This window comes from Lithobates pipiens, unplaced genomic scaffold (genome assembly GCF_037356315.1).
Source record: "Lithobates pipiens isolate NorthernLeopardFrog02 unplaced genomic scaffold, aLitPip1_a1.2 Scaffold_3, whole genome shotgun sequence".
NCBI classification, from domain to species: Eukaryota; Metazoa; Chordata; class Amphibia; order Anura; family Ranidae; genus Lithobates; species Lithobates pipiens.
Genome location: NW_027507790.1, coordinates 86,834,200 through 87,122,557, shown reverse-complemented (window position 1 = coordinate 87,122,557; position 288,358 = coordinate 86,834,200). Strand labels below are relative to the sequence as shown.

The window sequence follows — 288,358 nt, the reverse complement described above, 5'->3', positions numbered from 1 at the left end:
GTACCGCTGCCTGCAGCACACTACGCCCAAAGGCGATATCCTCATGCCTTCTCACATCCACCTGATAAAATTGGGTGAATGTATGAACTGATGACCAGGTTGCGCCCTTGCTGATTTGAGCCATGGAGACCTGGTGATGCACTGCCCACTTAGCACTAATAGCCCTCGAGGAGTGCGCCTGGATCTGAAAACCATAAGCTTGAACAATTACTTGTCGAATCCACTTAACAATGGTAGATTTCAACACCGCCTGTCCTCTATTAGGACCTTCCGGCAATACAAACTAAACATCCATTTTGTGACCCTGAGCAGTCGCTTCCAGATAGAATGTAGTGACCTTTCTTCCATAGAACACGGATCTGGAAAAAAGGAAGGGAGAACAATATCTTGGTTTAGAAGAAAACCTGAAACCACCTTCGGTAGAAGCTAGGATGAGGGCGCAATACCACTTTATCCTTGTGCATGGTTAAATAAGGCTCTTTACAGGAAAGAGCTGCTAATTCTGATACTCTTCTAGCCAAAGAAATGGCTACCAGAAAAAATTAACTTCCTTGTCAACAGGACCAAGGGAATTTGACGTATCGGTTCAAAAGGCTGTTTCCGTAAAACGGACAGAACCAAATTCAAGTCCCAGGGGTTTAAGGACGCCTTAACCGGAGGATCAAGACGTGTTACCCCCTGTAAAAAGCTTCGGACCAAAGAATGCGAAGCAAGTGGACATCAAAATACTCACAAGGCTGAGACCTGGCCCTTGATGGTACTCAAGGCCAGCCCCATTTGCAGAAAGTCAAGAATTCTACCTATGACATATGTACTGGGATGCCAACTCTGGATTGACACCAGGAAGCAGACTATGATAAATCATTCTGGAAGCTGGCTTCCTTGCATTAACCAAGGTAGAAATCACAGGGCCTGAAGCCCACCACTCTTTAAAACGTGGGTTTCAATAGCCAAACCATCAAATTTAGCATTTGTAAGGCAGGGTGGAACACTGGACCTTGGGATAACAGGTCTGGACGTGACGGTAGAGTCCACGGGGAACCTACTACCATCTTTACTATTTCTGCATACCAAGCTCTTCTGGGCCACAAGAAGTACGGATTCTTTTCCTTCCCAATCCTACGGAGAAGTCGTGGCAGTAGCAGAATAGGAGGGAATGCATGAATCCGCGAGAGCCGATGCCATGGAGTCACCAACGCATCTGTCCCGGATGCAAGAGGATCCCTTGTTCTTGGCACAAAGTTGTTGATCTTGTTGTTGAACCTGGACGCAAAGATCTACAACCGGAATCCCCCATCTTTGGCATATCGCCAAAAAGATGTCAGATGAAGAGGCCATTCCCCTGGGACTAACTGCCGGCGACTTAAATAGTCCGCCTGCCAGTTCTCTACCCCTGGAATGAAGATTGCCAATATGCACGGCACATGCTTTCCTGCCCAGATTAAGATCTGGTTCACTTCTCCCTGAGCTGCACAACTCCTGGTGCCTCCTTGGTGATTGAGATAAGCCACTGCTGTGACATTGTCGGACTGGATCCTGACAGGGCAACCCTGGAACCTGAATGTCCAGGCCTTTAGGGTAAGATACACAGCATGGATCTCCAGAATGTTGATGGGTAAGGACCTCTCGATCTTGGACCATCTCGGACAGTAGACTGTTCGAGAACTGCTCCCCATCCCGAAAGACTGACATGCGTTACCACTCTCCAGGTAACTGGTAAAAGGGATTTTCCTTTTTGCAAATTTCAGGTATCAGCCACCAACTGAGGCTCTGATGCACTGCAGGAGACAGACGTATCAGAAAATCTAACGCCTGAACCTTCTTGTTCCATGCAGACAGGATACTGCAGCAGTCGCTAATGAAACTGAGCATAGGGAACTGCTTTGAATGAAGCCACCATCTTCCCCAGCAGCCTCATACAAAGGCGAATAGAAGGACCCTTCTTTGCCCCGACTACCTGAATCAGTTCCTTTACGGCACTGATCTTCGCCTGAGGTAAAAATACCCTCTTCTGGGCTGTATCTATGACCACACCCAAATACTCTAGTCTTCTTACTGGCTTTAAAGAAGACTTCTCCAAGTTGAGGACCCAACCTAGGTACTCCAGATAGTTGACTGTTGTGACCAAGTTTTGGTCCAAGCGGGCTCCTGACTGGTCTATCAAAAGCAGGTCATATAGGTATGCAATTACTGTTATACCTTGGGCCCTTAATTTTGCCAGAGGAGGGGGCCAAGATTTTTGTAAACACTCAAAGTGTAGTAGCTAGCCCGAAAGGCAGAGCTACAAACTGAAAGTGGCATTTTTCTACTTCGAAAAGCAGGTACTTTTGATGAGCAGGGAAAATAGGTACATGCAGGTACGCATCCTTGATGTCTATTGATGCCAGAATCTCTCCTCCTAAGATGGAGACTACCGATCGGATCGATTCCATGCGAAAGGACCGTACTTTCAGGAACCGGTTTAGATCCTTGAAATATAGAATGGGCCGACATCTCCATTAGGCTTCTGTACTGTGAAAAGGTTTGAATAAAACCCCAATCCCTGCTCTTGCGTGGGAACTACCACGATAACGTTTTGCGACAACAGCTGCTCCAACGCTAGAAAGAGCCTTTTTTCTCTGGGTCTCTGGGAACATTTGATCAGAGGAAACGAGGAGAGGGGAATTCTCAGAATTCTAGTTTGTAACCTAGAGTTATTGTGGAGACCCCCCCCATCTGTCCTGAAAATCCTCCTGCCAGAGGATTGAGAACTGTAGCAGTCTTCCCCCCCACCCCAGAAAGCGGGGCGCCCCTTCATAAAGAGGCTTTAGCGTTTTGTAGACTTCCTCCCCCAGGATTTTTGTTTCTGGGGTTGACTCGGATTTAGTTCTTGAGCCTGACGGGGGAGGCCGTCGTGACTGCCTGGAGCTGATGCTCCTGGCACTGGGGAAAGAGCACCTTTGAAAGAGGGACGTTAACTCCTTTTAACTGGCAAGAGGGTGCCTTTCCCACTAGAGATCTTTTGGATAATAATTGTCCAAATCCTCTCCGAACAGCCTTGCACCACGAAAGGGAAATCCAGCCAGAAGCTTCTTACATGGTGATTCGGCTGACCAATCTTTTAACTGTACGATTCTATGCATATGCACCAACCCAAGCGCAAGGAAAGAGGTCTGGAGGATAGAATCTCTTATAGCATCTACAGTAAAACACAAAGCCACTGGTAGGTTGGCCAACAGGCCCCGTGCTTGCTGTTCAGGTAAAACCTTGGAAGACCTGTTAAACATGGTCTCTCAAGTACTGACAAACTGATTGCTGCCCCTGCAGGTTGAACCTGCCAAGGAAAAAAATTGTTTTTTAACAGGAATTCCATTTTTTTTTTATCAGTTGGATCCCTAAGCACCTGAGCGTTGTCAACAGAACAAGTCAGACTTTTATTGATATGGCGGCGTCAATAGCTGGTATACCCCACATCTTAATACATTTTTCCTCCATAGGATAAAGTGTTGAAAACTTTTTAGGAGGGAAAAGATGTTTATCTAGGTGATCCCACTCAGAATAATAAGCTTTTCCAGTAAACTATGAACAGAAAAGGCATGTGCAGTTTGAGGAGGCTTCAGTGAACCCAAAGAGGAGGGTTCTTTGACTCAGATACGGACAACTTGAATGTGGAGTGGACCAATCCAGCAAGAATTTGCACCAACACCTTCTCATCCTGAGAAGCTGAAGAGGGCCCTTCTTCATTGATTCCTCAAAAGAGGAATCAGTCTCATCCCGATCCTCTTTTTTTCCCCCCAGAGTTCCTCTGTTTGAGGGTCCTGGGTGGCAGAGGAGGACCTAGTGCGTTTTCTTCCACTGAGTGAAGATGCGATTAAGTCCACTAAACTTTCCTCTAGCCCATTTATGGTTGAGGAAAAAAACCTCCTGCGTAATGCATACAGGGGCTGAAGTGCCAGAAGCAGATGCAGCCCCTGACCCCAACGGCTCACCCTGGCCAGCTTCCCCAGGTCCTTCAGGGGGGGATGGTGCTGCAGGGGGAGGGTCCTCAGAGCCTGAGGGAGATCCCTTTGAGCCCCTGTTTTCGGGGTATTTGTACCTCTTCTGTCGATAGTGCCAAGTAACAAAGGTAGCGGTACCACAATAAAAGCCCTGACTGCTGGGCAACGTAGTTCAGCAACTGCTGCTGCTACCAAGACCCAGTGTGGTGCTTAAGTAAATGCTGCCAGGTAATGCCTGTGTCCCAGACTCACATGCGCCTGCCAGCTCTGTGTCCCTCCATAGGCTGTGTGCACCTGCAAAAGAGTGCACTTTATAGCCTGTGTAGCCAGCGATGTGGGCGTCTAACCACGCCAACTTTGCATTAATGCTCTGCCCTCCCTCCTCCAATCGCCCCTTCTGCCCCCCCTCACCTTTTCAAAAAAGACTGTTTTCCCGTGCGAGCCGAGTCTCCAATCCTCAGAACCTGCATGGAGGGGGAGGCTGGGGCGGAGGAGAGAGCAGGGCCGGTGGATGGGAAAGCCGCTGTAATGGTGGCGGTGGCACGCGGTGTGGTATACTACCCACTTCTCTGTGCCTAACCTAAGCCACGGGGGGGAGAACCCCTGCAGGAGAAAACCCCCCTTCCCACATTCTACCTGGAGCATGGCTTGGAGGAGCGTGCAGCATGGACACTCAGACAGACAGATCAGGCATGAAAGGTATGTGCTCTTGACAGCCTCTGGTGGCGACTTTAGGCATAGCATACATTTAAAGGAGAAACCTATTAGAACTAGAAAAATTCTTAAGGCGTCTCCCTTACCTTATCCAGCTGCAGGGTTCTGTGTAACAGACCCGATCTTCACCTCTCACGGTGGGCTCCGTTTAGAGAAAAAAACCTTCAGAGACTGGGACCCCCTTTTGTATAGGGGGATCCGCAGTTCTGGGCCTGTAAAGCACCCTGCCAGGGCTATGGCTGAAAAAAAACAAATACTGGATCCCGGGGTCCAGCTCTCTAAAAAAGAGAAGCGTTACAGGTAAAACCTTGTTTCTTCAGACACGTGGCCCGGGTACCATCCAATTCAGCCTGGAAAAGACACTTTGAATGGATCCGGTTGCATGGCTTGCCCAAGTGTAGGATATTCCAGTGGAGCTCAGCACAGCACACCTTTACTCGTGACCAACACCTAAGACACAGAGGTCCCTCCCCTTTTCTAATTCACTTATATTGCTTTGCTACAAAACTGAGGTACCTCCAGTAGGGGGAAGGGGTTTTATGGGGGATTGAACTTCCTGTCTAGGGTGTGCCAGTGTCCAATCACCTAGTGATACCCTATAACCCATCAGTATTTACCGAGTCTCTGTGTCCCGTGATGTATGAGAAAGAAAGATTTTTTCCCCAACATTGAGTGTATCCCCTTGCCTTGCCATCCCCTTGCCATCAGATGCTACAAATCCCCTTCTTGACCATATGACCCTAAACCATATTTGGAATCTGTAAAGATATTAACATCTTGGCCTTCAAAAAATTGACAAGCTCTTGTCAAAGCTATTAATTCTGCTGCCTGGGCTGATTGGTAAGGTATTGATTGGGCCTCAATCACTATGTCTGGCAACTGGACTACTGCATATCCTGCATGATATGTGTTGTCATTTGGTCTTGAACAAGAACCATCTACAAAAACATTTTGTACCCCCTCTATCGGTTTTGATTCTAAATCTGACCTAGGGGAAGTATCCTCTTGAACAATCTGCATACAGCCATGTTCATCCACTACCTAATTTTCCTTGCTTTTAAGACCAAGCAGGGTCTTCAGAATTGGAGCTGGGACAGCTGCTGGGGAAGCATACTTGATAATTAGATCACTATTGGATAGTAGGATTACCTCATATCCATTCAACCTTTGTGAAGACATGTGTTGGGTATGGATCCTTTTTAAGTAAGAGGGTCACATTATGTGTAGCGTACAAAGTGGTTGGTCTATTGAGTGTAAGTGATGTGGCCATTTCTACAACCATTGCACAGGATGCCAATTAGCCCCTTGCAGGAGGAGGGCCTAATGCTCGGGGGCACACAGGCATACCTTGAACCTGAACTGGAACCACCTTTGAGAAAAAAGCTATAGGGCGGAGATTGCCACCATGTTCCTGGGCGAGGACACCTGCCATGGTTTTACAATTTTCCCTTACATATACATGAAACATTTTTCCATAATCTGGGAGGTCAAGCGCTGGAGCTACAACCATAGCATTTTTCAAGTACAAGAATGCGTTTAATATATCTGGTGATATATATCTGACATTTCAGAACCTGTGGCTTGTCTCAACATGTTGTCATAGAAGGAACAATCAGGGATCCATTGGCAGCAGTAACCAATGACCCCCAAAGAAGGTTAGCATGTCCTTCTTGGTCTGCGGGTGGGCTAGACCCACGAGCGCTGTGGCTCTTTTGTGACCGATTTTCCTTTCCCCCTTGGAGAGTACAAAACCAAGGTAACCAACACTTTTCTGACACCATTACAACTTTTTCCTTTGACACCTTGTGTCCACATTCAGAGATTTTGCATTAGACTTACTGAGTCACAGACACTCGCCTCCTTTGAAGGACTGCATATGAGGATGTCATTGAAATATTGCAGCAGGGATGAATCAAATTCAGGTGCCCACCCCTTAAGGGTGGTTTGCAAAATGATGGAAAACACTACTGGTGAATCCACAAAGCCCTGAGGCATTTTAAACCAGGTTAAGGTCTGGTTCAAAAATTTAAATGCAAAGTTGGGTTGTATCTCCTCGTCTACTGGGACGCTAAAAAATAAATTCGACCAACCAATCACTGTGAAGTGTGTAGCATCGGATGGTATGGCTGTCAGTAAAGATGGCACATCAGGTACCGTTGATACAATAGGGATGACTAGACTATTGATGGCTCTAAGTTCTTGCACAAACCTGTAAGATCCATCTGAATTCTTTACTGGATTAATAGGTGTGCAATAGTGTGAAATACTTCCCTTGGACAAAAATTCTGCAATAATTTGTCGCATCCCTTCTGTCTTTTCTTTTGATAAAGGGTATTGTTTCCCTACCATTTACACAAAGGGATGTCATGGGTTGTTTTCTGTAGTGGAGAGAAATCAAAGGAAAAGCTGGTTCCCCACTTTTCGGGCAACTTCATTGTGGGACCCGAGTCCCCCAGTTAACCTGAAACCTTGGAGGTCTTTCCGTGGAACCTGGCATCTGTTTGGGTTAAAATTTGGAACCCCCACTTGCCATTGTTGGCTCGCCTCGTGAGGGCAGTCCCTTTTCCAAGGATTAGGGTCTCCACAATTGAAACATCCCACCAGTTGTGGCTGTGTATTCTTATTAGGATATGGTGATCTTGAATAAGGTCCTCGACCCCTAAATCTGCCTCTTCCTCTACCCCTACCCCTCTGGTACATGTCTGTTTGGAAGCGTGTACTTATTGGTTTCTCTCTGGGCACCCTGAAACACCCTGCTGCATCTTTTCCTGTTAAAGCCTTTTTAAATGCATCATGTGTCTTTTCTGGCCAATCTGAACTGAAACGGGTCCAGAACTCGAGTAATGATTCCCCTGGTTTATGTCTGCAGGCTACTGCAGTGGGCAATGAGGATCTATTTTTAAATACTCTAAGTTCCTTTTTTATTTCCTCCAACATTATTTTCCTCCCATCTTTGTTTAAGGGATAATCAGTAGCTGGTGTATTAAGAGCAATAGGGATATTAATACTGGGCACCTGTGCTTAATCCCATTGGGATGTAGTCCCCACTATACCATGTTTAATCTCATGTTCTCTTGGGTGAAATTCCTGCCTCTACAAACCTTTTTAGGTAACTCAATGTACTCCCAGGGGCTGTAGTGGGCTTGGGACAATTTTTGACTATATCATTCGTCTCATGTAATTCCAATACCTTGATTACTAGTGTGTCTCCTACAGTTAAGAAGGGATACTGTTGTGCTGCTGAGTAGGGATTAGCCGAACACCCCCCCGGTTCGGTTCGCACCAGAACTTTCGAACGGACCCCAAATTCGTATGAACTTTAGAACCCCATTGAAGTCTATGGGACTCGAACGTTCGAAATTAAAAGTGCTAATTTTACGGCTAATATGCAAGATGCTGTCCTAAAAAGGGTTTGGGGACCTGGCTCCTGCCCCAGGGGACATGAATCAATGCCTAAAATGTTTTTAAAAATGGCAGTTTTGGCGGGAGCACTGATTTTAATGACGATTAAAGTGAAAAAAAAAATTCCTTTAAATATCATACCTGGGGGGTGTCTGTAGTATGCCTGTGAAGTGCCACATGTTTCCCGTGTTTAGAACAGTCCCTGCACAAAATGACATTTAACGGAAATAACATCATTTAAAACTGCTTGCGGTTTTAATGTTATATCTGGTTCCTGCAATATGGCTGAAAATCATTGAGAAAAATGGCATGGGTAGCCCTCCCTGACCATTACCAGCCCCTTTGGGTCTTGTACGCATATTAAGGGGAACCCCGTACCCATATTAAAAAAAGGAAATGCGTGTGGCCCCCAGGCCCTATATACTCAGAACAGCAGTATACAGGCGGTGCAAACAAGACAGGGACTGTGTAGGTTTGTTGTGTTAAGTTGAATCTGTTTGTAATTTTCAACTGGTACATTTTTAAAGTGTAGCTCCAGTCAAAAAAACTATTTTTAAGCTTTTTGGAAAACATAGGGAAGGGTTATCACCCCTGTATAATTTGTTTTTTTTTCGTCCATCTTTTTTCATCTCACTTGCTGTTGTCTCCTTCCTTTTGCAAGTAGGAGATGCTTGTAAGTTGGATGTTTGAAAGTAGGGGCCTGCCCTATATGCTCTGCAGAAATGTCGGAACAAGGTGTTGGTTTTGCCACAACATTGTAAGCCCTCAAAGTGACTCTTGGTGGGTGCTGGAGCGCCCTGCTGTGAACGATTATATCAAGAATTGTAATTACATGCCATTGTTGAACAGTGGTAGAAAAATTGACCTTTGGTGGTTGTGGTGCTGGTGCCACAACACTACAAGTCCTCACAGTTACTCTGGGTGGGCACAGGAACGGGCCCTCCTGTGAAATATTATATCAAGAATTGTAATTACATGTCCCTGTTAAACAGGGGCAGAAAAATTGGGCCTTAGGCACTGGTGCCACAACACTGCAACCTCTCCCATATACTCTAGTTTTAGTGCAGGAATTAGCCCTGCTGCAAAGCATTGCATCAAAAATTGTAATTAACCAGTTGCCGACCGCCGCACGCCGATGTACGTCGACAGAATGGCACGGGCAGGCATATTGGCGTACAGGTACGTCCATGCCTTCCCGCGGGTGGGGGGCCCTATCAGGCCCCCCCCCCCCCCCGGTGCCAGCGGCGGTCGGATTCCATGCAGGAGCGATCTGGGATGAGGGGGCAGCCATTCATTCATGGCCACCCCCTCGCGATCGCTCCTGACGAATGAAATGGTAGCACACATCACTTCCTCTCCTGTAATGTAAACACAGACAGAGGAAGTGAGGTAATCTCTCCTCGTGTCGGTCTTTTTCGTTCCGGCACCGAGGAGAGAGGATCAGTGAGTTGCACCAACACACTACACTAACAGTAGAACACGCCAGGCACACTTTCACCCCCCGTCACAGTGACACCAATTGCATTTTTTTTAATTATTGCATTGGTGTCATTTGTGCCTGCAATAACTGTTAGGGCAGTTAGGGTTAGCCCCCTTTAGCTCTAGGGTACCCCCCTAACCCCCCCAATAAAGGTTTAACCCTGTGATCACCCCCCGTCGCCAGTGTCACTAATAAGCGATCGTTTTTCTGATCGCTGTATTAGTGTCACAGGTGACGCTAGTTAGGCAGGTAGGTATTTAGGTTCGCCGCAGCTTTTTATAGCGTCAGGGACCCCCATATACTACCGCATAAAGCCCCCCGATTTCCCCCTAGTTAACCCTTTCACCAGTGAGCCCCATATAACTGTTACAGGTGACGCTGGTTGGTTAGTTATTTTTTTATAGTTTCAGGGCACCCGCCATTTATTACCTAATAAAGGTTTAACCCCCTGATCACCCAGCGGGTGATATAAGTTTGAGGGTCAGATAAGGTCTGCGTTGCCCCAGGCAGCGTCAGGTTAGTGCCAGTACCGCTAACACCCACGCACAAAGCATACACCTCCCTTAGTAATATAGTATCTGATCAGATCTATATTAGCGTCGCCAGCAGTTTAGGTTTCCTAAAACGCATTGTTAGCGGGATCAGCCCAGATACCTGCTAGCACCTGCGTTTAGCCCCTCCGCCAAGCCCAGCCCAGCCCACCCAAGTGCAGTATCGATCGATCAATCACTGTCACTTACAAAACACAACACACATAACTGCAGTGTTCGCAGAGTCAGGCCTGATCCCTACGATCACTAACAGTTTTTTTTTGTAGCGTTTTGATACAGTCGCTGACAGCCTAGGTGCTTTTTTACCTGTGAGTCTCACTAGTGTACCCCTAAATTTAGAGCCCAAAATGGCAAAGCGAAGGTACACTAGTGAAGAGGCCTACACATTTCTGAGCATGACAGATAGTGAAGAGGAAGTCACTCATCTGTCAGATTCAGGCTCAGAATACGGCTCCATGACAGATAGCTCTGGCGACGGAGATGAGGTCCCTGTTAAGGGCAGGTGTATCCGATCCCGAATTTTTTCTGTTGTTCAGGTGCAGGAACCGCAGGTCCCTCGTATGGAGCAGAGACATACTAGAGCCGCTCATCCTTCTGGTGAACTGGCAAGCACCAGCGGCCTAGTATACCCTGGACGTACATCCAGCACTGCAGTAGCACGTGGTGACGTGGCGAGTCCCATAAGTGCAGTTCAAGCTGGCGAGGTGGCAAGCACAAGTAGTGTGCCGCTGCCACCAAGACGAAGACAAAGACAGGCCCATCGTACCCATAGTGCCCTTCCTGCAGAATTCACAATCCTGATTGGGTGCCCACCACTTCTGCAGAACCCGTACTTCCCCCATTCACTGGCCAACCTGGCATTAACGTGGAAACAGTTGATTTTACGACACTTGATTTTTACTCACTGTTTTTCACCAAAGATCTCTATAGATCTATTGTGGACCAAAGCAATTTGTACGCTGGTCAACACATCGCCACTGTTCCCCCAGTCCGCCCTTGCCAGACAATAGAAATCAATTACGGTTTCCGAATTTAAGATCTTTCTGGGCCTCTCCCTCAACATGGGCATAACCAAAAAGAGTGAGTTGCGGTCATATTGGTCCACTGACCCAATTCACCATATGCGCGTGTTCTCTGCTTCCATGTCCAGGGCACGATACGAGCAGATTTTGCGGTTCATGCACTTCAGCGACAATGAACTCTGTCGTCCTCGTGGAGACCCTGCATACGATCGGCTCTACAAAATTCGGCCCCTCAAACCACTTCAACCAACGTTTTGCAGACTTGTTTACTCACCATCAAGTTGTCTGCGTTGATGAGTCCCTGATTAAGTTTTCTGGTTGCTTGTCATTCAAACAATACATTCCCAACAAGCATTCCAGATACGGGGTCAAGGTGTATAAGCTCTGTGACAGGGCCACAGGCTATACACATAGTTTTATGGTTTATGAGGGTAAAGATAGTCACGTAGAGCCGGAGAACTGCCCTGACTACATAGGAAGCGCTGGCAAGATAGTGTGGGACATGGTGTCACCCCTATTCGGAAAGGGGTACCATTTATATGTGGACAATTATTACATGAGCGTGCCACTGTTTAGTCACTTGTTTGATCAGCAGATTGGAGCATGTGGCACCATGCAACCTAATCGCCGGGGCTTTCCCCAGAGGCTTGTAGAGTCTCGTCTTAGGCTGGGGGAGAGAGCCTGCTTGCGGAGTAATAATTTGCTCGCTATGAAGTGGAGGGATAATAAGAATGTTTTCGTTCTTACCTCCCTTCATGCAGACACGACGATCCAAATTCCTACGGCGACTGGTATTGTGGAGAAACCCCTCTGTGTCCACAAATATAACCAAAATATGGGAGGGGTGGACCTCAATGACCAGTTGTTGGCGCTGTATCTAGTTGCCCTTATGTTTTATGCTTATGTGCTACACAAAGCTTCAGGACGGACTGGATCCTTCCTTAAATTCCAGGAGGATATCGTCAGAGCGCTTCTGTATCCAGACGGTGCTCCACCTCACCTTCCCCAACCAAATGCAGTAAGCCGGCTGCATGAGAAGCATTATCGTTATGTCCTCCCGAGTACCCCTACCCAACGAGCCCCCCAAAGAAAATGTTGTGTCTGCAGAAAGCGCGGATATAGGCGTGACACCCGTCATTGTCCCCGCTGTCCTGACAATCCTGGTCTTTGCATTGGTGAATGTTTTGAACTCTACCATGAACTAGTTGAGTATTAGCGTAGGGTACAGCATTGCACAGGCTAGGCACACGTTCACAGGGTCTCCCAAGATGCCATCGCATTTTGAGAGACCCAAACCACTGGAACCGTTACAACAGAAGTGTTAAAGTTACATAAAAAAAGTGTTTAAAAAATAAATAAATAAAAAAACAAAAAAATTATAAAATAAAAAAAACAAAAAATAGTTGTAGTTTTATTGTTCTCTCTCTCTCTATTGTTCTGCTCCTTTGTACTGTATTCTATTCTGCAATGTTTTATTGTTAAAGAGGAAGTAAACCCTAATGGGTTTACTTCCTCTTTCATTCCCTGCAAAGGCAAAGCATAATGGACTACTATGCATCGCATTTTTGGAAATGCCGCGCTTAGTGCGCCTGCGCACCGCTGTCTACGGCGCATGCGCCGTAGACAGCGGTGCCCGTTTTCGGGCAAATATCTCCTAAACCATATAGGTTTAGGAGATATTGCTTGGACCTACAGATAAGCCTTAATTTAGGCTTACCTGTAGGTCAAAGTGGTTTGTAAGGGTTTACAACCACTTTAACCATTTTTTGTTTTCAGGTACGCCATTCAGCTGTAGCGTGGATTTATTTATCTTGACAGCAACAGCGTTTGCTCCCACGATACATAAAGCTGCGACTCCAGCACTGTCGGAGGTGATTTCACCACCACGGTTAAAAAAAGAGCATATATGCCGAAGCATGGGGGCATAAGGGGTGGAGGAGCGATTTGCTCCTACCTTTTGCGGGGGGATGCCCCCGTGCTTCGGCATATATATATTTTAGGCACAGATGGTGTTAAATGTGTTATTTTTTGCTATTTTTTTTTTTTTTTTGTATTTGCTTTGCAGGTATGGTAAGTCCTACTGTTATACTGTAATGTTACTTTGTTTTATTGTTAACCATCATTTGCTTAGCAGGTACGCCATTCTGCTGCAGCGCGGATTTATTTATCTTGATAGCAACAGCGTTTTGCTCCCACAATACATAAAGCCGCGACTCCAGCGCTGTCGGAGGTGATTTCACCACCACAGTTAAAAAAGAGCATATATGCCGAAGCATGAGGGCAGAAGGGGTGGAGGAGCAATTTGCTCCTAACTTTTGCGGGAGGATGTCCCCATGCTTCGGCATATATAAATGGTGCATGTATGCCCACCATTAGAAGTGGGTGGATGAAGGGAGGTATTCTAATGGTGGGCATACCCACCGATCAATATTTTATTTTCGTTCAGCCCACAGGCTGCATGAAAAAAAAATTACAATATATGCCCAACCAGTTCCAGCAACATACTGGTATGTTGCTGGACTTTGAGTGTTTATACCAGAATGATGCAGGTTTAGGTATCATCTTGGTATCATTCTTTTCAGCCAGCGGTCGGCTTTTATGTAAAAGCAATCCTAGCGGCTAATTAGCCTCTAGACTACTTTTACAAGCAGTGGGAGGGAATGTCCCCCCCCCCCCCCGCACTATCTTCCATGGTTTTCTCAGGCTCTCCTGTCCCAACAGGGAACCTGAGAATGCAGCCGGTGGTTCCGCCAGCTGACCATAGAGCTGATCAGAGACCAGAATGGCTCCAATCATCTCTATGGCCTAAGAAACCGGAAGCTACGAGCATTTCATGACTTAGATTTTGCGGGATGTAAACAGCGCCATTGGGAAATTGGGAAAGCATTTTATCACACCGATCTTGGTGTGGTCAGATGCTTTGAGGACAGAGGAGAGATCTAGGGTCTGATAGACCCTCATTTTTTCAAAAAAGAGTACCTGTCACTACCTATTGCAATCATAGGGGATATTTACATTCCCTGAGATAATAAAAATGATAAAAAAATATATATATAAATGAAAGGAACAGTTTAAAAATAAAAAATAAAGCAAAATAAATAATAAAAAAAAACAACAAAAAAAAAAAAACACCCATGTCCCCCCTGCTAAGGCGCAACGTCAAACGCAAGCGTCGATCTGGTGTCATATGTAAACAGCAATTGCACCATGCATGTGAGGTATCACCGCGAAGGTCAGATCGAGGGTACTAATTTTAGCAGTAGACCTCCTCCGTAAATCTAAAGTGGTCACCTGTAAAGGCATTTAAAGGCTTTTAAAAATGTATGTAGTTTGTCGCCGCTGCACGTTTCTGCGCAATTTTAAAACATATCGTGTTTGGTATCCATGTACTAGGCCTAAGATCATATTTTTTATTTCATCAAACATTTGGGCAATATAGTGATTTTTAGTGCATTAAAATTAAAAGTGTGTTTTTTCCCCAAAAAACGCGTTTGAAAAATCGCTGCACAAATACCGTGTGAAAAAAAAATGAAACACCCACCATTTTAATCTGTAGGGCCTTTGCTTTAAAAAAAATACTTCATGTTTGGGGGTTCAAAGTAATTTTCTTGCAAAAAAAATAAATAAATATTTTTTCATGTAAACAAAGTGTCAGAAAGGGCTTTTTCTTCAAGTGGTTAGAAGAGTGGGTGATGTGTGACATAAGCTTCTAAATGTTGTGCATAAAATGCCAGGACAGTTCAAAACCTCCCCATATGACCCCATTTTAGAAAGTAGACACCCAAAGCTATTTGCTGAGAGGCATGTTGAGTCCATGGAATATTTTATATTTTGACAAAAGTTGCGGAAAAAAGACATTATTATTATTTATTTTTTTGCACAAAGTTGGCATTAAATGATATATTGCTCAAACATGCCATGGTTATATGTGAAATTACACCCCAAAATACATTCTGTTGCTTCTCCTGAGTACGGGGATACCACAAGTGTGAGACCTTTTGGGAGCCTAACCGCGTACGGTACCCCAAAATCCAAGCACCACCTTCAGGCTTTCTAAGGGTGTCAATTTTTGATTTCATTCCTCACTGCCTATCACAGTTTCGGAGGCCATGGAATGCCCAGATAGCACAAAATCCCCCCAAGTGACCCCATTTTGGAAAGGAGACACCCCAAGCTATTTGCCGAGAGGTATGGTGAGTATTTTGCAGACCTTAATTTTTGTCACAAAGTTTTGAAAATTGAAAAAAAGAAAAGTATACATTTTTCTTTTTTTTCTTCATTTTCAAAATCAAATGAGACCTGCAAAATACTCACCATGCCTCTCGGCAAATAGCTTGGGGTGTCTACTTTCCAAAATGGGGTCATTTGGGGGGGGGGGGGGTTTGTGCCATCTTGGCATTTTATGGCCTTCAAAACTGCGATAGGTAGTGAGGATTGAAATCAAAAATTTACACCCTTAGAAATCCTGAAGGCGGTGCTTGGTTTTCGGGGCCCCGTACACGGCTAGGCTCCCAAAAAGTCCCACACATGTGGTATCCCCGTACTCAGGAGAAGCAGCAGAATTTATTTTGGGGTGTAATTCCACATATGCCCATGGAATGTGTGAGCAATATATCATTTAGTGACCATTTTGGGCAAAAAAAAAAAAAAAAAAGTTTGTCATATTCCCGCAACTTGTGGCAAAATATAAAATATTCCATGGACTCAACATGCCTCTCAGCAAATAGCTTGGGGTGTCTACTTTCTAAAATGGGGTCATTTGTGGGGGTTTTGTGCCATCTTGGCATTTTATGGCCTTCAAAACTGTGATAGGTAGTGAGGAGTGAAATTACAAATGTATGCCCTTAGAAATCCTGAAGGCGGTGCTTGGCTTTCGGGGCCCCGTACGCAGCTAGGCTTCCAAAAAGTCGACCACATGTGGTATCCCCGTACTCAGGAGAAGCAGCAGAATGTATTTTGGGGTACAATTCCACATATAACCATGGCATGTTTAAGCAATATATCATTTAGTGACAACTTTGTGTAAAAAAAAATTTTTTTTTTGTCATTATTCAATCGCTTGAGGCAAAAAAATAAAATATTCAATGGGCTCAATATGCCTCTTATCAATTTCCTTAGGGTGTCTACTTTCCAAAATGGGATCATGCCATTTTAGCACCTCAAGAAATGAGATAGGCAGTCAAACTAAAAGCTGCGTAAATTCCAGAAAACGTACCTTAGTTTGTAGATGTGACAACTTTTGCGCAAACCAATAAATATACAGTTATTGACTTTTTTTTTTACCAAAGACATGTGGCTGAATACATTTTGGGCTAAATGTATGACTAAAATTGAGTTTATTGGATTTTTCTAATAACAAAAAGTAGAAAATATCATTTTTTTTTCAAAATTTTCGGTCTTTTTACGTTTATATCACAAAAAATAAAAAATCGCAGAGTCAGTGAAATACCTTTAAAAGAAAGCTCTATTTGTGGGAAAAAAAGGACGCAAATTTTGTTTGGGTACAACATTGCATGACCGCGCAATTACCAGTTAAAGCAGCGCAGTGCCAAATTGTAAAATGACCTCTGGTCATTGACCAGCAAAATGGTACGGTCTGAAAGTGGTTAAACGCCCCTGTTAAACAGGGGCAGAAAAATTGGGCCTTAGGCACTGGTGCCACCACACTGAAACCTCTCCCATATACTCTAGTTTTAGTGCAGGAATTAGCCCTGCTGCAAAGCATTGCATCAAAAATTGTAATTAAACGCCCCTGTTAAACAGGGGAAGAAAAATTGGGCTGATGGCATCACCCAGAACCAGAAATGTTCTTCCAACATATCAGCGGAGGAGGAAGAGGATAGACAATCAACATAACAGGACAGTCACTCAGCATCAGCATAGGCAGTCTTGAAGGGATGTGATATTTCAAAAAAAATTATTCGGTAACATCAGCTTCAGGTGCTTGGTAGCTGTGGGTGAACCAAGACTGATTCATCTTGATGAAGGTCAGTCGATCAACTGATTCGGTGGACAGGCGCACCCTGTGATCGGTAAAGCCACCAGCAGCACTGAAGGTGCGTTCCGAAAGAACGCTGGATGCAGGACAGGCCAGTAGCTCAATTGCATACTGTGCAAGCTCTGGCCAGTGATCCATCCTCAAGACCCAGTAAGCCAGAGGATTTTCAGTGGGAAAGGTGTCCAAGTCTGACCTTGCCCCTAGGTATTCCTGCACCATGTAAATAAGACGCTGGCGATGGTTGCTGGAACCGATCATACCTTGGGGCTGTGGACTAAAAAATTGTTTGAAAGCATCAGTCAGACGGCCACCTTTTCCACCGCTCCTTCTGACCGATGCCTCAGCAACACGTTGTCCAGGACCAGGAGTTTTTAACCTCCCAGTCTCTGGGAACACGTTGCACAGACCTTTCTGCAAGGCCTCCCGGAGAGGTCTCATCCTCTGCTCCCTCTGCGATGGCAAGATAAGGTCGGCAACCTTACCCTTGTACCGTGGATCAAGGAGAGTGGCCAGCCAGTAATGGTCCCTCTCCTTGATCCGAAGAATACGAGGATCCTTCCGCAGGCTTTGCAGGATCAGGGAGGTCATGCAGCGTAGGTTAGCTGAGGCATTCGGTCCGGAGTCCTCTGGGTCACTAAGGACAACATGATCCGCAGCTACCTCCTCCCAGCCACGTACAAGTCCACGGGTTTCTTGGGACTGTAAATCATCCCTACAAGACTGCTGCTGCTGAGTGCCAGCCTCCACCTCCATGCTGACACAATCATCCTCCTCCTCTTCCTGTGTGATGGGTGGCACAGCAGGAACACTGTCTGGGTAAAGGGGGCCTTGAGAGGCAAGGAAGTCCTTCTCTTCCTGCCTCTGTTCTGCCTCAAGTGCCCTGTCCATTATTCCACGCAGCGTATGCTCCAAGAGGTGGACAAGAGGTACAGTGTCACTGATGCATGCACTGTCACTGCTCACCATCCTTGTGGCCTCCTCAAATGGTGACAGGACAGTGCATGCATCCCTGATCATGCCCCACTGGCGTGGTGAGAAAAAACCGAGCTCCCCTGACCCTGTCCTGGTTCCGTAGTCACACAGGTACTCATTGATGGCCCTCTGCTGCGTGTGCAGCCGCTGCAGCATGGCCAAAGTTGAGTTCCACCTGGTGGGCATGTCACATATAAGGCGGTTCTTGGGCAGGTTCAACTCCTTTTGGTGCTCAGCCAGCCGAGCACAGGCATTAAATGATCGGCGGAAATGCACACAGACTTTCCTGGCCTGCTTCAGGACATCCTGTAAGCCCGGGTACCTGCCCAAGAACCGCTGCACCACCAGGTTAAGGATGTGAGCTACACAGGGCACATGGGTCAGTTGTCCCTGTTGGAGGACGGAGAGGAGGTTGGTGCCATTGTCGCAAACCACCATTCCCGGCTTAAGCTGGCATGGCGTCAACCACCTCTCGGCCTGCCCCTGCAGAGCTGACAAAACATCCGCCCCAGTGTGGCTCCTGTCCCCCAAACAAACCAGCGCAAGCACGGCATGGCATCGTTTTGTCTGCGTACTTGCGTAGCCCCTGGAATGCCTACGGAGCACTGCTGGTTCTGAGGACAGAGCACTGGAAGAGGCCATGGAGGAAGAAGAAGAGAAGGGGGTGGAGGAGAGAGGTGTGTCACAACCAATAGTAGCATTTTGGAGGCGTGGTGGTGGAACAACCTCCAACACTACTGCACCTTGTCCTGCATCCTTCCCAGCTGCCAGAAGAGTGACCCAATGGGCCGTGAAAGACAGGCAACGTCCCTGTCCATGCCTGCTGGACCATGAGTCAGCGGTAATATGCACCTTACCACTGACCGCCCTGTCCAGCGAGGCAAGGACATTGCCTTCCACATGCCGGTAGAGAGCCGGAATCGCCTTTCGTGAGAAAAAGTGGCGTTTGGGGACCTGCCACTGAGGAACTGCACATTGTACAAACTCATGGAAGGGGGCCGAGTCTACCAACTGAAAAGGCAGCAGTTGAAGTGCTAGCAATTTAGCCAAGCTAGCATTCAACCGCTGGGCATGTGGATGGCTGGGAGTGAACTTCTTTCACCGGTCCAGCAGCTGGGGCAGGGACATTTGCCTGCTATAATCGGATGTGGGTGTACTGCTAGCAGAGTGCCCGGAAGCACTTGGCTGTGACACACCTAATTCTACACCTTCATTCCTCTCAGAGCAGGTTTCAGAGAGGACTGAAGGTCTAGTGGGGTTGGAGATCCCAGCTGATGAGGAGCAAGGAGAGGTCCGCTTTGTTCTTTGGTGTGGGTCTTTGAGGTACGCTTGCCAACGAGCTGCATGGTAGGTCAACATATGTCTGGTCAAGCATGTGGTGCCCAAGCGGCTGATGTTTTGGCCATGCGAGATACGCTTGAGACATATGTTGCAAATAGCAGCGGTGCGATCTGATGCACTCGTCTCAAAAAAGGCCCACACCAAAGAACTTTTAGAATAACGCGCAGAGGCAGCGCCCTGCACAGGCGGAGCTCTGCGGTGTGATTCAGTCGGTGTGCTGCCCCTAAGCTGGCCCCCGGAGGGCATCCTGCCTCATTGAACATGTGCCTCCTCCTCCTCCTCTCTCCTACCAGGCACCCACGTGGAGTCAGTGCCCTCATCATCCCCTCCCTCTTCATCGCTGGAGCAAACCTGGCAGTATGCTGCAGCTTGTGGAACATGACTGCCAGATTGCTGTCCTTGAGCATCCCCTCTCTCTGCATTCACGCTACTGCCTTCCTCTAGCTGAGTATCATCATTAGAGCCTACAAAACACTGGGCATCCTCCTGGAGCATGTACCCAACACTGTGCTCAAAGAGTTCAGGAGACTCCTCAGGAGGACGTGGTGGGTCTAGGGAAGGAGTCACTGATGATGACATTGAGAGGAGGGAAGACGATGCGTTGACAGCTGCTTTGCTAGTACCCTGAGACTGGGTGAGAGAGGATGAGGAGGATGAAGAGGGCTTGGTCATCCACTCTACCAAGTCGTTGGCATGTTGCGGCTCAACATGTCCAGCTGCCGAAAAGAAGGACAAGCGTGTCCCATGGCCACGTGCTGATGATGACGATGACGATGCACCGCGTCCACGACCAGCACTGTTGTCTCTAGACACAGGACACAGAGCCTGCTTGCCCTCTTATCGGCTCGCGCCTGTCTGCCTCTCCTTGCTGGCCTTCCAGACATGGTAATGGCCTGAAGGGAGTTGGGAAAAACAGCAATTGGGTAGTGTATATTGTGCTGGAGGCACACACAACTTCCAATAACTCCTGCAGATGGCTCAAATAGAGAAGAGCTATATAGGTGGATATAGCGGTGTGTACTGGGTTCAGAGCACGCAGACAGCACGCACAAGCTCCTACCGCTGACTGCAAGCTCTATTTAAAACGAGCAAGATAGTTTGCTATATAGGTGGATATAGCGGTGTGTACTGGGTTCAGAGCACGCAGACAGCACGCACAAGCTCCTACCGCTGACTGCAAGCTCTATTTAAAATGAGCAAGATAGTTTGCTATATAGGTGGATATAGCGGTGTGTACTGGGTTCAGAGCACGCAGACAGCACGCACAAGCTCCTAACACTGACTGCAAGCTCTATTATAAAATATAGATATATCGCTAGCTATATAGGTGAATATAGCGGTGTATACTGCGGTCAGGGCACGCAGACAACAACCACTACAGAAGAGCAAGAACGAAAAATCGTCCGATAACGATCGGTGTATACTGTGTTGAAGGTACACAGAACACCCACTAACTGCTTCAGACGCCAACACACTACACAAGGCCGCCGTGCTGGCGGCCTTATATAGTGTGGGGCGTGTACTACACAGCCTGAGCTATGATTGGCCACAGGCATCCTGCCTGTGGCCAATCATGGCTCTCCTCGCTGCCGGCGCTGTGATTGGCCAAGCATGCGGGGTCACAGTGCATGCTTGGCCAATCATGAGCCAGCAATGCACTGTGCCATCACAGTGCATTGTGGGCCGTGAGCGCCACGCGAATTTGGCGTGAACGGCCCATAACGTTCGGAATTCGCCGAACGGGCGAACAGCCGATGTTCGAGTCGAACATATGTTCGAGTCGAACATATGTTCGAGTCGAACATATGTTCGAGTCGAACACGAAGCTCATCCCTACTTCTGAGATGGTGAGTGCTTTGCTTCTTAAAACCCAGATAGAGGAACAGGGGATTGCTACCACTAACTTCCCCTTGTCTCCCCTTTACACCCCCCCCCCGTTTCTGAATAATATACGGGAGGAGGGATAGGTGCAAGGCATGGAGCTGTAGGAGGACACATACGTCTCCCTTGCTCCAGGGCATGCAGACCCAGTGCTTCTTCATTTCTGGGATTGGGGTGGTTCCTTCTCACCTTTTTATCTGACCTATCATACCAATAGGGCGCATAAGTCAACCAATTCTCCCCCCTTTTTTCATATAATCCATGTCCCAGGTGGGATCACCTGAGAAATACTGTAAGGCTTTCTTGTCTCCCAGACATAAGCCCTTTACCATATCCATATGGAAGGCATCGTTCCTTCCCATGGCTCGAGACCAATTGGCCAAATTTTCGACCCATGGATCAACGTACACCTAATCTGTCCCCCAGACTCAGGCAAAATAACCTTTGCATGTCCCTCCCAGTTCGGGGGGTGGAATTGGTTTAATTATCCTGCAACTAGGGCTGAAATAACTAATCGATTAATCGACAACTAATTGATTATGAAATTAATCGATTACTATTTTCATAATCGATTAATCAGCCAGTAACATAATGAAGTAAAAAAATTAAAAAAATAAAATAAAATGAGCCCTTTATAGTACAAAAAGAGCAAATAATCGCTACTGTAAATATTACTTTCACCGTTCTACAGTAAAAAAAATGAACCCCTTACAGTAGCGATTATTAAAGGGTTTTTTTTTAACCCCCTTATGTTATTAAACATCTTCGACCTGGTTCACATCTATGTGTTTATTGGTGCTTTTTGCAGAAATCCACTAGTTCATTTACATGGTTTCCTATGGGACACGTTCACATCTGAAAGGGTCAGGGACTTTTAACGCAAAATGGTGCTTTATTGGTTCAATATACTTCAACGGAGAAGCTGCAGAAAAGCATGTAATGCATTTTTGCAGCAATTTGTGTTTTTCAGTCTGCCCAAAAAAAAATGCAAAAATGCAAATTGTAGTAAAATCACGTGCGCAAAAATAAAAAAAAAGTACAGAAAAAAGCACTGCAGAAACAGATCAAAAAGCAAACTGTATAGGTGTGTACCCAGCCTTATGCTGGCCAGTGGCCACACAGATCAATTTTCAGATGAAAATATTCAGACGAAAAATCTTTGTACATTCGCTGAATAAAAGAATTTTGTTTGAAATTTTCACTTGTCTTTAAAATTAATGTAATTTCTGAACGAAAACCACATACACTGTCGGAAAATTCCTTTGACTAAGAAGTTTTCTATTATATCCAAATTTTCCCGTCACTGTGGTTAAAAATGAACGTCAATTTGACCCACTTTTTTTTTTAAAGGTTATTAACCGATTAATGGAAACAATACTCGGCCAACTAATTGATTATGAAAATAATCGTTAGTAGCAGCCTTACCTGCAACCCATTAAGTAAAAAAAAAATTTCTTCGCAAAATGCCAAAATACACTCCCTTTGGTCAGAGGTTCCCCTGATCATAAGCAAGCTTTGCACGCTATTACTTTTCTTATTTTTATAACAAAACTATTTCTATTTATATTTCAAATTTCTTGGCAAAGTGCCAACAGGTTAAAGTATTTTCAATTGCTGTAGTACTAATGCCGCAAACAATTCCCCACTATCTATTACGGTTGGTGAGAAATTAGCATTTGAACCCTTGTTGGCAAAACGCCAAATATCCAAATGTTGCACCTGACTTCCCCTGTGCAAGAGATGTCAGTAGCAAAATTTTTCAAATAGCATGTTTTGATCAAAAGTTAGCCTCACCAATCCATGTATTACCTTAACCACTTTCAGACCGGACCATTTTGCTGGTCAATGACCAGAGGTCTTTTTACAATTTGGCACTGCGCTGCTTTAACTGGTAATTGCGCGGTCATGCAATGTTGTACCCAAACAAAATTTGCGTCCTTTTCTTCCCACAAATAGAGCTTTCTTTTGATGGTTTATTTTTTGCGATATAAACATAAAAAGACCGCAAAGTTTGAAAAAAAATATATATATTTTCTACTTTTTGTTATTAGAAAAATCCAATAAACTCAATTTCAGCCACATGTCTTTGGTAAAAAAAAAGTCAATAACTGTATATTTATTGGTTTGCGCAAAAGTTGTCACATCTACAAACTAAGGTACGTTTTCTGGAATTTACGCAGCTTTTAGTTTACGACTGCCTATCTCATTTCTTGAGGTGCTAAAATGGCAGGGCAGTACAAAACCCCCCCAAATGACCCCATTTTGGAAAGTAGACCCCCTAAGGAAATTGATAAGTGGCATGTTGAGCCCATTGAATATTTTATTTTTTTGCCTCAAGCGATTGAATAATGACAAAAAAAATAATTTTTTTTTTTTTTTTTTTTTTACACAAAGTTGTCACTAAATGATATATTGTTCACACATGCTATGGGCATATGTGAAATGACACCCCAAAATAAATTCTGCTGCTTCTCCTGAGTACGGGGATACCACATATGTGGGACTTTTTGGGAGCCTAGCTGCGTACGGGGCCCCGAAAATCAAGCACCGCCTTCAGGCTTTCTAAGGGCGTAAATTTTTGATTTCACTTCTCACTACCTATTACAGTTTTGAAGGCCATAAAATGCCAAGATGGCACAAAACCCCCACAAATTACCCCATTTTAGAAAGTATACACCACAAGCTATTTGCTGAGAGGCATGTTGAGTCCATGGAATATTTTATATTTTGCCACAAGTTGCGGGAAAATTACAAACTTTTTTTTTTTTCACAAAGTTGTCACTAAATGATATATTGCTCACGCATGCCATGGGCATATGTGAAATGACACCCCAAAATAAATTCTGCTGCTTCTCCTGAGTACGGGGATACCACATATGTGGGACTTTTTGGGAGCCTAGCCGCGTACTGGGCCCCGAAAACCAAGCACCGCCTTCAGGCTTTCTAAGGGCGTTACAGTTTTGAAGGCCATAAAATGCCAAGATGGCACAAACCCCCCCCAAATGACCCCATTTTGGAAAGTAGACACCCCTAAATTTAGGGGTACACTAGTGAGACTAGGTAATAAATGGCAGGTGCCCTGAAACTATAAAAAAATAACTAACCAACCAGCGTCACCTGTAACAGTTATATGGTGATCACTGGTGAAAGGGTTAACTAGGGGGCAATCAGGGGGCTTTATGCAGTAGTATATGGGGGTCCCTGGCGCTATAAAAAGCTGCGGCGAACCTAAATACCTACCTGCCTAACTAGCGTCACCTGTGACACTAATACAGCGATCAGAAAAATGATCGCTTATTAGGCTGGGTTCACACTGGAGCGATGCAGGAACGCCACGAATCCGCGGCGGGTTCCCGCATCGCATACCTCCCGGCGGCAGTTCACACTGCCCTATGCGAACTGCTGGGAGTGTCAGTGAAATGTTAATGACACCCCCAGATCAGTTCGCATATCGCAGTGCGATCTGCAAACTCGGATCGCATGGTGTGAACACCCATGCGATCCGATTCTGCTGCGGACCAAAAAAAAGGGTCCCGTGCGAATTTGCGGCGGGTGCGGCGCGAATTCAGCCATACTATCTGTATGGCTGAACTCGAATCGCACAGAGATCGGATGTGATTTGCACTGCAGTGCGGTGCGAATCACAGTCGTTCTCATAAACCGCTGCAATGTGAACCCAGCCTTAGTGACACTGGCGACGGGGGGTGATCACGGGGTTAAACCTTTATTGGGGGGGTTTAGGGGGGTACATTAGAACTAAAGGGGGCTAACCCTAACTGCCCTAACAGTTATTACAGTCACAAATGACACCAATGCAAAAAAAAAAATGACATTGGTGTCACTGTGACTGGGGGGCAGGGGTAATTGGGGGGGTGATCGGGGGGGTGTGAGTGTGCCTGGCATGTTCTACTGTGTAGTGTCGTGTTGGTGCAACTCACCGATCCTCTCTCCTCGGTGTCGGAACGAAAAATTCCGACACGGAGGAGAGATTACATCACTTCCTCTCCTGTGTTTACATTACAGGAGAGGAAGTGATGTCACGGAGCATTTCCATTCGTCAGGAGCGATCGCGAGGGGGTGGCCATGAATGAATGGCCGCCCCCTCATCCCGGATCGTTCCCGAACGAATACCGACCGCCGCAGGCACGGGGGGGGGGGGGGCCCGATCGGGCCCCCCACCCGCGGGAAGGCAGGGACGTACAGGTACGCCCATATGCCTGCCCATGCCATTCTGTCGACGTACATCGTCGTGCGGCGGTCGGCAAGTGGTTAGGTATTATAAACTCTCTACCCATATTTTAATTGGAAAAATGTCCCTAATGTCACAATATTTCAAGACCTGGGACAGACTTGATAAGTCTTCCCTGCTCTTTGGATACATGACATTACTCCCTTCATTGTCAACCCTTCTTGAAATACAAATTTGTTATGTAAATGAAACCTTAAAACTTGAATCCGTGGTTTGCATTCTCCAAACAAGGGTCCCTTTCCTAGTTTAAAATCATCCTCCTGGGACACTGGCTACAAGATATGTCCGAGGACCAGTATAACAAAATAACAAACCAGTAATACAATCAGGACACTTTTGAGACATTTGTTTAGTACATGAAAGAAATTAACCTGGATACTCACCAATCCAGGGTTCCTTATAAACTCAAAAATTCTTATTCAACTCTATACAGATAAATAATACAGCAGAAGCTAAACACCAATAAGCCCTAAAGCAATAGTTTCGGTATAAGACTTCGTTCTGTCAGACCAGCCAATATTTTATTTCTCTTTTTATATACGTAACCCTTTTATCTATAATGATCTTCCCAAGATCTCCTTCTCCTGAATCCTTCCCAAGGATTTTTTTTAGAAGTTCTCTAAGAACGTTCTGTTTATGAGTCCTTCCCAAGGATTCTCTTTATAAGTTCTCTAAGAACCTTTGTTATCATAGTGATCTTTCCAAGATCCCTTTTTCCTGAATCCTTCCCAAAGATTCTCTTTATAAGTCCCTTACGGACTTTTGTCCATATAATTCCCCCCCCCCCTTTTTTTAAATGACATTAAATGTCTGATTACAGCAAGGAATACTTTACCAAATCAAACGCCTGCCGACTATGCCAGTTCTGTTAGGGTTAACTATTTATAGACCGCAGTCCTGACTTACCTTTGTCCTATACCGACAGGCCTAGAGATATATTCATTACAAATGTGACACAGAATCAGTGCTGTGTTTTGCTCAGAGTAAGTCTAATAAAGCTTTTATTTCTCCAACACTTATATAGGAAACAGATCATACAATGCTATACAATACCCCACGTGTGTCATGGGACTTTTCACAGTTTTGCAAAACAATTATGTTCCAGACATAATTCATAATAACTATACTACATAACAAACCTAGCTTATTTATAGTACAACAGTATCTATTCCTCAGAAATCACAGAACAAGCTAATCTTAACAGAATCTGCGTAGGACAAGTTCCCAAGACAGACAAGTTATGTTTGACTATATGCATACTGACAAAATGGATACTAATCTTAAAATGGAGTCATATTGGCTCTAGGGAATGTACATATTCCTTCACTCACTTGCAGCTCCTTTCCACCCCCCGCAGCTGGTGAGAACACCAGCCATTTGGGAATATGGGTGAATATGTGACCTTTACCCTCTGACAGTAGTAGGCCTAAACAGTTGGCTAAACAAAAAAAAGCTGAGCCATGTATGGCAAGGTGACCAAATGTTTAAAATTTAATCCGGGAACATTTTTTTTTATTGGCAAATGATAAACTATTTTAGAAGCACATTTTCCTCAAATTATATATGCAGAGTATGTGGTATGTATTTATAAAATGGTTGTATTATATGTACATTATTTCTCACATTTCGTCCATGAGATTAAAAAAAATTATACTTATTTTTTGGGATATGACTACCGAATGTTAAGAAGATCGAGAAAAAAAAAACCTTTTCAATGTGTAGCAATATGGACTACAAGCATAAAGCACCGTACCTTCTAGCATTTCAAAGTATTATCTGTCCCTCTAGTGATCAATGTATCCAGTGATATATCTGTGCGCCAAATAAAAAGGATTTTGGAATGAATAGTCCTCCCATCAGATAATTGCTTTGCATGATTGTGTGCCAGGACTACATATCCCAGGGATCTTTGCTGCCATCTGAAGATTGCTGGGAGTAGCTATAAAAGCAACAGAAGCCCTTGCGAGGGCTCTCTTCCTCCTGGGCTTGCCACAAGACAGACCTCTGTGCAACATTGAGAGAGAGGTCGTGGCCTACCACGCAGAGCATTATTTTCCAACCCGGGCCTGAGGGGCCTAGCTCTGTTGTTCGCTGACAGACATCCTTTCCAGCACCACTCCAGTCGCCTGCCACTGGGTGTGTGTGGCCTGCTTGACGTCGGGAGATCAAGGCAGCAGATCCACTGCACAAGTGCCCCTACACGAGTTCCTGTTCTCGGCGTTGGCGAGAGGGTAAATTGCTCGACCTTTAACCATTCTTTGTCACAGTTACATTGAGACACTTTGTACAGACATCTTTACTCCAAGCACACTTTACTGCATCCTTGGAACACGGTGCTCAGGCATCTTTAGCTTTCCCCACTACAAGGAATCTACTGTTCCCACTACATCCAAACAGATTACAGTTAACAAGCTCTGACTAGCCGGTGAACAACATCAGATCTGCAATGTGGACTATTACCATCACTTATAGAAAGGCCCCTATATTACTTTTCTCTAGACCCGATTTCTCCATTCCTAGGATAGTGTGTAGGCAGGTTACATCTTTTACAGTGTGGCAGTATAAGCAGTTAACTGAAACATCCGTTTAGGCCCCATGTACACTGCTGCTGCTGCTAAAGGACGTTCAGAGGCAGTTGGACACTTTTTTCAACTGCCCCTGAACCCATTCAATGTTATTTTATGTGTACATGTATACAGGTTCATTTACTGTCGTTTTTAGGCAGTTGTGTTTATAGGCCTTTTTTTATTCTTTATTTATGGATTGCAGGTGATACAGAAATACACTGAACAAAACATGTTACTCTTCTTTCCTTGGTACCGATCATTACACATATTACAGTATTATTATTATTATACAGGTTTTATATAGCGCCAACAGTTTGCTCAGCGCTTTACAACATGAGGGCAGACATTACATTTACATTACAATTTGGCACAAAAGGAATAAGAGGGCCCTGCTCGTTAGAGCTTACAATCTAAAAAGGAAGGGGCAATTGATACAAAAGGTAATAGCTGTGGGGGATGAGCTGATGGAGGAAGTAAAACAGTGTTAGTTAGAAGCAGGATAGGCTTCTTTGAAGAGAAGGGTTTTCAGGGATCGTCTAAAGATGGATAGATTAGGGGACAGTCGGACAGATTGGGGTAGGGAGTTCCAAAGGATGGGAGAAGCTCTGGAGAAATCCTGGAGGCGAGCATGGGAGGAGGTGACAAGGGAACTAGAGAGCAGGAGGTCTTGGGATGACCATAGAGGGCGGTTTGGTTGGTATTTTGGGACTAGGTCAGGGATGTAGCTGGGGGCAGAGTTATGGATGGCTTTGTAAATTATTGTTAGTACTTTGAATTCTATTCGTTGGGTGAGTGGAAGCCAGTGCAGGGATTGGCAGAGAGGGGTGGAGGACACTGAATGGCTGGTAAGGTGGATGAGTCTGGCAGCGGCATTCATTATGGACTGGAGGGGGGGATAGTCTGTGTAAAGGTAATCCAACGAGGAGGGAGTTGCAGTAGTCGAGGCAAGAGATGACCAGTGAGTGAATTAGAAGCTTGGTGGTGTCATTAGTTAAAAAGGGGCGTATTCTGGAAATGTTGCGGAGGCTAAGGCGGCATGATTTGGACAGGGCTTGTATGTGGGCCTGAAAGGACAGTTCGGAGTCTAAAGCCCCATACACACTATCAGTTTTTATGCTGACTTTTTTCTTCAGATTTACCAAAACCATATAATATGAGGTCAAACCTTAGGAGTTTCCATTTGTATGCAATCAGGCAGGCCCCTCTACTACATGGTTTTGGTAAATCTGAAGGAAAAACTCAGCAGAAAAACTGATAGTGTGTATGGGGCTTAAGGTTACCCCTAGCACCCTGGCATGTGGGGATGGACTGATAGATGTGCCATTGATCTTGACAGAGAAGTCAGGCGAAGGGGTACGTGGGGGAGGAAATATTAAGAGCTCAGTTTTAGATAGATTAAGTTTGAGGAAGTGGTGTGACATCCAGGCTGATATGTCTGTTAGTAGATCAGTGATGCGTGAGGAGATTGATGGGGTGAGCTGAGGGGTAGAGAGATAGATTTGGGTGTCATCAGCATATAAATGGTAGTGAAAGCCATGGGAGGCTATCAGCTGACCAAAGGAGGACGTGTAGATCGAGAATAGTAGAGGTCCAAGGACAGAACCTTGGGGGACCCCAACGGTAAGAGGAGTTGGAGAAGAGGAAGTGGAGTTGTAAGTGACACTGAAGGTGCGATGAGATAGGTAAGATTCAAACCAAGGGAGAGTGCAGTTATGGAGACCAAGCAAATTGAGTTTTTTGAGGAGGAGGGGGTGGTCAACTGTATCAAAGGCAGCAGAAAGGTCCAAGAGTAAGAGTATGGAATAATGACCATTGGTTTTGGCTGTTAGTAAGTCGTTAGTGAGTTTTAGAAGGGCAGTTTCTGTGGAGTGCTGTGGGCGAAATCCAGATTGAAAATGATCGAGAAGGTTATTTTTAATGAGGTGGTTGCTCAGTCGGTTGTAGACTAAACGTTCAAGGAGTTTGGAGGCAAAAGGGAGTAAAGAGATGGGTCTTAGGTTGTTAAGATTGGTGGGGTCTGAGGCCTTTTTTGGTATGGGAGTGACTAGTGCATGTTTTAGAGGGTTGGGGAAGATGCCAGTAGAGAGTGAGAGGTTGAAGATACGAGTTAAGGAGTGTAGGATTGAGTCAGATGGTGACCGTAGTATTTGAGAAGGAACAGGGTCCAGGGGGCAGGAGGTTAGGTGGGCATTAGAAAAAAGTTTAGTGACTTCCTCTATAGTAGCTGGGTCAAAAGAAGAAAGTATTGATTGTGCAGGAGGACAGGGAGTGTAAGGTGAGGGAGATGTCTGTAGAGCGGAGATCTCGAGACGAATCGTCTCAATCTTATTTTTGAAGTGATAAGCAATCTCCTGGGCAGTGAGTAAGTTAGTGGGTGGGGGTAATGGAGGACGAAGTAGAGTGGTAAAGGTAGAAAAGAGTTGACGGGGACTGTGTGAGAGGGTGTTAATGAGAGTGATAAAGTAGGTCTGTTTGGCAGCGTGCAGGCAGGAATGGTATTTTTGGAGGGCAGATTTATATTGGCTGAAGTCTTGCTGTGACTTAGTTTTTCGCCACAGACGCTCAAGAGCACGGCTATGTTTTTTGAGGCTTCTGGTATTGTCTGTCTGCCAGGGTTGCAGCGGCCGTGGCCTGATTCTGTGCATAGTAAGGGGGGCCAAGGTATCCAGGGTGGATGACAGCGAACTGTTGTAGACAGAATGAAAGACGGGTCCCCCTGTGAGGAATGGTCCAAGAGGATGCCATACAATTGTGATAGTGATCCACGGATCGGTCCCTCTCCCACGCACATCTCCTCGAAGGGGGTTAAAGGTCTACGAAAGCGGTTACTGTGTGGTAATGCTTTGAGGAAGTGGGAAAGTTGGGCTAGTTTCCACCTGCCCAACGTGGTGTTCCCTAGCGTCCCATATAAAACCGAGGGATCCCTCCAGTCCCCTGTTCCCAAAAAGTGGGAGGCCCAGGCTAGGTCCCTGTCCTGTTGAAGTCGGAAGGATTTGTCGGATGTGCCTGGCACAAAGTGAGGGTGTCCCACTATGAGGGTCAAGGGTGAGGGAAATCCAGGCACTCCTGCCATTTTAAAATACCTATCCAGTTCCCGTAGCGTGGGCTCAATAAGGGGATGTGCCCGAGCTATTTCGGTTCGGCTAGTCCCACTCCAAGGCAATCCCTCGATAGGGAACGCGATCGATTCACGCTCCAGACTGACCCAGAGTTTATCCACCATATGTCTGCACCAGTCTACCATCCTACTGCAGATTGTACAGGTCCTCATAGAAGGAACAGAAGCTCTCTGCGATACCCTTGGAGTCATAGATTTTGGATCCCATAGTGGGAGAGATGGCCGGGATATAAGACGCATTACGCTGTGCCCGTAAAGCGTTTGCTAGAGACCTACTACACTTGTCTCCGAATTCATAATACGCTCTACGAGTCCACAAGAGTTTGGTTTTAGCTTGAAAGAGGGAGTATTCCCTAATTTTTTCTCCAAGTTCCCCTACCTCTGCCTCTAGGGCGCTGTTGGGGTGGGACTTGTTTCGTTGCTCGCACATATGTAACTTGGAGATAAGCTCTGAGAGGGCCTTTGACCTGGCTGCTTTGAGTCTATGTCCGTGTTTAATAAAAATACCCCTTACGTAGCATTAGTGGGCAGCCCATACTGTGAGGGGATTGGGGACCGAGTCATTATTATTCTCAAAGAAGCGCTCTACTTCCCGGGTTACATCTGCGTTTATCTCCGGTTCCTTCAGGAGGAACTCATTGAGCCTCCAGTAGGTCGAACCCCGAGGCTCAGGTAGCAGATTCAGCACCATGGAAATCGGGGCATGATCCGACAAGGCTATGTGACCTATCCGAGCGTCAGAGACCAGAGGTATCGTACCGTGGGCTACCAGAAACATGTCTATTCTTGAGTACGACCCATGGACTGCGGAGAAGAACATGTAATCCCTCTCGTGTGGATGGAGGGTGCGCCAAATGTCTATCAAGCGGTGAGAGTGAAGCAGCTCTCTAATTTGAGTGCGTGTTTTCGCAGACAGGGCGGAGGCCCCCGTCGACGAATCCTTGTGGGGGTCAATGGTGAGGTTTAAGTCTCCACCCACTATCAAGGTACCCTCTGTGAAAGCGGCCAGGGCATCCAGGCAAGCGTCCAGGGCCGGTAGCTGATCTACATTCGGCATGTATCGGTTTGCGAGGGTAAACGTTTTCGAGTGGAGTGTACCTTTAAAAAAGAGGTACCTCCCTTCACTATCAGTCTGGAGGTCCATTAGCCACCACGGAACGGTTTTAGCAAGGAGGATACACGTGCCCTTCGATTTAGAGGTAGACGAAGTACTGTGGTATGCCTAGGGGAAGTGTTTACTGTAAAGTTTTGGGATCTGGTCTGACCGGAAGTGGGTCTCCTGGAGGAAAAGCAGCTGAGACCTCATCCGCCATAATTCCGCCAGGCAGTTAGACCTTTTTTCAGGAATATTCAGTCCCTTAACGTTCCAGGAAACCAATTTCAAGGCCATGGCGTCTGCGGTCCTGGGCCGGCGGTCCCCACCGGAGTCAAAGAGAAAAAGAGAAAGAGGAAAAAATAAAAAATAAATAAAAATAGAAAAAGGAAAGGGGGGAGGGGGGGGTGGAAAGGAGGTAAGTCGAGAAGCAGGGATAGGGAAGGACTGAGAATAGTCCAAGAGAGAAAAAGGGGGATAGCGGGGATGGGGGATGTAAGGAGGTCGGGGGAATACTAAGTCTCCAAACGGAGAGTAACTGCCAATCAAGGCAGTCGGGGCCTATTGGGGGAGGAGGTAGGGCACTTCAGAGATTGGATCCCCTTGGTGCAGTACCACCTCAACAGCCTGCAATCTAGTGCAGCCCCCGTAGGGCCTGCAAATGGTTAGTCAATATCTCAACAACAATGGAAACACAAAAGACCATGGCGCTGCATACCATGGAGAACATTCAACAACATAACAAACAGTACAAATACATGTAACCAAAACAGTCCTTTCAACCCAGAGTGCAAAAACATTTGGATCACCCAAACACCCTCCCCCCACCATGTTCCCTCCCCCCTGCCGACTCCACCGCTGGGGAGTAGCCGAGCAGGGGGAGCAAGCGTATCAGCCATCACCATAGGAGACCCTCTCCGGCCATGACCCAGGCCCGGAAGGGGGCCGTGCCTTGTAGATGAAAAGGGGGAAGAGAGGAGAGAGGAAAAAAAATGAAAATAAGATAAGAATACACAATAAAATACCTATAGCTCTTCCTCTCTCTTCCCCCTCCCTCTCCCCCCCCCCCCCCCCCCGAGGGGGAGAAAAAACATAGCCCTTACTGCAGGAGCCCCTCCAGGAGTCATGTCCCCTTCCTGACCAGCTATAAGCCTTTTTTTTTTTTAAGGCAAAGAAATTAGTTCAGATTCCAGGCACGGCTAAACACAGTAACACGTTTCGTTTATAGGTGTTTTTCTAGACGCAAAAGTGGCATGTAAACACGGCAGAATGGACGTTTAAACGTGGGTTACTATCTGTCAAGTTAAATTGTTCAGGAGAGGTTGTAAAAACGTCCCGTGTACATGAAGCTTTAGGGGGCAACATTACCTCTAAAGGAAGTGTACATTATTATATATATATATATATATATATATATATATATATATATATATATATATATATATATATATATATATATATATATATATATATATATATATATACATATATATACACATATACATATATATATCCCTATGTGCTTTCATATGCCTAGAACTCAGCAGATCTATTACAACTGTGATCTATGAACTTTCCCTTCTATTGGTTCGAGTAATATATTCAAAAACCTAAATACATTGAATTGTCTGATTATTGCCACACAGTGATACAAGGATGAAGTGCCAGGTGGGCTGGAATTTTCACCAGGTCATGGCCATGCAGATGAGCAGGTAGTTCTAAGCAGTCCTCTAAGGGGCTGTGCTACATTTGGGGGCTCGTCCAGGATGCTATCTGCAGCTGGCCCTAGCCAACCTAGAATGGAGCCGCAGTCTGCGTTGGAAGCCACCTCAATGACTGCAGCTGCTTGGGCTAGAAGTCATTGGACTCCAACCAACAGAAGCACCATTCTGCAAAACTCGTGAAATGAGCACACCAAAAGGGAGATCAGAAGGTGGCTGAGAACTCTGGCACCAGGACACAGGGCCTACTGTTAAGGAATCTAATGTAAATAATGATAATCAGAAAATGTCTATTTGCTTATGTGTATACATGTTCCTTACTTATTATGTAGTATACAGATTGACTCTCTGTTCGGAGTTTAAGATGGCGTCCACTCCCTACATCCCACGTGTTAGAAGAATGCATTTGAGATAAGAGAACCAGCTTCAACCAAACTTCAAGCATCAAGTTTCTCCATTTCTCTTGTATTTTAACCAATAAGATGTACCTATTAGACTGACATAGCAATGACGTATTTTTCTGTATAAAATATCAACACCGCCCACGAATAAATCAGAAGTTAGAAGTAGCCTGAGCTGAACATGTCTCAGAGTGTTTACTTCGAATGTGCATGCACATTTATACTTTTTAATTGGAAATAGCAGCAGATAACCTCGAACTAGTTTGTAGTTCTTATCCATTTCATTTGGCGCCGAACGTGGGGGCTCCAGGCTTCAATCGAAGGGAGATCGCATTCCAGGACTGAACAGCTGGCCAGACCAGAGAAGGGTAGTTAAGCGCGCAGCCCTAAAAGTACGGTAAGCATATTTATTCTTACCATTGTACGACTTCTCTGGTTGGGCCGGTTGATTGTCTTGTTGGCTCCTTTGAATTGTTCAAAGAGGCAGGTAACTTATTTCTCGCCTGGGGCTGTTTTAACAAACCTGCCAATGGTTTTCTGCTGACTATTATCTGTTCAGTGTCTGTCATTCTGAAGGACTGCAAATTTAGCAGACTGAAAGTGCAGCTGCAGGCGTGTGTCCATTCTCACCCCTAGATTCTGCCTCTGGTGGTGGGGTGGAATTCTGCAGGCATTTATAGACGGGTTACTCGAGGTTGAAGGACCTCTGAGGGTTAATCTCAGCTGCGGATTGGGCAGTCTGAACGAAGGCTTGCGGAATAGGGCAGTCTTGCAAACATCTATAAACGTTTTTCTCGGGTGAGCTTTTCCTGAGGGTTAATCTCAGCTGTGGATTGGGCAGACTGAACGAAGGCTTGCTGGAATTTGGCGGTCTTGCAACTCAGGTGAGCTTCTTCCGAGAGCTATCTTTACAGTTCAAAGAGTGTCAGGTTTAATGTCCTGTCCTGAGTGTATTCGTGAATTACTGTTTGCCATACACGAGGAGGGTTGGGGATTGGTGAAGGTGAGAGAAGGTGGCTACCTGAAGGATCAGTTGGGCCATAAGCCACTGCTCCCCGCCACCTCTGATGTGCTAGTTTTGAGATTAAATGTACATTACCCAGTGAAACGGGGTTTGGGCAGACCCTCGAAGAGATAGAACAGCCAGGAGTGTGCAAGGAGACAGGATCGCTCACAGGGATGCGAGCCCCCACCCTAGGAATTCTTTGATAAGATAGCAGTCAGAGGAGTATTAACCCATTAGTTGCCTGTATTCTCCTCTGAAGCCGTCCGCCAAAAGGGGGGAGGGAGGGGGAGAGGGAGAGAAGGGAATGCTAGCATGTGATATTGTGAAGAGGAGAGAAGATGTTGAAATAGTTAACAAAGTTGTGTTATGTTGCTAAAGAAAGAGAAATCCTGTGCGATAAAGAAAATTGGTTAAGAAAGCTGACAATTGTATCACAGAGGTGATATGCTGGAATCACCGTGTTATGCAAAAACCTGAAACAGAGGAGGGGAGGGGCAACCCTAACACCCACTCCCTTCTCACCACTCCAGCCCAAGCACAACCCACTGTGACAACTCCACCCGGCAGCCATCTTAGTGCACCCAGGCCTTCACTTTCTGCCCAGCCCAGTGCACTTCCTACCGGCGGCCATCTTGGTACACCCAGTAGGCCCAGCCATGGCCTATACCCAGTCCTTCCTGTTTTAAACCAGGATGGTTCCTACCACACACCTGCCTTCCCCAATACGGAAGCACTACCTTCACAGGCCGGATATGTTAATGATGAAGAAGCGTCTGAGTGTGAAGGCCAACAACAGGCAGCAAGGCCACCTGCTGATTTAACCCCCAATCCGGCTCCGGACTCACAGTTCCAAGAGGATCTCAAACATATGCTGGCAACCATAAGAAACAGTGCCCATTCTCAGCCCCCGCACCAACACCAGTCTTGGTTACCAGAAGGGGCACCGGTGATGTATGTCGCTTTTACCCCATCACAAGCCTGCCTGATCCAGAGAAACAGCCAATGCCCTTCTACCGCAGGATAGTGCAGATAAGAAACTTACTCAGCTGCCTGGAGAGACTTGATCGGCCTATGCCAAATTAAAGCAGGACATGTCTTTTGGCCGGTTATGCAGGCGGCTCTACTATGATGTCTGCCTTACAAGTGCCACTTCCTACACCTCAGGCGTGGAGTTCTGTGCACAACTCCGCGATTGGGCAAAGGAGAAATTGGCAGATCAGACCACCACAATCCAAGATATTGCCCAAGATAAAGAGGAGTCTGTGGAGAAGTATCATGCTAGATTCATACAGGCCTTTGATGCTCTGGGCTTCTCCCTCTATGAAAAAGGCACACGCACACGTTATCTGCTTTTGTCTCAGGACTCAGAGGATATCAGAAAAAGCCTGATGGTGGCCCGCTCTGAATATCGCTCAATGAAAATGCCTGATTTACTGTTGGTGGCCAGAGGGATAGAAAACCAAGAGGGAAAAAACCAACGCCCCTCATGGTAACACAAGACGAAGATCCCGCCTACATTCGTCCACCACCACTGCCCAATACCAGGGAAAAGATCATCTGTTACAACTGTGGGAAGCGGGGTCACATCAGAAGAGTATGCAGAGCCCCAAGACATCCGAGACAAGACAGGAATCCCCGTGAAGGGCAACTTGGACATGAACCTCCACCACCACGCCCCAACTCACGCTAGGAAATGGGCAAACCCGTGTCACCCCTTATGACAGTGTCCTCAAATGAGACTGGGTGACCCCTAGCAAAGGTCACTTTACCTATACAAGGAAAACCTACCACTTTTCTCATTGACATGAGTGCAGACAGGAGTGTGTTGAGGGCTGATGACCTGCCTGATAATTCTTTCCTTTCCCCTATTGATGTTTCCTGCGTGGGAGTGTATGGGGTGCCATGCCAAGTGGGGACATTTCCTGATTTGCTTGCCAGATTTGTGGTGTCCTCTACATGTCCCTTGAATCTACTAGGAGCTGATGTGCTGTCCAGACTACAGGCGTCAATCATTTTCACACCTGAAGGGGGGGGGTGGGTGAAGTTACATACTCCCCTATCCTTGGAAGACTCATCTGCTTTGTATTCTCTGCCTCTCCTGATGACACTTCATGGAGCAATAACTCCAAGTTCAATACCGCAGGAAGTACTTGACAGAATCCCTGCGTGCCTATGATCCACAGGACCGGAAGACAACTGTCACTTAAAGGTGCCACCAGTTTCAGTCAAGTTCAAAGAGGGCGCATCATTGCCCCGGAAACAACACCCCCCCTAAAGTTAGCTCAATCTGCAGCTATTTTGAAGCATGTCAAGGCCCTTGTGTCAAATGGAACCCCGATACCCTGCGCACCTCCATGCAACACACCTCTGTTCTCTAGGAAGAAGAGAACCCCTAAAAGAGAACCAGCTACTTGCGGGGGTGTCCCTGACTGCAAAGTACCTCACAGTGGTGGACCATGCAAACGCTCTCTTCAGTGTCCACCCTCACCCCTCCTGCTGGTACCTTTTGCATTCACCCACGAAAACAACAACATACCTAAACAGTTATGCCAGAAGGGGCACAGAACTCTCCAAGCTAGTTTGCAAAAGCTATGGCTATCGTCGTGCAGCTGACTTACCCACTGTTGAAGTCACCTCAGAAAGCCAGTTGTGCTATCTTGCCAAACAGGATTGCAAAGCCTCAAAGCCCAAATTGCAGTGGTGCTCAACATCTGTCATTTTTCTTGGACACTGTCTTGTACCATGGGACAAGACACCTCACTGAAGACAGGGTGAAAGCAATCAACATCCCACTGCCACAAGGCCAGAAGCCCCTTCATTCCTTCCTTGGACTAATTTTCTATTGCAGAGCATGGATTCCAGAACTCTCCCTACTGATGCAACCTTTGTATGACGCCCTGAAATCAGACCCCTTCCAGATGTCTCCTGAAGCAATATCCAACTTTGAGGCCTCAAGCACACCATCTCTGGCGCTAGGGCTCCCAGACTATGACAAAACGTTCAAGCCCTTTGTATCCGAACATCTGGGACATGCTACAGGTGTACTCACCCAATTACACGGCATCTGCCTACGCCCTATAGGATATTATTCCTGTCGGCTGGATGCGATAGCAAAAGGAGGCCCATCGTGTCTGCAAGCTGTCTTTGCTGCACAAGCCTTGTTGTTTGACAAAACTTCGGGCTTGGTCCTCGGACTCTGCCTCGTTCTGCTTGCTCCCCATGACATTGCTCCCATACTCCACCAAGATCCAGCCGAAACATCTGTCCACTGCCAGACACTTGAGACTCCTGTGTTCCTACCTTTTAGACAGCATTATTCTATTACGTTGCCAAACACTGAAACCTACCACCCTTCTTCCACTTCTCGAGGGGGGAAGGAGGAGTCGAGTCTTGACTTGTCACCCCATGACTGCATCAAACTAATGCGGCTGGAAACCACGCATCTCCCCACCGTGAGTGAAATACCCCTGCAGGATCCAGGTCACCACTGAAAACTCGGTTCTCCAAACTGAAACCTTACCACCGGTGATGTCTGCACAGGTGGCAGAGCTGCAAGTACTTATTACAGCATGTAAATTGGCAGAGGGAAAGAGCCAACATTCATACGGACTCAAGATATGCTTTCAGCGTTGCACATGATTTTGGTGTTATCTGGAAGGACAGAGGGTTCCTGATGGCTGAAGGAACACCTGTGAAACATAGCTCAGCCATCAAGGACTTGATGGACGCCCTGCTTCTCCCAACCCAAGTGACTATTCTAAAAGTAAAGCACACAACAAACTCAACTCCAAGGAAGCTCGAGGCAATCTAGCCGATTCAGCTGCCAAACAGACAGCCAGTGGTCCACGGGAAGTGGACAGCAGGGTGGTAGAAGAAGACCACTCCGTGCTTATCCTACAGACTCTCCCAGTGGACAGAGTTTATCTGAAATAATTACAGGAAGCAGCAAGTCCGGATGAGAAGGAAAGCTGGAAATGGAGAGGAGGAACTCTCAGAGATGGACTATTCAAGTGCAACAAGAAGCCTTGTCTACCCAGGAGTATGTACCCAGGCATGGTGCAATGGGCAAATGGAGCTGCCCACTTGACAAAGACTCTTATGAACTTATGAGTTACTCCATTGACCAACAACTTCTGCAGATCATGAACTATCTGCAACAAATGTAACTCAGAATGTACAGAAAAGGCACAGAAGAAGCACCTGGCAAAAGCTCTATACCCCTTCCAGAGGATACAAATTGATCACTCCCAAATGCCAAAAGGAGTGACAGATTCGAATACGCCCTAGTGGAGGTGGACATGACTGCCAGGACCACAGCTAAGAAACTACTGAGTGAGATAGTATGTAGATTTGAGGTCCCAGAGGTGATAGAGAGTGATCAGGCCCAGCCTTCACAGTAACCCTTACAAAAGATTATTGCAGCACTAGGGGTTCAGTTGGCTCTACACACCCCTTACCACCCTCAAAGTAGCAGGAAGGTAGAAAGGGTGAAAGGAACACTAGAAAAACAGGATGTTAAAGATGGCCCAAAAGACTAACATGAGTCGGCCAGACAGTTTGCCCATTGCCCTGTTCAGTGTCAGACACACACCCCGGGGGGGAAACATGACCTATCCCCTTATAAAATTTTGTTTGGTTCAGCCCCCAGACTTGGCTGTCACTTTCCGCAACAGTTACAGTTGCAATCTGATGTGTTGACTAATTATGTAACCGCATTATCATGAGAATTAACCCAAATGCATGTCAAGGTGTTTTCTTCCATTCCAGATCCTGAATTAGATACAGGAACACACCAACTACTGGAGATTGGGGGCTGGTAAATACATTTGTGAGAAAACATTCTCTTGAACACAGATATGATGGTCCATTCCAAGTTTTGCTGACCACAGCAACCTCAGTCGAATTGGCCGGGAAGGACACCTGAATACACATTTCCCGACTGCAAGAAAGCTCCAACCCCTGAGGACAAGATCCCGCCCACTTCATGATGACCATGCTGCATATCCTTTTTCCGTTTGGTCTAGGGGGGAGACCCAGGAGGTGGCCATCATAAAAAATGATAACAATTACATTTTGGTATAACTCTTCAGGTACATATGTGACCATCTTTACCTTTGATTACTGTGACATAGTACCTTGTCTGTTTGACTCTTTCATGGCGATGCCATTGGTACAGTGACATCCCGGATGGTAAGGATATGTGTGTGTTTTACAGACCGTTACTGGGGACAGAATTGTGGTTCCTGGGAGGGACAGTGGGTTGGAACATAGGACCAGATTAGAGGGTATCTGGACCGGTGAATGTGCCCCTCCATATCCTAGCAGAAGATACTTCTGATACATACACTGACCCAGCACACAGTCAGAGGAGGAAGCGAGCAGTTCTCTCCGGAAGCTTTGACCCTCATGTGTACATAGATGCTATAGGAGTTCCAAGGGGGGTCCCTGATTAATACAAAGCCAGGGATCAGGTAAAAGCTGGTTTTGAGTCTTTGATCCCCATAATAACTGAACAAAAATGTAGATTGGATCAATTACATAAACTATAACCAACAAAGATTTGTGAATTACACTAAAGATGCCCTCCAGGGAATTGCTGACCAGTTAGCCCCCACTTCCTACATGACATTCCAGAACCGGATGGCCTTAGACATGGTGTTAGCTGAGAAAGGAGGTGTCTGTAAAATGATAGAAAAAACGGGAACCTGCTGCACCTACATTCCTGATAATACCGGCCCAAATGGTAAAGTAACTTTAACTATAAAGAAATTAGAAGATTTGTCATTGGAGATGAAGAAGAACTCAGGTATTACAGACCCATGGGATCAATATTTTAGCTGGATGAGTGGGTGGCAAAAAGTGCTCGCCCAGATAGGGGTAACGGTACTAATAATCCTGTTTTTTTTAGCCCCGATTGTATGCGGTATTCTACCTTTCGTAAATAAGTTAATGAGCAAGGCTCTAGACAACAGCCCACCTACATTTCTCCACCAAGAAGAGGAGAAATCCTTTTATGATGGAGAATGACAAACCCTTCACTCCTCTACAGTCACTCCCTGTCCAAAATCTCACAATCCTATAGGGTTATAGGGATAGATAGCACCTGATTGCCCTTTGCCAGCTGTATCGAAGGGGGGGAGGGGGTAGTGAACTAGTTGCTGCCTAACTCTATATACAGCTTAAAAAGAGTTGCTGAGGAGAATGGGCCAGGTGAGTAGGACCATTATATGAGGGACAGAAGAAAATAGCCATTTTAGGGGGGACTGTTAAGGAATCTAATGTAAATAATGATAATCAGAAAATGTCTATTTACTTATGTGTATACATGTTCCTTACTTATGTAGTATACAGATTGACTCTCTGTTCGGAGTTTAAGATGGCGTCCACTCCCTACATCCCACGTGTTAGAAGAATGCATTTGAGATAAGAGAACCAGCTTCAACCAAACTTCAAGCATCAAGTTTCTCCATTTCTCTTGTATTTTAACCAATAAGATGTACCTATTAGACTGACATAGCAATGACGTATCTTTCTGTATAAAATATCAACACCACCCACGAATAAATCAGAAGTTAGAAGTAGCCTGAGCTGAACATGTCTCAGAGTGTTTACTTTGAATGTGCATGCACATTTATACTTTTTAATTGGAAATAGCAGCAGATAACCTCGAACTAGTTTGTAGTTTTTATCCATTTCACTACCTGGTGGAAACAGAAGCCTCGGAGGAGTTGGATCAAGTCAGGGCACTGATAGAATGGCAGGAAGAGGTGCTAGTGTGCTTTCAGGTAGAAGAGGTCCGTCTGACGGTAGAAGTCACTACAAGGGTGTTACCACTCAAAATGGAGAGAGGACAGACCGACAAGCCACCCTCGGCAAAAACTCACTAGAAAAGTCCTGTACTTGTGGGAGTCGACTCACAAGGGGCTAGTCAAAAGTTACCAAAGACTTTGATTTTTCTCCGAAAAATGACTGACGCCTGTGGGAGAAGATGGGTTTGAAACATGGATGGGCCAAGCTTTACAGGCTATGGAAGAGTGGAGTGTTTAAAAGGCTGTGAAATGACAATGGCTTAGTGAGAGCCTTTGAGGCCCAGCGGCAGATGTGATCCATAACCTGAGGATGGGCAAGAGGACTTGTGTTGCCATGGACTACATTGATGCCTTGTGTGCTGTTTTAGGAAGGGTTGAAACTACTGCTGATTTGATGTATAAATTCAACCACACTCACCAATATAGCGGGGAGAGTCTGTCTGAATACATCTTCCGAGTAGACTGGATGATACATCAAATCATCCTCAAGAAGGGCCTTGACCCTAAAGATGTTGACCAGGCCTGTCTGGACCGGGTTCTGCATGGGGCCCGGCCCAATCATCCTGTTGTGTTGAAATTATTGCTGAAGAGAACTCAGGTGGTACCCACCTACCATGAGTGGATAACAGAGGTTCGAGAAGAAGAGGCTCTGTTGGAAGAGAAAAGTCAACTATCAAGAGACTTTAATTCTGCTACTGGGAACAAAGAGAAAGTGGTGGCCTGCGCCATCCATGCAGAAATTGAGTTCTCAGATGAAGATAGTGGGACCAAGTCTGAACTGAGGGGACTGGTCCACTCTGATATCCATAAACCAGTCACAGAACTTGGGCCAACAGAACTGATGGCCCAGGTGGCTCAGGCTCAAATGCAAATGTATCATGCTCTGATGTGGGTGATGGAAACCCAAGCGAAAGTTCAGGAGCAAGAGACTGGTACAAGTGAACAAAAACTTTACCCAAAGTGAGAAAAGATGTTACGGATGCGGAAGGGTCTGACATTTCCAAACAAAGTACCCCAAATCCGGCGTCAGCCCTCAAATCCTCAACAAAGCCCAAAGAGCTTTACAGAAATTGCCCTTTCCAAAGCCGGCGGGAAACTTCAAGGGACCTCCAGTGAAGGAGCTAGCAGAGAGTCCCAAGCGAAAACTGTACTCCAAAGGCAAGAGAAGAGAGCCAAAAGGGAAAGGGGGATGCAAGAAATCAGTCCTCTCTAACCCCCCAGTGCCTAAGCATGCTACGAAAGTTAAACCCTCAGAGAATGTAAGACTGCGACAGGAAATCAATGCACACCTTGCTAAACAAGTTAAACTAAATCCACCACCTTCAACAAGGCCGGTTAGGGCACAAACCATAGTCGCCTGTGGGAAACCTACCCAAGAACTTAGTGGGGCCTTCCCTCATAGTATCAGTACAGGTGGATGGCATCTATACATAAGTTGTGTTGGATACTGGAGCCCAGGTGGCACTGCTATATTGAGACTTACCAAAAGCATATTCCTTCCCTGTGCAAACTTGACAAGCTAGAAATGTGGGGTATTGGGATCCAGAAGTGCCCTTATGCTGGTTACATGCCCATCAAAGTAACCTTTAAAACAAAAGGCCTGTCTTAAAGCCATGGTCAAGTTGTTTTGGGACCAGTCGGGTCCCTATGTGGTGGTAGAAACCGATCCCACAAAAGAAGAGGTTGGGATAGAATTGGTTCCGGAGATTGTACCCACTTGGGCCTTGCTTAGAATTGGAGGGTGAATTCCTGTCAGTGTGCGGAATGTCACTAGCCATCCGATCAGCCTGAAACCTCGAATGGCTATCAGGAAAGTGCTGCCACTCTAGTAGCAAGGAATGAGGTAGTCCAGAAGGGAGATGTAGGAAACACCACTGTCCACTGCTCAAATCTTCTCCCTGCTTGGGAAGAACGGATTAAAACTCAGATAGCTCGTTGGGAGAAATTGTTCTCCAAGAATGACTTCGAAGTGGGCTGTGCTAAGAGCGCTCAACATCGAATTTGACTGACTGACTCACTGGCACAGAGACATTGTCTCTCTCCAGAAGTGGTGGCATATCTTTTTTTTTTTTTTTTTTTAGGGATGGGCAGAAAATAATGTAGATTAGGGGGCTGGACGTGTGGATTAGGGTGGTGGCACCCCTGTATTACGGGCTGCCACTGCTCTTCAGTGAAACCACTAACATTTTTGTCTTCCAGTGACACCACTGATAAGGCTTGATGCACATTTATGGATGTTGTCTTTGAGCATTTCTGCAGTGAAAAAAAAAAAAAAAAGAGAAAAAACAGCGGGGGGTCCTTGGTTCTAGTAGGGATTCGGAGGGGACCCCCATGCCAGAATTTAAAAAATAAATGGTGTGCCCCCCCCCCAAATCCATACCAGACTCTTATCTGAGCATGAAGCCTGGCAGGTCAGGAAAGGGGGAGGGAACGAGCGAGTGCCCCCACTCCTGAACCATACCAGGCCACATGCCCTCAACATGGGAGGATGGGTGCTTTGGGGCAGGGAGGGGTTGTCGGGGGTCTGCGTGCGGGGGGCTCGAAATATTTAACAAGGGGGCCCCCCAGATCCCAGCCCCCCCATGTGAATGAGTATGGGGTACATTGTACCCCTATCCATTCACAAAAAATAAAAAAATAAAAAAAACAGTACAGTTTTTGACAAGTCTTATTAAAAAATCTTCTTCTCCTCCGGTCTTCCTCCATCTTCTCACAGATCTTCACCCTCTGGTCTTCTCCCCCTGCTTCTTCTTCTGTCTTCTTTGTCCAGTGTGTGTCAGAGAGTTGCCCGTAGCGGACGTGTCACTGGGCGCACTGCGGGGCGTCGGTGTGTGTTGGTGCGCGCTGGCGCTGATGCGGGTGCGCGTTGGCGCCAATCGGCCTACTTAAGAGTTCCCCCGTGGTGTGCTCGGTGCTGTCAGATCTGCAGCTTCCTGTGCCCTATTACCTGTGACTTTGCTTGTGTTCCTGAACTCCTGTTTACCCGGCTCGTCCCTTGGATTTTCCTGTCTGCTGCCTGCCTTTGACCTCGGCCTATCTTTGACCTCGCATCTGCCTGCTCCTTTGTACCACGCTGCCCGCCTGTTGCCAACCCTGCTTGTGACCCGGACTCGAACTTGCTTATCCCTTTTCTGCACTATCTGCCTGCTGTCATCTGCGCCTGGACCTGCTCACCACCTTCTGCTTGCATCTGCTCCTGCATCCAGCTGTGAGAGTCTGTCTACCTGTCTGAACCCTGCCGTCGGATCCCTCCTTCAGCAACTAACCCGCCAGGCTCTCATACCCGTCTGCGCTCTCGTGCCTCCTGTCCATCCTATCAGGGGCCGTAAACCAGACCCGTAAGGGAGACCTTCCCCTGCTATTTCGGGCTCACCTGTCAGGTACATGTGTCTGACAGTATCGGACAGCCATGTCTGAGCCCGAGCAGGGAGCTTCCCCCATGGAGGAATTGTGCAGACACCTGGCGGGTCTCACTCAAGCCGTGAAGAGTCTGCAAGAAGGCTACACCAGACTGGAAGGCCAAATCCAGGTACTGTCATCTCCTGCACACCAACCAGGAGCTTCCGCTGCCGGACCAGCACCAGCACCCTCCGTAGTAATGCTGCCTCCCGAACCCAGGGTACCAACTCCAGAGAGATTCTCTGGTGACCGCAGTAGGTTCCGGTCCTTCCGCAATGCTTGCGAGCTTTACTTCGCTTTACAACCTCGCACCTTCTCCCTGGAAGCGACTAAAGTGGGCTTCGTGATTTCTCTTCTGTCTGGTGAACCCCAGTCCTGGGCCCATCGCCTTCTTGAGCAGAAGTCGCCCTCTCTTGACAGTCTGGATACCTTTTTCGCCACTATGTCCCAGCTCTATGAGGATCCCCAGCTGAGAGCAACTGCGGAGGCTGCCTTGCATGTCCTACAGCAGGGGCGCAGGGCGGTTGAGGACTATGTGGTGGACTTTAGACGTTGGAGTTCTGATACAGAATGGAATAATGCCGCCCTGCGCTACCAGTTCCGCATGGGTTTGTTTGATTCACTCAAGGACGAACTGGCACGGGTCGGTGTCCCTCAGTCTCTGGAAGAGCTCATCAACCTCTCCATCCAAATCGATCGACGCCTTAGGGAACGTCGTTCTGAGAGGTCCTCCAGCCAGTTTCGGCCTACGTGGGTCCTCCCCAGAGTTCCTAGTGCTTCCAGCTTTTCTCGGCCGACCACCCTAGCTCCTTCGGCTCCGGGACCTGAACCCCCTGAACCCATGCAGCTGGGTCTCATCCGTCCTTCCCTCACTCTGGTGGAACGGCAACATCGAAGAGCCAGTAACCTGTGTATGTACTGTGGGGAACCAGGTCACTACGTGAGATCTTGTCCTAACAAAACACGCAAGTCTCTTCCGATTCCTTTCAAGCATGCTCCTAATCTGCCTAAGTCTACTTCTCACCTTGCTCTCTGTTGTTCTACAGCTTCCCGACAAGGATATCCCAGTTCCAGTCATAATTGATTCCGGAGCCTGTAGTTTTATTGACCAGACATTTGCTGCCAATCACCGCATTCCCCTCCGACCGAAGTCCCAGAGCCTGGCGGTGCACCTTACCGATGGCTCCATCCTAAGTTCTGGTCCTGTCACCCAGGAAACCATCCCCTTGCTGGCCACCATGGGTCCTAACCATCGTGAACTCCTTTGCTTGGACACCATCTCTTCCCCTCTTTTTCCCATTATCTTGGGAATGCCTTGGCTACAAGCCCACAACCCCAACATAGACTGGGCCTCAGGGAGGGTCGAGTTTCTTTCCGGCTACTGCCAACAGCACTGCTTCCTTGAAGTCCCTTCCACGTCCACTCAGCTTCTCAGTCTGGACTCTGATCCTGAGTCACCTCAAGCAATTCCTGAGCCCTATCGGGATTTTGCGGATGTGTTTAGCAAGAAAGGAGCAGAAACCTTACCCCCGTACAGATCTTATGACTGCCCGATAGAGCTTCTACCCGGAACGGAGGTCCCTTTTGGAAGAATTTTTCCGTTAACTGAGCAAGAGCTGGAAACTCTGAAGGGCTATTTGGATGAAAACCTCAAGAAAGGCTTCATTCGCCCTTCTACTTCCCCAGCTGGGGCCGGCATCTTTTTCGTTGAAAAAAAAAAAAGGACCACTCTCTTTCACCTTGTATTGATTATCGGGAGCTAAACAAAATTACCATCAAAAATTGCTACCCGCTACCCTTAGTGCCTGAACTCTTCCAAAGACTGGGATCCGCTGCTGAGTTCACCAAGTTAGACCTCTGCGGTGCCTACAACTTGATCCGCATTTGTGAGGGGGACGAGTGGAAGACTGCCTTCCATACGCGGTTTGGGCACTTCAAATACCTTGTTATGCCCTTTGGTCTGTATAATGCACCCGCCACTTTCCAACACTTTATAAACGACGTCTTCCGTGACCTGTTAGATTTATATGTTATCGTTTACTTGGATGACATCCTAATCTTCTCATCCTCAGTCTCTGACCATCGCAGGCACGTCCGAAATGTGTTGACCCGCCTTAGGCATTATAGACTTTACGCCAAGTTGGAAAAGTGCGAATTTGAGCTCCAAAGCATACAGTTCCTAGGCCTGGTTATCTCTGTTGATGGTATCAAGATGGATCCTCGGAAAGTGTCCGCTATTCTGGATTAGCCCGCTCCTACCGATAAAAAGGGTGTCCAGCGTTTTATTGGCTTTGACAATTTTTATCGGAGGTTCATTAGGGGCTTCTCTGCTATAATCGCCCCCATCACTAAAATAACCAAGCAAGGAAACCATTTCTGTTGGTCCCCTAAGGCCCAAGTTGCTTTCCAGAAACTGAAGGAACTTTTTACTTCTGCTTCCATCCTAAACCACCCGGATCCTGCCCTGCCTTTTGTCCTTGAGGTGGACGCTTCGGAAATCGCGGTAGGGGCTGTACTCTCCCAGCGACAAGGTTCCAAGGCCCTTCTCTTCCCTGTGGCCTTTTACTCTCGCAAGCTCTCCGCAGCGGAGAGAAATTACGATGTGGGGGACCGGGAACTACTGGCTATAAAGGCAGCTTTGGAGGAGTGGCGTTACTTACTGGAGGGTGCTGCACATCCAATCCTGGTCTATACCGACCATAAGAATCTGGAGTATCTGAGAACGGCTAAGAGATTGAAACCACGGCAGGCGAGGTGGGCACTGTTCTTCTCCAGATTCCACTTCCACATCACGTACAGACCCGGCTCCAAGAACATCAAGCCAGATGCCCTCTCCCGCATGTTTCATAACTCCCAGGATACCTTGCTTCCAGATACCATCCTCCCTGCTGGAAATTTTTTGCTTCTTCAGGGGGACCTCCTGTCCCGGATTAGACAAGCTTCTGTGGGGTGGTCCCCGCTGGTTGAGAATGTTGTGAGGTCACAGGATGGCTGTTCTGGAGCTCTACCACGACCACAAACTTGCCAGCCACTTTGAAGACGGCGGACTTGGTACAGCGTGCATTCTGGTGGCCGCAGCTAAGTAGTGATTGCAAGAAGTACGTAGAATCCTGCACCACCTGTGCCCGGAACAAGACTAGCCGGACAAGATCCTGGGGTCTACTAAGACCCTTGCCAGTTCCAGAAAGACCTTGGAAGATGATTTCAATGGATTTCATCGTGGAGTTGCCCCTGGCGGAAGGTTTCTCTACCATCTTTGTGGTGGTCGACAGACTGTCTAAGATGGCCCATTTTCTGCCCATGAAAGGCACACCTTTGGCCCTTGAAACTGCAAAGGTGTTCATTAAAGAAGTTGTGAGGTTGCATGGAGTTCCCTCCAGCATTGTATCCGACCGGGTGTCCAATTTACCTCCAAGTTTTGGAAGGCTCTGTGCAGTTCCCTTGAGATTGAGTTGGCTTTTTCTTCTGCCTATCATCCCCAGACGAATGGGCAGACGGAGAGGACTAATCAGACCTTGGAACAATACCTCCGCTGTTTCTCTGCCTTCTCACAAGACGACTGGGTCTCTTCTGCCTCTAGCCGAATTTGCCTATAATAACTCATTGCATTCTGCTATCAAACAGACGCCTTTCTTCGCAAATTATGGTTACCATCCATCCTTCTTGCCCGGTTCGGTTCCTGAGTGTGCCATTCCTGCAGTTTCAGAGACAATTGACTTTTTCATGACCAACAACAAATTGCTACAGGAGGCTATGGCCAAGACCCAGGATTATAACAAGAGAATGTTTGATAGGAAGAAGCGAGGAGAACTCATCCTTGTACCGGGCAATCAGGTCTGGCTTTCTACGGCTAATCTGAAGATGGTTTGTCCCTCAAGGAAGCTGTGTCCTAAGTTTTTGGGCCCCTTTGCAGTCAGGAGGAAAATTAACGATGTTACTTATGAGTTGGACTTACCCAGTTCCCTAAAGATTCATCCAGTCTTCCATGTATCTTTGTTAAAACCTGTTACTCCTAATCCTTTCACTGGCCGGAACTCGGGCCCACCTAAACCCGTAATCGTTAATAATGAAGAGGAATTCGAAGTGGAAGCGATACTGTACTGTAGAAGAAGGGGTAACCAAATTCAGTATTTAATAAAATGGAATGGGTACGGTCTGGAAGATAACCCCTGGGAACCTGAAAGCAATTTACATGCCGAGGAACTGCTCAGTGCTTTTAAAAGTGCCCACTTGGATAGATTGGCCCGGATGGGCATCCGGAGGCTGCCCTTGAGGAGGGGGCACTGTCAGAGTTGCCCGTAGTGGACGTGTCACTGGGCGCGCTGCGGGGCGTCGGTTTGTGCTGGTGCGCGCTGGCACTGCTGGGCGTGTGGCTGTGCGGGCGCGCGCTGGTGCCAATCGGCCTACTTAAGTGTTCCCCCCGTGGCGTGCTCGGTGCTGTCCGATCTGCAGCTTCCTGTGCCCTGTTACCTGTCACCACCTTCTGCTTGCATCTGCATCCAGCTGTGAGAGTCTCTACCTGTCTGAACCCTGCCGTCGGATCCCTCCTTCAGCAACTAACCCGCCAGGCTCTCATACCCGTCTGCGCTCCCGTGCCTCCTGTCCATCCTATCAGGGGCCGTGAACCAGACCCGTAAGGGAGACCTTCCCCTGCTATTTCGGGCTCACCTGTCAGGTACGTGGGTCTGACAGTGTGCTTCTAACTCTGCCGCTGCTGTAGCTGGCGACCCTCCTCCGATGCTGCGTCCCGCTGATATGTCGGCGCCAATGTCCTGCATTTCTTAAATAACGATGGGGGCGTGGCAATTCGGACATCATCTGGAGTCCATGCCCCTTGTGACATCACAGATCCATCATGTCCCAGGCAGTGACGTCACAAGGCATGGCAATCGGCGTAATCAGATTGCCATGCCCCATCGTTAAAGAAATGCAGGACATCGGCGTGACAGATCAGCGGGAAGCAGCATCGGAGGAGGGTCAGCGGTGGCAGAGGAAGAAGAACACCAGACAAAGAAGACAGAAGAGCGGAAGAAGAAGCGGGGGAGAAGAAGACCGGAGGATGAATATGCGGGAGAAGATGGAGGAGGACCAGTGGAAGAAGCGGAGAAGAGCAAGATATTCAATAAAAGACTTGTCAAAAACGGTCTACTGTATTTTTTAACACTACATTTTTTTTTAAGTGAATGGGTAGGGGTACAATGTACCCCATATTCATTCACATGTGGGACTGGGATATGGGGGCCAGATTCTGATAAGCCCCCATCTGCAGACCCTGACAACCACCAGGCAAGGGTCTGTCGGGAAGAGGCCCTTGTCCCCATCAACATGGGGGCAAGGTGCTTTGGGGTGGGGGCGCAGAGCCTGGTATGGCTCGGGGGGGGGGGGGGGGGGTGGCGCTCGCTTGTCCCCTCCCTTTCCTGACCTGCCGGGCTGCATGCCCGGATAAGGGTCTGGTATGGATTTTTAAGTTTTGGTGTGTGGGGGTCCCCTCCGAATCCATACTGGGCCCAAGGGCCTGATATGTACCTGGGGGGACCCCCAAGCTCTTTTTTTCCTGAATTTTTTTTTAGCCAGCATTGTTTTTTTACATTGAGCGGGAAGCCAGCTGATGACTCATTGGTTGTTAAGGATGCGGCGGCCGGCTTCTTGACCCTCTCCTTAGCAACCAGCTATATACAGTGTAAAATAAACGTAAAGCGCAAATAGCAGTAAAAACACAGTACTTGTGTTTTGGATGCGGGTCCATTGAAAAAAGTCCCAGAACCTTTCCAAAAACGCAGAGGCACAAAAATGCATTGACGTGAACATGTTCCATAGGAACCCATGTTAAAAAATTTCCCTGCATTTCTGCAAAATGCAAAAAAAACAAAAAAAAACACATTAGTGTGAATCGAGCCTAAAGGGACGACTTATTTTTATTTACCACTATTAACCCCTCATTTGTGCCCAGATTTTAAAGTGGTTGTAAATCCACTTTGAAAAACAAAAAACACTCCACAAGACACAGGCATAATGAGCTAGTATGCATAGCATACTAGCTCATTATGTAATAATCACCTGAGATTAAAGCCCTCGTTGCGGTGCCCGTACACCGCACTGGCCGGCGACATCATTCCCGGGGGTTAATTCCGGGTATCGTGGAGTGGCCGGAGCCACGATGAGGTCACTCCCACGCATGCGCGCAGGAACAGCACACAAATGGCACATATGTGCTGTTGCTTCAGTTTGTGTCAGTGCGCATGTGCCAATAACATCGGCACATGAAAATACAGGGTATATCTCTTAAACCGTGCAGGTTTAGGAGATATCCTGGGTAGCTACAGGTAAGCCTTATTATAGGCTTACCTGTAGCACAAAGTGGTCTGTAAGGGTTTACAACCACTTTAAACGCTGCAGTTTGCTACTATGTAGCACAACCAGGGCTTTTATTCAGCCGGAACGTGGCAAAATGGTGTTCCCGCCAGCTCTGGCTACCCTGTCCTCTCTCGCTCCAACCTGTCACTAAACAGAAATCAGTAGAGAGTTTTTGCACTACTCACTTCTTCGTGTTATTGCCTGGCACCTAAGGCTTGTACAGTGCTGGTAACTTGTTGGATGGTGCCCCCGAGTCCCGGTGCCACATTTACCCGCATTTTATTTCCATCCCTGTGGTGCATCGGAAGCCGGCTCCAGTCCCCGCCTGTCAGGATTTAGAAGCACAAAACTAAGTCAAGGGATCTGGCTGTTTGCTACAGGTCTAGTAGGCAGAGACTGCACAGTGTTGAAAAGAAAAAACCTACACACACGCACCGGCTGGCTGCCCTGCTGTGAAGCTATAAACAGGTGGAAGAAAGCTGTTAGGAGAAAGGGAGGAGGGTGGGCGCTTATGCAGAGATGTAACAGTGGAAAGGTTGGGGCAGTAATGCAGACATAGCAGCTGGGGGGGGGCTGACGGGATAAGGTAAGAGCTGTGAGGGTAAATGGGGGCAAAGTGACAGCTGTGTAGGCAGGGTCAGATTGTGTAAGCTGACCACAATCCACAGTTGGGGGTATAAGCTCAGGATGGGGGGGGGGGGGAGATAAGTTGGACAGCGGTATAGAACTGTGCTCTGATTTGGCAAACAGAAGCTGTGGACCGCAGAGAGAAAAGAGGGAAGCTGTGGACCGTGGAGAGAAGAGGGGAGCTGTGGACCGTGGAAAGAAGAAAGAGGGGAGCTGTAAACATGGGAGGCATAGGTGAGCTGTAGACAGGGGGTACAGAAGTAAGCAATAGATGGTTACTTTGGGAGGGGATATCCAAGTACTGCTTATATTTTTCAGTACCCTGTGTGATACAAATACCTCAAAACTGCACAGTACACACTCTTGAGCCCTGTGTATTATGCAATACTGAGAACAGTACTCTGTGCCTCTTGTGCACTGCTTTCGTCTTTGAGGAACACCGGGGGTTGAAAGTGGAGAGTTGGTCAGGAAGGGCGAGTTCCCGCACCTTCTCTTTGAGAAAAAAAAAAAAAGCCCTGACCACAACTATTGGTACCATTTTGGGTATGCCACAAACATTGTGTACATTTTTTTTCTCCATGTGCCACTCTTAGCCCTGCCCCATCCGCTGGGGGAATAGGGTCACACTTTGCTATCTTCACCCTAGGCGTGGAGGAACTTGTCCCAGAACTACTGCTAAGTGTTGGGTATTCAAATATCTGTTCTTGTGGTGCATATGTTCCCCTTACAGAAACATTGCCTCAGTGATCAGTGACAAAAAGGTCAGTCTCAATTTTTTTCATGACAGATTTTCTTTTCTTTTAATAAATACATTTTGGTGTTAGTCCATCCATACAACAGCACCTTTCTCACACACCTTGTATGTGATATTGGTATTTGGTTTTCCCTGTTGTGTCAATAGATAATTTTCCTTTATCCATATGTCTATTTTTTTGGGGTTGGGCCCCATTCCGTTTCTCTTCTCTTTTTCTAGAAAGTAGTATAATCTTTATTAATAGTATTTACTTATAGTTGATTTTTGTATTCCATAGAAATAAAGCACAATCTACCAATTGTTTTTTTTTCAACACCTCCCCCTTGTACATCAATTAGTGTGGGACCATGTGTGTGCTTGACTCCCTGATGGGTCCAATTAGGGCCTCCTGGGTAGTTCAAGCACATATAACATTCACATTTTTAAATGTGCAATTTTTATACACAAACAAGTGCACAGGTATACATTGGAGCGAACATCGCTCATTCCTTCATAAAATACATTGGTCTGGTATGAAGTCAGTAAACACAAAGCGACATGAAAATCATATTCTATACTAGTTTCAACCCATATGGGGTCCAGGTACATACATACAACATAATCCAGAATTACAGCCTCATTTTATAGACCAAGGAGCAGGTGGTATCGTACAATCTGAGTTGACCTAAGAAACCCAAATCTTAGCAAACTTTTTTGGGCATATGTTTCATATGTCAACTTGTTCCAATGGGATAGCATGATTGACAATGGCTAGCCAAAAGGCTACAGTGGGTGAGGATTGAGATTTTCAGTGCATGGTTATTGATTTTTTATTTTTTTTGGCATAAAACAGTCCTATGCAGATTAAGGTTTGTACATTTTTAGATAGTCCATCATCTATGTATCCTAACAAGTGTCACAGGGGATTACATATATTAGGTAGGTATCTTAGTTATGGAACTAATAACGGCCGTGACCTAAAACCAGAACTTTCTAATCGGTGGGCATTCTCACATTAAATAAAAAAAATGTGCCATCAGCCATGCCACATTGAGAACATAGTGTGGAGGGTATTCTATGTAGTCTATAAAGTAGGGCTGTTCGTGATTAAAATTTTCATGTTCGATCAATTTCTTTAAATCGAATAATCGACTAATTTCATTTATAACACACACATACAGATCTAACTACTTAGCTGATCTCCTTGCATTGCAACTCTGCATTAGTCAGTGGTATACACTATATACAATCATCCGACACTAGTTCGTTTCCACAATCCAGGACTTAACTTCACAGTTCACACAAATACGTTTTAAATTCAAACTGTAGCACTGACGTATGTCATTTTTTTTCCCACAGTAGCGTGACAATCCCTCCACCTCCGATATAACTAATCACTCTCACCTTATGGCATGGACCCCTGTGCAAACAGGTAGTCATGCAAGCGGGTATCAAAAGGGTTGACCCGTACCATAAACTTCTCACGTCTCCTAAGATCTCAGCAGGGACGCCAGGTCATGGGTAGAAAGAAAAGATCTAAGTGCATACCGCTTAAGTATAAGATTTCGTTTTTGTGTTCAAATACAAACTATTTACATAAAGATGATAAAAAACACAGCATGTAAAGCCGACAATCGTTAGTTCCCTAGGGCAGCAGCGGGTGACATCACGTGTAGCATCTCCCCCGTACGCGTTACGTTCAATCAGAACTTCGATGTCACCAGACTCCTCTCCCTTCCCTTTGTTAGCAGATGGAGGCACTTGGGGAGGGGGGGAGGACTCCAGTGATGTTGATGTCTGACATCACCGGATCTCTGATGGAACTTCCTGAAGACCCGGAAGCCAGAGGAGAGGCGAGTACCATTCAAAAGAATTTTAATCGATCAAAAAAATTGATTAATCGAGGAATTAAACTTTAATTTCCACAGCCCTGCTATAAAGTAAACAAGGTCTGAAACATGACCTATATAACAGTTTGGTTTGGATCGCTTTGTCACGAGATGAGATGACAGAGGGAACCTGGAGAGGAAGCACTTCCCACCAGATATCCTCTGTCAGCTCATGTATGTCAGAACACTACTTATCTTCAGTGATGCAGAGCCTGTTGGCCGTGGAGTGTAGTAGAGATTTATAGTATGTAGAAATAAGTTTGGTGTGAAGAATCAATCAATAGACATTTGAGCTGAGAAGGTTGGACATCTATATTACGAAGACCAAACTGTCGCATCAGTGTGACGTATCTGCAGTTATTGGAAATAGGGCCTTTGAGGGTGTCATGGCCAAGATACATCAAAATATTATATTTTTAATTTAGCCTTCAGTTTAAGAGTCATCAGTCCTGGAGAGCATCTCCCCCCTCCCAACAGAACAGGCAGATTAGATTATCTCATCCAGTGGAGAGCTGAAGCCAAGAGACAAATCTTATGGTTTTCTGAACAATGGTGCCACCTCACGCAAAACCAGCTGGTGGTCAAATTTGTGTTTTAAGATCAAAGTAACAAAGCCTTTAATTAAAGGAAAAGCTTGAGTAAATAACACTATGGTTTCAAAGGGTGAGATCACATCCCCAATGTTGACTCAGTTTTCCCTCAAATAATGACGGAGATACGAAGTTAATGATACATCAGAATGACAAACAGGCACAAGTATCTGAACAGCCAATAATGAATGTGTCCAAAAAGCCGGAAAGGAGAAATTCTTTGGACAGCTAAACTAAATTTTCATTGAGCCTGTCTAAGGTTCATGTCAAATGCTGTAGGAAAACATTTAAATCCTGTGTACATGTGGCATTTTAAATATATGTGATCATAATTCAAATGCTATATTAGATTCCAGGTCACAGATACAACTATGATTTTAGTATCCAATGACCCCATTAGTAATCTGCCACAAAGTAGAAACATATTTTCATATAGAACAAATGAATAATTGTGTTAAGATATCCATCATTGTTATATAGACCTATAAATTGTGAACACATCTACATAAAAATACCCAATCATTTTGTGTGATATTGATTAATTAGAATTATACTGAGTGTATTGTATATTGTACCAGTTGCCAGAGTCCCTGAATAATATACTGTATTTATCGGCGTATAACACATACTTTTTCCCCCTAAAATCAGGGGGAAATCGGGGGTGCGTGTTATACGCCGATCCCCCACCATTTTTAACCCTTTCTGCCGCTCTCTGCGGGTTTCCGGGTATTTTCAGCCGCACTCGGCTATCTTCGGCCGCACTCTGCGGTTTTCGGAAAGCCGAGAGCCGCAGAGAACGGCCGAAAGCCGCCCAGAACTACCGAGCGCCGCTGAGATACACAGGACATCTGTATCTCGGCGGCGCCATTTTTAAATGGTAAAGCCACAGATAAGACTGCAAATGACTGACAAGGCTAAATGCAAGGCTGCAAGTGACTGACAAGGCTGCAATGGAAGGCTGCAAATGACTGACAAGGCTGCAATGGAAGGCTGCAAATTACACTGATAAGGCGGCATTGGTGGGCATTTAAATGTAAGTTTTTTCCCCTTAAACTTCCCTCCTAAACTTGGGGTGCGTGTTATACGCCGATAAATACGGTAGATATATATATTCATAAGCTCCAATATATTGGTAGATGCCCATCATGAAAGAGAACACATTTTTCTTTTAACAAATAGTTTAGAACACATTTTTCTGTCCCCAGACACATCTAGTGGCTGAAGATATTACCTGAGCTCATCAGATAAATCATTAGAGTTCTTCAACCAATGGAGAATAAGCACAACCGTGAGCTGAGGTTATGATCATTTTATGAGCTTATTGTCCCAGATTCTATAAAGTATGTGAAGGCCATAGAGAGAGGATCACAGACCCACACGCTGGATAACGTATAGTGAAAGGGTGCTGCAGAATGATGCGACAGAACTACTATACACTTGACTGGCGCTCTGGTAGCAAGGTCCTGGTATGGATCGAGACTTAGTCAACTGGAAACCTGTAGTGGGGGTGATATAACTAACACACACACACGTGCTCATAAGCTGACATACCCTGGCAAAATGTTATCAGAGAATATGAACAACAACAAAAATGTTTTTCACTCATGGTTAGTGTTTGGCTGAAGCCATTTATTATCAATCGTGTTTACGCTTTTTATATCATAATGGCAACAGAAACTATCCAAATGTTATAGCAAAAAGTAAAAAAAATTGCTTATTTTTTTCAAAATTTTTTTTGTTTATAGCGCAAAAAAAAAAAAAAAAAAACGCAGCTGTGATCAAATTCCCAAAGGAAAGCTCTATTTGTGGGGAAAAAAAGGACGTAAATTCTGTTTGGGTATGTCACATGACCGCAAAATTTTCAGCTAAAGCGTTACAGTGGCGAATGGCAAAAAATGCTTTGGTCAAGAAGGGGGTAAATCATTTCGGTGCTGAAGTGGTTAGAGATATACGGTCAGCCCAGATTAAGCAAAATGCAGAATGGATTGGACGGCACTTCACAGTATAGATGGACAATGATACAAAACACACTGCAAAAGCAACCCAGGAGCTTTTGAAGGAAAAGAAGTGTAATATGCTGCAATGGCCGAATCAATCACCTGATGTCAACCCAATTGAGCATGCATTTCACTTTCTACAGGCAAAACTAAGGGCAGAAAGACTCACAAACAAAAAACAACTGAAGACAGCTGCAGTTAGAGCCTGGCAAAGCATCAGAATGGAGAAAACCCAGTCTTTGGTAATCTGCACGGGTTCCAGACTTCAGGCAGTCATTGTCAGTAAAGGATTCTCAATAATATATTAAAAATGAAAATGTATGATTATATATTTTTTCATCATACTTACCTGTAAAATCCTTTTGAGTACATCATGGGACACAGAGTTAGGCTAATATTCATTACCTGCTGGGTTATACTTCATCTCCAGGTGAATGGACACTGGTAGACCACAGGAAGTGATCCCCTATATAACCACTCCCATTCAGGAAGTACTTCAGTTTTATAGCAAGCACGAATCCTCAAAAATAGGGGGAGGGACCTCTGTGTCCCATGATGTACTCTCAGAAAAGGATTTTACAGGTAAGCATGATGAAAAAAAATCCTATTTTCTTTTTCATAAATCATGGGACAGAGCTAGGCTAATATTCATTACCTGCTGGGATGTCTCAGAGCAAAAGCCTTGAGGGGAGAGAGACACCCTGCCAAACAATAGCCATCAGACATTATACAGCAGCCGACAGTACACTGCGGCCGAAAGCAGAATCCTCGGCTGCTCGAACATCCACTTAATAAAATTTTGCGAACGTATGCACTGAAGACCAGGTAGCAGCCTAACAAATCTGAGCTACAGATACTGGATGGTGAAAAGCCCAGGAGGTTCCTACACCCCTGGTAAAATGAGCTCTCACCCTAAAGGGAGGAGCTTTACGTTTTAGACCATAGGCCGAATGACCAATCGACGGACCCAATTGGAAATGGAAAGCTGCCTGCCCCTTCTTGGGTCCTTTTGGCAAAATAAAAAAGGAGTACAGTACGATCCTCGGATCTCTGCAGATCTAGACAAATAAACCTTAACTGCCCGGACAACATCCAAAGAATGCAGTCTCTCTTCCACCAAACTAGCCTGAGAGAAAAAGGAAGGCAAAATAATAGGCCAACACCCTTTTTGGCAAAAAGGATTGAACAGGTCGTAACACGACCCTGTCGTGGTGAAGGATCAAGTATGATTCCCTGCACAAAAGGGCCACAAACTCTGACTCCCTTCCAGCCGAGCTGATGGCCATCAGGAAGGCTAGCTTGCGTGACAGCACGTCTAATGGAATTGTCTTGATAGGCTTAAATGTCCCAAGGACACATAGGTGACCCAATGTGGGGAAGCGAGAGAGTTGCCTCTGTATAAAAGGTTTGGACCAGTGAATGGGAGACTAAAGGCCTTTGGAAGAATACCGATAGGGTCGAAACTTGACCTTTGATCATAATCAAAGCCAATTTGATTTCCACGGCTGACTGTAGAAAACAGAGTATTATCCCAATCACGCATTTCCAAGGATGCCATTTTTGGCTTCACACCAAGCAATACAATTCTTCCAGACCTTATGATAGATCTTCCTAGTGACAGCTTTTCTAGCAGTCAGTAGGGTAGACACCATGGTCCTTTAACACACTGGTTTCAATAGCCATGCCGTCAAATTTAGAGACTGTAAATTGGGGTGGAATACATTCTCTGGGAACCAGGACCTTCCAGTCCAGGATGGTGCCACCAGAATGACTGGAACTCCCTCTCTCTGAATCCTGCGCAACAAATGTGGAAGGAGAGGGATCGGAGGGAAAGCATAAACCAGGAAGTACTGGCTCTATGGAACTACCAGAGCATCTGCTCTGATTGTGTGCCAAACAAGAGATCCTCTGGCAAACTGCTGTAGCTTGTTGTTGAACCTGGAAGCCAGTAGGTCAACCTCTGGGCATCCCAAACATTGGCACATTTCCTGGAACACCCCTGGATGTAAGGACCATTCCCCGGGCAGATCTGCTGGCGACAGATAATTTGCCTTCCAGTTCCCTACTCGTGGGATATGGACTACTGATAGAATTGGCACATGTCCCTCTGCCCAGGGGCTAGTATGTGGTTCATCTCCTTCAGAGCTGAATGACTCCTGATACCGCCTTGGTGGTTTATATAGGCTACTGCAGTGGCATTGTCGGACTGAACTCTGATAGGGCAGTCCTGAAGCTGCACCGTCCAGGACATTAGGGCCAGTCATACTGCCCATAATTCCAGGACGTTGATGGGCAGGATCTGTTCTGTCCTTGACCAGCTCCAAGTTACCGGGAAGGATTTTGCCTTTTGGAGGTTCTGATCCTGCAACTCCCTAGAAGACTCATACAGAGCTGAATGAAGGGTTGTCTGGTGCCCCTTATGTGACGCACCTGATCCTTCAGGGCACAGATCCTTGCGGGTGGCAAGAATACTCTTGCTTGGACCGTACCTTGGATCAGACCTATATATTTTAGACTTTGAGCTGGTCTCAAGGTTGACTTTTCAGTATTTATGATCCAGCCTAAGCTTTCTAAATACTGCACTGTACATGTTATGCTCTGTTCTAGAGCCTGTAGTGAGTGATCCCTGAGTAGGAGGCTGTCCAGATACCAAAGCACCAAGATCCCTTGGGCCCTTAAAAGATACAATATTGGTGCTAGGACCTTTGCGAACACCCGGGGAGCTGTAGCAAGGCCGAAAGGTAGAAGCCACAAACTGAAAATTACATTCCTCTACTGCAAATCGCAGGAACCTCTGATGAGGCTGAAAGATATGTATGTGTAAATACAAGTCCTTAATATATCGATGGATGCTAGAAAGTCTTCCATCTGGAGTGAGGCTACTACTGAGTGGACAGACTCCATCTGAAAGGAATGGATCAGTAGATACTGGTTCAGGGATCTTAGGTCCAAAATGGGCCTTGTTTACCCCTTTGGTTTTTGAACCGTAAACAGGTTCGAGTAAAACCCTGGGCCTTTTTCAGATACAAGAACCTCTACAATCACTCCTTGATGCACTAAATGATGTAGTGCCTGAAGCAATAAGTCTCTTCTTGGAGGGAACGCAGGATCTTAAAAACCTCTGAGGGGGAACCCCCCCGCAACTCCAGCTTGTAACCACAGGATATAATTAAGGTGACCCACTCGTCCTGAATTTTTCTCCAAATGTCCGCAAAGTGCGGCAGCCTTGCCCCACCCGATGAAGCGGGGGCGTTTGCCCAAAAGGAAGGCTTGATGCTATGTTTAAAATAATTTTGGACCCAGGGCTTTTTCTGGCCCTGGCCTTGCAGCGTGCCCCTGGCCCCAGCGCTCTGTTGACTGCGGAACTGCCTTGGTGTCGAGACATTTAAGGAAGCATTCCCTAAGGTTTTAAATGAGGGACGCCTGGTGCTTTTCTTCACAGGAAGTAGAGAAGTCTTCCCTCCGGAAATTGTTTGGATATATTTGTCCAAATTATCAAATAAAATGTTCCTCATGAAAGGGGAAAACTGCCAAGAACTTCTTACAAGGAAGCTCGGCTGACCAGTTCTTAAGACACAAAAATCTGCAAAAATGTGCAGACAAGAGAGCCAAATGAGAAACCTGCTGCATTGAATCCTTTAAGGCATCAACAGCAAAACACAGCGCTCGAGGAATATCTGCCTTGTTTTCAGGCAGATCATCCGCCGGGTTAGTCCTGTTAGGCCATCTGATCTGGTCCTTTACGGACTGGCAGATAGCAATTACTGCAACTGGCTGAATAGCTGACCTGGCCAAGGAAAAGGAAGCCTTTAATAATGACTCCATTTTCTTGACAACAGGGTCTTTCAAGCCCTGTGTGTTATCTACCAGAAAAGTCAAGTTCTTGTTTATACTGCTGCATCTACGGCTGGCATGCTCCAATTATTAAACTTTTTATCCATGTGATATAAAAAGGGAAACCTCTTAGGAACTTAGGATCTTGACCAGATTGCTCGGAAACAGACTCATCTGCCAGGCCATCCACAGAATCCTGAGCTTTAAGCACCTCCTCCATTATCAACCCATCCCTGCTCCAGACTAGAATGTTCTGGGGAGGGGGATCTGTCACCCTTCTTGCCACCCTGCGGGATGGAGGCAGTCATGCCAGCAATCCCGTGCTCTAACCCAGCCAGGGCTGAGGACAGTTCATCCTTAGTGATAAAGGATGAAGCAGCAGCGTTGACTGTAGGCACAATCCCAGATATGCGCAGCGACTCAGATTGCCCGGAAGCCTCTGGTTCTTCAGGGGCTACAACACTAGGGATAAGACTAGGTTCATAAGGAACTACTGATGACACGTGTGCCCTTCCCTGAGTTTGTCCCGCGCCTCTTTTTTGAAGACATTTACTAGCCACAAAAAGGGAGTACGGTGTAGTAACACACCTCAGGAGGGAGATCCTTTAATAGGGCTCACCCAGCGCCTATGCAACAATCCTACTAAGTACCTTTAGCCTGCCAAGCAACACCTGGTGAATCACGTGACCTGGGAAATGATAAAAACTGCTGAAAAAATGGTTCAGAGCCTGCTCTGTCTCACAGCTGCCCTCTGGAAGCCCCACATTGGCACATACAGCTTAAATAAGCTGGCTGTGTGCCAGGAACGCTCTGTGATCTCAGCATGGCTGTATTCGCACTTGACGTGAATCTTCGTGCGCCCAGATAAAGGCTATGACGCATGTGCGGCAAAGCCACCAGCGCCATGGCGAACCAAGGTGATATGGCGCACCGTTGTGCACCATCATACAGGCTAAGAGCCCAATCTCCACCCTTCATGACGGGTTCCTGACATTTGAGAACCTTCAAGGACTGGTACCCTTTTCATGTTTAGGGTCCACTCCCTTGGGCTTGCACAGCACACAGCAAGGGTGCCTTAGGACTGTGGTGTACACTTTGCAGGGTCCAGCCCCCGGAGGCCTCATTACAGGCAAAACTCGCAGGATCTTGAGTCTTCTTTGCGAGGCTCGGGTACCATTTATCTTCTGAGCATATAAAGCCTGTGTCAAATGGATCTGATTGGTCAAATCCCTTGATTCGTTTAAGAACCATCTGTGGGACTAGAGACCTGGAGCTCAAACAACTGTGCCATCCACCCTGCCTGACACTGGTAAAAACAAAAACAAGAAAAAAAAAAAACTAACTACAGTAATTCCTGTGTGGAAGGGGTTATATAAGGGATCACTTCCTGTCTAAAAGACCTTTGGTCTACCTGTGTCCATTCACCTGGAGATGAAGTAGGTAATGAACATTAGCCTAACTCTGTGTCCCATGCTATATGAAAAATAAAATGGTTGCAGTTCCTAAAATTTGTACTTATTTTATGTTCAACCCCTTGAATTAAAGCTGAAAGTCTGCACTTCAAACTCAATGGGATTGTTTCATTTTAATTTTATTCTGGTGGCATACAGAGCCAAAAAGTATGAAAATTGTGCCCGTGTCCAAATATATATGGTCCCAACTGTAGATTCATTACACACAGTGATATTTCAAGCATTTCTCTTTAAATTTTGATGATTATGGCTTACAGCTAGAGAAAAAAAAAAAATAAAAAAAAAAAAAAACACTAAATTCAGAGTCTCAGAAAATTTGAATTACACAAGACCAATTAAAAAAAAAATAAAAAAAATTGAATACAGAAATTTCTTACTGAAAAGAATGTCCATGTATAGAATAATATGCACTTAATACTTGGTCGGGGCTCTTTTTGCATGAATTACTGCCTTCAGCTTGTCTGCATTATTGGGTCTGGTGTCACTCATCTTCCTCTTGACAATACCCCACATATTCTCCATGGGGTTTAGGACAGGAGAGTTTGCTGGCCAATCAAGCACAGTGATATCACGATCATGAAACCAGGTATTGGCACTTTTGGCAGGTGAAGTCCTGCTGGAAAATTAAATCCGCATCGTCATAAAACTGGCCAGCAGAGGGAAGAATGATGTGCTCTAGAATTTCCTGGTAGAGGGCTGCGCTGGCTTTGGAAACTTGGACAGCAGACGTGGCTCCCCAAATCATAACTGACTGTGGAAACTTCACACTGGACCTCATGCAACTTGGATTCTGTGCCTCTCCACTCTTCTAGACTCTGGGACCTTGATTTCCAATGAAAAAGCAAACATTTTCCACAGTGTGAGGATTTGGGGAGCCATGTCATCTGCTGGGGTTGGTCCATTTTTTTTTAAATCAAGTCCAAAGTCAGCGCAGCCCTCTACCAGGAAATTGTAGAGCACTCCATGCTTTCCCCTGCTGACCAGCTTTATGGAGATGCCGATTTAGTTTTCCAGCAGGACTTGGCACTGCCAAAAGTACAAATACTGGTTTAAAGCAAACGCCCCCCCCCCCCCCCCCCAAAAATTAAAAGTCAGCAGCTACACATACTGTAGGTACTGACTTAATATTAGGAAACTTAACTATCCTGGAATTCAGCGATGTTAGCAAACCAGGCGATGTTTACATAAAAAAAAATAGGATTTTTTGTACTCACCGTAAAATCCTTTTCTCCGAAGTTCATTGACTGACACAGCTCCTTTAAATATTGACCGTAGCATTAGCACGCTGCCTTCAGGAGAGGACTAGGCAGAAAATGTAACATGTAAAACCAGCAAGACTGCATAGCTCCGTCCAGGGGGCAGTCCCTCTGGCTATAACCCCTCAGCCTGCTTCCTGCAGCTCAGTACGTCAAGCAGTACAATGTAAAATAGGAAGGGTAGGTGCTGTGTCCGTCAATGAACTTCAGAGAAAATGATTTTACGGTGAGTACAAAAATAAAATCCTATTTTCTCTTTTGTTCATTGACTGACACAGCTCTTTTAAATCTTGACCGTAGGGACCTCCCCAAGCTGTGTCAAAACGAGGGGTGGAAACAGCAAAACATAACTTCACTCACAACCAGAGGAACGCCTCACAGGAGTTGCCATCTGAAAAGGCCGCACCAGAACCTGCGGCCCACGATTGCATCAAAAATGTGTTTACAACAAAACTGTAACCTAAAAAAGGTGTAAATTGCAATTTACACAGCCGCCTGCAAAACTTTGCGGCCAAAGCAAGCATCCGAAGATGCGCACACATCAATTTTGTAGAATATTGAGAAAGTGTGAACAGACGACCAAGTTGCCACCTTACACACCTGGGAGACAGACACTTGATGCCGGAAAACCCAGGTCCCATTTGCCCTGGCGGAATGGACTGTGATAGGAAAGCAGGGGCCCCTGCCCTTTTAAGGCGCAAGAATGGACCACGATCTGTCTGATCCACCGGGAAAAAGTGTCGACGAGACCGCCAGATCTTTTTTTTTTCAGATCCGACACCGAAACAAACAGTTTGACTTCCGGAAGGGAGCCATAGCAGACGGATATACCTTCAGAGCACGGACCACGTCCAGGGAATGTAGGGCAACTTCTTTTGGATGTATCGGCTTAGGACAAAAAGGATGGTAATACACTGTCCTCGTTGAGGATAGCTGAAACCACCTTAAGAAGGAAAAAAAAAAAAAAAAAAAAAAAAAAAAAAAAGAAGAGGGTCGCGGATGTAGCACCACCTTATCCTTGTGGATAACCAGATAGGGCGACTTGCAAGACAAAGCCGCCAACTCAGAAACCCTCCCGGCAGATGTAATGGCCACTAGAAAGACAACTTTCTGGGAAAGAATCAACAAGGGAAATCCTTGATGTTCTCAAATGGCGGTTTCTGAAGTGCCGATAGCACCAGGTTCAGATCCCGTGGAGGTAGGGGTGTTCCAACCAGAGGGACTACATGTCGAACCCCTTGGACAAAAAGGTAGTTACTACTGAGTGAGACGCCAAGGAGCGTTGGAAAGAGACAGCCAAGGCCGATATCTGTCCCTTGATGGTGCTTAAGTCAAGTTTCTGATCCACGCCCCACTGTAAAAACAGCAGGATCCTGGAAACCGAGAAAGTGCACAAACACCACCCCATCTCCTCACACATGGAGATGTAGGTCTTACACATACGATAGTAAATCTTTAGAGAAGATTTCCGTGCCCGCAGCATAGTGGAAATCACAGAGTCCAGCAGACCTCGGTCCTTTAGCACCTGGTTTTCAACAGCCATGCCGTTAAAACCAGCGATGGTAAAGCAGGATGGAGTATCGGACCTTGCGATAGAAGGCCTTCTCGCATCGGCAACCGTCAAAGAACATCCACCACCAGGCGCACTAGGTCGACGTACCAGGGACGCCAAAGCCAGTCTGGGGCAAACCTTATTGCTGTATCCCCATGGCCTCTACTCTGCGTAGCATGTTTTATGTGGCGCTACCTAAATAAGCGAATCCTAAGTGGATTCTAATAAATGTGAATTCTCAGCAAAATATATAAATCATAAATAAATCTAATCCATATATAAAACCTCATACAGTGCATTAATTCTTCAAAAAAATATAGTGCAAAGAAAATATTAACAATATCACAAAGGTAAAAATGAATTGCATAAATAAACCAATACGTGCAAATGTGCAATAGTGCAAATCGCAAAGCACACAATCAAACCAAAAAAATAAAAATATTAAAAAAATAGTATTGCTCCAAACAAGCTACAAAGTGCGAGTAAATCAGTCCACTCCAATATGTACAAATTGTGCAATCAGTCCAACGGATGATGATAACCATGCAATGTGAATAAAGGTGCGGATTACACCGTTCCTCCACACTTCAGTGCTTATGGTGCACCCCTTGTTTCTCCCAGCCTCTCACCTCTAATCAAGGTCCCTAGGGACCAGATCACACTTCAGGGATGGTGGGCTGGCAATCTTCCACCTCCTCCCAAATATAACCTCCGACCGCGACTGGAAGCACCATTGTTTACATTCACAAATTACTGGATTCATATGCAAGTGTGGATATTTTTTTGAATAAAGTGGTTTTAATTCTACTACACATTGGAGGCCCCCTTATTCTCTTTCCTCATTATTATATAACCCGGATTGTCAAATGTGGAGATTACAAGTTGGTGGCATGGAGGTTATATTTTTGAGGAGGTGGAAGATTGCCAGCCCACCATCCCTGAAGTGTGATCCGGTCCCTAGGGACCTTGATTAGAGGTGAGAGGCTGGGGGAAACAAGGGGTGCACCATAAGCACTGAAGTGTGGAGGAATGGTATAATCCGCACCTTTATTCACATTGCATGGTTATCATCATCCGTTGGACTGATTGCACAATTTGTACATATTGGAGTGGACTGATTTACTCGCACTTTGCAGCTTGTTTGGAGCAACACTATTTTTAATATTTTTATTTTTTTGGTTTGATTGTGTGCTTTGCGATTTGCACTATTGCACGTATTGATTTATTTATGCAATTAATTTTTACGTTTGTGATATTGTTAATATTTTCTTTGCACTATACTTTTTTGAAGAATTAATGCACTGTATGAGGTTTTATATATGGATTAGATTTATTTATGATAATTTATATATTTTGCTGAGAATTCACATTTATTAGAATCCACTTAGGATTCACTTATTTAGGTAGCGCCACATAAAACACCCCTTATATCTATAATCTTGAGTGTAGAGAAGACTTTTATATGTGAGCAGCTTTCTAAAAATAAGATTAGGTTCATCTGGCGAAGGTTGTGCGCAACAGTATTTGTCAAATTTGTATATACTCCGAGTAGCAGACTTCAGTGGGGGAGGGGAGGAGGCATAAATCAGCCGATACTGCCCCCATGGAGCCACCAATACGTCTGCCCAGGGGTCTCTTGTCCTGGACAAAAACCTCTGCACTTTTTGATTGAGCCACACATCTGGTGTGCCCCACCGCAGGCACAGGATTCCATGAGTCCAGCATCTGGTGACTTAGGTAGTCTGCCTGCCAGTTTTCTACGCCCGATATGTATATGGCCAACAGGGCCGGCACGTGACACTCTACCCACTGGGGATGTGAGCGACCGCCCGTGCTGCAGCTGAGCTCCTTGATGGTTGAAATATACCGCCGCCGTGGCATTGTCTGCCTGGATCCTGATCAGACGGCCTTGTAGCCTCGTTGACCATATTTAGAGGTATAGCCGGATCCCCCAAAGTTCGAGCACAATGATCGGCAGGTGAGATTCTTCCCGCGGCCAAAAGCCCTGGGTCAAATGTACCCCCAGCACTCCGCCCCAACCGGTCAGACTGGTGCCTGTTGTGATCACCATCCAATGGAGAGAAAGGAACGATCTCCCGGACCAAAGGGTCAGAGACCTCAGCCACCAGAGGAGGGAATCCCTAACTGGCTCATCTGAATCTGACGATCCAGGGATAACAGATTTGTCCCATTTGGACAGGAGCTCCTCCTGCAAGACTCGGGTGTGAAATTGAGTGTATGGTACCACCTCGAAGGAGGCTACATGAGGCCCAGAACATGCATGCAGAAGCACAGTGACGACCACCTGCGGTTCATCAACATATTCACCGCGGCTCGGAGAGTCTGTGGAAGCAAGTTTTTCTCCCTTCAGACAAACTGCAGAGTCCAGCAGTAAGCCCAGGTACTCCAGTCCTTGAGTCGGCACCAACACCGGACTTCTTTAGGTTCAGCACCCAACCAAACTCCTGTAGAGTTTGCATGGCGATTGCAACATCCTCCCTTAATTCTGAGGCGGAAGCTGCCCTCAGGAGGTAGTCTAGGTACGATTGCGATCCCACATTGCCTTAACAGCGACAGAATTGGAGCTAACACTTTGGTAAAGACTCAGGGTGCTGAAGCCAGGTCAAAAAAGGGGGGGCCACAAATTGGTAGTGCTCTTCCCCACTGCAAACTGCAGAAACCTCTGATGCCTGAGGCATATGGGTATATGAAGGTACGCGTCCTGGATATCAAGATATGCCAGGAAGTGCAGCGATCACGGAGCGAACCGATTCCATCCTGAGCCTTTGTACTTTAGCAAAGCAGTTGAGGGCTTTTAAGTCCAGGATTGGACGTACCCCTTCCTTTTTGGGGACTACAAACAGATTGGAGTACAATCCCTGAAACCTTTCTAGCTTTGGAACAGGCACTATCACCCTGCGTAGTAGCAGGTCCTTTACAGGGCTTCCCGGTGGACCGGGAGTAAAAGGTATGTTGGAGGGAAAAAATCTGTTTGGTGGGCAAGAAAGAAATTCTATCTTGTAGCCCAATAAAACCAGTTTACAGAACCATTGGTCGGACAGCGGTGAGGTCCACCGAGCTCAAAACTCCCGAAGGTGACCCCCCTACCCTAGTGCCAGGTGGGGGCAAACCTGTATGCGGTAGAGCTGCACGATTCTGGCTAAAATGAGAATCACGATTTTTTGCTTAGAAGATCGATCACGATTATCTCACGATTCTCGCGGTGTAACATATTTCACATTAAAACAAAAAAATTTTACTAACTTTACTGTTATTTTTTTTATTTTTTATTATTGAAGTGTATTTCTTTCCCAAACAATTGCATTTGAAAGACTGCTGGGCAAACGGTGTGACATAAAATATTGCAGCAATTGCCATTTTATTCCCTAGGGTCTCTGCTAAAAATATATATCTATATATAATTTTTATTTATTTATTAATGTTTGGGTGTTCCAAGTAATTTTCTAGCAAAAAATATTGATTTTAACTTAAGTAGTGTCAGAAAAAGATTTAGACTTTAAGTGGTTAAACTTCCTGCATTTACACATGGTTGAAAGCTTGGCAGACTGCCCAGATTATTTGTTTACACAAGAAGTTCTATGCCTTTGATATAAGAAGTTTGTTACAATGTTTCATGCAAGTTCTAAACTTGGCAGATTGCCCGGGATGCTTTATTTTGACAGCTGACTGAGCAGATAATCTCTCCACTTGTTTATATGAAAGAATCGCCTACTCTCAGCGGAAGAGATCGTCAGAGGAGAGAATCGAGATCGCGGTTTTATAACGATTAATCGCGCAGCTCTAGTATGCGGTAGCATTTATTCTCGCAGACTTGTTTGACTTGCGAACCAAGGGACGCTTTTGTCCATCAGCAGACACCCTGTTGGACTGGGAGCGCTTACCGGTCCAGGCGGGCAAAAAAGCAGTTTGAGCGGAAAAGAAGGGGCCTTACCTACAGCGTGGCTCCTTACCCTTCCTGGACTGCAGGAGCAACGTGCTCTTCCCACCGGTAACATTCTTAATGACATTCAGCGAAGCTCCAAAAAGCCTCTCACCAAGGAAGGGCAAATCCGCCAGTGCTTTTTTTTTTTTTTTTAGATGCTTGGTACGCAGACCTGCATTTTAGCCCAATCAGGCGTCTTAGCACCACTGCTGATACCTATGCTCTAGAGAGCAGGGGGACTGTATCCAGGGCCGCATCAGAGACATACTCAAGGCCATGCACTAACTGATCTGCCAATTCTACGCAGATTAGGGGGAGACTGTTGCTTCTCCAATTCACGGTGCAATAACTTTGCCCATTCAGTAAGCGTCTGCGACACCAAGGCCATAGCCAGTACAGGTTGTAATGCGGACCACACTACCGTAAACATGGACTGGGCTACTGCCTAGGATCTCTTGTCGGTAGGGTCCTTGAATGCAGGAGTCCCTTCTTAGAGGAGCCATTGACTTTTTTTTTTAAAGAGGCTCTCTTTAAAAGGGGTAACACCTCCATTCTTCTTCGGGCTGAAAAGACCCGTTGCAGGCTTCCCCATTCCTTGTAGATGAACTTATCAAAACAAGTCATATATGGAAACACCTTTAGGTGCACGGGACGGTTTACGGAACCCAAAAGGGATCGATACGTCAGCAGATCCTGCTGCATCCTGTATCTTTAGGGTATCCCGCACAGCGGTGATAAGTGCTCCTACTAGCACTGACCTGGACACAGAATGATCCTCACTGTCCTGGTCTGTATCCTTTGACACATCAGAACAGGGGACGCCAGTCACTGCAGGGCCCCACAGCTTTCCCCAGAGGACGGGGCAGGGGAATTTTTTACTCCCCTTGCGCCCAGACGCCACCTCCACCCTGGCAATAAACATTTCCAGGACTGCCAACAAGCATCCACAGGCACTGCATTGTTTGTAGGTGAGCCGGTTGCAATTAAAGGGATGTCTGGGGAAGAAGCGCCAGCTTCTGGCGCCATGCTGACCCATCTTGCCTGCCACAGTTGGGGACTTAAGGCAAGATACACATCCCACCCTCCTAGCTGCTCACAGACTGCGGGGCCCTACCGCAGGACTCACCATTCTGACCGAGTGCTGCTGCTGACCGCTGTGTTCCGTGTCTAGTCACAGGTGCCCAGAGTGAAAAACCGTGCTGTTCTGAGGGAAAAAGACCCAGCACTGGAGGTAAAACTGCGCTGAGGCTACAAGAAAATGGCTGCCAGTTTTTGTATTAAAAAAAAGAAAATGGCCGCCAGACCTCTAGAAAATGGCTGATAGCCATGCTCTGCATGAAAACTACAGGAAAATGGTGGCGGCCACCGGAAAATGGTTCCAGCACATTCTGAGGTAAATTTTTCACAGGTACCTCACACAGAGAAAAAGGATAAAAAGACAACGAACGGACCCAAACAGCGCAGCTCAGCCCCTGCCAAGGTTCAGAACCCCCCCCCCCCCGGGTACATACACTGCATCTCATGTCCAGTCATGCAGCGCCACTGCAGGGGGAGGAGAGAAAAATGGGGAGAGGAAAGGGAGCACAAGACCCCCCCTAATCGACCTCCCAGGGAATACCCAGCTGCTATATCCTGTCGAGGCAGGGAGAGCTGTACTTACCTGTCTGGTCAGAATAGCTGGACGCATTCCATCACAGACCCATCACCTGAGCAGTATGGGGTGGCTGACAGCACACTGACACAGACAGCAATAGCCCGGTCATATGTGTGCCCCGGAGAATATAGCTCACTGACCGCCCCTGTTGCAGAAGGGGGATGTCATGGCTGGCCCAGCACGTAGCTAGGGCCTGCTCAGGCTCGATGGCTAGGCTGGGGAGACTACAAGGATCTATATCAGTGATGGCGAACCTTGGCACTCCAAATGTTTTGGAACTACATTTCCCATGATGCTCTACTACACTGCAGTGTGCACGAGCATCATGGGAAATGTAGTTCCAAAACATCTGGGGTGCCAAGGTTCACCATCACTGATCTATATTATCCAGCCTGTCACCCAGCCAGCTGTTGATAGTAGCTTACAGGATCAAAATCTCATGGCAAAAATTCCCAGGACCAATGGTCCCCTCAGGGAGCCAGGTTCTTCTCCTTCACTGGTCAGAAAAAACCTGAACTGCAGAAAGCAGGCTGAGGGGTTACAGCCAGAGGGACCGCCCCCCCAGGCGGAGCTATGCAGTCTCGCTGTTTTTACATGTGTTACATGTTCTGCCTAGTCCTCTCCTGAAGGTGGCGCGATAACCCTACGGTCAAGATTTAAAAAGGAGCCGTGTCAGTAAATGAACAAAAGAGAAAATTGGAATAGTAGCGCTGCAACATAGTATACATACTAATACATAAGTCCATCAGGTTAGTCTTTTGAGTAGAGAACTCCATATCAAGGAAGGGGTGAAATAGGGGACAGTGTTGCCTTCCAGAGATCAGGGCCAGCCTTGTAGGGGAAGTTGAAAGCAGACACCAAATATGCAAAGAGAGAACAGGTGCTTCTGAGCTAGAACTATAACATTTTATCAAAACAAAAGTGCATTATCCACTTACATGAAGGTTAGGAAAATACAGCACATGTCCAGCCACACTGAAAATGACATCAGGTCCTGCACAGCAGCGTTCATACAGCTATCCCTCTTCCCTGGAAAGAGTGTCCTGGCCTGCAGGATCTCGGCAGACAGAGATGGTTGTAAACGTGGCTTGGATAGTTGCAGGCACTTGGTGGTGAGGGCTGGAATGCGGCGTTAGGCATGATGACACCACCTGTGATTTCATCATGCCAGACGCCACATTCCAGCACTCACCATCGAGTGCCTGCAACTATCCAAGCCCCATTTTCAACTTTCCCCATCTGCTGAGATCCTGCAGGCCAGGGCACTCTTCCCATAGACTAGAGGGATAGCTGTATGAAGGCTGCTGTGCGGGACCTGATGTTTACATCAGCTGTCGGGTACTTCCGCTAAAGGAGGTTTCCCACTGTGTATGCGAGCTGCGCTCTTACTGACCTGGCAGCAGGGGAAGGAGGAGGGGGGCTGAACTAATGATGTACCTCACCGCTGAGAGGTCCAACGGAAGTGGGGACAGGGTACTTGTCAAAAACTGGTAGCTGCTCCCCACCCCCTGGCCCGAAAGGTGGCAAAATGTTGCACCAAAGGGGGGGGGGGGGGATCAGAAAAGCGCAAGTTCCACTTTTGGGTGGAACTCTGCTTTAATGAAAATCGTATCTTTGTGCTTGATTGGCCAGCAAACTCACCTGACCTAAACACTATAGAGAATCTGTGGTGTATTGTCAAAAGGATGATGAGACAACAGACCCAACAATGCAGACAAGCTGAAGGCTACCATCAAAAACAACCTGGGCTTCCATAACATCTCAGCAGTGCCACAGGCTGATTGCTTCCATGCCATGATGCAGTAATTCATGCAAAAAAGGAGCCCTGACCAATTATTGAGTGCATACTATACTGTACATGGACATACTTTTCAGGAAGCCAACATTTGTTTTAAAATGTATTTTTTTTTATTGGTCTTCTGTAATATTCCAATTTTCTGAGATACTGAATTTCACTAGCTGTAAACCACAATCAAAATTAAAAGTAATAAATGCTTGAAATATATCACCATGTAACACAACTATATAAAGTATGAGTTTCGCTTTTTGAATTGAATTATTGAAATAAATTAACTTGATTGTATTCTAATTTTATGAGATGCACCTGTAAGGAAGAATTGGAGAATAATTAGCAAGAGGGTGTTAAAAATAACTCCAGTGAAAAATAAGCCTTTCACTTTTGAAGATGGATCTTGTAGGACTCCAATGCCCATGTTTCTCAGAACCTGGGTTTCAACAGCTAGGCCAAAGACAGCCAGATCAGTCTTTGAGATTACAGATCTGGTGGAGTCCACAGAGCGTCAGCTAACAGAGGAACAAAGTTGGTATTCCTATATCGGAGGCCTTTCCAGATCTATGAAAGTAGCAGGAATGTTCTCAGTCTAAAGATGTGGTAAAATCTTCAGCAGAGGATAAGCATAGGTCAGAGTACACTGATCCGCCATCCCCACCCAGGTATCTGCTTATTCTGCTATTGGATCCTGCATCCCGAAAAATTTGTCCAGCTTCTTGCTGAATTGAGGCACTAGTAAAACCACATCCAGTACCTCCAATGTAGACTTGTGTCCACAATACCTCTGGATGGAAAGACCATTCCTCTGCATCCACAATTTTGACCCCTGGAATGTGTACCCCCAGCAGAAAGGATAAGATTAACCTTTATTGCTTGATGCAAGCTCCAGCTTTGGCATTGTCCACATCGACTTGGACTGGAAGAGTGTAAGAAGGGGGTGTGACAGTAATTAGGTCTAGGCTTCCTCAAAACTGAGTCAGGCATCCCACTGTACCCTTGTTTTACCTGAGTCAACATTGCATGTAAAAAAAGATTGATTCTACCATAAGAATTTCAATTAACAAATTTAGCAACAACACTAACAAGCACAAACCCAATAGGCCTTCATATTTCCCATCACAGCAATTTTATTCAGACCTGGGTTATAAAAACTATTAAGGCCATCATAAATGACTTGGTAGGCAATTAAGGTAATCTACATCTCTGAATATTTCTTATTGCAAAGCCAGGTATTATGACATAGTTAATATGTTAGCAACCAGTGGTATGCAGAACCAACACGTATGTCTGAATAGAATTCTCCAGACAAGATGTAGCTAGATGTAGAGTGGGACAGACGTCTAAGAAGCGTGCTCCGTGGTAATCCTGCCAAAGCCTCCTCTCCTGTGCCCTTTCTTCAAGAAGTTTGCCCACTAGGCAGGCTAACAGTTCCCACTGGTCCCAAGCGCTGCTTCTCCGCTGTAAGGGCTGGGCTCACCAATTCCTTCTCTGAGCTGGCCGCTCAGCTGTTGGCTAATTGCTAGCTCCCATCTCTCTCCACAGTTACCCAGCTGTTGATGATCCTACTAGTCAGTCCTGCCTACTTAAGCCGTCCAGTCCAGAGGAGCTCTGCCTTTGCCTTGGTCACATCACAAGAAACTATCGCCTGCGTTCCTGTTTAAAGACTGGCTTTGCTGACATCCCTTCTGGCTCCAGCTTGCTGTTCCACTACTTTGATCCCCAACTTCCGTTTGGCTGCCTAACCATTCCGGTTACTGAACTTTGGCTATGTTTTGACTACGTTTGTTCTTTTTTTTACTTTTATTAAACTAGTGTGATTTAACTGTACTTCTGTCTCGGTCTGATTTCATGGTTTCTTACATCCGCTCAAACATCTCGCAAGCAGCCGGACACTTTCACAGGCTGCAGGCCCTACTATCCCACATGGACCACTCCACAGAACAAGTGACTGATGCTGCCTTCTCTGTTGAGCTGGAGCGCATGGACACAACACTGATCTTACAGGCAATAGAGCAGAGTAAAACCTCCATGCTGGTGAGAATATATCATCTGACCACTGAATGCACCCTGATCCGCAATGACTCGGAAGCTCAGGGGCAGACTCACTGAGGCTGAGTACCGTGTGGCGGCCACGGAAGACACCACTGCACAGCACAATCAATGTCTGCAATCTCTGTAGCAAACGATCCATACCCTCACAGCCAAATCTGCTGATGCTGAAAATTGGCAGCGCAGGAACAACATACGGGTTCTGGGCCTACCAGAAGGAACAGAGGGTGAGCACGCAGCGGAGACCTTCTTTAAAGATCTACTATGCCTCACTGACCTCTCCCCCACTTTAAGTGGTGGAACGTGCGCACAGAGTGCCAACGGGCCATCGTATACCAGGAACCCAACCCAGGCACTTCCTAATTTTTAGGGACAGGGACAAAATTAACGAGGCTAGGAAACATCTAGACCTCTCCTACCAAAACTCCAGTGCATCTGTTCCTGGACTGCACCACAGAAGTGCAGAAGAAAAGGAAATCGTTCAATGACATCCGAGCTAAATTTTGCACTAAAGGGATCCCCGTACAGAATGCTATATCCTAGAGTCACCTTAAAGTTCCCTACGGAGGGTCGGTGTGATTCTTCGTTTCGCCTGAAGATGCCAACAACTGGCTCCTAACTCTCTGTAGAGAGGATCACCCTGTTTGAGATGACTGCAGTCCTTGAGATGACTGCAGTCCTTGGTGAGCATAACACCACACATCCCTTCACCTCACCTCTTCAGTGCTCCAACAAGCTAATTTCTTCCCCTGGCACATAGGAATTCCTTTTCCTACTGTATCCTATTGGGATAGGGCATGTTTCCTCCACACATTTTTTTATACATTTTTTTGGTTCCCATTTTACTTTCCGCTCATCAAATTTTTATTTTATTATGGCACCTACTGCTGGAAACTCAGGCGTGTTTTATTTTGAACCTCCTGCAACCAGTGGATGGCTGCTTGGTGGCATGTGATCCATGACTATCCATAACATGGGCATAGGAGGGGACTTATTTAACTTGCTGGACAATTCCATTTTCACCATGCGTCTCCCCTGGACCTCAACAAGAAGCCCATGCTCATAAGAATGTGTTACAGGTTGCCTGGAGGTTGAATTTTTTCAGACCTCTGGGCTGAAGCACGAACCTGTGTTCTTCCTGAGTAGCAGACTTTATCTTTTCAAGTGTTTAGGAAACAAACTGTTAGCCTAGTTCTGTTGGGGTGTCTGCTACATAGTAGGGAGTATTATTCACATTGTACAATCATTAGTTTGTTTTTAAATGTATATGTTCAAGCCGGTGTATGCCCAGAGGCTCTATATTGTAAATCTTTATTCCACTTGAAAATTCAATAAAAATAGTATTTTTTTTACTCACCGTAAAATCCTTTTCTCTGAAGTTCACTGAATGACACAGCTCCATTATTCTTGACCATAGGGTTGTTACGCCAACTGCAGGAGAGGACTAGACAGAACATGTGAAAAAAACAACTTTACAGTTACGCCCAGGGGGCGGTCCCTCCAGTAACGCCTCAGCCTGCTTTATGCAGCAGAGTACGTCAACAAGCAGTATAACGTAAATCAATAGGAGGGGAGAGTGCTGTGTCAGTCAGTGAAATTCAGAGAAAAGGATTTTATGGGGAGTACAAAAATCCTATTTTCTCTTTTGTTCACTGACTGACACAGCTCCATTATTCTTGACCATAGGGACATCTCCAAGCAGTGTTGTAACGAGAGGTGGGAACAGCATAAAAAAAAACAAAAAAAAAAAACTTCACCCACAACCAGAAGTGCTCCCTAACAGAAGTCACCACCTTATCTCGCCGCATCAGAACTTGCGGTCAACAATGCAACAGTGCATTATACTCAAAAGTAACAATTTTTTTTAAAAAGAGTAAAGAGCGCAGAATTGCAACATTACACGGCCGCCTGCAAAACCTTGGGGCCAAAGCAGGCATCAGATGATGCTCTTACATCCATTTTGTAGAATTTGGTAATAGTGTGAACGGACGACCAAGTCGCCGCCTTACACACTTGAGCGACTGACGCCTGAGGTCGGAAGTCCAAGAGGTCCCGATTGCCCTTGTAGAGTGGGCCATGACTGGAAAGGGGGGCACCTGCCCCTTTAAGGCATAGGCCTGTACCACAATCTGTCTGATCCACCTAGAAATGGTGGCCGACGAGACCGCCATACCCTTCTTTGGACCAGCCACCGAAACAAACAGTGAGCCTGACTTCCGAAAGGGAGCCGTGGCAGACAAATACACCTTCAGAGCCCTAACCACGTAGAGAGCGTGAAGGGCCACCTCTTTGGGGTGCTTCAGCTTAGGACACAACGATGGTAATACAATGTCCTCATTGATACGAAAAGCTGAGACCACCTTCGGTAGAAAAGATGGTTGCGGACGCAACACCACCTTATCCTTGTGGATGACCAAATAGGGCGCCTTGCAAGACAAGGCTGCCAATTACGAAACCTTCCTGGCAAAGGTAATGGCCACTAGAAAGACCATTTTGTGGGAAAAGTCAACGGGAATCTCCCTGATATTTTCAAACGGCGGTTTTTGAAGCACCAACACCAGGTTCAAATCCCATGAGGGGAACGGTGGGCGCACTGGAGGGACTACATGTCGTATCCCCTGAACGAAGGTACCCACTAAGGAGTGCGATGCCAGGGGTCATTGAAAAAAGACAGCCAGGGCTGAGATCTGCCCCTTGATGGTGCTCAATGCCAATCTCTGGTCTACTCCTCGCTGGAGAAACAGCAGAATTCTTTGCTTTGGAAAACGAACGCGGATGCCAACCATTCTCCTCACACATGGAGATGTAAGCCTTCCAGGCACGATTGTATATCTTCCTAGAAGAAGATTTCCGTGCCCTCAACATGATTGGAATCACCGAGTCCGACAGACCTCAGTTCCTGAACACCTGGTTCTCAACAGCCATGCCGTTAAAGCCAGTGATGGTAAAGCAGGATGGGAGAAAAAAAAAAAAAAAAAAAAAAACCTTAGGTGAACGTGCTGGCCTGCGGGACCAAAAAGGGACTGGTACATCAGCAGAGGGATCCGCTGGGTCCTGAATCTTCAGGGTATCATGCACAGCTGTGATAAGTGCTCCAACTAGCGCTTTGTCGTGCACGGACCCGTCCGAACAGTCCTGGTCAGCGTCATCTGACAAGACAGAGCAGGGGTCACTGGCCTCAGCAGGGCCTGAGTTTGCGTCAGAGCTCTCCCCAGACGACGGGGGGCAGGGGCCGCTTTTTAGCACCTTTCTTCCAACATACCGCCTCTATCTTGGCAATGAACTAATTGAGGACCACCGTAAGGGAGTCCCTAGGGACCGCACAGTCCGCAGGTGACCCGGTTGCAATTGCCTGGATGTCAGGGGAAGAAACCAGTTTCTGAAGCCATGCTGACCCTACCCTGTCTGCCACCCGAAGGGGACTTAGGACAGTGACAGCCCCCCCCCCTGCTGCTGACTGAGGAGCTCTAACCCGCTGGACTCACCACCCTGAGAAGTTCCGCGCTGTATTACAGCAGTGCCTGTTGATCCCCAGCTCTCCCAGATGCAAAGATAGCAAAACTGTTGATGGCTGGCCGGTCGCACGATCTGACACACGTGTCCAGAATCACAGGATAAACCTCCCAGCACTCTGTGATGACCAAACAGGAAGCTGAGGGCACAGGGGTTGCTGCTAGAGCACAAAAAACGCGGTCCGGCTACAAGAAAGTGCCGCCAGTGTTCTAAGAGAATCACTAGGAAAATGGCCGCTTGACGCCAGAAGCATGTCCGACCCTTGCCCATACTTATAATGGCTGCCGTTCAGCGCTATGAGAGGCTAGAGAAAACATGTGGCAGACACAGCGCTGCACCAACACAGGGGCAGACCACACAGGCATCCAGCGGGACTAAGCTGCAGGGCCCAGGCACCCCATACAGCTAAACCCCCAGGTGAGAGCCCAGGGCACACGCACGCACCGCTCAGCATCATGGCCCCCCGTGGGGGGGGGGAAGAGAGGGGAGTTAGGGACCGGGGAGAGAAGAAGGGGGTGAGGGGGCCCCCCCGAATCGACCTCCCAGGGAATGCCCAGCTGCTCCACCCTGCCGAGACAGGGAGAGCTGTACTTACCAGTCCTGAAGAGCTGGGGGACATCCCATGGTAGTCAACTCTTGATCAGTACAGGGAAGACTACTGGCTCGGCATACTGTGACGCAGACATCAGTAGCCCAGTCATATGTATGTCCCGGAGCATAAAGCTCACCGACCACCTCTGGAGCTGAGGTATGTCCTGGCCTGCCGAGCCGTAGCTGCGACCTGCACACGCTCGATGGCCGGACTGGGGAGACTACAAGGATAAGTGAACCAGCCTGTCACCCAGCCGGCTGTTGATAGAAGATCACAGGATCAGTCATCTTGCGCAAAAAGCCAAGCTTCTGCATAAAAAAAAAAAACCACAGACCTATGTGCCCGCAGGGTTCCTAGGTGCATCTCCTTCACTAGGCAAAATAAAGCTGAGTCTGCTAGGGCAGGCTGTGGGGGTTGTAGCCTAGGGACCGCCCCCTGGGTGGAACTAAAAGTTCTGAAGTGTTGTGTTACAACTTTGCCTAGTAATCTCCAGTGATAGGGCTGAAAACCCATTTTGTTACACTAGCTGGGTTATATGTGCCCCACTAGCAGCCAAATACCACCGCTAAAATGATGGTAAAGAGCCGCTAAAACTTGCGTTTTACCATCAACGTCTGCCCGCTCCAGTGTGAAAGCAGCCTTCATAAGTGATACAGAAAATTTCTTACACTTAAAGCGGAGGTCCACCCTAAAATGGACCTTCCGCTCATTGGATTCCTCCCCCCCTCCGGCGCCACAATTGGCACCTTTCAGGGGGGAGGGGGGTGCAGTTACCTGGATAATCCAGGTAACTGCACCCACTTCCAGGCTAGCTCTCTGCGGAAAGGGGCGCACATTACGCCCCTTTCCGCAAGTGCCCGTCCCCTTCCGCAAGTGCCCCCGCTGCCTGCTGGGAAACACACAGATCCCAGAGGCAGTGGGGACTGTCCTCATTGCGCAGCGCGGCTCGCGCATGCGCAGTAGGGAACCGGGAAATAAATCCGAAAGGCTCCATTTCCTGATTCCCATACCCAAGATGGCGGCGGCAGCACTCGAGTGTCGATCTAGAGATCGGCTTCGGGTGCCGACATCGCGGGCGCGCTGGACAGGTAAGTGTCACTATTTTAAAAGTCAGCAGCTGCAGTATTTGTAGCTGCTGGCTTTTAAAAAAAAAAAAAAAAATGCGGAGTCCCGGCGGACTCCCGCTTTAAACATTTATTAAACAAAACAAACCTCCAATCAGTTTACTTGTATGTATGATCTAGATAAAAAAAAAAAAAAAAACCTATATATTAAATAAAAACAGGTAGTCAAAACTTTTGGACAAAAAAAAAAAAAAATGGGCTAACTTTACTGTTTTTATTTTATTTTTATTTTTTAAATGGTGTATTTTTTTCCCCCAAAAAATGCATTTGAAACACCTCTGTGCAAATGCCGTGTGACATAAAATATTGCAACAACCGCCATTTTATTCCCTAGGATCTCTGCTAAAAAAATATATATAATTTTTGGGGGGTCTAAGTGATTTTCTGGCAGAAAATACAGGATTTTTACTTGTAAGCAACAAGTGTCAGAAAAGATTTAGTCTTTAAATGGTTAAACTGAGAACTTCTACACAGAGATGACTTCATTCATTCAGAAGTGTAAACATTGTATCATTTAGTTCTTTTCTTGGCAGTCTGTCCAGAGAGGAGGAAAGTGTTGCTATGACGACTCAGGCAACTCACACTGACTTCTTACAGAAGTCATTTCAAAGTCCCGCTGTAGAATCGGCTTTTTATCAGCACAATCGGCTGATGCCGATTATTTAAAAAACGGCAAATATCGGCCGATATATCGGTCGACCTCTACTGGACACTACAGGCAGATGGTCAAATGGAGAGATTGGATGCATTTTTGCACCATATAACCTGCATATGCAACCCTTAAAGGAAACCTACACTGCAACTGCTTCAGAAAATTCTGACTTACTGCCTGATCCAATGGTTTTCATACACAGGAGGCACTGATCTCGATCGAATTTGAAGTTAAGTAGCTCTGATTTCACTCTGACTTTGTTTAAAACACTATGAATCACAGACCTAGAACTGGCAGCCAGGCAACTAGCATGAGAAGGTGGTCAGCAATGGTAGATGCTAGATTTCCATCAGCATAGCCTTAAGAATACATAATGCAGGGATAACAGCTCTGACATATCAGGAATCAGGAGGACTATTACAAAGAACAAGACCAATGTGAATATCCTCATTAAGCTTTGAAAAATGCAAAAAGGAATTCCATCTATAAGGCAAGGAAAAATTTCACCCCGTATCAGGTTTCCCCGATATTCCTTTATTTTTCTAGTCTCCACGACACTCAGTATATTGCTGTGACTTGCTCTACACAAAGCAATCTTACGGTTACTACAAATAGGGATCTGGTTCCACCTTTTCTTGCTCCACATTAGAAAAAAATTTGTGGGCCGCTAGAAGCTGAAAATGTATTGGGGAAACAATTGTACAAGCATAATTAGGCACAGGGTTTTTATGTGTAATGCAAAAGACTTCTGTAAAACAGAAAAGTAGGCTGTTGCCCAGAGGAGCTGATCAGGTTCAGATTAATTAACTGATATTCCAGATTAAATGATGTTCCTGAACACCTGGTTCTCAACAGCCATGCCGTTAAAGCCAGTGATGGTAAAGCAGGATGGGAGAAAAAAAAAAAAAAAAAAAAAAACCTTAGGTGAACGTGCTGGCCTGCGGGACCAAAAAGGGACTGGTACATCAGCAGAGGGATCCGCTGGGTCCTGAATCTTCAGGGTATCATGCACAGCTGTGATAAGTGCTCCAACTAGCGCTTTGTCGTGCACGGACCCGTCCGAACAGTCCTGGTCAGCGTCATCTGACAAGACAGAGCAGGGGTCACTGGCCTCAGCAGGGCCTGAGTTTGCGTCAGAGCTCTCCCCAGACGACGGGGGGCAGGGGCCGCTTTTTAGCACCTTTCTTCCAACATACCGCCTCTATCTTGGCAATGAACTAATTGAGGACCACCGTAAGGGAGTCCCTAGGGACCGCACAGTCCGCAGGTGACCCGGTTGCAATTGCCTGGATGTCAGGGGAAGAAACCAGTTTCTGAAGCCATGCTGACCCTACCCTGTCTGCCACCCGAAGGGGACTTAGGACAGTGACAGCCCCCCCCCCTGCTGCTGACTGAGGAGCTCTAACCCGCTGGACTCACCACCCTGAGAAGTTCCGCGCTGTATTACAGCAGTGCCTGTTGATCCCCAGCTCTCCCAGATGCAAAGATAGCAAAACTGTTGATGGCTGGCCGGTCGCACGATCTGACACACGTGTCCAGAATCACAGGATAAACCTCCCAGCACTCTGTGATGACCAAACAGGAAGCTGAGGGCACAGGGGTTGCTGCTAGAGCACAAAAAACGCGGTCCGGCTACAAGAAAGTGCCGCCAGTGTTCTAAGAGAATCACTAGGAAAATGGCCGCTTGACGCCAGAAGCATGTCCGACCCTTGCCCATACTTATAATGGCTGCCGTTCAGCGCTATGAGAGGCTAGAGAAAACATGTGGCAGACACAGCGCTGCACCAACACAGGGGCAGACCACACAGGCATCCAGCGGGACTAAGCTGCAGGGCCCAGGCACCCCATACAGCTAAACCCCCAGGTGAGAGCCCAGGGCACACGCACGCACCGCTCAGCATCATGGCCCCCCGTGGGGGGGGGGAAGAGAGGGGAGTTAGGGACCGGGGAGAGAAGAAGGGGGTGAGGGGGCCCCCCCGAATCGACCTCCCAGGGAATGCCCAGCTGCTCCACCCTGCCGAGACAGGGAGAGCTGTACTTACCAGTCCTGAAGAGCTGGGGGACATCCCATGGTAGTCAACTCTTGATCAGTACAGGGAAGACTACTGGCTCGGCATACTGTGACGCAGACATCAGTAGCCCAGTCATATGTATGTCCCGGAGCATAAAGCTCACCGACCACCTCTGGAGCTGAGGTATGTCCTGGCCTGCCGAGCCGTAGCTGCGACCTGCACACGCTCGATGGCCGGACTGGGGAGACTACAAGGATAAGTGAACCAGCCTGTCACCCAGCCGGCTGTTGATAGAAGATCACAGGATCAGTCATCTTGCGCAAAAAGCCAAGCTTCTGCATAAAAAAAAAAAACCACAGACCTATGTGCCCGCAGGGTTCCTAGGTGCATCTCCTTCACTAGGCAAAATAAAGCTGAGTCTGCTAGGGCAGGCTGTGGGGGTTGTAGCCTAGGGACCGCCCCCTGGGTGGAACTAAAAGTTCTGAAGTGTTGTGTTACAACTTTGCCTAGTAATCTCCAGTGATAGGGCTGAAAACCCATTTTGTTACAGAGAGGAGCTGTGTCGGTCAGTGAACATAAGAGAAATAGGTATTTAGAAGGTATTTAGAAGAATTTTACAAAAAAGCATGCAGTATATACACTACAGGTTATACTAGCAGACGGGCTGGAAGTGCTTGTGCGCACTGCCTTAACAACCTCTTTAATGGGGTCTCCCCCGATGAGCGGCTATCTTTGGTTTACCAGTTACTGACCTACTGCATACCGAATAAGTTTTATCCACATTTATGTTTTTTGTATCTTTCATATGTTGTGATTAATCCTACTCTAAGCATTGCGATAACTAATGCACCCGAGTTGTGTAGTATTTAATTTATGCAAGATTTATGGTCTTGCTGAAGTACGCAATATTTTTTTTTACAAAAAATAAAAAAAACTCATAATAGTTAGCATGAACGTTTGCCACCAAATATTTTTATCGTAAAGGCTGGCACTTACATTGTGGCCCCTCAAGCTGTAAAATCTTTGTGCAGGGTAAGGCCAAGAGTTCCATTGTCACGTGTTTGGTCGCTTTGCTTTCCCATACAAGTCAACGTGAATCTTAAGGCAACTACATTCAAATACACATGCACCTCAATGACTACTACATGTCAAGCCCATGTAAGAGTTTGTAATTTGCGCCCAGCATAAAAATATAGTATTACATTCTGAAAAAAAAAAAAAAAAAATACACAACACACTGGAGCATCAGGAGAGGAGAGTGGTTATGAAGCATAGACACCACATTGCCACTCATTTCTACATGATGAATTGCTATTGGCAATTGTTAAAAGGGTTGGGGGAAACCAGTAGTTTTGTATCCGGAGTTCCACCCGTTTAAAAGTCAGCAGCTACAAAAAGTATAGCTGCTGAATTTTAATAATCACTCACCTGTCCCACGGTCCAGAGGTGCGGGAAGCCTCGCTCTTCTCCGCTGGCATTCTAACTGGGTGCCCGGCTGTGGCTTCACAGCTGGGTGCAAGCCACGCGTGCTGCGACTGACCGGGCAATCTTCTGGTACCTGTGATGTGTCCCAGAAGATTGCAGGGAGGGGGGAAAGGTGATCTTCCTTCCAGTGCCAGGGGAGGAAGTGGAAGCTGGCTGCCCCCCAAAAAAAAATTACATGCCAAATGTGGCATGTCAGGTAGTCACCAGCACTTAAAGCTGAAGTTCCATTTTTGGGTGGAACTCCGCTTTAATAAGCCATACCGTATTCCATTTCTAGGACATGTTTCTGTTAGAATCTATAACAGAACTGTACAGGAGGACATGGCAAAAAGACATTAACAATTTCAGTGCTACTGCATATTTGTTAAATTCTGCAAAATAATGGTGAATATGACAGCTTGGGGATAGGCATTGTATAAGGGATCCCTTTCAGATGCATCAAAAAATAAAATAAAAATCATGCATTCCCTGCAGAAACAACTCAATAACTAAGACTGAAAACTTCTTCTGGTCTCTAAAGAATAGGCAAAGCACATTACACAGTTCTGATCTTCTTACGTTTGTGGAGGGGAATCCAAGAGGATTTGTTTACATCAAATTGCTCAGATGCAACAATCCAGATTGTTTTAGAAGGGTAAAGAAAAAGCATGGCTGTCCATCTGAACTCAATTTAAAATGATTTCATTTTCATGCAGGTGTACGCTTATAATGGTTAATTGTGTGATGAAACAATGGGGAAAGAAATGTACTGTAAGAGCCTAAAAATAAACACACACGATGTACAAGGTCGGTGACAGGAGCATTGCAGTCACTCCCTGGACACTAGAGGTGGACCGATATGGGTTTTTCTCTGGCCGATGCCGATATTTAGAAATCATGGCGGCCGATAGCCGATATATGATGCCGATTTTTTTGGGTCGATAGGTTAGGCCGATTTTATTTTATTTATTTATTTTTAATCCCCCTTGATCTAACACACCTTTCCCACTGGGGCGTTTTTTAAGGCGCTTTTGGGCTAAAAATAGCGCCTGTAAAGTGCCTGCAAAATGGCTCCCCTGCAGTCTGTGTGAAAGACAGAGTGCTTTCACACTGAGGCGATGCGCTGGCAGGATCTTTAAAAAAAAAAGTCCTGCAAGCAGCACGTTTGGAGTGGTGTATACCGCTCCTCCACCACTCCTGCCCATTGATATGAATGGGCACCACTGCCGAAGCGCATGCAATGCGATTTGGCAGCGGTGCTTCATGGGCGCATTTAACCTCTTCCTTGGCCACTAGCTGGGTTATATGTGCCCCACTAGCAGCCAAATACCACCGCTAAAATGATGGTAAAGAGCCGCTAAAACTTGCGTTTTACCATCAACGTCTGCCCGCTCCAGTGTGAAAGCAGCCTTCATAAGTGATACAGAAAATTTCTTACACTTAAAGCGGAGGTCCACCCTAAAATGGACCTTCCGCTCATTGGATTCCTCCCCCCCTCCGGCGCCACAATTGGCACCTTTCAGGGGGGAGGGGGGTGCAGTTACCTGGATAATCCAGGTAACTGCACCCACTTCCAGGCTAGCTCTCTGCGGAAAGGGGCGCACATTACGCCCCTTTCCGCAAGTGCCCGTCCCCTTCCGCAAGTGCCCCCGCTGCCTGCTGGGAAACACACAGATCCCAGAGGCAGTGGGGACTGTCCTCATTGCGCAGCGCGGCTCGCGCATGCGCAGTAGGGAACCGGGAAATAAATCCGAAAGGCTCCATTTCCTGATTCCCATACCCAAGATGGCGGCGGCAGCACTCGAGTGTCGATCTAGAGATCGGCTTCGGGTGCCGACATCGCGGGCGCGCTGGACAGGTAAGTGTCACTATTTTAAAAGTCAGCAGCTGCAGTATTTGTAGCTGCTGGCTTTTAAAAAAAAAAAAAAAAATGCGGAGTCCCGGCGGACTCCCGCTTTAAACATTTATTAAACAAAACAAACCTCCAATCAGTTTACTTGTATGTATGATCTAGATAAAAAAAAAAAAAAAAACCTATATATTAAATAAAAACAGGTAGTCAAAACTTTTGGACAAAAAAAAAAAAAAATGGGCTAACTTTACTGTTTTTATTTTATTTTTATTTTTTAAATGGTGTATTTTTTTCCCCCAAAAAATGCATTTGAAACACCTCTGTGCAAATGCCGTGTGACATAAAATATTGCAACAACCGCCATTTTATTCCCTAGGATCTCTGCTAAAAAAATATATATAATTTTTGGGGGGTCTAAGTGATTTTCTGGCAGAAAATACAGGATTTTTACTTGTAAGCAACAAGTGTCAGAAAAGATTTAGTCTTTAAATGGTTAAACTGAGAACTTCTACACAGAGATGACTTCATTCATTCAGAAGTGTAAACATTGTATCATTTAGTTCTTTTCTTGGCAGTCTGTCCAGAGAGGAGGAAAGTGTTGCTATGACGACTCAGGCAACTCACACTGACTTCTTACAGAAGTCATTTCAAAGTCCCGCTGTAGAATCGGCTTTTTATCAGCACAATCGGCTGATGCCGATTATTTAAAAAACGGCAAATATCGGCCGATATATCGGTCGACCTCTACTGGACACTACAGGCAGATGGTCAAATGGAGAGATTGGATGCATTTTTGCACCATATAACCTGCATATGCAACCCTTAAAGGAAACCTACACTGCAACTGCTTCAGAAAATTCTGACTTACTGCCTGATCCAATGGTTTTCATACACAGGAGGCACTGATCTCGATCGAATTTGAAGTTAAGTAGCTCTGATTTCACTCTGACTTTGTTTAAAACACTATGAATCACAGACCTAGAACTGGCAGCCAGGCAACTAGCATGAGAAGGTGGTCAGCAATGGTAGATGCTAGATTTCCATCAGCATAGCCTTAAGAATACATAATGCAGGGATAACAGCTCTGACATATCAGGAATCAGGAGGACTATTACAAAGAACAAGACCAATGTGAATATCCTCATTAAGCTTTGAAAAATGCAAAAAGGAATTCCATCTATAAGGCAAGGAAAAATTTCACCCCGTATCAGGTTTCCCCGATATTCCTTTATTTTTCTAGTCTCCACGACACTCAGTATATTGCTGTGACTTGCTCTACACAAAGCAATCTTACGGTTACTACAAATAGGGATCTGGTTCCACCTTTTCTTGCTCCACATTAGAAAAAAATTTGTGGGCCGCTAGAAGCTGAAAATGTATTGGGGAAACAATTGTACAAGCATAATTAGGCACAGGGTTTTTATGTGTAATGCAAAAGACTTCTGTAAAACAGAAAAGTAGGCTGTTGCCCAGAGGAGCTGATCAGGTTCAGATTAATTAACTGATATGTGAAATGGCATATCTTTTGGTTCAGTTATCAGGAATTGAACCATAGCATTTTAGTACATTGAACAAAGAAAAATTCCCACAAGGGTACCACGTGTTTCACGCTAAAAGAACATCTCAAAAATCATCTCTCATAAGGGTGATAACAGCCATTCCAGAAATGACGAAAACCATATCCACTGGATTAACAGCACAACTGCAGCAATCAGTTTTTAAAACTTTTTTAATTTTTTGATTTTTTTTTTAGTTTTTATTTTATATTATCTACAAAGTAAAAGTTTTTCCTTAACTTAAAAGTTACTGTTGCTTTGAGGCAACAGCCACATCAAACCTGATTCATAAATAATAATCCATCAGTTTGATGATAAGAATCTGTACTGAATTGGTTTCAAGTTTAGACATAAAAAGGGATTTTAGAGTCTTGATTTTTTGTTTTTAAAGGTGAAGATAGCAGCAAGAATCACTCGTGTTATTTCCTTTGCTAGCTGATGAGTTCATAACTTAGAAGGGCCATTAAAAATAAATAACTTCCAGTTATCAGCAAGCAACGTTTGGGATTTTGGAGGACCGATGCAGTGTAGCCTGCAAATTCCTACATGCCTGTACGCAGTTCAAATCTTTCCCACTGCAAGATGATCAATTAGCATTCCTAATGAAGGTTAGCAGAAATCAAGGTTTTTTTTTTTTGTGTCAAAACTGGGAAATTCTAGATGTTGGGACTTCCACTGGAAGGAAGCAGAAAGTGGGAGAATTTTTGGCCTACAAAAGGGTTCCAGCCTTTTTACAGAAGCTCCAGATTCACAGCTGTTGTTGGTGATGTGCTTGCACTAGAAGACAGAACAAAAGCAACCGTTATTATGCTACACAGTTACAATACAGTGTTAGCCAATGGAATGCTCAAAACACTCAAAGTATCATCATCAGTTTCCTTATGATAAATAAAATCAGCAGACTGCGAACATGCAGTTGAATAAAAAAAAAAAAATCACACACACACACACAAACACACACACACACACACTCCCAAAAACCCATGAGCCATCAAAACAGCAACCTGTTAATACTAAAAGACCATATTAGGCTGTCTTATTACTTACCTGGAGGATGTGTCATATAGGGAAAGTGTGCGGTTGTAGAAACGGGAATGGGTTGTAAAGCACTCTGTTGTAAAGCAGCTTGTGGACCCCCTGGTGGTTGTGCCGTCATCAGCATCATAGGATGAGCTGTTGGATGGGAAGGGACCATTCCTGACTGTACATGAGCCTTAACAGAAAAGGATGAGAAAAAAAAAAAAATGAAACAAATGTTTACACAGTCAGAATGCTATCCACAGCAATTCACAATTCAATCTCTTAAGCGTAGTAGCATTACTCTGAGGAGGAAGACCAATGAGGAAAAAAAATGCACAGAGGAAAAAGGCACATGCTCATTTCCATATACAAGAAACATATAATCACCTGCTGCACATGAGCCATGTGAGTTGCGTTGGTATAGGCAGGCTGGACATGGGAGGGATGGATGGTGAATACAGTCTGCTGAGTGGGAAAGCTGCTTTGTGGGGACTGTGCATTGGAGCCTGGGGTCATTGAAGGTGGCGTAGGGGCAAGACCAGTATGGTAAATTGCAGATTGTTGCTGCTGGTTAGCTAGATGTAAAGCCTGGGCAGCTTGGTGCTGATGATGCTAAAAAGGAAGAAAAAAAATGTATTTCAAGTCAACACATTGGCAACAAAGATACAGAGGTCAATTCACCAAAAGATAAACACTGCATGAATTTGAGTTAAAATAACTTATGCAGTATTTATCTCAAAAGTAGTCAAATTACAAAAAAAAAAAAAAAAAAAAAAAAAACACGTGTTCTTTACTAAACGTGTTAAATATTTATCGCCTAAATTTAGTGTTTTTTTGGAGTTTTAATCGCAAATTTTTCTTTTTTTTTTTTTTTTTTAACATGCCAACACTGCACCAAAGGGTAGAGTATAGAGATCTATACACGTACACACACATATATACATTAATACATACACATACCTAATCGCCATTACTTTATAAAACAATCTCTATAAAAACGCACACACACCCCTATCTCTCTATAAAACATGCACACCTACACACCCCTATCTCTCTATAAACACACAAATCTACTGCAATAAACACACACACACAAATCTACTGCAATAAACACACACACACACAAATCTACTGCAATAAACACACACACACACACACACACACACACACACACACACACACAAATCTACTGCAATAAACACACACACACACAAATCTACTGCAATAAACACACACACACACACCTACTGCAATAAACACACACACACACACACCTACTGCAATAAACACACACATCTACTGCAATAAACACACACAAATATTGGCACCCCTGCAGCATTTCTGTCAGATAATGCACCACTTCACTTGGAAAATTGTTGCAATTACAAACATTCAGGCATTCTCATATTTTTCTTTTGTTTGAATTGGTGTGACACAAAGTGGAGAAATAAAAAGCCAAACTTACAATTCCACGCAAAACTCCAAAAAAAAAAAAAAAAAAAAAAAAAAAAAAAGGACTGGACAAAATTATTGGCACCTTCTCAAAATTGTATGATGCTCCTGTAATTTGTAATTAAACTCACCTGTATCAATTAACAGGCGGTGACCATATAGAAATCACACTGTAAAACAGTTAAAGGATGGAAAAAATGACTCAACCTTTGTTGTGTCTGTGTGCCACATGGAGCATGGAGAAGAGAAAGAGCAGCAAAGAATCGTCTAAGGATTTGAATACAAATATTGTGGAAAAGCATGGATAATCTCAAGTTTACAAGTCCATCTCCAGAGATCTTAACGATTCTGTGTCCACTGTGCCCAACATTGTCAAGACGTTTACAGCCCATGGCAGGGTAGCTTATCTCCCTGGACAAGAGAAAAATTGATCAAAGCTTGCCAAAACTTACCTGAGGAAGCCAAAATCCTTTTGGGAGAATGTGCTGTGGACAGACGAAACAAAATTACAGCTTTTTGGTAAAGCCCATCATTCTACTGTTTTCAGAAAAATAAATGAGGACTTTAAAGAAAAGAATACAGTCAAACATGGTGGAGGTTCACTGATATTTTGGGGTCGCTTTGCTGTTTCAGGCACTGTGGTGGGTGAGTTCACTAACAATTACTGCATGCGACAACAGTCACGTGACTCGTTTGCATAAATTATCGCATACAGTAAATTAAGTCCAATTTATAAAAAAACCAAAAAAAAAAAAAAAACAAACACACATAACGTTTATGCGGTATTTACCGCTACCTGGAAAATGTGCCAGTAAATATTTAAAAAGCGCTTAAGGCCAATTTACAGACTAGAGAGAGGAAAAAAAAAAAAAAACCCACGTGCAATATTTACCACCAGGGTTTAGCTGGCGGTATCGCATGTGGTATTTGTCAAAGAACAGCGTGGGAGTTTGGGGGCACCCCCCGCTGTTTTTTTGACAAATAGCGGGTTGCAACAATGTAACAATCGATGGCCCATCAGCTGTCAAACAAATATCGTCATATATATATATATAAAAAGAAAAAAAAAAACACAAAAAAACCAAAAACAAACAGCTGCCTGACACCCCCACAGAGTGCATACCAGGAGCCCCCACAGCACATTGTCCTCATGTTGATGAGGACAAGGGCCCGGGTTCCAGGGGGTCTGCAGGCAGAGGGCTTATCAGAATCTTACGACGCCAACACCCTGCCGGAACCGCCCCCCCCAAAAAGCACTCCGCATGCAAGGACAGCTGGCCGCCCTCTGCTGTTTGACAGTTCTAACATAGGTTAGGTCGGGGGACATCTGGTGGCAGTGCACATAACAAACCGATGCATGCTAGGTCGGTGAGATCACAGGGGGGGGGGTGGTGTGCCAGGGGGTGATGTCGCCAGGTGGCCCTGCCCTTACCTATACCAAACGGCAGAGGAGGCATTCAGCGGCAAGCTGTCCTCGTGAACTGAGCTTTTTTCATGTTCTGGCAGTGTGCAGGCATCGTGATTGACGATGGATGTACGTCGGGGGACACGTTGTCTCTGTTCTTATTACTTTTTGACACTTTAGTGAATGGGTACCCCATACTCATTTACGTGGGGAGGGCCTCAGAGCCTGGTATGGTTTAGGAGTTCCGCCCCCCCCCCATTCCGTGTCTGGTATGAAAGGGGGGGGGGGGTGGTTATGGGTTCCCATTAAATAAAATAGATACCAGACCTGGGAAGTTTTTATTTACATTCAGCTGTCAGCGGTGAGACCCGCTGACGAGTCATCCATTAAGGACGCAGCAGCCGGATTCCCAGCCCGCTCCTTAGCAACGAGCTAAATGTGGTAGTTAAACGCTAAATTGAACAAATACCGCATTCGGTATTTACCGCAAAATTGTTAGTGAATTGCACTTTCGCAACTCTTACAGCAAGCGTTTTACTGCATTTTTTTGGCTGTTATCTAACTCTTAGTGAATTGACCCCTGGATGCCTTGACTGCACATGGCATTATGAAATCTGATAACTGCCAAAGAATTCTGGGGTGTAACATAGGGCCCAGTGTCAGAAAGTTGGGTCTCGGGCAGAGGTCATGGGTTTTACAGCAGTATAATGACACAAAGCACACAGAAATGGTTTAAGACAAAGCACTGGAGAGTACTAAACTGGCCAGCAATGAGTCCAGAGCTAAACCCCATAGAGCACCTGTGGAGGGATCTCCAAACAGCAGTTGGGAAAAGGAACCATTCCAAGCTGTGAGACCTGGAGCAGTTGGCAAATGAAGAGTGGTCCAAAATTTCAGTGGAGAGGTGCAAGTTACTCACGGATGGTTACAGGAAGCGATTGATCTGTTATTTTTTCCAAGGGGGTGTGCTACCAAATATTAAATTGAGGGTGCCAATAATTTTGTCCAGTCCATGTTTGGAGCTTTGCATGGAACGTGTCAGATCTGGCTTTTTGTTTCTCCACTTTGTGTCATACCGATACAAACAAAAGAAATAAACATGAAAATGCCTAAACGTTTGTAACTGCAACATTTTTCTGGGCAAATTGGCGCATTATCTGACACAAATGCAGGGGTGCCAATATTTTTGGCCATGAATATATATTTATATTAGAGAGAGAGAGAGAGAGAGAGATGGAGATATATATATATATCTATGGAGATATATATCTATACATACACTTTAAAAGTATGAATTAACCCATTATAGTAGTGATTACCTGCAGTTGAGCTACAAAGATTTATTTTTGTACTATAAAGGGCTAATTTTTGTTTTTTAATCCCATCATGACAGGTGATACAAAAAGCATGCTGCTACTACTAAATGTTTTAGTGGCAGCAGGCGGCACAGGTTAGCTACCTGTCTATGACAAGGGAATCAGTCATGCACAATGACATATTACAGCCTGTCTTATCTGCAAAACAGTGTTTTAAGCTTTTAATTTTATTTAAATAAAAATTTTGATCTGAGTCTAAGGAGGATATGAGATAGATATATATTTTCAGTGCCTTGAAAACGTATTCATATCCTTTGGAATTTTCCACATTTTGTCATGTAACAACCAAACATGTAAATTTATTATATTGGGATTTTATGCGATAGACCAACACAAAGTGGCACATAATTGTAAAGTGGAAGGAGGAAAATGATAAACTGTTTTCAATTTTTTTTTTACAAATATCTGAAAAGTGTGGCATGCAGTTGTATTCAGCCCTCTTTACTCTGATACCCTTAACTAAAATCTAGTGGAACTAATTGCCTTCATAAGTCCCCTAATTTGAAAATACATCCACCTGTGCGTAATTTAATCTCAGTATAAATACAGCTGTTCTGTAAAGCCCTCAGAGGTTTGTTAGAGGACCTTAGTGAACAAACGGCACCATGAAGGCCAGGGAACACACCATAGAGGTCAGGGATAAAGTTGTGGAGAAGTTAAAAGTAGTGTTAGGTTATAAACAAATACCCCAAGCTTTGAACATCTCACAGCACTGCTCAATCCATCATCCAAAAATCGAAAGTATGGTAAAACGGCAAACCTACCAAAACATGGCCGTCCACCTAACCCGACATGCCGGGAAAGAAGAGCATTAATCAGAGAAGCAGCCAATGGTAACTCTGGTGGAGCTGCAGAGATCCATAGCTCAGCTGGAAGAATCTGTCCACAGGACAACGGTTAGTGCTGCACTCCACAAATCTGGCCTTTATGGAAGAGTGGCAAACAAAGCCATTGTCGAAAGAAATGCATTAAAAGTCCTCTTTGTGAGAAGCCATGTGGGAGGCACACAGCAAACATGTGGAAGAAGGTGCTTTGGTCAGATGAGATCGAAATTAAACTTTTTGGCCTAAATGCAAAAAAACTGTGGCGGAAACCACCCCCACCATGAAACATGGTGGTTGCAGCATGATGTAGTGGGGATACTTTTCTTCAGCGGAGACTGGGAAGCTTGTCAGTTGATGGGAAGATGGATGAAGCCAAATACAGGGCAATCTTATCAGAAAACCTGTTAGAGTCAGCAAAAGGCTTGACCAAGGCTGAGGTTCACCTTCCTGCACGACAACAACTCTAAACACACTCTCTAGCTAATCTGACTGAGCTTGAGCTATTTTGCAATGAAAAATGTGCAAAGATAATGGAGACATACCCAAAAAGACTTGCAGCTGTAATTGCAGCAAAAGGTGGTTCTACAAAAGTATTGACTCAGAGGAGCTGAATACAAATGCACGCCACACTTTTCACATATTTATTAAACATGTTAACCACTTAAGGACCGCCACATGTAAATGTACGTCGGCACAATGGCACCGACAGGCACAAGCACCTACATGTACGTGCTTGCCTTCCAGCGGGTGGGGGGGGGGGGTCGGATCGGACCCCCTCCAGCTGGCTGCGGCAGTCCGTTTCGCTTCAGGAGCGATCCGTGATGACCGTTTGCTTCTGGCCATCCTCTCTGGATCGCTCCTGGCGAATGAGAAACTTCCCCCGCCTGTGTAGTGTAAACACAGGCAGGGAGGAAGTGATGTCACTCTCCTCGGGGCGGTCTTTTTGACCGGACTGCGAGGAGAACACATAGTAAGTGTGCACCAACACTACACTGACACGTAGGTACACATAGGCACACAAATTACCCCCGATCACTCCCCCACCCCCCCTCCCCTCCCAGTCACAGTGTCACTGATTGCAGTGATCATTTACTGATCACTGCATTTAGTGTCAGTTGTGACAGTAAAAAAGTGTCAGGGCAGTTAGTGTTAGGTCCAGGGTAGCCCCGTACCCCCCCCCCCCCCAATAAAGGTTTAACTCCCAGATTGACCCTAGAGTTAACCCTTTCACCCCCTTTTGCCAGTGTCACTACGCAATCGTTTTTCTGATCGCTGCATTAGTGTCACTGGTGCTGCTAGGTAGCTAATTATTTTTTATGTTCACCGCCAGGTTTTTATAGTGTTAGGTACCCTCATATACTACCTAATAAAGATTTTAACCCCCGATTGCCCCTAGAGTTAACCCTTTCACCAGCGATCACTGTATAAGTGTCACTGGTGACGCTGGTTAGCAAGTTATTTAGGTTCCCGGTCAGGTTTTTATATAGCGTCAGGGACCCCCATATACTACCCAATAAAGATTTTAACCCCCTGATTGCCCCTAGTTAACCCTTTCATCAGTGATCACTGTATAAGTGTTACAGGTGACTCTGGTTAGTTAGTTTGCTTTTTATAGCATCAGGGCACCCACCATTTATTACCCAATAAAGGTTTAACCCCCTGATCACCCGGCGGGTGATATCAATTAGCTTTTAGGGTCAAGGTCTGCATCGCCCCAGGCAGCGCTAGGTTAGTGCCAGTACCGCCAACACCCACACGCAAAGCATACACCTCCCGTAGTGGTATAGAATCTGAACAGATCAATATCTGATCAGATCTATACTAGCGTCCCCAGCAGTTTAGGTTCCAAAAAACGCATTGTTAGCGGGATCAGCCCAGATACCTGCTAGCACCTGCCTTTTGCCCCTCCGCCCAGCCCACCCAAGTGCAGTATCGATCGATCCCTGTCACTTACGAAACACTAAACACATAACTGCAGCGTTCGCAGAGTCAGGCCTGATCCCTGCGATCGCTTAGTTTTTTTTGGTAGCGCTTTATATTTAAATCCGGAAGGCAGTGCTTGGTTTTTGGGGTCCTGTACGTGGCTAGGCTCCCAAAAAGTCCCCCACATGTGGTAACCCCGTACTCAGGAGAAGCAGAATTTATTTTGGGGTGTAATTTCACTTATGCCCATAGCATGTGTGAGCAATATATCATTTAGTGACAACTTTGTGCAAAAAAAAAAAAAAATTTTTTTTATATTCCTGCAATTTGTGGCAAAATATAAAATATTTCATGGACTCAAGATGCCTCTCCGTAAATAGCTTGGGGTGTCCACTTTCCAAAATGGGGTCATTTGGGGGGGGTTTTGTGCGATTTTGGCATTTTATGGCCTTCGAAACGGTGATAGGTAGTGAGGAGTGAAATCAAAAATGTGCACCCTTAGAAATCCTGAAGGCAGTGATTGGTTTTCGGGGTGCCGTACGTGGCTAGGCTCCCAAAAAGTCCCACATATGTGGTATCCCTGTACTCAGGAGAAGCTGCAGAATATATTTTGGGGTGAAATTCCACATATAACCATGGCATGTGTGAGCAATACATCATTTAGTGACAACTTTTTGTAAACTTTTTTTTGTGTGTGTCATTATTCAATCACTTGGGACAAAAAAAAATATATATATATATATTCAATGGGCTCAACATGCCCCTCAGCAATTTCCTTGGGGTGTCTACTTTCCAAAATGGGATCATTTGGGGGGGGGGGGGGGTTGTACTGCAAAAAAATGTATCATTACCCTTCCACTTCACAATTATGTACCACTTTGTGTTGATCTATCACAAAAAAATCCCAATAAAATGTGAATATATGAAAATATGAAAAGTATGAAAAGTATGAATACTTTAAGGCACTGTAAATCTGGTACAGGTTATTGGATTGGATATTTTGTTCCTTAACCACATAGCTGTTTATTTATATTTACCACTGCGCATAGTTATTTAAGAATAGTTTTTTTGCAAAAACCAAAATCCCTGCATCTATAGGACACCATGGCTCTAACATGAACCGCTCTATCCCTGTAAAGAAAAAATTAGTATACATACCTTTTTGGAAGCCAATCTCACCCGCTCTGACTGGATCACATGCTGACTGGTCAGCCGCGGCTTCACTATAGGAGGTGGGTACAGAGGAGATGGACGAAACGGAAGCCCCACAGTAAGTCTATGAGTGACGTCACTTCCCATTCATTTTCATTTGTCGGCCATGTCCTGTGCAGAGCTTCTGCAGCTGGAGATCCGGTTGGAGAGGGTCAAATCGGCTTCCATGATATGTATATTTTTTTTTTTTACAGGGATAGAGAGGTTAGTGCTGGATCCATGATGTCTATAGATGCAGGGATTTTAGTTTTTGCATTGACTTTCACTTTAACTAAATTGCACACCACATTATTTTATTTTATTTTTTTTTATTAGTTTTAGCTGCAAAAAAAAAAGCATTATGAAAAATAGAGGGTGCCCACACCATGCACAACCATGCAGAAAAAAAAAAAAATTAGCATATTGAGGTTATCATCGGATTAATCGCCACAATAACTGGTCAACTAATTAAGAAAAAAGCCATTAATTGCAGTCCTAGACCCCAATTATTAAAGTAAATCCATCACAGACAGGCTTCAGAAAAAGAACTGCCTTTTGGAGTGCCCCAGTCAGAGCTCAGACCTCAGATGCTGTGAAATTACTTCACACCAGACATCCTACAAATGTATCTGAGCTGAAGCAATTCTGTGAAAAATGGTCAAAAATTCCTCCTGAATGTTGTGCAGGTCTACCAAAAGCACTTTCGTGAAGCAATTACTGCCAAAAAAGGTTTGACCAGCTATTAACACAATGGGTTCACTTATTTTCCTCCAGCACTGTGAAAGTTTAATTGGTGTGTTCAATAAAGAACCGAGAAAATAGAATGATTGTGTTTTATCAGTTTAAGAACATTGTGTTGGTCTATGGTGATTTCTGTAGGACACAGATTCCCAAATCAAAACAGAGACAGTGTTGACAGGGGAAGCCCTCCTGCTGGAGGCATTGTCATTCTCCCAGTGGGGGCAGTTTGGGGAGCTGTCCTCGTCGAGAGAACACAGTGATTATTGTTAGCAGGTATATCAGCTACTAGCGAGGACTGCAACTATATCTGGCAGACTGGTTGTACCCAAGTTAATTAACTTGGTACACTGAACCTGCCCATACATGGTTTGAATATCTCCCCCCCCCCCCCCCCATTCCTGATGCCTGTTTATGGCAAATTACTGCAGAAACCAGTTAATTCTAAGGGGTTCAACAAGCTTGCCATTGTGCTAGCTAATACTTGCCACTCTAAGGAAGTAAACACATTTGATAATGCTGGATAGGGAGATGTGAAAGAGTAAGAAAGCTTATAAAACTGAAAGAAAGGTAGATATTTCTAATGGCACAGCCATTTAGCTCTCTAAATATTATCCAATACCAGCCTAGCTATGTGCTTTAGCCCCGGTTTCACACTGATGCGGTGCGGGAGACAATTCCAGAATCACATTCAATTTGCACAGCAATGCGGTGCTATTCACATGCGGTTCATAGTGTGAGCCTAGGCTTAAAGGAAATCTTTGAACAAGTTTGTTCATCCCCAATCCCAGATAGATGTGGATGTGTTTAAGGTATATGTAAACCTAAATAAAATTCTATATCTCTTGTAATTTAAGTATAGCCCTGAAAATATTTGTTTTATCTGTTTAATAAGTGCAAACACTGCCGTTTTAATCACCTTGGTTGATCCAAAAGGGTTTGTGTTTTGCGCACCCTGTGGTTTTGTCAAGTAGTCCACTTTTCCGACCTGGCTCTCTCTAATTGGAATACTGACTACTACACCCCAACCTTCTTAAGTTCTATAAATGAAAGGGGGAATGGGTTCTGTACAACAAAGTGAAATGGGCAGGGCTTACACTAGTCTGTGACTGCAATATACCAAAAGCATTGCATCAGTTTGCAACAAGAAATGAAAAGACAAGTGCATCTCTGCCAGGACCAACAAGTATTTTTTTGCTGTACTTTTAGTATTTTTTAAAAGGAATAAAAACAAGGTGAGGTTATGCACATGCATTGCAGTGATAACTGCATGGCTTTTTTTCTTTTAATTTTTTTGCCCTGGCATACAACTTAAGAATATTCCATTTCACCAAAAATTACAAATAACCCTTACCTGAACTGGGCTTGGTGCTGGGTGACTACCCCCATGCTGAGATTGTTGCTGTCCAGTAGGCGTTGCTGAAGGCTGAGGATGAGGAGGGTGAGGATGTAGAGCAGCACTGGGGTGGGCATACTGCTGAGCTAGCGAGTTAGTAGAAACTACAAACCAGAAAGAGAAAAATATAAAGAAGTGCAAGACTAAAAATACAAGCATAAATCGGACTGGAGTTTTTTTTTTTAAATATATATTTATTTATTAACTCCCTGTTTAAATAGCAAAAGAAACCTTAAGGTTATGTAAAAAGTTGCATATTCATTGTCAAAGACAGAATGACCGCCATCATTTTTCACAGGGCTGCCAGAATGCTGCATCATACATAACCATTTCACAATAATGGAGAACGTTAAAATACAACTCTTTAGAAATTCACTTTGCAAATATTAAACTCACCATTTTATGGTATTTACTAGAAAAGCCCAAGGATTACACATGTACATACTAGGCTACTAATGCTAACAGTCCTGCAAGTGTCAAATTTTACCCAAAGGGGATGTAAAAGGGCTAGGGGTAAGGCATTTGAAGAGCAAAGAAATCTATTCTTTTACAGCACATAGATAAAGAGCTGAAAAAAGTGCAATCAGCAGTATGTAATATGGAAATATTGCCTAAAATTCTATATCACAAAAGACTTGAATTAGTTATGACCGCATTGATCAGATTAATTGCAATTGAAATCAACTGCTTTCAAAGTAACAATTTCATTTTCATACTGCACTGTGTGCGAATGATTAAACGGACAGAAAAAATGCTATGGTTAAAGTCAGATGGGTAACAAAAACGACAAGGCAGGGATTGTCCATACTCTATATTCTCCATAGGACGCTACAGACAAGGATTCTCTGTTTTGCGATGCAGCAGCTGATCATGCAAGAGGGGAATTCCCTGAGAGCATGTAAAAGCTCTTTTATAAAGATACTAGTAACACACAGAGGAACAAAAAAAAAAAAAAAAAAAAAAAAATCATCAAATATACAGAAATGTCGATTAGTGACACATTAAAATAAAACCAGTTATCACACAACCTCACCCCAGCAAAATAAAATTTCTAATTACCACCACGTTACCACTAAATAAATGCCACTTACAACATTTCAAGCATTCAACAAGAAATGGCAGTTACTCCTCGCAGAAACATCCTGGCAGCATGAATATACACAAAGACACACCAATGTCAAGGGGGGGGGGGAAACAAAAACAAAAAACACATTAGGATGTAGCTAATGTTTTAAATCTATTACAGGTAATAGCAAGTGCCAACGTTCCTCCATTACCAATTGCAAATAACGAAGGCCAACACCGCAAAAAAGTGACACCTACAGTACAGTAAATGTACCCTGCTTAGTTATCCTATCGCTGGCAAAGTCTTACCAGCAACAGGACTGCGAGTGTCACATGACCAGAAGTTTATGGTGCAGCATCCTCCTGAGGCTGGCACCGTTTCCCCCCCTTGGCGTGAATACGCCTCGGTGGTGTGCTGGGGGGGTGTTAGTTGGAGGCCACTCTTAAAGGCCCCCCCGCCCCCAGCCTGTCGGGCTACTCTATAGTTATAGTACATTATATGGATTATTGGAGAACTTCCAGTTGAATCTCCATTCCTCCATAGCTCTCCAAGGAACATGGAGGAATGGAGAAGGGGCAGGTGACTGCCTGGAGGCCGATGCCCCTGGCACAAAAGAAGGCGCTTTTAAAAATGAAAACATATTTACTCCTTCATTTAAATGGAAAAAAGGGGGTACTTTTCCCACTAGAATTTATCTGAATGAATTATCCAAACAACCTTAAATGGCTGTTCTGCCGCAAAAGGAAGACTAGTCAGGAGTTTCTGCATGGTGAAAGGAAGTTTGTCCTCCGCTGATGTGCATTCCTGCACTCATGTGTTTAGCAACAATGTGCACAGACCCATGTATAGCATCTGGTATTCCCAGGCTGTACAGCAGGGGTGTCCAAACTTTTTTCCAAAGAGGGCCAGATTTGATGAAGTGAACATGCGTGAGGGCCGACCATTTTGCCTGACATTCTTTGAAACATTGAAAATTCGGTCTAAGTGTGTCCATCCGAGCACTAATACACGGCCCAACAAGAATTATCTTGCCTTTGTCACGCTCGTTCCCAACACACAGACGAATGCTCTGCACTTTAGGGGGTACCGTTAATTCTTAATGGTACCCCACACATTGGAAAATGTAGGGTGCTTTTGGTGCAGTGCAATTTAAAAAAAAAAAAAAAGCTCGGGAACTTCTTTCCCTGCATTTGTGAGTAGGGAAGTCCATTGAAATTAATGGGCTGCCCTACACACAGTACACAGCCACACAGATGTTGCATTTATGGGCTTAAAACAGGTGGTGAGGAGGCAACATAATGCCTCTTTACCGCCATTCAAATGCCTCTGAAAAGAGATCTGTGCATGGATTGCTTTTCAGAGGAGCAGCAGTCCTGGCTTACATCACACACAAGCCCTACAAAAGCAGTTTTGATGGTATAAGAATGGGGGGGGGGGGGTCCGGATTAAACATAACATACACACAGATACATGCACACATTTGCAGACAAATGCACGCCGCACACACATACAGACACATGCATACACATACATACACATGTGCACACACACATACGTACACACACATACAGACACACGCATACAGACACATGCGCACACACACACATACATACAGACATACAGACATACATACAGACACATGTGCACACACAGATATACAGACATACATGCACAAACCTACAGATATACAGACACATGTGCACACATACATACATACACATAATGCACACACACAGACATACAGACACATGTGCACACACACATACATACAGACATAAATGCACACACGTACAGACACACATGCACACACACACATGCACACACACACATGCACACACACACATGCACACACACACATGCACACACACACATGCACACACACATCCAGACACATGCGCACACACATCCAGACACATGCGCACACACATCCAGACACATGCGCACACACATCCAGACACATGCGCACACACATCCAGACACATGCGCACACACATCCAGACACATGTGCACACACATCCAGACACATGTGCACACACATCCAGACACATGTGCACACACATCCAGACACATGTGCACACACATCCAGACACATGTGTGCACACACACACAGACACATGTGTGCACACACACACAGATACAGACACATGTGTGTGCACACACACAGATACAGACACATGTGCACACACACACACATAGACACATGTGCACACACACACACATACAGACACATGTGCACACACACACATACAGACACATGTGCACACACACACACACACACACACACACACACACACACACACACACACACACACACACACACACACACACACACACACACGAATAAAGCCCTTTTTAACACTAATGTAGCTTGTAGCACAGTACAGTACCTTTGCAGCTTCCTCATTCAGCCGGGTACTGCACTGTAGGGGGAAGCAGAGAGCACAGCACACTCCTCTCCACTTTACTTTCACTTTTGAAGCTCACGGAGCTTCTCACAGTGCTGGGGATTGGGCTCATCTGACAGCCCTGCTCCCGTGGCACACTAAATTGAGAAAGACCAGGCGGGCCGTTCAAAACCGAACCGCGGGCCGCAATTGGCCCGCGGGCCGGACTTTGGACATGCCTGCTGTACAGGTACAAACCGCCATAGGCATCTCAGCAGTTGTGCATTTGACTAGTTTATAAGCCAGCCACTGCCTGAGAACCTTGTGGAAAAAAGGACCTCACAAGCCATTATTGCAAGCATAAAGCTGCCAGAATTCTGGGCCTGCCGAGAAGGATCCTAGTACACCTGTTAAACTGGCCTCAGAACGATTAAGCAATTACTGTCAACCAGGCTGCTCAATCTGCCAGAGAAAAAGATTTTTTTTTTTTAAAACAGGAATTTCAACTGCATTAGTTGGATGCCTAAGCGTTTGAGTATTGTCTGCCTAATAACAGCTCTTATTCACAGAGGATATACTGCGTTAACAGCTAGTATACCATAGTGAATTTCCTCCACCATAGGATAAAGTGTAAAAACTTAACTAGAAGGAGAAAAAAAAAAAAAAAGGCTTTTCCGACAATAAATGGACAAGAAAAAAGGCGTGCACAGTCTGAGGAGGCTGAGGGAATTCGTCTTCTCCCACCCCTAGTTTCCCTGTTTGAGGGTCCTGGGCAATGAAAGACTGTGTGATTAAAGTCACTAAACTTTCCTTTTAAAAAAAAAAAAATAAAAATAAAAAAACCATCATAACTGACGTAAAAAAAGAACCTTTTGTAAAATACCCAGGGGCTGCAGTGTTGAAAACAATTGTAAAAACATTTCATGCCCCTGATGCTCACTCTAACCAGTCACTCCCTCTCAGGGGAGGATGCTATCTGTAGAGATGAGTAGGCTTACCAGAGCTAGAGGGGGGCTCCATTAGCTCTATTTCTGGGGGTGTTTTAACCCCCCTTCTGACCTTAGCCCGATGCACAAAGCAGAGGTACCATCAGAAGAAATCGCATGCACTGCTATCTTCACCCTTCACGGTGGGTTCCGTTAAACCTTCAGGAGCTGGGTACCCTAGAGGGAACCCGCTATCCTGGACCTGTAACAGCACCCTGCCAGTAAAACGTTATGGCCTTACTACCAAAAGTACTGGATCCCAGGGTCTAGCTCTCTAAAAAGAGAAGCATTCACAAGCAAAACCTTGTTTCTTCAGATACGAGGCCCGGGTACCATTAAATTCGGCCAAAAAAAAACAAAAAAAAACTTTGAATCGATTGGGTCAGCATGGCTAGCCCAGCAAGGATTGCTCCAGTGGAGCTCAGCACAGTACATCTTTACTCGTGACCAACACTTTAGACACTGGAGAAAAAAAAAACTCCCACTAGTGGGAGGTGGCCTATTACCCATATAGTAACTACTATGGCTCGGTGTCCCCTGATGTATGAAAATAAAAAAAAGTTTAAGGGTTAGGGCATAAAGCAGAACTTCCCTTTAGGATGAAATTCTGCTTTAAGGACCGATATCATGTGACAACCTTTGTGACATTGACTTAATCGTGCAAATAAATGTGTATGTGTGAAACAGTACCTGTATGGTTCAAATGAAATAGATTTGTGCATATCCATAAAGCTTTCCCTACTATTGTATTACGGGCTTGGTTACTAACTGCAGAACTAAGGTATGTACCGGTTTCCCTTACCTCTGTGCCCCTCTTGAACAATGCCCAAGTTTTCTTGCTTATAGAATTTGGTTTATGTGCCATTTAATAATGTGTTGGCATGCAGTTCTAGTGGTTTGCCACTGCGGGGGGAGGCCACCTCTAGCGCCGTTTCCCCCCTTCGGCATGCACGATACGCCTCGGTGGTGTGCCCGGGCTGGGGTGGCTAGGGGGTAAGGGTTACCTAAAGGCCACTCTTAAAGGCCCCCCCTTCCCCAGCCTGTCGGGCTACTCTATAGTTATTTTAGCACTTTCATTGGTATTTGCTGTCCTATCGCTAGCTGCTGGGCTTTGTGAAGACTATGCCCAAGTTGGTGATGGTGGCGTAGGGGCTAGCCCCCAATTCCTAGTGGGGGGGGGGGAGCTCTAGTGTTACCCTATTATACAACTGTTCCATTTATTATTTTCTTGTTTATCATTTGTATCTCAGGTTTCCACATTTTATTTATACAGGTCCCTTTAAGCTTATGGTTTTATGCTGCTGGAAATGTTCGCCAACACATGTTACGCCGTCTTAAAGATTATACAACAAAAAAAAATTTGATCTGTGCAGTAATGCATGCCTTTACTAAACTCAAACAGTTTGAGAAAAAGGAAAATGGATGACCATATAGCATTCCTTACACTTTTGTGAGATTAATGCTGTGATGGTATACTTGAAGCAGTGGAGTAGGTTGCAAACAAATGGGTCAGTTTACTTTCCTTCATACTTTAGGGGGAGCCAGATTGTGGTAAGTGGGAATAAACAATGCCCCATCTTTGTCGGGGGTGGGGGAAACTGACCATAGTTGGTGTCAGAGGACAGAACAGTGCAGCAAGCAAAGGGCATTCTGACCCCATGCTACAAACTGGAGAACACTGCAGTAGCAATTAAAAAAATTCAGCTTGGTTGACTTTACCTTCTAAGGTTTTTATATTTAAGATTGAGACAGGTTCACTCAGTCTACTGTTCAGAGCATCATACAGTCAATACACTTAAAACTGCTTAACCACTTCAATAGCAGGCACTCACCCCCCTTCCTGCCCAAGCCAATTTTCAGCTTTCTGCACAGTCACTGTTTAAATGACAATTGCGTGGTCATACTACACTGTACCCAGACAGAATTTTTATCATTTTGTTCCCACAAATAGAGCTTTCTTTTGGTGGCATTTGATCACCTCTACGGTTTTTATTTTTTGCTAAACAAATGAAAAAAATACCAAAAAATTAGAAGTGAACTTATCCATTAACCACTTAACAACCGGCCCATAGCCAAATGAAGGCTACAGGGCGGTTGTTTAACTCTGGGAGGCCGTCATATGACGGGCTCCCAGAATTCGGCGCGCACTCGAGAGCATCCGTGACCCGGCGCATCACGGAAAACGTGATCGCGGCCGTTTACCACGTGATCGCTCAGTCAAATGACGGAGTGATCACTTGTAAACAAACCGGCGTCATAACCCTCCCCCTCTCTGTACCGATTGGTACAGCGGAGGGGGAAGAGATCGGTGTCAGCAGCGCTGTGGGCTGCATCTGCAGTGCCCACATCGCTGCTCACCGAAATTTAACCCCTCAATTCCCAGCCAATACTCTGCAGTAAAATTCCAGCCAATACTCTGCAGTAAAATTCCAGCCAATACTCTAGAATACTCTGCCATACTCGGAGATACCCTGCAATACCCAGCCATAGTCTGTGATACCCTGCAATACCCAGGCATAGACATCCCCCCCCCCTCCCGCCGCCCTCCGGTGCTTCTACCGACTCGCTAATACGATCAAAGCCAGAATTTTTTATTTATTTTTTTATTTCAGGCTTTCCAGCCTAGGAGGTGAGATGTGGGGTCTTATTGACCCCATATCTCACTGTAAAGAGGACCTGTCATGCCATATTCCTATTACAAGGGATGTTTACATTCCTTGTAATAGGAATAAAAGTGATCAAAAAATTTATTTTTGGGGGGAAAAAAATGTCAAACTAAAATAAAAGTAAAATGAATAATAAAATTTTTTATTTTTTTTTAAAGCGCCCCTGTCCCCATGTGCTCGCATGCAGAAGCGAACGCATACGCAAGTCCCTCCCACATATGAAAACTGTGTTCAAACCACACATGTGAGGTATCGCTGCGAATGTTAGAGCGAGAGCAATAATTCTAGCCCTAGACCTCCTCTAACTCAAAACATATAACCAGTAAAAAAAAATTAAAGCGTCGCCTATGGGGATTTTTAAGTAGCGACATTTGGCGCCATTCCACGAGTGTGTGCAATTTTGAAGAGTGACATGTTAGGTATCTATTTACTCAGCGTAACTTCATCTTTCACATTATGCAAAAATTGGGCTAACTTTACTGTGTTTTTTTTTAAAGCACAAAACAGTTTCCCCCAAAAAAGCATTCGAAAAATTGCTGCGCAAATACCGTGCAAGATAAAAAGTTGCAACGACCACCATTGTATTCTCCAGGGTGTTTGCTAAAAAAAACATATATAATGTTTTAGGATTCTATGTAATTTTCTAGCAAATGATGATTTTTACATGTAGGAGAGAAATGTCAGAATTGTCCTGGGTGCTCCAGAACACCTGATGGCGCTCCCTGCATGTTAGGCCTCTGTATGTGGCCACACTGTATAAAAGTCTCACACATGTGGTATCGCCGTACTCGGGAGTAATAGCAGAATGTGTTTTGGGGTGTAATTTGTGGTATGCATATGCTGTGTGTGAGAAAAACTGATATGACAATTTTGTGGGAAAAAAAAGTAAATAAAATCTTGATTTTGCAAAGAATTGTGGGAAAAAATTACAAGTTCAAAAAACTCATCATGCCTCTCTTACTAAATACATTGGAATGTCTTCTTTCCAAAAAGGGGTCATTTGGGGGTATTTGTACTTTTCTGGCATGTTAGGGTCTCAAGAATTGAAATAGGCCGTCAGTACTTCAGCTGTGATCAATTTTCAGATATTGGCACCATAGCTTGTGGACTCTATAACTTTCACAAAGACCAAATAATATCCACCAAGTTGTACTTATTTTTACCAAAGATATGTAGTAGTATACATTTTGGCCAAAATTTATGAAGAAAAAATTACTATCTGCTACATTTTATAACAGAAACAAAGAAAAATTCATTTTTTTTTTTTATTTTTTTTTTTACAGAATTTTCGGTATTTTTTCTTTTATAGCACAAAAAATAAAAAACCGAGCGGTGATTAAATACCACCAAAAGAAAGCTCTATGTGTGAAAAAAGGACAGAAATTTCATATAGGTCCAGTGTTGCATGACTGAGTAATTGGCATTCAAAATGTGAGAGCACCGAAAGCTGAAAATTGGTCTGGTTATTAAGGGTGTTTAAGTGCCCAGTGGTCAAGTGGTTAAGGCTGCACAGATGTTCCCTTTGCACCCGCTTTTCTAATTACTTCTCTGTGGAGATTGGAAACATCTTGACAAGTTATTTTGTATCCATTTAGTGAGGCTTTTGTGCAGAACTATTTTATTCCCACTGTGAATTTAGCAGCGCAGAGTTTCATCAGGGTGTTTGCCATTCTGGCAGAGATTGTGCCTGTCCTTAATTCCTCCCCACCCAGCTTCCCTTTAACTGGACTATTACACCCAGGGGAGTGGCAAGGTCTGCCTGATCACATTACCATTGTGTTTGGCTGTGACAGCGATCACGATTGGTAACCAGCTCCTGATCATTACTAGAGACTAGGAGCTGTCCGACAGTTCATGGCCCTGCCTTTCAGCCTCTCATATGCACCTTGGGTATTCACCAAGGCACTGACCCCCTCTACCTGCTGCAATCTCATGGCATCCCCATTATGGGATACTTAAGAGGACAACCTGTTCAAAAAGCAGACTGCATAGGCTTCTTTTTTAGACCTGAATTTGACCTCCCAGAATTCCAGCAATAAGCATAGTTTCTGAATCTTCAGAAATCATTGCCGGAATAGACATGCCTTGCCCAGGACAAGGCCCAGATATTCCAGTGTTCCTTTTAGAGGAGAAACTTCAGACACTCTTGTCTCAGTTTTGTACTCTTCAGCCCAGAACCCGTATGACTCATCACTTCTCTAGTTGCTCCTTCCAGCTATCCTCATGATGGATGCTAGCCTGTCAGGCTGAAAGGAATCCTGAGAATCATGTTGAAGGGGATTAGGTCAAAATATTGTCCCAATATTCTGGGGCGACTTGGCTGTCTCCAATCAGACAACGCCAAGGCATTGGTGTAGTTTATCTGGGAAGAACCAAAAGCCTTACAGCAGCAAGATCGGCTCTGGACCTGGGCCAAACTTTACATTCCAGTATGGTCAACCATGTATATTTCCAGCATAGAAAAAACTGGCAGACTGCCTCAGTCAGCAGCGCTTGGACCCAGGAGAGTGGTACCTACACCCGGAGATGTTCCAGGAGCCGTGTCACAGGTGGTGGTACCTTTTCTGCAGTAAACATCCATTTTAGAATGGACCAGCCTGTATGGATACTACATTGTTTATAATGGCTTCTGAAAGGCCTGCTTAGATTTGACTATAGTCCCTATATATGCAAGCTGTACAGAAATTGATAAATACTGTCTATTAGAGTTGTGGCTACATTTCTTACCATACATAGCATGTGTTTGCTCTGGAGCTCCATACTGTGCTCCTGATGAAGACACTAAGCTGGCTTGTGCATGTGCGTGTGCTGGAGGAGCCATCATTCTGGAATTTCCTTGAATTACAGGACTATATACATGTGGATGCTATAACAAAAAAAACAGGAAGCGCATTTAATGTCTATGAAATGGTTGAAATAAGATATACCCCCAAAAAAAGCTAGGACACAGTGCGGCACTGACAGTTGGCGTCATGCCATACCACAACATGAAAGTTGGGCTTTAAAAAAAAAAAACACCCACAAATGTTATTTTCAAAGCAATGGAAGGGAAAGCATAATTAAATCCCTTCACCAAAACTGAGTATCTTGACTACCCAAAATTGTCTCCAGTAAAGTTTATTAAAAGAGAAGATAAAAAAAAAAAAAAAAAAAAAAAAAAAAAAAAGAAGACACCACACACCTTGAAAACCAATGTTACCTGTGATTGATAATGTTGCACATGCTGCATGAGAGGCTGGCTAGGGAACTGCTGCGGGCTATAAGTAACATACTGTGCAGAGTAGGCAGGTGATGTAGCAACAATAGGAGGGCCTGCTGCAGACACTGGGTGTATCATTGTGTTCTGGTGATGCTGATCTTGCCTCTGCTGGGGCATATTTGGTACTGTAAAATAAAACTAACACTTAGGCGCTGTTTTTGCATTTGCTTACAACATCATTTCTGCCAGTTTACCTGACAACTAGGTTTTAAATACAAAAACACAACAGCTGTCAATTACAAAGTCAACTGTGTTCTAGGTCTATGCCAGTGATGGCGAACCTTGGCACCCCAGATGTTTTGGAACTACATTTCCCATGATGCTTTGGCACTCTGCAGCATAGTGGAGCATCATGGGAAATGTAGTTCCAAAACATCTGGGGTGCCAAGGTTCGCCATCACTGGTCTATGCTATACAATGGAAAAGCCTACTTAGCAACGCAGAACTGTGAATACAAGGACAACTAGATAGTATGGTAATAAAAACGTGCAACACTTGTGCGCAAATCTCACCTTTACCTGCTCTGTATGTCTTGGCCTGGTTAACTGGCATTGTCGTCATTGGAATTGAATATAATGGCTGAAACAAAATTATAATACAGTGTGAAAGAATGCCTCAAACGAAATACAAAAAGTGTTAAAAAAAAACAAAAAAAAGGATAAAAGTGGAACTTCCCTCTCTAAATCAACAACTATTATGATTCCAGGAAGTCAACAAAAATCATGGAGACATGGACGGATGGGTGCATTTGCTTCAAATAGTAAAAATAAATTAAAACATATTTTTGGTTTGTGGTGCTCAGATGAAGTGAAGTTCCACTTTAAAAGTAATTTGAAGGCCAGAGGTGAATTGAACCTAAGATCTGGCCTTCAGTCAGAATTCAGAGACCTATAATTTTTAGTAGTCACACAAATGGTCATTGGCTCAACCAAATAAACCCAAAAATAGATTTCATGCTGCAACACAAACATAGGTACATAAGATAAGTTTGTTGAACAGTTGCAAGGGTCCCCACTCCAAGAGGTTCACAAGCAGAGGCGGCTTTCTAATTAGGCGGTAGCCTCAGGCATCGCACTCACAGGGGCCTCATGTGGCCGCCTAGTTTATCTAATTAGAGCGCCGCCTCTTTCCAGCAGCAGATATCTCCGCCATCACAGTCCTGAGTCCCCTCACTCTGCTACAGGGAGAGATACAGGCTGAAAGTGAGACCAAGTTACAGTGTGATCAGAGCTCATGAACAGCTCCGGATCACAGACAGGGAGAGCTGCTCAGAAAAGTCAGCTCTGACACCTCCCCCTGCTGCCCTCACGGCCAGACAGGAGAGGAGAGAGAGCTTCTGCGCCTCCTCCTGCCCTCTCCTTCAGTGTCTGCCCCGCCCACTCTCAGCAGTGTTCTCTGTTCTGCCTCAGAGATGGGGATGTGTGGGCATAAGATTCAACCTGAACCCCAGCAAATAGAAAAGAAAAAGTGAAGTCTGATCCATACATCCATCCATTCCCTCCTGCCTCCCAGTGAGTACACTTATCTAGAGGATGCACTTCCTTCCCTTCTTCCTCCATCCCCCTTCGCTTCCTTTCAATCTTTCCTTTTCTTTTTTTCCCCATCCCCTTTTCTTTCCCTCTCTCTGTGACAGCCTGTCAGAATAGGTAGGATCTGAGAGCTTCCCTGTGCAGCTTTGCTTGAAATATATCTTTTTTTATTCCTTACTGCCTCCTATACTGTCTCCTCCTGCCCCCTATACTGTGCACACTTACCTGCGCCCTGTACTGTCCACTCCCCTATACTGTACCCTCCTAATACATTTCATTTTGACCCCTTTAATTATTTTTCCCATTATGGAAGTGAGTGGGGCCTAAGTTTTGTCTAAGCCCCTGTACACACGGTCGGAGATTTCCACAACCAAATCCGTCGGATTTTGTCCGTCAGATTTAGTCTGACGGATTGTGTCCGAAACTGTTGCATACACACGGTCGGACTAAGTTGTTGAAAAATCCGATCTTTCAGAACGTGATGACGTCATTTCGTTACGATGGGACTAGATTAAAGCGGAGGTCCACCCTAAAATGGACCTCCGCTCATCGGAATCCCCCCCCCCCTCCGGCGCCACAATCGGCACCTTTCAGGGGGGAGGGGGGTGCAGTTACCTGGATAATCCAGGTAACTGCACCCACTTCCGGGCTAGCTCTCTGCGGAACGGGCGTACGTTACGCCCCCGTTCCGCAAGCGCCCGCCCCCTTCAGCAAGTGCCCCGCTGCCTGCTGGGAAACACACAGCTCCCAGAGGCAGCGGGGACCGTCCGGATTGCGCCGCGCGGCTCGCGCATGCGCAGTAGGGAACCGGGAAATGAAGCCGAAAGGCTCCATTTCCTGATTCCCATACCCAAGATGGCGGCGGGACCCGGCAGCCGAGCGAGCGATCGGCTTCGGGGGCCGACATCGCGGGCGCGCTGGACAGGTAAGTGTCACTATTTAAAAGTCAGCAGCTGCAGTATTTGTAGCTGCTGGCTTTTAAAAAAAAAAAAAAAAAAAACACGCGGAGTCCCGGTGGACTCCCGCTTTAAGGCTAGTAGCCAATAGCTTTGATGTAGGAATTTGATCTGAGCATGCGTGGCACTTGGTCCGATCAAAATTCTCTACACATGATCGGATTACGTCCGACCGGCCCAGTTGGTCGGGAAATATTTCCAACATGTTGGAAAATTGGGTCCGACGGAGATTCGGACGGAATCAGTCCGATGCATACCACACACAGTCGGATTATCTGACGACACGGTCCGATAAGACGCATTCCGACGGATTCTCCGACCGTGTGTACGCAGCATTAGTCTAGAGCCGCCTCTGTTCACAGATGCTGAATAAACTACAAGAAGGATTAGACTAAGTGATATTTGAGGTGCATGGTACTCTAACAGGTTCAGAAAAACCAAAAGGGCATCTCATCTACACCCTCAAACGCAGCACGGTCTACACACTAAACAAGTTAGAGATAATTCACAAATACAAAACGAGGCATAAAATGAGCACAACTTTAAAAATATATATATACTTTTTCTTCAAGTTGGAAACCTAGTTTGATCTTTGCTTTTTTATTTTTATTTTTGTTTCAGATCTTGACTGGATCATTTTTTTTATTTTGCCTTTGTTCATTCATGAGTTACATTGTACAACCAAAAGTTGGGACGCCTATATAAAATCTACATAAAAAACAGAATGCAGTGTTTTGCAAATCTCATAAATGCATATTTCATTCACACAAGAAAATGTAAAACAAAATCAAAAATCTTAAAATGGTCCATTTTCTCAGTTTAAACAAAAACATGGTCATTTTTGAAATTGTTGGCAGAAATAAAGAGTTGGGACAGAACCAGGTTTACAAAGGTGTAACAACCCCTTCTTTTAACAGTGGTGTAAACGTCTGGGAACTGAAGAGACCAGTTGCTGGGGTTCTGAGAGAAGAGGAATGTTGTCTCATTCATGCCTGATAAAGGATTCTCAACAGGCCTGGGTCTTCATTGCCGTACTTTTTATTTTGAGATGCGCCAAATGTTTTTCAATTGTTGAAAGGTTTAGACTGCAGGCAAGCCAGTTAAGCACCCGGACTCTTCTACTACGAAGCCATTCTGTTGTCACAGGTGCAGTTTGGCATTGTACTGCTGAAATATGCAAGACCTTCACTGAAGGAGAGGTCATCTAAATTGGAGCATGTGCTGCTGTAAAACCTGTGCCTTTGCCAGATGTGTAAGCTGCCCATTCTGCACCCCCATACCATCAGAGTTGCGACTTTTGAACGGAGCACCGATAAGCCGGAAGGTCCCCACCATGGTTGTCAAAAAGAATGTCTGTCTAATTTCGGTTCATCTAACCACAACACAACTTTCCACTTTGCAACAGACCATTTTAAAAGAGCTTTGGCCCAGAGAAGATGGCAGAGTTTCTAGATCATGTTCAATAATGGCTGCTTCTTTGCATGATAAAGTTTTAACTTGCATGAATGGAAGTATTCCATGACAGACTCATGCCCGTTTAGGACTGTTTTGAGAGCAATGGGAGGCTCCACCAAGTAGCACTACACTGTCCTGAAGGCCACTTTCACATTCATCAGTAGAAAAAAAGTGTAGCAATACCGCATATGCTTTTTTTGCTGCGATTTTACTACGTTTGTGGTGTGTTTTTACAGGACATGTGACTCAAAAAACGCTTCAAAAAAGGAACACATACATAGAATTAAAAAAAAATTATTTTTCTCCAGATTTTCTTGCGCTTCATTTAATCCAAAATGTGCTCAGTTTGAAAGCAGCCTAATAAATTGCTCATGGAATGTAAAACACAAATTATAACAGATACATGAATACAAGTGTCTATAAATTTGAGTCTAAGTTATGTAAACAGTTTTTACATGAAGTTAAAAGAGCCTGGAAAATGTGAAAGGAGGACTAAAGCAGTAGGTTTAAAGATTGACACACAACATTTAATATTTCATATTTACCCGACAAACGATTTACATTGTAATCAGGGCTTTTTTTCTCAGGGAATAGGTGCAGGAACTCCCCCTTTGAGCCACCCCTTTTCTCCACCCCCTACCCACCTCCGAGCACCGTTCCTTGGTTCCACCCCCTACCCACCTCCCAGTAATGCCCCTTTAGACAATACAAAACCAAGTATCAACTTGTGGTGCTAAGTAATCCATAAGGAATTTGGTAGTTGTAACCAGAAAAGCAGTAAAATAGAACCCCTACCACCAGTAACAATAGAGTCCCCTTCAGCAACAATAGACCACCCCACCGCAAAAAATACCACCAGCAACAAAAGACTCCCAGCAGCAACAGTAGATCTCCCCACAGCCAGCATCAATAGATTCTCCAGCAGCCAGCAACAATAGACCCTTCCCTCAACAGTAGATCTCTCAACAACTGACCCCCAGCAATACAAGACCCACCCCCAGCAACAGTAGGTCTTCCACCAGCAACAATAGACTTCCTCAAACAAAAGACCCTCATGCAAAAATAGATAGCCTCCAGCTAGAATAGTTCCTCTAGCAGTGAATCTCAATAGACCCTGCAGCACACCCCAGCACCACTTGCTGTCAGTGGTGAAGGTGCCGGAACCGCTTCTCCCCCCCCCCCCCCCCCCCACCCCCGTGTTCCCACTGAAAAAAAGCCCTGATTGGAACATTTGTCCTGGCTATAAAAAATTGCATTCATTACATTGCCCTTAAGCCACAACAGAATGCAGTACAGCACAACTGCAGCACTGATGCAAAAATGTATTCATAATTTACGATACTCAGAACTTCAACATTTTTAGTTAAAAACCTTTGGAGGGATATTTCATCTTTCATGCTTTCTTAAATCTGAATTCCAGGTATTTGTTTTATAGTAAATGCTTGCATTTTTTTTTTTTATGAAAGTTCTACTTCAATAGTTAAAGTAGTAGACAGCTGTATTTTTTTTTTTTTTTTTTTACATTACCTGCACGCCGGGGCTTACAGGAACTGGATACATCATATTTGGGGCAAAGCATACCGGCTGCGTATATACCGGGGTTGGCTGCTGATGGGCCACCATTGAAGGACTTGGCTGAGCTTGTGGCCGAGGTGAGGTGGGTGTTGTAGAAGGTTTAGGCTGCAAAAAAAAAAAAACATGATGCATAAGTCACATATTTAAAAGATCCAGAGAGAAAACAAACACAAGAACCTGATAAAATGACACATGCAGTCACTTCATAGAAAAAAAAAACATTGAAAGCTGTTCATACATAAACATTGCCAGGTTGACAGGAGGTCTTAACTGGCTTTAAATGGACCTCAAAAGGTCATGTTTTTTTTTTCAGATTGGTAAAAGGGTTAGAAACGTGGGTTTTTGCCACTGTGTCCATGTTGGGGTTTTTACTGAAAACTGAGGTCTTGTGGGAAAGTGTCCCAGTAACTTAAAAAAAAAACCCTGGCTTTAATGGAGCCAAATTTTATGGGAAAACAAAAAACAAAAAAACAAAACAAAAAACACATTGTTACCAGTCCCTGCTGAAGAAAAGCATTCCCACAACCTGATGCTGCCACCACCATGTTTCACGGTGGGGATTGTGTGTTCAGGGTGATGTGCAGCGTTAGTTTTCCGCCACACATAGCATTTTGCTTTTAGACCAAAAAGTTAAATTTTGGTCTCATCTGACCAGAACACCTTCTTCCACATTTGCTGTGCCCTCCACTTGGCTATTCGCAATTTGAAATTGGGACATCTTATGGCTTTCTTTCAACAATGGCTTTCTTCATACCACTCTTTCAGAGAGGCTAGATTTGTGGAGTGGACGACATTTGTCCTGTTGGCAGATTCTCCCACCTGAGCTGTAGATCTCTGCAGCTCCTCCAGAGTTACCATGGGCCTGTCTGGTGTTTCTTGGCCTTCATGATGCTCATTGTTCACTAAGATTCTCTAACAAAGCTCTGAGGGCTTCACAGAACAGCTGTATTTATACTGAGATTAAATTACACACAGGTGGACGCTATTTACCAATTAGGTGATTTCTAAAGGAAATTCTTTCCACTGGATTTTAGTTAGGGGTATCAGAGTAAAGGGGGCTGAAAACAAATGCACGCCACACATATTTGTTAAAAAAAATAATAATTTGGCACTATATTGTTGTAATAACACCACTGTTTTACCAAAAAAAAATGAGTAAAAAAACTAAAACTATTTCTTATTTTCCTTCCACATTCCTTCCACAATTATGTGCCACTTTGTGTTGGTCCATGACATAAAGTCCCAATAAAATACACTGAACGTTTTTGGCTGTAACATGACAAAATGTGGAAAATTTCAAGGGATATGAACAATTTTTCAAGGCACTGTACTTATTTATCCCTTTGCAGGGACTCAGATTACCTGAGCATATGACCGTGGGTTGAACTCCTTAGCATTGGGATTTAGGGTGGATTTTCGTACTTGCCTAAAAGAAAAAATACAAAGTAATATACAATTACAAAAGACAAAAAAACAAAAAGCAAAAACAACTAAAATAAAACTGGTATAAAATTTAGTGCTTTTATATATAACAAACACTGAACCTTATCCCATGCCACTAAAAGCTTAAAAAGAATGAAATGCCAAATAATTCCAGATGAATTTTATCAGGACTAAAAATGCCTAACTAAACAGTTCTAAAGTACAGGAAATCTGTGGTGCCAAATGTACCTGAGCTAGTCTTCCAATGTATCAATGTGAGATACTAATCTAGGATGTACAAATAGCTCCAGTTGAGCTTATGCCATGTCTCCTTATGAAACCACAAATATGCAATGGTCAGTAGAGTCAATGGCATTTTACACATAGAGAAAGTTTTGAAAGCTAAATAAGTGCCTTCCCTGTGCTAGAGGATGCCGAGCCAGGTGCCAGTCCAGGCATCTGGGTGGATGCTGACCATATGGCGGTGATGCCCGCTGTCAGCTGAAAACGGGTCACAGGAGTGCAGAACAAACCACACTCCCCTGATCCACAGTAGAAGTACAGCCAAAACAAGGTTAGGCTGTACTTTTTCAGGGACACTAGTCCTGGGGACAACCAGGGATTCCCTCACGACTGGCTTTGTTTATGAGACAGGAAGTTGAGGGTAAACTCCCCGATTTGGGGGGGGGTTATGCAAGTTTTATAACCCTCCATTACTCTATCCAAAAAGGTCTTTAGCTCTACTTTAACCACTTGCCACCAAATCACATACATGCATGTCATTTTGAGGAAGTGGTTGTACCGGGGTGATGCCTGCAGCTAGAGACCCTCTGGTACCGTTTTTATTTTTTAGAGCAGACAGTCGACTTTTATGTGATAATAACCGATGTGGCTAAGCAGCTGCTCAGCCCGCTCCTGGGTCTCCTGTCCCACCCGAACAACCAGCTGGCACGTCCATCGGCTGGCCAGAGACCTTAACAAAGCCATATTGGGCTTCGAACGGGTCTCGGACGCAACCCGGAAGCGAGGTCACTTTCGTTTACTCAGCAGCCAACGGCACCGATTTAAAAAAATCCAAAGTATTTAAAAATGCAGATTTTGGTGTTTTCACGCACCAAAGAAAAACGCATACATAAGTCACGCCGGCAAATGTAAACAGTGTTCAAATCACACATGAGGTATTGCCGCGGTTAGAGTGAGAGCAATAATGCTAGAAAAAGACCTCCTCCAAATCTAAACAGGTAACTGTTCATTTTTAAAGCGTTGCCTATATAGATTTTTAAGTACTGTCGTTTATCGCCATTCCACACGTGTGTGCAATTTTAAAGTGTAACATGTTGGGTATTTATTTACTCGGTACAGCATCATCTTTCACAATCTACAAAACGTTGGGCTAACTTTATTGTTTAGTTTTTCTTATTCAGTAAGGTGTATTTTTCCCCTAAAATTGTGATTGAAAGACCGCTATGCAAATACCATGTGGCAAAATATGCCAACGACCGCCATTTTTTTTATGAAGTACTTTTTAGGATAGGGCTCGATTCAAGGTGCACTTGTTTAGTACGCATGTTGTACTCAAGCAGGGAATCAAGGGCAGCAGACACTGCCCTTGCTTCCATTTAGACCAAAATATATTTTTTTAATTTTAGCGGGATGGCAAAAACAAAGAGGGGTTCAATAGCATAGCCAATTTGCCATTAACCACTTTCAGACCGGACCATTTTGCTGGTAAATGACCAGAGGTCTTTTTACACTTTGGCACTGCGCTGCTTTAACTGGTAATTGCGCGGTCATGCAATGTTGTACCCAAACAAAATTTGCGTCCTTTTCTTCCCACAAATAGAGCTTTCTTTTGATGGTATTTGATTGCCTCTGCGATTTTTATTTTTTGCGATATAAACGTAAAAAGACCGCAAATTTTGAAAAAAAATGATATTTTCTACTTTTTGTTATTAGAAAAATCCAATAAACTCAATTTTAGTCATACATTTAGGACAAAATGTATTCAGCCACATGTCTTTGGTAAAAAAAAAGTCAATAATTGTATATTTATTGGTTTGCGCAAAAGTTGTCACATCTACAAACTAAGGTACGTTTTCTGGAATTTACGCAGCTTTTAGTTTACGACTGCCTATCTCATTTCTTGAGGTGCTAAAATGACAGGGCAGTACAAAACCCCCCCAAATGACCCCATTTTGGAAAGTAGACCCCCTAAGGAAATTGATAAGAGGCATGTTGAGCCCATTGAATATTTTATTTTTTTGCCTCAAGCGATTGAATAATGACAAAAAAAAAATTTTTTTTTTTTTTTTACACAAAGTTGTCACTAAATGATATATTGCTCACACATGCTATGGGCGTATGTGAAATGACACCCCAAAATAAATTCTGCTGCTTCTCCTGAGTACGGGGATACCACATATGTGGGACTTTTTGGGAGCCTAGCCGCGTACAGGGCCCCGAAAACCAAGCACCGCCTTCAGGCTTTCTAAGGGCGTCAATTTTTGATTTCACGCCTCACTACCTATTACAGTTTTGAAGGCCATAAAATGCCAAGATGGCACAAAACCCCCACAAATGACCCCATTTTAGAAAGTAGACACCCCAAGCTATTTGCTGAGAGGCATGTTGAGTCCATGGAATATTTTATATTTTGCCACAAGTTGCGGGAAAATTACAAACTTTTTTTTTTTTTTTTTTTTTTTCACAAAGTTGTCACTAAATGATATATTGCTCATGCATGCCATGGGCATATGTGAAATGACACCCCAAAATAAATTCTGCTGCTTCTCCTGAGTACGGGGATACCACATATGTGGGACTTTTTGGGAGCCTAGCCGCGTACGGGGCCCCGAAAACCAAGCACCGCCTTCAGGCTTTCTAAGGGCGTAATTTTTTGAGTTCACTTCTCACTACCTATTACAGTTTTGAAGGCCATAAAATGCCAAGATGGCACAAAACCCCCACAAATGACCCCATTTTAGAAAGTAGACACCCCAAGCTATTTGCTGAGAGGCATGTTGAGTCCATGGAATATTTTATATTTTGCCACAAGTTGCGGGAAAATTACAAACTTTTTTTTTTTTTCACAAAGTTGTCACTAAATGATATATTGCTCACGCATGCCATGGGCATATGTGAAATGACACCCCAAAATAAATTCTGCTGCTTCTCCTGAGTACGGGGATACCACATATGTGGGACTTTTTGGGAGCCTAGCCGCGTACGGGGCCCCAAAAACCAAGCACCGCCTTCAGGCTTTCTAAGGGCGTTACAGTTTTGAAGGCCATAAAATGCCAAGATGGCACAAACCCCCCCCCCCCAAATGACCCCATTTTAGAAAGTAGACACCCCTAAATTTAGGGGTACACTAGTGAGACTAGGTAATAAATGGCGGGTGCCCTGAAACTATAAAAAAATAACTAACCAACCAGCGTCACCTGTAACAGTTATATGGTGATCACTGGTGAAAGGGTTAACTAGGGGGCAATCAGGGGGCTTTATGCGGTAGTATATGGGGGTCCCTGGCGCTATAAAAAGCTGCGGCGAACCTAAATACCTACCTGCCTAACTAGCGTCACCTGTGACACTAATACAGCGATCAGAAAAACGATCGCTTATTAGGCTGGGTTCACACTGGAGCGATGCGGGAACGCCACGAATGCGCGGCGGGTTCCCGCATCGCATGCCTCCCGGCGGCAGTTCACACTGCCCTATGCGAACTGCTGGGAGTGTCAGTGAAATGTTAATGACACCCCCAGATCAGTTCGCATATCGCAGTGCGATCTGCAAACTTGGATCGCATGGTGTGAACACCCATGCGATCCGATTCTGCTGCGGACCAAAAAAAGGGTCCCGTGCGAGTTTGCGGCGGGTGCGACACGAATTCAGCCATACTATCTGTATAGCTGAACTCGAATCGCACAGAGATCGGATGTGATTTGCACTGCAGTGCGGTGCGAATCACATCCGTTCTCATAAACCGCTGCAATGTGAACCCAGCCTTAGTGACACTGGCGACGGGGGGTGATCACGGGGTTAAACCTTTATTGGGGGGGTTAGGGGGGTACCTTAGAACTAAAGGGGGCTAACCCTAACTGCCCTAACAGTTATTAGTCACAAATGACACCTGCCGGGTGATCAGGGGGTTAAACCTTTATTAGGTAATAAATGGCGGGTGCCCTGAAACTATAAAAAAATAACTAACCAACCAGCGTCACCTGTAACAGTTATATGGTGATCACTGGTGAAAGGGTTAACTAGGGGGCAATCAGGGGGCTTTATGCGGTAGTATATGGGGGTCCCTAGCGCTATAAAAAGCTGCGGCGAACCTAAATACCTACCTGCCTAACTAGCGTCACCTGTGACACTAATACGGCGATCAGAAAAATGATCGCTTATTAGGCTGGGTTCACACTGGAGCGATGCGGAAACGCCGCGAATCCGCGGCGGGTTCCCGCATCGCATGCCTCCCGGCGGCAGTTCACACTGCCCTATGCGAACTGCTGGGAGTGTCAGTGAAATGTTACTGACACCCCCAGATCAGTTCGCATATCGCAGTGCGATCTGCAAACTCGGATCGCATGGTGTGAACACCCATGCGATCCGATTCTGCTGCGGGCCAAAAAAAGGGTCCCGTGCGAATTTGCGGCGGGTGCGGCGGGTGTGGCGGGTGCGGCGAATGGCTGAACTCGAATCGCACAGAGATCGGATGTGATTTGCACTGCAGTGCGGTGCGAATCACATTCGTTCTCATAAACCGCTGCAATGTGAACCCAGCCTTAGTGACACTGGCGACGGGGGGTGATCACGGGGTTAAACCTTTATTGGGGGGGTTAGGGGGGTACATTAGAACTAAAGGGGGCTAACCCTAACTGCCCTAACAGTTATTACAGTCACAAATGACACCAATGCAAAAAAAAAAAAAAAAAAAAAAAAAATGACATTGGTGTCACTGTGACTGGGGGGCAGGGGTAATTGGGGGGGTGATCGGGGGGTAAAGGGGGGGTGTGAGTGTGCCTGGCATGTTCTACTGTGTGTGGGATGTGTTGGTGCAACTCACTGATCCGCTCTCCTCCGTGTCGGAACGAAAAATACCGACACGGAGGAGAGAATACATCACTTCCTCTCCTGTGTTTACATTACAGGAGAGGAAGTGATGTCACCGGGGATTTCCATTCGTCGGGAGCGATCGCGAGGGGGTGGCCATGAATGAATGGCCGTCCCCTCGTCCGGGATCGCTCCCGAACGAAAACCGACCGCCGCAGGCACCGGGCGGGGGCCCGATCGGGCCCCCGACCCGCGGGAGGCAAAGGACGTACATATATGTGCTTATGCCTGCCCGTGCCATTCTGATGACGTAGATCGGCGTGAGGCGGTCGGCAAGTGGTTAAGTGGTTGTATACCCACACAACAAAAAAATAAAATAAATAAATACAAACCTGTAAGGTAAAAGGCATAATTAGCTAGTAGGCCACGCCCTACTAGCTCATTATGAAATACTTACCTTAGAACGAGGCATCGGCTACTTCTAAATTTCTTATTTCTCTACTTTGTCCGCCACCAACTAACTCACTGCCCAGGAGTTCACCAGTCACTTTGAAAATAAGATTGGTTCAATTTGTGGTGAAATCTCCACTCTACAGATGTCCCTGCCACTCACCCCATGTCCACAGGTACAATCAACACTACTATAAACAAAGTTGCTCTCTAACCTACATCTTGAATCTCTCCCTCTTCTGGCATCTTCCCCAATTCTCTAAAACATGCACTAGTCACCGCTGTACCTAAAAAGCCCTCCCTGGACCCCACCAATCTTAACAACCTACGCCTCATCTCCTTGCTACCTTTTTCCTCCAAACTCCTTGAACTCCTGGTCTACAACCAACTAAGTGACTGCCTCATTAAGGACAACCTTCTTGACCCCCTTCATTCTCGATTTTGCCCTCAACACTCCACAGAAACTGCTCTCCTAAAACCCATAAAAACTATCTAACAGCAAAAACCAATAGACACTATTGGTTAGGGAGGGTTATATTTTGGAGATGTTGCGGAGGTCGAGGTGGCAAGCTTAAAAAAGTGGATGTGATTGGAGTACTCTGTACTCCTAATTCTAGACGCTGCTTTGATATGGTTGACCACCCCCTAAAAAAAAAAAAAAAAAAAAAAAAAAAATCTTGACTCCTTTGGTCTTTGAGCTCTCATCCTACCTATCCCACCACAGCTTCAGGGTCACTTGCAATCCTACTTCCTCCTCTCCTCTTCTGTTCTTTGGACCTTTCCAATTCTCCATCTACATCCCCTCCCTGAGACAGCAAATAGCCTCACATGGCTTTCAATATCATTTCTACCCAGAAGACACCCAAATCTCACTCTCTCTACCCCTCAGCTCACATCAGGCTCCTCACACATCACTAATTTACTAACCGACATATCAGTCTGGATGTCACACCACTTTCTCAAACTCAACCGGTCCAAAACCGAGCTCATAACATTTCCTCCCCCACGTGCCCCTTTCTCCGACTTCTCTGTCAAGCCCAATAGCACAACCAGCAACCCATTCCCCACATGCCAAGGTGCCAGGTGTTATCCTGGACTCTGAACTCTCCTTTCGTCCCCACATCCAATCACTTTTCAAAGCTTGCCACGTCGACCTCCTCAACATCTCCAAAGTATAACCCTCCCTAACCAATGACACCACAAAGCTTCCAACTCAATCCCTGGTTATCTCTCGCCTCGACTACTGCAACTCCCTCCTCATTGGATAACCTTCTAAAATAGGCTATCCCCTCTTCAGTCCATCATGAACACTGCTGCCAGACTCCCCCTTAGTGTCTGCTACCCCTCTCTGCCAATCCCTCCATTGGCTGCCACTCAACCAATTAATTCAAAATACTAACTTCTTACAAAGCCACCCACAACTTGGTAACCAGCTACATCACTAACCTAGTCTAAATAAAAATAAAAAAATAAAAAGTTCTCTTGGTTCCACCCAAAACCTCCTCTGCTCTCTAGTTTCCTTGTCACGTTCTCCTATGCTTGCCTCCAGGACCCCCAAGCCTCTCCTATCCCCTAGAATTCCCTACCCTAATCTGTTCAACTATCTCCAACAGTATCCACTTTAAGGCGATCCCTGAACACGTCTCTTTAGGAGAAGCCTATCCTGCCTCCACCTAACTACACTTTTATTTTCTCCATCGGCCCATACCCCACAGTTGTTACCTTTCGTATCACTTGACCTTCCCTTTTAGATTGTAAGCTCTAACAAGCAGGGTCCTCCAATTCCTTCTGTATTGAATTGTATTGTAACTGTACTGTCTGCTCTCACATTGTAAAGGTCATCATCATTAGAGACCTGGGGGTTGATTTACTAAACAGCGTGTGCAAAATCTGGCGCATCCCTGAACAGAAATAAAACTTCCGTGTGTTTTTTTTTTCCCTGGTTAACCCTTTAATGTCTAAGCCAATTTCTGACGTGTTGCTTACAAGGTAAAAATACGTATTTTTTTTTTTGCTAGAAAATTACTTAGAAGCACCCTTTTTTTTTTTGCAGAGAATCTATAGAACAAAACCATCAGCGATCATTGCAGTATTTTATGTCACACTGTATTTCTGCATTTTTCTGGGGAAAAAGACCCATGAATTAAAAAAAACTAAAAAGTTAGCCCAATTTTGTTGTAAAATGTGAAAGATGAGGTTAGCCGAGTAAATAGATACCCAACATGTCATGCTTTGAAATTGCACACACTCGTGGAATGGCATCAAACTACAGTACCTAAAAATCTCCATAGGCGAAGTTTAAAAAAAAAAAAAATTAACAGTTACCAGGTTAGAGTTACAGAGGTCTGGTGCTAGAACTTTTGCTCTCACTCTACGATCATGGCGATACTGTACATGTGCCATTTGAACACCGTTTACATATGTGGGCGCAACTTACATGTGCGTTTTCTTTGCTAGCTCGCAGGAACGGAGGTGCTTTTTAAAAAAAAATAAACCATTTGATCTTTTATTGCTGTGACAAAGGAATGTAAACATCCCTTGTGACAGTAATAGGTGGTGACAGGTACTCTTTATGGAGGGAGCGGGGGTCTAAAAGACCCCAAATCCCTCCTTTGCACTTGAAAGTATTCAGATTGTCAAAAACGGCAATTCTGAATACTTTTTTTTTTTTTTTTTTCTATTTAATCGCCACCATTAGCAGCCAAGTAAACTGGAAGTGAGGTTGAAATTACACTTCCATGTTTACACATAGGAGATGGGTACGAAGCCGTCTCAGTCTTCCTTCCACTCTCACTCTAGCCGGAAGTGCTGGATCGTGGATCAGGTTGCCCCTTGTGACAGGATGCCCAGGAAGATCGGTGGAAGGCGGGGACGACCCCTCCTGCTCCTCCGGGATCACAGCCAATTGGCTTTAAGGCGCATCGGTTGTTATCCCTGAGGAGTCCACCGCACGCTCGAAAAAAAAAACGGTACTGGGTGATGCATGCATCACCCCGGTATAACACCTGAAAGCCAAGGCTGCATATGTGAGTACGGTTAGAGGGCGCTAAGGGGTTAAACGAACAAGATGATTTTAGATGATTATTGGAAATCGTGCACAGCTGCACCAGATTTTGCACTCTCCAGTTTTAATATATATTAACCCCATGCGGTCTTGAGGAGAAAAAAAATGGTATTGGTCGAAGAAAGATAAAATTTCGAAGAAAGCACATGGCCGTCGGAAGTCCAGATGTGTGAGACGGGACCGATAAATCCGGGTAGCTAGGCACATGGGCAAGTAGGCGATAAAAACAAGAGATATATATATAAAAAAAAAAAAAGAAGAAAGGCAGAAAGGAGTGAAATTCGGTAGTAGCAATAAAAAGCAGAGAGGAGACAATAGAGAAGTTCAGACCGGTAGGGGATCTCACCTGCAAAGACAACTCTGAGGAGCCTTGTTTCCATTTAATGATTAAAGTGGATCTCCAGTTTTTCTGCAACTTTAAATAGTTTATTTGGCCCAAGCTGATCCAAACTATTCTCTTCACTGAGTGCTACAGCAGCTCTAAGTACTATATGTATTGCATGTAGCTTCAGCTACATACAGTACACAGCGGTAGGCTGTGGCTGCGAGACAGACTTCTCTGTCTCACACCCGGAACAATATAAAGTCTGAGAGGTGATCAGCCAATCATAGGCAGCTTTGTATTCTGCAAATACAAAGCTTCCTCCGATTGGCTGATAATATCACATTCTCTTCTAGGGATGAGCTCAGGCATGATAGCATGGACCACGTGCAGAGCCCGCCAGGAAGTCGGCGAGGAACAGATTAGCACAGCGCTGCGCCGACTTCCTGGCGGGCTCTGCACGTGGTCCATGCGAACACATCTGAGCTCATACTTATTCTCTTCTTTAGCCAGGTCAGAAGAAGTTTGCATTCATTTACAGAACACAAAGCTGCCTATGAATGGCTGAGCGCTGCTCAGACAGACTCAGCTGCAGCTACATGCAGTACATGCAGTGCTTAGAGCTGCTGCGGCACTTAGCAAAGGGAATAGTTTGTTTGGACCACCTCAGTCCAAAGTATAAAAAAAACCTGGAGATTAGCTTAAAGTTTAATTTTTCTAGTACAGTCTGTCTCAATAACACAGCAGCAATGTATAGGTTGGGGAATGGTACTTTTATCAGATTTTTCTCTGTAGCTAGTAAACAGGTTTCCATTCCACCCATTATGTGCCTAGCTTTTGAATGCCTCAGTTCAGCTCCTCAGTTCTTCAATGCAAGCGACGCCTCACTTTGCCTAAACCAAATCTCCTTGCGCTGAAAAGGTAGCATGAACACAAAGGTGCAAGTTTGACAGCCTGGGTAGTACAAAGAGCTAAAAAAAAAAAAAAAAAAAAAAAAAAAAAAAAATTTACTCACTCTGCAGCATTTTCTTTTTTGTCATCCTTGTCCTCCCGATCCTGCTTGCCAGGGCCAGAGGTTTGTACACCCTGTGATGTAACCTCAGGGCCTCTCTTGGGTTCAGAGCTACTATTACTAATGGACGGGGAGATGCTTGGACTACTTGGCTTGCTGCTGCTGTTACTAGTAGGTGCATTGCTGCCGCTTTCACTAGGCGACTCCTTGGAACTTGAATCTGGCCTTTCCTTCAGGAGTTCTCTAGGCTTCTCCACACCATCACGATTTTTTCCAAGAATGTGGTCAATAGCATCAGGGCTTGAAATAGACTGTAGCTGTAAAAAACAAAATGTGACATTAGCTAGGCAATTTAAGAAATTAATACTGAAACGTGAACTCCAGGGAACTTAAAACTAGAAAAAAAGCTCTGATTCAAGATCAAGCTTAACAGTTGCGGTGTACAAAGTGCAGTCTGATACTTGTAAAGCTGTACTTACCCTAAAGTCATTTTTAAACTTCTTTAAATCATCTAGTTGCTTCCTTTGTTCCGAAGGCATTGGAGGCATTACTATGACAGAAAAAGCAAGAGAGGAACCATCAGGACACATTCCTTTTACTAAACTGAAATTTTGCAGTATATTGAAGCGTTCATTCTTTAATCCACACCAGCTAAACTTTACAGCAAAATTAGCATTGCAAGGTCATAAAATAAACGATGCACACACAAATCAAATGTCTACATTTGTCTTAGTTTAAACACACATACACAGCAAATGTGCAGTGGGTATCTACAATTCATGAACATTTCCCCTTTTTTCCTCATCAAAAATCCAGTGAGTACAGAAAAATTAGTGTTGATCTGCCAGAAAGGCACACCTCTCTGAACCTGTTGCGTGCTGACAACACAGCATTTTCACATACCAATTTGACAGCCCTGCCAAACTACTCAAACCCTACCATTTCCCATCTACACAACAAAGCTATATATTCTGTAGTCCCAAAAGAGGGACTAAAAGAACCAAAAATTACTCTGAGGGTGCACACTTACTGGGCATGGAGGAAATGAACCATTCCCCCCTTCAATTGTCCCCTGATGGTTTGCACACACAATGGACCCAAAGTGTTCCAACACACTTACAGCTACTCACAAACCTCTATTCAGAGAGGTCGACAGGCAAACACTTCCACAATTTTGTCCGCTGTAGCGTGGCAAAGATTCCCCAGCCTGATCTCAAAAGCAGAGACCTGAGCTAGCTGGACACAAACGGGGGAATCTCTGCTGACTGTCATAGAAAGAACACAGTATACTTAAACTAGTTCTAAAGACAATGTTTTTTACCTTAATGTAATACCTGCATTGAACGTTATGCAAGAAAACCTTCTACTGGTACGAAAGGAAGCCCATCACAGGTAAAAATCAGAGCCAGAGCCAGCAGGGGAAAGTGTTCTTCAATGCTGTCTTGGTGGGAAGAGGGCACTCAACCCAGCAGACTGACATCAGCACTCAGTCCCACAGCATTAATGCTTCTGTGGCAAGCTAGCAGGAAAAGGAATAAACTGTTGCTCCCCAGAAATTAAAATGAGGGAGCTCCCAGTGCCCCGCCTAAATGGCCTTCTCAGATTAGTGAACTTTTGAGACCGGGTAACTGCAAAGCAATGCCATCAGCTGTGGATTTGGAAAGCGCTTTGTGGTTAACACAACCAGAACCAAGCTGGAAGGCACTCAAGTGGAATCCAATGCCTGAGAGTCCAGACTCACCCCACAACATCTAAATCTGCATGGTTCAAGAGCAGTAAACTCCAAGTGCCAAGGTAGACTAACTACAAGGAAGGTGGGGACCGACAACAGTTATAAGATTAGGAGTCATTTGAAGAGAAAATGCTTATAGGAGAATCATAGGTTATTTCTTGCTAAAATGAATAAAAAAAATATTCTCCTAAAAACACTAGCAACAAAATGGAGGTAGTAGTAGTAGGAAGGGTTATCCCAGGCATGGTCCTCAATTTGTTTGCCAGTGTCGAATCTGCATGTATATGGCAGTTTTCCTGTGTCCCTCAATGGATGAGAAAGACAAGACTCAGCTTCTGCCTTCTTAAAATATTTCTTGAAGACTCCGGTGGTGAGATGTCCCTCTCACAATTACTAGCTCCACTTCCACGCAACTAGGGTTGCTGGGCATTTCCAACCATTTTCGAGTCCCAAGTCTTCCATTCTTTACAATTTAAAATAAATCCCCTTGTAATGTCTGCAGCAGACCTGGGAACTCAAGAACAAAACTTCACAGTGGTGTCCCGAAAGATGTTAGAAACGGTTAGGCATTTTAACTTCAGCATTTCCAAACAAGCTAAATTAATTTATAGTAAACGTACATACAATTAGGCAGAACCATAGACAAACAGCCAAAATACGCAGTTGAAATATATGTGTGAACTGTATAATTTGGAGAAAAAGGAGGAGACACAAATCTACGAAGCTATAAGAAAACAGTCGTGTCATCAGTGTGGCTATGCAGCATGGAAGTAATATTTGGTGTTCTTTAATAACCAGCTTGCATACCTTTGTTCTCGGGTTTGCTGAAGCTAGTGGAGTCACTTTGCTTGATAGCTTCTCTACCTCCAGCTGGTGAATTTTGCCTCTGGTCTTGTAACCTTGAGTCCTTGGCTGGGGGAAAAAACAAAAACAAAAAAAAAACACCTTCCATAAAAATAAAGCAACAAACTAAACGGATACAACATAAGCCTCCTTATATAGTCCTAATACATTACAGGGGACAAACATCATATGTTCCTATGCTCTTTGTAAATCCAGATATGAAGTTGGAACGGACGACAAATAAAATTCAGGGAGAGTTCTACCTTAAAAGCATGTTTAGCCGTGTCTCCTGCAAATTCAGTGGATAACCCCATTTCTGTCAGTATTTATCAATAAACAGTCCAGAGCCTATATCAGCTGTTCACAGCACATCATTCATGGGATAGGCAAGTTTAACCCATTCAACTGTGTTCTAAAAATAAATTGCAACTTTACCTTGAGGATTTAGAGGACATGTACTAAATTGTTCATAACACTCTGGTACAGACAATAGAGCCCAGTGCCCATGTTACCACCAAAGTCATATCCACCATCCTGCCTCTCCACATTCCCATCTTGCACTTACTGCCTGCAGTCATAGGGCACTGCTCTTTTGCACATTGTCATACCCTCCACAATCCATACTACCAGCTGTCAGCTTCCGGCTCATCTCACTTGCATATACAGTGCCTTGCGAAAGTATTCGGCCCCCTTGAACTTTTCAACCTTTTGCCACATTTCAGGCTTCAAACAAAGATATTAAATTTGAATTTTTTGTGAATAATCACCAACAAGTGGGACACAATTGTGAAGTGGAACGAAATCTATTGGATATTTTAAACTTTTTTAGCAAATAAAAAACTGAAAAGTGATGCGTGCAAAATTATTCGGCCCCTTTACTTTCAGTGCAGCAAACTCACTCCAGAAGTTCAGGGAGGATCTCTGAATGATCCAATGTTGTCCTAAATGACTGATGGTGATAAATAGAATCCACCTGTGTGTAATCAAGTCTCTGTATAAATGCACCTGCTCTGTGATAGTCTCAAGGTTCTCTTGAAAGCGCAGAGAGCATCATGAAGACCAAGGAACACACCAGGCAGGTCCGTAATACTGTTGTGGAGAAGTTTAAAGCCAGGATTTGAATACAAAAAGATTTCCCAAGCTTTAAACATCCCAAGGAGCACTGTGCATGCGATCATTTTGAAATGGGAGTATCAGACCACTGCAAATCTACCAAGACCTGGCCGTCCCTCTAAACTTTCAGTTCAGACAAGGAGAAGACTGATCAGAGATGCAGCCAAGAGGCCCATGATCACTCTGGATGAACTGCAGAGAACTACAGCTGAGGTGGGAGAGTCTGTCCATAGGACAACAATCAGTTGTACACTGCACAAATCTGGCCTTTATGGAAGAGTGGCAAGAAGAAAGCCATTTCTCAAAAGATATCCATAAAAAGTCTCGTCTAAAGTTTGCCACAAGCCACCTGGGAGACACACCAAACATGTGGAAGAAGGTGCTCTGGTCAGATGAAACCAAAATCCAACTTTTTGCCCACAATGCAAAACGATATGTTTGGCGTAAAAGCAACACAACTCATCGTCCTCAACACACCATCCCCACTGTCAAACATGGTGGTGGCAGCAGCATCATGGTTTAGGCCTGCTTTTCTTCAGCAGGGACAGGGAAGATGGTTAAAATTGAGGGGAAGATGGATGCAGCCAAATACAGGTCCATTCTGGATGAAAACCTGTTGGAGTCTGCAAAAGACCTGAAACTGGGACGGAGATTTATCTTCCAACAAGACAATGATCCCAAACATACAGCAAAATCTACAAAGGAATGGATCACAAATAAACGTATCCAGGTGTTAGAATGGCCAAGTCAAACTCCAGACCTGAATCCAATGGAGAATCTGTGGAAAGAGCTGAAAACTGCTGTTCACAAATGCTCTCCATCCAACCTCACTGAGCTCGAGCTGTTTTGCAAGGAAGAATGGGAATAATTTTGCACGCCCCACTTTTCATTTTTTTATTAGTCAAAAAAAGTTTCAAAAATCCAATAGATTTCGTTCCACTTCACAATTGTGTCCCACTTGTTGGTGATTCTTCAGAAAAAATAAAATTTTTATATCTTTATGTTTGAAGCCTGAAATGTGGCAAAAGGTTGAAAAGTTCAAGGGGGCCGAATACTTTCGCAAAGCACTGTATTGCCTGCTGTTATACCCTGCACATAGAGACTTATTTTCTCATTCACAAAAAAATAAAGACGAAAACGAATTAAGGCTAAAAACTTACTAAAAAGGAGTTAATTTTCTTCAAAAGTTCTGCTCACAGGGAATAACTAATAAAGTGCAGACACTTTCCATATGATTGAGTAAACACACAGATCTTTTCCATCATTATAAATATTGTACCTTCACAAGATGGGGTAACTGCTCTATTTGAAGCTGGGCTTGCAGGTGTTGGCGATCCAGTGGGTACAGGCACAATTACAGATTCAGACGCTGTAGAACCAGTCTGAGGAGAGTTTAGAGATGGTGCTGCAGAACCACTACCAATGGCACTTTGTCTTGGAGATCGGGGCCGGTGAGTCTTTGGAGACAGTCTCTGCACTATGGGGGGCAGGTTAACAAAATCAGAAAGGGTTCAAAGATGCACAATATATTACACACGTTTTTTCTGTTCTCTACTTAGTTATTAAACGCTCTAAATCACTCTTTGCAAATGGAGCCTGGACATAGCTACACTATGCTACAGTTAAATCACAAATAAAGTGTGTGTAAGTGTGGGTGTGCACGTGTAAGTGTGTAAGTGTTAAATCATAAGAAATAGCAATAGAACCACACTACCAAAATCATGAGATTGTAACATGTAGGAGGCCCCTTTTAGGGGGGGGAATAGAGTTCAGTCTTACCTCCGCTTACAACAGATGACCACGAGTTGCCAGAGGAGTTACTTCGAGCTACAGGTGGAGCAGACACTTCTCCAGGTTCATTACGAGAAACAAACTCAAGGCCCCCACACATTGTACTCCTACCATTAGAAACTCTGTGGGGTCGAGGATGCCGCTGTGCCTTAGGTGACATCCTTGGAGGTCCTAGAAGTAAAAACACTTAATGTAATATTGAGCAAACAAAACCAAAAGGATGCCATTTCATTCACATTATGAAATTTTTCAACTGGACATGTATGCATTTAAAAAAATATAAATAAAATTATTGTACGTGACATACCAAAAACGATGGAGAAAGACAATCAAGACTCCATTTAAAATATCACAGTTGAAGCCACACCAAAAAGCTGTATTCGTACAAGACACCAGCTACTAATTGTGGGTGCACAAATCTGAACATACATGAGTATATACATCAGAGAAGAGCTTCAGAGATGCCCAGAGGCGTAACTAGAACCTTCAAGAAAGCATAAAGTGCCCCCCAGACCACCAGCCAGGGCGCAACCATGGTGGCAGAACACCAGAGCATGGTCACGACCTTTGAGACCCTGGTAGTACCGCCACAAAATATTTTAGTTATTTTATTTGTTACCATTTTGTTTTATTTTTCCACAATTTTTTTATTTTTTTAATTATTTAAAAAAAAAAAATTTAGGAGCCCATTGGGGGGGGGGGGGTTTGGGTGAGATATCAAGTGTAGATATTGGCCAGCACACCAAGGATAGCCAATTTCGTCCAAAACTTTTTTTTTTATTCAAGGCGGCTCACATCACAAAACAAATGTAGTGCAACTTTTTGGAGTCACACAGGACCCCTTTGTCGGGCATGTGATAAGACATGCCTGATAAATGGGTCATGCATGGCAGACCTCACGGGAAAGACAGTGTGGGTGGGTCCGCTGTGCAGTGAGTGTCCCTGTTCCGACCCAAGCGCAACTAGAGAAGTCAGCAAACCCTCCCACAATGGCGGAACACCAGGGCCCAGTCACAAGTGCAACTGCTGCGACTCTGGTAGTTCCGACAATGGAGATGCCGAAGATAAACAAAATTATGATTTACCATCTGATTATGAATGGTTCATAAAGTATTCTTTGAATGAAAATCCCTATCAGTTTGCTATATTGTATTTATAGTGCCTACTTTTATGTAATTCTCATAGTAATTTTGCATGCATACAACTTAAAGTGGCCTCCTCCCTGGCTCCTGTTTGTGACATAGATCTTTTGACAGGTATGCGCTCCCACTTCTGCTTCAATCGCCTTAGGTGATCAGAGGCTTCCTCCCTCCTAACGTCTTCTGGGACACTTGTTGGTCCCAGAAGACTTTGGAACCAGTCGCAGAGCACAGCTCACGTATGTGCAGTGGGCACCCGCCTGTGAAGCTGCAAGTGGTCATAACAGGTGCCCATAGTAACGTTGCAGACGAGGGAGGACACAGGGCAAACACAGTGGGACAGGGGAGTGGCTGTTAAATAAGTCAGCAGCTACCGTTATTGTAATTTTCACTTTAGAGACTGGAGCTCCGCTTTAAAGGGCCTTCTGTATGCCCTGAAGCAGAAGAGCACAGTTGCTAAATACAGAACCAACAGGAACAGTGGAATGTCATTTCTGGAGGACCCTACATTGACAGTACCTGCCCATTTTTTATTTTTTATTTTTAGTAAAAAGGAACACATAGCAATTCCAAATTGCATTTTTCCATGCAACTGCAGAAAAACACTGACACAAGCTAACATACAATTCTATGCTGTAAGTGAAATATTGGCTTTAATCTACTGTTAAAATGAAGGCTAGATCCACAAACTCTCAGACTCCATCACTTAACTGTACCCAACACACCCATTACCCTGCACCCTCTGGCTGCAGCTGCAATTCACAGAGTTTCCATCCCTCTTCTTCCCAAAGCCAAAGCCAGACTCCTTCTCTTGAACCTTTGGAATGCCTGCTCTGTCTGTAACAAACTCACTTCTCTCCATGGCCTCTTTATCGCCAACTCATTTAATCTACTCGCCATCACTGAAACCTGAATTCATGGATTCGACGCTGCTTCTTCTGCTGCCCTCTCTGAACTCATGCCCCCAGACCCAATGGATGGAAGGGAGGGGGGAGTGGGAAACATTTTAACCCCACATAGCACCTTTCAGGTACTTGACCCACCTCCCTCTATCACTCTGAGGCAGATTGCATTCATCTTTTCTCTCCAGTCTCTCTAGGGATAGCTGTGATCTATCGGCCCCCTGGACCAGTATTCAGCCTTTCTTGATGACTTCTCTGCCTGGAATCCATACTTTCTCTCTTCTAAAATCCCTACACACATTCTCAGTCACATCAACATCCCTGTTAATACGAACACTCGTGCTACTTCCAAAACTCTCAGTTTAACTTCCTCCTTTGACCTGAAGCAATGGATAGACGCTTCTACTCACGCTGACAAACACCCTTGACCTAGTTTTCTCCCAACTATGCACTCAGTACAACCTCTCAACTATCCTCTCTCTATTCCCTCTCACTGAACACCACCTTATTACTTTTATTCTCTCCCTCTCAAGTCTCAGAATGATTTCAACCAATATAAATATGCCCTACAAAACTACCTGCCTCTTCACTGCCAAGCAGACCTATTTTTTTTATCACTCTCATTTACTACTTATCAACCTGTCTCCATCAACTCTTCTCTACCTTCAACTCTCTACTCCATCCTCTATTGCCTCCACCCAACTCACTCACTGCCCAGGAGATCACCAGTCACTTCAAACATAAGATGGACACAATTTGTGAGGCGATCTCCACTGTACATTTGCATTCTTCACCCAACAATCCATGTATATAGGTACAATTATACTTCCTTCATTCAGCCCCGCCACTATAGATGAGGTTGCTAAACATTTCTCCAACGTTCACCTTACCACCTGGCCCCTGTTCCCCCACAAAGGCCAAGGTCACCCACTGGCTCTATTCTACATGTCCTAACTCACACATTCAATCTCTCCCTCTCTTCATGCATCTTCCCAAACTCTCTAAAACATGCATTAGCCACCCCCATTCTTAAAAAGCCTTCACTAGACCCTACTAATCTTAACATATGTCCCATCTCCTTGCTCCATTTTTTTTATCCAAAGTCCTTGGACTTCTGGTCTTCATCAACTGAGCAACTACCTCACAAAGAAGAACCTTCTTGATCCCCTTCAGTCTGGATTCCATCCTCAACACTCCACAGAAACTGCTCTCGTAAAACTCAAACTACCTGCTAACAGCTAAATCAAATGGACACTATTCTGTACTCCGGAGACCAAAGGCATGGATTTTTTTGAGGGAGTGGTCCACTGTGTCAAAGGCAGCAGAGAGGTCCAAGACCCCATACACACTATTAGATTTTCTGTATATTTTTGTCTTCAGATGTACCAAAACCATGCAGTGCAAGGGTCTACTTGATTGCATACAAATTTAAACTCTTAAGGTTTGAGCTTATATGGTTTTGGTAAATCTGAAGACAAAAATCTGCAGAAAATCTAATAGTGTGTATGGGGTCTTAGACCTCTCTGCTGCCTTTGACACAGTGGACCAGTCCCTCCTCAAAAAACTCCATGCCTTTGGTCTCCGTGACTGTACTCTTTGCTGGTCCTCATCATATTCATCCATTAGTGTCACTTACACTTCTTCCTCCTCCTCTTCCTTTCTCTGTCGGGATCCCCCAAGCTTCTGTTGTTGGACCCCTTATTCTCCATCTACACCTCCTCCCTGGGTCAGGCAATAGCCTCACATGACTAACAATACCATCTATGTCGACGACACCCAAATCTCTCTACTCCTTCAGTCTCCTCACTAACCTACTAATAGACATATCAGCCTGGATGCCACACCCCTTTCTCAAAAACGCAATCTATCCAAAACAGAGCTCATGATTTTTTTCCTCCCCCATGTGTCTCTTCCCCTGATTTCTCTGCCAAGATCAATAGCACCATCAGCCCATCTTTGCATGGCAGGGTTCTAGGTGTAACCCCCTTCAGTCCATAAATTATGTCAGTGCCTGCTTCCACTGTCCATTCCACCATTGGTTTCCACTCATCCAACAAATATATAAAAAATTCAAACTTACAAAGCAATCCACAAACTCAGCTCCCAGCTACATTACTAACCTAGTCTCAAAATAGCAAACTACTCGTTCCCCCAAGACATCCTCTGCTCTCTAGCTACCTCACGACCTCCTCCCATGCTCGCCTCCGGGACTTCTCCCAAGCCTCTCCTATGGCATTCCCTATCCCAATCAGTTCAACCATCTCCTATTCTGCTTGCTTTTAGACTATCCCTGAAAACGCTTCAAAAGAAGCCTATCCGGCCCCATCTAACAACTGTACTTTTTTTTCCTCCATCAGATCATCCTCCACAGTTATTACCTTTTGTATCACTTGACCCTCCCTCCTAGATTGTAAGCTCTAACAAGCAGGGCTCTCTGGTTCCTCCTGTTTTGAATTGTATTGTAACTGTACTGTCTGAACTCATGTTGTAAAGCGATGCGCAAACTGTTGGTACTATATAAAGCCTGAATAATAACAAACAGATAGCTCTTAGTCATTATGCAGAGTATCAGCAAGAAGAGAACATTAAATTTACCTGCACTAAAAACTCCTAAATGAACATGTACATATTACATAGTTAGAACATTAAATAATGATCACTTGAGGACATGCGCATTTGCATTAATAATGTATTAAATTAGTTATGCATTAGTCAACTTTACAAGCCTAAAGGTAGCCATAAATTTGGTTCGGCGGGGACCAGCCGAGATTCAAACCATCTATGGGCAGGCTGATTGTACCCAAGTCAATCTTAAGCGACTTGGGTACATCCAGGATGTCCGATTTTCAGAATGTGATTATTGCAAGTGGCTATAGTGTTCTCCCGGCAGAGAAGCAGGGAGGGCTCTCCCCTCCTGGGGAAAATCGGAAAGTAGCACCATCTATGGCCTGCCTTAATTTTAAGCTGCAGAGCAACAGGCCAGAAACCTGCTAAACATTCTTTAAATTCTTACTTTCAGGGAGTAAAAAGATTTAAAGTAAACTTAGAAAAAAATAATTCCATAGATAGCACGTAAATTGTTCAAACACGCGCCAACCATGCAGAGTTAAAGCAGCAAAGTTGGTTCCACATTTCCAGCATGTATTTAGCTGAAAAGTAGCTCTAGAGATCACCTAAGTTCAAACACCATCTGTCTGTTACAAGAGCTTACCCTACACCTAGACTTTATAGTAATAAAAAATAAAATGCTGTTTGGGAAGAGGAGTGTGGTCACCAAGACAATGTGCAATCTCCCCAGCAACAAATACTTAACCTCCCTGGCGGTATGATTATTTCAGATTTTAGTTGCTGAAAGCGGTACAATTATTTTACATGGAAATTTGGCGTTTTATATTGTAGTCCTGTAATTCTTAGGAATAACTCACTTAAATCTGTCCAAACCAGAATCTAGTAGAAATCCCGGGTATGATAAAGTTTGAAAAATTAAATCATAAAATTATAATATAATAAATTATACCAAATAATAAGATAAATAAAAATGATTCAATAATGTAATCAAATCAAAAACACTGAAATTTGCTCAGTTGCAAAATTGTCACTGTCATTACTTTTCAGTATTTGATGACAGATCTCCCGACAAATCGCTATCGCTCAATTCTGCGAGTGATTCTAATTTATGATCGCTGTTTTCTAGCTGGTCTAAAACCATTTTTGATGTAAAGGGACGGTTTTGGTTGCTATGGACAATCTCCAGTTTCCAGGCATAAAGAACAGTTTTTATAATATAAAACTGCAGGCAGGACACTGGAGAAACCACTGGGGACAAATGGGATGTGAAATAATTACATACAGAAATGTAATCTGTAAGCTTACATTATACTGTATGTAATGTGTGAGTTTTACTTTTTGAATTTGGTGCCGTTCTCTGTCCCCATGCGTTGCAACACTCGCAGGGAACGGAGCCCGGCGATGTGATGAATCGAGCGGAGGAAGAGCTGCTCGAAGTGCGGAGAGACATCGCTGGATCTAGGGGACAAGGTAAGTAAACTCATCCTTGATCCAGTGATGCGATCCCGAGTCTGGCTCGGGGTTACCGCTTTTGGTTCTGAATTTTCACTCCGAGCCAGACTCTGGAATAACGCCGGGGGGTGGGGTGGTTAACAGAGGTCCCAAGCCCTCATCAATAGCAAAACCTTAAGGCCCCTTTCACACTACCGTGATTTCAAAGTCACGCAATTTCACCACAATTTCATGGAATGCCTGTGTAACTCATCAAAGTCAGACTAAAGTAGTGCAGGGACTACTTTGAAGTCAGCATGACTTGAAGTACTAATATAAATGGTTGTCATTGGAAATCATGGGGAACAACTTATCGTGCGACTTTGCAGTCCCAAATCGTAGAAGTCATACAAGTGTGAAAGGAGCGCAAAAGGGGTGTAGTTTATACAAAATACACTGTAAACCCATGACCCCCCGCCCCCAGTATCTTTCCCTTTCCCACTGTATCAAAACTAAGATGCAGATGTAACCTACAATTTAAAACCTTAACCCTACTATGGGTTTAATCCCCTCAGATCCATACTTACCCTGAGTGTACACAAGCACCAGCACTAAAAGCTACTGACCCATGCATAAAAACTGCTGCCATCCAGATACCAGCATCGCAAAAAAAAATTGATTGTAAATATATTGCCCAACCTAACTTAACACTCAAAACCAAAAAGCATTGTCTACATTCCTTAATCACCTTTAATCCTTTAACCACTTTACGACCGGCACACAACAACGTACATTCATTTTTTGAAGAGGGTTATCTCAGTAACGGCAGCAGTTGCTGCCACAACCAAGATATCTATCTCTTCAGGCGCCGGTCATGTGTACGATAATGGTGGTCTCCGAGGCGGGTTCGCCGCGAGATCACAGTTATCGGCGATGGGAGAAGGGCCCCCTCCCACACTCTCTGCCGCTTACCGGAGCCGTCGGTAGCGGCGGAGGCGATCACGTCCTTTTCTCTGCTGGGTAGGGAGACGAGTGAGGCTAAGATGGCTCCCACTCGTCTCTATACCATAGAAGGGCGGAAGAGACATCAAAATGTCACTTCCGCCCATACCTCTAACGAGCAGGGCCCTCTAGTCCCTCCTGTATTGATTTGTATTGTAAGTGTACTGTCTGCCCTCATGTTGTAAAGCGCTGCGCAAACTATTGGCGCTATATAAATCCTGAATAATAATAATACCTCTTAAAAGGAAAAAAAAATTCAATGTCATGGACCTGTCATGCTTTTTTTCTATTACAAGGGATGTTTACATTCCTTGTAATAAAAAAAAAAAATAATCACTTTTATTCCTAACAGTGTAAAAATGTAAAATCAATGAATATAAATAAGAAAAAAAAAGAAATTTTATTTATTGATTTTTAAACACCCCGTCCCGACGAGCTTGCGCGCAGAAGTGAACGCATACGTGAGTAGCTCCCGCATATGAAAACGGTAATCAAACCACACATGAGGTTTCGCCGAGATCAGGAAAGCAATAATTCTAGCCATAGACCTCCTCTGTAATCCAAACATGCAACCTGTAGAATTTTTTAAATGTCGCTTATGGAGATTTTTGAGGGTAAAAAAGTTTGACGCCATTCCACTAGAGAGCACAATTTTGAAGCGTGACATGTTGGGTATCAATTTACTCGGCGTAACGTTATCTTTCACAATATAAAAAAAAAAAAAAAAAAAAAAAGGGCTAATTTTACTGTTATTTTTTTTATTCAAAAAAGTTAATTTTTTCCAAAAAAAAAAAAAAATGCGCTTGTAAGACCGATGCGCAAATACGGTGTGAAAAAAAGTATTGTAATGACCACCATTTTATTCTCTTGGGTGTTATGAAAATAAAACAATATAAAATGTTAGGGGGTTCTAAGTAATTTTCTAGCAAAACAAAACAAAACACTGTTTTAAACATGTAAAACACGGAGTCTGAAAAAGAGGATGATCACCTCAAGTATAGGTGCGGGTTGATCGGGGAAACAAAAAATGTGATCTTAACAACGTGTAAGGACTTGTTTATGGTTACATGTGTTGAGATCGCTCTTCAAAGAGCATTTGATAGGGGGGCGAGGTATTTTATTGCCTCTTGACATTCTGCTTTGACCCCTTTTACCCTGGTGTTGGTTAGGCCAGGGAGTAAAAAAGCAGCAAGACCTCGCATTTTAATGACTACCATCCCCCCCAACCCTCATTTACAAGCATAAATGAAGCCTAAAAAGGTACTGGGAACACAGTTACAAGCCTTAGAATAAAGAGTGGATCATTCCAAGTAGTACAGATCTGAGGATGAGCAGGTAGTACACATGGGGTGTTGCCTAGGCGCAACCAAAGTTAAAAAAACAAAAAAACATTACATTCTGACACACTTCTGGCCGTTACCCACTGCAAACTTCTTGGGTGTCAGGGCCTTCACCACCTTCCACAGACCTGCCAATATGCGATTGCTGTAAATAAATATAGCTTGGCCAGATTTGAGTCAGTACAAGACACAAACAGATTTGGGGGCACAAGGATGAGTGATAACACTATATTCATCTGGACCCACTCTCCTGCCCCATGAAATCTGCAATTTGGACACTACTCAGGAGTGTGTGCAGGCAATACAGTTTTGGGGAAACTGGAAATAACTGCAAATGCAACAAATTAAGCAAATTTGGTGGAAGAAACAGCTTTATATGCACAGTTAAGACAAAGTACAACAAATGAAGATTCATGCCAAAAGAAGCAAAAAACTATTGAACTAAGCAACATGTGACAAACTGTTCAAACAAATAATAATCTGAAATGCAAACTTCAAAAGATCATCACTGCCAGTTAGGTTAAGCATGAGTAGCAGTAATAAGCAAAGTAAACAGATAAACTTGCAACTCTACTTTAGCAAGCAGCAGAGGAAAAAAAATACCTCCGTTAAGCATATGTACTGTAAACGATTAGTATTACAAGCAAAGAATAAAAATAAATAAAAAGTATTTGGAAAAGGGTGCATTACTTTCTTAATATGGCCATAGGGAAAAATAAATTGTGCCATAAAAAGTAAACAAAATTGAAATTACATAGGTAAAAAAATAAAAAAGCCACGATAAACTATAATGGTTGCAGAAAGCAAGTAAATTCACCAATAATTGTAAGCAGCTATCCCAAGTACATAATGACATTATATGAGCAACGAAAGTAAGCAACACAAGCTGATCATGCATTCTAGGATACACTCTGCGCTTGCAGAGAAGGCTTGTTATTGCAGTCCAGCTAAGGAGCCATTATCAAATTATAGAGAGTACATTTAAGAAACTGGACCATAGCTGCAACAAGGAAGCTGTAGATGTGATTAAGGTCTTAAGAATGCCATAAGCGTAGATGCAGGATGTAGAGGGGTTTTACAAAAACAAACAAAAAACAGAGGTGTTGTACCTTCTGAAGACATGCGTTTAGGCATAGTAGAGACAGGAGCTGGAGAACCATGAGCAGAGGGGTGAGACGGTGGCCTTGATGGCCGCGAAGGGGGCCTGGAGGGCGGCCTTGTAGGGGTGGCTGCCCGAGGTGGAAGAGAGGTGGGACCTGACTGGTAGCGAGAAGGTGGGCGGGAGGAAGGAGATGGACAAGGCGATGGCCAGGGAACACCTGACAGAACAAATGAGATGAAGGAAAGTATAAAAAAAACAAAAATATGGGAATGAAAAGGAAAGTGGGAAAAATAGAAAATAACATAGGTGAACAGAAAAAAGTAAAATATAAACAGAGGGGAAATGATTTTTGGAACTATCTGCAATTTAATAAGAAAAAAAGCTTGCAAATAAAAACATTAAAGTCCATAACATATATAGCGCAAAAGCTCTAGTTTATATAGTATTGTATCACACCCATTTGTGTATTAGGTTACCCATTTTACACATATTAAACAATTATCAAAATCGTAGCTTCTAGCTAGCAACACTTTTATTAAACAAAAAGCAAAATATGAAAAAAAAAAAAAAAAATCACATATTGGGGGTGCAAAGTTTATAAACTTGCCTCCATTAACAACTCTTTGGTCAGTTCCAGAACTGGGACTGTACTCTGAAGAATGTGATCCAGTTCTTGATGGTATAGGTCCAGATCCAGATTGACCCATCCTTGGTGAATTTTGCCGTACACCATGGCTACTCCACGACATTCCATCCTTACTTCTCTGCCCTGGAGGTACATATTTATTTTCCCTAAAGAATAAAAAAAATATATATATATATAAAAAAATAAAAAAAGGAAGGTTTTATAAAATCTGTCCAAAAAATAAATAAAGTCCAAACCTAGGAGCCACAGAATGTCCATCTCGGTCGCACATGTTGCGTTGAACAGCAGTGTATTTTTCCTCTTCAGATCTGTCGTCATTTTCCAAGGCAACACGGGCTTTATATTGAGAGCTTGACTCAATCTCTTCAGCTATCTGAGCTGCTCGTGCTTCCCTCTTTAAAAACTCTTCAGAATTGTCCCTTTCTAAAGGAACTCTGAGGAAAAGAGAAGAATAATGTGGATTGTAAAGAAGGCTTTACATAAAAACATCAGTAATCACAACCACTAAACTAAAAGCTTTTGAATGGCAAATGACCTGCAGAATACACTACAGGAGTTAAAGCTACATTTTATCAGGTTTTACTCTTTTGTGGCTGTAGCGCTAATCTTTCAGAAATACTAGAAATACATGGAAAAAATAAATAAAACAAAAAATAAAACACACACACCAAACAATTAGAAACCTCCACTTACGTATACGAGGAAAGACTGCTGTCATAGGTGGATACTACACCATAATTTTCTTCATTATAGCGAAACATTTCATTGGGATCCCAACCATTAGACTGAAACCAAAAAGATGGTTAATATAAAACACACAGCCAAGCCAATCGCCATATTTTACCACTAATAGCACAGCAGTCAAATGCATTTTTTGTACAAAACCACCTGTCCTAAATTTTATATATACGCATCTGCTCAAATTCTGTGAAATGCCATTCCTTAACCACTTCCTGACCAGCGCACAACGATGTACTTCGACAGAATGGCACGGGCAGGCATATTGGCGTACATGTACGTCCAATCTTCAATGCCGCCCTGCCATCGGGAGCGCGCTGGTGGCGGCGCGCTCCCACGCTGGTGGCGGCGCGCTCCCACGCTGGTCGGGGCCCCCGCAAGTCCAGTCGCGGGACCCGCGGACTCGATCGCCGCGGGCATGCCCGCGATTGTCTCACAGGACGGCTGAATGGAGGAAATGCCATGTAAACAGCATTTCTCCATTCTGCCTAGCAACTAGTGACGCTGATCTCTGCTCCATGTGATTGGAGCAGAGATCAGTGTTCACTAAATGAAAGCCCAACCCCCCCACAGTTAGTAACACACCCCTAGGAACACTTAACCCCTACACTGCCACCCACTGGTTAACCCTTTCACTGCCAGTGTCATTTACACAGGAATCACTGCATTTATATAGCAGTGATTACTGTATAAATGACAATGGTCCCAAAAATGGGTCAAAAATGCCCGATGGGTCCCCCACAATGTCGCAGTCACAATAAAAATATCGCTGATCGCCGCCATTACTAGTTAAAAAAAATAATAAAAAATTATTAATAAAAATGCTATAAAATTATCCCTATTTTGTAAACGCTATAACTTTTGCGCAAACCAATCAATAATCGCTTATTGCGATTTTTTTTACCAAAAATATGTAGAATACGTATCGGCCTAAACTGAGGGAAAAAAATGTTTTTTTATATATATTTTTGGGGGATATTTATTATAACAAAAAGTAAAAAATAATGCGTTTTTTTCAAAATTGTCGCTCTATTTTTGTTTATAGCGCAAAAAATAAAAACCGCAGGGGTGATCAAATACCACCAAAAGAAAGCTCTATTTGTGGGAAAAAAAGGACGTCAATTTTGTTTAGGAGCCACATCGCACGACCGCGCAATTGTCAGTTAAAGCGACGCAGTGCCGAATCGCAAAAAGTGGTCTGGTCTTTGACCAGCAAAATGGTCCGGTCTGAAAGTGGTTAATAAAGTTAAATACAGAAACAAGGATAAAGACAAAGTACCTAGTAGAGGAAGGAATGTAGAACTGCCTACACTGGAGATCGTCATAAAATATTATAATGGCACCAAAACAATCTACTTTTTAAAACAAGTTCACCTTTTGAAAAAAAAAAAAAACTGCATTTTTCTTTTAAACCTGCAAAAACAGTTCCATAGTGGGTTACATAGTAGGTGAGGTTGAAAAAAGACAAGTCCAACCCCATGCGTGTGTGATATGTCAGTATTACATTGTATATCCCTAAAAGTTGTTTATATTCAGGTGGTTATCTAATAGTTTTTTGAAACCATTAATGCTCCCCGCTGAAACCACCGCCTGTTCCACACCCTTGCTGCTCTTATAGTAAAGAACCCTCTATGCCAGGCATGTCCAAAATCTGGTTTCGAACTGCCCGCATGGTAATTTGGACATATATATCTTTTGTGGCACCCCCCCCCCCCCCAACGAATCTGAGCGCTGGGGCCACAAAAAGGATAATATATATATATATATATATATATATATATATATATATATATATATATATATATACACACACATATATATATGCTGGCTGCCTTGGAGGGAACAGGGAGGGGACGGGATGAGTGCCGTACATACATGAGTATTTCCCGTCTACACAGCGGCCTCTCTAATAGGAAGTCCCATCTCCTGCACTGCCAATGGATGAATGTTCCATCCAAAGGAGGCTGGACTTTCTATTAAAATGGCAGCCGAGAAAGTAGGATTTTTGTACTCGCCGTAAAATCCTTTTCTCTAAAGTTCATTGACGGACACAGTACCTTTAATCTTGACCTTAGTGTTATATATACCTTCAGGAGAGGACTAGGCAGATCTTGTAAACACAGCAAAACTGCACAGTACTGCCCAGGGGGCGGTCCTACTGGCTATAACCCCTCACTCTGCTTCCACCAGCTCAGTCCGTCAAAAAGCAGTACAAACATAAATAAGAGGGGTGGGTGCTGTGTCCGTCAACGAACGTCAGAGAAAAGGATTTTACGGCGAGTACAAAAATCTTTTTTTCTCTCTTTCTTTCATTGACAGACACAGCACCTTTAATCTTGACCTTAGGGACGTCCCCAAGCAGTAGAGGTCGACCGATATATTGGCCGATATTTGGCATTTTTTAATTAATCGGCATCGGCCGATTGTGCTGATAAAAAAGCCGATTACATGTTCAGGCGACTTGCAAAAGACTTCTGTAATAGAAGTCAATGTAAGTTGCCTGAAGACATCAGTGAATAACTTTCCTCCTCTCTGGGCAGGCTGCCAAGAAAAGATCAAAGTGATACAATGTTTCTTCTTCAATGGGCTGAACTCCCTGTGTAGAAGTTCTCAGTTTAACCATTTAAAGACTAAATCTTTTCTGACACTTGTTGCTTACAAGTAAAAATCCAATATTTTCTGCTAGAAAATCACTCAGAAGCCCCAAAAATTATATATATTTTTTTAGCAGAGACCCTAGGGAATAAAATAGCGGTTATTGCAATATTTTATGTGACGCGGTATTTGCGCAGAGGTCTTTCAAACGCAAGTTAGCCCTTTTTTTTCGTCCAAAAGTTTTGAGTACCTGTTTTTGTGTATTTAATAAATATTTTTTTTTTTAATCTAAATTATACATACAAGTGAACTGATTGGAGGTTTGTTTTGTTTAATAAATGTGAAATTTTCTGCATCACTTAAGGCTGCTTTCACACTGGATCAGGCAGGCGTTGACGGTAAAAACGCTGCAAGTTTTAGCAGAGATTTACCATCATTTTAGCCCCGTTATTCGGCTGCTAGCGGGGCAGTGAAGCACTGCTGCAAAATCGCATTGCATGTGCTTCAGCAGTGGTGACCATTCATTTCAATGGGCAGGAGTGGTGGAGGAGCGGTTTACACCACTCCAAAGATGCTGCTTGCATGTTTTTTTTTTTTTTTTTTATGTCCTGCCAGCGCATCTCCTCATTGTGAAAGCACTCAGGCTTTCACACAGACTGCAGGGGAGCAGTTTTGAAGGCAATTTACAGGCGCTATTTTTAGCCCAAAATCGCCTGAAAAACGCCCCAGTGCTAAAGGTTTCCAACTTAGATTTTATGAGATGAAGGGGGGGAAAAAAATAAAATAAAAAAAGGAGAAAAAAAAAAAAAAAAAAATCGGCCTAACATATCGGCCCAAAAAAAATAAATAAATAAATAAAAAAAAAAGCGGCATCATATATCGGCCATCGGCCGCCACGATTTCTAAATATCGGCATCGGCCAGAGAAAAACCCATATCGGTCGACCTCTACCAAGCAGTGTCAAAAAACAAGTGGTGGGAACAAGAAAATGAAACTCCACCCATAACAAAAAGGAAACCCTCAACAGAGGAGTTGCAACCTTAAACAGCCGCCTGCAAACCCTTGCAGCCGAAGCATGCTTCCGAAGATGCGCTCACATCAACCTTGTAAAATTTAGTGAAATTGAGAATGGATCACCAGGTCGCCGCCTTACACACCTGGGAAACGGAAAGCCCAGGAGGTACCAACTGCCCTGGTCGAATGTGCCGTGACAGGAAAGGAGGGTGCCCTACCCTTCCTTGATGCGCAACAAACCGAGTCCCTTAATGCACCTTGCACAAAATTATTAAATCTCTCAAGACTTCCACTGCCCCGGGACCAGACGGTTTCTCCTCCAAATATTACAAGAAATATGCTTCTCTTCTAACCAATTCCCAGGGGAAATGCTTTTAGCCAATCTTTAATCCCAAAACCAGGTAAAGATCACTCTCTCCCACAAAATTTTTGCCCAAATCTCAGTCCTCAATAACGACCTAAAACTTTTTGGGAGACTGCTCGCCGACAGATTGGCAGCAGTCATCACAAATCTAATATACATCTACCAAACAGGTTTTATCCCTGGCCGATTAGTCACCAATATTATCCAAGATGCTAACCTATACTCTCGCAATTTATTCTTCCTGAGTTTAACATTCACAAGGCATGCGATATTGTTAATTTGTCCTATCTTAATCACCTTTTACCAAAATATGGCATTTCTGAGACCTTTCTGCATGGCTTTAATGCTCTATATTATTCACCCCAGACCAGAATCAGGATCCCTGGACATACCGTATTTATCAGCGTATAACACGCACCCCAAGTTTAGGAGGGAATTTAAAAGAAAAAAACTTTTAGGAGGGAAGTTTAAGAAAAAAAAAAAAAAAAAAAAAAAAAAAAAAAAACTTACATTTAAATGCCCATCCATTTAGCCTTGTCCATGTCATTTGCAGTGATCCATTTAGCGCTGCCAGCGTTGTCTGTGTGTTTGTCATTTAAAAATGGCGTTGCCGAGATACAGAGCGGATGTCCTGTGTATCTCGGCGGCTTCCGGCTATTTTCGGCTTTCCGAAAGCCTCCGAAAATGGCCGAAGTTAGCTGAGAAAATACCCGGAAGCCACAGAGAACGGCAAAAGGTCTTAGAAACAGCAGGGGATCGGCGTATAACACGCACCCCCGATTTCACCCTGATTTTAGGGGGGGAAAATTTATACGCCGATAAATACGGTAATTCAGAACTCTTTCCTCTTAGAGGTACTAGACAGGGCTACCCCTTATCCCCCCTACTATTTGCACCAGCAATTGAACCATTGGCCCAAAGTATTAGGAACAATATTGATATAAAGGGTTACACCAAGGGGGAAGGGGAGTTCAAACTTAGCTTATACTCTGATGATGCACTCATATTCCTCACCAAACCTCTCACCTCCATCCCCTTCCTCCTCAAAGAACTCAACTTCTTCCATGACATAACTGGCCTTAAAATCAATCTTAACAAAATGTTCCGCCTTACCGATCAACTACTCCCAACATACACGAGACCATCTCTCCAAAAATTTCCCATTTGGTGTTCTCAGTCGTTTAAATATCTAGGCATTATGGTGACATCCTCCCATAACCTCCTATACAAAACCAATTACCTCCCCCCTATTTACCCATATCAATTCCCTTATTAAAACTTGGTCAAGTTTTCATATCTCTTTCCTTGGTAGGATATGCCCCATTAAAATGACGATCCATCCAAAACTTCTGTACTACTTCCGTGCTCTCCCTATGAACATCTCAAAGTCTAGGCTTGCTTCCCTTCAGAGAGAACTTAATAAATTTATTTGGGCTTAGAGGAAGCCCAGATGTAGTTATGCCCATATGCACAGACCTCAACCCTTAGGTGGAATGGGCCTTCCAAACATCTGGCTTTTCTCTCTGCTAGACTGGTGCAACTTTCTCAATGGTTCTCACCGACACAGGATACCCCTTGGAAAAAATTCAAGACCTACTCAATAGCTCCACTATACTTACAGGGTATACTTTGGACCAAATCTACCGCTTTTAATAAACTTATTAAACGTAACATTATTGTAGCCCACTTTCATCAACTATGGCTCAAGATTAGTAGACCCTACAAATTATCCTCGGGATCCTCCCCTCTTGCCTCTTTTTTGGGAGATCCCAGATTTACACTGGCATACAACATGGACTCTTTATCCCATTGGATCGGGAAGGGTCTAACCACACACAGTACTTTGCTGACTGGCAAAGATTTCTCCATTCCCGACTTTGCAGGCTAGATGGGATATCCCACCCTCTGAGCTACAACAATATCATCATGGTCGGGACCCCCGTGAGTCCGGTCGCGGGTCCCGGGGGCTCGATCGCAGCGGGCATACCCGCGATCGTGTCACGGGGCGGCTAAACGAGGAAATGCTGTTGTAAACAGCACTTCCCCGTTCTGCCTAGCAAGTAGTGACGCTGATCTCTGCTCCATGTGATTGGAGCAGAGATCAGTGTTGACTAAATTAAAGCCCAGCCCCCCACAGTTAGTAACACACCCCTAGGAACACTTAACCCCTACATGGCCACCCACTGGTTAACCCCTTCACTGCCAGTGTCATTTACACAGGAATCACTGCATTTATATAGCAGTGATTGCTGTATAAATGACAATGGTCCCAAAAATGTCCAATGTGTCTGTCATAATGTTGCAGTCACAATAAAAAAAAACAAAAAAAAAAAAACACACTGAACGCCGCCATTACTAGCAAAAATTTTTTTTTATAAAAATGCCATAAAAAACTATCCCCTATTTTGTAAACGCTATAACTTTTGGGCAAACCAATCAATCGCTTATTGCGATTTTTTTTACCAAAAATATGTAAAAGAATACGTATCTGCCTAAACTGAGGGGAAAAAAAATATTTTTTTTATGCATTTTTGGGGATATTTATTATAACAAAAAGTAAAAAAAAAAAATGTGTTTTTTTTTTCAAAATTGTCGCTCTATTTTTGTTTATAGCGCAAAAACTAAAAACCGCAGGGGTGATCAAATGCCACCAAAAGAAAGCTCTATTTGTGGGAAAAAAAGGATGTCAATTTTGTTTGGGAGCCACATCGCATGACCGCTCAATTGTCAGTTAAAGCGAAGCAGTGCCGAATCGCAAAAAATGGTCTGGTCTGGTCTTTGAGCAGCAAAATGGTCCGGGGCTGAAGTGGTTAACTTGGACATTATTCTTGATATACAGTAGGGATATGCAATTAGCGGACCTCCAGCTGTTGAAAAACTACACGTCCCATCATGCCTCCGTCTCTGGGTGTCATGCTTGTGGCTGTCAGATTCTTGCTATGCCCTATGGGACTTGTAGTTCTGCAACAGCTGGAGGTCTGCTAATTGCATATCCCTGATATACAGGCATGTCCCTCCCCCCTTTTTACCCTGTCTATCCCTGCGATAAAGAGAATACCATTGTATGGTTGCCAGCCAATCGTGACAGCCATTGAAGCAAGTCTCTGAAATTCCCACAAAATCGAAATCCTCCTCGTACAACAGATTTCTAGTTCTCACATCTTGTCCGCCAGGCTCCTGGAATTGGTGAACATGCCACGTAGTTTAGACCGGTTGCATACTGTCCTCTTATTCTGTTTTTTCCGAGACTGCAAATAGGACTTGCAATTTTTTTTCCTAAAGGAGACTGCATGGCATTGCACCCATGATACGTGGGTGCAATGTCAGGCTCCTGCAGACATTGTTATAATTTTCTGCCCATACCTCTGTAGGGGCTGTTTGAAAGCTGTAGAAGTGTCAATGAACTACCAAAAAGCCCACCAGCACCCTTGCAGTTGGAAAACTACAAACCATTTGCTGCTGTGGCAGACAGAACTTGTAGTTCATTTATTCACTTCACGGATTCTTCCTGTAAAAGAATGTGAAAGTCCGTGGGGGGGTTGAATTGCTAGGGTGAACTCTGTCTTTAATTCCTAGCCTACCTACAATGGATGTAAATAGTCTACACACCCGTTAAAATGTCAGGTCTCTGATGAAAATATGTGAGACAAAAAAATAATTTCAGCACTTTCTCCACCTTTAGTGTGACCTATAACTGTAGAAATCAGTTGAAAAAACAAACTGAAATCTTTTTATAAAATGTAAAAATATTTATGTGGTTGCATAAGAGTATAATAGTGCACTGGGGATGTAGCTGTGTTCACAATCAAGCAAGCAAGCAATCTCATTCAAACCCATGTTACATAGGAGTCAGCACACACCTGCTATCATTTAAAGTGCCTCTGATTAACCCCAAATAAAAGTTCAGCTGTTCTAGTAGGTCTTTGACATTTTCTTAGTCGCATCCTACAGCAAAAGCCATGGTTCGCAAAGAACTTCCAAAGCATCAGAGGGATCTTATTGTTAAGGCTGCATTCACTACTGAGCGTATTGTTTCAGGCGGAAAGTTGCACGATTTTACAGGGATTTTGTACAGGTCAAAAATGTAAAAAGCAGAAAATCATCTGTAATCTGCGTAAAAAGAAGCCCATGTACTTTTTTGAGCTTCAGGCAGCAGAACACTCAGATGCGAACAGGAGGCATTTAAATTAAAGGGATTTTATTTGTTGGGCGTTATGGAACTTTTGAGATGAGTGTTTTACAAGCTGAAAATGCTCAGGTGTGAATGCAGCCTAAAAAGGAATCAGTCATATCGGTCATGAGGCAGACCATGGAACACAGTGAAGACAGTCCTCATCAAGTGGATAAAATATGGCACAATAGTGACATTACCAAGAACTGGACATCCCTCCAAAATTGAGGAAAAGACGCAAAGAAAACTGATCAGGGAGGCCGCCAAGAGGTCTACAGCAACATTAAATAAGCTACAGGAATATCTGGCAAGCATTTGCTGTGTGGGCTACATGTGACAATCTCCTGTATTTTTCATATGTCTGGGCTATGGGGTAGAGTGGCAAGGAGGAAGCTCTCTCTTAAGGAAAACATCCAAGCCTGGTTACATTTTGCAAAAAACACATCTGAAGTCTACCAAAAGTAGGTTGGGAAAATGTGTTATGGTCTGATAAAAGGAACATTGAACTTTTTGGCCATAGTTCCAAAAAATTAGTTTGGCATAAAAACACTGCACATCACCAAAAGAACACCATTCACATAGTGAAGCAAGGTGGTAGCAGCATCATGCTTTGGGCTGTCTTTCTTCAGCTGGAACAGGGTCCTTAGTCAAGGTAGTGGGAATTATGAACAGTTCCAAATACCAGTCAATACTGGCAAAAAACCTTCAAGCTTCTGCTAGAAAGCTGAACATAAAGAGAAACTTCATATTTCTGCATGGCAACGACCCAAAGCATACATCCAAAATCAACAAAGGAATGGCTTCACCAGAAGAAGATTAAAGCTTTAGAATGCCCCAGCCAGAGCCCAGATGTGAATCCGATTGAAAATATGTGGGGTGATCTGAAGAGCGCTGTTCACAGGAGATGCCCTCACAATATGACAGATTTGGAGTGTTTTTGCAAATAAGAGTGTGGGCAAATATTGCCAAGTCAAGGATGTGCCATGCTGATAGACTCATACCCAAAAAGAGTGCTGTAAAAAAAAATCAAAAGGTGCTTCAACAAAGTATACGTTTAAGGGTGTGAACACTGATGCAACACTATTTTATTTTTTTACTTCCTTCCACCTAAAAGATTTCAGTTTGTTGTACAGTTTATAGGTCACACCAAAAAGGTGGAAAAAGTTCAGAAATAATTTGTCTTTTTTTTACATCACATTAACCGGACATTTTAAACAGGGGTGTGTAGACTTTATATCCACAGTATATGATGAGAGGGCCAACCTAAAAACAATACATTTAGCCTGTATCCAAATAAGGCAAACCCTTCAACTATGTAATTTTAGCAAATCAAAAGTATCTACAAAAACAGACTGGTAACACACTGCAAATCTCTTTTCATTCAACCCAACGGGTTGAACAGAAATAAAGCTACAGATCGCCGTACTGGCATAAGCGATGTTTAGAGCAGCGATCTGCCCCCTGCATTGCTATTGCCTGTCCTCAAAAAAATAAATAAAAAAATAAAAGCAAACTTCAATACCACCTTAGCTATAGAAAATGCACATAGAGGTCTGCTCCTTAAAGCGGGGTTCCACCCTAAAGTGGAACTTCCGCTGATCGGAACCCTCCCCCCCTCTGGTGTAACAATTGGCACCTTACAGGGGGGAGGGGGGTGGAGATACCTGTCAAAGACACCCACTTCCGGGCATAGACTCCCGTGGGAGTCTATGTCATTTCCTGTCCTGCCGCGCTGTCTGCTGGGACACACACGGGTCCCAGTGACAGCGCGGACAATTCCTATTGCGCTGTACGACTTTTTTTTTTAGGTGGAATCCCTCTTTAAGCAAATCTATTTTGTACATTTGCTCTTTGCAGCTTCATGCTACTCTCGAATAAGACTGTTGATTACAATGAGGGAAAAAAAAAAAAACACATTCCTGCATTGTGGAAACAAATGTCTAAAAAATATGTACTTACTACATCTGTATCTAAAGATTCCAGCTCATCATTATTAGTAGATGCATTGCTACTAAGGAGGCCATCACCTCCATCCCATGGCTCCAGATCTTTCTCTTTATGTTCACCATTAACTTTGGAAGCTATACCAGAATCAGTGAAGCCATCTGAATAGAAAAAAGAAAAAAAAAAAAAAAAAAACACCACAAATTAGAATCTTGTTAGGGTACTTGTATGGTGGAGGGCTGCAGTAAGCACCATAAAAACAAGTATATTTTACACCAACATTAAAAAAAAAAGTGACCCAAAAAAAAAAATTGGATTTTTAAAACAACTTACGTGTAAAATCCTTTTCTTTGATGTACATCAGGGGACAGAGAGCCATAGTACTTAGTATGCGGGTTATAGGGCCACTGATAGGGTGTGCCTGTGTCCATCACCTAAGGCAAAAAGTACTCCCTATATAACCCCTCCCGCTACTGGGAGTCCTCAGATTTGTAGCCAAGCAATACAAGTGTATAGCAAGAAGGGAGGGACCTCTGTGTCCCCTGATGTACATCAAAGAAAAGGATTTTAAAGGTAAGCCGTTTTAAAAATCCTGTTTTCTTTTCATACATCAGGGGACAAAGAGTGATAGTACTTACTATGTGGGATGTCCCATAGCAATGGCAATTGAAGGGAGGGAGACACAAATGCCAGAGGACTCATACTGCAGCACATTGCGCCCAAAGGCAATATCCTCATGACCTTTAACATTGATTTGATCAAATCTGGTAAAGGTATGAACTGAAGACCAAGTTGCAGCCTTACAGATCTGAGCCATAGATACCCGATGATGCAGCGCCCAAGAGGCACTAATCACCCTGGTTGAGTGTGCTTTAACATGAAAAGGAGGAATTTTCTTTAAGCCATAAGCCTGAATAAATTACTTGACAAATCCATTTGGAAATAGTAGATTTTGATGCTGCCTGTCCCCTTTTTGGACCTTCTGGCAATACAAATAAAAAATCAGTTTCGCGAACCTGAGCGGTCGCCTTTAACCACTAGAGATCCGCGCTATAGCCAAATGACGGCTACAGCGCGGACCTGCTTTGCCGGGACGACGTCTATTGACGTCGTCCCGTGCACGAGCGGCCTGCGCGCCTTCTGTGATCAGTGAGTCTATGAGACTCGCCTGATCACGGATCGGAGCAAGGGGTCGATCCCGACCCCTTACCACGTGATCAGCTGTCAGCCAATGACAGCTGATCATGTGACACAACAGAGCCGGTAATCGGCTATTTTTCCTCCTCGCGCTGACATCGCGAGGAGAGAAAAAAAAAGCGATCACCGACGGCGGTGATCGGGACATCAGTCCCGATCACGGCCAGCGTATCAGTGCCCACCTGCCCCTTGCCAGTACCACCCAGATATTAAAAAAAGTGCCACCTATCAGTGCCCACAGTGCCACCTATCATTGCCCACAATCTGCCTCAGCAGTGCTGCACCTCAGTGCCACATATCCAAGCCCATCAGTGCCACCCATCAGTGCCATCTTATCTGTGCCCACCAGTGCCGCCCACCAACACATTTCAATGAAGGAGAAAAATGACCCGTTTGCAAAATTTTATAACAAACTATTAAACATGATTTTTATTTTATTTTTTTTTGCATCTTTTTTTGTTTAGCAAAAAATAAAACTCCCAGCTGTAATTAAATACCACCAAAAGAAAGCTCTATTTGTGGGGAAAAAAATGCAAAAAATTTCATTTGGGTTCAGTGTTGTATGGCTGCGCAATTGTCATTCAAAGTGCATCAGCGCTGAAAGCTGAAAATTGGTCTGGGCAGGAGGGGGGGTTTAAGTGCCCAGTAAGCAAGTGGTTAAATACTCTGATCGCTCTTACTACATCAAGGGAATGTAGCGCCTTTTCTTCACTAGATAGAGGCTCTGGGAAGAAAGAAGGAAGAATATCTTGTTTTAAATGAAAACCAGTCACCACCTTTGGTAGGAAATCAGGATGAGGAAGTAAAACCACCTTATCCTTATGCATGATCAAATATGGCTCTTTACAAGACAGAACCGCTAGTTCTAATACTCTTCTAGCAGAAGAAATCGTAACCAGAAAGATTATCTTGATTACCCTTGATATCTGCATTACCCCCTGAAGAAAGCTACGCACCAGAGAGTGTGAAGCGTTGAAAAAATACTGACGAGGCTGAGATCTGGCCCTTGATGGTGCTCAAGGCCAGCTTAATTTCTAATGCCAATTGCAGGAAATCAAGGATCCTACCTATGACATATTCCCTGGGGTGCCAACCCCTGGATCCACATCAAGAAACATATGCTTTGCAGACTCTATAGTAAGTGATTCTGGAGGCCGGCTTCCTGGCATTAATCAAGGTAGACACTACCGAAGGAGACAACCCACGATCCTTTAGAATGTGGGTCTCGATAGCCAAACCGTTAAATTTAGCGCCTGTAAGGTAGGATGGAATACCGGACCTTGTGCGAGAAGGTCTGGCCATAAGGTCAGAGTCCAAGGGACTCCTACTGCCATCTTAATGATCTCCGCAAGCCAAGATCTTCTGGGCCACTTGAATGACCTTCTTTCGTTCCTGCAAAGGCGACGCGGAAGTAGCAGAAATGGAGGAAACTCAGATCAGTGAAAACTGATCCCATGGGAAGACTAATGCGTCTGTTCCGCACACTAACTGATCCCTCGTTCGACACAAAGTTGTCGACTTTGTTGTTGAATCTGGATGCGAATAGGTCCACGTCTGGAATATACCATTTCTGACATATCGCTAGGAAGATGTCAGGGTGAAGAGACCACTCCCCCGGAAATAATATTTGGCGACTCAAGTAGTCCGCCTGCCAATTCTCTATTCCTGGAATGAATATTGCCGATATGTAAGGAATGTTGTGTTCCGCCCAAGCTAGAACATGATTCACCTCTTTTTGGGCTGCACAACGTCTTGTACCCCCCTGGCAATTGATGTAAGCCACAGCCGTGGCATTGTCGGACTGACAGGGTAATCCCATAGTCTGACCATCCAAGACTAGGGCCAGACGTACTGCCCGAATTTCCAAAATGTTGATAGGCAAGGTCCTTTCTAACTTGGAAAATCTTGCCCGGGACAGAATCTTCTTCCAGGACTGCTCCCCAGCCTTGAAGGCTGGCATCTGTTGTCACCACTTTCTAGGAAACTGGTAGAAAGGATTTTCCCTTTTGGAGGTTTCTGAATATCAACCACTAATTTAGGCTCTGACGTACGTCAGGAGCCAAGCGTATTGGAAAATCCAAGGAATCTTTTTGCTCATGACCGACAGGTGATTTGAAGCATTCTTGAGCGAAACAGCCGAACGGAAGGATTTTTCTTTGCTTTGATAAGTTGAATTATTCCTATAATGGAACAGATTCTTGCCTGGGATAAGAATACCTTCATCTGTATGGCATCTATGACCAGCTCCAGGTACTGTAATCTCCTTGAAGGTTTTAGGGAGGATTTTTCTAGGTTGAGTATCCAACCTAGAGATTCCAGGTAGTTTACAGCTGTGACCAGACTCTGGTAGGTGCCAGAATCTTTGAGAACACCCGTGGTGCTGTGGCTAGACCGAATGGCAGAGCCAAACACTGAAAATGATTATTTTCTATTTCGAAGCACAGAAATTTCTGGTGAGCGGGAAATATTGGCACGTGGAGATCCTGCAGCCTTGATATCAATTGAAGCCAAAAACTCCCCTCCTTGCAGGATGGACACAACCGATCGGATTTACTCCATGTGAAAGGATCAGATGTTTAAGTGCCGATTTAGATCTTTGAGATCTAGAATGGGTCTTACCCCTGTTTGGTTTTGAAACCGTGAAAAGTTTTGAATAAAAACCATGTGCCCTGTTCCACTAAGGGAACCTCTGATATCACCAACTGGGATAATAGATGATCCAGTGCTAGAAATACTTTTTTCTCTGGATCCTTGGGAACATTTGACTTTATAAAACGAGGAGACGTAAACTCTTGTAACTCTAGTTTGTAACCTAGAGCAACTGCAGAGGCCACCAATCTGTCTTGACATTGTTCCTGCCAGATCTTTGAGAACTGCAGGAGCCTTCCCCCCAACCGAGCGGGCGGGGGCACCTCTTCATAAGGAGGCTTTAGCATTCTGCTGTGTGGGCTTTCTGCCCCAAGATCTGACCCTGGTGCTGCCCTTGGGGTCTTCCCCTTGCACCTGACGGTAGTCGTCTGGACTACCTAGAGGCTGATGACCCTTGCACAGGTGAGGCAGCACGCTTAAAGGAGAAATGTGTGAACTTATTCTTTACTGGTAAAAGAGAGCTTTTCCAATTAGAGATCCTTTGGATGTATTTATCCAGATCGTCTCCAAATAGCCGTTCACCATGAAAGGGGAAACTGGCTAAGAGCTTTTTTACACGGTGCTCCGGCTGACCAATTTTTCAGCCATAGAATTCTGCGAGAATGCACTAGTCCAAGCATAAGCCGTGAGGCTTGAATTATAGAATCTTTCATAGCAGCTACTGTGCATCAGATACACCAGCCCATTGCTGTGCCTGTTTCAGGCATAATTTTAAGTGTCTCCACAAACTGTTCCTTAATGGACTGAGATACACCACCTGCCGCAAGAACTGGCTGCGCTACTGAACTTGATAAAGACATTGCTTTTAGAAAGAAGTGCCGTCTTTTTATCTGTTGGATCCTTTAACATCAGCGCATTATCCACCGGACACGTGAGATTCTTGTTCACGGAGGCGATTGCAGCATCAATTGCTGGAACCCCCCCATTTTTTTTTTTTAATAGAAATCCTCTTCCATAGGATAAAGTGTGGAGAATTTCTTATGAGAATAATATTGGTTTATCCGGATATTCCCATTCAGAATACATAAGCTTTTTTAGCCATGCATGAATAGGAAAATCATCCCCAGGAATCAATCCCCACTTACAGATCCCATGTTCGTGTGGGAAGCCCACAAATGTACAATTCGTGGGGAATTCATTGCAGCAGCGGCCAAATGGAAGAGAGAGAGAAATAACCATATACCAACCGCATAAACAAACTGGAATGAGCCCACAAACTTACCAGACTCAGAGACACCCTAGCAGACCTAAATCAAGCATGACAAGATTTGCTCCAGATTTTGAATGCCCAAATTAAGAGGAATTATATGCTCTCACGTAAATAATTTTACGAATACAGCAATAAATCAGGTAAATTTCTTGCCAGAGCACTTAGAAAGCAAAGGGCCACTAGAACTAGCCATTCTCTCTCAGACTCTAAGGGTAACAAAGTAGTATCTAACCAAATGATTGCAGACCAGTTTGTTCAATATTATTCTAAATTATATAACCTTAAGGAACGCTCACCGCAGGAGGACCAGACACACAGAAGGTGTTTAATTACTGAATTTTAAAAACACATACGCTCCTTCTCCCATTTCGCAGGAAACGGCGATTTCACTAGAGGAACCTCTCTCGGCATCAGAACTTGAGGCAGCTCTCAAACAACTGAAACCGGAAAAGAGCCCCGGTCCTGACGGCCTTACCACATGTTATTACAAATCTTTTATAGCTTCTCTAAAACACTTCCTGGCGGCGTTTAATTCGTTGACATCGGACAAACCACCTCCCAGGGACACACTTAGGGCACATATAACAGTAATTCCTAAACCTAACAAAGATGACTCACAGGTGTCGAACTACAGACCCATTTCATTACTTAATGTGGATTTGAAGATCTATGCAAAGATGTTAGCTAATCGCCTTCTCCCCCTCCTTCCTCGGCTGGTGTCTCTAGATCAGGTGGGATTCGTGTCGGGGAGGGAGGGTAGAGATAATACAATAAAAGCGCTTTCTATACATCACTGGCTGACCTCCTCCTCAACCCAACAGGGTTTTTTCCTCTCGCTGGATGCGGAGAAGGCGTTCGACAGAGTGGCTTGGGATTATATGGAGGAAGTATTGCGAAAAATAGGCTTACCCGACCGATTGATATCACATATTATGGCTCTTTACGTTTCCCCTACAGCCCAGGTCAGGGTTAACGGTCATCTGTCGGACGCCTTCTCCGTGTCCAATGGAACTCGCCAGGGTTGCCCACTTTCTCCCCTATTATTCATCCTTACCTTAGAACCCCTCCTTCGTAAGTTGAACTCGAACCCAGACATAAAGGGGATACAGGTTGGAACTAAGACTCACAAAATTGCCGCCTTCGCGGATGACATTCTCCTTTTCCTTTCCGAACCCCTCATTTCCATCCCTAATCTTCTTTCAGACCTTGACGCCTTTAAAGCACTATCCAACCTAAAAATCAATTTCTCAAAATCCGAAGCCCTGAACATATCCCTACACACCGAAATGATTGATTTATGCCGCCAGAACTTTCCTTTTCGCTGGAATAATACAGCTATCACTTACCTAGGCATTCAGTTACCTGCAAGTCTATGAAACTTATACTCGGCCAACTTTGTCCCTCTCCTCCAAACCATCAAGACAGAAATCAAAGCCTGGTCTACCGGATTATTCTCCTGGTTCGGTAGAGCCTCAATTATTAAAATGAACATCCTACCTCGTTTGTTATATCTCTTTCAAACGATGCCAATGAAACTACCTCCAGCCTTTTTTAAATCTTTTCAGTCTCTCTGTAACAATTTTATTTGGAAGGGACAGAGAGCCAGGTTGAGCTTCTCCAGATTAACTCCACCGAAAGTTAAAGGAGGTATCAGCCTCCCTGACATCAAGAAATATTATTTGGCTAGTCACGTGGCCAGAATTGTAGACTGGAATGTCCATTCGGATACTAAAGCATGGATACAAATAGAAAACGCCTTTTCCCTAACCCCGCTTAAATTTTTACCATGGTTACACCCTGAACATGTCCCTCAAACCTGCAAACTACACCCGCTAATTGCGGGTACCTTACAAGCGTACCGTTCGGCGTGTCGGGCTCATCACATTTCTACTCCTCAAGGCCCATTAACCCCAATAAAACACAACCCAGCTTTCCCGGCTGGACAATCTGACGCCTTTCTCTCTGACATATGGCACACACCTGATGTTAGGGCTCAACTCTTTCTCCAATTCTAGACTATTATCTATTTCTGATCTCCCTACACCTCCTTCGGGACGTCCCTTCCCACTATGGGCTTACCTACAAATCAGACATTTCTTGACGAACCGCCAATACAAACCTGACTTTGCTAGACAGCTTACACCATTTGAAACATTATGCACCCAATCGGAACCGCAACGTCACCTCATTTCAGTCATATATGCGCTATTCTTTTCTCCACACAGCCCGAAAGCTAATTTGGCAGTTCACAGTTGGGAAACTGATTTGTCTTCATCATTAACAGACTCCAATTGGTCAAATATTTATACTCACATTCATAAAGGTTCATCTAATGTTTCTGTACAAGAAAATAGCTTCAAAATTTTCACCAAGTGGTATCTCACTCCTATCAAACTACACAAACGTAATCCCAACATATCTCCCGCTTGCTGGAGATGTGCAGATAGCGATGGATCATTCTTACATATTTGGTGGACCTGTGCCCGGCTGCAACCTTTCTGGAGGGAGATACACCGCTTAATCCGCAAAATTACCACGCTCCCTATCGATTTCTCCCCCGTCCAAATGCTCCTTCATCACTCTGCACTACCATTGAAAACGTATCATCGCTCTCTCACGTTGCATTTGCTAAATGCCGCTAAAATGTGTATTCCTGCATTATGGAAATCCACTACACCGCCCTCTATCTCTGATTGGATTAAAAGAGTCTCAAATGTAGCTGAAATGGAAAATTTAATCTGTCAAGCTAAAGATACCCCTTCTAAATACTGGATAACCTGGGCGTGCTGGCATCACTTCCGAACTTCGGCTGAATGTCACCAATTGTTGACCGGAGTCTCACCGCCGTGAGATTTAGATACCCAATCATTCCACTAACGTTTCCCCCTTCACAGTATTTCCTGACCCCTTTTGTCCCCTAGAGCTTGCTTAGCGAAACAGCTATGGGCTTCTTACACTTAAAATCTCGTAACAATGTGGTCACTGACATCCCTGCCTTTTTGATCTTTATGTAGGCCCCTTCTATTGCCTACATTCTAGCCAATCCTTCCGAGGATAAAGATAGGTCTTCAATGACTGCTTTAGCGTTCGATTAACAATTATTAAGTGATCTATGTTTTATAGCTAAAATAATATTTGGCATGTTAAACTGGCTTTTTGATAGCCAGATATCCGTTTCATGTTGTTGTACATGTTTGATTAATTTGCTAATTTCATTTGTTAGCACTGTTCTTGATCCATTTTATTCTGTTCGACAGTTTGTCTGTACTTGTACTCTCTGTACCTCACATAAACTTCAATAAAAGAATTTGGAAAAAAAATCATCCCCAGATGGGGGAGGATTTAATGATCCCAAATTAGAGGTGGGTTCCTAAAGAGCCTGCGCTGCAGGCAGCAAAAAGGTTGACCGAACCAATTTAGTAAGAGTGCACAAGCAACCTGTCTTGTGATGCTACTCCTTCTACATTAGGATCCTCGGAAGAGGATAAATATGTATCTTCCAAATCTTTGGGAAGATCTACCTGATCCCCAGCCTCCTTCACCTCAATAAGAGGGTCCTAAGCACTAGATGGGGATCTTCTACGTTTAGCCCCACTATGGAGAGATATCATAGCATCAATCTTCTTTTTCCAAATTACAAAACGTTATGAGAAAAAAACCTCTTGTGTGATATATACAGGGACTGAAGTGTCTAGTGCAGCTGCAACAACAGTTTCCCCTGACGGCTCAATCTGACCAGCCACATCACTCTCAGAGGAGGATGACATTCTTTTGGAAATTGATTTAGTTTGTTGTGAAACCAATGAACCCTTAGAGGAGTTCCTGGTCCCTTTACCACTCAGCCTGAAGCACAAAGCAGAGGCACTACCAGCAAAAGAATGTACACTGCTAGGTTATAGTGCAGCGCAATAAGCTGCTATTAATACCTATCCTGGTAAATTATAATGTGTCAAAGGGAATGCCTGGGTCACCAAACCTGAAGCAAGCCAACCTCCTGCTCATGTGCTCCTCCACACAGTGCTTTAACAACTTCCTCCACATGTGGCCAGCATCTGATGCCTCTAGCCGCGCCCCCCCACGCTAATTACAATTCCCCCTTCTTTCAAAAGAAAGTGTCTGCAATAAATGCTTTTTGACATAATTGAAAAAAAAATAATAATAATAATAATGGGGGCGTTGGAGAACCAGACCCCCCCCCCCTTTCTTACCGGAGGATCTGCTTGTGGCTGGAGGAGAGGATAAATGAAGGCTTCTGACACAGCACTGTTACCAGCATCAGGCGGTGAGTGCTCAATACAGCCCCTAGTGGTGACACATAGGCATGACAACATTATAACTTAAAAGGAGAAATTCATAAGAAAATCTCCACTTGCCTTTCCTCGCTGCAGGGTTATCGGAGATAAACCCAATCTTCACCCTTCACAGTGGGCTCCGAAACCTTCAGGAACAGGGGAACCTAGAGGTTACCCAAAATCCTGGACCTGCAACAGCACTCTGCCAGTAAAACTTTATGGCCTTACCACCAAAAAGTACTGGATCCCAGGGTCCAGCTCTCTAAAAAGAGAAACATTCGCAAGCAAAACCTTGATTCTTCGGACACGATTCCTTTAGCCCATGAAAGAACATCTGAATGGATCCGGTCAGCATGGCTAGCACCAGCAAGGATTGCTTCCAGTGGAGCTCATCACAGCACATCTTTACTCGTGACCAACGCCTTAGACACTGGCGAAAAAACGGAGGACTCCCAGTAGTGGGAGGAGTTATTTAGGGAGTACACTTCTTGCCTTAGGGTGTGCCAGTGTCCATCACCTATCAGTGGCCCTATAACCCACATAGTAAGTACTATGGCTCTGTGTCCCCTGATGCAAGAAAAGAAACATCTTTATTGTAATCAAAGTGATCGCATGAAATACAAAATGAACTCATCAATATTCAGTTGGAATTTGTCAAGAGATATCAAAATGACAGAACACAGCTATATATAGACATGTATGCTATGACTACTAAGGTGACTTGCCTACCAAATAAAAAAAAAAAAAACAGTGACAATACTGAAAGTTCTGGAAATATGGTCAGAAAACCCAATTTGCTACACATTGCTGCTGGATGCACAGCCACCAATAGCTAGTAATCTCCCCAAACCTGTCAACAGCAGAAGGAATCATATTCCTGCCTCTGCTATTCAAATGTAGCCTTAAGCCTCGTACACCCGGTACGATTGTTGGCCAACTGAGCATCTGATTTACCAAAAAAGTGTGTGCCAGGCTATTGTCTTGCATATTAACAGTACACAATTGTCATGCCACAAACAAATGTAGTGACGCACTACAAGGAATTTCAGCTCTTGAGCGCTGCCCTTTTGGCCCCTTCTGCCAATTTCGTGTTTGGTGAGCATTGATTCAGAGCCTGCGTGTTTGTACTCGACTTGTGTGACGGATTTGTGTACTGACCACACGAAAATCTGAACGTCAAACCATTGCCCTCCAAAAATTTACTAGTCTGTCATCCAACATTTGTTGGCTGAAAGTTGGACAACAATTGTCTAAAGGAGTGTACTAACGGTAAGATTTTAGGACAACAGTCTGTCAGACAATCCCCTGCCAACAACCGTACCATGTGTACAAGGCTTTAGTTTACCAAGAGACATTGAATAAATTTCAACTCCACTGTTTTGCTAGAAAAGAAAAAGAATAATTTATCATAAAGAAAGACATACGGGTTTTTGGCTTTTTTTTTGATTTATACTTACCTAGGTGGATGCAACATCTGTCCCCCGGCGCCTCTGCACTGAGAACAGAGTGATCGAACATCGCCAATCACTCGGTTCTGACAGCTCCCTGAGCAAAGAGCTGCTGACTGTCCGCCACAGCACTCTGCTCCCTCATTGGAGAGCTGGACTGTGGTGGGTGCGGGGGAAGCCAGTTCAGCCTCTTAGCGGCTCGCTTAGAGGCTGATATGGGTCTCAGTCCAGGCACTTGGCGGATCCAGACTTCATTGCTGCAGTGCCTGGACCAACTTCACCGACGTCAGCAGGGAGCAGATTTCAGCCAGCTCTGATGAAAACAGGTCACAAAAGTGAAACATGTATCGCACTCCTTGGCTATGCTTCTCCTTTAACTTCGTTAGGGAAGCCATTTGGAAAAGCGTTAAGGCCCCCGTTCACATCTCTGCATTCCGAATTGCGGGCAAAATCGCCATGATTCTGCCTGCAATTTGCAATAACAGCAAATCGTGGGATGCCTGTGTGTTCCTGGTGATTTTAATAGCACCCCAAACGTAGCAAGATTTTCCCGCGATTCGGTCAACAATCGCAGTAAAAATATGCAAACAAACATGGGACGTCCGTTACCCAAAAGTACAGGAGCGTCCCACGATTCTACTTGCGTGTTTTTACTGCAATTGTCACCCCCCCATACACAGAGATGTGAACAGAGCCTTAAAGGTCTTCATTATCACAGAACAAGTCCAGTTTACTGTGACTAATACTGGCTATACACAACCTGTGAAAAAACAAGAAACTTCATTAGATACATTTCAACTGTTTATGGTAAACAAAATAATCTATACATGCCCCCCGCGATAAAGAGGAGATATCAGACGACAATCTTCAACTCCAGTCAAACCCAATTTAGATTAAAAACATAAAGGTTGCAATATTTAACCCGTAAAGAGTAAATTTTTTAATACTACATATTACCTCTTCTTGCATAATTTACATCCATATCTTTAAACTGCACCATCACAAAATCGGAAGACTTGAATAATATACTATCCACAATGTCTTCACGCTTTGGCCCACCAACAGAGTCTTTACTTTTCTTGTGAGCTGCATCGAGCACTAGGTCACACTGTAACACAAGAGATCAGATTTAAACAAGACCAAAAAGATTTTTCCAGATATACATGAATTAGGAAGAAAAAAAATAAAATAAAAAAGTAGTACAAAACTATAGCTTCTGAACATGAAAGTGTTCACATATAGGTTAAGATTTCTATATCAGATACAACAGCATGCAACTCAAAAAGAAAGGTGGAACCTGGCTTACCTTAGGACTATAGGTTTTAAAAACCCCTTCATATACACTTCCATTTTTTACATGTACCTCACATTTTGAACCCTAAAAAGGAGGATGAAAACAAAAAAATTTAATTTTCACAGAAAAGGGGCCAATATAAAAACACCTCCACTCATCACAATAAAGAGTGAGCAAAAGAACAAAAAGTCAAGTGCCCTTACATTTGAAGATAAATTCAGTTAAGTAGGTTTTTCTAGTTTTGATTAGAGTGAGCAAGAGTTAAAACATCTGTCAGGTTTTTACTGCCACCTTTTGCCTATGCTTAGAAATTCACTCATCTTATTTACTGGCTACTAGAGCTGCAAGATTCTGGATAGAATGAGAATCACAATTTTTCTTGGTTAGAATAAAGATCATGATTCTTGGAGCAACATCTTTCAGATTAAAAAACAAAAAAAAACACAAAGGGCTAACTTTAGAGCCGGTTCACACAGGGGCGACTCAGATCCAACTTCAGGTCGCCCCTAGTCGCCATCTTAATACACACTACTGAAGTCGCTCCGACTTCAGAAAAGGTTCCTGTACTACTTCAATCCGACTTGTAGGCGACTGGTACCCATTGATTTCAATGGAGATCGCCTACAAGTCGGATGTCCGTCTATACGGAGGCGACTCTCACAGAATTATCAGCTCTCAAGAGGGAACTCGACGCCAAATTTATAAAAAAAATAAATAAAAAAAAAATGGCGTGGGTTCCCCCTCCGAGAGCATATCAGGCCCTTAGGTCTGGTATAGATTTTAAGGGGAACACCCTGCGCCGAAAAAACGGCGTGGGGGTCCCCATCAGATCCATACCAGACCCTTATATGAGCACGCTACCCAGCCGGCCAGGAAAGGGGGTGGGGACGAGCGAGTGCCCCCCCTCCTGAGCCGTACCAGGCCGTGTGCCCTCAACATGGTGGGTGCCTTGGGGAAGGGGGGGGGGGCCGCGTGGCCTCCCCACCCCAAAGCACCTTGTCCCCATATTGATGAGGACAAGGGCCTCTTCCCGACAACCCTGGCCGTTGGTTGTCGGGGTCTGCGGGCGGGGGGCTTATCGGAATCCGGGAGCCCCCTTTAATAAGGGGGCCCCCAGATCCCGGCCCCCCACCCTATGTGAATGAGTATGGGGTACAATGTACCCCTACCCATTCACCTGGGGAAAAAAAAAACACAACACACAAGGGTTAAAATAGTTTATTGCACAGCTTCGGTGGTCTTCAGTCTTCGGGGGTGTTCTCGCCGGACTCCTCCGCTATCTTCTGCTCTTTTGCTAGCTCTTTCACTAGCGGAGGAGCCCGGCTTTCTTCTTCGCCGCCGCCCTCTTCTTCCGACTTCGGGGGTCTTGTCGGGCCACCGCGCCTTCTTCTAGCTCTTTTACTAGTGGTGGCCCGGTCTTCTGTCGCCGCTGCCGCCGTCTTCTGTTCTTCTCTTCAGATGTTGCCTCGTCGCTGTCTCTGCTCACAATGACAGGGACGCGGCGTGCGGCGACTTATATAGGGACATCCTGGATGATGTCCCGCCCATTATGATGTCACAGTCCCAGCATCCTCTGGGACTGTGACATCATAATGGGTGGGGACATCATCCTGCGATGTTCCTATACAAGTCGCCGCACGCCGCGTCCCTGTCATTGTGAGCAGAGACAGCGACGAGGCAACATCTCCTGAAGAGAAAAACAGAAGATAGCGGCAGCGGCGACAGAAGACCGGGCCACCACTTGTAAAAGAGCTAGAAGAAGGCCCGGTGGCCCGGCAAGAAGAACCGAAGAGGGGGGACAAGACCCCCGAAGACAGAAGAAGAGGGTGGCGGCAAAGAAGAAAGCTGGGCTCCTCTGCTAGTGAAAGAGCTAGCAAAAGAGCAGAAGATAGCGGAGGAGTCCGGCGAGAAGACCCCCGAAGACGGAAGAAGACCATCGGAGCTGTGCAATAAACTATTTTAACCCTTGTGTGTTGTGTTTTTTTTTTTTCCAGGTGAATGGGTAGGGGTACATTGTACCCCATATACTCATTCACATAGGGTGGGGGGCCGGGATCTGGGGGCCCCCTTATTAAAGGGGGCTCCCGGATTCCGATAAGCCCCCCACTAGCAGACCCCGACAACCAACGGCCAGGGTTGTTGGGAAGAGGCCCTTGTCCTCATCAACATGGGGACAAGGTGCTTTGGGGTGGGGGGGCCGCACCCCCCCTTACCCCAAGGCACACCCCATGTTGAGGGCACGCGGCCTGGTACGGCTCAGGAGGGGGGGGGGGGGGCGCTCGCTCGTCCCCACCCCCTTTCCTGGCCGGCCGGGTAGCGTGCTCTGGTATGGATCTGGGGGGACCCCCCTCACGCAGTTTTTTCGGCGTAGGGGGTTCCCCTTAGAATCTATACCAGACCTAAGGGCCTGGTATGCTCGGAGGGGGAACCCACGCCAAATTTTTTAAATAAATTTGGCGTGGACTTCTCCCTTGAGAGCTCATTCTCTTATTGGCCATGGCAAATGTCGCCTGGCTTGGGGCGACTTAAAGTCGTGTTGTAAGTCGCCCCAAGTCGTGTGCAAGTCGTGTTAAAGTCGTGTCCAAGTTGCCTCCAAAAGTCGTGTTGAAAGTCGTGTTGCCCCTGTTTGAACCGGCTCTTACGGTTTCTTCTTTTTTTTGTTTTTTGTTTTTTAACTGAAGTATATTTTTTCCTAGCAGCCTTCGAAAGACCGCTTCACAAATACAGTGTGATATAAAATATTGCAACGACCATCGTTTTATTCTCTAGCATCTCTGCAAAAAAAATTTTTTTATTATTTTATATATATTTATAGATTTTTTTTTTCCCCCTAGCAAAAAATACGGGATATTAACTTGTACGCAACAAGTGTCAAAAAAGGTTTAGGTCTTTAAAGAGGAGGTCGGTCCACCCTTGCTAGAATTTAAAAGCCAGCAGCTAAACATACTGCAGCTGCTGCCTTTTAGTGATAGGACACTTACCTTTCTTGGAGTCCAGCGATGTCCGCACCTCAGCAGATGTTTCTGTCAGCTGTCCGGTGCCGTCACCGCCATTGCCGGTAAGGGAACCCAGTAGCGAATCACTGGGTCCCTACTGTGCATGCGCGAGGCAACACTGCGTTCTCCTACTGGACCAGCAGCAGAGGGAGCCGATCGGTGACAATGTGCCGTGGCCCAGACTCACGGAAGTGGGGATAGGATACCTATCAAAGACAAATGGGTGGAACTCCGCTTTAAGTGGTTAAACTGACATTTTAAAAACGCAAGTTCATGCTTTTGATCTAAAAGAACCAATACATGGTTTTTCTCCATCGCTGTTGATAAACATTTTCCTGCTGAGTGGTTGTCTTTTTTTCTCTTGACAGCTCGGAGCAGAGAATGGCTCTGCGCTAGTTTAACATGAATCGGGGAAATGCTGCATCAAGATCGTGGGGGGGTTGAATCGCAATCACGATTAATCGTGGCAGCTCTACTAATGTCCACTGTCTAGAATAGAAATTGAGACGGATGTCGAACCGATCCACTGTGGTTTCCCTTCAGCGATGTGTGTTCGTGGTTTTTGTGCTTTTCTGAAAGCATACCAAAACCACCCGATCTAATGGACATCTATGGCAAAGCGTGGGTAACCCACACAATAGCTGTGGGTATACAACACTACAGGGAAACCACAGCGGATCAATGTGAAATCAAGGGGAAGCCTAAATTTATCCAGTTGTCACAACATAAGTATGGCGTGGGGGATGGGGATCTCTTAATTGATACACATGTTTGGTGACAACTTTCAATAATAAAATTACCCTCACTCTTGCAGACTATAATTTTTCCGTTTCTAAGTCTGGAAGCAATGGGACATTTCTGAAACCAGGAGGGAGCAATAGAACACACCTGGCAACCACAGTGAATGCTACACAAAACTAAAAAAAAATAGTGATTTTAACTCACTGTAAAGCCCTGTTTAAAAAGGGACACATTCACTCTTTTACAAACTAGGTCTATACATCTGCACCATATAGGAGGTTTGGACACTGCAAAGAAGAAAAGGGTACAGACCCACCTAGTGGCTCTTTATGGTATAGCCCTGCATATACAGTACCAGCACAGAAGTAGCAAGCAAAACATGGGAATGGAAGGTAATGGTACTAAAACATCTCAACTATGGCAAAAAAAAAAAAAAAATATATAAAAAATTCAAAAAAAAAAAAAAAAAAAAAACCCACAAACAGCTGCTTCCCCCAATAAACGATCAAAGGAATAGGAGCAGAATATATATTTTCTCCCAGTTGTCAGAGGGGAGGGCAGAAATTCATTTTTCAGTGAAAAAAAATGTGGGTTACCAAAAAAACAAAAATAAAAAAAAACACACACAACACATTGTCATGGCAAGTCTCAAGAACAGTTTGATTAAAATTGGCCTTGAAAGATCTTCCAAAACTAGAATTCAATGGAGCCACAAAGAAAATATGTGCACAGAAAAACAAAGTAGCATAGCCCAGGGTCCATAAAGAACTCTCTGCCTTTAGCAATTTACTTCAATGTGAACAAGGTCAGATACCTTTCCGAAACATTGGTGTCTAGGGGAAAGATGTTATGTCTCTACTTTTCCTCCTTCACTTTGGGGAGCTGTAGCTAACTTAAAAAAAAAAAAAAAAAAAACACACCACAACCACCACCACCACCACCACACACTAGGAGGATAAAAACGACCCCCCGTGCCCCATCGTAACAGCAGGTTGGGGAGGGGGAATGGGGGCTATTCGAGATCTTCGCACAGCTGATAGTTTTATCGAAAAACTTAAAGACATAAAATGAAGTCCTGCTAGATCCCTTAAAGCTGCCCGCTTTTGCAGGTATAGCATTAATGTAAAACATTAAAAATAAGCCTATACTGTTTATAATCCAGTAATACACTCTGCTCTGCACATGCTCAGCTGCTCTCCATTTTTCGGCACTGCTGAGTTTGTAGAGGCCGATCTGCTGAGGGCCTTAAAGCAGAATTAAACCCTCCCATCTCTTACAGCCAAGGAAACTGCACATGCGATCAGTGATCAGCTATTTGATGGTTTGACAGTTTGGTTGTGGACACAAGCAAATGTGACAGTTAGCAATCCCAGCATTTCAAGAATATAACTTTTTTGAAACCGTTAAAATCGATGGGTTTATTTCCACTTTATGATTTACTGTTAAGGGGCTCTGGGCTTCAGCAAAAATAACAGCCTCTGGCCAGAAGCAGGAGCGACGTTAAAGGCAATTTACAGCACACACTTATTTTGGTAGCATAAAGTATGTTCCTTGCTAAAGAACATTATATTATTATCAAGTTGATATGGGTAAAGGTTCTGCTTTAAGAGGATTTGGCATGCCAAGGCTGGCAAGGTCTGATCTGAGACTTATTTTACAGGTTGATTGTTCAACTGCAGCCCACCTGCAGCCCACCTTGAAGTTCTCCCAAAGTAACTAGGCAAAAGAAAGAAGGGTGCGTCACCCCAGAGCAAAAAGACTTGCACGTCTGGAGAAGGGTGAACACTTACCACCAGTGGCATTCTTCATGATTTTATCTAGGAAGGCCCCAAAGAGACATTATCCTAGAATGGGTCATCTCTTGAAGACTGTGTGTTCAGAATAGCATATGAGCCAAGACTTATAGCGACCACAGCAGCAGAGCTGATGTGGGCTAATAGATGTACCAAGTCTAATGTGTATGAATAATCTGATTTTGTGAGGGAACCATCAGAAAAAAAAATCCTACCACAGGGTCCTGATCCATTTGCTGACTAGCCAGATAGAGTTAAATCAGAGCAAATCAAGCCAAGGAAGTTCAATTTTTTTCTTAGCTGGTTCCTTGGAGCAAGAGGAATCAGGAACAACATGGCCACCTTGTTAAAGGGATTGTAAAAGGTAAAAAAAATTTCACCTCAATGCATTCTATGCATTAAAGTGAAAAAACATCTGACAGTGCCAGCCCCCCCCCCCCCCCATTTTACTTACCTGACCCCTCAAAAGTCCCGCACTCACCTCCGACATCCTCTTCGCCGCTCAGCCTTGCCGTTGATTGGCTAGAGTGGATGGATTGAAAGCAGCGCAGCCATTGGCTCGTGCTGCTGTCAATCACATCCAATGATGCGGGGCCGAGTGATACAGTGAGTGGCTATAGCCGCCGGCTGTATCACGGTAGCGCGCCTGCAAGTGCTTCTCACCATGCGGGGAGCTTGCATTAACGTGAGAAGTACTTGCGGGGGGAAGCAGAGACAGCCGACGAGGGACCCCAGAAGACCAGGTTCGGGGACACTTTGTGCAAAACGAGATGCACAGTGGAGGCAAGTATAACATGTTTGTTATTTTTTGTATATTCTCTTCGCAACCCCTTTAAGGTAAGACCCCAGCAGGTCAACTAAGGGTGGTTTATAAGGGTGGTGTATACCACATTCAAACTAATTCTATGGAGGGATAAATTGTGAAAAAGCACTATTGTACAGATTAGAGCTGCTAAGGCTTCTTCCACTTTTCTAGACAAAGCAAAAAAACTGCTGATAATCAAGATGATTGGTCTGTAATAACCCACAATAACTAGAGAACCTTTAGAGTGAACGCTGGGATATTTCACTACAAGTTCCTCTTGTATAAACGCTGTCCATGGCTTCCTTCTGCCTGGAAGTATCCTCAGACAGATGCTCTTCACTCAAAGAAGAAATGCTGCACAAAAGATACGTTTCCAGAAATGGTGGACCGGTATGACACTAAACATGTAGCAAAGTTAAAGTGGTTGTCAAGGCAGAAGGTTTTTTTTTTTCTTATATCGTAATGCATTGTATGCATTAACATATACAAAAAAAAAAAAAAAAAAAAAAAAAAAACACTTGTGTGCAGCATCTCCCCCAGCCCCCCTAATACTTACCCGAGCCCATCTTGATCCAGCTGCCTGGGACTCTTCCTCCTGATTTGCTGAGAGAGTGGAAGGCCATTGGCTCCCGCTGCTGTGAAAGTCATTGAGTCAATGAGGTGGGGGGGCAGGGCAGGGCCAAGCAAGGGCTCCTTGTCTGAATGGACACACGGAGCTGTGGCTTGGGTGCCCACATAGCAAGCTGCTTGCTGTGGGGGCACTCAGCAGAAGGGATGGACCAGGAGCACCAAAAAGGGACCCAAGAAGAGAATCTGGGCTGCTCTGTGCAAAATTGCTGCACAAAGCAGGTAAGTATGACATGATTATTTTTAAACACACACAAAAAAAAAAATCCCACAAGACTTTAGTATCACTTGCAAGTCAAGTCAGAGTGTCAGGGCCATTGCAGTGGGGTACCAAATTGTAGAGTATAGAATTCACAGCAAATAAGTTGCTGGTGTGAATACCCTGGATCTGGGGGCCCAATTTAGCACAGCCAATAGCTGCTTAAACGAAATATCTTCAGCTACAAAGCCTTGGTCCAGGTAGTGAGAGAGATCCTGCCTTAGTATGCTAAACTAAAAGCTTAAAGTGGATGTAACCCTCACATATACTCAGTTACGTAAACAGCCTCAGATAATACACAGGGATGAAACAAATCTCTGTACATATGTTATACATGTATATCTGCTGTCTTCATCTTTATATACGGTTTAGAAAGTGCACATGGTGTTAGGAGATTTTCTTTTCCTGGTTAGCACTGCAGTGAAGCCTGGTCATACAGCCAAGACAGGTGATTAGAGGAAAGGCACACACCCTCTCTCCTCATAGGTAGAGAGACTTTCAGGGCTCTGCCAACTTATAGCGGCCTCCCCAACACAAAACTCAGGCTGCTTTTATCATATGTCAGAGAACTTTGAACGGGGAAGGAGACAGCTACAGGACACAGCGCTTTGAACAAAGATATCAAAACACTGCAGATATATGTGCCCAGCTCAAATTTAATGAATCGGGCTTACATCCACTTTAAGCTTTAAGTGAAGGGATATGGCCACTAAGTGGGGCTGTGCCCTTCATTACATGTGTCCAAACCTAGAGGCAGCATCAATACCCCATTCATACAAGAGTTAATACCTAGTCCCAAGTTTGGATGGAGCTGCTTTTTAGTGGTTATGGCATGAGTACAGCAAGTCAAATTAGGCTAGGCCAAAAGATGAATAGTTTATTTTTTTTGAGCATTTAGAAAAATCTGTTCACTACAAAAAAAAAATGAATTCTACAGCAAAGGAGTGTAAAATTAGTTATCCAGTTCAAATGCAGGCAAAAAAAACAAAAAAACAAAATCACAGTAAAAATTAAAACTTACAACTACTGAAGTTAGAATGTGGACCATTCTCATATTTGCATAGATTCCATCAAAAGAAATCTATAAAAACAAAGAGTTATTTTAATAAGCAGTACCTCATGAAATTGCCTAGACAACAAGGCTAATAATGTACATCTTAAGGCAAACCTGGGGCCAGACTTGGGACATTCAATTATTTGCATAAAACAAGCACATTTATAAACATCCTGGTATTCATGGGGTTAAAAAGCTCACGGCTGTTGTATTGTTTTTCAGCTGGTGACTGGTTTTGATGTGAAAGTGATTTAGATAGCTCTAGAGCCACCTGTTCACTTTCATGGCAAAGAAGAAAGAAAGAAACCACCCCACACACAACCACTTCAAAATTAGGATGTGACGATTGCGGGGCCGCGCAATCTGTCACTGGCCTTGTCCATGGGACACAGCCGATGACACATCCGAGTACCGGCTGTACTATTTTTTTATACTTCACCACCCCCCCCCCCCCCCCAAAATAAAGTAACTTGAAATAAAAACCCATCATGCCTCTTACTAAATACCTTGGACTGACTACTTTCCAAAAATGGGTAGTTTGGGGAATATCTGTACTGTCCTGGCATTTTACGGCCTCAAGAAAAGGGAGAAAGACCGTCAGTACATCAGGATTGTTCAATTTTCAGAAATATACAAACACAATAGTTTGTGGACTCTCCTATGCTAATATACATACATTGATTTGGGTTATTTTCACTAAAGACATGTAGCGGAATATATTTTGGGCTAAATTTATGAACATTGTGTATTTGCAAAAGGTTATAACAGAAACAAAGAAAAACACATTTTTTTTTCCCCAAAATCTTCAGTCTTTTCGTTTAGGAAAATATAAAAAACCCATTGGTGGTCAAATACCACCAAAAGAAAGCTCTATTTGTATGAACAAAATGATGAAAAAAGTTTGGGTACAGCGTTGCATGATCACACAATTGTCAAAGTGCGACAGTGCTGAAAATTGGCCTGGGCAGAAGGATAAAAGTGCCCTGTATTGAAGAGGTTAAGAAAACAGAATTTTTATTTACCTGTAAAATCTCTCTTGGCAGTACAACACAGGACAGAGGGCAAGTTCATATCTATTCTGACAGAATTATGCTGCCACCTTCAGGTTACTGGACACGGGCAAAGAAAAAAAAAAAGGGGGGGGGGAGGAAGAAGAGATAAGAAATGCCCCCCCCCCCCCAGGCATAACTCCTCACAGCCAGTCAAGGCTTCAGTGTTTGTAGAAAGCTATGAACCACAAAAAGAGGGGCAGGACCCCCGCTTCCTGCAATATACTTTTGGTGAACCAAAAATCTCTTTAGTTTAGAGTAGATCCCAGGACACATTGCTTTAGGTTCATACTTTTAAGAAGTTCTCCTAAAGACCAGGTAGCAGCTTTACAAGCTTGAGCTAACAAAGCCTAATGATAAATAGCCCAGGAATACCAAAGAATCCTGGAAGAATGAGCTGCCACCAAAATTGGTAGAACTTTGCCCTTTAGGCCGTAAGCTTGAGAAATTATAGATTGGTAAACTCCGATTCTTCCTTGGGCCATCAGGAAGAACAAAGAGGGAATCAGACTGATGACGTAAACAGTGCCTAACATTTGCTGTGCCTACCCCAATATTAATTACTACCATATATAAACACGCATGAAAATGTGCATACACACACCAACATAATTATAGGCATAGATAAATGAACATAAATTGTACACAATTCTTCAATAAATAACTGCAAGAATGAATCAGGTCTCATTTCTTCTATGATGTGCTCTCCTATTTCCCCAAAAGGCCACCACTTGTATCTTGATCAATACTCCATTAACCAGTTAACAACCGGCCCATAGCCAAATGACAGCTCATACGACGTCCTCCCAGAATTCCGCTCTCGCGCGCACTCGAGAGCATCCATGACCGTCGGGTTCACAAGACGCGGCACATCACGGATCACGTTAAACTGCCGCTCATCGCGGCCGTTTACCACGTGATCGCTCCGTCAAAATGACAGAGCGATCACTTGTAAACAAACCGGCGTCCTGTTATGAAGCTGGTTCCTCCCTCCCCTTTGTACCGATCGGTACAGTGAGAGGGGAGAGATTGGTGTCAGCAGCGATGTGGGCTGGATCTGCAGTGCCCACAGCGCTGCTCACCGACAATTAACCCCTCAATTCCCTGCAATACCCAGCCATACTCGGTGATGCCCTGCAATACTCGGTAATACCCAGCCATGCTTGGCTGTACTCGGCCTCTGTATGTTGCCAGGCTCTGGAAGTCTCAAACACATGTTATCGCCACACTCAGGAGGAGTAGGAGAATCTATTTTGGGGTGTCATTTTTGGTATGTACATGCTGTGTGTTAGAAATATTGTAAAAATGGACAAATTTGTGTTTAAAAAAAAAAAAAAAAAATGCATTTTAACCACTTCCTGCCCGCCGGCCGTCATGACATCCTTGATTTTGTGCGGGAATATCTGAACGATGCCTGTAGCTACAGGCATCGTTCAGATATCAGCTTTTTCAGCCGGTGATTCCCTACACCATAAGAATGATCATAGCGGCTGTTCCACCGCTTGATCGTTATTACAGGAGGCGAGAAGGGACGTCCCCCCCCCCCGCCGCCCTCTGGTGCTTCTACCAACTCGCCAATACATTCAAAGCCAGAATTGTTTTTTTGTTTTTTATTTCAGGCTTCCCAGCCTAGAGGCGAGATGTGGGGTCTTATTGAGCCCATAACTCACTATAAAGTGGACCCGTCATGCCAGATTCCTATTACAAAGGATGTTTACATTCCTTGTAATAAGAATAAAAAAGTGATCAAAAAAAATGTATTTTTGGGGAAAAAAAGTGTCAAACTAAAATAAAGTAAAATGAACAATAAAAAAAAACACATATGTGAGGTATCGCTGCGAACGTTAGAATGAGAGAAATAATTCTGGCCCTAGACCTCCTCTGTAACGTAAAACATGTAACCAGTAAAAAAAAAAAAAAAAAAATGTAAAGTGTCGCCTATGGGGATTTTTAAGTAGCGACGTTTGGCGCCATTCCACGAATGTGTGCAATTTTGAAGGGAGACATGTTAGGTATCTATTTACTCGGCGTAACTTCATCTCTTTCACATTATACAAAAACATTGGGAAAACTTTACCGTTTTGATTTTTTAAAGCACAAAACATTTTTTTCCAAAAAAATAAAACGCTTTTGAAAAATTGCTGCGCAAATACCGTACGAGACAAAAAGTTGCAACGACCACCATTGTATTCTATAGGGTCTTTGCTAAAAAAAATAATAATAATGTTTTGGGGTTCTATGTAATTTTCTAGCAAATAAATGGATGATTTTTACATGTAGGAGAGAAATGTCAGAATTGGCCTGGGTGCTCCAGAACGCCTGATGGCGCTCCCTGCGTTTTGGGCCTCTGTATGTGGCCGCAATGTGTAAAAGTCTCACACATGTGGTATCGCCGTACTCAGGAGTAATAGCAGAATGTGTTTTGGGGTGTAATTTGTGGTATGCATATGCTGTGTGTGAGAAATAAACTGATAATATGACAATTGTGTGGAAAAAAAAAAGGAAAAAAAAAATCTTGATTTTGCAAAGAATTGCAGGAAAAAATTACAACTTCAAAAAACTCATCATGCCTCTTACTAAATACCTTGTTATGTCTTCTTTCCAAAAAGGGGTCATTAGGGGGGTATTTGTACTTTCATGGCATGTTAGGGTCTCAAGAAATGAGATAAGCTGTCAGTACTTCAGGTGTGATAAATTTTCAGATATTGGCACCATAGCTTGTGGACTCTGACTTTTACAAAGCCCAAATAACATTCACCAATTTGTACTTGTTTTTACCAAAGATATGTAGTACCGTAGTATAAATTTTGGCCAAATTTTATGAAGAAAAATCACTAATCTGCTAAATTTTATAACAGAAATGAAGAAAAATTCAATTTTTTTTTATAGCACAAAAAATAAAAAGCCCAGCGGTGATTAAACACCACCAAAAGAAAGCTCTATTTGTGTGAAAAAAAGGACAAAAATGTCATGTGGGTACAGTGTTGCATGACTGAGTAATTATCATTCAAAATGTGAGAGCACCGAAAGCTGAAAATTGGTCTGGTTATTAAGGGTGTTTAAGTGCCCAGTGGTCAAGTGGTTAAAACAGTGTGCAGCGACTCCCACCAACAATTCACTTATGTGCTCCCCTCCAACTGTTCAGGTCAAAAGCATCTCAAATTTTACTCCAATGCAGCGCCACTCAATCTTCCTCTTTTAAAAGATCAGGGTTCTCGCTGCAATCAAACTCATAGAAGACAGGGGCATCTCACGGTGTAGTACATTAGAAGATGCTTTATTAACCACTTCAATACCGGGCACTTAAACACCTTCCTGCCCAGACCAATTTTGAGCTTTCAGCGCTGTTGCACTTTGAATGACAATTGCTTGGTCATGCTACACTGTACCCAAATGAAATTGTTATCATTTTTTCCCACAAATAGAGCTTTCTTTTGGTGGTATTTGATCAACTCTGCGGTTTTTATTTTTTGCTAAACAAATAAAATACAGAAAATTTTGAAAAAAAAAAACAATTTTTTTGTTTCAGTTTCAAAACTTTGTAAATAAGTAAATTTTCTCCTTCACTGATGGGCAATGATAAGGCGGCACTGATGGGCACCGATGAGGTGGCACCAATGAAGTGGCACTGATTAGGTGGCATTGATGGACACTGATATGTGGCACTGATAGGCGGCACTGATGGAAGACACGGATGGGCACTGATAGGTGGCACAAATTGGCACTGATAGCTGGCATGGATAGGCGGCACAGGTGGGCATGGGTAGTCGGCACAGGTGGGCATGGGTAGGCGGCACAGATAGGTGGCACGGATGGGAACTGATAGGCGGCATTGTATTATAATATACTGTACTAATGGATGCCAATCAGTGCCAAACAATAATGCATGCCAATCAGTGATGCCCATTGTGGGCACTGATTGGCATCCCTGGTGGTCTAGGGTGGCATACCTTATCCTGGGCATCCCTGGTGGTCCAGTGTGGGCATCCTCGGGGGGGCTGTGCTGATAATCGATCAGCACAGGCCCCCCGTCAGAGGAGCAGCCGATCGGCTCTCCTCCTCGCGTCTGACAGACGCGAGTGAGGAAAAGCCGATCACCGGCTCTTCCTATTTACACTGTGATCAGCCGTGATTGGACACGGCTGATCACATGGTAAAGAGTCTCCGGAGACTCTTTACCGAGATCGTAGTTGCAGGGTGTCAGACTGACACCCCGCAACAACGATCGCCGCGATGCCCGCAGCGGCTCATAATCCTGATCACGTCATATGACGTCCGATCAGGATTATGAAACCACTTTGCCACCGTCAATTTGTAATAGGGCGGGCGGCAAGTGGTTAAATGTAAAATTGCACTTAAATATGTACAGTAAAAATAAAATATATAAATATATATATACACACACACACACACAGTGCCTTTGCGAAAGTATTCGGCCCCCTTGAACTTTTCAAGCTTTTGCCACATTTCAGGCTTCAAACAAAGATATAAAATTTTAATTTTTTGTGAAGAATCACCAATAAGTGGGACACAATTGTGAAGTGGAACGAAATCTATTGGATAATTTAAACTTTTTTAGCAAATAAAAAACTGAAAATTATTCGGCCCCTTTACTTTCAGTGCAGCAAACTCACTCCAGAAGTTCAGCGAGGATCTCTGAATGATCCAATGTTGTCCTAAATGACTGATGGTGTTAAATAGAATCCACCTGTGTGTAATCAAGTCTCTGAATAAATGCACCTGCTTTGTGATAGTCTCAGGGCTCTGTTGAAAGCGCAGAGAGCATCATGAAGACCAATGAACACACCAGGCAGGTCCGTAATACTGTTGTGGAGAAGTTTAAAGCCGGATTTGGATACAAAAAGATTTCCCAAGCTTTAAACATCCCAAGGAGCACTGTGCAAGTGATCATAGAGTATCAGACCACTGCAAATCTACCAAGACCTGGCCGTCCCTCTAAACTTTCAGCTCAGACAAGGAGAAGACTGATCAGAGATGCAGCCAAGAGGCCCATGATCACTCTGGATGAACTGCAGAGAACTACAGCTGAGGTGGGAGAGTCTGTCTATAGGACAACAATCAGTTGTACACTGCACAAAATCTGGCCTTTATGGAAGAGTGGCAAGAAGAAAGCCATTTCTCAAAGATATCCATAAAAAGTCTCGTCTAAAGTTTGCCACAAGCCACCTGGGAGACACACACCAAACATGTGGAAGAAGGTGCTCTGGTCAGATGAAACCAAAATCCAACTTTTTGCCCACAATGCAAAACGATATGTTTGGCGTAAAAGCAACACAGCTCATCACCCTCAACACACCATCCCCACTGTCAAACATGGTGGTGGCAGCATCATGGTTTGGGTCTGCTTTTCTTCAGCAGGGACAGGGAAGATGGTTAAAATTGAGGGGAAGGTGGATGCAGCCAAATACAGGACCATTCTGGATGAAAACCTGTTGGAGTCTGCAAAAGACCTGAAACTGGGACGGAGATTTATCTTCCAACAAGACAATGATACCAAACATACAGCAAAATCTACAAAGGAATGGTTCACAAATAAACGTATCCAGGTGTTAGAATGGCCAAGTCAAAGTCCAGACCCGAATCCAAATCGAGAATCTGTGGAAAGAGCTGAAAACTGCTGTTCACAAACGCTCTCCATCCAACCTCACTGAGCTCGAGCTGTTTTGCAAGGAAGAATGGACAAGAATTTCAGTCTCTCGATGTGCAAAACTGATAGAGACATACCCCAAGCGACTTGCAGCTGTAATCGCAGCAAAAGGTGGCTCTACAAAGTATTAACGCAAGGGGGCAGAATAATTTTGCACGCCCCACTTTTCATTTTTTTGTTAAAAAAAGTTTCAAAAATCCAATAGATTTCGTTCCACTTCACAATAGTGTCCCACTTGTTGGTGATTCTTCACAAAAAATATAATTTTTATATCTTTATGTTTGAAGCCTGAAATGTGGCAAAAGGTTGAAAAGTTCAAGGGGGCCAAATACTTTCGCAAGGCACATTATATATATATATATATATATATATATATATATATATATATATATATATATATATATATATACACACACACACACACACACACACACACACACACACATACATCATAAATAAAAACAGCAGGGCAGTGGCTCCCACATCACTTTCAGTTTTGGCACAATCACCCAGCTCCACCCTGACTGAAAATATGCAGCAGTCAACACCTCAGGAGGTGTAGAAATTTAAACACACGCACAACTTGTCCAAGGGACTAAATAGTAGTCTTAATCTACTTGTCCCGATATTAAAAAAATAAATAAAATTTAACCAAACTGTATTTAACCACTTCAGCCTAAGGACCAGAGGTCTTTTTACAATTTCGCACTGCACCGCTTTAACTGGTAATTGCGCGGTCATGCAATGTTGTACCCAAAACAAAATTTGTGTCCTTTTCTTCCCACAAACAGAGCTTTCTTTTGATGGTATTTGATTGCCTCTGCGATATTTATTTTTAACGATATAAAAAAGGAAAAAAAGACAAAAAAAAAAAAAAAGAAATTTTCTACTTTTTGTTTTAAGAAAAATCGAATAAACTAAATTTTAGTCATACATTTAGGCCAAAATATATTCAGCCATGTGCCTTTAGTAAAAAAAATTAAAAATATATATATATATATATATATATATATGTGTGTATGTGTGTGTGTGTATATATATATATATATATATATATATATATATATAATGTGCCTTGCGAAAGTATTTGGCCCCCTTGAACTTTTCAACCTTTTGCCACATTTCAGGCTTCAAACATAAAGATATAAAAATTTTATTTTTTGTGAAGAATCACCAACAAGTGGGACACTATTGTGAAGTGGAACGAAATCTATTGGATTTTTGAAACTTTTTTAACAAAAAAATGAAAAGTGGGGCGTGCAAAATTATTCTGCCCCCTTGCGTTAATACTTTGTAGAGCCACCTTTTGCTGCGATTACAGCTGCAAGTCGCTTGGGGTATGTCTCTATCAGTTTTGCACATCGAGAGACTGAAATTCTTGCCCATTCTTCCTTATTGGTTTGCGCAAAAGTTATAGCGTCTACAAACTAGAGTACATTTTCTGGAATTTACAGAGCTTTTAATTTATGACTGCCTATCTCATTTATTGAGGTTCTAAAATGGCAGGGCAACACACACCCCCCCCCCCCAAATGACCCCATTTTGGAAAGTAGACACCCCAAGGAAATTGCTGAGGGGCATGTTGAGCCCATTGAATTTTTTTTTGTCCCAAGTGATTGAATAATGACACAAAAAAATAAAAAATAAAAAGTTTACAAAAAGTTGTCACTAAATGATATATTGCTCACACATGCCATAGTTATATGTGGAATTGCACCCCAAAATATATTCTGCTGCTTCTCCTTAGTACGGGGATACCACATATGTGGGACTTTTTAGGAGTCTAGCCGCGTACAGCACCCCAAAAACCCAATCACTGCCTTCAGGATTTCTAAGGGTGCAAATTTTTGACTTCACTCCTCACTACCCATAAGTTTCAAAGGCCATAAAATGCCAAAATAGCACAAAACCTCCCCAAATTACCCAATTTTGGAAAGTAGACACCCCAAGCCATTTACTGAGAGGCATGTTGAGTCCATGAAATATTTTATATTTTGCCACAAGTTGCAGGAATATTACAATTTATTTATTTTTATTTTTTTTTGCACAAAGTTGGCACTAAATGATATATTGCTCACACATGCTATGGGCTTAAGTGAAATTACACCCCAAAATAAATTCTGTTGCTTCTCCCGAGTATGGGGATACCACATGTGGGGGACTTTTTGGGAGCCTAGCCACGTACAGCACCCCAAAAACCAAGCACTGCCTTCAGGATTTAAATATAAAACGCTACCAAAAAAAAACAAAAAAAAACTTAGCGTTCGCAGGGATCAGGCCTGACTCTGCGAACACTGCAGTTATGTGTTTAGTGTTTTGTAAGGGACAGTGATCGATCGATACTGCACTTGGGTGGGCTGGGCAGAGGGGCAAAACGCAGGTGCTAGCAGGTATCTGGGCTGATCCCTCTAACAATGCCTTTTTTTGGAACCCTAAACTGCTGGGGACGCTAGTATAGATCTGATCAGATCAGGTATTGATCTGTTCAGATACTATACCACTACGGGAGGTGTATGCTTTGCGCATGGGTGTTAGCGGTACTGGCACTAACCTAGCGCTGCCTGGGGCGACGCAGACCCTGACCCTAAAACCTAATTGATATCACCCAACGGGTGATCGGGGGTTAAACCTTTATTGGGTAATAAACGGTGGGTGCCCTGATGCTATAAAAAGCAAACTAACCAGAGTCACCCGTAACACTTATACGGTGATCACTGGTGAAAGGGTTAACTAGGGGCAATCAGGGGGTTAAAATCTTTATTAGGTAGTATATGGGGGTCCCTGACTCTATAAAAACCTGACGGGGAACCTAAATAACTAACTGGCTAACCAGCGTCACCAGTGACACTTATACAGTGATCGCTGGTGAAAGGGTTAACTCTAGGGGCAATCAGGGGGTTAAAACCTTTATCGGGTAATATATGGGGGTACCTAGCGCTATAAAAACCTGGCGGTGAACCTAAAAAAATAACTAGCTACCTAGTGGCACTAGTGACACCATCTTGTAATAGGAATAAGTGATAAAAAAAAAAGTGTAAAAATAAAAAAAGAAATAAGTTTCAGGTGTGGCCTGGGTAGCAAGTAGTTAAAAAAAGGTTTTAATGCCAAGCGCCTACTCACCTCTCTGCCTACGTCCAGCACCGCACCCGGGGATTATGTGGGACAGGAGAGACCTTGCAGGGTGACGAGCACTCTTATTTGCTTCACAGATAGGAGCGATTTTTCAACAGAGAGCCTGGTGTGTACAGCCCATGACATATGCCATAACACCGATGTAAGCCCTCTCAATGCACAATATAAATTATTGGTTAACACTTACTGTTGATTAAAATGAGTCAATTCATGATCTTTAGGATCCTCTGTGCAAAGTTCAAACAGACTGTGGGAGTCTTGGTGCGGGGACCCACGGAGAGCCGGAGCTGTGTGTGCGCGCGTTTCCGGTTCTCTGAGCAGTGAACTGACAGATCGTCTGTTAGTTGCCTTGCACAGTCCCCTCTCCTCTTTAGTTAGAACACTCCCTAGGATACATATTAACCCCTTCACTGCCCCCTAGTGTTAAACCCTTCACTGCCAGTGACATTTTTACAGTAATCAATGCTCTTTTAAATCGCACGGATTGCTGTATTAATGACAATGGTCGCAAAAATGTGTCAAAATTGTCAGACATGTCTGCCATGTCGCAGTCACGAAAAAAAAAAATATATATATTAATACAAACGCCATAAAAACTGTCCCCCATTTTATAGACGCTATAACTTTTGCACAAACCAATCAATCTACACTTATTGTGATTTTTTTTTTTTTTTTAACCAAAAATAGAATATTTTTTGGCCTAAACTGAGAGGAAAAAAACGTTATATATTTTTTGGAGATATTTATCATAGCAAAAAGTTAATGTGTTTTTTTTAATTTTTCGCTCTTTTTTGTTTATAGCGCAAAAAATAAAAACCGCAGAGGTGATCAAATACCACCAAAAGAAAGCTCCATTTGTGGGGGGGAGAAAGGACGTCAATTTTGTTTGGGAGCCACGTCACATGACTGCGAAATTGTCAGTTAAAGCGACGCAGTGCCGAATCACAAATAGTGGTCTGGTCTTTGGCCAGCCAAATGATCCGGGGCTTAAGCAGTTAAAATACCAGAACCATGGCCAAAAAAGTATAGTTAGGCTTTTGTTGAGATAGGAGACCACAATATCCACAGAATATATACTCCCATTTCTTAGTGAACTTACTTGCCACAAATGTTGCAGAGTAATCCTTTTTTGGTGGTACAAACGCCTTGCCAGGATGAGCCCAGTCCATGTACAAAACTTAAATGAAAAACGTACAGGGAAGGATTGAGGATGTTGTGGGGACACCGTGATCCAAAACATGTAAACTTCAGAGTAGATTGATCTGCACCACTTTCACTCAAAAAAGGCCTTCTGGGTCAGAGAAAAACACCCCATGGGGGCGAGAGGGAACCCTTCTGCTTGCGACTATCCAGAAAACTGGGGCTGTAACCCCTGGACACAAGGGAACTGGGGAAAGGTACCCCCGGAACTAGAACAACAGGTAACTGGAGAGAGTCAAAGTCGCATGACAAACTGACACTCAGGGTATATACTGCAAGGGGAGCTACATCCAGCTTCCACGATACCCAATGAAGGAATTTGGGACTCCCTATACCCTTATCTGCTAAGACAATCTGCCAATGAGTACAATAGGTCCCTTGCTGGTAAAACAGTCAGATGAGAGGGCACTGTGCAAAACACACTAGCGCACTGGTTAGCCCCAATGTCAGCCTTCTGTTTCTGCCAGTGCCTCATCACCCACAAGGTTACTGCTGTATGGCCCATTTTAAAACACTTGCTGTGAATTGCAGTCCCACAAGTAAGAAACAGGACCCCGATTGCAAGAGGGCCGCTGCCCAGTTTGTGACCTCAACACACACACACACACACACACACACACGGCCTAAACTGTCTAAAAATTAACATAGGCTGCACCCTGCGTTTGGTGCCAGGAGCTTCCTGGACTGCTCCCAAAAAACTATTTCCACTAGCTAGTGCTTGGGAAACAGTGTACAGTGCTAATTTTGTAAAGAGATCAGAAACGTCATAAAATTACAACAGGAAGCTAACAGTTCAGCCCTTCAAGCCCCACCACAGAGGGAGGAAGCAAAAGACAAGAAAGGAAAAAAAAGGGGGGGGGGGGGGTACCAGGGCAAGGATAACCACCAGGGCATTCAGCATTCCATGCAGCAGGACCTCCTCAGGGTGGTTTAATCTTCAACCATCACAGCAAGCTATACCATGAGGGCCATCAGGGGACTCGTCTCCCCAGCTAGGGACCCATGCCAAGTATAGCACTCTGAGGGTCTGAAATCAATATATCATTGCACAGGGGCCTGTCAAGAAGAGTCCAGCGCAGACCAGCAACATTACAGGCCATCCCTGTGTATCCAAGTACCATACCTCTGGGCGTAGTCAGCCAAAGCCAATGGATCTAGAGGACGAGTCTCCTAATTCAATGGAACCATTTAGAATTCCAGTAAAGTCTTTCCTAGCTGGGATGAGTTATGCCTAGGAGTTCAATCTCTTCAATCTCTCAGTGTCCAATAACCTGAAGGTAACAGCATAATGCTAACATAATAGACATGAAGATACCCTCTTCCCTGGGATGTACGATAAAGAAAATTCAAAAGCAACTCCATCGCCCCGCACACACACTAGAATGCAAATGTACATATGTATGTAAACAGCAATCGTTTGACACAAGCGAAGTTCTTTGCGGACACTAAGAGCAATAATTCTACAACCATAAATTACAGTTCATGTGTTAATAAACCCAGGACCCTGTATTCACTTTATTGGGTCTCCCACAGTACACAACATTTAAATGCAAGGTTTGTAGTAAATATGAACTGCTAAAACCTTTTTCTCATCAGCAGTATATAGCAGTCTTGTGACTTCTATCAGTGTCTACGAGCTTTATTCAGTGCTTGGTCAGAAACTGATAGAAGTCACAAGACTGCTAATGAGAAAAAGTCTTTGCTATATACTTTGACTGTCCTATGAGGCTCTGTCTGGACAGTGCCGATTGGTCTCGTACTGAACACATGCACACCCCCCCAACAAAAAGAAAGACTCTCTTGCAATACACACCTGACTGAGCATGTGCAGAGTGACTGCAAAGGCTGTTTTATCAGGAGATGGATTGGGGACAGCAGGAGAAGTGGTGGATCAAACAGCCTTTTTACACAATGTGGAGGATTAACCCCTTAGGTTCCACAGCGAGTATAACAAGCATGCTTTACTGCATATACAGACTGATTTTATGGTTGTGGATTTAGTAACACTTAAAAGCATAACAAAAAAAGGTTTTGGGTCGTTCCCAGGAAAGTAGTAGGAGGGGGAATCTTTCAATGGGGATACCAGTTCTGAGAACCTGGGGGTTCCCACGGAATTCATTTAATTTGCAAGGATTTTCTCTTGCTTCCAGTTTGGCTATGGGACAAGGAGTAAAAGGGAAATCTCTGCAATGGAAAAAAAAAAAAAAAAAAAAAGGGGGAAAGAAGGAAGGGGGTTATAACCCTTCCTTGCTTCACCCAAAATGAAGGAAAAAAAATAAATAAAAATCGGGGGTTCTAGTATGCTTGTGTGCATTAAAATTGATTTTTTCTTAAAATGTGCACGCGATAAGGGTAGTTAAAGTCAAACCGGGACTTTCATTTTACAGTTATAAATAGGTATGCTAAGATGTCGATATTACATGCAGTAGTAAGTGTAAAGTGTGTCCCATTACAGATCACATGCCTGACGAAGGGGTCCTGCGCAGCTCCGAAACATTGCACTACACTGTTCTGTGATGTAATCACACTTTAATTAAGGGGGAAAAAAAAAAAAAAAAAAAAAAGTTTGGATGAAATTTGAGATCCTTGGTGTGCTGGGGAATATCTACATTACTATTACATCTGGGCAGGCACATGTTGCCGGCCAGTGCAGGGACCATTAAAAATATGGTAGACAACAGTTAGTGCACGCATGGAACAGCTCCACAACCAAAAAATGTTTTAACAATTTTGCGGGTAAAGGGATTGTAAGCGCTTATTGGGACAAACATGGCATTGTTCATGTGGATTGTCTACCCTGTGGTGCCATGATCAACAGTGAATATCACGGTTGTGTTCCAAGTGATGCGCATACGCGTCTGCAGAAAAAAATGGTTTGATTACTAAGGGTGTCGTTCCAGGACACCGCACAAGCTCATACAGCTCACCACACTACATGCACATTATAGCAACTCGGCTGGGAGGTACAGCCACAACCCCCTTACAGCCTGGACCTCGTTCTGGGTGATTTCCACCTGTTTGGACCCCTAAAAGAGTTCCTCGTGGTCAGCATTTCAGCACTAACAAAGTGAAGCAGCAGGCTATCCAAGGATGGTTCAAGTGTACGAACAAATCTTTCTATCCCAAAGCTTTCCAAGCAATAAACACTGGGATAAGTTTATAAATGTAGCAGGGGAGTATGTCGAGGGGAAATGCAGTTTCTACTCCCTGAAAAAAAAATGTTTTTTTTAACCAGTTGCCGACCGCCGCACGCCGATGTACGTCGGTAGAATGGCACGGGCAGGCATAAGGACATACATGTACGTCCCTTGCCTCCCGCGGGTCGGGGGCCCGATCGGGCCCCCGCCCGGTGCCTGCGGCGGTCGGTTTTCGTCCGGGAGCGATCCGGGACGAGGGGGCGGCCATTCATTCATGGCCACCCCCTCGCGATCGCTCCCGACGAATAGAAATCCCCGGTGACATCACTTCCTCTCCTGTAATGTAAACACAGGAGAGGAAGTGATGTATTCTCTCCTCCGTGTCGGTATTTTTCGTTCCGACACGGAGGAGAGCGGATCAGTGAGTTGCACCAACACTCTACACACACAGTAGAACATGCCAGGCACACTCACACCCCCCCTTTACCCCCCGATCACCCCCCCAATTACCCCTGCCCCCCAGTCACAGTGACACCAATGTCATTTTTTTTTTTTTTTTTTTGCATTGGTGTCATTTGTGACTGTAATAACTGTTAGGGCAGTTAGAGTTAGCCCCCTTTAGTTCTAATGTACCCCCCTAACCCCCCCAATAAAGGTTTAACCCCGTGATCACCCCCCGTCGCCAGTGTCACTAAGGCTGGGTTCACATTGCAGCGGTTTATGAGAACGAATGTGATTCGCACCGCACTGCAGTGCAAATCACATCCGATCTCTGTGCGATTCGAGTTCAGCCATTCGCCGCACCCGCCGCAAATTCGCACGGGACCCTTTTTTTGGCCCGCAGCAGAATCGGATCGCATGGGTGTTCACACCATGCGATCCGAGTTTGCAGATCGCACTGCGATATGCGAACTGATCTGGGGGTGTCAGTAACATTTCACTGACACTCCCAGCAGTTCGCATAGGGCAGTGTGAACTGCCGCCGGGAGGCATGCGATGCGGGAACCCGCCGCGCATTCGTGGCGTTCCCGCATCGCTCCAGTGTGAACCCAGCCTAATAAGCGATCGTTTTTCTGATCGCTGTATTAGTGTCACAGGTGACGCTAGTTAGGCAGGTAGGTATTTAGGTTCGCTGCAGCTTTTTATAGCGCCAGGGACCCCCATATACTACCGCATAAAGCCCCCTAATTGCCCCCTAGTTAACCCTTTCACCAGTGATCACCATATAACTGTTACAGGTGACGCTGGTTGGTTAGTTATTTTTTTATAGTTTCAGGGCACCCGCCATTTATTACCTAGTCTCACTAGTGTACCCCTAAATTTAGGGGTGTCTACTTTCCAAAATGGGGTCATTTGGGGGGGGTTTGTGCCATCTTGGCATTTTATGGCCTTCAAAACTGTAACGCCCTTAGAAAGCCTGAAGGCGGTGCTTGGTTTTCGGGGCCCCGTACGCGGCTAGGCTCCCAAAAAGTCCCACATATGTGGTATCCCCGTACTCAGGAGAAGCAGCAGAATTTATTTTGGGGTGTCATTTCACATACGCCCATAGCATGTGTGAGCAATATATCATTTAGTGACAACTTTGTGTAAAAAAAAAAAAAAAAATTTTTTTTGTCATTATTCAATCGCTTGAGGCAAAAAAATAAAATATTCAATGGGCTCAACATGCCTCTTATCAATTTCCTTAGGGGGTCTACTTTCCAAAATGGGGTCATTTGGGGGGGTTTTGTACTGCCCTGCCATTTTAGCACCTCAAGAAATGAGATAGGCAGTCGTAAACTAAAAGCTGCGTAAATTCCAGAAAACGTACCTTAGTTTGTAGATGTGACAACTTTTGCGCAAACCAATAAATATACAATTATTGACTTTTTTTTTACCAAAGACATGTGGCTGAATACATTTTGGCCTAAAATTGAGTTTATTGGATTTTTCTAATAACAAAAAGTAGAAAATATCATTTTTTTTTCAAAATTTGCGGTCTTTTTACGTTTATATCGCAAAAAATAAAAATCGCAGAGGCAATCAAATACCATCAAAAGAAAGCTCTATTTGTGGGAAGAAAAGGACGCAAATTTTGTTTGGGTACAACATTGCATGACCGCGCAATTACCAGTTAAAGCAGCGCAGTGCCAAAGTGTAAAAAGACCTCTGGTCATTTACCAGCAAAATGGTCCGGTCTGAAAGTGGTTAATTATATAAAACTCAAGTCCTGGTGTGACTAGAAAGCCTCTTGTATTTTCAAAACCACACAAAACACATTACCGTATTTTTCGGACTATAAGGCGCACCGGATTATAAGGCGCACTAGCAACAACTGGCTGATAAAATGGGATATTTCCATATATAAGGCGCACCGGACTATAAGGATTATAAGGCGCATTTAATGAAACAAAACTCTGATGCGGTACTGTAAGTCAAATTTTATTCAACTCTTTAGCAATAACCATAAAATGGTCTATAACAATAACTCTTAACACTGTTCAGTTAAATACAAAACCAGACACTCACTTTTTCACTTTATTCTTCTCCCGCAAATCCATCAAATTCTTCATCTTCAGTGTCTGAGTTTAACAATTGGGCGATTTCGGCATCAAGCACGCCCGTATCCCTCTCATCATTCTCATCAGTATCCGAGTCAGTCTCGTTGCTGTCATCGGTACCGGTACTTAGCTGTTCAGTGATAATTCCGGACTTCTTGAAAGCTCGGATTACACTGGTGACTGATACCTTCGCCCAGGCATCCACGATCCACTGGCAGATAGTGGCGTAACTCGCCCGGCGTTGCCTCCCTGTGTTGGTGAATGTGTGTTCGCCTTCTGTCATCCAATGCTCCCACGCAGCTCGCAATTTAACTTTAAATGACCTGTTGACACCTATATCTAGTGGCTGCAGTTCTTTGGTTAATCCACCCGGAATGATGGCAAGCACCGAATTAGTTTTCTTCACTTGGGCTTTGACAGTATCTGTCAGATGGGCGCGCATGGAGTCACAGACCAATAGGGATGGAGATTCGTGGAAAAAGCCACCCGGTCTCTTGACGTAAACCTCTCTCAGCCACTCACTCATCTTCTCCTCGTCCATCCAGCCCTTCGGGTTAGCCTTGATGATGATGCCAACCGGAAACTTTTCTTTTGGCAGAGTCTTCCTCTTGAAAATTACCATGGGTGGTAGTTTCTGGCCATTAGCCTGGCAACCGAGAACTACAGTGAAGGATGACTTCTCGTTTCCTGTAGTGCGTATAGATACCGTACTGGTCCCTGTTCTCTCGACAGTACGGTTTACAGGGATATCAAAGGTAAGGGGGACCTCGTCCATGTTGGTGATGTGCTCTGGCCGGATCTTCTGTTCATTGATCTTGTTCTTGCAGTAGGTACGGAAAATGGCCAGCTTTTCTTCGTAATCCTTTGGCAGTTGCTGTGACATAGTGGTTCTTGTGCGGATAGAGAGATTCCGCCTTTTCATGAAACGGAAGCACCAAGAGGGACCTCCTCGAAAGTCGTTGATCTCCATGTCGCGTGCGATCGCTGTTGCTTTGAGTCGAATAGAGACAGTAGAGACACTTCTAACTGCGGTTCTCTGTTCAATAACCCACTGTTCAATTTTGTCCTCCAACTGTGGCCATCTTGCTTTGTTTCCTCGGAAACTCAGTTTGGTCTTCTTTACCTGGCGCAGGGCATCTTCTTGCTTCCTCCACTTCCGTACCATTGATTCATTAATGTTGAATTCTCTCGCAGCTACTCTATTTCCATGCTCTACTGCATGACTGATAGCCTTCAGTTTGAAATCCGCATCATAAGCATGTCTCTTAACAGGAGCCATTTTTGGGGCAGCGGGTATACCGTAGAAAATTAACGAATGAAAGCGCACACCTCCTGACTAAGATGGCCGTAATGCCCAATCCAAGCAGTGCAGCTTCCTAGCTTTGGTAATCCCACGAAGCTGCACTGCTTGGATTGGGCATTACGGCCATCTTAGTCAGGAGGTGTGCGCATTCATTCGTTCATTTTCTACGGTATACCCGCTGCCCCAAAAATGGCTCCTGTTAAGAGACACGCTTACGAAGCGGATTTCAAACTCATCGCTATCAGTCACGCAGTAGAACAACCTGAGAGAGGTTTACGGTACGTCGGTTTACGGTAAGAGACCGGGTGGCTTTTTCCACGAATCTCCATCCCTATTGATCTGTGACTCCATGCGCGCCCATCTGACAGATACTGTTAAAGCCCAAGTGAAGAAAACTAATTCGGTGCTTGCCATCATTCCGGGTGCATTAACCAAAGAACTCCAGCTATGTCAACAGGTCATATATAAGGCGCACCGGATTATAAGGCGCACGGTCGATTTTGTGAGAAAATTTAGGCTTTTAAGTGCGCCTTATAGTCCGAAAAATACGGTACATTACTTTGAGAACAGAGAGAAGTGTAGGGGGGGGGGTGTAAACCACCAGTTAGGTCCATATATATTTGGACACAGGCACAAATTTTTGTCCGACCCCCCCGCAAGTATTTAACAAAACCTATTCAAGCTATAGTTAGTTATATAATGGAAATGGACTGAATTGTGCACTCTCTCAGGTTTAATTTCAGGGTACCTACATCCAAGTCAGAGGAAGTGTTTAGGAATTACGGCTCTTAATAGCCATCCTCCCTTTTTCAAGGGACCAAAAGTAATTGGACAATTGAATCAAAAGCGGTTTCATGGCCAGGTGTGGGCTACTCTATCGTTATTTCATCATCAATTAAGCAGCTAAAAGGTCTGGAGTTGAGTCTAAGTGTGACCTTTGCATTTAGAATCTATTGCTGTGAACCAACCTACACATCATGCCTTCAAAGGAGCTGTCCATGCAAGTGAAACAGGCCCCATACACACTATTAGATTTTCGTCTTCAGATTTACCAAAACCATATAATATGGAGGTCAAACTAAGATTTTTAATTTGTATGAAATCAGGCAGGCCCCTTTCACTACATGATTTTGGTAAATCTGAAGACAAAAATCTGCAGAAAAACGAATAGTGTGTATGAGGCTTTAAAAAGGAAACAAATCCATCAGGGAGATAGCAGCAACGTTAGGAGTGGCGAAAGCAACAGCTTGGTACATTCTGAGGAAAGAGACGCACTGGTTAGCTCAGCAACAAAAAAGCCTGGATGTCCAAAGAAGACAAGAGTGGTAGATGTTCACAGGATCCTCTCTATGGTAAGGAAAATCCCATTCACAACATCCAGACAAAATGAAGGACACTCTCCAGGAGGTGGGCTTGTTGCCAAAGTCTGCAATCAAGAGAAGACTTCAGGAGAGCAAATACGGTGGGTTCAACACAAAAAGGTGCAAACCATTCATGAGCCTGAAGAACAGAAAAGCCAGATTAGGCTCTGTTGACATCTAGGCGTTGCTATTTTACAGGCATTTTTATAGCTTTTTTGTACAGGCGGTTTCAAGTTCAAAAAGGTCAATGTAAAACTCCTGTATTCTGCCAAAAAAGAAACTTGTGTACTTTTTTGAATGACGGGCGCTTTGGTTTAGGTGACAGAACACTGATGTGACCAGGGGCCATTGAAATTAATAGGAATTGTCTTGTTGGGAGTTTTTAGAGCTGAGGCTTAGAGCATACAAACACCCAAAAATTCCTAGATGTGAATGGAGCCTAAGACTTTGCCAAAAAAACAAAAACAGACTTGTTCTGGAAAATAATTCTTTGGACGGATGAAACCAAGATTAATCTGTACCAGGACAGTAAGGAAAAAAAAAAAAGAAGAAAAGTGTGGAGAAGGCTTGGAAAAGCTCGTGATCCATAGCACACAAACTTCATCTTGTAAAAAGATGGTGGGGACAGTGTGATGACATGGGCATGCATGGCTTCCAGTGACAATGGATCATTGGTGTTTATTAAAGTGGTTGTAAACCCTTACAAACCACTTTGACCTACAGGTAAGCCTAGATTAAGGCTTACCTGTAGGTCCAATAAATATCTCCTAAACCTACACGGTTTAGTAGATATTTGCCAAAACACAGGCACCGCTGTCTGCGGCGCATGCGTCGTAGACAGCGGCACGCAGGCGCACTGAGCGCGACACTGTCAACGGTGATATGCCGCGTGTGGTGGCTCCTGTGCGCATGCGCGGGAGTGACGTCATTGCGGCTTAGTCGAATGACAGCGCCGGAGCAGTGAGACCCACCAAGAAGATGGAGGCTCCGTACACAAGGGGACAGCGGTGACTTCGCTGGCTCCGGTGTCAGGTAAGTGACACATAATGGACTATTCTGCGATGCATAGTAGTCCATTATGCTTTACCTTTGCAGGGAATCAAAGAAGAAGGAAACCCATCAGGGTTTACTTCCTCTTTAAGGTGACAGAAGCAGCCAGGTGAATTCTGCAGCATTTAGATATACTGCCAGACCAGATTCAGCCAAATGCAGCAAAGTTGATTGGGCGGCGCTTCACAGTACAGACGGACAAGGATCCAAAACACACTGCAAATGCAACCCAGGAGCTTTTGAAGGAGAAGTGGAATACTCTGCAATGGCCGAGTCAATCACCTGATCTCAACCCAATTAAGCATTCATTTCACTTGCTGAAGGTAAAAATAACCCACAAAAGAACTGAAGACAGCTGTAGTTGGAGCCTGGCAAAACAGATGGGAGGAAACCCAGTCTTTGGTAATGTCCATGGGTTCCAGACTTCCGGAAGTCATTGCCAGTAAAGGATTCTCAACAAAATATTAAACTTGAACTTTTAATTTATGATGATTATATTCATTTGAGCCCTTGAAAATGGGGTGAGGGGACAGGACTGCATAAAAATGGTTGCAGTTCCTACAATTTGTACTTGAAATGTATGTTCAACCCCTTGAATTAAAGCTGAAAGTCTGCACTTCAAATTCATTTGGATTGTTTCATTTTAATGTTATTCTAAAGCTGCATTTATCCCCAGCCATCTCTAGCTTGAGAAGTGAGCAAAGACTACTGATCCCAGAGTTCTTGGTCTTCACTGAGTGGAGAGCCAATGACTCCAGCACTCATTGTATCACTGGGCTGCAGATGGGGAGGGAGCGGCTGGCTCAGGCTCTCAGCAGCTTGCCGAAAAGGCTGCATCAGCTGCTGGTCCAGGCATCTGGGTGGATTCCATTAAAGTCAGGATCTCTCCAGTGTCTGCACTGGCTGAGTGACATCAGCCAACAGCGGACTTTAGAACGAAGTGCATGCCTGTGATCCTCAGAAGAAGTGGGCCAAAAAAAGCTTTGGCCCTACTTCTCCTATTAATCTGTGTTAGAAAACAAAAAATAAAAACGTTTAAGGGCTTTTTCACAGGGACGGACCGTTCAGGTCCGCCTGTCAGTTTTTTTAGGCGGACCTTGAATGTCCGCTGACACCCGACCCAAAAAAGTGTGACGGAGGAAAGCCCTATTTTTCCATCGTCATCAGATCGGATGAAAATGGACTCTATGGTCCGTCTTCATCCGATTCCCCATAGAGGAGAGCGGCGCTCTGACAGGTCGGTCCCTGCACAGTGTGCAGAGACAGACCTGTCATCTGCCTGCTCAGCAGGGATCGATGGAGCGATCCCCTGCTGAGAAAAGCAGAGCCCGTACACAGGCACGTGAAAGGGCTTTAACCTCCCTGGCGGTATGATTCAGTCTGGAATTAGGTGCTGAAAGCGGTACAATTATTTAGCACGGAAATCTGGCGTTTTATTTTGTAGTCCTGTAATTCTTAGGAAAAACACTCTTAAATCTCTTCAAACCAGAGTCTAGCAGACATCCCGGGTATGATAAAGTTTATAATATAATAAAGAATAATAAAAATTGTTCAATAATTTAATCAAATCCTAAAACACTGAAAAAGGCACACTTTTTGGTTGCTATGGACAATCTCCAAATTTCAGGCAGAAAAAAAAAAAAAAAAAAAAAAAAAAAACAGTATTTATAATATAAAAGTGCATGCAGGGCACTGCACAGACCACTAGGGATAAAGGGTGTGTGTCATTTTTTAATACAGCACTGTAATCTGTAAGATTACAGTGCTGTGTGTGTTGTGTCTTTTTACTTTTTTGAATTTGCCGCCGTTCTCCGCTCCCGTGCGCCGTAACGTCGCAGGGAACGGAGCTCGGCGGCATTCGGCACTGTGAATCGAGCGGAGGACAGATCGATTACACAGCGCGGTGGACATCGCTGGATCCAGGGGACAAGGTAAGTAAGTCTCACTGTGTCCTCCCCTGCATCCAGCGAAGCGATCCCGAGTCTGGCTCGGGGTTACCGCTCCTGCTAGTAAATTCCCAACCCGAGCCAGACTCGGGATTACCGCCAGGGAGGTTAACAACCATTACAGCAATCAAACTAGAAAAAAAAAAAAAAGTTGTGTATATACATGGCATGCTTTGAAGTGCATTTGATATAAATACATTTTGCATTGGAGAATGTATCCCATTGTTTTTTTTTTCTATTGGATAGAGAAACATTTGAAGTAACCCACCTGAAAATGAGATCACACACACACACACACACACACACACACACACACACACACACACACGAAAGATACTGGGAAAAAAAAAAAAAAAAAAAAAAAAAATAAAACACTACAGAATACAATTTCTTATTTTACAATTGGAGATAAACATTGTGCAAGAGTTGTTTGAATGTAACTTACAGACTGTGGAGGCCCTTTGCCACTGCTGCGCCCTCTGAAAAGAAAGAAAGAAAAAATAAATAAAAAAAAGGATTTAAATAAAAATTGAAGAATCTCATAAGACCTGCATATGTTTAAGGTTTTAAGCAGCAAGTGGCAAGACTTGCCATGCTACAAGCGAATTCAGATATTTCTTTGTACAGGCTGAAAGTCATTATATGCAACAAATAAAATTAAACTATTAAGATTCCCCTCCTCTCCCAATGCAAAACCAGAATAATAGAATGCACACTACTACAGGGTCAGTGGTGCTATATGCTGTAAAGCCTGCTTTGGAGGTTCACTGCCTGTAACCATCACAAACAGGCGGCAGACATCTTCCACACTGAAAGTGAAAGGCTCCACCTGGCCAACTTTCGTTCCGTGTGTACAACCATCTTCAACAGAAGCTGGTTGTTAGACTAGCTTCTGTAGAGCACAGGTATACTGAAAAAACAGCAGTTGATCAGTGCTACCAAGTCTCAGTAGTGGAGATCATTTTTTGGTTCAACCAGCAAAAAAAAAAAAAAAAAAAAGTGCGTACCAAACTTAAATGACATTATATCTCCCTTCTTCAAAGAATCACCATTAACATGAATTGCTCCGCCTCGTTCCCTTGCCATTATAACAACCTGCACCCCTTTGGGAATGCTTCTCACAACATTTTGAAGCATTTGTGAGAATGTGTTGTTGGATAAGAAGACCTGGCTCACAATCAGTGTTCCATTTCATCACAAATGTGTTTAGTGGGTTTAAGGTCAGGGCTCTACAGGTCACTTATGTTATCCACACCAAATTTTTCAAACATGTCTTCATAACCCGATTGTAGGAATTTGAGGGGCACAGGAGGATTGTGGCCTAATAGTTTGGACCAAACTATTTGCTTCACTAACCAATGTAGCTGCAGGGAGTGCCGTATAAACTGTATATGTATTGGCTACAAACAGTATAGACTTGCCATCCCATTTCCACAACAAAATAGAATGTCGAGGGCTAGATAACGTGAAGTGCCACCTCAGTTAAAGAAAAATAAAATTGAGAGAGAGAGAGAGAGAGACAGAGAGACCGAGAGAGAGAGAGACAGAGAGAGAGAGAGAGAGAGAGAAAGAAAGAGTTGGACATCCTAGCCCTAGGAACACACATATGCCCCATCCCTTGGAACCCAGGCTTCAACAGCCATGCCAGTGAAGCAAGCAATCAAAAAGCATACTAAAAAAGGTGTCCATGGGACAGCAGATTCAAGTGGTCTGGCAGAGCCCACAGCATATCTGCAAGAAGTCTTACCAGGTTGGCGAAACATCTGCCTGGGCCAATGAGGACTACTAAAAAACCTTCCATGTGGATTATAAAGGAGCAGATGAAGGAAATTCATAGCTCAGATGAATAATCCCATGAAGGCCATAGTGCCATCCATGGCTTCTGCCAGTGGATCCCAGAATCCGAATACAAATCTGGCTTGTTTCGTTTAAGCTTGAAGGTCCACACCTGTGACACAGGTCATAAAACACCTCCGGGTGCAGAGACTACTCTCCTGGGTCTCTGCCAGCAGAGGAACCTATGCTAGGAGTAAAAACGGTTAACAAGGCATGATGGTCTCTCTAGGACAGGATCGGACAAGACTTAGCACATGTACACACGGTCGGATATTCAGACGGAAAATGTCCGATCGCACCGTGTTCTCAGTTAATCCGACCGTGTGTGGGCTCCATCGGACTGTTTCCGTTGGAATATTCGACCGGCAAAGTCTGAGAGCTGGGCTATAAAATTTTCCAACAACATGATCCGATCGTTTGTATAAAATTCCAATCGGACAAAGTGCCACGCATGCTCAGATCAAATTACAACACCAAAGCTATTGGCTACTAGCCGCAACATAGTCCCGTTGCAAGGCACGAACGGCATCACGTTATGAACAATCGGATTTTCCGACAACTTTGTCCGACTGTGTATGAAATACCACTTTCGGAGAAAATCCGTCGGAAAAAAAATCCAACAGATTTTGTTGTCGGAATGTCCGACCGTGTGTACAAGGGCTTATAGTTACTCCCTGATGATCGATATACATCTCAGGGGAGTTTAACTGGGGATAGATAGAATGGCTTAACAGCAGCTTAGTCAACACAGAAAGAACCAAATAACCTGAAGTTACAAGAGGTTTATCCAAAGACACTGGCCAGTGACCAAGTCCCTTGCGCCAACAACTCCAATACGATGGAACAAGCAAACATTTTGAAGGTTTAGGAAGTACCCAATGACAAATCTGGCTGAAACCTTCAGGAATTTTTGGGGTCAGATCTAAAAACAAACAAATCAGGACCTCGAGGGTAAATGCCCACTTTGATGTTTAGAACAGAACACATTAGTATAAAACACCTAAAACTTTCCTGCAGGGATTTGTGTTATGATCCCTTGGTACACAAGTCCCGAAAGTGCTCAATGGAGAATGACAACTTACTGGATTGGATGTAAGAAAAGTGAGGCAGGGGCAAAAAAAAAAAAAAAAAAAAAAAAAACTCAAAAATTTGTAACCTCACACCCAGGCATGGGGAATGAAAGATTTGCAAGAATTCACAAGAGGTCAAACATATTGCTACTCTAGAAATTGAGCTGCACCTTCATGCCAAGAAGGGCTTGTTAGTAATCTGGCAGCTTTGGCATGCCAGACCTTGCAGCTGGATGTGGAGCCAAGGTTGCTAGACTTTAGTGAGGAAACAGAGGGTATGCTGAAACCAAGGGGGCGATTTTTGGCATGGACAGATAAAAATGACAGATCAGTCTGCTCCATATGCCGTGTACAAACGACCAGACTTTGACAGCAAAGGTCCGACAGAACAAATCCACCGGACAATTCGATCGTGTGTGGGCTTCATCGGACCTTTGCTGTCTAAAAATCAGACGGACTTTAGAAACAGGAACTGGTTTCGGAGGAAAGATTTGAAACCTGTTCTATCGAGAAAACCATTCATCTGTATGCTAGTCCGGACGGACAAAAACCGACAATAGGGCAGCTATTGGCTACTGGCTATGAACTTCCTTATTCTCGTCTGGTCGTACGTCATCACGTTCGAATCAGTCAGACTTTGGTGTGATTGTGTGTGGCCAAGTTAGTTCAGAAAGTCCGTCGTAACTCCACTGAAAGTACGTCGGACCTAGTCTGTCGGAAAGTATGCGGCATTAGACTTCTCCCGCTTAGAAGACTTGAACTTTTGTCCAGTAGCATCCTTGATAAAAAGTATCCAGAGTTGGTGTCAGGTCACCTTGAGGCGAGGTGACAGCAGTGCACCGCAAGGTTGTGGACCCTACGGCTGACTGCTGCAGACGGGGGACAGATCCCACTGGGGTTAGAGCAGTGCTCGACAAAACCCGGTCGCCAGGTCGCATTGGCGACTAGAATCAGCGACCTTGCGCCTGGGGCAGCATAGCTGGGGGTATCCCGTCTCCGTGGACCCCCCCCGCGCGATCGCGTCGGGCCGCGCCGCAGGCGGCCGGTAATTGAGCCCCCGGCTTTGAGGCCTTCTGTGATCCTATGGTTCCTTCTGGAATCTGGCGCCCTCTTGTGGTGGCCGTTGGAATTACAACCAACAATGCTAATGGGCCAGTCTTTCTCCATCCCTTTACTTAGAACCCCTAAACAAAACAAAAAAAAATATATATATATATATATATATATATATATATATATATATATATATATTTTTTTTTTATTATTATTTATTCTAACACCCTAGAGAGTAAAATGGTGGTCGTTGCAATACTGTCTGTCACACCATATTTGCACAGCGGACTTACAAGCGCACTTTTTTTTGGGAAAAAAATTTTATTTAATAAAAAAAAAAAGACAACAGTAAAGTTAGCCCAATTTTTTTTTTTTTTATATTGTGAAAGATAATGTTACGCCGAGTAAATTGATACCCAACATGTCACGCTTCAAAATTGCGCCCGCTCATGGAATGGCGACAAACTTTTACCCTTTAAAATCTCCATAGGCGACGTTTAAAAAATTCTTCAGGTTGCACGTTTTGAGTTACAGAGGAGGTCTGGGGCTAGAATTATTGCTCTTACTCTACCGATCGCAGCGATACCTCACATGTGTGGTTTGAACACCGCTTTCATATATGCGTTCGCTTCTGCACGCAAGCTTGGCAAGACAGGGCGCATTTAAAACAATTTTTTTTTCTTATTTTAACTTTTATTTTTTTCACTGTTCTTTTAAAAAAAAAAAAAAATGTGTGTCACTTTTATTCCTATTACAAGGAATGTAAAAATCCCTTGTAATAGAAAAAAGCATGACAGGTCGTCTTATATATGAGATCTGGGGTCAGAGAGACCTCACATCTCATATTTACACTAAAATGCAATTTAAAAATGTCCCTCTAAGAGCTATGGGCAATGACTTGGAGACAGGTGGGGGGGCTGGGGGCTATCTTCCCCTCACTCGTCTCCATGTCAGGCCAGGGACAGGTCCAGATCGCCGTCACGGACCTGGCTCCTAACTTTTTTAGCTGGCTCCTAGATTCCAAGCAAATTTGTCAACCCCTGGGTTAGAGCGTAAGATTCCCTGGGGCGCGGAGTCTAAGAGCCAGCAGGTGTTCACCAGCGCCTCTGGTGGTGAGGATGGACTTGGCTGCAACTGGCTCCAGGTCGTGACCCCCCAGCTCACACCCACAGTAGGCAACAGGAGGATAGGGATGGTGAGGGACAAAGCCAAGGTCGGGGCCACAAGCAGGCAAGAATAGTCGGGGACACGCCAAAAGGTCAGGATCAAGGGCAAACAGGGATAGTCAAAACACGCCAAAGTCGGTAACGGAAAACAGTAGAAGAGCACACAGCAGGAAACAGGAAACTAACACACAAAGGAATACACAATGGTTGATCAGCACTGATGGCCTGCAGTGCACAGGTTAATATAGGGCACCCTGATAGGGCCTGGGGTGGAGCCATGCTTAGAGGAGAGGTTATAAAAACCACCAGGGGGAAGTGGCTGGCCTCTTAGGCTGAAGACATGAGGGGAGGTAAGCAAACACAGGAAGATCACTGCATAACCATGACAGTTGGTCTGGAGGAGACAATGTCCTTTGAAAGCCATGTGGAATATAAGCTTATGGCAAATAATCAATGTCCACCATAATAATCAAATATGACAAAATATCACAAATAGCGATCTAAGCATTTGCTAAATAAAATGTAATTAACTCAACCTTAGTGTTCAATTACTATGACTTCTGGAAGGCCTTTTCTACCGTTTTTCTTGTATGCAGTTTTTGTGGTCGCATGGACCGCACCATGCTGTTGTTACTACAAGGTGAAAGGTTGAAGTAATTACTATATTAATAAAATTTGTTTTACACTAACAGTGCGGTAGATCCAGGCACCACAATATTTTTTCAAATAATCAATGCAGTCTAGCATTTTTGCCTTAGGATGTATACCATCCAATGTTATTTCCAGTGTTTTTTCAATATGCACTGACAGCTTCTCTCGAATACTGTTTGATCAGCGCCTGCAACCAATCAGCTGCAGTGTTGATAAGTGTATTTTGACAATGGAGGAAGCCACCGCTGTCAGAATACAATAGCATAACAGGGAGGATTTCCTCTAGCCACCTGGTTTGTGGGGCGACTCACTGGCTGATCGAAAAAAATAAAAAAATAAAAACTAAAACCACCCGCTGCATGCACATACAATCAGCTTTATTCTGAGATCGATCGACACAGACTATTTTTATTTAGAGCTGCACGATTAATCGTTAAAAATATCACAATCTCGATTTAACCCCCCTCCTCAATCCGGCATTTCCACGATTCTATATAAACAGTGCAGGGCTGTTCCCTGCTCAGAGCTGTCAAAAAAAAAAAAAAAAAAAAAAAAAAACTGGCAAATGTTTATCAACATTAGTCAGCTCTAAGAGAGATAAAGAGATACATTGTATCATTTGGTTGTTTTAGATCAAAAGGGATAAACTTCTCTCCATAAATGAGGTCAGTTTAACCACTGCAGTATGCTCACAATTTGTAATAAAATCATCTTTGCCATTCTGAAGCTTCCCTCCAATCACTTTGCATATTTTATATATACTGTGATTCTGTACTTGTCAAATATGCTGCAGAAATCTCCCTCCACTAAGTCTGGCTGCATCCATTAACTATAGGCAGCTGAAGCTGCTGCCTGCTCACTTCCTGGATTTACACAGACACACCTCCAGCTCTGCAGCTCTCATTGGCCCTTTTATGACTCACAGCCCCCCCCCCCCCTCTGGAAAACTCACGAGAGTGAGCTGTGCATGATGTCATAAGCCTAGGCTTTTTACCAGACAAGAAAGAGGAAGTGGGCTGTATAAGGCATTTACTGGCAGCAAAAAAAGTGTTTTACTATCCAAAGTTAAAAGGGCTGAAGATTTAATAGATGGAAAATTGAAAGCATAAAAAAAAAAAAAAAAAAAAAAAAAAAAATTATAAATATATATATATATATATATATATATATATATATATATATATATATATATATATATATATATATATATATATACATATACACACACACACACACACATTAAAAATTTGATGTTCGATTAATTTTAAATTCTTTTGACCGGTACTCAACTCTCCGCCGACTTCCCGGGTCTTCAGGGAGTTCCGCCGGAGATCCGGTGAGGTCACCGGAATCCTCCCCCAAGTGCCTCTGTCTGCTAACAAAGGGGAGAGGAGAGGAGTCCGGTGACGTTGAAGTTTCTGATTGAAAGTAACGTGTATGGGGGAGGAGCTACGCATGACGCCACCCGCTGCTGCCCTACAGAACTAACAATTGTCGGCTTTACATGCTGTGTTTTTATCATCTTTATGTGAGTAGTTTGTGTTGAACACAAAAATTTAATTTTTTACTTAAGCGGTGAGCACTTTGATCTTTTCTTTCTACCCATGACCTGAGATTGTGAGAGAAGTTTATGGCCCATGTTAACCCTTTTGATACCCGCATGCACAGGGTTCCATGCCATAAGGTGAGAGTGATTAGATAGACGGGAGGTGGAGGGATGGTCATGCTACTGTGGGGGGGGGGGGGAGAGTGCTACAGTTTGAATTTAAAACGTTTGTGTGAAGTCATGGAATGTGGAAACTAACTTGTGTCAGGTGATTGTATATAGTGTATACCACATTTACCCCTGACTTATGCAGAGTTGCAATGCAAGGAGATCAGCTAAAAGTAGTATGTGCGTTATAATTAATCGAAATTACTCGATTAAAAAAAAAAAAAAAAAAACACCACACGATTAATGGAACATGACATTTTTAAATCAGTAACAAAGATATAGAATATATATATCACTGTGTATGTATGTGTATATATATATATATATATATATATATATATATATATATATATATATATATATATATATATATATATATATATACATATACATATACACACATACACACACACACACACACACACACACACACACATATATTTGCGCTAGATATGTATAAGTGCTGTGAAACAATCAAAATTAAAATTATGGTAAGAGTACACATGAATCCTATAAAGAGTCCCTGTTGGGTATCAAGTGCTGGAGTAAAACAAAAAATTGAAAGATAAACACGTGTATATAATTGTTCAAAAAATGATAACATGTAGGAGGCCCAAAAAGTTAGTGTTCACTCTCTTTCTCTGGGTTGAATCAAAATGATGTTCCCATATCTTGAACCGTTATAACTTCCAGGTAGCATAAGTAAATATGGACCCTTACCGCAACTGGTGGACTCCCAAATGTACGGAGTCGGTAACGCCAGCAGAAATAACCCTCTGCGGGGATCAGCGTGTCTCTCCCAGGTGCACGCTCCGCCAAGTACCCTCAAGCCAACAGAGCGTCCTCCTGTGCGGACAGCATGGGAAATCCCGAACAAAGCCGATACCTCCCAGAGAAAGCCGATCCTCCTCACTCAGCATAATGTTGATACCACCACGTTTATATTATCCCCTAGCACGGGTGTATACTTGCTTTTATTTAAACCGTTTTTTTAACTATATATTATTTTTGTTGTGCAATAGTTTTTTTTGTACTATGGCCATGGTGGCTAACACCCCTGGTCTTACCTTATTTTAATAAATAAATAGCCCTTTTTCAAACTGTACATTCACGATTGGAGCACGTTTGTTCCCCCCACTCGTGGCCTGGCGGCCCAAGCGGTTGTGTCTTATTACAGGTTCGCCAACTGAGGAGCCTCGGAACGCAGCCCCACATCGTAGAGCGCCTCAGATCGTAACAGGAAGACACACCGAAAATTGGTAGTGATTGGTTGGCTGGCCTGTCTATTATCTCCGCACAGCCGAAGACTAAGTGAGGAGGATCGGCTTTCTCCGGGAGGTATCGACTTTGTTCGGGATTTCCCATGCTGTCCGCACGCGAGGACGCTCTGTCGGCTTGAGGGACATTGGCGGAGCACGCACCTGGGAGAGACGCTGATCCCCGCAGAGGGTTATTTCTGCTGGTGTTACCGACTTTGACCATTTGGGAGTCCACCAGTTGCAAAAAGCCTCCAGTTCCTGTAAATTCTTGGGCTGTCTTGCATGAATTGCACGTTTAAGATATCCCCAGAGTGGCTCAATGATATTGAGGTCAGGAACAATTTTCCGGGCAGTTGTGGCTAAAAATTTTAGTTGGTCTATCTGACCGTGGTTTGGTTTCAGCAGAACGCCTAATTTTCCACTTCTTGATTAGATTAGAGAACACTGCTGATTGGCAATCTTAATTCCTTGGATATCTTTTTATATCCCTTTCCGGTTTTATTCGGTTCAACTACCTTTTCCCACAGATCATTTGAGAATTCTTTTGCTTTCCCCATGACTCAGAATCCAGAAACGTCAGTGCAGCACTGGATGAAAGATGCAAGGGTCTGTCAGGAGTCCAGAAACTCATTGACCTTTTATACAATATACCAATTACAATCAAACAGATCACAGGTGAGGATGGTTACCTTTAATAGCCATTCAAACCCATTTGTGTCAACTAGTGTGCTTGTTATCAGGCAAAAACACCAGGGTATGTAAACTTTTGATCAGGGTCATTTGGTCATAAGTTTCTGTTGCCATTATGATTTTAAAAGAGTAAAACACAGTTTGTTGATAATAAATGGTTTCAGCCAAACACTAACCATGAGTGAAAGTAATGTTATTGTATTATCTTTAATATTCTCAGAAAAATGGCCCTTGAAATCAAATTCTCTGCCAGGGTATGTAAACTTATGGAGCACAACTGAAAATATTATATATTTTTATTATTAATTAGAGCTGCACGATTCTGGCCAAAATGAGCATCACGATTTTCTTGCAACATAAAAATCTTATAGATATCTATATCTTTACTGTTTTGTTTTTTGTTTTTTTTTTAAACCACTTAAGGACCGCCGCCTGTACATATACGTTGGCACAATGGCACGGACAGGCACAACCATGTACCTGTACGTGCCTACCTTCCAGCGGGTGGGAGATCCGATCTGACTCCTTCGCGGTGGCAGTCCATTTCGCTTTAGGAGTGATCCATGGTGAGGGGGCTGCTGTTGATTTCTGGCCACCCCCTCGCGGTCGCTACCTGGCGACTGAGAATCTTCCTCTGCCTGTGTACAGCAAACACAGGTAGGAGGAAGCGATTTCACTCTCCTCCTGGCGGTCTTTTTGACCAGATGGCGAGGAGCGAAGACATCACAGTAAATGCACCAACACTACATCGACACGTAGGCACACATGGGCACACTTTTCACCCCCAGATCACCCCCTGCGCCGGTTAGTTTGCTTTTTATAGCATCAGGGCACCCATCATTTATTACCCAATAAAGGTTTAACCCCCTGATCGCCCGGCGGGTGATATCAATTAGGTTTTAGGGTCAGATGGGGTCTGCATCGCCCCAGGCAGCACCAAGTTAGTGCCAGTACCGCTAACACCCACACGCAAAGCATACACCTCTCTTAGTGGTATAGTATCGGAACAGATCTATATTGGCGTCCCCAGCAGTTTAGGGCGCCAAAAAACGCAGTTAGTGGGATCAGCCCAGATACATGCTAGCACCTGCGTTTTGCCCCTCCGCCCAGCCAAGACCCAGCCCACCTAACTGCAGTATCGATCGATCATGGTCACATACAAAACACAACACACATAACTGCAGCATTCGCAGAGCCAGGCCTGATCCCTGCGATCACTACGTTTTTTTTTTTTTTGGTAGCGTTTTATACAGTTGCTGACAGCCTAAGTGCTTTTTTTACCTGTGAATCTCACTAGTGTACCACTAAATTTAGAGCCCAAAATGGCAAATCGAAGGTACACTAGTGAAGAGGCCTACACGTTTCTGAGCAAGACAGATAGTGAAGAGGAGGTCACTCATCTGTCAGATTCAGGCTCAGAATACGATCCTGTAGAGGACAGCAGCTCCATGACAGATAGCTTTGACGACAAAGGTGAGGGCCCTGCTAAGGTCAGGTGTACCCGATCCCGTTCTTCTGATGTTGTTGAGGTGCAAGGACTGCAGGTCCCTCGTATGGAGCAGAGAGACAGTACTAGCGCCACTATTCCTTCTGGTGAACTGGCAAGCACCAGCGGCCTAGTACACCCTGGACGTACATCCAGCACTGCAGTGACACGTGGTGATGTGGTGAGTCCCATAAGTGCCGTTCAAGCTGGCGAGGTGGCAAGCACAAGCAGTGTCTCACTGCCACCAAGAAGAAGAAGACAAAGGCAGGCCCGTCGTTCCCATAGTGTCCTTCCTGTAGAATTTGTCAATCCTGATGGGGTGCCCACCACTTCTGCAGGACCTGTACTTCCCCCATTCACTGGCCAACCCGGTATTGGTGGAAACAGCTGATTTTATGCCACTTGATTTTTATTCGCTGTTTTTCAAGGAAGATCTCTATAGATCTATTGTTGACCAAATTAATTTATATGCTGGTCCACACATCACTGCTAATCCCCAGTTGCCTTACCTTCCCAGAGATTGGAAACCAATTATGGTTTCCGAATTTAAGACCTTTCTGGGCCTTTCCCTCAACATGGGCATACATAAATTCATGACGTTGCGGATGTATTGGTCTACGCATCCAATTGACCATATGCCTCTCTACCTCCATGTCCAGGAAACAATACGAGCAGATCTTGCGGTTCTTGCACTTCAACGACAATGAACTTTGTCGTCCTTGTGGAGACCCTGAATACGATCGGCTCTACAAAATTCGGCCCCTCATAAACCACTTCAACCAACATTTTGCAGCCTTGTTTATTCCCCATCAAGTTGTCCGCGTTGACGAGTCCCTGATTAAATTTTCTGTGCGCTTGTCTTTCAAACAGTACCTTCCCAGCAAGCGTGCCAGATACGGGTTCAAGCGCTAAGTTTTGTGACAGGGCAACAGGCTATACATGGAGCTTTATGGTTTATGAGGGAAAAGATAGTTACGTAGAGCCGGGATTACTGCCCAGATTACATAGGGAGCGCTGGCAAGATAGTGTGGAACTTGGTGTCACCCTTATTCGGAAAGGGGTACCACTTGTACGTGGACAATTATTACACAAGCGTGCCACTGTTTAGTCATTTGTTTGAACAGCAGATTGGAGCATGTGGCACTGTGCAACCTAATCGCTGGGGCTTTTAGATTCTCGTCTTAGGCTGGGGGAGAGAGCCTTCTTGCAGTGTAATAACTTGCTCGCTATAAAGTGGGAGGGATAATAATAGGATTTTTGTACTCATCATAAAATCCTTTTCTCTGTAAATCACCGACCGACACAGCTCCTCTAACAAAATGGGTTGTCAGGCCTATCACTGGAGATTACTAGACAAATTGTAACACAGCACTTCAGAACTTTTAGTTCCACCCAGGGGGCGGTCCCTAGGCTACATCCCCACAGCCTGCTCTAGCAGAACTCAGTACGTCAACAAGCAGTATAACGTAAAGAGAAAAAGGGAGGGGCAGGTGCTGTGTCGGTCGGTGAATTACAGAGGATTTTCACGGTGAGTACAAAAATCCTATTTTCTCTTATATTCACCAACCGACACAGCTCCTCTCTAACAAAATGGGACGTCCCCAAGCAGTGCCAAACGAGGGGTGGGAAAAACGGCATAAAAACCTTCATCCATCATGGCAAGTGGGAACTAGTGAAACTAAACCCACAAAACACACACACACACACACACACACACACACACACACACACACACACACACACACACACACAACAGTAGTGTGTGGAAAAACACCACCACATAACCGGGTATCCTCAACAGGAGTGATCCCCAATACCGCAACCATCTGCGTAAGTAATGCAACAGTGCATTAACATAACAGTACTGAGTTTTTAATCGAAAAACCAGGAAAAAATAGCAATCGCATGTTGAATTGCAACTACACGGCCGCCTGCAAAATTTTGCGGCTAAAACAGGCATCAGCCGATGCACTGACGTCTACCTTGTAGAACTTACACACCTGAGCGGCAGATGCTTGGTGTCGGAAGGCCCAAGACGTTCCAATTGCCCTTGTGGAGTGGGCCGTGACCGGAAAGGGGAGTAACTGCCCCTTCAAGGCGTAGGCTTGTACTACAAATCGGTCTGATCCACCTGGAAATGGTGGCCGACGAGACGCCATGCCTTTCTTTGGACCAGCCACCAAAACAAAAAGTGAGTGACTTCCAAAAGGGAGCCATGGCAGACAAATACACCTTAGGAGCCCGAACCACATCCAGAGCGTGAAGGGCCACCTTCTTAGGGTGCTTCGGCTTAGAACACAGAGATGGCAATACAATGTCCTCATTAATATGAAAAGCCGAGACCACTTTTAGTAGAAAAGACGGCTGCGGACGGAACACCACCTTAATCTTTGTGGATAACCAGACTTGCAAGACAGGGCCACCAGTTCCGAAACCCTCCTGGCCGATGTGATGGCCACTAAGAAGACCACTTTCTGGGAAGAGTCAACAGGGGAATCTCCCTATTTTCAAATGGCGGTTTTTGAAGCACCGACAACACCAGGTTCAGATCCCAAGGGGGTAACGTGGACGCACCGGAGGGACTACATGTCGTACCCCCTGAACGAAGGTACTCACTAAGGAGTGAGATGCCAGGGGTCACTGAAAAAAGAAGAAAGAAGAAAAGGACGGACAGCGAAGGTTGAAATTTTCCCTTTAAATGGTGCTTTATGCCAATTTCTGGTCTACTCCTTGCTGAAGAAACAACAGGGTCCTGGATATGGAAAAGGAGCGCGGATGCCATCCTTTCTCCTTGCACATGGAGATGTAGGCCTTCCAGGTCCGATGGTATATCTTCCGAGAAGATGTCCGCGCTTTCAACATAGTTGGGATCACCGAGTCCGACAGACCCCGGTTCCTCAACAGCTGGCTCTCAATAGCTATGCCGTTAAAGCCAGCGACCTGACACAGAAGGTCCTCTCGCAGTGGCAGTCACCAGGGATCGTCAGTCATCTGACAGCGGCAGTCGCCAGGGAGCGTCTGCCACCAGGCGCACCAGGTCTGTGTACCAGGGACGCTGAGGCCAATCTGTGGCAACCAGTATCACTGGGATCCCCTCGGCTGCCACTCTGCGAAGCAGACGTGGTAACAGTTTCAGTGGAGGAAAGGCGTAGATCAGCTGGTACTGATCCCACGGAGCCACCAGCGCATCTGACGCGTCGGCCCACGGATCTCTCGTCCTGGACACAAATCTTGGCACCTTTCGATTGATATGGTAGGCCAGCAGATCCACGTCTGGCGTGCCCCACCTCAGGCACAGTAACCTGAACAGCTTCAGATGCAATGCCCAGTCTCCTGGGTCCAGCATCTGTTGACTCAAATAGTCCGCCTGCCAATTCTCCAATCCCAGGATGTAAAAGACCTACAGGGCCGGTATGTGTCGCTCTGCCCACCGAAGTACGTGAGCGACCTCCCGTGCGGTGGCTGAGCTTCGTGTTCCCCCTTGGTGATTGATGTATGCCACCGCCATGGCGTTGTCTGACAATCCTGATCGGACACCCTTGTAGTCTCATCAACCATGTGGAGAGACACAGCCTGATCGCTCTCAATTCGAACAGATTGATCGGCAACTTGGATTTTTCCATCGACCGGAGGCCCTGAGCAGACTGAACCCCCCCATCACTCCACCTCAGCTGGATAGACTGGTGTCCGTTGTGATCACCGTCCATTACAGAGGAAGGAACGATTTCCTGGACTGAAACACCGGGGAACTCAACTACCAGATCAGTGAGTCTCTGACTGACTCAACCTGGATCTGTCGATCCAGGGACAACTGAGATTTGTCCCATTTTGTCAAAATCTCCTTCTGCAGGACTCTGGTGTGGAACTTGGCATAAAGTACTGCCTCAAAGGAGGCTACCATGAGTCCCAGTACTAGCATGCAAAAGCGGAGCGATAACCACTTGCGGTTCAGCAGCAGTTTTACCGCAGATCAGAGACACAGCGCCACACCAGACCCTCACAGGCACCTTCTGGGAGCTTAACACACAGGAAACCGCTAGCCAGCCAGCCCCCCCATCTGAGGTGAGAGCCCACAGAGATGCACCAAGGGACCGCACCGTTGGGCAGAGCTAAGAGTTCTGAGGTTGTATTACAACTATGCCTAGTATTCGCCTAGTGATAAGGCTAACAACCCATTTGTTACAGATAGGAGCTATGTCGGTCGGTGAATACAAGAGAAAGTTTATATTTTGACAAGTTGCGGGAAAAAAAAAAATTATATATATATATATATATATATATATATATATATATATATATATATATATATATATATATATATATTTTATTTATTTTTTTTGCACAAAGTTGTCACTAAATGATATATTGCTCAAACATGCCATGGGCATATGTGAAATTACACCCCAAAATACATTCTGTTGCTTCTCCCGAGTATGGGGATACCACATGCGAGACATTTTGGGAGCCTAGCCGTGTACGGGACCCCAAAAACCAAGCACAGTCTTCAGGCTAAGGGTGTACATTTTTTATTTTACTCACTGCCAATCACAGTTTCGGAGGCATGGAATGTCCAGATGGCACCCTCCCCCCCCTAAATGACCCCATTTTGGAAAGTAGACACCCTAAGCTATTTGCTAAGAGGTATGGTGAGTGTTTTGCAGATCGCTTTTTGTCACAATGTTTTGAAAATTGAAAAAAAAAAAAAAAAAAAATTATGTTTTTTTCTTTACTTCATTTTCAAAAACAAATGAGAGCTGTAAAATACTCACCATGACTCTCAGAAAATAGCTTGGGATGTCTACTTATACTTAAAAAAATAAATAAATAAAAAAAAAAAAACACCACACAAACCTTCTGCCTTTACATCTCCTTTAACTAGTAAGCAACAAAAGTGTCAAAAAGTTTTAGGCCTCTTTCACACGGGGCGGATCAGTAAAGATCCGCCCCGTGATGATCCGCTCGCTCAGCGGGGATCGCTCCGTTGTCCCCGCTGAGCCGGCTGCGGACAGGGCGGTCTCCGCACACTGTGCGGGGACCGCCCTGTCAGCTCTCCGCTCTCCTCTATGGGGATCGGACGAGCACGGACCGCGTGTCCGTGTTCATCCGATCCGCTCTGCAGACGGATAGAAAAATAGGATTTTCCTCCGTCTGCAGAATCGGACATTTGCGGAGGCGGACAATAGCGGGTGTCTGCGGATGCTCATCCGCAGACACCCGCTATCGCACAGGGATGAATCTATGGCACGTATTTCATCCGCAAACGGATGGATGAAATATGGACATACCATCCGCATGTGTGAAAGGGGCCTTAGGGTCCTTTCACACGGGGCGGATCAGTGCTGATCCGCCCCGCGGATATCCGTTTGCTCGGCGGGGATCATTCCGTCGATCCCTGCTGAGCAGGAAGATGACAGTCTGTCTCTGCACACTGTGCAGAGAGGGACCTGTCACATCGCCGCTCTCCCCTATGGGAGATCGGATGACGACGGACCGCAGTGTCCGTCGTCACCCAATCCGATGACGGATGGATAAATAGCTTTTTCCTCCGCCACACTTTTTCAGATCGGAGCGGGTCGGATGTCAGCGGGCTTGTCACCGCTGACATCCGACGCTCCATAGAGGTCTATGAAGCATCCGTCCAGGTCCGCCTGAAAAACTGACAGGGGGGCCTGAACAGATAGTCAGTGTGAAAGGGGCCTAAGTCTTTACGTGGTTAAAACTGCCCTCATTTACAGACCGAATTTCATCCATTTGATCTAAAAAGATAGTTTCTTTTTAGCTCAGCACTGAGCAATGTTGTGATAAACTTGGCAGGCTACAAAATGTTTAGCTGCCAGCGATGCGGGCGCACGAAGCCTCGCTCCTCTCCGCGGCACTGGCATTGTAACTGTGGACTTCACAGCCGGACGCGCACTGCACATGCATGAGCCACGCGTTGTGTCCAGGCAATCTTCTAGGACCTATGACATGTCCCAGAAGATTGCAGGGGGGGAGGTGAACTTCCTTCCGGCGCCAGAGGAGGAAGTGGGAGATGGGTGCCTGTCAAAATTAACTGGGTACCCACTCGAAAAAAATGACATGCCAAATGTGGCTTGTCGGGGGGGTAACCAGTACTTAAAGCAGAAGTTGAATTTTTGGGTGGAACGCTGCTTTAAGATCGTGAGAGCGGTTGAATGAAGATGGTGATTTTTTTTTTATGACAAATCGTGCAGCTCTACAATAGGATGTTAGAAATATTTGCAAGGCAGTGTGCTTTAGCACATAGAGAATGATATATTTATACATGTTGTTCAGTGGTTCCAACTCCTTGTGACCTAATGGACCATAGCACACCAGGATTTTCTGTCCCAAACTGCCTCCCAGATCTTGCTTAACTAAATGTTAATTGTTTAGATGATGCTATCCATCTTGTTTTCTGTCGTCCTCTTCTTTTTCCTTCCAAGGTTCCCAGCATCAGGGTCTTTTCCAATGAGTTCTCTCCTCATATAAGGTGGCCAAAGTATTAGGCTGCATTCACACCTGAGCGTAGCGTTTTCAAGCGTTTTTTTACCGCGATTCGCCGCGAATTTCTGCAGGGCAAAAGGTCACCAATGTTAAAAGAAGAAAAACGCCCAAATCAGCCCGATTCGCGTGACAAAAAAGGGTCCGGAACTTGTTTGAGCTTCAGGCGTAGGGCTTCAGGCATTTTGGAGTGGAGATGTGAACCATCTCCATTGAGAATAATGGATTTTTTCCCCTCCAGCGTTTTGTAGCTTCAGGCGTCAAGCTACAAAACGCTCAGGTGTGAATGGGGTCTGAGGCCTCATGCACGCTGGACATTAAAATAAACGGTATAACGCCTGTAGCTTTGCAGTGAGTTTTTCAACATTTTTACAATAGTGTTTTTTTTCCCTTTTCATTTAATAAAGTAGGTGTGGCGCTGTTCTATGATAAAAGCATAAAATATAAAGTGACTAGTGCTATAAATAGTATGAATATAATTATGGTACCTCTGGATTAATTAGAAATATTGCTGTTTTAATATGTTGATGCCAATACAGTTGATCGTATGAAGTACTATAGGGGGTTAGTTAAAACTCCTACTAATGTGTTTAGTGGTGCTTGTTAATAAAATAGTGCATGACACACTTAATTGGTATGTGCAAATTAACACCCACATTAAGCATAGAGTCCACACTTAAAACTTGTTATAAAATGTTGTTCTTAAAACTTATTTAACCACTTGCCGACCTGCACACGCCGATGTACGTCAGCAGAAGGGTCCGGCCAGGAAAATGGGCATACAGGCATGTCCCTTTAAATTTGCAGAGGTGCCATCGCATGCGCACCGCCAGTGGAACCTCTGAGTCCGATCGCGGGTCCTGGACTCAATCGCCGCCGAGATACCTGCAAATCCCCTCATAGGGATGAAGAACGGGGGGATGCTAATGTAAACAAGCATCTCCCCGTTCTGCCTAGTGTCACTGATCTCTGCTCTGTGTGATCGGAGCAGAGATCAGTGACGTGTCATACACAGCCACACCACCGTTAGAAACACCCCTAGGACACACTTAACCCCTACACTGCCAGTGTCATTTACACAGGAATCAGTGCATTGGCATAGCATTGAGTGCTGTATAAATGACAATGGACCCAAAAATGTGTCAAAATAGTCCGATGTGTCCGCCATAATGTCACGATATAGAGATATATATATATATATATATATATATATATATATATGTCAAAAAACGCTGATCACCGCCATTACTAGTAAAAAATAAATAAAAATGCCATAAAACTATCCCCTATTTTGTAGATGCTACAACTTGCGCAAACCAATTGCTTTTTGCGATTTTGACCAAAAATATGTAGAATACTTATCGGCCTAAACTGAGGGAACATTTTTTTTTATAGAGTATATTTTTGGGGGATATAGCAAAATGTAAAAAATTATACGTTTAAAAAAAAAAAAAAAAAAAAAAAAAAAAAACGTTGGTATTTTTTTGTTTATAGCGCAAAAAACGCAGGGGTGATCAAATACCACCAAAAGAAAGCTCTATTTGTAGGTGGGGGGGGGGAAATAAAAAAAGGATGTCAAATTGTTTGGGAGCCACTTCGCACGACCGCGCAATTCTCAGTTAAAGCCACGCAGTGCCAAATCGCTAAAAGTACTCTGGTCTTTGGCCTGCAAAATGGTCCAGGGCTTTAAGTGGTTAAACTTCGTGCAGTTATGAAACAGTGATAAAGTGATAGGTGCTCAATAATAAAGGGTTCAGTGCTGGTTATCCACAAATAAAACTGTTGTATCTGCTCTTAATAAAGTGCTTGCAGTGCAGGTGACAAATCAGTGCTCTTATTCAGAGTGCACTCGCCGGATACTTTTACCCCACCTGGGGTACTAAGCAGCCACAGTATTTGCCACTGTGTAGCACTCTGGGCAATGGGTCCTTATTTGTGGTATTGGCATTCCTCCGTAAATTAGTATGTAAGGAAGAGAAGGGTGCCCATAGCGCATTACCGCTTATAAAAAAAAAAACAATCCAGAAAGTGTTGAGATATACTCACATTTCATTAACCCCTTCCCACCGAGCGTACGTAGATGTGCATACTCTGCTTTCGGGGGCTATACTGGGATGATGCCCGCAGCTGCAGGCATCATCCCAGTACTGTTGTTTAGAGCGGGCGACCGGCTTTCCGAGGATAACCGATGTGGCTAAAAGCCACTCGGTTGTTATCCCGGAGGAGCAGAAGGGGATGCCCCCCACCTCCCACCGCTCTTCTCGGGCCTCCCGGTGGCACGGGAGAGCCGATCGACAAGACAAAGTGGAGCAAAGCCGGAAACGGTTTTGTTCCAGTCTCCTTGATGTAAACACGGAAGCGACAGCACAACGTCACTTCCTGTTTACACAGCTGCCAACGGCGCCGGGTTTTAAAAAGACGTATAGCATTCAGATGCACCGTTTTTGGTGATCTGAATACTTTGAATTGCAAAGGAGGGATTTGGGGTCTTTTAGACCCTCGATCCCTCAAAAAAAAAAAATAAATAAATAAAAAGAAGGAGTACCTGCCATCACCTATTACTCTAACAATTCTCCCTGTGTCTGCGTGGGTTTCTTCCGGGTACTCCGGTTTCCTCCCACACTCCAAAGACATGCAGGTAGGTTAATTGGCTTCTGTCCCAAATTGGCCCTAGTATATGAATGGGGACCTTGGATTGTGAGTGTGCAATGTACAGGGATAGGGACAATTGTAGACACTCACTCAGGTTAAACTGGATGGACTGGTGTCTTTATTCAACCTAACTATGTAACTATGCAAGGGATGTTTACATTCCTTGCGACAGCAATAAAAGTGACCAAAAAATTTTTTTTTTAAAACACAATTTCACAATATAAAAAAAAAAAAAAAAAAAAAAAAAATTCTTCAAACCACCCCGGTCACCTCAAGCTCGCGCAGCAAAGAAAACGCATACGGAAGTCATGCCCATATATGTAAACGGTGTTCAAATCACTCATGTGTGGTATCACCACGATAATCAGAGCAAGAGCAATAGACCTCCTCTAACTCGGTAAAGGAAAAAAAATAATGTATATAATATATATATATAAATTTATGACGCAAAATGGTCCTTTTATGGTTCAATATACTTCAACGGAGAAGCTGCAGAAAACCCTGTAATGTGTTTTTCCAGCAATTTGTGTTTTTCCAGCAATTTGTGTTTTTTTTTTTTTTTATCTGCCCAACAAATTGGCCAAAAAATAAAAAAAATAAAAAAATAAAAAAAACGCACAGCAAAAAGCCCTGCAGAAACATTCAAAAGCAAACTGCATAGGTGTGTACCAAGCCTTATGCTGGGCACACGGATCCATTTTCAGACAAAAAAAATAAATCTTTGTACATTTGCCGAATGAATGTTGTTGAAATTTCTGAAGGAAAGCCACATACATTCTCTGAAAATTCCTTTGACCAAGAAGTTTTCTATTACTTCCAAATTTTCCAATCGCTGTGGTTGAAAATGAACGTCGATTTGACCCCACTGATTAGAAATGGGTATATGTATTTGACAGGTACCCATCCCAACTCCAAAGAGATCTCGCCCCAACAAGATAGCTCGTAAGTTCAGCCGCCCTCCTCCTTCCCCCGCCACCGAGCCATTTAGAAACCACAGCACGATTCGTGCATGTGCAGTAGGGAACCACTGTGTGTCCCTTACCAAGAATGGCAGCAGCAGTACCCGAGAGCCAATGGAGACAGACATCACTGGATTACAGGACAGGTAAGTGTCCCAATATTAAGTCACCAGCTACAGTATATGTATGTGTAGCTGCTGACTTAATTTTTTACCGGGGGAGTGTTACTCCGCTTTAAAAACACAGATCTTAAAAAAGGAGTGCTGAAAATCACTTTAAAAACAAGCTGCTAGCAGGCTTTAGCATTACTTGAAAGCCCACTGAAGCCAAGATGTGTCATTGTGTTCAATCCTAATGAGCTTTTTTTTTTTCTCCTGGCCAAAGCTGCCGGTTCTGAACCCAGAAGTGCTCAGAACAGAGGGAAAATTTAAAACCCAAAATATCGGACGAGTGCCTTGAGAATTGCTACTAAATCCCTTAAACCAGATATTGATGCATTAGTTTACCAAAAAGATAGTGTCGCATACACTCGTTTTATGTTGCTCTTTTACAATAAAAAAAAAAAAAAAAAAACACAATAATGAAGTTATTACTCAGATAGGTACATTATCTTTATCGGTGATTATTAACTTGTGATGTGGGGCCGTTGACATTTTTCATAGTATCCTCCTCCTGTACCCACGTGGCGCTCGCTTCAGTCTGTGCCAATCTCCGTCAGCGGTGCAGCAGGCAGCAGAGATGACATCTCTCTGTCCACCTCGCATCAGCATCATACAGCAGAGCCACGAAGGCTGCTCTTAACAGAGCTGCAGCCCCAGGCAAGCACAGTGATAGTTACATCATCTCATCGCCCGCATGTGGAAGTTTACCCACTTGGATGCCATTGGGGAGAGGCTGCCAGGTGTAGTGTAAGTAGTGACATCATCTGGGTGGCAGGTGAGTGATGTACAGAATATTGGCACCTATATAAGGGGTCCATATAGTGAACTTGGTGTTGAGTTGAGTTATTCTCTTTAAAGGTCAACCCAGAAGACACTGGGGCACTCTTTACGTCTAGAGGAAAAGATTTCATCTTCAAATATGGAAAGGTTTCTTCACAGTTAGAGCTGTGAAAATGTGGAATAGACTCCCGTCAGAGGTGGTTCTGGCCAGCTCAGTAGATTGCTTTAAGAAAGGCCTGGATACTTTCCTGAACGTACATAATATAACTGGGAGCTATCATTTATAGGTAAAGTTGATCCTGGGAAAATCCGATTGCCTCTCGGGGGGATCGGGAAGGAATTTTTTCACCTGCTTTAGCAAATTGGAGCATGCTCTGCTTGGGTTTTTTGCCTTCCTCTGGATCAACTGTGGGTATAGAATTCGGTATTTTGGATTGTACGATATTTTTTTATTTTATTTATTGTTTTTAAGGTTGAACTGGATGGACTTGTGTCTTTTTTCAACCTAACTATGTAACCTATCAGCCCTTTTTTTAATTTTTTATTATTTTTAAATAAATAAAATCAGTTGACTCCTAGAATGTTAGTGTATTTTATGTGTGATACAAGACTATTTCTGTTCCCCCAAAGAGTCCCATTGAAGGTCAAAAGGTTGGACACCCCCGATTTAGATGTTCTCTGCAAAGCGAACCACAAATAACTTTTCAGAAAATGCTCTAAAAAGTGAACTGAAAATAAACCACTAATAGAGAAAGAGTTACATTTTCTGTCAATCAGTAGAGATCGTGTACAGCAGCAATGATTAGAAACAGACAATGCAGCCTGCTTTTTATCCTCGCTTCCCACGGTGTAAATACAAAAACAAAATAAAACACACAGTTACCTCTATATACCAATATGACCATCTCTCACATTAAAACAATAGCAAGAAAGGCCAACTCTGACAGGCATGTTACTTTTACTGAAGGAACGCCTAAAGCCCCGTACACACGAGAGGACCGACAGAGTTCCGACAGAGTTCCGACAGAGTTCCGACAGAGTTCCGACAGAGTTCTGATGGACTTTTCGACTGAGCGGACTTGGCCACACACAATCACACTAAACTCCGACGGATTTGAACGTGATGACGTACGACTGGACTCGAATAAGGAAGTTCATAGCCAGTAGCCAATAGCTGCCCTAGCGTCGGTTTTAGTCCGTCGGAATAGCATACACACGAGCAAATTTTTCGAAGGGACCGGGTCTGGCGGAGTTCCGTCGGAAAAATTTGAAGCATGTTCCATATTCTAAAGTCCGTCAGACTTTGGTGAATCAAAAGTCCGTTGCAGCCCACACACGATCGAATAGTCTGACGGAATCAGTCCGTCGGACTTTGGATGTTGAAAAGTCCGCTCGTGTGTACGCGGCATAAGACAGCTTTCACACTAAGCCGCCCATAGCGTCTGTGTTTTACCACCGGATTTGCAGTGCATTTCAGCCGCTAGTGGGCCGCTTTTACCCTCGTTAGCAGCCGAGAAAGGGTTAAAATCCCCCGCAATAGCGCGTTTTGCTGGCGACAATGCAGCTCTGCCCCACTGATTTCAATGGGGAGCAGCAGTGGAGGAGCAGTAAACACACCGCTCCAAAGAAGCTGCTGGCAGGACTTTTCCTGACACCCTCGGGCTTTTACACTGGAGTGAATGGAGCAGCACTTTGAGGGCGGATTGCAGGCACTATTTCTAGCGCTATGGCGCCTGCAAAATGCCCTCAGTGTGAAAGGGGTCTAACTTTTTTTGTTTGTTTTTTTTAAACACAGGAGCAAGGCACAGCAATAGGTTAACTTTAATACTGGCCCCACCTGAAGTCCACACATGCCTTCCCATCTCTCCTGCAGTTTAATTTAGCCAACAGAGCTGCACAATTAATCTTCAAGCTGGATTAGCTAGATTTTCTGGATTTCCCCGTCGGAACCAACGTGGAACGCAAATGGCAGCGATATCAGACCTGACGTCAGTCAGCAGAGAGCATAGTGCCCAGCCTGGACTGTGCCCCTTTGAGAAAAGCATCCACCCATTATAAATAACCAGCCCCGAGCATTCTGTTGATTGTGTTCAATGTATAACCATACATCATCCGCCCCTTGCTGTCTTTATAACCGTACAACCGCCCCTTTGAGAAAAGCCTCCGCCCCTTGCTGTATTAAATGAATAACCAGCCCCAAGCATTGGGAGCTAGCGGTGTGTTGATTGAGCATGCGCCGTCTACAGCTGATTTTTCTTTTTTTAAATTAACCATTTTAAAGAATTGTGAGAGAATTGTGATCTTTATTCCAAGCAAAAGAATCAGGATTCTAATTTTTCCCATAATCGTGTAGCTCTACCACATATTCCGCAAGCTACAACTTGGAGCTTACAAGAGCTGAGCACTCTCTTGGTCACCACAATATGCTAGCTTCCTGAACAGCCAATCACCAGATCTGGGACAAAAGTACAGTGCCTTGCAAAAGTATAAACCCCCTTGGCTTTTTACCAATTTTGTTACATTACAGCCTTCAGTTCAATGTTTTTAATCTGAATTGTATGTGATGGATCAGAACACAATAGTCTAAATTGGTGAAGTGACATTAGAAAAATATATACATAAAACTACTTTTCAGAAATAAAAAAAAAAAAAAAAAAAATTGATAACTGGTATGTATGTATTCACCACCTTTGTTATGAAGCCCATAAAAAGCTCTGGTGCAACCAATTACCTTCAGAAGTCACATAATTAGTGAAATGTCGTCCACCTGTGTGCAATCTAAATGTCACATGATCTGTCATTACATATACACACCTTTTTCAAAGGCCCCAGAGGCTGCAACACCTAAGCAAGAGGCACCACTAACCAAACACTGCTATGAAGACCAAGGAACTCTCCAAACAAGTAAGAGACAATGTTGTTGAGAAGTACAAATCAGGGTTGGGTTATAAAATATATATATATATATATATATATATATATATATATATGCAAATCTTTGATGATCCCTAGGAGGGCCATCAAATCTATCATAACCAAATGGAAAGAACATGGCACAACAGCAAACCTGCCAAGAGACGGCCACACACCAAAACTCACAGACCGGGCAGGGAGGACATTAATCAGAGAGGGAGCACAGAGACCTAAGGTAACCCTGGAGGAGATGCAGAGTTTCACAGCAGTGACTGGAGTATCTGTACATAGGACAACAATAAGCCGTACGCTCCATAGAGTTGGACTTTATGGCAGAGTGGCCAGAAGAAAGCCATTACTTTCAACAAAAAACAATGGCTTTTTTTTTTTTTGCGAAAAAGGCATGTGGGAGACTCCTAAAATGTATGTAGGAAGGTGCTCTGTTCTGATGACACTAAAATGTAACTTTTTGGCCAAAGAAAACGCTATCTCTGGCACAAACCCAACACATCACCCAAAGAACACCATCCAAAACTGCAAAACCTGTACCACTCCATGTGCGATTTGGGGCTAGGACAGAGGTTCACCTTCTAGCAGGTCAATGACCCCAAACACACTGCTAAAGCAACACCTGAGTGGTTTAAGGGGGAACATGCAAATGTGTTGGAATGGCCTAGTCAAAGCCCAGACCTCAATCCAATAGAAAATCTGTGATCAGACTTAAAGATTGCTGTTCACAAGCGCAAACCATCCAACTTGAAAGAGCTGGAGCAGTTTTGCAAGGAGGAATGGGCAAAAATCCCAGTGGCAAGATGTGGCAAGCTCAGAGACTTAGCCAAATCGACTTGGAGCTGTGATAGCCGCAAAAGGTTGCTCTACAAAGTATTGCCTTTGGGGGGTTAATAGTTATGCACTAGGGATGCACCGAAATTTCGGCCGCCGAAACATATCGGCCGAAAATGCCCTTTTCGGCAATTTGCCGCAAGGAAAAAACGGCCGATAATTGAGCCGAAAATGGGGCGGGGCCTGGGGGCGGAACGGCGCGCGACGGGGAACACACAGCTATTGAAATTAAAGCTGTGATGTTCCCGGCGCTCTATTCAACCAGACGGCTCTCTTCACTGCAGAGGGGCATAACTGGCTGAATCACTGGGGGGGGGGGGGGCATCGCTGGCTGAATCACTGGGGGGGGGGCATCGCTGGCTGAATCACTGGGGGGGGGGGGCATCGCTGGCTGCACTTATCTCCTGTACCATGTCGCCAGTCTCTGACCCCCCCCCTCCTGTACCATGTCGCCAGTCTCTGACCCCCCCCCCCCCTCCTGTACCATGTCGCCAGTCTCTGACCCCCCCCCCTCCTGTACCATGTCGCCAGTCTCTGACCCCCCCCCCCTCCTGTACCATGTCGCCAGTCTCTGACCCCCCCCCCCTCCTGTACCATGTCGCCAGTCTCTGACCCCCCCCTCCTGTACCATGTCGCCAGTCTCTGACCCCCCCCCCTCCTGTACCGTGTCGCCAGTCTCTGACCCCCCCCCCCCTCCTGTACCGTGTCGCCAGTCTCTGACCCCCCCCCCCCTCCTGTACCATGTCGCCAGTCTCTGACCCCCCCCCCCCTCCTGTACCATGTCGCCAGTCTCTGACCCCCCCCCCTCCTGTACCATGTCGCCAGTCTCTGACCCCCCCCCCTCCTGTACCATGTCGCCAGTCTCTGACCCCCCCCCCTCCTGTACCATGTCGCCAGTCTCTGACCCCCCCCCCCTCCTGTACCATGTCGCCAGTCTCTGACCCCCCCCCCTCCTGTACCATGTCGCCAGTCTCTGACCCCCCCCCCCTCCTGTACCATGTCGCCAGTCTCTGACCCCCCCCCCCCCCTCCTGTACCATGTCGCCAGTCTCTGACCCCCCCCCCCCTCCTGTACCATGTCGCCAGTCTCTGACCCCCCCCTCCTGTACCATGTCGCCAGTCTGACCCCCCCCTCCTGTACCATGTCGCCAGTCTCTGACCCCCCCCTCCTGTACCATGTCGCCAGTCTCTGACCCCCCCCTCCTGTACCATGTCGCCAGTCTCTGACCCCCCCCTCCTGTACCATGTCGCCAGTCTCTGACCCCCCCCCCTCCTGTACCATGTCGCCAGTCTCTGACCCCCCCCCCTCCTGTACCATGTCGCCAGTCTCTGACCCCCCCCCCTCCTGTACCATGTCGCCAGTCTCTGACCCCCCCCCCCCCTCCTGTACCATGTCGCCAGTCTCTGACCCCCCCCCCCCCTCCTGTACCATGTCGCCAGTCTCTGACCCCCCCCCCCTCCTGTACCATGTCGCCAGTCTCTGACCCCCCCCCCCCTCCTGTACCATGTCGCCAGTCTCTGACCCCCCTCCTGTACCATGTCGCCAGTCTCTGACCACTTCCTGTACCATGTCCCCAGTCTCTGACCACCTCCTGTATAAAAATATTTTTTAAAAACAGTCATTTTCGGTATCGTGCTGTTTCGGTATCGGTTTCGGTTTTCGGCCTAGTGTATTTTTCATTTTCGGTATTGGTTTTCGGCACCAAAAAACCCATTTTGTGCATCCCTATTATGCACATTGACTTTTTCTGTTATTTTTGTCCTATTTGTTGTTTGCTTCACAATAATAACAAAAAAAATCTCGTTGTGGGTATGTTCTGTAAATTAAATGATGCAAGTCCTCAAACAAGGATGTTAGGTTAATTCCAGGTTGTGAGGCAACAAAACACAAAAATGAAAAGGGGGTGAATACTTTTGCAAGGCACTGCAAGTCACATGGCTTAACCATACAGAGAGACAGTAAAAGATCACATGCTCATCCTTACCATGACATGTCCAGTATTTGTGTTCACTCCCAGCATCTGACTAGATCCACAAGGTAGCAAAGGGAGGTCAGTAAGGGCTCCTGGTGGGACCAGCATTAAAAGGAGGGGAAAAAAAAAAAAGCTACTGCTTCTCTATGTACAGGCTGCAGGTTTGCTTTTAAACAGACTCTTAGGCATTGCAATTTATGTATGAGCCATGCCTGTGGTATCCCAAGGGTAGCTGGAAATCACTATAATAGTCCCCACTAGCTTCCGGGTCTGGTGCCGAGGGGCTGCCCTGCTGCTTGGTAAACATAGGTTGCTCAAGAATGAGCGTCACTGAGGGATCATTCTGTATTTTCAATGCAAAGCGTTCTGATTGGACAAGGCGGAGAGGATGGTTGACAAGGCAAGGACCCCTACCTCATCTAGAGAACACATTGTATTAAACTGATGAAATGCAAAGTGTTCCTTGAATAGCAATTGAGCCACTCCACTCCCCTCCCCTCCTTCTGTCCAATCACAGACAACTTTGTGTTATGTGAACTCATTCACAAAACTCAAAGGCTGCTGTGAATGGGCAGCATAGAGGAGGGGTAAGCAAAGATGCTCTCAGTGAGATGGCAGAGTCTCTCCTGTCAGAGCTCCAAAAGTGTAGTGCTAGCTGTTTTCCCAGAGCTCCATAAAACAGACTCTGGAATTCACCTAGTTCCTTCCGGGAGATGGGCAGGGGCCCGGTCTTCCTCCGCCGCACGACCAAGTAGAAAGCGCAGCAGCAGCACACTTCCCACATGCACAGTAGGGAACCGGCTGCGAGGCCGAAAGGCTTCACTACCAGGTTCCCTTAGCCGATCCGAAGGTCGGCTGCGGTGCCGACGTTGCAGACTCCCTGGACAGGCAAGTGTTCATACATTAAAAAAGTCAGCATCTACAGTATTTTTAACTGCTGACTTAATTTTGTTTTTTGTGAGGGTGCTGGACCTCCTCTTTAAAGTGTTACTAAACCTACAACAGTAAAATCAGTCTATATATGCAGTAAAACAAAAAAGAGGGGGGGGGGGGGAGAGCACGTTCCCGGGTCCAGCATTTGCGTCCACAGACACGAATGCTGGATTTGGATGCAGCTGTAGGGAGGCTTATGCCGTTGCGGCACGTGCCGGGCAGACTTGATTTCCGCCGGCAACCCGTGATCGCCTAGTACAGAGGCAGAATGGGGATCTGCTTTTGGAAATAAGGCAGAGCCCCATTCTGACAGGGGACATGACAGATCTACAGTTCCCAGTCATCGGGAACAGTGATCTCTGTCCTGTCCCTGGCAGCCTATCCCCCCCTACAGTTAGAACGCACTGAGGGAACACAGTTAACCCCTTGATACCTAGTGTTGACCTCTGCCAGTGTCATTTTTACACTGTTCAGTGTATTTTTATAGCCTTTGTTTATAGCGCAAAAAATAAAAAATGCAGAGGGGATCAAATGCCGCTAAAAGAAAGCTCTGTTTGTGGGCGGGACATCAATTTTGTTTGGGTACAGCGTTGCATGACCAAGCAACTGTCAGTTAAAGCGACGCAGGGGCAAATTCTTCTGGTCCTTAAAGTGGTTGTATAGTCAAAATGTTAACTTTTACCTACAGGCGGCTTACCTGTAAGTAAAAATGATATCTCCTAAACCTGTATGGTTTAGGAGATAATCCCCCTCGCAATGAGCTGCTGACTTCAGCGGCGCATGCACACAGGGGATTCTCAGCTGAAAGCCCAGCAGACTCCAGACTTTGCGGGAAAGAAGTCTCTCGAGCGCATGCGCAGGAGTGACGACATTGCAGATCCAGCCACTCACAGCGCTGGAGCTGCGATACCCGGAAGACACGCCGGGCAATGTCAGCTCCCTCGGCGTGGACTAGGTGAGTTACTGACGCCTTGTTCTAAGGTAAGTATTTCATAATGAGCTAGTATGCGGTGCATACTAGCTCATTATGCCTTTTGCTGTGTGTGAGAGATTATAAATGGCTGACCTTCATGAAAATACTGGCTTCATGGCTTGAATATGATGGCTCAGACCTGTAATAAACAAAGTAATTCATAACCATGTTCCAGGTCAGTGATCTTTGAAAGTATTTAAACCGGAAGGTCATTATGGCATCCAGGCAACAAGCAATTTCAGTAGGTGTAGTCAGTAATTAAAATTTATGGGAACTTCTCTTAAAGGCAAAAACTGGTCATTGCTCAAGGATCCCCCAGCAACCATTGGAGGAACCCTAGTTTAAAAACCCTGTCCTATAGGAAAAAATATATAAATGCACTTTTTAGCAAAAAACAAACAAAACCAAAACACTTTTTCCTCTTTGAATCACTTAACACGCCTGGCAACCTAAATTAAGCCAAAAGACACATTGTGAACAGATTGAAAGCAAAACTCATTTGAACACAGGTTACTATTTTGTGAAATAAAACATTTCCTGTTCCTCATATGCCTCAGAAATTCCAACAGCAGCTAATCAATTATAAAGGGGGTCACACCCTGCAATCACACCCCCATACCATTTCACAACATTGGGACTCATCTAGATTGGGACAAAGAAGTAAAAACAAAACACAGACTGATCACAGGTGAATATCCCCCTATGCACACCTATACAATCTGTCCCAATAGTAGCAGACCTGTCTGACATGTTTCAGTCACCCTGCAGCACTAGTAATACAGGTCACAGACAGACCATCAATGAACAGATCATTACAGAGGAGCAATGTTGGCGGTGACCCCCGGCCTCCGGAGCGTCACTGCAGGCTGCGGCACCGGCAGATCCGGCCTGTGAGCGGCAATGGGGTGACTCCGGGTGTCGGGCACGCCGCACTATTACCCGCCTGGATGTCAGCAGAGCCCCGTTAGACGGATACAGAATAAAGGCTATATAACTGGGGGGGTGCTGGGATTGGAGGATTTCAGGAAGCAACACCTAGAATAATGCGCAGCCGGCAAAACCGCCCTGTCTGCCATTGGTGAGCACTGCGGATTAACCCGTGCAACGCCGCCACACACTGCTGTCACATGTGCGGCATGGAATGACACCAGCAGCAGCTTCCCCCTCCCTCTCCAACACATGACTACAACCTATGTCTCCCCACCCGGGCCCTGTCCGTCCTTTACTGTGACATGCACACCCCACACTACAACCCGGCGTCACATCACCAATGTCACCCCCGGGCACCATGTACACCGCACTGCTCCCCGAAACGACAAGCACCCGGTGGGGGAAATCACAGGGCGGAAACTGTGCCCGATGTCACCCGAAATCTATCCCATCTGGTGACCCGATCACTGAATAGGGGTGACCCGGTACAGTGATCGGCCTCCAGGGACCGCAGCCCATAGCGAGTGACTGTCCCTTGCAGTGCAGTCAGGCCGGATTGGCTGACAGGTCGGTCCGAGGCCTCCTCCTCCCTGCTGGGCCTGGGATGAAGGTGAGGCCTGCAGAGAGCCCCGCGGCCTAGTGCCCCGACCCTCCCACACCCGCAACGCCCTTCACTAATAATACCACCACCATGGTAGACATCACCCACCTGCCCATGTTCTGCCTGCCTCCTCCACCTCCGGGTGCCGGCACACTACTCCCTCCGCCGGGCTTCCTATTATTACCGCTCTGCTTCATGGACATGATGACGGCGGTCCCATAAACCACCAGCGGGGTCCGCAGCAGCTGACAAGCCCGACAGACAGAGCGGAAAGCGGCGGCGTGCCCTCTTCTTCTTCCTCCTCCTCCGGGTTAGGATAGCAGTCTGTGGGAACACAATACACTCGGGGCCTAGCGAAGGCGTCAGGCCAGGGGCTGCAGCTGGAGGCCTCGCCGGCTGCTGTGAGGGGAGAGTGGAGCCAGGGAAGAAGCTTCCACGGTTGCCACAGGCGAACAAGACCAAAACAGTCTGAGGAGGAGAACGGGCCCGCGGAGGAATACGGGGACGGGCGCCGTTACTATATCCGCCGACACCGACTCCGAGACCTGAGCGCCCGGGGGAGCCGCTCAAAACGCAGCCTAAAAACAGTCCGTGGCGCCGCTGACCAAAACTGGGGGCCGCCAGACCGTGGGAGCAAGTGTAGGTGAAAGGGGAGGTGTCGGGGCAGGGACTATTTACGGGAAGTCGGAAGGATACCTGAGCGGAGGGAAGCGGGGAGTAGACTGAGAGCACGTGAGCCGGTCTGTGCTGCTGTGGAGTGGATGGAAGCCGTGTGGGGAGAGGGCTGGGGAGGGAGCGAGCACTATGTGTATGAGAATGGGGGAGACAGTCACCTCAGGAGCACATGTACTCTCTATGTACACTGTATACTGCCTAATGCTGGATATAGTCCTAGAACACCATGGAGTGCAATGTGTATACATGTGCCTCATAGCACTCCTAGGTCTCTCCTACCAGTAGCTTAGTACAGCCATTTATATGACACAGACAACTCTACATTCACCTCCAGGAGCTCACAGTCTAAGGTCCCTATCACACCTACTGGGGACAATATAACATATTAACCTCCCAGCATGCCTGGAGTGTGGGAGCAAATCCACTCAAACACATGCAAACCCCAAAGGAATAGTGTCCTTGCTGGAATTCAATCCAGTGCTGCTCATATATCAGCTGTAGACTAAACATTTAGGTTCTGTTCACACCTCACCAGTACAATGATTGAAAACTGCTAATAGTTACACACTAGTCAATAGACACAGGTACAACAGCGCACACGTGTTTTTTATTTATTTTTCCCCGCATATTGCACCTAGAGCAAGCACATTCATGTAAATGGGCTACAATACACATGAAATAAGTGCCTGATTAATAAAAAAAAAAAACTGCAGCAAAACGCATAGTACTGCGGTATCAAGCATTTTGGATCATGCAAACAACGTGCTTTAGTAAGGTGCATGGAATGCCATTGAGGATCAAAGCAGCATTAAACCCAAAAGCAAACATTTATTATATTGCATATTACCAATTTTTAGATGTGTCTGTATTTGTTTTCTTTATTAGGCTCTTTTTTTCACCTAAAGTGGAGTTCCACTGGTTTTTGAGTTCATGAAAAGTCAGCATCTATACTTTTGGTAGCTGCTAAGGATGAGCTCCGGCGTGTTCGCGCAGCCCACGTGCAGAGCCCGTCAGGAATTCATCGCTGCGCTAATCGCAGGTAGTGAGACATTGTCCCGATGCGCGGCTGCAGAGATCGGGAAATGTCTCACTGCCTGTGATTAGCGCAGTGCCAACTTCCCGGCGGGCTCTGCGCGTGGAGTGTGTGCGAACACGCCGGAGCTCATCCTTAGTAGCTGCTGACTTTTAATAAACAGACACTCAGCTGTCCCACGATCCAGCAATGCCTCCGTTCTCTCCCTCTCCTCTTCATGGCGTGGACATTGTGAGTGTGGCGGTTTGCGGCTTCACAGTCGGGCGTATACTATGCATGCGCAAGCTGCACTGCGCTCCATTAATGGCCCGGCAACGTTCTGGGACCTGTGACAGGTCCCAGAACATTGCCGGGAGGGGCCGCCTAGGAGTCGCCTAGGTGGCCAGAAGTGTGAAGGAGGAAGTGGGACAGGAAATCCCATTCCAAACCAGGTACCCAGCCCCCCCCCCCCCAAAAAAAAATTAAATGCCAATTGTGGCATGTCAGGTGGTGAGGAGTACTTAAAGTGGAAGTTACACTTTTAGGTGGAACTCCACTTTAAAGTGGTTGTAAACCCTCACATATACCCAGTGAAGTGAACAGCCAAAGATAAAACAAATCTCCCTACATACATTTAACGTACAGTATCTCACAAAAGCAAGTACACTCCTCACATGTTTGTAAATATTTTACCTTTTCATGTGACAACACTGAAGAAATGACACGTTGCTACAATGTAAAGTAGTGAGTGTACAGCTTGTATAACAGTGTAAATTTGCTGTCCCCTCAAAATAACTCAACACACAGCCAATCATGTCTAAACCCCTGGCAACAAAAGTGAGTATGCCCAAATTGGGCCCAATTAACCATTTTCCCTCCCCAATGTCATGTGACTTAGTGTTCCAAGGTCTCAGGTGTGACTGGGGAGCGGGTGTGTTAAATTTGGTGTTATCGCTCTCATACTGGTCACTGGAAGTTCACCTCATGGCAAAGAACTCTCTGAAAATCTGAAAAAAAAGAATTGATGCTCTATATAAAGATGGCCTAGGCCAGTGGGGAACCTTGGCACCCCAGATGTTTTGGAAATACATCATGGGCATTGAAGTTCCAAAACATCTGGGGTGCCAAGGTTCACCATCACTTTCCTAGGCTATAAGAAGATTGCCAAGACCCTGAAACTGAGCTGCAGCATGGTGGCTAAGACCATACAGCAGTTTAACAGGCCAGGTTCCACTCAGAACAGGCCTCGCCATGGTCAACCAAAGAAGTTGAGTGCACAGCACAATATACAGAGGTTGTCTTTGGGAAATATGAGGGACGTATGAGTGCTGCCAGCATTGCTGCAGAGGTTGAAGGGGCTGGGAGGTCAGCTGTTCTGCATGGCTGTTGTCCCAGAAGGAAGCCTCTTCTAAAGATGATGCAAAAGAAAGCCCGCAGTTTGCTAAAGACAAGCAAACTAAGGACATGGATTACTGGAACCATGTCCCGTGGTCTGATGAGACCAAGATAAATGTATTTGGTTCAGATGGTGTGAAGTGTGTGTGTGGAGGCAACCAGGTGAGGAGTACAAAGACAAAGGTGTTTGCCTACGGTCAAGCATGGTGGTGGGAGGGTCATGTTTTAGGGAGCTGCATGAGTGCTACCGGCACTGGGGAGCTACAGTTCATTGAAGGAATCATGAATGCCAACATGTACTGTGACATACTGAAGCAGAGCATGGTCCCCTCCCTATGGAGACTGGGCTGCAGGATAACGACCCCATGACATCCACTGCCTTGCTAAAGAAGCTGAGGATAAAGGTGATGGACTTACCAAGCATGTCTCCAGACCTAAACCCTATTGAGCATCTGTGGGCATCCTCAAATGGAAGGTGGAGGAGTGCCAAGTCTCTAACATCCACCAGCTCAGTGATGTCATCATGGAGGAGTGGAAGAGGACTCCAGTGGCAATCTGTTGAACTGGTGAACTCTATGCCCAAGAGGGTTAAGGCAGTGCTGGAAAATGATGGCCACACAAAATATTGACACTTTGGGCCTAATTTGGACATTTTCACTTAGGGGTTTAATGGCTGTGTGTTATTTTGAGATTTTGAGGGGACAGCAAATTTACACGTTTGTAATAGCTGTAGACTCACTACTTTTCATTGTACCAAAGTGTAATTTCTTCATCCGATTGTTTGTAGAGAATTCTGATCGGACAAAGTGCCACGTATGCTCAGATCAAATTACGAGACCAAAGCTATTGGCTAGTAGCCTCAACGTAGTATCGGCATAACGAATGAACGTCATCACGTTCCGAAACGATCGGATTTTCCGACAGCTTGTGTACCGTGTGTATGTAACACAAGTTTCGGACAAAATCCGTCAGAAAAAATCAGATGGATTTTGTGGTCAGAATGCCCGAGCGTGTGTACAAGGCATTAGTCTATACCAGGTTTAGGAGGGGATATCCCTCACATTGGAATGGTATCCTCTCACGTTCTATTAAGTCCATAGGATAGTCAACGAAAAAAAATCTCGAGCCAAGCAAAGATAAACTGACAGAACTGAATTCAAGGCAGATTTAAATTTTTCAGTGTAAAGGTACAAAACAGAGCCAATTAGGCAGACTCTATTTCCAGTAAATACAATGTATAAAACAGAAGAAGGAACAGAAAAAAAAGTAACCAAAAATATTAACATTGTCACTGTCGGCAAGTGGATTTTCTGTGTAATCTCAGTGGAGTAAAATAAATCCTATGTAGAATATTAAATTGTATTGGCTGTCTCACGCAGATATACTGCAGCAGAAGGGCAACATACAGGCAGATTAACTTACCTGTACGTTGCCCTTTAAGAGGTGGCTTGCGTGCACCGGGAGCTCCGTGAGCATGATCGCAGATCTCGCAGACTCGATGTCCACGAGGATACCCGCGATCGTCTCTTGGAGAGGAAGAACGGGGAAATGCTAAAATAAACATTTCCCCGTTCTGCCTAATGCCACTGACACTGATCACAGCTCCCTGTAATCGGGAGCAGTGATCAGTGTCGTGTCACACATAGCCCAGCCCCCCGAGAGTTAGAATCACTCCCTAGGACACACTTAACCCCTACAGCACCACCTAGTGGTTAACCCCTTCACTGTCAGTCACATTTACACAGTAATCAATGTATTTTTAATTGCACTGATCACTGTATAAATGAGAATGGTCCCAAAATCGCACCAAAAGTGTCCGATCATTCCACCATAATGTCAGTCATGATAAAAATCACTAATCGCCGACATTACTAGTAAAAAAATAAATTAAGGATTTGGAGAAACCCACTTCTCAGATTTATGGGTCCCTGTTGGTTGCTGCCATCCCCGAACTGTCCTCCCTGCGCAGGAAGTGGGTAGGGGACATACCGGAACTGGACGATGATGATTGGAGGGAAATCTGTGTGTTCCCATTCTCTCCACTGGTCTCGGCCAGGGACAAACTTGTTCAGTATAAAATTATACACAGAGCGCACTACACACCCCATAGAATGCACCAGATGTCGCCGACACATTCCCCGGCGTGCTGGAGATGCTCGTATCAGCCAGGGGAGTTTTTTCACATTTTCTGGGCTTGTCCAGCAATTGGGCATTACTGGAAGGAAGTTCTCCAGGTAATAGCTAACATTACTAAGATTAGTATTCCTTATGATCCTAAATGTTGTCTGCTGGGGCTGGTGGAGCAGTTGATAATCCACAGAGCTAGGAAAATACTCATATCCTTACTACTATACTATGCACGTAAGGCCATCACGATGAATTGGAAGCAATCATCTCCCCCCTCTGTCACGTTCTGGAAGGGTCTAGTGAATGCTAGTTTGCCCCTTTATAGAGCTACCTACGAGGGTAGGGGATGCCCAAAAAAATTTGAAAAGGTGTGGACTTGTTGGTTAGCTGATAGCACTACGGCGACTGATGCAGTAACTAACCCTTAGACCAACATTAAGGTCCTGATATGGTAATAGACTGACCCAGGTATTACTTGTACTTCTATGCTTTGACATCGTGTACTTATGCTTTTGAGCACGGATTCTCTTGCTGTTAACCCTCCCCCCCATGGGGGCTTAGATACGTTTAGTTTTGTTTTTATCGGTCTGCCTGGTTGAGGCCTGTTGTTGCCTCAGAGGCAGACCGATCATGTTGTGTTACCTGATATGCCCTGCTGCGGTTGTAGCCGTAGCGGAGAGTTTGCCCCTGCGTGGGTACTGTTGGCCCGGGTGTGGGCGATTTTCTATGCTGTTGAAAAACTCAATAAAAAAGATTTTACAAAAAAAATAAATAAATAAATAAATTATTAATAAAAATGCCATAAAACTGTCCCCTATTTTGTAGACGCTATAACTTTTGGGCAAACCAATCGATAAACGCTTATTGCAATTTATTTTTTTACCAAAAATATATAGAAGAATACGTATCAGCCTAAACTGAGGAAAAAAAGTTTTTTTTAGATATTTTTAGGGTATATTTATTATAGCAAAAAGTAAAAAATAATGCGTTTTTCTCAAAATTGTCGCTATTTTTTTGTTTATTGCGCAAAAAATAAAAACCCGCAGAGGTGATCAAATGCCACCAAAAGAAAGCTCTATTTGTGGGAAAAAAGGACGTCAATTTTGTTGAGGAGCCACGTCGCACAACCACGCAATTGTCAGTTAAAGCGACACGTTGCCAAATGGCAAAAAGTGCTCTGGTCTTTGGCCAGTTAAATGGTCTGGGGCTTAAGTGGTTAATCTGTCCCTAACAGAGACCAATTGAAGAAAAGGACCAATCCTTCCCATCTAGCCCTGGACATCCATATCTGATGTGATATGTCGGAAAAAAAAAAAAAAACAGTAAGTCTGATCGTTCCACACTCTATCAAAAACTAGAAACACAAAAATACCTGTTGATCTGACAATTGATATCAGGGCTGAAAGTGAGGGAAAAACCAACATTTTCAGTTGTCAATGGAGCAGCAATAGAGGGGAAATCTTCTAATGTGGATACTTAAAGGGGTTGTAAACCCTCAAGGTTTTTCACCTTAATGCATTCTATGCATTGAGGTGAAAAACCTCCTGTAATGTTGCAGCCACCCTGAGCCCCCGTATTATTTACCTGTAGAAAAATGTGTAAACTGCGCTTGGATGTAAATGAACAAAAAACTATAAATTAAAAATTATACTAAACATAAATAATAGGCAGCAGCTAAAAGTGGGATACAAACACACAAATGCAAAGAAAGATAAAAAGAGCTGCGCCAATAGCACTAAATAATAAAAATAACTATTAGGGATGCACCGAATGGGTTTTTTGGTGCCGAAACCGATACCGAAAATGAAAAATACACTAGGCCGAAAACCGAAACCGATACCGAAACAGCACCGATACCGAAAATGACTGTTTTAAAAAAATATTTTTATACAGGAGGTGGTCAGAGACTGGGGACATGGTTCAGGAGGTGGTCAGAGACTGGAGACATGGTTCAGGAGGTGGTCAGAGACTGGGGACATGGTTCAGGAGGTGGCCAGAGACTGGAGACATGGTTCAGGAGGTGGTCAGAGACTGGGGACATGGTTCAGGAGGTGGTCAGAGACTGGGGACATGGTTCAGGAGGTGGTCAGAGACTGGGGACATGGTTCAGGAGGTGGCCAGAGACTGGAGACATGGTTCAGGAGGTGGTCAGAGACTGGAGACATGGTTCAGGAGGTGGCCAGAGACTGGGGACATGGTTCAGGAGGTGGCCAGAGACTGGAGACATGGTTCAGGAGGTGGTCAGAGACTGGGGACATGGTTCAGGAGGTGGTCAGAGACTGGGGACATGGTTCAGGAGGTGGTCAGAGACTGGGGACATGGTTCAGGAGGTGGCCAGAGACTGGCGACATGGTTCAGGAGGTGGCCAGAGACTGGCGACATGGTTCAGGAGGTGGCCAGAGACTGGCGACATGGTTCAGGAGGTGGTCAGAGACTGGAGACATGGTTCAGGAGGTGGTCAGAGACTGGCGACATGGTTCAGGAGGTGGTCAGAGACTGGCGACATGGTTCAGGAGGTGGTCAGAGACTGGCGACATGGTTCAGGAGGTGGCCAGAGACTGGCGACATGGTTCAGGAGGTGGCCAGAGACTGGCGACATGGTTCAGGAGGTGGCCAGAGACTGGCGACATGGTTCAGGAGGTGGCCAGAGACTGGCGACATGGTTCAGGAGGTGGCCAGAGACTGGCGACATGGTTCAGGAGGTGGCCAGAGACTGGCGACATGATAAAAGTGATAAGTGTGGTGTCCCCTCGTGCAGCCAGTAGTGTTTGTGTCCCCTCGTGCAGCCAGTAGTGTTTGTGTCCCCTCGTGCAGCCAGTAGTGTTTGTGTCCCCTCGTGCAGCCAGTAGTGTTTGTGTCCCCTCGTGCAGCCAGTAGTGTTTGTGTCCCCCTCGTGCAGCCAGTGTTTGTGTCCCCCTCGTGCAGCCAGTGTTTGTGTCCCCCTCGTGCAGCCAGTGTTTGTGTCCCCCTCGTGCAGCCAGTGTTTGTGTCCCCCTCGTGCAGCCAGTGTTTGTGTCCCCCTCGTGCAGCCAGTGTTTGTGTCCCCCTCGTGCAGCCAGTGTTTGTGTCCCCTCGTGCAGCCAGTGTTTGTGTCCCCTGTGTAGTCAGTGATGCAGATAGAGAGGAAAGCCGCCTCTGCCGTCTGGATCAATAGAGCGCCGGGAACATCACAGCTTTAATTTTAATAGCTGTGTGTTCCCCCGTCGCGCGCCGCCGCATATAGCCCCTCCCCCTTGTCCGGGGAACTGTGATAGACAGATCCCCCGTCCAATCTGGACGGGTGATCTGTCTATCAGTTCCCCGAACGAGGGGGAGGGGCTGTAGGCGACGGCGCACGACGGGGGAACACACAGCTATTAAAATTAAAGCTGTGATGTTCCCGGCGCTCTATTGATCCAGACGGCGGAGGCGGCTTTCCTGCGATATACACCTCCCATGATGGGCGCGGCACCAGGGGCGGGGGCGGAGCTCCGCCCCGCCCAGGCCACGCCCCATTTTCGGCTCAATTATCGGCCGTTTTTTCCTTTCGGCAAATTGCCGAAAGGGCCATTTTCGGCCGATATGTTTCGGCGGCCGAAATTTCGGTGCATCCCTAATAACTATATACATATAACTATGCAGAGAACATATGGCATAGGTGTCTACTGCCAAAAGTGGTCACTAAACATGCGTATAGTGTTCACAAAAAGATATATGCATCAATTTAAATAATGTATGAAAAATAGGGACCATACATAAAAATAAAAATAGACATAAAAATTGTTATAAATTAAAGTCCATTAAGATGTTCCAATATTCCAAGCGATCAGCATATCACCACCGTGATCACACACACACTCCGAGATTCTGTGCCCGTCACCAGATAAGTGATGCGCTTACCAGATGAATGAACAATTACAGCCTTAATGGTATTTAATTCGAAGCAGAGAGATTAGAGCTTCAATCAAGGCTCCTGCATCCAGATAACCCCCAATGTAGATAAATGGCCAAATCCCAGTCTTTGGAGCTCCAATGGATATATCATCAGCAACCCCGTTTAAAGAAAAAGAAATGCCTCCATAGCGTAAAAACATCAGAAAATTTATTTAAAGTAAAAGAATCGCACTTACATATAACGGCTTTCTGTCAGGCATTAGAACAGAACAAAATACGCCGGCCGGCATACAAACAAGCGTCCCGTCCTCCCCTCGTAGAGCGTGGTGGCGGCACTGCGTACCTTCCCAGACGCGTTTCGTCATAGATGACGTTATCAATGGGGGGGGAACCATTGATACCCCCCATTGATTACGTCATCTATGACGAAACGCGTCTGGGAAGGTACGCAGTGACGCCACCACGCTCTACGAGGGGAGGACGGGACGCTTGTTTGTATGCCGGCCGGCGTAGTTTGTTCTGTTCTAATGCCTGACAGAAAGCTGTTATATGTAAGTGCGATTCTTTTACTTTAAATACATTTTCTGACGTTTTTAGGCTATGGAGGCATTTCTTTTTCTTTAACGGTGTTGCTGATGATATATCCATTGGAGCTCCAAAGACTGGGATTTGGCCATTTATCTACATTGGGGGTTATCTGGATGCAGGAGCCTTGATTGAAGCTCTAATCTCTCTGCTTCGAATTAAATACCATTCTTTACCTGTGCCCCCTCTATCTCATGCTGGGGATGAGCACACCAGCAAAAGCCGGTGTTTCGGGTCCTAAATGGATGGATTGATAGCCGCATAGCCATTGGCTCCCATTGATGTCAATCAAATCCAATGACATGGGGGTGGGGCTAGACACAGAAGCAGGACACAGGAGTACACCCACATAGGTGTCCACAAAGGAGAATGCTTTTCTGAAGGGGCACTTGAGAAGAGGAGGAGCCAGCAGTGCCACTGAAGAGGAGCATCGGGGCCACTCTGTGCGAAACCAACTGCACAGCAAAGGTAAGTATGACATGTTTGTTTTTTTATTTTTTAAAAACCCTGAACCTTTACAAACCCTTTAAGCCTCGTACACAAGGTAAGAATATCGGATGAGCGATTGACCTACCCTTTTTTTTTTTTTTTTGCATACTAGTCCCATTTTGAAATCGAATAGGTTAGTAAAGTTACACAAATTCTCATTCGACGGAATACAACTTCGGATGTGATGTAATGTGTTGTATTGTAATGTATTCTTTCATTTATGAGCATGCGTGGTCTTGGCCTTCCAATTTTTTTTTGGACGAATAGTGTTCTGGTATCATACAAGAGAATTTTTCATGTTTGTCCCTTATCATGGATAATAATGCATGAACTGTCGTGATCAACTCTCAAAATCTGTGTACTAACGATCAGATTGTCGTACGATTGCTTTGAAAATTTTATTTTTTCTCTGATTTTCTGATAGTGTGTAATAAGCATTATTCCAGTGTCAACTGTAATTGGGAAGTTTTTCCTCATTTTGTAAGGATGTTCTCTTATTTACGGTTGTGAGGTAGAAAGTGAAGTTATTTCTTTCCAATGGAAGACACAAATGGCAAAAAAAAACCTGAGGCCGCGTACACACGCGCGGACTGTTCGCCCAACTTTGTCCGTCCAACAGTTTCAGCAAACAGTCCGCTCAAAATTAGCATGGACGGACATGCCCACACACGACGAACGAACAGTTTGCTGAAACCGTGCGCGATGACGTGAACAGCACGTACGACGGGACGAAAAATACGACGTCCTATACACTGCATTATAGCTTTCGGCATGAAAATCCTTTCTGAGCATGCGCGCAACTTTGTTTGACGAACAAGCCTACACACGAGCGGGCTGTTCGCTGAAACAAGGTTTCAGCGGACAGTTTTTCGGAAATTCCGAAAAACCTTGTCCGTCCAACTGTCCGCTGAAACTGTCCGCTGAAAGCCCACACACGAGCGGACTGTCCGCCCAAACACTGTTCAGCGGACAAAGTTGGGCGAACAGTCCGCCCGTGTGTACGCGGCCTGACAGGGAATTTAAACATTGCTTACTTGATACAAGTTTGGCTTTTGGATATACTGCACAGTAAAACTTCTTTGTTCTTTTATATTGTCATATAATTGGGATCAGGCTGAGGGTGGGCAAAACACTGACCTATATAACACTGTAAAGAAGAAATCAGTATACATACCTTTTTTGAAGCCGCCCCAATCCGGTCCCCATCGGCAGAAGCTCTGCAGAGGACACAGCCGACAATGGCTGTGAAATGAATGGGAAGGGACATCACCCATAGCCCTTGTACACACGGTCGGAGAATCCGTCAGAATGTGTCCTATCGGACCATTTTGTCGGATATTCCGACTGTGTGTGGTATGCATCGGACTGTTTCCGTCGGAATATCCGTTGGACCAAATTTTCCAACTTGCTGGAAATATTTTCCGACAAACTGCTCCGATCGGACATACTCCGATCATGTGTAGCCTTCTTCGACGGACGAAGTGCCACGCATGCTCACATTCAAATTCCGACACGGAAGCGCTCGTTCAGGTAAAACTACTGCTCGTAAGCGATATAGCACATTCGTCACGCTGCAATGTTAAAAATTATTTTATAAAGCGCATTCTCTTGTTCTTTACAATGCTGCAAGAAGGAACTTCTTTTGATGCTCATAGTCACACATACTTCTCCCGAACGTATTTCATGACTCTTTTTTAACCATTTCGGCAATACAATTTTAGTTTGCGTCACATCTACACAATTTTAGATTTTGTTTGTTTATTCTTTTTTGGATGCTTTTTTTTTTTTATTATTTCCTAAAAATCTCCTTTAAAGACAGTTTGCTCATTTCTCCTTTTTTGGGGGTGTTTTTTGTGTGTAAACTTACCACAACAACATTATTGTATTTTTTATCTTTGGTTTTTCGTTTTTAATCTGCAGGAGGTTGTTTAGTGTTGGTACCCCTTGTTATTCATTTCACTTTGTATTTTTGAAATGTACCTGCCTGCTCACAAATAAACTGGCCTTTTGGAAGGAAAACAAATACACAAGTATTTCATCAAACAAAAAAAACCTTTATTTTGGTCGCAATAAAATAAAAAGAGGAACGCAGCGCTGGAGAAACTTGTTACTTTGGTGCAGCCTTTGGCCCCCAGGGCAGACATGAACAAATTAGAATAATAAAAATTGGTGGCCTGAGGAGTACATATCTCAGGGAGAGAAGTCTGGTCCAGAAGTCCTAGAGAACAGGAAATTCAGATGCCATTTATGTCCCCAGGATGTGGTTCTTCAAGAGGCTGCATCTTCTGGCAGACCAGACTGAACCCAGGCCATCACTCTCTCGTCTTCCTTAGGCACTTCCCTCCAGGCATCCTTCGAGGCTGTGGCTCGGCTCCTGTAGTTGGGGCAGGAGGAGGAGAAGGAGGGCGTTGGTCGACCTCCTGGCTGCCACTTGCCACAACCTCCCCCCGGCTGAGGTCTTCCTGTGTATGAAAAGGGGACATAGTTTTAGTTTTTTTGCTCATCAATCACACCATTTTGTGCTCCTGGCTTTTGCAAATTGAATGTTACCAAATAGAACAGACTCCTTCTGAGCCCAGCATTTTTCTTTCCCGTCCCAATCATTTTTGGTCACTACTGTCTCTTGAGATGTAAACCACTTTGTTCAATCACAACTTACTGATCAATAAGAACATCTAGTTAACATCATTAAATGCAACACAAGAAATATGTTCAACAATGCAATACCTATCTCAAGCTGGGCCCCACCACATGTTGCTGCCTGGAAGGCCCAGGTTGGACGTTGGAAGCCTCAGCTAGGGATGAAGGATGCCTTGAAGGAAGACTGGAGAGTGGTGGCCTGGGTACCCCCTGGTCTACCAGAAAATGCAGCCTCTCAAAGTAAACCATCCTGGAGTAATAAACGGCATCTGGATCTCCTGCTCTCAAGGACCCCATGTGCTTCTTTCTCTCCCTGTGATATGTAATCTTCATGGCCCCAATTTTCCTATTCAGATAGGCCATGTCTGCCGTGGGGACCATGATCCACACCAAAGAAAGAAGTTTCTCCAGCGCTGCATTCCTCTTTCTTATGTCGTCGTAAAACTCGTTGTGGAGCTGCCACAGGCAGGGCATCTCCTTGTATAGTTCGAGGAATAGCCCCATAAAATTTGGGTTTTTGAATGGATCCATATTGTCTGCAAGACACAACACAAGACAAACCCTCAAATACTAATAATGCCATTAAAAACCCTCCTAATCTTGTCCCAACATCGGCCTAGATAGAAGCAGTCTAGTCTAGTGAAGCACCAAGTAAAAAATGTTAGCTTAGTTTGCACGTTCGTCACGTCCGTGCCTCACTCTCTTCCCAGATCGTACGGACGATACACGCGTGTTGCGTTTTATATACAGTGCGCATGCGTGAAACTATGCCTGCCCCTGACGTTCTTTCTAGACTATTCCCCGCCCCTTCGCTTCCGGCGCAGTGGGGAGAACACATGGCGGAGAGAACACAGGTGCGCACTAATAATAGTTCCACTAACGAGGAGGAGGAGGGTGAGGAAAGCCCGGAGCCTGAAACGTCCCGATCCAGGAAGAGAAGATTTAAGGCCTCAAATATGTCTTTTGGAGAGCTGTTGGAGATGGTGGACATATTGAACAGGACCGACTATGATGGGAAGTATGGACCTTACCCAAACCCAAATATCAGAAAGGCCAAGATCATGACTAAAGTTGTGAAGAGTCTTCATAAGAATTTTGGGGTACGACGATCCAAGGATCAACTGAGAAAACGCTGGTCAGACCTGAAACTGAGGGAGCACGAGCAGTACATAAGGATCAAGCGTGTTCTTAAAAAAAGTAAATAGTTGTCGTGTGTTCATATGATTATTCTTGTTTGCATACTGCTCCATGTGCGTTGATTTCATGTAGTGCATTTTAAAATGGCCACTTTCAAGTTCATGGTTTCATTCGTTCGTAAGAAACATCATTCTGCAGGTAAGTATTCCAGCTTAACAAAGTGTCCACACTAATGTTCTCACCTTGGAACTCGGACAAAAAACAATTGTACAACACTTCCAAGCAATGTTTCATATTCCTATTTCTGACCTCTGTGTGCTAATTTTTTTATTTTTACATTCTCATAGGGGAGAGAAGACTCGGCAAGTATGAGGACACCAGGGACCACACCCCTCCCAAAGAAGGGCAACTTCGAAAACCAGAAACAGAGGAGCAGGAGGAGGAGCAGGAGGAAGGAGAGATCGTTGAGGTTGGGTAAATTGTCACCACAACAGGTGAGTGTCGGAGAACACAGCTTCTGGTAAGCTCATCGATGTATGTCACCATATTTTTATTACATGGTGTGTTTTTTTGCTTTGTAGGTGATGTGGAAGAAGATTCCTGTTTTACCAGTGAAAGTGCCCAGATCCTGATTGGGTAGATAATGGGGTGCATTCGGGATTTGGAAAATATACAGCAAAACTTCAATGATGTTAAAAATAAAATGAAGAACATCATTGATGTTTTGGGAAGAGTGTGAAACAGAAAAAAATAGATAGGGTTTTATTTTTGATATTTTAAAGCACAACTTTTTTATTTATGGAAATTACAAATTTGGAAGATGCACAGAGTGTGTAAACATGTACTATCTCCCATCATGGGGGATCAATGTACGTGTTTTGTGTAAACTGGCTGAGATGAAGGGGTTGCAGCCCCAAAGCATGTACATTGATCCCCCATGATGGGGGGTAGCACATGTTGACACACTGTGTGCATATTCCAAATTTGGATTTTTCAGGGGTCACACCCCATGTGATGAAGGCAATATCAGCCCAGTTTGTACATACTCATGTCTGATATTGTCTTCACTTTTCAAAGTTGAACTTTGTAAGTTCCTGTGTTCTTTATTTTACGGTTTGATTAAACTCTGTTTTGGATACACACAATTTCTTGGTTTGTTGTAAAAACCTTTTCTAAACGCACATGTGAATGTGCTTGTATTAAAATTTTTAATTATAAACAATGTGTGGCTTCCTTTTTCATTGCGCCAAAAATGTATTTGTAGTAAAATTTTAGTTTGTGCTGAGAAGGAGTGTGATTTACTAAAGGAAACTCCACTTTGCACTCCAAGTGCAGTTTCAGGTGTACTTTTGCAGTGCACTTGTAGTGCATAGTGGATGTGCCTTTAGTTTAAAAAAAAACCCCCACAGTGAGGTGTAAATTTGGACAATCGTGCCATTTTCCTGCCATGGTGCTGAAAATGAGCACGATTTTGGTCCAGTAATGCACTACATACATTAGTTACAAAAAGAAGGTGTGTGTGTAGCAGACCCACAACATAATAAGATTATCTGAAGAAGTGACTGTCCCCTCATCTCGCTCTGAACTTGGGTTTGCACTGTTGTTGAAAAAGGCACAACTTGAAAAAAACTGGCAAAGTGGGAGGCCACAGTCTGCCATTCCTGTGGCGTTGAAGGACACTGTGTAGTGAAACAAGAACAAAAATTAGTAATTTGACAAATCAACATTGCAAGCAGATTAGACACCAACATTTTTAAACATTAGTATAACATTTTGGGAACTGAGTATTTAAAGCCTAAAGTATAAGGTCCCCTTATGAAAGTCATCACCCTGAGGACAAAGGGGTCATATGCCTGAGGACAAAGGGGCAGAGTATATGAATTAGAGCATATTGCAATGATGGTAATTAGGGAATGAGGAAAGAAATGCAAGACATTAGCAATCATGAAATACATAGAATGTGATGTTTAAGGAGAAAACTTAGCTTCATATAGTCCTTCCTTCTGCAGGACCTGAATGATGGCAGAACAGGTCTCTGGAATAATGATCCCCAAAGCCTGGGGGGAGATGCCTGTAGAGAACTTGAGGTCCTGAAGGCTTCTCCCTGTCGCCAAGTAGCGCAACGTGGCGATGAGCCTCTGCTTTCGAGAGTGATGGCTTGCCGCATGCAGGTATCCTGCCTGGTGATATAAGGGGTCAGCAAAGCCAGCAGACGGTGAAAAACGGGGTCCGTCATCCGGAGATAATTCCTGAAATCGTCAGGATTATTCTCCCGGATCTCACGGAGCAAAGGCATGTGCGAGAACTGGTCACGCTGGCGCAACCAATTCTTCGTCCACAAACGCCTCCCCTCCCTGTTCATGGACCGGGCTTGTGTCAAAGTAAGAACCCCAACACGAAGCCCCTGCACAGCACAAACTCTACGACGAGTACGTAGACGAAACATGGTTTCAAAACGGTCGGCTCGTCAGAACGGACAACAGAAAGCACCGATAAACAGCAAGGCCTGAAATAACGACCTGAATAGCAGAAGCAAGCAGACAATAAGAAATGCCTTTTATAAGGGAATACCTATTGAGGTTACCAAAGATGTACTAAGTCAAAGGTCTAAGATAATATGCTTAGGCGTGCATTTCAATAGGTTCATAATTAAGATGCAAGATGTTGACATATCAGGAAACATCTGTCTGTGGTAAGAGGCACAGGGATAGATAGGACTGGTTACTAGACATGTGCATTCGTTTTCGTCCGAATGCATTTTCGTCCGAATTTCAGGTATTTTCGTTTTCGTTTTGACAAACGATAACGAAAGTGCAGATTCCGAAAAACAAAAGATCCGACATAAATAAATGCTTTTTTTCGTTTTCGTTGTTACAACAGTTCGATATAGAATAGGAGATTCGAAGTGACCGTTCGATATAGAATAGGAGATTCGACGTGACTCCATATGTCTATTGAACCTGTGGTCGAATGTGCCTAAGTTTCGTTTACCTCTATTAGTCCTATTATATAGAAAAGCTTCGACAGAGAGTAAATATTCGACATAGAGAGAACAGAATCGACAGAGAGAAACGATACTGGAATTGGGTGGGGGAAGTGAATTAAAAAAAAATAATGATAATATTCAACGGGATCGTTGCACGTTTATAATAATATTCGACAGGATCGTTGCACGTTTATAATAATATTCGACGGGATCGTTGCACGTTTATAATAATATTCGACGGGATCGTCGCAACTATACGACACTGCAATCGTACATTTCGGCAATCGAATGCTCCGCCTATAGGCTATATAGTTTAGCAGCTCCATGGAATCTTCTTTATCCATTCGACAGATACCATAAGCCTTCCAAGACAGATTCGACCGTAATTCATGTGGATTTTCGGACGAATGGAATTTTTGCACGAAAAACGAAATAAATAAAAACGAATTTCGGGAGTAACTAAATAAATAAAATTTACGGACGAAAACGAAAAAACTAAACGAAATATTCTAGTCTGCACATGTCTACTGGTTACGCAAGAATATGGTCAGTCAGCAGATGCTGAAAAGGCAAAATAACTGTCAGAAGATTGTATTTAAACTTTGACTTACATAATGTCATGAGTTTAAGAAAATTGCTGATGTATGTGTAAAATCCACCCTATGGGCCCCTCACAGGGCAGGGCTTTGTAAATTACCACATAAAAGACGGTCCACTTTCCATTAAACCTTGTAATCAGTTACCACGTACCCACGAGTATGTGTATTTGATTAACCGCCGGCGTTTGGGACCTCCATTGAGCCACTCCAGCCTAGGCTATCCAGGGGAATCTAGAAGACGAACACCTTACAGTTTTGGTACCAGAAAGTGGGGTTTGCACAGGTAAGTCATATTTACACCTTTTGCCTCTTTTTATGGTAATTGGCGTTTATGCTTGACCTGTCCAAACAACCATTATAAGAAATTTAATTATATATATATATAAACTGTGCCTTCGCAACGGACTAGGCTGGTCCCTTGGGGGGTGAAAAGGGTTCGCAGGTATTGAGGAGTCTGACTAGGTTGGTCCGACTATAAACTAAGAGAGATATTTATGATTATATTCTAAACACGGGAGGTATCATATACGCCCGTGACATAAGGATTGGCTAAATGGACGCCCACTTGAGAACTTTTAAAGTGCACTATAAATAATGAAATGCATCATGATGTGATTACTTGATAATGTACATGTAAGGTTTTAAAGCTGAAATCTTAAACCATAAAAATATGTCTGTTTCTCTTTAGGTGCAAGCGTAAGTATATAGAGTATTAACGTTGTATAAGATATAATTATATAGAGTGGATATCTGTTTGAATAAACCCAAATGTTGTTAAATGAATACAGAGTATTAAGAACCAGATTGTAGTGAGGTAGCACCCGCCTGTTCACACTGCACGCTAGGTTTATTTTTTTTCTTAGCATTTATGAAAGGTAGATTCTTTTGACCACTAGACCTACAGGCTTCTCTTGCAGACTTGGTGTAAGAGGGGTATATCCCGCCACCAGGAAAGATTTACCCTTCATCATATATTAAGGGTAAATCTTCATAGTTTTATATAAGTCCATCTGCCCCAAAAAGATCAGGGATCCTACTCCCAGACCAGAGACCGGATTGTTGAACAAACCGGGTGTTATCACCTGTGTCCTGCCACTAGACACACACTGCCCAGACTACTAGATGGGGAATTCTGCAGCAACCCAAGCCATGGCCACCCCATCACCCTATGAATTTGTCAGTAATATGATCCCTGGCCCCCAGGTAGAACCATTTTGGACACAAGTCCGAGAAAGGTGTCAGCAATTGGGGATACATGACCCAGGGCCATATGGTCCCTGTACTGAGGAAGACAGGCAGGAAGTAAGTAAAATATGCCAAATCCACAAAAATTCGTACCCTCCAGGGAAGTGGGAAAATATTCAATATATGAAAGATTGTTACCATGCATGGGATAAATGTCTACACAAATATAAAAAGAAGCATATTAATAAAACTACAAAGCTTACTCCAAATATAGGACCCAGTGCTATGGCTGAAGCCACTGCACCCCCTTCACCTCCCCCGCCTCAATGTCCACCCCCACCTTATGTTATGGTAAAAAACGAAGATGGGACGCCAGGTCCATACCTTCAACTATATCCTTCACTGGATCCTGTAGTCCTAGCCGCCATAGCACACACCACAGCAACACCACAACAAGTGGCCCAATGGGAACAAGTAAGTAGGGGCAGAGAGGAAGAGGGGAGACAGGAAGAAGTTACAGGACAAGAAGAGGTGGGTAGTCCCGAAAAGCAGGAATTGGAGGCAAAGATAAAAGAGTTTGAAGAGAAGAAAAAGGAGGAAGAAGAGAGAATAGGGAAAAGGAGAACTGAGTTAGAAACACTTATGAAAGAACTAAAACAAAAAGAAATAGCCCTCGATGAGGCAGAAAAGGCAGAAGTGGATAGGAAAATAGAGTTAGAAATGTATCAGAAAGACTTGGAAGAAAGGGAGAAGGAATTTCAGGAGGGAAAAGAGAGAGAGGAACATAGGATGGAGGACTTACAAAAGGAACTAGAAAAGTTAAGAAGGCAATTAGGGAAGAAGGAGGAAATGTTAAAAGAAGCGCAGGATAGGATTATAGCGCTGCCCCCCACCACTACAAGAAGCCATACAAAAGAGACACCTATTCCCAAAACTGAGGAGTCAGGTCCAATTAGTAAAAAAGGGACATTATCCATAGAAGAGGAAACTGAGAAAGAAGCAGTAGGGGCTTCATTCAAAGCACCTTTGATGACCATAGGGGACACCGAAGTGCATATACCATTACCTTTGGGTACACTCTCCAAAATAAAAGAACTATGTCCCAATCCCAAGAAGTATCCACGAGATGCAGGTACCTTTCTGGCAAAATATAGTGCAGGCACAGGGCTTGACAAGGATGACATAAAAGGTATTCTTAGCATTGTAGACCCAGACAGCCCAGAAGAAGCCCCTGTAGACAACCTATGGACAACCCATATCCAGACCGATAAGGATTGGATATCCTTTTGGAAAGGCATGGGAGGTCATTGGTCCAAATTATACAAAGGATCATCTGCACTCCAAGAACTGATCCTAGCCAAGCAGGAACCTAAAGAGAAATTCTATGATTACTGTACCAGAGTATACTCCCTATGGAAAGCTGTAGATGGGGCCACACCACAATTATTTACTACTACCATCATGTCGGGAGGCGATCCCAAAGTCACGCAATTACTCAAATTCACAAACCCCAAATGGGCGGAGCAAGCACCAGATGAATTCATGAAGGACACTAGGTCCAGAGAGACTTCAGGGGTCTTTGAACAAAAAGGGGGAATTTTCCCCTCCTTGACACAAACACAAACCCTAGTCACACCTGAAACCTCATCCTCACCACCGCACCTCATGACCATGCAGCCCTACCCACCTGACCAAGGATGTTTCAATTGTGGGGAACAGGGACATTGGAAATCACAGTGCCCATATAGACAGAGGGCGAGCTATCCAAGGGGCAGGGGAAGGGGGTACAATGCTGCTAATCGCCCCCCCCCCTCACACTACAAGGTACCCCCAATATCCGCCACCTCCCCAAACACCATCTCAAAATCATGCACTTGCACAGCCACCCTACACCCCAACCTCTAACAGACCTCCCCCTCGAATCCCCATGCAGTGGCCGTCTACCCGACAAACACACCCCCAATAGGGATGCCTAGAGTATGTCCCTTCCCTCAGTCTGGTGTGCCACAACCTATCATGGAAGAGTCTACCACAAGTTATATTACGCGTAGACAACCACATAGTGTGTTTCCTGCTTGATTCAGGTGCCACTTTTAGCTCATTAAATAATGAAAGGTATGACACACCACTGTGTACTGAGGGACACTCTATTGGAATAAATGGGACATCGGTTACTCATTCCGTCACCCCGCCTTTACCAGTCTCTACCCCGGATGGACTAGAGCTATGTATGCAGAGTTTCGCTGTCCTGACTTCCTGTCCAGTGTCCCTAATGGGCAGAGATTTACTATCCCAGTTGAACATTACCATTAAGTTTGACAAAGACGGCTCCCTCACTGCGAGTTCCCCTCTTTGTGACTTACACAGCCCAAAAAGACATGCACACAGGAGTTTCTTTCTAATGATACCTTCCTCCCTTGACCATCACACAATTTGGGCAGAAAACAAAGGTAGTGTGGGCTTTATTAATTGCACACCATATGCACCCCAAATGCGATCAGATGCGGGGATACAATATCAAAAACAGTATCCCCTACCCCCAGAGAAAGTCAAAGGCATCTCCCCTCAAATTAATGATTACATATCAAAAGGTATCCTGAAACCAATCATCAGTCCCTGGAACACGCCCATTTACCCCGTAAAAAAGGCCAGTGGGGAGTGGAGACTTGTAAAAGACCTAAGGGCAGTTAACAAACAAGTGATTCCACTTCCGCCCCTAGTCTCAGACATCACTTTTATCTTCTCATGTATACCGGCACATTCTCTATGCTACACAGTGATTGATTTAGCAAATGCCTTCTTTAGCATTCCCATTGCGGAAGAGGCCCAGCCTATGTTTGCCTTCTCCTGGACGGAGGGCCAGTTGACGGGTCAGTTAACCTGGACACCAGGGGTACGTTGATAGTCCTGCTGCCTTCTCTATGGTACTCAATGAGACTGTCAAATCTTGGACGCCTGAGCGAGGGTCGGTGCTAATACAGTATGTGGACGACTTGCTCTTGTGCAGTCGCACTGCTGAAGATTGTGCGGTCGATTCCACATCTCTGTTGAACCATCTAGCCCACATTGGGCATTTAGCATCCAGAAAGAAGATACAGTGGTGTATGCCACAAGTGGAATACTTGGGGTGCATACTGAAAGGGGGGACAAGGATGGTCTCCCCCAAACGCGCCGCAGCCCTACAAGCTCTGAGCCCCCCAAAAGACAAGGCAGCCCTGCTCTCATTCTTGGGCGCTGTGGTATATTGCCGCCAGTGGATCCCCGACTGTTCTCATTATGATGGCATACTAAGAGAGGCCACCGCCTCAACAGCCCCTAGGCAGGTTGATTGGACAGAGGAACGGCTTAAGGCCTTCCAGGCTCTATTGAACAGTTTGTCATGTGCACCCGCCCTGGGGTTGGTAGACTATGGTAAAGCTTTTCAACTATACTGTATAGTCTCGGGGACCTCTTTTGCCGCGGTTTTGACACAACAGCATGGAACAGGCTACCGCCCTGTCTCCTACCTATCTAAAAAACTCCCCCTTCAGGTTCAAGGCATGCCATCATGCCTTCAGAATTTAGCCGCCTGTGCTATGGCCGTACAAGATGCCAACAAGATGGTCTTGGGACACCCGATGACGCTTTACACCACACATTCTGTCACCCACCTCATACAGAACATTAGTGATGGACGAACTTCCGACGGGACGTTTCGCGAACGCGAAATGCGAACGGACCCAAACGTTCGCGAAACCGAACGTTCGCCGCGGGCCCCATTGACTTCAATGGGAGGCGAACTTTGCAAACCTTCATGTCGAATTTGCGGCCACGTGGTAATTATTAGGGGGTAAAACGTAGTCCCACCATCTGGACAATGACATAATACATGTATGAGGTGAATTTGGGATCGATAACTACAAGCATTTTTATTTTATTTGGGAAATTGTTCTAACAATTCAGGACTATGGAGCTAATGAAGGCAATGGAGGAGAGGGAAGGTCAGGGACCAGGGTAGGCAAAGAAGAGGGTGCAGGAGATGATCACCAGCAGCGTGACATACCGGAATGACACATGCACCGTGATAGAGGCATCTGACAGCAGCACCGTAATACAGAGCACTGACAGCAGCACCGTGACATACAGCGCTGACAGCAGCACCGTGACATACAGCGCTGACAGCAGCACCGTGACATACAGCGCTGACAGCAGCACCGTGACATACAGCGCTGACAGCAGCACCGTGACATACAGCGCTGACAGCAGCACCGTGACATACAGCGCTGACAGCAGCACCGTGACATACAGCGCTGACAGCAGCACCGTGACATACAGCGCTGACAGCAGCACCGTGACATACAGCGCTGACAGCAGCACCGTGACATACAGCGCTGACAGCAGCACCGTGACATACAGCGCTGACAGCAGCACCGTGACATACAGCACTGACAGCAGCACCGTAAGCAGCCCCAGGAGGAAGTCAGCACAGCACAGGGATGGTGTGATCCCCTCATAATAAGAACCCCCAGGAGGAAGTCAGCACAGCACAGGGATATCATAAGCAGCCCCAGTAGAAATATGACACCGCTCAACCTCTTCAAAGAGGAGGGTAGGGGCATATAGTACGGTGTGCTTTTTTGGGTCAAGGAAGTGAGCCAAATGAATTAAGAAGGTCTGTGTGCTTGATTAAAAAAATAGTTTATAGACATATACATGGTCTACTGGTCACATGTGTTGAATTCCTCCGAGATCCATGCCTCATTCATTTTTAGAAATGTGAGGTAGTTAACACTGTGGTGAGCTAGGCGAGTACGCTTATCGGTCACAATCCCCCCTGCTGCGCTGAACGTCCTTTCGGACAGGACACTGGATGAGGGGCAAGCCAACAGTTCGATTGCAAATTGGGCAAGCTCTGGCCAGAGGTCAAGCCTGCCCACCCAGTAGTCTAGGGGTTCATCACTCCTCAGAGCGTCCACATCGGCCGTTAACCCAATGTAGTCGGACACCTGACGGTCTAGGCGTTCCCTGATGCTGGATCCGGATGACACCTGTCGATGGGTCGGCTGAAAGAATGACCTCATATCCGAAGTCACCAACACATCTTCAAACCGGCCTCTTCTTGCAGGCGCTGTTGGATTGGTACCCGCAAATCCTTCTCTGGGAGTGGGAATTGCTCCTCTGCCAGCGCACGCAAAAGCAGAATGCAGCATTTCTCGAAGCAAGGCCTGGAAGTGCTGCATTCTGACAGCCCTCTGCGACGGCGGTAACATTTCCGCCATTTTGTGTTTGTACCGGGGGTCTAAGTACGTTGCCACCCAGTACTGGTCCTTGACCCTCATGCTTTTTATACGGGGGTCCCTATTAAAACACTGGAGCATGAAGGCCCCCATTTGCACTAAAGTGGAAGCGGTGTGGTGGCCTGGCTCCTGCTCATCATCCAGGATAATGTCGTCCTCTTCATTCTCCTCTCCCCATCCTCGCACAACAGGGATCCCAGAAAGGTTTAAAGCATGCTCTTCTTGCTCCTGCTCATCCGCCCCGGCACCATCCTCCTCTGACTCCTCATCAGACTCCTGTTGTTGACTTGTCTCAGATAGAGTAGCCCCCCCTGGGAATTCATCCAGCATTGCGACTTCCTCATCTTCCCGCTCCTGCTCCTCCACAGCCTGATCAATGACACGACGCAATGCACGCTCCAGAAAGAAGGCATAAGGTACCATGTCACTGATGGCGCCATGGCTGCGACTGACCAGTTTGGTGATCTCCTCAAATGGCCGCAGAAGTCTGCATGTGTCGCGCATGAGCAGCCACTGGCGCGGTGAAAAAAAACCCAGCTCCCCAGAACCGTTTCTTTCGCAGAGTTCATACAGGTAGACGTTAACTGCACGTTTCTGCTGGAGCAGCCTATCAAGCATATAGAAGGTTGAGTTCCATCGCGTCGGGCAATCGCAAATAAGACGTCTGACCGGCAGATGGTGTCGCCGCTGAATGTCAGCAAGGCGAGCCATGGCCGTGTAAGATCTTCTGAAATGGGCCGAGATTTTCCTTGCCTGCCGCAAGATGTCCTGGACCCCAGGGTATTTGACAAGGAATCGCTGCACGACCAAGTTTAAGACGTGTGCCATGCACGGCACGTGCGTGATTTTGCCCTGTTTCAATGCGCTAAGCAGATTGGCACCGTTGTCACACACCACTTTACCAACTGTCAAATTGAGCGGTGTTAGCCACTCATCTGCCTGTGAACGCAAAGCTGAAAGGAGTGCCGGGCCAGTGTGGCTCTTTGCTTCCAGGCACAACAGACGCAGCACGGCATGGCAACGTCTCACCTGGCATGTGGAATAGGTTCTGGGGAGCTTGGGCGGTGCAGTGGAAGAGACGCTAGCAGCGGAAAAGGAGGAGGCAGCTGAGGAGGAGAGGGAGGAGGATGGAGTAGGAGGAGGAGAAGAAGAGTCAGGCCTGCATGCAATCCGTGGCGGTAAAACCAAATCTACACGGGTGCCACGGGTTACATGCTTGACGGCCGTCAGAAGGTTCACCCAGTGGGCAGTAAAACTGATATACCTTCCCTGCCCGTGTTTGCTAGACCACGTGTCTGTGGTCAGATGTATCTTGGCACCGACACTGTGTGCCAGAGATACATTCACTTGCCGCTGAACATGGCCATATAGCTCTGGGATGCCCTTCTCTGAGAAATACTTCCTTCCTGGGACCTTCCATTGTGGTGTTCCAATGGCCACAAATTTGCGAAAGGCCTCCGAGTCCACCAGTTTATATGGCAGTAGTTGGCGGGCTATGAGTTCTGACAAGCCAGCCGCCAACCGTTGGGCAAGAGGGTTATCCGGCATCATCATTTTTTTACGCTCAAACATTAGGCCCACGGAAGCCTGCCTTTTTGCAGAAAAATGTGAGCTTGGCGTGATGGAAGGTGGAGTGGAGGACAATTGTGAGGAGAGAGGAGAAGGAGAAGTAGAAGACGAGGCTGGACGGTGAGAGCCTGCAGTGTGGCTTTGTGTGTTCCGTTGCTCCCACTGGGCTCGGTGATGGCTGCTCATGTGCCTTCTTAAGGCGGTCGTCCCTAGGTGAGTATTGGGCTTACCGCGACTAACGCGTTGACTGCAAAGATTGCAGATGGCAACGCTATTGTCAGCAGCGGACACGTTAAAAAAAGCCCACACTGCGGAGCCATGTGCCGGTGTCCTGGGAGCGCCAGATGTGACCGTACATGGTCGATGACTCGCTCCTGATACATTTGCAGTCTGCTTTGTCCCTGCTGTGCAATGTAAGTCATTGCTGCTTCTCCTCCCTATCTGCTGGTCCATATCTCCCTCTGAACTCCCCTCCTCTTCCTCTCTTGTGGGCACCCACGTGACATCACTAGACACGTCATCATCAACGTCACCTTCCCCACCGCTATAAGTAGAGATCTCGGAGTAGGCAGCAACACCGGGGACCAACCTCCTCCTTGGGCTGATCTGGGTACTGGCGTCAGACTGCTGAGTAGCGCTTGTTGCTACCTCCTCTTCCTGATCCAATACCAAGAGTGGCTGCGCATCAGAAATGTCCTCTTGATATGGATCGGAAAATAATTCCAGTGACTCAAGCGGAAGGTATGTGGTGGTGGTGGTGGTGGTCGTGTTGTTGGTGGTAGTGTCTTTGGGGGTGCACATAGCAGAGAGTGAAGAAGAGGGTGCAGATCGAGAGGATGAGGAGGGTGCAGAAGAGTAAGGCTGAGCGAGCCACTCAACCAAGTCTGGTGCATCCTTTAAAGTAATTGAACGCACCTTCTGCAACTTCCCACTTTGGCTCAAGCCTGTTGCTCCTGCCCTACCCCTACCACCCCTGCGGAAGGGCCTGCCTCTTCCTCTGCATGTCATTTTTTAAATGACCCTGTGACAAAACTCTTAGTCCCTATACCGCTGAAGGACTGCTGCAGTATAGGTGAGCGGTCAGCAGTGGTGCACGTCAACCCTATCTATTGTGGACCGATAGCGGTCCTTACAGAACAGCAGACTGTACCGCACTCAAGCCTATGTACCGTAGCACCCTATACCAAGTTACCAGTCCTTATAAGAACTTTTGTGGACCAAGCAGGTTGTGTATTAGTGTTTAGCAGACTGTACGTCAGTCCCTATACCGCTGAAGGACTGCTGCAGTATAGGGCAGCGGTCAGCAGTGGTGCACGTCAACCCTATCTATTGTGGACCGATAGCGGTCCTTACAGAACAGCAGACTGTACCGCACTCAAGCCTATGTACCGTAGCACCCTATACCAAGTTACCAGTCCTTATAAGAACTTTTGTGGAACAAGCAGGTTGTGTGTTAGTGATTAGCAGACTGTACGTCAGTCCCTATACCGCTGAAGGACTGCTGCAGTATAGGTGAGCGGTCAGCAGTGGTGCACGTCAACCCTATCTATTGTGGACCGATAGCGGTCCTTACAGAACAGCAGACTGTACCGCACTCAAGCCTATGTACCGTAGCACCCTATACCAAGTTACCAGTCCTTATAAGAACTTTTGTGGACCAAGCAGGTTGTGTATTAGTGTTTAGCAGACTGTACGTCAGTCCCTATACCGCTGAAGGACTGCTGCAGTATAGGGCAGCGGTCAGCAGTGGTGCACGTCAACCCTATCTATTGTGGACCGATAGCGGTCCTTACAGAACAGCAGACTGTACCGCACTCAAGCCTATGTACCGTAGCACCCTATACCAAGTTACCAGTCCTTATAAGAACTTTTGTGGAACAAGCAGGTTGTGTGTTAGTGTTTAGCAGACTGTACGTCAGTCCCTATACCGCTGAAGGACTGCTGCAGTATAGGGCAGCGGTCAGCAGTGGTGCACGTCAACCCTATCTATTGTGGACCGATAGCGGTCCTTACAGAACAGCAGACTGTACCGCACTCAAGCCTATGTACCGTAGCACCCTATACCAAGTTACCAGTCCTTATAAGAACTTTTGTGGAACAAGCAGGTTGTGTGTTAGTGATTAGCAGACTGTACGTCAGTCCCTATACCGCTGAAGGACTGCTGCAGTATAGGGCAGCGGTCAGCAGTGGTGCACGTCAACCCTATCTATTGTGGACCGATAGCGGTCCTTACAGAACAGCAGACTGTACCGCACTCAAGCCTATGTACCGTAGCACCCTATACCAAGTTACCAGTCCTTATAAGAACTTTTGTGGAACAAGCAGGTTGTGTGTTAGTGATTAGCAGACTGTACGTCAGTCCCTATACCGCTGAAGGACTGCTGCAGTATAGGGCAGCGGTCAGCAGTGGTGCACGTCAACCCTATCTATTGTGGACCGATAGCGGTCCTTACAGAACAGCAGACTGTACCGCACTCAAGCCTATGTACCGTAGCACCCTATACCAAGTTACCAGTCCTTATAAGAACTTTTGTGGAACAAGTGAGTTGTGAATGTTTAGCAGACTGCAGCAGAAGGGCAGCAGTCAAGTATAATATCCTTTCTATATTTGGAAGAAAGAATATTATACATGTACAAGCCTATTACTGTACCACTGATACCAGTCCTGAAAAGAACCTTTGTGGAACTAATAATAACAGCAAGTCTTTAAAATTACCCTCACTGCCTGACAACACTGCTTCCTTCCTGTCCCTATACAAATTGGCAAAAAAAGAGAACGATTAGTGGTTACTGGAACAGCTCTTTTGTGGACCTTGATAGTAACAGCTAATGATGATGATGATGATGATGATGATGAAAGACTAATCTGGCTGTCCCTGTAGCATACACCGTCCTTTCCCTTTCTCTAAACTAACAAAAGACACTCAGGCTGCTGCAAGAATCAGCAGCACAGCAAACCTATCAACACCTAACACCTATACCAGTCCTGAAAAGAACTTTTGTGTACCAAATAGCTAGTGGTTTATCTCTCCCTACTCCACACAGGAACCTGTCCCTATCGTAACAGAAGAAAGAATGTAAAATGGCCACCGGATCGGGTGTATTTATAGGTTAGGGGGAATGTACAAGTGTCCATGTGCTGTCATGTCTCAATTGGCTGTCCTGTATCACATGATAAACGTGTCACCAAAGGTTAAAGTTCTTGTATACATTAAACACGTAAGTCCGCCGCGGCGAACGACGGAAAAAGGCGTTCGAACGTGCGGACCGCGAATGTCGGAAATTCGCCGCGAAACGACCGCCGGGCGAACCGTTCGGCCATCACTACAGAACATGAACACCCAACACATGACCTCACAAAGACTCAGTGGATATAAGATTTCCCTCATGAACACAGACAATCTGTCTCTCAAATATGTTCCCGCCAACAACCCTGCCGTCCATCTTTTGCACTCCATGTTACGCCTACCACGAGACCCAGACCAGTTTCATGACTGTATAACACGAGTGGAGTCTATCACATCACCAAGACCAGACCTCACCGACGTACCGATTACCAATGCAGACGATGTTTTTGTGGACGGTAGTTGCTCCCGTCCCTCCGATTCCACCTTCCAAACAGGATATGCAATAGTCCAGTTGCCAAACAAGGTATTAGAAGCCAAACCACTGCCCCCCTCTTCGGCTCAGGTGGCTGAACTAGAAGCCCTCACCAGGGCCTGCATTTTATTTACAGATAAGAAGGTGAACATTTACACAGACAGTAGATATGCATTTGGGGTGGTGCATGACTTCGGAGTAATATGGGCTAAAAGAGGTTTTAAAACAGCGGATAATAAACCTATTTCCAATGCTACCCAGATTCAGGCACTTCTTCGGGCTATTTTGCTCCCAAAAGAGGTGGCAATAATTAAAGTAAAAGCACATTCTTCAGATAATAGCAGACTTTCCAAGGGAAATGCCTTAGCTGACCGAGAAGCGAAAAAGGCAGCCCAGTCCTCCACCCAGGAGCCCACCCCCACGTCCATGTACTTTAAGGATCATTTCACCTGTCCTAACTTTAAATCTGTAGTGGCACAAATGCAATCATTAGCCACTGAGGAAGATGTCTTGTATTGGGTGAAGGCTGGCTTGACCAAAGACCCAGAGGGTCTGTGGTCAAAAGAGGGGAAGATATTGGGAATACCTGAGGCAAGCAGTATTCTAATTCTCTCCTACCTTCATGGTCCAGGACACATAGGTGCCGTCCCTTTAGCCACTATGTACACCAAATCTTTCTGCACAAACGCCTTGAACAAACAAGTCAAACTCCTGACCACAAGTTGCCTTACCTGTGCTCAAAACAATGTGCAGGGCAAACGGCATGGCCTACATGGTCATCTACCCCCACCAATAGGTCCCCTTACAGATTTACAAGTAGACTTCACACACATGCCAAAACAAAAGGGGAACCTAAAATTCCTGTGCGTTGTCGTAGATAAATTTTCAGGCTGGGTTGAAGCCACTCCCTGTGCAGGTGAGACAGCCAATATAGCAGCAAAATGCTTGCTGAATAACTGGATTTGTAGGTTTGGCATACCAACATCTATTTGGTCAGATAGGGGACCTGCATTCAGCTCCTCCGTTACCCAGGCTGTGGCTAAATTGTTAGGGCTGCAATGGAAACTACACATCCCCTATCACCCTCAAAGCGCAGGGGTAGTGGAAAGAATGAATAGAAATATAAAGGATAAATTGAAAAAGGCCACAGGGGGCACAATGAAGGGATGGCTTGATCACCTCCCTTCTGTGCTATTCCAGATTAGGACGGCACCCCACGCCAGAATGAAACTTTCACCTTTTGAAATTTTGATGGGAGTCCCCGCAAACATAGAATTACCCCCATTAGACCAAGACACTGATATTGACATTTATTCCCAACAGGAAATGTACGTGAAAAACCTGGTAAGTATGCTTCATGAAATGAACGAACAAGTTTCTGTCACCTTCTCTCCTCTCTCCACAGAGCCAACACACCCCTTCATCCCAGGAGATCAAGTGCTAGTCAAGCAACTGGCCCACAAAAAAAGGATCGGACCAATCTACTCTGGACCTTGGAAGGTTGAAAAGGTGTCCAGAACTGCGGTCCTGACTGACCAAGGAAACACCTGGATCCACGCCAGCAGGCTGAAAAAGTGCCCACCGCTTCCCACAACCCCCGACCCCCCACCTATTGAAGGAGAACCCGACCCACCCGAACAGCTACCGGAACTGCAAGAGATTCAGGAAGGCATTGGACAATTAACCCTTGAAACCCTACATGATAGCGAGGAGGAAGGACAAGCATAAGAACTTGTAGAAATGTTTTTACCTTCAGTGTCAGGGAAGGCTGTATGCCTCTGGGGAAGTCTGGTACTACTTGTATTCCTGCCCACATGGTTTATAGCCAACTGTATATATCATCCAGAAGACTTAGGTCTATTAAAAGGGATATGTGGACCACCTAAGATGAATAATACCCCCGGCCAAAGACATAGCAGAAGTATTATACCCGTTAATGAGTCACCTAAGGGACTGACTGACAAGATGTTACTACTAAAATTCAAATATAGCTATGCTCAAAAATCCGGTTTTGAGAAATGCTGGATCTGCAGCAAGCTACATCCCAGTACAGCTAGAATCCCTCTCATGGCAGTCCCCTGGAATTTTACCCCCCTCCTTAATGGAACACCCCCTATCGTCCTAACGAATGTTACTAGGACCCTTCGAAATAAAACCCTCACTTTCCAAATTATAGGTAGAAGCCACTTCCCAGACTGGTGTTTCCAACTGGGAAACACCACAGATGGAGCCGAGGTTTGCAAACAAGCAAAACTTAACATTTCAATGACATCGCTTAACAGTCCTTCTTTCTTCCATACTTCAGATCCCACCCTAAATGCCACCTTTTTAGACTTTCTTAGCTCCAGTACCAAGTCTACAATACACCAATTAATGTCATTTCTGATGCTCTCTGGCCTTTCTGATACTCTTAGGAACGTGTTCCATAAACGGCCCCTAGCTCTAGGAAATACCATATATATATATGCTGCGGCAAACTCTGTCACCCCTGGATCCCAACCAAACCCCAGGGGTGGTGTTACCTTGCAGCCCTGGTTCCTATCATGGGGGTATTAGGGGATAACAAGGGAAGTCACCTCCTTGAAGCTAGCATGCATCCTAGATATCCCCTTAGACACCGTAATAAACGAGAATTGTTTTTAGAAAAAGATATGGCCTGGGCATGGTTCCCTTCCTGGACAGGGTGGGGAATTGACCTAATGAAAAGATTAAATAATTACACTGGCATAATTGATGAGATTCTGGAGGAAAATTCTGATGACATAACCAAACTAAATCTAGAAACTAGGGCAATTAGGAAGCAACTAGAACTACATGAGTTGGCCATAGAAAGTATGAGTGCAGCCCTTACTGGCCTCTGTGAGACTACTGAGGATTATGAGTGCTGTACCTGGATTCATAATACCAGCATCGAAGTCCCAGACTACTATGACGTTATTGCCCAACACAGGGAAGAGGTAAATAAACTACAGAAAGAGGCAAGAAATATAGGAAAAAACTGGGATCCATTCTCGAGCAGTTTTAGTTTTGGGGGATTAATATCTTGGCTCCGAAATACTGCCATGAAAATTGCCACTGTGATTCTCTTCATTCTATTTTTATATGCCTGTTATAAGATAATCAAATGTTTATGTAAAAAGGGAAACACGGCCGCTCCGGAGGATCTGAAACTCACTTCCATTGTTAAAGGTCCAACGGTATGGTATAAAAACCAAGAGCACGAGGGTTCGGAGTATGAAGCCTGTGCTATTAAATTAGAAAAGGAATGATCATTATGTAAATCACAGAATGATCAAAGGGAGGATTATAAGGGAATACCTATTGAGGTTACCAAAGATGTACTAAGTCAAAGGTCTAAGATAATATGCTTAGGCGTGCATTTCAATAGGTTCAGAATTAAGATGCAAGATGTTGACATATCAGGAAACATCTGTCTGTGGTAAGAGGCACAGGGATAGATAGGAATGGTTACGCAAGAATATGGTCAGTCAGCAGATGCTGAAAAGGCAAAATAACTGTCAGAAGATTGTATTTAACCTTTGACTTACATAATGTCATGAGTTTAAGAAAATTGTTGATGTATGTGTAAAATCCACCCTATGGGCCCCTCACAGGGCAGGGCTTTGTAAATTACCACATAAAAGACGGTCCACTTTCCATTAAACCTTGTAATCAGTTACCACGTACCCACGAGTATGTGTATTTGATTAACCGCCGGCGTTTGGGACCTCCATTGAGCCACTCCAGCCTAGGCTATCCAGGGGAATCTAGAAGACGAACACCTTACACCTTTCAAAGCGTACTATACCAAGATATAGTCCACAATGATAAACAAATACTTACTGACTGCACGCACTGATTATCAGATACGCACACACAAGCACAAACCGAAGAGCAGTAGCGATCTGAACCACTAATCTGAAAAGCGCGAATCGTCTCTCACCAAACTTTTACTAACGCGAGATCAGCAGAAGGAGCCCAAAGGGTGCCGGACGTGGTGCTGAACTTCCCTTTTCTAGTCCCGCCGTACTCGGCTTATGTCACCGCGTTCTTGGCAACCGCAAATTCCGACAACTTGGTCCGACCGTGTGTATGCAACAGTTTCAGACACAATCCGTCGGACAAAATACGTCGGACAAAATCCAACGGATTTGGTTGTCAGAATGTCCGACCGTGTGTGCAAGGGCATAAAGTTACTATGGGGCTTTAGTTGTTGGCTGCCTCCTCTGCACCCACCTCCACAGTAAAGCCGCAGCTGACAGTTCAGCGTGGGATCAGGTCAGATTGGCTTCAGAAAAGGTATGTATACTGATTTCTTCTTTACAGGGTTAGTGTTAGATCATGGATGTCTATAGATGTAGCAATTTTAGTGTTGGGCTGTAAAATCAATGCTGCTGAAGTGGCTCACAGCTCATGGGGAAAGAAGGGGAGCCATTGTCCCGGCTCTACATATATACAATATTACCTGGGGATCCTTCCAGATATTACTATGCAAACGGTAATTTCTGTCTGTCTACTGATGGTGCACAACTTCCGTAAATCACCCCCCATAGTGTGAGCACTTATTGATGTCACAATTGGAAACCCTACCCAGCATTGTTTTCATCCAGCCACTGCAACTTGATTGACAGCAGCTGTGCTGGGAGTTGGCATTAGCAGAGCATTGTACACACACCTTCTACAAATTGGGTGACAGTAGTTGTGTTGAAAGATGACGTCAACAGAAAAGACAACCGAAGAATAATTTCAGCAGCACAACCAGTTCTTCCACCACCATAACAGTAACAGTGGTCCTAAGAATGCCCCAGTTTTCTGATTGGACAGATAAGCAGAAGCACTGTGATGAGCTAATTATTCAGCTTTCCCCTGTAAAAAGAGATCTTGTCACTTGCATCAAAAAAATTAAATAAAGATAGAGGCAACCTGAAAAAGAATATATCTATTCAAATGAAAAAAAGATTCTTCTCTTAATTATGCTATAATACTTACCTGGCCAGCTGGTGACAAGTCGAGTATTTGGTCTTCTATCCTACAGAGCTACAGGCACTGCTGCTACCTGAAACCTTTCAGTGTCGTCCAACCCCCCCTCACTGGCTGAGGCTTTTTCACCCATTGGTCTCTGTGTTACTACCATGTGCTGTAGTAATGTAGTGGCCACTGATGTGTTTGCAGCCAGACTGGTCGTTAGTGCTGTCCTTCTGCACCTGATCAGAAGATACATAAGAGGATTATTACTGCTCAGACCAGGTGCCCATCACATCATGTCTGTTGAGCTGCATTTTTCTGCTCACCATCACACACGTATAGTGGGAACATGGCACATGGAAAACAATTGGGGTAGTGGTGTGGTGCGTAAGGAGAACAATGCAGATCAATGGATTTGATGTGATCAAGCCAAATTGCTTCTTAATATTAGACTGCCATCTAATGTCTGTGGCTTTTACTGACTATAGGGAAGTCTGCCTTTGTGTGTCTCAGCTAGTTACATCCAAATCTAAGTAGTAATTGCTGCCCCAGTGAAACAAGTACTGCCTGAACCTACAACATTCTAGCCATTGGCATACATATTTATTAGGATATGTTTTTTGTAAATAGCTTTCATTTTCTATAACATATTCCTATATATAATGAATATTTGCAATGATGAGTGCATATGCTTTCCAGAGTTCTCTTTGTTGCTCATAAAAATAGTGTAGAAGGGTACCATATGTTCTTCTGTACACAGTATATGCTGCAAAGTACAGATAGCGGTCTCAGTGCACAGATGTAAGCAAGTCCTATATCACAGGGGAGTCTGTGGCAATTTTGTCACTAAACTTTGAGTAAATATAAGCTTAGAAATTTATATTAAAGCCCAACTTTGGGAAAAGTAAAAGTCCTCCCTAGCTGTGGGAGTGCTCCTGCACTGTAAAGTCAGCCATAGATGGTTTGAATCTCAACCAGTTCAGCAGGGTCCAGCTGATATTTGATTCATGTATGAGCAGACTAATTGTACCCAAGTCAATCCAGTCGATGCAAGCAGCATGTCGGATTTCTAGCATGCGATTATTGCCAGCGGCTATAGCAATAATCACTATTTTCTCCTGGGCAGGGACAGCTCCCCACGTCCCCCAACAGGAGAACACAATAGCTCAGTAGGAGGGATTCTACCATCAACACTGACTGTGTTGATGGAGGAATCAAGTGATTTTCTTTCTTGCAACCCGTGGTTACAGTAGAGAAAATCTCATCATCTATGGCCTTCCTAAGAGTTAACTGCTCGTTTATCTCTAAGGGACCAGGTCAAGCAGTTTTACCACTCCGGCAGGTTCCTCCACAGCGCTAGACCAATCCCCAAAACCTCTTCTTCGTTTAAAATCCTCTGACATCAAAACTGATGCAGGGTCCATAACCCTACATTGGGAACGGAGGATGCCAAGGGACAATCCATTGCTGGAGAATAGGAGAGAGCCTTCTGCCAGGGGAGCAGAGGATCATATAAGCAAAAGTGCATTGACCAACCCTTACTCATAATTAAGCAGTTAACTCTTGTAGTGTGGTCACAGCCCTACTGCAAAGGGGGACTTTTACTTTTCCCAGACATGGGCTGTAAGTTTTTTATTTTATTTTTTTAAATGATCAAACTGCTCAAAATTTAAGAAATTAACAGATAACCAATATCTCAGGAATGGGATAAATGGCACACATGAAAGGACCTAGGATAAGAGGGTTCTCAAGACCTAGGATATTACTGGTTCATTATTTTTGGGAGACAATATAATAGCTGTTAGGACTAGGTCCTGTGCACTCATGTCACAAATGCAATACACAAGCTCTCTCAATGTTTACCTCAAGCCTCAGGTTGGTACCAAGGTCTGGGCCTAGGCTAGAGGAAGTGTGACTGTACCACAGATGAAGCCAGGCACAGTCGTGCTAAGTTAAGAAAATAAGCTACAACAAGACAATCCATGGACGATCTCTGGAGGCAATTGAGCTGGGGCCTCTAATTCTTACATTTATTTTTTTTTCAAATCTATTTGTATTTTTGAGGTGGGGCTGTCAGTAAAGCAGCCCTTTTTTATGGAAGGTCCATCTTAAAACTCAACTGCAGCCCAATAAAATGTTTGCTTTGCTAAAACTCATATGCTTTTGATGTTCGCATTTTGTGATTTTTTCTTTTTTCTCACTTTCTGATCTGTCTGACAACCACTACCTGGTGTGGTAGTGAGGTACCCCACCAGTGTTTGAACATAGGATTCTCAACCAGGCAGGTTGAGGGGCTCCAGTTTATTTGCTTACTTGGGAGGAAACTGGCTTTTCAGTTTCCTCATTGTTTACTAAAATCCGTTTTGGGATCTGGAGCATGGGGATTTCGTAGTAATCCAGGTGGGATGAAATCCCCAGTCCTGGGTCCAGGTTTTGAGATACAGCAGCATACTGACTGGTCGGGTGTGTGCTGGGCTATTTGTAGACACCTGACCATGGTTCTGGGCTCCACCCTCCCGAGGAGTCCAGGCAAGCAAGGGAGAAGTGTGCATGTCTGCACAGGTCGGTCTGTCAGAGCAGACAAAGGGTCCAAGCTTGTGGGCTGAAAAAGGAAGCTGGAAAAGAGTGCTGAGGTACTGGGTGTACAGGAACTCTGTTATAGAGCCGAGAGGGCTGAAGCATAAGTCTGAGCAGCAGTGCTACTAAAGAGAGACAGGTGGCTTGGTATTTTTGGTTTTACTTACATTGTTGCTGTGGAAAGATGAACCCCTGTGTGGGCAACTCTTCTGTTATCGGACATTTTCTTTCTTTAATAAAAGTGGGCCTACAAGCCCTTAAAACAGCATATCTGGCATGGACTTGGCTCACTGGTAAGCTCTACCCTTAAGCTAAAACAACCCCCGCTGTTACCCTGGACTGAAAGTGAGGGGCAGTAAAAAAAACTAACAGTGATTCTAACCTTCTATGGACAGCTAAAGAACTTTGATTTTATTATTTTTGTCTGCTTTGAAGAGATTTTCCCCTCACTTCTGGCCCCTATCAGATAGACAGGAAATGAGGAAAAATCTCCTGAACAAACCCAGACCACAATAAAAAGGGGTTTCATCTCTTCCTTACTCCATTCAAAACTTAAAACAAATGGTTGTTGTTGCATTTGAACAGTTATACATAAATGATCAGGTCTCTTTAGGAATCTTTTCCAGGGAGCTCTCCACTAGATTTGAACAGACGCATTAAGAGTCCAATGTACTGTATATGTAAACCTGAGAAGAAAGGGCAAGGAAGCCACTGTACAGACACCTCTAATGCTGGATTTTCTGGGGAAAAACTATACTGACTGGCAAGGTATTCTAACCTGTCTAATTACAATTTCCCTAGATGAACCTTGCCTGCAACTGTTTCAAAGACGTTGGACTGCCGTAGTCGGCTAATGTCTATGTTCACCTATGCAGTGTTTCTCAACCTTTGACAGTGAAGTACCCCTGCAGGTCTAAAAAAAGAATCCTAAGTACCCCTGTCTCGAGCGAGTAATTTCTATTGTTTGGGTGTTATGGTTTCTGTGTGTATGTAATGTCAGTATGTATTTGTGATGATTTATGTGTGTGTGTTTGTGATGGTTTTTGTTTGTGTGCAATATCACTGTATGTGTGCATGCTGCAATGACAGTTATATATACATATATATAGATAGATAGACACACAATCACAAATTAATACAATGACACCCACACAATCACAAACTAACACTTGCAGACACACAAATACCCACAAAATCACAAATTAACACACTGGTAGACACACGCACACACACAATCCAAAATTAACACACTGATAGACACTCAAACGCACACATAATTCCAATTTAACACATTTGCAGACACACACACATAATCCAAAATTAACACCCAGGTAGACACATGCACGCACATGAAGCCTACTGGTGCAGTGCCCACCAACTGCAGCCTCCTCGGTGCAGTGCCACCAACTGCAGCCTCCTCGGTGCAGTGTCCACTAAATGCAGCCTACCCGGTGCAGTGCCCACTAAATGAAGCCTCATTAGTGCAGTGCCAAACAAATGCAGCCTATCAGTAAAAACCACCACCTCCATCAGTACAGACCCCCCCTCCAGGATAAACCACCTCCTCCATCAGTGAAGACCCCCCCTCAGGATAAACCCCCCTCTCATGAGTGCAGACCCCCACTCAGGATATTCTTCAGTGCCAGACCCCTCCCTCAGTAAATCCCCCCCTCTCCATCAGTGCAGACCCTACTCAAAAAATCCCCTCCCCCATCAGTGCAGACCCTCCTCACGAAATCCCCCCCCCTCCATCAGTGCAGACCCTCCTCAAGGAACCCCCCTCCATCAGTGCAGACCCTGCTCAGGAAACCCGACCTCAACCAGTGCAGACCCTCCTCAGGGAGTCCCCACCCCCCCCTCCATCAGTGCAAACCCTCTCCATGAGTGCAGACCCCCTGCTCAGGAAATCTCCCACCCCCATGCATCTGGGCGATGGACGGAAGATTCAATGTGCAGCCTCCCGGAGAGTTGCTTACTAAGACTGTCACTCTCCGGGCAGCCACGGCAGGCTTCTGTATAGTGAAAGGAGGCAGCAAGAGTGAGAGTCTCACTCAGGACGAGCGTAGCACCAGTATTCCAGCTAAAGAGCCCGGTCTCCAGGACCCTCCGCCACCCTCGGAATGGTTTCACTCGGGTGTCATACGAATGGTGTCACTCGGGTGTCATCCAGATGCGGGCCGCACCCCCCGCCCCCTAGCGACGCCACTGAGCCACCTATAATTTTCTGGGCAGCATTGTGAAAGGAGGCAGACACAGCAGGAGTGCACGTACCTGTACCACGGGTTGAGAAACCTTGCAACCTTTTTGATGCTATAGGTCCAGAAGGCCTGGACAGATTAGCATTGAAAATATTTACAACATTTTTTAATCCAAAATTAAATGCTGTATTTATTGGCGTATAACACACAAAATCGTGGGTGCATGTTAGACGCCAACAGCGTACCTCGGAGGTGAAGGAGGGGGACGAATGCCGACAGAATTCACTGAGCTGTCATCTCCTCTCTATTCAGCTCATACTCGGCTCTCGTGTCACACACAGTCCCTCAATAATCCAAGGCTATTACAATACTAGTCTCTTGGTAGACCCCTGATCTTTTGGGGCACATGTACCTTTTTAATCTCTTCATTACTAAGCCCCCAATAACATTGCTTATGGTGACTTTTATTAGCTCCTTAACTCTTTCATTGAGTTATTTATCCCTTCCATTATATTTTTAACTCCTGCTCCATTACAGGCTAGCTTAGCAGAAATAAAAGCAAAAAGACGAGAGCTCAGGAAAAAAAAATATTGGACAATTAATTTATAGTTGTTTTAGGGTTGGCAGCATGACATCAATAATCATTGTAGCTGTCTATTCTGACCACCTTTGTAAGGGTTGCATTCTTCCTCCTGACCACCAATGTAAGGGACATTTTCCCATTTGACCCGAGATAAATTGAATTTAGTAAGGGTTCTCGGGGACAAATTATTTTACGGGTTCCTCTGGGATAAATATGTGAAAAGGGCTGGTCTAGACGCTAAAAGGTAAAAGATGGTTACTTTTTATTAGTTACAGTATTGGAGTATAACACTCACTTTTTCACCATGAAAATCAGGTGTAAATAGCGTGTAGCAGCAGCAGCAGCGCTTTGCGGGCGGTTTTCAAAAAAAAAAATTTTCGCCCGCTAGCAGGGGGTTAAAGCTGCCCTGCTACTGGCCGAATAGCTCCGCTAAAACAACAGTAAATGGCACTAAAAATAGCACCATTTTACAGCCAATGCCGATCCCGCCCCGATGTGAAAGGGGCCTTGGGGATAGTTAAAAAAGGATTATTGATGGTCTGCAATTGATTCTGCCTAGCGACATTGTCCCTGGAACTATCCAGGCTCCATCAAATAGGAAGTCAATTAGCCACAGCTCAAGAAACCCCTAACAACTTCTGGAGGAAGCCTAGGGTTCCACAGAAGCCTGGTTGAGATTGGCTGAACTATAACATTCTTCTGGCATATAGCATGAGGTGTAACTATGTACTAAATCTATGCTCAAATGTTAGCAGAAACCCTAAACATCAGTACATACTGTATACCCAAGATGCCAGTCTTTTAATTAGCTTGATTTATACCTTCCCTTAGAAAATAATAACCCAGTATTAACAGAAAATGACTGGAACTATAAGGTAGGTGCAAAGAATAGACACCTCAGGAGGAGCTTTTTTGGGCCAGAAAGTAAGATATGAAAAGTCCAGATTGGCATTGTTTTCACTGGCTCTGTGCCTGTCAACAGGTAGAAATCCATTATTCCTGCAGTATCCTAAGCAGTTTGTGCATGTAGAAAAATGGCCCAAAAGACATTGTGAGATTGATGGATTGTGCATGTGTTTTCTATCACTTACTTTATTTAGCTATAACTTCTTTCACAAGTGTTTATTGGATTTTCCCGTTATTACATGTAGCACTAACCCCCGAAGGAGCTGCTGGCTCGATTGGGCTTACAGTTACCTTCTTCTTTTCAATTTACGTCTAGGGGTGTCCCGTGGTAGATGGCCCAGTAACTTTAGAGACTGACGACAGATCCGCATAAAGGGATTTTTATTTGCAAAAAACGTAGTTAATGAACAGTCTCTTAAAATAGGATCAGAGGGTTAGGAGGAAAGTTCAGGTACTCTTAGTGTCAAAGTCAATAATGAAGAACTCTCTTACTTTGACTAAATCCAGAGACTAGCCATTCGCAGCTGGATGTTCACTCAAGTTGGATAGTCCCTCTCTCACAAGGCCTAGCAGCCAACAAGGTGCTTAACTCAGGAACAAGTCTCTACCACAGACGTTGTTGTAGAACATGTAGGAAACTAGAATTTGTAGAACACTCGTGTGGTACCTGGATCTTTCAGCCAGTTTGGCGATACCCACAAGACTGGATTACACTTAGGTACTTCGGCCCTACCAGGCTCTTGCTAAGAAGCCAACCCATACGTAACCTTCTTCTGAAGAGTCCTCCCCTGGATAGCTGTGAAGTTTCTGGGCCTCTCTACGACCGGAGACGGCACCGGACCACCTCGGAATCCTTCCTTTAGTTTCCCTGCCTCGGGCTAGCCAGCCCCGAGACATAAAGTCGGGTGGATCCACACCCCAGGCCATAGCCTTCCTGGGGGCTGGTCAGGAGGACCAGGACCATTGAGTCGGAACATACTTTCTGGACTGGAACCCCGAACCACGTGACATCCGCATCTTAAGCACCCTCTCCCAGCAAGCACAGCAAGAGTGACACTCTCACTGGGCGGACTCTGAGAGAAAGTAACCTTAAAGCACCCAACCAGACTGTGGTTCCATGCCTGCCAGAAGAGACCTTGGCCCCCCGTGGCCAGGCTGAACACCCTATAGTCCAGTCAGACTGATGCTGAGGTCAAAATTTGGAATAATTCTACCCAAACCAAACTGCAGTTCAGGTTTAACATTAACTTTCAAAACATATAGCGCATGCTCTTCAGGAGCCAGTGCTACATACATAAAACATATAAATGTTCAGGTTATGTGTGAAAATACATATGGTCATGACAAATATAAGGAATACAAAGTTCAGTTTAGATTTCAGTTCAAAAGTCACTTATCAGGGCAGTCTGGGAAGAGAATTGTAAATATGAATGTGAATCTCTTGTTTAGCTATAATTTTAAAATGTAGGTTTGTATGTTTATGTGTGTTTGAGTTGAAGATCTGAGATCTGTTTTGTAATATCAGAAAGTCGTCAGATGTATATTGGCTGTCATGTAAATTTTCAGAATATATGTCTTTGAATTGGCTGTGAACCGGATATAGGCAAGGTACCATTGTTGGAAGTACAGTTTTGTTGCACTTTGGAATAGATACAGTGCATGCAGGCTTGCATCCATCAACACCTTTATTAGGTAATGACAATCACTAAGCAATCAGTTTTACACAATGCTGTGGTAGGTGCTAATTCTATTGCCTCAGGGTGCTTTTGGTATCTATTGAGAGGCAAGATACTTTATTGTTGGTTCCAGTCAGATACTTTTAAACCAATCAACTGTGCTTAGGCTTTTGCCCAGAGGCCTTGATAACCAGAGCTTCTAAAGTCTAGATGAAATTTAAATATGTAAGGTAGTTACACAGCGGGAACAAGAACAGAAATTATCATTACAATTAGTGCCTGGCAGACAAATTCTCTACACGTGAACATTTGTGGATATGGCCTAAAGTATTAATTACTAAAATCTCATATCGTTTTTCAATTACCTTTCAATTGTCATTTTAAATCTTATTATATTTGCGGCTTTTATAAATGAGTTATAAGAGTTCAGCAACACTGAAGAAGGTATTTTCTAAAAGTGAAAAAAACATGGCAGTTGTTTGACACACAGTACCTTAGCAAAAAAAACAAGCAAACATGCAGTTTAGACCTATATTATTGATTCCCTGATTAAAAAGAAATAAAATACAATCTCCTGAAAATTTTCCTGCTCAATGTGTCAATGCTCCAACAGTTGGAACTGATTGTTGCTTTTACACAATCTTTTACAACTACCTTGCAATTTTACAAAAAATGGTTTGGACTACAGCATACCGTATATGGGCCTTCAGCTTCAGAGCAAATGAGTTCACATAACTTTTTTTTCAGGTAATTTCCCTTTCCTTTTATCTGTTCTGATGTAGAGCACCACTATCTATGCATTATGTGCCTACCAGCAGGGGCGACTTGGTGGTGACACATGCTGCTGCAACTTGGTGGTGACACAGGCTGCTGCAATTTGGTGGGACACAGGATGCATTTGGTTGGACTCCTCTGGGGGCACCTGATGTAAGCACAGACTCCACTGGGGACACCTGTTGGCATCTGGTGGCAGGTGACGTGTCTAGTGACACGCTCAGGGCTCCCACTGATTCTGCATTATGGTGAGTTGAATGATTTCATTTTATATTACAATGTTATAATATAAATAATGTGCTTCAATCATCCTGACACCATAACAACCATGGTGCTGGGATTGATTGAAGTGCTAACACCAGGTGTTTGGAATATCTTTATCTGCTGATTGTTGAACTTTCTAGAATACACATATTTGTATTGTTGTGTAGGATCTGGGCCTGCTGTCCCTCCATTCCTCTCTCTCTCTCTCTCCCTCGTTCATCTCAGACACTAACCACACCACCTTAGAGCCACGCCCACTATTTCGCTAAAACCATGCCCATTTTCACCAAGTTGGAGGGGTCAAAAAGGAAGGGCGGGGTCTGGCACCCCCCCCCATCCTAAAACTTCACCAGCCGCCACAGCCTACAAGGTGAGATAATATATATCCTGTGGTTTAAAAATGTCCTAATAATTGACCATCTGATACGTATGGCTGCTTGTTAATTTGCAACCACCTTCACTTCAGCTTGGGCTTTGAAACAAGCCTAAAACATTAGCGTAGTCTAGCTGTCAATAGCCAACAGTAAACAGCAATTGTTGTGTTTCCTAAATGCATGTCACACACTTTATCAACAGAATAGGAAAGTGTTCAGCCTGTGCAATGCAGACAATCTGCAGTGATGACTATGATCAGGGTGTATATCAGTGATCAAAAAAATTAGTAGAAAAAATATTTATCATTGAAAGGAAAGCATAAAGAATATTTTCCTATTGTTTATGCTTTCCTTTCAATGATAAATATTTTTTTCTACTAATTGTGCTAATAAAGTTATATCAGGTTAAACCACGGTTTGTTCCTTTTCCTTCATTGAAGGCAAGGACACCTTGGGTCCTATTCCCACTTCCCTTTTTATTTTGACTACTTCTCCTGTTTTGATAAGGAACACCAGCATTTAGGTGAGCCGGTAACCTGTTACCTGAATTGACCAATACTGGTCATCAGGACCCCGCCAATTGCGTTTTTTATTACGATTTGTATATCAGTGATGTATCTCATTGCTTTGAAATCAGACTGCATTCTACATGCAGCTACCCCCTTACTCAAAACCAAGATAAAATTCTGTTAATATCTTAAGTTTTTTTTTTAAATTCCAGCACTGCATTACAGGATTCTGGCAAAAACAAACCACAAAACAAACCCATAAATGTACCAAAAAATCAAATCTTTACAATAATCTGAATATATCAATACACAAAAGATCTCATATAAGCTGGCCATACACTAGTACAATTTTTGCCAAATTGTTTAACAGCCCTGGAAAAGTTTACAATTTGGCACTGCGTCGCTTTAACTGACAATTGCACATTCATGCAATGCTGTTCCCAAATGAAATTTGCGTCCTTTTTTTCCCACAAATAGAGCTTTCTTTTGGTGTTATTTGATCACCTCTGTAGTTTTTATTTTTTGCACTATAAACAAAAACGAGTAACAGTTTTAAAAAAAATATATATTTTTTTTACTTTTTGCTATAATAAATATCACCAATTAAAAAAAAAACCTGATTTCTTCATCACTTTAGGATGATATATATTCTACTACATATTTTTGGTAAAAAAAAAAATTGCAATAAGTGTATATTGATTGGTTTGCACAAAAGTTATAGTGTTTACAAACTACGAGTAAGATTTATGATCATCCCAGTGTCATATCATGTATCCCTGGATCTCCTCTGATTAGAAGTATATAGTATATATGTACCTCAAAAGAAATAACAGTGGAAGCCTCCAATGGTGAAGTACCATAAAACCACTTTAATCTTTAAAAACCACTCTCTATACACTCACATGAACAGTAAAGAAATAAGCCACATCAAAAGATCAATCCACTTCACACTTCAACTTCAACAGGTGCTTTGAATATGCCGGGGCATTGGTGGTCACAGCGGACCTCTTAAACAGGGAGATGGACAGCTATTTCTCACCCCTCCTCATGTATCCTGCCTGGTCCCACACAGCAGGTCCGTGTTTTAATATAGGGCGCCTTAGTTCGCTTCTACCGTTCCCTTCGTCCAGCGTCACCTTCCACCATCACATACACAAGCTAGTAACTCAATATTGTTCGCCAGATAGCCACGCCCCCGACATGTTTCGTCATATCAGACTTAATCATGGGATTGGCTATCTGATCTGGCTCTCCTCCTTTTATCCCTCTGCCTACCATCCCATATGCCCCGCACTTGCAAGCCACGCAAGCGCACACCATACAACGTATGTGCTAACTGAATAGGTATCGCGCATGCGCAGAACCCATATTCCGAGGTCGCGCATGCGCAGACAACATATCCCCGTGTCCCCGATTGCGTGTTGCGTGGACAACGTACCTCCGTGCCACCAATGCGCCAGCGTTTACAATATGACAGGTAATACCACTCCACCTTGTTTCATATCACTTCCCATCATAACAGATTGACAAAGGCAAAACTTCCAGAGATAATGCACAGTAGCGAGCAGAAAAAAAAATATTTTTATAAAAAATATAAAAAAAAAAAAAAAAAAATAGAAATTAATACAAAAATAAAATTGCACTTAAACATATATCTAATGTTACCATTACTCATTATAAAAAGGTAACTACTCATAGTCCTTAATAGTAGAAAGTATAACCTCTAAAAGATCCTATTAGAGCCGCATATATCACATGTCTTTGTGGAGGTGAATTAATCATTCCCCACAATTGCTGAATAAGTCAGTACTATTCACATAATACATAACGGTAGGTGACCTAAGCCAACATATCACCCCCTTATCACCTATATTTCATGACCAAGAATCACACCCCAAATCAAATCGCCGGGGGTCTTCTTCATTGAAAAGGTTGCAAAATTAAAGTAAATTATCCCCTAAATGTAAATTAATATTATTTATCAGACATTACTAATGAAACAGTTCAGGCCCAGTTCTATGTTCATCCCTCTCGGGTTGAGGCACTTCATTAAGAAAATCCATCGCGTTTCCCTCTGGGACAAATCCCTCACGCGATTTGAGCCTCTCCAGGAGGGGTGAACATAGTCTAAGCCACAAAACTGTAACAGACTAGGTTCCTGTTGATGGCATTTCTTAAAGTGTAATGACACACTATGGTATTGGTAGTCCTTCCGTTGGCAACGTCCCTAATAGTGTTGTCCAGAAAGCCTCTCTTTTGGAAAAGTTGAATTCTAATTCCAATAATATTAAATTCCAATTTGATATTATTGGAATTAGAATTCAAAGTCCAACTTCGGTGAACTTCCTTGATCTTGTAATAGAGAGGAAAGGAAGTAGCTTTAATACGACTATGTATTTTAAAGCCACTTATCGTAATAGTTACTTGACATCATCCCTCTTGGATTAAGAACATTCCAAAAGGACAATTTTTAAGGGTCCGTCGAAACTGCACTGGGGATGAGGATTTTGATTCCCAATCTCAGGTCTTGAAAAAGAGATTTGTACAAAAGGGTTATGAGGAGGCTTTCTGGACAACACTATTAGGGACGTTGCCAACGGAAGGGCTACCAATACCATAGTGTGTCATTACACTTTAAAAAATGCCATCAACAGGAACCTAGTCTGTTACAGTTTTGTGGCTTAGACTATGTTCACCCCTCCTGGAGGGATTTGTCCCAGAGGGAAACGCGATGGATTTTCTTAATGAAGTGCCTCTCCCCGAGAGGGATGAACATAGAACTGGACCTGAACTGTTTCATTAGTAATGTCTGATAAATAATATTAATTTTACATTTAGGGGATAATTTACTTTAATTTTGCAACCCCCGGCGATTTGATGTGTGATTCTTGGTCATGAAATATAGGTGATATGGGGGGTAATATGTTGGTTTAGGTCACCTACCGTTATGCTTGCAAGTGTGGGGCATACGGGATGGTAGGCAGAGGGATAAAAGGAGGAGAGCCAGATCAGATAGCCAATACCTATTGGTAGGCATGTAGATGCAGCCTAAAGTCTGCCGAGTTTTTTTTTTTTTTTTTTTTTTTTTTTTTACACAAACACTTCCTCAGGGGCGCATGCTATGTTATCTGAAAGGAACAGAGTATAATTGATCTAGTATGATACTAAGCATAACAGGAAAAGGCAAATTGCCAATCCTGAGTACTTATATGAGATGAAATAACATGTATGATGAATAGTGAGCCAGGGACAAAGGGTTGTCTCTTCTGGGAGCTAAGGTAGTCTTGACCCGCATGATAGCAGGGTGCTCACACACAACATCCATGGGACACAGGTTGCAAATCTTCATAATGTATCAGGGTGATGAACATGAGTAGTGACCACCAAAGGGTCTGTATGAATGAATATGTATGATATCTGTGAATTAGATATTTTGGTGATGGGTTAAGGATGTGTACCCAAGTGAAGAGATAAAGAAATGTGCAAGAATGTGAACCAGTACAGACAGAATTAGGATAGTTTAATAAAAGCCAAGTGGACACAGATAAAGATGTAAGAAAAAATGTAAAGAAATGATGGACAGTTGCAGATCACCAAGAAACAGTGTGTAAAGGAGTGACTGACTAAACAGGCAATGTGGTAGGATAACACGATAATTACCTTAGTGTATACATAAAAGCAAAGTGCTCCTGTAAGCTACAGCGTCTCCAAGTGTGAGGCAAAGGAAACTCTGTCCAGGGAGGTGCCATATATACGTGGAATCCTAACCAGCGTCACGCTAGCAAGCACATACGGGGAGGGGCCCGACCCAGGCAGAAACCATCTGCCGTGACCAACACCGACATGCTCCAGTTGTGTCGGCTATGATGGAAATGTTCATGCTCACGACATGACGGCCACTAGTGATGTCACGCATGCTACGAAGCGTGGCAACGTTACACTGTGGGTACCTGCCCAATCCCCTGCATCCTCCCGCCCCAGACAGTGCAGAAGGGTAGGGTGCACAGAGCGCCTCTCAAGCATGAGACATGAAAGCGGCCCTAGATGGAAAGGATCCACAACTTCCCACCATACTAACAGTACAGTGCAAAGTATAATGCCAAATGTCATGGATATGGTATTATTGCTGTCCCGAGTGTGTGGACCTCAGATAGGGTGCACTAACAACCAGGACAAACCTCACATAAGGACAGCAGGGGAACACTGCCAATCCAAAATTTCAAATGCCTCCATCCCTATGCATGTTGTGTGTGTGTGTGTGTGTGTGTGTGGTGTGTGTGTGGTGTGTGTGTGTGTGCGCCCTGCTATCACGCAGCTCAAGACTACCTCAACTCCCAGGAGAGACGACCCTTTGGCCCTGGCCCCCTATCCATCATGCATCGTGTTATTCCATCTCATTCAAGTTCTCAGGATTGGCAATTTGCCTTTTCCTGTTATGCTTAGCATCACACTAGATTAATTACCGGTATACTCTGTTCCTTTCAGATCACTTGTAGCATCCGCCCCTGAGGAAGTGTTTTTTACACGAAAAGCGCTGAGCATTCAGGATGCCAAAAGGAAGATACCCTGTACTATATTTACAATTAATCATGTTCAAAGATTTTATACCTCTTATCATATTGCCGAATGCTATCCTAATGACGTGTACATATATGTATTTATATAATTTACCAATGTTTATTCGTTATGATCATGTGCTGTCAAACCATTATGTATGTATCTATTTATCCATCATGTTCATGCCGTGTGCATGTGTATGTGTATATACATGAAATTACTTTACTTTTCTACTTGTTTCATACCAATGTCACAAATAAATTGTGTTTACAAACCATTTTTACCTCCACAATTCAATAGCCTCATTTATAGTCCCACAATTCTTTTTTGTCTACTAATAGAGATAATGTACCTATCTATAATACTTTGTTTTTTGTAATAAGATGGCAACATAATACTAGTGCAATTTTTGATAAACTAACACATCAATATCTGGTTCAATGGATGTAGTAGCAATTCTTAATTCTCAATGTGCTTATCAGATATTTTATTTGCTAATTTTGCCCTTTATGTGCTTCACTCTCAAAAATAGTTGCTCACAAATATAGGTGCTGCCAAATTCTAATTACATGAATAAGGCGTGATTATCAAGAGTGGGATACTTTTTCTTTGGGAAAATAAAACTTATAAAAGTCCAGTAAATGACAATGTCAAATTTTTCCTTAGCCTAATGTGTTTGCTAAGCGTAAACACATTTTTACAAAAATGTTTGAAAAAAAATCAAGTTTACAATTTTTTGTGTTGGGCTGCATTTATAGCTGTCTTGGGCCATATGTGGCCCCTGGCCCGCAAATTGGACATCCCTGGTCTGAAGGTTTGTTCACTTTTGCCCAAAAAATATAATACTGCAGCTTTAACAAAAGTTGAATACTGCTGTTTCTATAGTTGTAGGTCATTTAAGTACCCCATGAAACCTGATTGGAAATTTCCCAGGACGTTGCTAAGAGAGGCCCAGCTATTACTATTCACCACCAAGGGTAAACTTTCTCTGATTCATACCCCCTCACATGCTCTTTCTCTCCCCGGAAGAAGTAGCTGTGAGCTCAGAGTTTGTGAGCACACTCCTGTGATGGTGGAGGTGAACAGCAACAGCTGGGCTTTTCTTAGCAACATCCTAGTTTCAAGTCAGGTTTCATGAGGTACATAAATGTCCTACACCTATATCAAGGGCATTGTTCAACTTTGGCCAGAGCTGCACAGTTTTTGTTTTTTTTAACTACAGACCTCCCTTATCTGCATAGGCAGGTAAAAGTGAAGTAACCCTCTAAAGAACATTTGTTCTATTTTATAATTTCTAACAATAAATGTGTTTTTTGTTGAGGAAATTACATTCTTTACAAAACTGAATGTTAATAAACAATATTTGGAAGTATTTTTAAATGACATTCATCAAATCGTTGAACATGTTTGAGAGTTTTCATATGAATGTTTGTACAAAAGTTCATTAGAAAATCTAGTGTATGGCCAGCTTTAGGTTTTGGTTCTAGAACATGGTCTTTCAGTCATGTTTGGGAGACTGCTATAACCAGGGCCCAATACATTAAATTCATATATGACCATCTGATGATGCATTGTGCATATAAGAGCCCTTGTGGTGTTTTTTTTTTTTTTTTTAAGTTCTGCTATTGCAGAATATGTGCTTTTGTTGTGTGTGTTTTTTTTTTTTTTTTTTTTTTATCATTATCATCATTCATTGTTACAAATATAGCTGACCATAGGCATAATTGAGTGTTGCATAATCTTTTTTTTTTTTTTTTGTTTGTTTAACCAAATGGAGTGGCATTATCCTGTCTCTGGGATGAGCAGACAATGTTGGTCATTGTCTAGAGTAAACAAATAATCAAATAGGTTGTGCAGGCTATCTTTGATCACTATTGTTCTTTTGGAGATAAACTGCCTCAAGGTGTTGTGTTTTTTTTTTGCCACAGTCACCAATGTGAACACATTGGTAACCTGAACAGTTAATATATGTCTGCATCTATCCAATCAGATTTTTCATCATGCCCGTATATCCAACCATCACCTCAAGTTAATGACTATCGTAAAGCATATCTAAGACACATTACATGCACACTTTATCTTGCAAATGTGATCTTTTAACAATTTCTGAAATATATACCATTTTAACGTATACATTGGCCAAACTGAGTTATATGGTCAAATGGGAACAGAATATCCAAGAAGGCCTTGAACTTAAAGACTGGCACTCGATAGCACTGGCAGCTTCATGGTCACTCGTGAATACTTCTATTATAGAAGCAAACTATAAAGTATTGCTGAGATGGTATATGGTTCTGGCTAGACTGGCTACTTATGTCCCAGGAGCTTCATCTAAATGTTTCAGGGGATGTGGTCATGAAGAGATGGACTATTGTATATGGTGCCAATGTCCTAAAGTAAGAAGGTTTTGGACCATAGTTTATAATTTTATTTTTTCTCTTACTCAATTTAATCTGACCAAGTCCCTGAAACATGCATTGCTGGGGTGTAAGGTGTAAGGCCTCAAAACCAGGGACGACTTCTTACTTTCATATTTGTCTCCGCCAAAATTACTATAGCTAGAAATTGGAAGTCGGCTACCATACCATTTGACCAGCTTAAACATAAGCTTTTAAGGCTTATGATTAATGAATGGTTAACAGCAATTCTACAGGATAAATTGAAGGTGTTTGAAAAGGTATGGGGTCTGTGGATTCGATACATGACTAATAATCCCTGGACCATACCTGACTAGGGTTTCGCCTGAATGGGATGGACCAGAGCGTGGATTATTTTCCCTTTCCTCTCTTCCCTTTCTTTTCTCTTGTTCTCCTTTTTCCTACTTTTCCTTTCTCCTCTTTTCTTACGATTAAGGGATTCGGACTGCGTAATCCGGGGGTTGTGGGGAATTGGAACATCCCTCTCCTGTTAGTTGAGAGGATTTGCACCTCCTGGGATGTAGGTTATAGTCTGAACCCCACCTAATCACATTGCTATTATACAATAGAAAGACATGCTGGGTCATTTTATGTTTTATGGCCTCTTTACAAACTACCAAATTGGATTGTGGTTCATTGAGAATCAATAATGTAGCTTGCAGCTTTGTATCTCAGCTATGTGCTGAGGACAGCTATCTTGGAGGGAATAATCCCTTGCCAATGTGAGGAAGTTGCTATGTCTTTCGCTCAGTATCAGTGCAGTAACAGTGTGTAATATTTTTGGTTTATTTTATATGCAATCTACATTGTGGATATTGTGTCTTGTTTGAAAATTATTATTGGAATTTAATTTATTTGTGAAAACCTTTAATAAAAATATTGAAACCTAAAGCATATCTAACCCCAAAACAAAAAAATAGTATATTGCAGTGTACCAGTCCTTAGATGTGGTGGATTCATTAGTTTCCATTTTTAAGGCTTTTTTTCTTTATTTTTACCCTAGAACCTGCCAGTAATACACTTCCTGTCCTATGACAATGTTCACGATGTTTGTATCTGTTGAGGAGCAGTGTAGTTACTCATAGACAGGACTACATTAACCTCTCCCCACCCTCATCTCTTCTCCATTACATGGAAATATCTTAAGAATTTTTTTTTTCTATGCACGCAACAGCCACAGCTTTATACACTGTGTGAAAAATCCCTTTAGTGACATCATCCGTCTGCCTGTCCTCCTCAGCCTATCAAATGAAGCCTTGTATTCATTCAGAAAATACAAATCTTCCACTGAATGGATGAGCTTTCAGCCCTATTCAATTTTGTCCCGGGACCAGGAAGGGAAGTCCCAGTCCCATTGCTGAAACACAGCACTGTATACTTTATGTAGTTGATGCTACATACAGTTTATACATCGTTCCTAGGCATCTGTTATTTAATGTAATAGTTTGAAGGTACAGGAAGTCCCCGAGTTATGATCATCTGACTTGCGAACTACTCCTACTTACGAACGGCAGGTGGCGATGGCGGGCACATCGGAAAATGACACGGGAAAACGGAAGAAAACATCGGAAATGCTGTTCTGCCGCTTGCGCGTCCAGATTATGAACAAATCCGACTTCAGAACAAACAGGCAGTCCCTAACCTGTTCGTAACTCGGGGACTGCCTGTAGAGGGTTTGATAATAATTTGTCACTGCCTTCACCCACTGTGAACAGAAGGAATTCCCTTCCTGGGAAATTAACCAGTAATCTAATCAAAGTAATTAGGAGCAGAGGAATTACTGCAGCTAGCATATAATATTAAACATAAGTATATAGATGAATGCCAGCATGGGAAGAAAATTAGTTATATATAATAAAAGATTAATAATAGTACATAAATCTAATGTGCAAACAGATGATATCAACAAATGGCTCGGAAGGAGTCTTGGTGGAATTGTGCCGATATACCCAGGTATACATACAGTAGTTATTAATAGAGATACTGCCAGTAGATGGTTGCAGCTGCAGGGGCCCCTGAGGATGATAACAATATGGCATCCATCTTGGCGTTGAAGACCGGAAGACAAAGACAGTGATCATGTGGGAGAACTCTAGTTGTTGTCCAACTGGTCTGAAATGTAGCTTTCAACAAACAGTAGTGCAGTACTGGAACTCAGGGTCAGCCTATCTACTCTGCTTCTTATTCCATAGTTACTTTATTCTGCCATGCAGCCACACCTCTAGCTACCTACTGGGCCATTGGATGCTAAACCTGGATCTGGCATATGCTTGTTATAGAGCTCAGCAAAAACTAGCTATAGAATCCCAGACAAGAAGGGACAGGGTTAACTAAAATAACAGGGGCTACATATAAACTCAATTGCAATAAACAGATTCACCTACTAATATTATGAAAGATAACCACTACATACATACTGTAGCACAGACCTAGCTATCTGGCACTGTGCAGAGAATAATAATAGGACACAGACTCATCTGTCACTGAAATTCAGATAAAGAATTTATGGGCAGCTACAGTTAAACAGCCAGAACACAGGAACAATCACCTAATAGTCTTTTCTTCTGACCTGGATAAAATATAGCAGCAGCTCCTGTATGTGGACACGTGGTCTCCAAAAAAACTTTGTATCTACTTCCTTCCTCTGGGGTTTTTAATCTAGCCTCCCAAAGACAGAGAGTGCATACAGTCAGGTCCATAAATATTGGGACATCAACACAATTCTAATCTTTTTAGCTCTATACACCACCACAATGGATTTTAAATGAAACGAGCAAGATGTGCTTTAACTGCAGACTTTCAGCTTTAATATGAGGGTATTTACATCCAAATCAGGTGAACGCTGTAGGAATTACAACAGTTTGTATATGTGCCTCCCACTTTTTAAGGGACCAAAAGTAATGGGACAATTGGCTGCTCAGCTGTTCCATGGCCAGGTGTGTGTTATTCCCTCATTATCCCATTTACAAGGAGCTGATAAGGTCCAGAGTTAATTTCAAGTGTGCTATTTGCATTTGGAATCTGTTGCTGTCAACTCTCAATATGAGATCCAAAGAGCTGTCCCTATCAGTGAAGCAAGCCATCATTAGGCTGAAAAAACAAAACAAACCCATCCGCGAGATGGCAAAAACACATCCTTAAAAAAGAATGCACAGGTGAGCTCAGCAACACCAAAAGACCTGGAAGATCACGGAAAGCAACTATGGTGGATGACTGAAGAATTCTTTCCTTGGTGAAGAAAACACCCTTCACAACAGTTGGCCAGATCAAGAACAATATTTTCTGCTCATATTTAGCAAAATGCTTCAGAACTCATTGGACGGCACTTCGCAGTGCAGCTGGACAATGACCTGAAGCATACTGCAAAAGCAACCAAAGAGTTTTTTTAAGGGAAAGAAGTGAAATGTTATACAATGGGCCAAGTCCATCACCTGACCTGAATCTAATTGAGCATGCATTTCACTTGCTGAAGACAAAACTGAAGGGAAAATGCAGCAAGAACAAGCAGGAACTTAAGGCAGTTGCAGTAGAGGCCTGGCAGAGCATCACCAGGGATGAAACCCAGCGTCTGGTGATGTCTATGCATTCCAGACTTCAGGCTGTAATTGACTGCAAAGGATTTGCAACCAAGCATTAAAAAGTGAAAGTTTGATGGATGATTGTTAATCTGTCCCATTACTTTTGTCCTTTAAAAAGTGGGAGGCACATATTCAAACTGTTGTAATTCCTACACCGTTCAACTGATTTGGATGTAAATACCCTCAAATTAAAGCTTTGAAAGTTTGCAGTAGGGATGAGCCGAACACCCCCCAGTTCGGTTCGCACCAGAACTTGCGAACGACCCCCGCGTTCGGTACGAACGTTAGAACCCCATTGAAGTCTATGGGACTCGAACGTTCGAATTGGAAAGTGCTAATTTTAACGGCTAATATGCAAGATAGTGTCCTAAAAAGGGTTTAGGGACCTGCCTCCTGCCTCAGGGGACATGGGTCACTGCAAAAAAAAGTTTTAAAAACTGCCGTTTTGGCGGGAACACTGATTTTAATGACGATTAAAGTGAAAAAAAAAAAGTGAAATATTCCTTTAAATATGGTGCCTGGGGGGTGTCTGTAGTATGCCTGTGAAGTGCCACGTGTTTCCCGTGTTTAGAACAGTCCCTGCACAAAATGACATTAAACGGAAATAACACCATTTAAAACTGCTTGCGGTTTTAATGTTATATCTGGTTCCTGCAATATGGTTGAAAATCATTGAGAAACATGGCATGGGTAGCCCTCCCTGCCCATTACCAGCCTATTTGGGTCTTGTACGCATATTAAGGGGAACCCCGTACCCATATTAAAAAAAGGAAATGCGTGTGGCCCCCAGGCCCTATATACTCAGAACAGCAGTATACAGGCGGTGCAAACAAGACAGGGACTGTGTAGGTTTGTTGTGTTAAGTTGAATCTGTTTGTAATTTTCAACTGGTACATTTTTAAAGTGTAGCTCCAGTCAAAAAAACTATTTTTAAGCTTTTTGGAAAACATAGGGAAGGGTTATCACCCCTGTATAATTTGTTTTGTCGTCCATCTTTTTTCATCTCACTTGCTGTTGTCTCCTTCCGTTTGCAAGTAGGAGATGTTTGTAAGTTGGATGTTTGAAAGTAGGGGCCTGCCCTATATTATAGCGGTATGTACTGGGTACAGAGCACGCAGACAGCACGCACTATCTCCTAACACTACTGACTGCAAGCTCTATTATTAACCACTTGTTAGCCCAATGTTTGTATAAAGTGAAAGATGAAGTTATGCTGAGTAAATAGATATCAAACATGTCACTCTTCAAAATTGCACATGCCCGTGGAATGGCGCCAAACGTCGCTACTTAAAAAATCCCCATAGGCGACGCTTTAATTTTTTTTTACTGGTTACATGTTTTGAGTTGCAGAGGAGGTCTAGGACTAGAATTATTGCTCTCGCTCTAACATTCTCGGCGATACCTCACATGTGTGGCACATGCGAGCACATGGGGACATGGGCGCTTTAATTTTTATTTTATTTTTTTATTGTTCATTTTACTTTATTTATGTTAGTTTGACATTTTTTTCCCCAAAAATATATTTTTGATCACTTTTATTCCTATTACAAGAAATGTAAACATCCCTTGTAATAGGAATATGGGGTGACAGGTCCTCTTTACAGTGAAATCTGGGGGGTCAATATGACCCCACATCTCACCTCTAGGCTGGGAAGCCTGAAATAAAAAATAAAAAAAAGATTCTGGCTTTGATCGTACTGGCGAGTTGGTAGAAGCACCGGAGGGCGGTGAGGGGTGGGGGGCGTCTATGGCTGGGTATTTCAGGGTATCACCGAGTATGGCTGGGTATCTCTGAGTATGGCTGGGTATGGCAATTTATGGCAGGGTATTACAGAGTATTGGCGGGGTATTGGCGGGGTACTACAGAGTAATACCAGGGTACTGCAGAGTATTGGGGGGTACTACAGAGTAATGGCAGGGTACTGCAGAGTATTGGGGGTACTGCAGAGTAATGGCGGGTACTGCAGAGTAATGGCGGGTACTGCAGAGTATTGGGGGTACTGCAGAGTAATGGCGGGTACTGCAGAGTAATGGCGGGTACTGCAGAGTATTGGGGGGTACTGCAGAGTAATGGGGGTTACTGCAGAGTAATGGGGTTACTGCAGAGTAATGGGGGGTACTGCAGAGTAATGGCAGGGTACTGCAGAGTATTGGGGGTTACTGCAGAGTGATGGGGGTTACTGCAGAGTAATGGGGGTTACTGCAGAGTAATGGGGGGTACTGCAGAGTAATGGCAGGGTACTGCACTGCAGAGTAATGGCGGGGTACTGCAGAGTAATGGCGGGGTACTGCAGAGTAATGGGGGTTACTGCAGAGTAATGGGGGTTACTGCAGAGTAATGGGGGTACTGCAGAGTAATGGCAGGGTACTGCACTGCAGAGTAATGGCAGGGTACTGCACTGCAGAGTAATGGCGGGGTACTGCACTGCAGAGTAATGGGGGGTACTGCAGAGTAATGGGGGGTACTGCAGAGTAATGGCAGGGTACTGCAGAGTATGCACTGGTATTGCAGAGTATTGGCAGGGAATTGAGGGGTTAAATTCGGTGAGCAGCGATATGGACACTGCAGATGCAGCCCACATCGCTGCTGACACCGATCTCTTTCCCCTCCGCTGTACCGATCGGTACAGAGAGGGGAGGGAGGAACAGGCGTCATAACATGACGCCGGTTTGTTTACAAGTGATCACTCCGTCATTTGACGGAGCAATCACGTGGTAAACGGCCGCTATGAGTGGCCGTTTACCGTGATCCGTGATGCGACCCGGCGGTCACGGATGCTCTCGAGTGCGCACACCTCGGGGCACGCGAGAGCAGAATTCTGGGAGGCCGTTAATTAACGGCCTCTCAGAGTTAAACAACCGCCCTGAAGCCGTTAATCGGCAATGGGCAGTTGTTAAGTGGTTAAAGCTAGATCACTAGCTATATAGGTGAGGTGAATATAGTGGTGTATACTGCAGTCAGGGCACAGACAACAACCACTACACAGCAGCAAGATAGGAAATCAGCCAAAAACGATTGGTGTGTACTGTGTTGAAGGTACACAGAACACCCACTGCTTCAGATGCTAAGTAACACACTACAGGAGGCCGCCTTAAAGGCGGCCTTATATAGTGTGGGGCGTGCACTACACAGCCTGAGCTATGATTGGCCACAGGCAGGATGCCTGTGGCCAATCATGGCTCTCCTCGCTGCCGGCGCTGCGATTGGCCAAGCATGCGGGGTCACAGTGCATGCTTGGCCAATCATCGGGCAGCAATGCACTGCGCCAACGCAGTGCATTATGGTCCGCGCGCGCGTCACTCGAATTTTGACGCGAACGGCCAAAACGTTCGGAATTCGCCGAACGCACGAACAGCCAATGTTCAAGTCGAACGTACGTTCGACTCAAACACGAAGCTCATCCCTAGTTTGCAGTTAAAGCACATCTTGTTTGTTTCATTTCAAATCCATTGTGGTGGTGTATAGAGCCAAAAATATTAGAATTGTCGATGTCCCAATATTTATGGATCCAACTGTACATGATTAAATGTGGAATATTAAGCGCACGGGTATTCACAAATACAGACAGTAGATCCCTACACTCATAAGCCCTATTACATTAACATAAGAGAGCCAGGATTCTAATAGAGTGTAGAGGCAACAAGGGGGCATGGATCTATGAGTATACCTTGCTGAGAGTCAGCTGGGCTTTTAGTAGTAATTGTTACCTTGCTGTGACTGAGTAGGTAAAGTGACAAAGCTGAAATTAACCCAAAAGGTTGCAAATCACGAATTCTTTGACATCCCTTGTATTTCCAGGTACCTGTGCTTTAGATTCATTTTCCTACTATCCTTGGTGTCCTAAAGCCCAAGATATTCTGGTATGCAAATTTTGAACACCTCTTTGTACAGTACATAGGCTGCCTTTGCACCTTTTTGCCTCCTGTGTCTCACTATTGGCCAGTGAAGCCACCCATATCATTGATGGGCTAATAGTGAATTGCAAGGGTAGCCAAGATTGTCAAAGCTAGTTGCCATTATTATATCAGAGCACCTTGGGAATTTGGGCACCCAGTGTTCTCAGTCTGAAAATTCTCCCATCTTGCTGATAGCTGGAGATGCCTAATACAGTGGCGTCACTAGGGTTGGTTTTATGCCCCCCCCCCACCACAACTAAGCAGGCAAGTGCATCGGTGCAGCTCTCCCCCTTAACCAGCCACAATGGATGGAGCCGGGATATGATCGGCGGATGAATGGAGCCAGAATGGGATTGGGCGGATGGATGGAGCCAGGATGGGATCAGGGGATGGATAGAGCCAGGATGGGATTGGGGTGGTGGATGGAGCCGGGATGGGATTTGAGGGGGTGGATGGAGTCGGAATGGGATTGGGGTGGTGGATGGAGCTGGGATGGGATTGGAGGGGGTGGATGGAGCCAGAATGTGTTTGGGGGGGTGGTGTCGGGATAGGATCAGGGGGAATGGATGTAGCTGGGGGTGTGCTTTGGGAAGGTAGAGGAATTGTGCTGGAGGGTCAAACTTCAAATCTGCCGCCCCTACTTCTACTTCTAGCACTGGTTCTAACCCAAATCAAAGGCCCCTCAGCACACATCCTCTAACCCCCACCCACCCCCTCCCTAAAATCACTCCTAGCAGCATAGATGCTATGTTACCTGTGAATGCCCCTCCCCCAAATCACCATGTCCCCCTCCCTTACAATATTTCTGTTATTACATACCGTATCTTAGCCACCAGCAGATGCTATAGAGCGGTGCCCCTCTTCCTCCCTGTCCATGTACTTGAAACGTTAGAGCCGAGGAGGTGTAGTGTAGTGCAGCCAGTGGGGAGAGATGTGATTTGTGATTTTAGCATGTGGGATGGTCAGATCCCGGGCACCCCTGTCTGTTTCTCTGTGGCTCACTCCCTCCTCCACCACTCTCCCTGCACATCACGTGCAGCTAAAGAGATCCCAGAAGGGAAGCAGGGAGCCACGGCACCGGTAATAGTCTGAGCCTGGTGTCACCCAGGTGTGAGACGCCCCCCCCGCGACGCCACTGGCCTAATATCTGATAGCATAGGCTTTGGTTGTTCATGTAAAAGCAGACCTATAATTAAGTGTAATATATGGTTTTTACTTAAAGTCAATATGAATTTTCATTTTATGTTAGCAGATATTACATAACAAGATATATAGGTTTTTGGTTATGTGTGAAGCACTAGAGGGAGCTTGCAGCAGTATTTTCTCCAGGAAAGGCATTACAGGCATTCTGCTACTCATTATTTATACATCCCATCACAACTCTTAAAATGGCAGTATATTAATATTTTTGTGTAGGGGTTTGCTGTTACCTGTAAAGTGAAATGAGAAGGGGAAATAGACTTGGCGCTATACCGTTTTGGTTTGAAAAATTAATAATTGGTTATGGTTTATATAGATTTTCCAGCTTGCTGGTAAATAATAAAATAAAGTAAAATAAACCTAAATAAAAGTAAAAACTATCTGTTCATACCCAACAGTAATCTCCAATGATTATTTATACATATATGTTTTTATGCTTCCTTATAAATGTTAATAAACCATAAATAAACATGCGCTAACTCTATTTAAGTATTAAAGTGCAAGTGCCAGTGAAAAAAACATGTGCGAGTGTTGAAATACACAATTACAACTCCAAAATAAATAAATAAGTAAATATATGATTAATTAACAATTTTGTATATTATATCTCAATTAGTGCTCACATAAAATACCATGTGGCGAATGGCCCGTGAAAGGATAAAAAATAAAAAATAAATATTAAAATTAAAGAGGTGAGCGGCCTAGAAAATTATAAAAATAGTAATGACTAGCCCATATAAAAGTGAAAAATTAAAAGTTAGATATTGGAAAAACAAACAAAAATAGTTTAAAAAAAAAGAATAATAATAAAAAAAAAACAGTGAAAAAAATTGTGAAAAAATGGTGAAAAAATCTGTTATGAGTGCCCTTAAAAGGAGAGGGAGGAGGGTGACTGCAATTGCTGCTCGCTGTGCTCGGTGACTGCTAATGTGATTGCTCTCACCAGAGGTAGAACTCCGTCCGGGGTGGATCAGCCTTCACAGTGTAAGCCACTGTGTTGCTCTCTGGCTTGTCTCTGCTGTGGTCCTGGGGGTCCCTCGTTCCTTCGTTCGTATAGCGTGCCTCGTTATATGCACGTAGCCAACTATCCGGCGGACTTAGTCTGACGGACTTCCCGCCGGACTGTCCACCGGACTTTCCGAACGAGCTACTTGCCCACACACGGCACTTTTTCAGCGGACTAATACGGCGACTAAATCCGCCGGACTATCCACCGTACTTTTGAAATGAACGGACTCGCCCACACACGCGGAGGAAATTCCGCTCATTTTGAGCGCGTCTCCAGGTAGCCGGGGCCAGCGAAGGAGGCGTCACTGGCCCCGTCACCTGGTATGAACTTAAAGGGGAACCCCTACGCCGAAAAATCAGCGTGGGGGTCCCCCCCTAGGTCCACATCAGTCCCTTGTCCGAGCACGCTGGCCGGCCAGGAAAGTGGGGGGGGATGAGCGAGCGGCCCCCCTCCTGAGCCTCACCCCAAAGCACCTTGTCCCCATGTTGATGAGGACAAGGGCCTCTTCCCGACAACCCTGGCCGTTGGTTGTCGGGGTCTGCGGGCGGGGGGCTTATCGGAATCCAGGAGCCCCTTTTAATAAGGGGGCCCCCGGATACCAGCCCCCCACCCTATGTGAATGAGTATGGGGTACAATGTACCCCTACCCATTCACCTGTGGAAAAAAGT

The 288,358-nt window shown here is 44.5% G+C and overlaps 1 protein-coding gene across 7 annotated transcripts; it reads right to left on the bottom strand.

The window, feature by feature from the left end:
* Window positions 1-88,363: 88,363 nt before the first annotated feature.
* Window positions 88,364-227,727, bottom strand: ATXN2 (ataxin 2). Of its 7 annotated transcripts, none has more exons than XM_077462012.1 (25): window positions 227,166-227,727; window positions 196,360-196,393; window positions 173,496-173,555; window positions 165,266-165,337; window positions 164,917-165,067; window positions 153,179-153,324; window positions 143,031-143,122; window positions 142,574-142,771; window positions 142,299-142,483; window positions 141,699-141,908; window positions 132,196-132,378; window positions 131,696-131,893; window positions 129,268-129,372; window positions 127,208-127,278; window positions 126,732-127,045; window positions 116,772-116,835; window positions 115,362-115,514; window positions 110,413-110,473; window positions 109,835-110,019; window positions 109,363-109,501; window positions 99,492-99,637; window positions 91,133-91,165; window positions 89,616-89,840; window positions 89,256-89,421; window positions 88,364-88,985 (listed from the first exon to the last, which is right to left on the bottom strand). In XM_077462012.1, exons 1-25 carry the CDS (start codon window positions 227,258-227,260, stop codon window positions 88,957-88,959), a joined length of 3,315 nt encoding a protein of 1,104 aa, XP_077318138.1. In that variant the 5' UTR covers window positions 227,261-227,727; the 3' UTR covers window positions 88,364-88,956. The 7 variants fall into 7 exon arrangements, with proteins under 7 accessions (XP_077318138.1, XP_077318137.1, XP_077318143.1 ...); XM_077462011.1 differs by having other exon boundaries at window positions 110,407-110,473; window positions 227,166-227,726; XM_077462017.1 differs by lacking the exon at window positions 227,166-227,727 and adding an exon at window positions 223,633-223,657 and having other exon boundaries at window positions 110,407-110,473.
* Between the last annotated feature and the right edge of the window lie 60,631 nt (window positions 227,728-288,358).

Coding starts and splice junctions, on each gene's coding strand:
- ATXN2 (XM_077462011.1), bottom strand. CDS start 227,260: ATGTCCATGAAGCAGAGCGGTAATAATAGGAAGCCCGGCGGAGGGAGT. Junction 110,474..115,361: donor CTGTAAGCCCCGGCGTGCAG/GTAATGTAAAAA, acceptor ATTTTGTTTCAG/CCATTATATTCAATTCCAAT. Junction 99,638..109,362: donor GCAAACACATGCTATGTATG/GTAAGAAATGTA, acceptor TCTGGTTTGTAG/TTTCTACTAACTCGCTAGCT.